This window comes from Solea solea, chromosome 5, assembly GCF_958295425.1.
Source record: "Solea solea chromosome 5, fSolSol10.1, whole genome shotgun sequence".
Taxonomy (NCBI): Eukaryota; Metazoa; Chordata; class Actinopteri; order Pleuronectiformes; family Soleidae; genus Solea; species Solea solea.
In genome coordinates, this window is record NC_081138.1 from 20,403,566 (window position 1) to 20,691,923 (window position 288,358).

General features: G+C 41.1%; 12 protein-coding genes and 2 long non-coding RNA genes across 21 annotated transcripts in view; 9 read left to right on the forward strand and 5 right to left on the reverse strand.

The window, feature by feature from the left end:
• LOC131459134 (collagen and calcium-binding EGF domain-containing protein 1-like) overlaps positions 1-13,293 on the forward strand; it is a 41,822-nt gene extending 28,529 nt beyond the window's left edge. Inside the window, exons 4-12 of the mRNA XM_058628593.1 lie at positions 7,213-7,265; positions 9,049-9,183; positions 10,078-10,215; positions 10,334-10,467; positions 10,741-10,855; positions 11,084-11,214; positions 11,544-11,579; positions 12,088-12,123; positions 12,477-13,293. Coding sequence (XP_058484576.1) covers positions 7,213-7,265; positions 9,049-9,183; positions 10,078-10,215; positions 10,334-10,467; positions 10,741-10,855; positions 11,084-11,214; positions 11,544-11,579; positions 12,088-12,123; positions 12,477-12,665 — 967 coding nt within the window. The 3' untranslated portion in view covers positions 12,666-13,293. The remainder of the gene's footprint in view (positions 1-7,212; positions 7,266-9,048; positions 9,184-10,077; positions 10,216-10,333; positions 10,468-10,740; positions 10,856-11,083; positions 11,215-11,543; positions 11,580-12,087; positions 12,124-12,476) is intronic.
• A 26,055-nt stretch (positions 13,294-39,348) lies between these two features.
• LOC131459989 (cytochrome P450 1A1) lies at positions 39,349-42,782 on the forward strand. Its single transcript, XM_058630201.1, has 7 exons — positions 39,349-39,476; positions 39,900-40,774; positions 40,891-41,017; positions 41,114-41,203; positions 41,331-41,454; positions 41,554-41,640; positions 41,801-42,782. Exons 2-7 carry the CDS (start codon positions 39,935-39,937, stop codon positions 42,096-42,098), a joined length of 1,566 nt encoding a protein of 521 aa, XP_058486184.1. The 5' UTR covers positions 39,349-39,476; positions 39,900-39,934; the 3' UTR covers positions 42,099-42,782.
• A 2,368-nt stretch (positions 42,783-45,150) lies between these two features.
• Positions 45,151-105,854, forward strand: LOC131459918 (tyrosine-protein kinase CSK). Of its 2 annotated transcripts, none has more exons than XM_058630076.1 (13): positions 45,151-45,297; positions 90,791-90,874; positions 93,673-93,786; positions 94,391-94,503; positions 97,564-97,783; positions 100,716-100,809; positions 101,362-101,427; positions 101,562-101,661; positions 101,812-101,902; positions 102,166-102,239; positions 102,740-102,935; positions 103,931-104,017; positions 104,398-105,854. In XM_058630076.1, the coding sequence occupies exons 2-13, from the start codon at positions 90,860-90,862 to the stop codon at positions 104,578-104,580; spliced, it is 1,353 nt and encodes a 450-aa protein (XP_058486059.1). In that variant the 5' UTR covers positions 45,151-45,297; positions 90,791-90,859; the 3' UTR covers positions 104,581-105,854. The 2 variants fall into 2 exon arrangements, with proteins under 2 accessions (XP_058486059.1, XP_058486058.1); XM_058630075.1 differs by lacking the exon at positions 45,151-45,297 and adding an exon at positions 67,016-67,231.
• Positions 105,855-122,312: 16,458 nt separating this feature from the next.
• On the forward strand, positions 122,313-127,257 carry cplx3b (complexin 3b). Its single transcript, XM_058629425.1, has 3 exons — positions 122,313-122,894; positions 125,257-125,344; positions 126,333-127,257. Exons 1-3 carry the CDS (start codon positions 122,737-122,739, stop codon positions 126,555-126,557), a joined length of 471 nt encoding a protein of 156 aa, XP_058485408.1. The 5' UTR covers positions 122,313-122,736; the 3' UTR covers positions 126,558-127,257.
• A 4,574-nt stretch (positions 127,258-131,831) lies between these two features.
• Positions 131,832-134,280, forward strand: si:ch1073-459b3.2 (growth arrest-specific protein 1). The gene has a single exon (XM_058630245.1). It carries the CDS (start codon positions 132,422-132,424, stop codon positions 133,169-133,171), a length of 750 nt encoding a protein of 249 aa, XP_058486228.1. The 5' UTR covers positions 131,832-132,421; the 3' UTR covers positions 133,172-134,280.
• A 4,874-nt stretch (positions 134,281-139,154) lies between these two features.
• On the reverse strand, positions 139,155-154,468 carry ulk3 (unc-51 like kinase 3). Of its 5 annotated transcripts, none has more exons than XM_058628781.1 (18): positions 154,384-154,468; positions 153,994-154,143; positions 153,100-153,245; positions 152,594-152,734; positions 152,266-152,386; positions 151,747-151,842; positions 151,386-151,529; positions 150,865-150,947; positions 149,525-149,680; positions 149,280-149,385; positions 149,106-149,146; positions 148,818-148,920; positions 147,953-148,017; positions 147,362-147,440; positions 145,578-145,618; positions 142,624-142,671; positions 142,022-142,085; positions 139,155-140,653 (listed from the first exon to the last, which is right to left on the reverse strand). In XM_058628781.1, the coding sequence occupies exons 3-18, from the start codon at positions 153,202-153,204 to the stop codon at positions 140,637-140,639; spliced, it is 1,410 nt and encodes a 469-aa protein (XP_058484764.1). In that variant the 5' UTR covers positions 153,205-153,245; positions 153,994-154,143; positions 154,384-154,468; the 3' UTR covers positions 139,155-140,636. The 5 variants fall into 5 exon arrangements, 3 of the variants coding, with proteins under 3 accessions (XP_058484764.1, XP_058484766.1, XP_058484767.1); XM_058628783.1 differs by lacking the exon at positions 154,384-154,468 and adding an exon at positions 154,252-154,315; XR_009240225.1 differs by lacking the exon at positions 139,155-140,653 and having other exon boundaries at positions 142,040-142,085; positions 147,362-147,436.
• tars3 (threonyl-tRNA synthetase 3) lies at positions 154,412-165,524 on the forward strand. Its single transcript, XM_058628775.1, has 19 exons — positions 154,412-154,804; positions 156,032-156,118; positions 156,410-156,597; positions 156,846-156,969; positions 157,372-157,496; positions 158,145-158,262; positions 158,457-158,521; positions 158,674-158,752; positions 158,839-158,985; positions 160,075-160,173; positions 161,456-161,622; positions 161,744-161,906; positions 162,048-162,185; positions 162,403-162,480; positions 162,574-162,674; positions 163,691-163,795; positions 163,968-164,040; positions 164,170-164,284; positions 165,163-165,524. The coding sequence occupies exons 1-19, from the start codon at positions 154,436-154,438 to the stop codon at positions 165,309-165,311; spliced, it is 2,490 nt and encodes an 829-aa protein (XP_058484758.1). The 5' UTR covers positions 154,412-154,435; the 3' UTR covers positions 165,312-165,524.
• Positions 165,525-166,812: 1,288 nt separating this feature from the next.
• On the forward strand, positions 166,813-171,694 carry tm2d3 (TM2 domain containing 3). Its single transcript, XM_058628785.1, has 6 exons — positions 166,813-166,964; positions 167,835-167,936; positions 168,702-168,862; positions 169,498-169,672; positions 170,133-170,208; positions 170,313-171,694. Exons 1-6 carry the CDS (start codon positions 166,859-166,861, stop codon positions 170,476-170,478), a joined length of 786 nt encoding a protein of 261 aa, XP_058484768.1. The 5' UTR covers positions 166,813-166,858; the 3' UTR covers positions 170,479-171,694.
• Positions 171,695-175,068: 3,374 nt separating this feature from the next.
• larp6a (La ribonucleoprotein 6, translational regulator a) lies at positions 175,069-180,156 on the reverse strand. The gene is made up of 3 exons (XM_058628779.1): positions 179,336-180,156; positions 177,337-177,535; positions 175,069-176,986 (listed from the first exon to the last, which is right to left on the reverse strand). Exons 1-3 carry the CDS (start codon positions 180,130-180,132, stop codon positions 175,889-175,891), a joined length of 2,094 nt encoding a protein of 697 aa, XP_058484762.1. The 5' UTR covers positions 180,133-180,156; the 3' UTR covers positions 175,069-175,888.
• LOC131459232 (leucine-rich repeat-containing protein 49) lies at positions 179,808-217,790 on the forward strand. Of its 2 annotated transcripts, XM_058628777.1 has the most exons (19): positions 179,808-179,891; positions 184,520-184,616; positions 187,127-187,192; positions 187,506-187,575; positions 187,933-188,145; positions 188,296-188,395; positions 188,736-188,939; positions 190,257-190,323; positions 193,019-193,162; positions 198,135-198,196; positions 199,892-200,039; positions 202,610-202,693; positions 203,555-203,739; positions 204,639-204,734; positions 210,169-210,403; positions 211,824-212,009; positions 212,386-212,495; positions 214,699-214,852; positions 217,059-217,790. In XM_058628777.1, exons 4-19 carry the CDS (start codon positions 187,557-187,559, stop codon positions 217,272-217,274), a joined length of 2,223 nt encoding a protein of 740 aa, XP_058484760.1. In that variant the 5' UTR covers positions 179,808-179,891; positions 184,520-184,616; positions 187,127-187,192; positions 187,506-187,556; the 3' UTR covers positions 217,275-217,790. The 2 variants fall into 2 exon arrangements, with proteins under 2 accessions (XP_058484760.1, XP_058484759.1); XM_058628776.1 differs by lacking the exons at positions 179,808-179,891; positions 184,520-184,616 and adding an exon at positions 186,443-186,741.
• A 1,506-nt stretch (positions 217,791-219,296) lies between these two features.
• LOC131459230 (thrombospondin type-1 domain-containing protein 4-like) lies at positions 219,297-270,832 on the forward strand. The gene is made up of 18 exons (XM_058628774.1): positions 219,297-219,567; positions 219,990-220,175; positions 220,291-220,360; positions 221,943-222,262; positions 223,202-223,640; positions 224,129-224,231; positions 226,523-226,659; positions 262,127-262,331; positions 263,587-263,762; positions 263,957-264,053; positions 264,436-264,627; positions 264,758-264,887; positions 266,003-266,207; positions 266,301-266,474; positions 267,575-267,748; positions 267,863-268,042; positions 268,663-268,807; positions 269,137-270,832. The coding sequence occupies exons 2-18, from the start codon at positions 220,147-220,149 to the stop codon at positions 269,277-269,279; spliced, it is 2,919 nt and encodes a 972-aa protein (XP_058484757.1). The 5' UTR covers positions 219,297-219,567; positions 219,990-220,146; the 3' UTR covers positions 269,280-270,832.
• Positions 270,833-270,905: 73 nt separating this feature from the next.
• LOC131459238 (uncharacterized) lies at positions 270,906-279,028 on the reverse strand. 2 transcript variants are annotated; one of them, XR_009240228.1, is made up of 8 exons: positions 278,676-279,028; positions 277,054-277,101; positions 276,443-276,487; positions 273,306-273,434; positions 272,939-273,077; positions 272,200-272,366; positions 271,782-271,845; positions 270,906-271,584 (listed from the first exon to the last, which is right to left on the reverse strand). It is a non-coding gene; the product is annotated as an uncharacterized LOC131459238 (long non-coding RNA). The 2 variants fall into 2 exon arrangements; XR_009240227.1 differs by having other exon boundaries at positions 271,782-272,366.
• Positions 279,029-279,893: 865 nt separating this feature from the next.
• On the reverse strand, positions 279,894-281,477 carry LOC131459240 (uncharacterized). The gene is made up of 3 exons (XR_009240229.1): positions 281,202-281,477; positions 280,278-280,460; positions 279,894-280,144 (listed from the first exon to the last, which is right to left on the reverse strand). It is a non-coding gene; the product is annotated as an uncharacterized LOC131459240 (long non-coding RNA).
• Positions 281,478-281,787: 310 nt separating this feature from the next.
• Positions 281,788-288,358, reverse strand: part of pepd (peptidase D) — an 11,700-nt gene continuing 5,129 nt past the window's right edge. Inside the window, exons 5-15 of the mRNA XM_058628780.1 lie at positions 287,919-287,966; positions 287,569-287,630; positions 286,810-286,854; positions 286,282-286,357; positions 286,100-286,146; positions 285,757-285,825; positions 285,181-285,258; positions 284,721-284,869; positions 283,922-284,106; positions 282,900-283,091; positions 281,788-282,737 (exon numbers count right to left, since the gene is read on the reverse strand). Coding sequence (XP_058484763.1) covers positions 282,594-282,737; positions 282,900-283,091; positions 283,922-284,106; positions 284,721-284,869; positions 285,181-285,258; positions 285,757-285,825; positions 286,100-286,146; positions 286,282-286,357; positions 286,810-286,854; positions 287,569-287,630; positions 287,919-287,966 — 1,095 coding nt within the window. The 3' untranslated portion in view covers positions 281,788-282,593. The remainder of the gene's footprint in view (positions 282,738-282,899; positions 283,092-283,921; positions 284,107-284,720; positions 284,870-285,180; positions 285,259-285,756; positions 285,826-286,099; positions 286,147-286,281; positions 286,358-286,809; positions 286,855-287,568; positions 287,631-287,918; positions 287,967-288,358) is intronic.

Below are 288,358 nucleotides of genomic sequence, written 5' to 3' on the forward strand. Positions count from 1 at the left end.
GTCAGGATGTTTAACAACAGCTAAGAAGAAGCCGTGGCATCACATGTTTGGTTACCGCCGTAAACATGTTGCTATACATGTAACTGGAGACCAGCGAAGCCGTCCTGGTCTAAGTGGGTTTGGTTTTTTTCAACACAGTAGTTATATATGTTTAATGGCTGTATCATAAAATGTCCCAGTGATCCTTGAGCTAGTGATTTAAAGTTTGGATGTTAGGCATCAGGATGGGAGAATAGTTCCAGAAATGATGGAAGGATGAAATGAGGAGGGCAAGGTGAGGCCTAGCATGGAGGAGGAGGAGGAGGAGGGGGAGGAGGAGGAGTGGAGGTCAGCGCACATTTGGTGGAAGTGGTTGAGACCTCATGTGCTCTTTGTCAAAGCTTTCTCTGTTAGGCTCGCGCTCTGATGTTTCCCCCGAGGCTTAGGTCCTGGAAGTGGACAAGCAAATAAACAGAGAGGAGGTGCTCACACCTTTACATATGTATACTCACACAAGTTAAAGTGAACACTCACACAATTACCTAAAAGTGTTTAACATGCAGCTGTGCAGCAACAGCTTTAACTTTTAATGGGGAAGTTGGTGTACTTGGTCATTTTAAGTGGATTTTCTTAAACATAAATGTTTAAATTGTGGACATTTAGGATATTTATAACGTTAGAACTTGTTGCTTGTCAAGCAAATAAGTAAAAGGCACATTTTTAGTTTCTGCCAATGTCTATGTGCTTTCACTGGAGCACCAAAGACACACACAAATGTTTTGACCATGGCAAAGCTCCCAAAAAAGTGTTGTACCACAGAATCCCACTAATGTGCTTCACTACAATCTATCGTCACATAGTCATAGACGACACGAGCGGCCAGAGTTTTGAACTTCTTTCGTCCGTGAGCTTTGAAATAAATTACAGCTCAGTTGATGGCTACAACATGCTGTAATTATAACACGTATGAGCCACATCAGTAAGAAGCATCCATCAAAATGACAACATGTTAACACACACACACACGGTCTATCTCCTGTCCTGGTGTGTCAGTGGGCCGTTGACCTCCTCTGGGCTTCACTTCCTGTGTTCCTCCCCACCAGAGCCCCAAGAGGGAGAACACTCTAATATGACAACAGCCTTCATGCCTGACCGTCCTCCTCTTCCTCCTGTCAGTGTCCTCCCTCATTTCTTACTTGTGGCATTTCCTCCCCCTCTTCATCAACGTCATCCCGCATTGCTGTGAGTTAAAAGTGAAAAACGAGCTGGGATGTGTTTAAAAAGTTATAACGAGGGAGCAAAACTACTGATGTTTCATATTGTAAGAGGAAAAAACACATGTGCGTTAGAGGGATTTTCTAGCATCGTTATGATGGATTTTCCTTGTCGTTGCAACCTACTGTATTCCTGCTTGCAAATGTACAAATACATCTCTGTAACACTGGATGTGAAACAGTACAGAACCCCCCCTTAAAGTACATAATCTTCACAAAGGTAAGGTGATCCAGGCCCATGCCTGCCTCTGGACCCTGTCTTGGTGTTTCCTCCAGTGCCTCTGTGCTGATTTTGGCAGCAGCTGCTGCGGCAGACTGAGGTTGTATATGACAGTCTGGTTAAAGCGCTCACTGAGCACGTATGGCTGCCGGGTCAGCCTCCAACCAGACAAGTGACTGGTGGTAGAATGTTGGTGCAGCAGTGGAATGGGGTCCTAGACAGATTTGTCAAGTCAATATCCGGATCCTCTGAGGGAGACTCATGTTTTATTTTGCTTATTTTTTTCCCCCCAAATCAAAAATCACCCTAATTTAGCTGAGTACATATTTTCATCATGTCAGCAGTGATGGACATTTCATTTTGCTGTTAGGGGTTTAACAAAGTCCTCGGTGGGATCTGACCGGGGGCCTCGTCGGAGCTGTGCAACGTCCAAGTCATTTGCACCTCTTTAATTGCAGTCCAGTAGCTGTCAGGACCAGCAGTCAGCAGTTGCAAAAATGATATCCGCACGGACAGTGTGCGTTTGCAAATGCCAAGCGAGGCTGCCAACTCCTGTCCAAACCTTCTGCTGTCGGCGTGTTTTCATAATGCAGAGCGAATCAGCTGTGAAATGTACAAATTACTACATATATAAATAATACGGTGGGCTTCCAAAATGAGAAAAGGCAATAGAGTGCCTTTAGTAAGCTGAGCCATAAACCTGCGTTCAATGCAGAATAGAAACTTTCAACACTATAAGAACATATAGATATCATGTATAATGTCTACCATTCACTAAATGGTAGATATATTAAGTGTATTTTAATACAGAGAAGACTAGGAATCTGCAAATCTACAGCCCATTAGGCTAAAACTTGTAGATTAGTCGTGACTGCTAACATTTGCTAAATGTAAAATTTGAAATCAGAACCAAAATAATGATCAAAATAATTACCCATCTGTGCGTTGCATTGAAGGTGACTTTTCAGTCCTGAAACAACAACATAAGCTTTTAAACATATTGAATCAACATCTGAAGTCTAGTCCACTTCAGTCCAGTGGTGTAAACCAAACGTGGCTGTTAAAGGCCTCAAGGATTCCTGGCCTCGGCAAACCTTAAGAGGACAGAAAAGTATTTGTCTGCATAAAAATAAAGATGGACAGAGTTTCATGGATGGGGGGGGGGGGGGGGAGGAGAGGGGGCAACACTGAGGCCAACGGCACATCAGCGTGAGGGGAAGAGAGACGCACAGAAATTAGCGAGCCAGCAGAGTGCACAGTGAAACGAGACACCGGTACAGCGGCGTGAATGTGAACGGACATGTTTCAAATCATAGGCTCGGTGCAATGCAAGTAAAATGCACAGAGGGCACAAGAAAACGAAAAGAGGAGGAGAGGGAGCGCACAAACATCATGGATCGCTCTCACTCATAAACCCAGACTAACATTAAAAGTCTGTACCCAATTACTGGATAGTATCCCGGCCCTCACACATGCTTAATGTACACATGTACTCAAACACATGTACTCTGCATGAACACAAACACAGACAGACAGTTTGGATTTTAGAACACGGATCCAGTTTTTAATGTTCCAGGGAGGTGGAAATGTTGGCGTATCAATAAAAGGAAAACGTTAATAGATACAATGGAGACGTCTTCTTATTCAGCTTTTAAAGGATAACGTTTAGTCATCGTCTGGTTTGACAAATGAAGCCCAGGATACGGTAACTCAACTGGACGCAAAAAGAACTCTGCTGAAATGGAAAACTATGCAAAAATTAGCAGTAAACATATTCCCAAGGAGTTAATGGTCTCAATTGTTAGTTTCAGGTCAATCTCCCAATTTTTGTTTAACATTTAACAGGTTTAACAGGTGGAAACATGCATTAATAAGCACAGAAACCAAGCAACACAAACACACAACTGAATGCCTGACCCTAATCTTTAATCTTAAAACCACTATTTTAACCCTAAAAAGCTCTTAGAATTTGTCCGCCTCACAAGGAATGTCCTCAAAAAATTATTTTGAAATAAAATGTGTCCTCATAGTCTAGTACCGACATGTACACACACACACACACACACACATAGGTTTGCACAGCTCTTCCTCTTGAGACACTGCACTGACCTCCAGCCTAAACAAAGCCCTAACCCTAATCTTAACATAACCAGTTAATGTCTAACCCTAATCTTAATCTAACCACAATTCAAATTAGCTCAGAAATGAGATTCTGCCTCATTCAGGACCAGGTTTTGGTCTCCATGAGGACTACTGGTCCTGACAAGGTCAGTGTTTATGCCAGAGAAGGTTCCTAAAAGGTAACAAATACAAGTTCACACTCACACACTCGCACACTGCTCATTGTAGCCATCAAGTGTAATCCTCGGTGTTTTTGTGTCACGTTGACCGTCGAGCATGTTGCCTATCTGACGAACATTTTTTCTCATCCCAAAACGTAAACTCCCTTCACCCTCGCTGCTGCTGCTGCTGCTGCTGCTGCTGCTGCTGCTGCTGCTGCTGCTGCTGCTGCTGCTGCTGCTGCTGCTGCTGCTCATCGTAGCTCAATCAACATCTGGACTTTAGTGAAATATCTCAATAGGACGCACTGCCATGAAATCCTCTTCTCACGAATCCTCAGGAGAATTGACTTCCTATCGTATGATAATTGTTTTTTAAAGGGAGTTAAATTGCGATAAGTGTTAATCGCTGTTGTGATAGCTGGTCGCTCATGAAAGTGGGGGGTAAAAGACATGAAAGTTCTCTTCCTGGAAAGCGTTTGTCACATGTTGTCTGCTGGACAACATGTGACGAGTTCCCTCACCTCCGCACACCAATTACCGCATCACGCGCACTTACCGCAGGTCAGAGCGACTGTTCGCCACGCTGACATAAGAGAGGTGTGAGTAAGGGGGTTTTACGAGGTGGCTCAACTCTGAGAGGCTGCTCTGGTGAAGCAGAATGGCAACTTTGCTCTGTTAAAGATACAGTAGGTACAATTCTGCAGTTGGTGAAGTTGCATGTTGCGTTCCTCACCTGTGTTGAAGCCTGTAGTTAAACGCCATTGTGAGATATTGTAAAAACATGTTGGTTCTTAGTATAAACAGAAGGCTCATTATGGGGTAGTGAAAAACAGCAATTCATACGATCAGATCAGGTCATTGTACACTCACAAAATATTGAGGTAGAATCATTTTGCCATCAATTTTTGCTGAATCAAAAATGATTTCAACTAAATTTCACACACTGGACCTTTAAATCAGCAGCACTATGCAGATTAGACTGGAGGTTGTAATTACACACATTTCAGACTATATCTCTGTATCTTATTCTCAGAATCCCATAGTGGGAAAAAAGTTAGTTAGTAATCAATGACTGAAAATGAAGATTTTAGTTATGAACCTAACAACCTAACTTTACTGACACTACACCTGAATTCCACACGATCCCCTTTCTTTGAAATACTAAATTCCTCACTTGCACTGCAAATCCACAGCTGCAATAAATTTAAATGGCTACCATGAAATAAAGTTTGTCCTTTTAAAATACTTAAGCCTGCTAAAGTGGAGTGAAATATTATATTATATTATAAAAAAAAGTTAGTTTAGTCAATGACGAATGGTGAAGATTTGAATTAGAAAGCAAAAAGGTTTGTCTTTACCTGACACTCACTGAAACTGCACCCACGTTTGAATATTTTAAAATATTTAATCAAACTTAAGTGTAGTGAGATATTATATTAAGTTATATTGTAATCAAACGCCTGACCGGCGTTGTTACTGTTGTTAATATCAATAGACTACAATATGTTTGACTTTAAATGTTGATGAAAGGAAACTGTGGCATAATGAATGGTGCTGTGGCTGAATGGACCACATGTCCCTGTGTAACTGATATAGTGTTTTCCACAGTGTCAACACAGACCAGGATCTGGATTTAGACCAAACTGAACAGTAACATAAAGAGGATTTATACCAGTTATTACTATTATATATTAAAGGCGACATAGAATGCTTGTATCACACATATATGTTAGTTATGGAGGTCTACTTACATATATTAACTTGTTTTCATGATTAAAAACCTCCTAATCGCTGCAAACGAGCCGATCAAAATATCTCCTCGCTGACGCTCTCGTCAGCCGCGCTGTTTCAGACCAAACAGTTGCTGTGATTGGCCAGCCAACGAGAGCTTTCCTACTGTCCTGTGATTGGCCAGGTACCTGGAAGTGACGTAATAGATAGGCCAGCTCTCAGATACACAGCTCCCCCTCTGGCACGGTTGATGCTCTGCATCTCAGCAGCTACAACGAGACTAGTTCTTCTTCTTCTTCTGCGGTTGAATGTACGCAACCGGATGTGCCCGGACTAGTGCCCGCACCGGGAGGCGCTACGGTGGTGAGGATTTCTGATGACGACATCAAATTAAGGAAGTGTCGATCCGCTTCGCAGAGCCCAGGAAAACAATACAACACTATTTTCTCAGCAGTGGCTGAACTGTTTGTTCTGAAACTTTAGGGTTTCATAAACGAGGTAATGACGCAGATACACACACAAACGCAGCGTTAATTGGAGCTTCCGGTCTATGTCACCTTCAATAAAAAAAAGAACTAAACTATCTTACAAAGGTTTTGCCTTTGTTGTTGTTGTTGTTTTAAATCCTGAATCTGTTGCAGCATCAGCACTAAAATCTGATCATTTTCTTCATTGGACTCTTATCTACATCCACAGATCATTTCATCAGCATCTTGTTGCCTTGAGGGTATATCATGAATGAGCCGGCACGTCAAGTGACCTCATAAGGACGGTTTCTATTCCGTGTGTGATATTTGTTGCGCTGCTCCAGTTTAGTTTCCCCCTCTTGTTTTTCCATCTGTAATGTCTGTAACATGTGGCGGATTGTTGTGGGATGTCTGCATGAGCGTCTTTGCCAAACACCATAAATCAATTTGTGGGGAGGAATTGTTGCCCGGATTTCATTGCACAACAGTGTAGTTGAACGAGTCTCACATCCACCACCATCAAAGTGTTACATCACACACATCAGACCCCATAAATGCAATTCAAATGGGAGTCGAAGTCGTCAGCATTGATTGTTTGTTTATTCGTTCAACAGGGAAATACAGTGTCTAAGTTGCAATTTCTGTATACAGTACATTTATTTATTTATGTATTTATTTTAATGTTGAGTTTCAGAGAAAGTGTGTACCTTTTTTTACAGTAATGGTTCACGCCACAGTATAATTACTGTATTACTACTATATTGTGAAGTTCCAGAGCATCTGCACTCGCCCCGGTTCTGTGTGCCCTTCAAAGTCTCACTTGTCACGGAGAGTTGTGAAGCTCGGCTGCATTTGTTCCCCATGTTGTGTGCAGATTGGTGCAGGGTGGTCTCCTTTATCCAGGTGCTTAGCGGTTACATCATCTTTCCAACTAGTGTAGTCACGCTTTGGCAGTTTCTATTGTACGGTGTGTTTGATGTTGAGCTTTTAGTTTGAACCAGGTGTTTAAACGAAACATGATTTAAGTGTCTAATTTGCGAGCATTAAGCCGCGTCACCTGGGAAAGACCAACTGTTAAATGTCCTGCAGCTTCATATTTTCTCAATGATTAAAAGCGTGCTATGAAACTGTTGGTTAAATGTGCATATTATTTACCCAAAATGTCCAATTATTTCTGGAATGATGTGAAGCTGAGTGGTTGTCGGTGCTTATCTGGAAATAGTGCAAGCATGTGATCGCTCGCTCTCTCTCTTTTTCAGGAGAAAATGCTGTGAGGGGTTCCGGTTTGTGATGGGCCAGTGTATTCCTGAAAGTAGGTAAACCATACACACTGTCCTTTTTAAGCCTCGTGAAGTCATGAACTTCACACACTCCTAATCTGATAATGGTTACATGGGACATGATGTAACGTGATCTTTGTAAACACAGTCTTCCAAAGTTGTTCTGATAATGCTGTGATTGACCTTTTGTCCGTTTAGAGTAATTGGTCATTTGGAGTTCCAGGAAATGATTCACTGACAAACTGTGATTATGGCAGAGACAGCTGCTGTTTTAATCACCCACTTAAATAATCTTACTGGGATTACTCATCATGGTGACAGACTATTGTAACCCAGTTCATATTATTTATTGACTTGAATGTTTGAATTGTTAAACTAGACTTTTACAAGAGATATGATTGATAAATTAGTCTCAGGTAACACTTTACAGCACTGTAATAATGATGTTAATTGATCGAGAGAGTTTTTTTTAATGATAATAACGTCTTGTTTTTAATATAGTTTCCACTAGATTATTTTCATAATCGATTTATCTGTCGAGTATTTTCTCGATTAATTGGGTAAAATATTGATCAGTGTTTGTCAAACCTGGAAATGATGATGTCATGTTTTGTCCACAAACGAAAATGATTCAGTTTTAATGATTTCTTTGTTATACGAAGCAAAGAAACAAGAAAATATTCACATTTAAGAAGCTAAAACTATCATAAAACTTGTTTTAATAATGGAAAAAAACAGTTCAGATTCAGTTAGTAATCGAATAATAATTGATGATTGAAGTATTTGTATTTGTATTTGTTTGTTTGTCTAGTTTCCACCTCGGTAATTATAATGGTAATAAAAAAAATGATATCACATGTTATTTCCAATGTTATATCTAGGTGACAGCTTGGTAATGAGATTTATTACAGGCAACAGGAATCAGTGTCGTGCCTTCAAAATGAACAATCACCAGAATATAAACTTGAAAAAAGTACCCTCACTTATGTCCCAGACACATTTTCCCTTCATATTACACAGCTATGACTTTAAATCTTAAGTTAAAAGCTGGGAGAGAACCAAAGAAATCTCCTGTAACTCCGTCTCTGGGAATGATTGAATGCCTTGAAACAGTAACACCGATTACCACTGACCACAAGAGGTCACTGTTCTCAAACAGAGGTGGGTTTAGAAAAAGAGTCAGCTGATGCATCCGTGCCTGACACTTGGCATACCATAGTTGACAGGACTTAATTGCACAGATGATTTTAATATATTTGTCTTGATATTGATCAGGATTGCCTCCTTTGCTCTTTAATGCAACACCTTTACCTTTAATGCAACACGCTATTACGTGAACACAGAGCATATGAATGGCCTGGGTTCATGTGGCCTCACAGCACATAACCAAGTCTAATGTTTCTGTTTTGTTTTTGTTTTTCCAAGATATTTTCAGGGGGCTTTTTTCAAGTCTAATGCATTTTAATGCAAGATCATTATGTTAAAGTGTCCAATTTGTGAGTAATAAATATATATAAATCCAGGCTATTGATTAGACATTCACCACCAGGGTGAATGAGTGCAGACACAGTTTTCTGTGCTTTCATGATCGGATGTTTTCCTCAACAATGGCTCTTTTCAAATCCACGGCATTGTGACACTGACCCGAGCACATGGATCGTTAAGCTGTGCTTTTTTTTCTTCCCCCGACATGTCAAAGAGACAAAAGTGGTCAGTTCCCAGTTGGGGATGCAGAAGCAGGTGGTTCTGAAGAGCAGTTTAGGTAACTTCCACTCGCTCAGTCCACACACTGTCTGCTTTCTCTTCCCTCTTCAGGTGTAGACGTGTGCGCTGCGTCACCGTGTGAGCAGCAGTGCACCGATAACTTCGGGAGAGTCGTCTGCACGTGTTACCCCGGTTACCGCTTTGACAGAGAAAGACACCGCAGCCACAAATCTCCTTACTGTCTAGGTTAGTGCTCCACCCGCCCTGTAATTCTTATGACTGTTATTCAATCAAATCATTGTCTTTTAGTATTTATCTATAGATAGATAGATAGATAGATAGATAGATTTGAAAAACACAAGAATACGTCCATCACTGTCCTGGATTAAACTGCTGTTCTTCTTTCTGATATTTATTTAAAATGTGTATTTTGGATATTCTTTTAAACTAATTTATGTTTTTACTCTGCTCTTATTCATCTATTCCGTAATTTAACCCACAAACACACACACTGGCACACTTGCATTCTTACATGATATCCCCCGTGTCTCTCTGAAAAGGACGTCTTTATTTCATTTAGGGAGTAAGTGATCTCTTGCTTTGAATGTTGTTATTGGCGCTGTTTTAAACTGAATCTTATCTGGACATTTGAAAACCTGTATTTCTAAGAAGAGTTCATTTGTGTGGTCTCTATATCCTGCGTTATTTATTAATCTGATAAATAACCCAACAATCAACAGCAAAATTAATAAATAAATTGCATTTTATTATTGTTAAAAGGTTTTAATCCAGGCAGTTTGAGCAGAGGAAAATTAGACTGACATTTTACAGTGTTTGATTATTAGATTATTATGAAGTGTGTGATCTGAAAATGATGACTTGTTTGGCTTTTCTATCACTGTAAAAAAAACAAAGGTTTATGCCACCTATTCATTTAGTAGATTTATTACAAAATCTGCTCCATTAATATAGATGATGATACTTTTATGTCGGCCTGTTAGTGCAGTTATACTAATGAAAATAAAAGATTATTTCATTCAATAATAGCAAGGCATTAATGCCAACGCATCTTGCTCACTTTCTTTTCATCATTCACGTTGTAGTCCGTCAGATTTTGATTTCCCTCGTGTTCTCACGCAGACATCGATGAGTGTGCGCTGTCGGGCAGCAGTGACTGCGATCACGAGTGTGTGAACACAGTGGGGAGCTTCCTGTGTCGCTGTCGCAGCGGCTACGTGCTCGCACCAGACCAACGCTCCTGCATCCCCGTACACAACTGTAAGTTCATCTCTTGTGTCTCTTTAAATTGTAATTCATGATGACACAATCGGAGCGTTGTCAGTAATAGGAGTAATATGAGAAGTATGTAAAAAGTGTTCATGTTTTTGCTCTGCAGTGAGTTCCTCTGGAAAGTCCGACACCTCGATGAGCGCCGGCACTTGCTCGTTCACCTGTCAAGATTTTATGAACATGAAAAACAGTTTGCTGCAGCTCAAGCTGAGGCTGGGAAACACACAGTCGCCAAACCAGGTAACGCAAATGATCGATCGGCGATTGCTGAGGGGAAACTCTTAGTTAATGGCTTACTGGTTGTATAATAAGGCCATGCAGAATAAGGCATTAATACGCACTTAATAATGACAAATTAAACTAAATTGCATGCTAATAAGCAACTAATTAATGGTGAATATGTGTTCCCGAATCTAAAGTGTTACCAAATATTCATTTAGAGTGTGCCGCGTAGTGCGACGAGTTGATGACACTAGATTTCTCTTCCACTTAATCTTATTGTTGTGTTTGTAGGTACCTGGTCTGGCTAACAGCAGTGACAAACCATCCCTGGGGAGGACAGGAAAAAGTCCCGATAGCCCTTGTCTTCCTGGTTTGCCGGGCCCTTCAGGAGCTCCTGGGGTCCCTGGTAATGTTAAAATAAAATGTTACACACAATATGTGTTTATATTTATATGTAGAAATGTATTTAAAGAAGATTGCATTAAAATTAAAGTGAAAGCAGACGTTTGGCTATTTTTAAAAACTGAAAACTTCTGAAGATCTTGGCCGACACTTTTCTCTGCTTTTTATTATTATATTGTCGTTTTTAGTGTGTGCTTTTTTTTTTTTATTATTATTGCTTTCTTCACACCAGGACACCCAGGGCAACCTGGAAAGAAAGGAGACCCAGGAGAGAGAGGTCTGTCTGGTCCACGGGGAGACATGGGACCCATGGGTCCAGAACCTGACATGAAGCATATCAAAAGAGGCCGCAGGGGGCCAGTGGTAAGACCAAAAAAACCTACAGTACCCATCACAATTTTGCCATCATAGTGTTTTCATACTCCAGGATTACGTATGATAGTTGAAATCTATCCTAAACACCTGGTGGTCACATCTTCAGTCCTGCAGCGAATCAGAATATAACATTTGACCATGAAAGAGTGAAGGAATTCATCAGCAAACCAGGTCAAATTCATAGATTATAAAAATGTATCATCATTAAAGGTTGTATACCAATATCTTGTGTGAATTCATCCCATGTCAACCTTCGCTGTCATCAGTCATCAGAGCTTTCAGAATGTCAGATAACTTTGTTGTATTTACACATACAGGGACCACCTGGAGCAGCAGGAAGAGATGGAATAAAGGTTATTATGATATATTTTTATTTGATGGATTAATGAATGATTTACATGTACACTACGTGTGTTTGTGTGAAGCTGCACTGTTGCCATCTAGTGTCTGCACTGCATTATCGGCAGTAAACGTCTCATTTCGCTGTAATTGGATTGTGAGTGTATATACACCCAAAGATTGTATTATTTTGTAATAACATAAACACTGTTGGTTTGGTTTCGTCCAACTCATTTTAAATCCATTTAAAAGTTGTTTAGCAACATTTTCTTTTTCCCTTTTGGCTTCAATTTGGCTGCTATTTTTGGGTGCTATACATGAACATAGTAAAAGTATTTGTGCACATGCATATACATGTATGCATATGTGTGATTATTTTTATATGTATCGCTTTATGTATGTATTTTTGTTGGGTAGCATATTTTGAGGGATAGTATAGGACACGCATGTACAGTGTAAAACACTTCTGTCTGTTAAAAGTCAAGTCTTAGTTTATGAATTTGTGCTGTTTTTCATCTGCAGGGTGACAGAGGAACTCCAGGTCCCAGAGGACCACCTGTAAGTTTATGATATTATTATTGTATATGTTAAATCATAGCAATTGCCCTGCTTAAAAAATGCATTTATCGACATCTAGAATATACATTGTTACAATAACGACATGTTTCTTTATATTCAATTGTTCTGTTGATTTGTTTGGATCAAAACTCTTCCATTATGCATCTGTTCAGCTCTTATTTTGAGTTGAACTTAAGTAAATTAAGATCATCAGCTTCACAATCACCCTATATTAGAAGAGCCAGTGCATAAAATGCAATATATACAGTATATACTGTAAAACAGTTTTTGTGATTATCAAAACCTAAACATGCAGAAGCATCCTAATCGATTCTGTGTCCATGTGTTTGCAGGGACCTCCCGGCTCCTTTGACTTCCTCCTTCTAATGATGGCCGACATCCGCAATGACATCATTGAGCTGCAGGAGAAGGTGTTTGGGGAGCGGCGGGGTATCTCTCTGGACAGTCCGCCTCAGTCCAGCGGGGAAGTGGATTTTGTGGAGTGGGGCTCTGGCCAAGGCGATGTAATGACCAATACCTGACCTCTGACCTCCCGTTCCAGTGACAGACACTGACATACAGCCAAACAGTCCCTGAACTTGACTCTTTTCTTTAGAGTGCCATCATGTAAATAATCCTTCGAAAAACCAGAGCTGGGATGAACTGGACAAGTAGCCTCATTTTAGACTGTGCCAAACTGCTGAGCACTGTCTCGCTACCATTGATATGCTGTGGTGTGAGGGAGGGACGTGCGTGCAGGACACAGAGTGAGAAAGACACAGTGTGAGCCTTCATGTCTGAGCCTCTGAGCTCAACCACTTCAAACGATGGACTTTATCGTCTACATCTCTTCCTGGTCCTAAATCTGTTCATGGAAGCTCTGCAGTCGCTGACAGTTTGCCTGCGGGGCATCGGCATGAAAACCCAGGACCTGCACTGTGAGCCTCCCGTGCACCTGACTGCCATATCCAACCTTCAAGTCTGAGCTTCTTTCTTTTTTTACCTTGGGACTTAAACATAAACATAGTCACCTCATTCAAGAGTACAGGAAATCCCAGTGTTGCACTGTTGGACTAAAACAGTAATGGCTGATGCTGGTGCTGTTCAAAACTGTCCCATTAAACAACACTAATTCACGTATAATGAAACAGTACGTGCAGCAAAATGTTTGTACGAAAAGAAAATCACCTTTATCACCCAAACATACATTCAGGCAATTTAATGGTAGATGTATTCATGATTATAGAGATAGAGCAACAGGAACTATATCAGGAAAACTCTATATTATCCACTCTTGGTCTGAAACGAACGTGAAGAAGAAAGGCAGCTCGACACCACACAACAAACATACATTACATATATAAAGATTGTCTTTTTCTTTTACTGTGAAGGAGCTGCAAAGAAGGGTTAACCTATACAATAAAGGTTTTTCTACATATTGACTTCAAACAATGCTTGTAATTTGTTTAATGTGACGGCAAATAACCGATACCGATGTGACAAAGATAAGAGCATCAAAATGGATTTATGCATTTAGCATTAACCACCAAACCCTCTATAAAACGAGTGATTACTTTTGCAAACGTTAAACGAGCTGCGGACATGTAATGTGGCCATTAATCAGGATGAGCAGCATGTCATTTGTTTCACATTCCCGTTGCAGGCACCGACGATTCCTCAGAGTAAATGAACTGTGGCGTGAAGGGATGATCACTGGCGTTGCTTTATTAAGTTGGTCGCGGCTCTTGTTATGTCTTGATGAAGGGAGCTTTAAAGTTGGCTGCAAAAGTGAGAGATGACGCCCGAGTCAATCCGTCTCACGAGCAGGACACCGATCCGAACGGGGCTGGATATCCAAGCTGAGTGCAGTAAGCCAGTAAGTTGTTAAAGTGCCATTGAGCAGGGCTTTTCATTTCCAACCATGTTACTCAGTGCCACCAGCAGAGGGAACTAAGTTACTGACAATCCCCCTTTAACATTTCATCTGCTTGAACGCTGGCATGTTCAAGTGACCGACACCTTTTGAGTTATCACTGCACATGCTGTACAATTGCTCCCCATTAATTATCCCTAAACTATTAATAGTTACAAACATGTGACCTACGGAGCATATGTTAATCATTCTAGCATTTCTGTACAAGTCATACCCCTCCTTCCCTCTACTCTAGAATCCTCTGCACTGACTGTGGCACTGAAGCGTGTTTGAGTGTCATTATGGTTACGGGTCAGAGGTCAGAGGTAAAATGCCTAGGTATAAACAGCTGGAGGGATAATTATAGACTGCCGGCTTTCTGAAGGGGGCCTGTCTGGGCTTGTACCCACCACTGAGGAGAGGGTGTTCGGAAAAGAAAAAAAACACAAACCTCTTTATTTTTGATCTGCTGTGTTTGACTTCGCTCTCTTTTTGGTGGCTTTGATTCTTTGATCCTCAGCAACAGATCTTGGTAAATCTTTGTGTGTATACGTGACAGGCGTCTCACCTAACCGCTCCACCCACTGTCGTGCGGTCACTGTGCACAGTGCAGCCGTTGCCCGGGCAACCACAATCAGGAAAAACAACATGAAACAATTTAAGAACCATGTCAGTGAGAGAAAGACAAGAGAGTGAGAGAGATTATCTCCGTTTCCTTCACCGCTTGTCATGCGACTGGCGAGGCTGTCCTCTCGGGGCTGTAGGGGGCGGCAGAGAGGAGGTCAGCGGCGAGGAAAAAAGGGTCTTCTGGGTATGCATTTCACATGTTGTGAGCTCCAAGTACGACCTGGTGACTTTACACTCCGCATTGTTTCTAGTGTCCCACCATTTTTTGACTGGTCCTTCTCATTGGTCATTTGATGGGACTTTCAGTACCTGTACACAATGCCATCTTCTTGATCACGGCCCTCCCTCCGTCTTACTCCCAGCCAGACGGTGTCCGATCCTGTCCTGCCATCATTAGTGCCTCTGTGTCTCTCTGACCAGCCTTTTCCAGCCCTGTGATTTCGCGACATCAGCCACTTGTGCTGGTGGCACGTCCTGCAGCAGGGCTTTGTCTTTGCATGATGGTTCTTCAGTGGGCTTCTCCTTCTGCCACTCAGTGTGCAGTCTCACGTCGTTGGACATGGGGTCAAGCCCTTAGTGTATTTGTCTTGACCTCTATCTCCTCCACTGGCCAAGTCATCATCCCGGCAGGATAATGACAGCTGATTCACGGGTATATGCTCGGCAGTTTGGATGCCTGACTCTGTTGATGGATAACTATTTTTTTGGCATCTTCAAATGAAAACAAATATACAACGATAAAATTTGCCCACATATTTCCTCCTATGAATGGAATTTCCGTACTGGCAGAGTCTGGCCAACCCATAAAAACACCTCAATGCACGACACAGCTGTCACTTCACACGGCAGTCAACAGTCTGGGTCCTCAGTGTGTGTGTGTGTGTGTACTTGTATCTGTTAGCTCTGCATGTGCTTTTTTGAAGTGCATCAGTTTTTTAAGTAATGTAATGTAGTTGTTGTTCTTCTGTTTTTTTGTTTCTTTGCCTCCATGCAGTATAAAATCAAAAAATAATAATAATACTACTACAATTTTCAGTTTTGAGCCCACAGACACCAGAAAATGTCCAGAAAAACCCGGGCTCACCGTGCTTTGCAACACACTTATGCTCTAGGAATCATTCATACATTATATTTTGGGATTGCTGACCATTGGTGTGAAGGTGAGAGTGAATGCTCCCTGTCATGGACCTGGTGACCTGTCCAGGTTTTACCCTGCCTTTAGCCCTATGTGTCATGTGGAAGATAAACAGTAGACAATGAATAAATGAATTTCCACAGGCAAGCACTGATCAGTCGATAACTGCTATAGTGGAAATATCTGGTTGTACCTTTTACCAGCCCTCCATGTGTTTGGGTGGTGGGAAGGAAGAGGAGCATCCAGGAAACAAATAAAAAAAGACCAGGAGGACAGGACGCGCTGGACTCGCCTGAGTAACATATTGTGTAACAATAGAGAATTCTGCCTCAGAAAAGTTAAAGGGAATGAGGTTTATGTTGTCAATAACTGGGCAACGTACCATTTTTGTGTCCAGAGTAGTTCCTGTTTTGTCACCGTCATTAAGAAGAGGCAGAAGTGAGATACACATGTTGTTTTCCTCACAGCTGATGTCGTGTTGTGTCTTACTAATCAGCCCTGCGTTAAAAACACACCAAGACAATGTTTTTCCTCCACAATTGTTGACCCAGGACAACACAGTTTATTTGTGAATCACTTTTTCAACCAGGAAAAGAACAACGAGCAACTCACTGGTAACAAGTCTCAATTTGAGGAGTCAAAAGCCACATGTGCAGGCGACTGGGATATTTGAGGTTTGACAGAAACCTCACCATACAGTATAAGCTTCCAGATTGAATGTGTCAGCAAAAGAGAGAGCCAGATTCCTGGCTCAGCAGAGGAGTGACTGCACCCCTGAAGAGATAACTTGGTGTCAGTAACCATTGCAGGTGTAAGGTAAATCACAGGTGTATGCAGCTGCGTGCAAAAGGAAGGAACACACACACACACACACACAAGCACGCATGTAAACATGTCTTACTGTCTAACTTATAGCCACACACACACACACATAGACACACGATCTCTTGCACGAAACACAGACATGCCACAGAACACCTGACAGGTGCAGGCGTGGTCTGCTGCGAGACACGCAACCTTGACACGCTAACTCATTCTTAAATCTGAGTTTCATGCCTGAGGCGGAGAGCTGAGAAACCCCGTTTACTCTCTGAAGCCTGTGCCTCTTCCAGTCCTTGTCTCTGGTCACACCCTCTTCCGATTGTAAGTTAACTTCTGTCACTCTCCTCATAATGGAACTGCTAAGAGTCCTGAGAATTGAAGCTCGTCTGATGAGTAATGGACTCATTAAATCTGCCTCCCTCTGAGGCACAAATGCAAGCTCAGTGACACCCAGTGCACAAAGACACACAGAAGAGTCTCGCGTAAACGTGGTTATGCCTGCGACACCACAGGCTTGCCACGATTTTTCACACCGTTTGAAAAGCTGCATTTATTTACTATGTGACGAACACACATGACTTTCTTGATTCTCCACTTAGAGCCTCCTGGCAGATTTAGGCTGGATGCAATATCATGTCTATCAATACTTCACATCAAAGAGTTGCCAAACGCTTTTACTTTGCTTCACAGGAAAGTTGCACTTGATTGGCATCGTTATGCCAGAATAGGAAAGAAAAATCTGAAAGGGCGGATTAATGGCAACACGCTGTGTAAACTCCCCTGGCCTGAGGCAGTCGGTCTTAATAGACCTCAGCTTCCTCTGTCATTTACAAGCTGTTTGCATGCATGTAGCCGAGCCAAGAGTGTGAAAAACCGGATGAGCAAGTCCACAGGTCTCATGTCTATTAGGGAGAATGAACCAGAGCCTTCCCTCTGGTTGCAGGGCTGCCTTGCGTGAGGACAACAGCTTCATCATTTCAGGCCCATCAACCTCTTGACCTGGCCCTGTGGCAGCGGCATTTTTACAACTCGCTTTTTACTTCTTTTTTTTTAAATGCTTCGAGGCACACAAAATTCATATTGACGCAGGCTCACCATTATAAACTCCATTAACTGTCTGTTTTTGTAGCATTTTACCAGAATGAACAGACGCACCTTTGCACATGACAAGACTGCAGCAAAGTCGGTCAGTGTAGCCGCTGCCTCGACGTGGTGGGAAGTGCACACTTATGTAACAGAGCGCTGTGTATTGACGTTTCTGCAAAAAAGCTTTTATATATGAAAAATATAAGAACACGCTTAAGAAAGCTCCTGTGATATGGATTGGTCACAAAAATATGCCATTTTCTGACATAAGATAATGTGTAATGCATTGGATTCCAATCGGACTTGGACAATAGCAGGCAATCTTTACTTTTAACAACATTTCAATTTCATTTAAACATATAAATGATCGGGCCACACGGTGGTGTAGTGGTTAGCACTCTCGCCTTGCAGCGAGAAGACCCGGGTTCGATCCCCGGTTGGAACAAGGGCCTTTCTGCATGGAGTTTGCATGTTCTCCCCGTGTGTGCGTGGGTTCTCTCCGGGTTCTCCGGCTTCCTCCCACAGTCCAAAAACATGCAGTGTGGGGATAGGTAAATTGGACACTCTAAATTGACCATAGGAGTGAGTGTGAGAGTGAATGGTTGTTTGTCTCTATCTGTGTGTGGCCCTGCGATGGACTGGCGAACTGTCCAGGGTGTACCCCGCCTATCGCCCGATGCAGCTGAGATTGGCACAGCACCCCCCGCGACCCTCTGGTGGAGGATAAAGCGGTAGATGATGACTGACTGACTGACATATAAATGATCTGAAGTGGCATGGAAAAAAATGAATGGAATGGAACGGAATGGAGTTGGGAAAAACCCAGCCAAAGGTTGTAAATGTATGTTTGTGTATGGTGTTGATTTAGCAGCGGACCACTTGTACAGAGAGACTGTAACATAACACACTCATTTCTCCATCTGTATGTTGAAAAAAAAAAAAAAACTAAAACAAAAAAAAAAACTACCTTTTATTCTATTTCACAATGTCAGCTGTGTTTTGAGCTCATCATATACGGTGATTCATGTCTGGATATTGGCTTTGTTCTCACAACAGCCACTCTTTCTCCAATCAGTTATTTCCCTCTCAGCAACATAATAGAAGCATTTTACACACTGGCTGAAAATCACGACATTGCTTTGATTATGTGTGTTCCTACAGTCTTCACATTCTTCAAAACAAATGCAAGTTGTAACATCTTCTGTCAACAGTATTTGGCTTTGCAACCGCAGTTAATCTTGTGTGTGTGTGCGTGCGCGCGTCCCAGTGACTTGGTGTGTGTGAAAATGAGGGCTTGTCGATCATGCTGGGCCAAACCACAGCTGTATAAATGTGATGGTATGCTGACGAATCACTAAATCAATTGATCGCACTCGTGGACAAAGAAAGTCTCTGGAGCATTCAGCACTCAGTACAAATCAGCCTGATTGTCAAAACTACACACACACACCCAGCGGTCCTGCTGACACACATAATATGCACACACCGCAGTATCCCTCACTGTTGTTTTTGGCCCGAGCAGGCTGGGGTTTCTGGCATGATAATAGTATTTACAATCATGAAATTTCCAAGTAGCTTTAAAAAAGAGAAAGAAAGGAGAAAAAAAAAAAAAACAGGCTGATAAATTAATTTGAACCTGGCAAGTAAAGTGCAGACACCAGTTGTATTACGAAATGACTCCCACTATAACAAAGGTCTTGCTCAGGCAGCAGTACGTCTGGCACCGGCTGGAGAGAAGCACAGAGACAGGAGGCTGGTGCCCTTTTTTAATACGGTAATTTATCCTGCAGCAGGCATTCACACAACTGCTGGACCTGACTCCAAGAGCTTGTGTTCATTCTGTCATCGTCTCCTTTATTCATTGTAATTTACACCTTCCTCCTAAATACTACTGAACTACTGGTTTGTGGTGGTTTGAGTTGCTGCGTCTTTTACCTTCCAGGCAGTGTTGTTTTTGAGAACCGACGTGCAGAGACTTGACATCTGTTTTAATGCCCATACTGCTTTAGGGAAATGATCTTGTTAATTTTTTTAACTAATACAATAACTAAAACTGAAGTTAAAAAAAAAGAAAAGAAAATATGTGGTATAATTACCAAAGTGGGATCAGCAGGTCAAATGAAGGGGAACAATAATAAAAAAAAAAACACCTCCAATTTATTCTGAATAAATAAATAATTATGTTACATCAACAAATGTAGACGTTACAATATGATACTACATGTCATTTATCCAAAGCGACTTACAATAAGTGCAATTCAACACGAGCTAGAATTAAGTAAGCCAAACTATAAAGTGCTATAGTAAAAGCCTTTTATTGCTGTTTTTACCTGAAATGTGGTGTAGTGACACTGTTGGAAACAGCTTTGGTGAAGGTGTGTGCTCCCTCAGTGCTTTTATCTAGTTCCCAGTCCATGATACAGTAGTCTGTGTTGACTGAAGAACCAGAGTGACCAGCTCCTGTGGGCACGAGTTCACAAAATGTGGTCCAGCTGTGATTGACAGACATACATCATACATTTGTTTATTATCTAGGCTGAAAATAAGGTTTGACAGACAGTTAAACACATCTTGATTTATAGTGCATCTTCAGTGTTTCCTCTTGTCTCTTTGATGCGTTCCGTCCTCGGGGCACAGTGACTTTCTCTTTGGCAGTTTGTGTAATGAAATGTGCGACTTAACAAATAGGATCAAATCAAGGGAAGTCAAAGCTGCTGATGTTAATGGTTTTGCCACAGCAACACAAAAGAGTGTCCTTTTCAAAGGTAAACCACACACATGCCACTTCGGGGGAAAGGGAGAGCAGGGCTGTCACATATTCATCATGTCAAATATTACGTGACACGTCCTTCCTTCAAGGACACAGAGGTGATGACATACTCTTACACCAGGTCACGCTATGTTGATCACTATAGTTGTCTGTGATGCCTCTACCACGGCTTCCCTTGGTAGAGCCAACAAGCTGTTGCTCATGTTCTCATCTATGATAAAGAACCTGAAATACTTACCGCACGCCACTGTTCAGAATTTGTTCAGTAAGACCCGTTTAGTTTGCTTGAATCCTCCATGAGAACAACATATCATCAGTGCTCTATTTTTTCTGCTGGAGTTCAAAGTGGATCTTAGGCTAGATCTGCTGGACCACTCACAATGACTTGGAGGGATGAGCTTCTAGGCTGTATAATACTGAAGTTGAATGGGGTTTTTTGAGGTTAAATTTTGAACTTTCCCTCTAAATTATAGGGATATCTGTATTTCGGGTGAAGTGACAGGCCTATCAGGGAGTGAGAGAGTGAGAGAGAGTGAGAGCAGGTCTTTTCTATCAATGTTCTATCAACAACAGTGCAGTGCTTGTTGGGTCATGATCATTTGTTAATAAAAACAAGACTATATAATTAAGCCTGGCTCTGCTGGCAGTGGTGGTTTTGTTTGTACCTCACAGAGATGAGGACACAACATGACGGCAGAAGGTTACATTCGTCCTTCCACTTACATTTCTGCATACATTTCACTGTATATGCACTTGCTATAGTTGCTCATGATTATACTGGAGAAAGTTTTTTGGAGGGAAGCAACCAACGATTGATTCCTTGTGCATAAAATTAGGCAAAATCTGATTATTTTGAGCTTTGACATAAGCAATAGGCACTAGTCTCCAGTGAGGAATGGGCAGGGATTGGACATGACATTGTACATGTCATGTAAACCTAATTGGCTGTGACTGCTGGTATATATATTTCTTTTAATTGTAAAATTCAACTTTTATCTTCTGCGTTGCTTTGTTTTGAGTGCCCTCATTCTACCGAGTCTTTTGTAGCATCACAGGACTTTGAAAATGATGAAGTAAAAGTTATTTGAAACAAGAACATAAACAAAACCGAGGGTGTTTTCTCATTTCGTTAGTATCGGGAACAACGGGTACAGTATGGACACACCAAAAGGGGCCGACCAGTTTAAATGTTGTTGTACTGTCATACACATACAGTACATATTTGCGACGAAGCAGAACAGTGGCCTTGGACTAACAAAGATGAGGAGAAAAATAAGAGTGTGCAACTCCAGCGGCCTGAGGGAGACCGAAGCTTTATGAAGGCAAAATTCAAACAATGTTTAGAAACGGACACGCTCATTCATCCATTGCTTAGCATCTGCATGATGGGAGATGATTAACTCTCAGACTGGACCAATCAGAACACAGCTTGACAGCACTGTCTGATACTCCCACACAGAGGCGACACTGGGACGACCATGTCCACACAGGGCATCATAACGCAGTTAAATATAAAGTAGTTCATCCACCACACAGGTTGGAAAACACAGAGATTATTATTTTTATCTATATGATGAATAGCCTTTTTTGTATATGTTGCCAGCTTCATTTTAACTCATGGCACCACATATTTCAGTCTGGTGCGGGACGCAGTAATGTATACTGGGGTTGGAATATGTACATTTGTGTACGTGTTTACATTCTTGGCAGAAAGTTGATTATGCGAGGGATGTGTGTGTGTGTGTGTGTGTGTGTGATAGTCATTTATAATTTTGGGTTGCATCCCTCACATCGTCACGCATATTAACGACGGAAAAACAATTACTTTAATAGACGTTGCCAAACACTTCCTGTCGTGGTTTGTGAGCTGTGAGACGCGGGCCTCAGTTCATTTTTAAGCCACAAACAAATTTCATTTCATTTACACATTTGTATCCCCACCCCCCACCTGAGAGAGTCACACCAAGTCACACTTGACATGTTCGATCAAGTGTGTTACAGTTTTTGTTTTTTAGTGCAGCGCGAGATCTGGGTTCAGTCCTGTCTGCAGCGCCTCCAGCTCTGTTGAGCACAACTGGTGATTTTTTATGGCTGGCAAGCCCGTAAGAGTCTGCGTGTTTGTGTTGCCACTGTCACCTGTGAAGCAAACACGCCGAGCAATTGCCAGGTGAATACACATTGATAAAAATCAAGGAAGATAATGGCTATCACTGTATATGCTGTTGTGCAATCGACTGCCGTAGAGGCTTTCGAGGGGGAAATCAAGGCGTAGATAAGCTCTCCTCTCTGAGACCTTAGAGCTGTAGTTTGTTTGTTTGTCTGTCATAAAATCACATGAATCGCTGGCCACTTACTCCACCAGGATCACCAGTTTCAATTCACTTTGTTCTTCACTAATGTTACACCTTCAGGGCAATATTTGTTTCCTATTTCCTCTGAAATGCTCTGCCATTCTCTCTTCTTCAACTGTCCGTAAATTCTCCATTGTTTCCTGAAACATTGTCGTGTTGCCAGTCTTTATTGACTTTTGGTAATCTGGGAAATTTGGAGGAAAAGTGGACATTTATCCATATATCTGACACCAATCCCCAAGAGGACCGTACACATTGTCACCATATGAATGCAGACACAGAACTCCACTCCATGCTCTCATTGTTACTTTAACAAGAAAACCAGTCGAACTCAGTTGCCCTTGAGTGGTTGACATAATAAAGGCGGTAAACAGCTCCCATGCTTTTACTGGCAGCGTGCTCCTCTGCTCTGCACCTGCCAAAAAAAACAGCTTGTGCACAGTATGTAAGATCTTGAATGACAGACTGAGAGAACTCTTTGTCAAGCTTGCTGCTGTCATTCACAAAAAGCTTTTTCATTCATCTGTGCATGGGAGTGTCTCCAAGATTGTTTACATGCTCACCGTGGAACCTGGAAAACCAAAATTACAAGCGGATCTTTCTTTTCCTCGTTTAATAATAACTGTCTTCTGGAACAATACTTGTGCCGAGGTGACATATCACATGGTGTATGTGTGTGTGTGTGTGTGGGGGGGGGGGTTTACAGGTCTGTGGATGGGCACGTGTTTGCACAGGTTGTTTTGTATTTTTTGCATGCCACCAGTTAGTCTCCATGTGAAATATTATGTATCTAACAGGGAGAAAGAAAACACATTATCTCCCTAATATGAAAGTACTATTTGCAAGTGTGGAACATTCACTCGCAAGTCTTCATATGGGTGACAGAGGGCAAAAATGTCATACCTGCACATTGACTCATTTTCCTTTGTGCATATACAAGAAACTTAAGGCGTATGCTTAGCAATAACCTAGTTAGTGTCACACCCTTGCTTTTACATCTTTTCTCTGACTTTACTGCCCTCGTCGTACATTCCACGTCGAGTTAAACGCAGCTGTTTGGTTCTTTCTCTGTGTTGGCCCTGCGACCTTTCGCCCTGAGTCAGCTGGGATTGGCTCCAGTGACCCGCGACCCTCATGTGGAGGATAAACCCATAGACGACGGGTGGATGTGCTGTTGTAGGAATTTGGTATTGCAATCGCAATGTATTCTGCCCCAGATTTTAGAGATTAAGCAGCCTCACTATTGATCAGTGTGTTTATCACGCGTTCTTTTGTCCTCCACTGGTTCACCACAGGGCTTTGTCATCTCAGCTTTATATTTATTTAATATACTCATGAGTGCCAAAGCCTCTTTGAGCCACTGTATGATCAAATTTGCCGATGACAGGATTCCGATGAACGTGGACCTTTGGTAGCTGAAGTCATGCAACTTAAATATTAATGTGGTTAAGACAAAGGACGTGTATCTATAAATGTGTCTGTCTGTTAATCACATATCTGTCAGTTTGGGTGACAGGCTTCAAACTTGGCAGGTGACTTACTAAGTTTTTTCGTTGAATCCTTCCTCACCTTCTGTTTTACCTGCTTTGATGGATCACTAATGTGTGTGGGAAACTTTCGGGGACCACGTCGAATGGCATCCCCTTCCTCCTGAACAGGACTGGGTGCCTGCAGAAAGGGAATTTGATCCGATCCAAGTCCCGCTCTCTTCTTTGAGTCCATGTTGTTACAAACTTATTTGTCCCGGCCTCCATTGCTCTGTTGAACAATACATTTGTGACTGTGATTTTCCGACTGCCGTTGTATAACAAATTGCCCCTCGACGATAATAAAGATAACTTTGTACTTTGAACTATTTCTAGTAACTCCACAAAGACATCGAGGGCAGCTTTGAATATCTCCATGCTATTAGTACTGCTACTGTAATGTTCTTTAATATATAATAAAGATAGAAACTTATAAAGGGATAATGCCACTTTTTTCCTAGCTTCTAGAAACACAGATGATATGTATGTATGTATGTATATATGTATATATATATATATATATATATATATATATATATATACAGTATATATATGACAAAAAATCAGCACAAAGAAAAAACGAAAATAAAACTAACTAACAAACTACAGTCTTTTCTAGTATGGAGAAATTAGATTCAGCGAAGTATAATTTATCATTATTCGTTATTCGTTTCATTTTCTTTACGCACTCTGGTGTATTTGTGATTTTCCTCCAAGTACCACCAGAGGAAGCTCACGTACCACAGGCGGTACACGTACCACAGTTTGGAAACCACAGGTCTAACAAATGTGAATTTTGCATTCAGGAGCTTGCGCCCAAGCAGAAAATCCAGCCTTGACTTCACACCAATATTAACATATTATATTAACCTTACTTCTCCCACTCGCCATAGCAACTGTATCCACCGTCTCTGCTGATGTCAACACTGGATCAGCGGCTCACTTCACAACAGAAGCTCCAGTGTTTATTTATCGCATTAAACACACAGCAGCAGACGATAAAAGCCTCCTTATCAATTAAATGCTTAGTGTCGTAAAGAAAGCACTGACTGATTAAAGTGACAGTCTACAAATGGTCTTTGGACAAACATGCAGCGCAGTGCTATAGCACCCACAGCACAAGTACTACATGTTCAGGTTGAGATGACATACTGCAGCACTTAGAGGAAGCGAGAGCGCTAACAGCGGTATTCAGGACGATCTGGAAGTATCACTGAGCACAGAACATAGACATCAAAGACATTGCGTCCGACAGAAGAACGCTAAAGTACATTCACCCGAGGCCAGGCAGGAACATTTTTTTTTTGTAACCGCTACAATTATGATTGCTCATAAATTACATTTGGAAGCTGAGAACTGGCTTTAGATCAAATCACAATAATTTCTCACTTGACAGGCAGAGTAATGGGCTGTTGGCAGATCTATTTGTAACCTCATTTGATGTGGCACTGGAGGGCAGGTTGTGTGAACTCTGCATCCCTTCACCACACATAAAATCAAATTAGCAACCTTTGTTGAGTGGTGGTCGTCTCTGCCTTCATCTAGACTGGGATCATTCATTGAAATGATCAGATGGGATTTCCACGTCACTCTTTCCACGGCTTTTATGGAGAACCTGTGTGTGGGTACAGACGCGTGCAGTGAAGAGCTTTGTGCCTCGGAAGGGTTGTTTTTTGGGTTGTGAGGTTTATGAGATGCTCACTTCCCACCTTCCCACAGATGGGTGGATGAGAAACAGAGCTGCCCTGCAGAGATCAAAATTTATTTAAGCCAGGTTACACCCATTGGCAACAAACCTCTCCTCTCTGTCATTCTCACACACAGTCAGGACTACCGTGTCGGTTCTTCCACACGTACCAACTACAGTCAATGTGCACATACCAACAATCCTTGCGACACACCGTGTGTATGCCAGGTGTGGCATGTCCTTTTTTTAAAAAAAAAAACACGTTTCCTATTTTTCTAGTAATGAAAAATGCTTGGATTTGGTCAAACATTCAAACACAGTGTTTGACCAGCACCTGCCAGTCTGCTGTGGGGACATGCCACACTTCTGCCACATTGTGTTTGTTCATGTAAAATCGCCAATAGCCACATGTAGTCCACACATACGTGAGGCTAAATTCTCAACCAGAGGTGTAAGAAGCGACACATCTGCAGACACCACGTGTCCAAAGATCTTTTGTGTTTATGGCGAGGGAGAGATACCCACAAGATGCCTGCAAGACTCCTCCCACACTCGGAGACCACACGTGCGGCCTTTTATCCAGGTGCCTTTTGTGCCGTTCACTGTGCCTCGCTCAGACCGAAGACTAAATCCATTGAGAAGTTTTATTTAAGGATTTAAGGTTTAAGGTTTGAAAAGGAAGGACAGAAGTAGCAGGTAGCCACTAGGGGGCGACTGCAGTGGTCGAAAAAGAACTGTTTGAATGGAAGTCTATGAGGAAAAAGGGCTTATACTTCTCAATTCATTTATAACACCTGGTAACATTTCTTGTGATGAGTTAAGGGCCTCATTCACAAGTGTTAGGTATTCTTCTTCAATACTACTACTCCTAGTCCTAATACTACTACTACTACTACTCCTACTCCTAAAACTACTACTACTACTACTACCAATAATAATAATAATAATAATGAGAAGAAGAAAAAGACAAATTTGTGGGCCACACGTTGGAGTATTGATTAGCACGCTTGTCTTTACAGCAAGAAGACCCTGGTTCGCTACCAGGTCTGCATGGAGTTTGCATGTTTTCCTCGTGTGTGCATGGGTTTTCTCTGGGGTTCGCCGGCTTCCTCCCATAGTCCAAAAACATGCAATATGGAGATTAGGCAAATTGCACCTTCATGTGGAGGATAAAGCTGTAGAAGACGGATGGATAATAATTTGTATATCACTTTCAATGACTGATAAACAAAAAACAAACACAACAGAGATCTTACATCAAAAACAATACAGTTCCACGGGGAGGGGGCAGCTATATGATGCCATTTTTGATGTTGTACCAGTCTCATCAAAAAGTAAATGACATGTCTCAAATGCTCAAACTCGCGTTCTCATGTTCAGTTAAACTAAAAGGCACAAACATTATTGGGATAAGACATGGTCATATGACACCTGTGCTTCACCTGGCTGTTTTTATGAGGTTTAATGAAAACCTTTGACAATCATTGCAAATCATTGCAATTAGAAGATGTGCTTGAGACCACACAGTTAGTTAGTAATTGTGATCGGCCCGGTGGGAACATCATTTAGGGCATTCAAGTAATAAAAACAAACAGTGCCACGCCAAAGTACTTAGTACTCACAGGAGCGAAGGTAATACTGTTAGTTTAAGTTACTGATGTTTTTGACCTGGCATCACCCCCTGGTTTTACACAGATAAATACCTCATGGGATTACGTTGCAGTTATTTTGCAGTTACTGATTGTCGAGCTAATGCTCGTCATCGCACCAGTGCCCAATGTTTTTGTTGAGACAGAGAGAAAAAAAGACACGGTTTAAAAATGCCAGAATTATTCTCCAACATTCCTGATTTGTGATCGGCATCTTTAATCTCCTGCAGCATAAGGACCTGCAAGTTAACAAGCTACTGGATTACTGCCTTCACTTATCACACAGGCCGGCACAGCACACAGCGGCCAGCAGTGTTAACTTACTTCACCACTTTTTTATGAGCTTAAGCCTGGATTGCATTATATGTACATGCTTATATAAGTGGATTACACATATAGGCGTGTCGCTGAACTGCTCACCTTTCCTAGATAACAATAAGCTACACACACGCAAACATCCACACGCACACACACACACGCACACACACGTACCCTTGCAAACATGCATAAACAAATAGCTATATTTATCAGCCCTTATGTTCTTCCACTTGTGCGGCACAAAAGAGAATGTCGAGACAAAGAGGCTCACAGTCGCTACGGTCTCAAATCTATTCCCAAACTGGGCCAGTGTCAGAATAATTCATGACGCTGTCCAGTGGCTAAGTCGGCATTATCAAGCATGGTGTCATCGTCCTGCCTCTGTTCTCCCACTGCGTGTAATGAATTGAGTGAGTCTGAGCCCTGGCATGCACAAATGATTAACTGGGTGCAAAGACGACTGATTAAGGAGATAAAGCTTGGCACACAATAGCCTCAGTGCTCCACTTGCACCTGCATGACGAGAGCTTCCACACGCAGTGCCGGGGAATTATTTGTGTCTCGCAATCTTTCTTTTAGATTCTTTCATCCTCTACCTAAGTTTCTACCCCAGATTTCCACCGTGTTTTATTATTTAAAGCCGCGGCTCGTGCTTCTCAATATAATCAACCTTTTGTCAAGTTAGTTCACGGCTCCTCTGCGTTGCAGAGTTCTGTTTTCCTGTCTGTGGCGACACAAAATGATGCTTCTCACCTCACGAGTGATGGAGGAAACGCGGCAGCATAAAATGAGACGGCAGGACACTTTGGGTTTAAGAGTCCTCCCATTTATCCTGTGAAACTCCTGAACAACCAAGGTTTTTGAGCAGCAGAATTTACTTTTGAAACTTTTCCAATGCTCTTTTTTAATGTTTATACTCGCTTCACTAACACAATGTCCGTCTTGGCATAAAACATGACTTGACTAAGTCAAACATATAACAATCAGGTCAGCATATACACTACAGGGACAAAAGTATCTGGCCACACCTGTTAAGAACTGAATTCAGGTGTTTCTACCAGGCTCTGGGCTCGGCCTCTTATCTCCAATGACAGGCAAACTTAACGCTTCAGCATACCAAGACATTTTGGACAATGCTATGCGTCCAACTTTGAGGAAGGCCATTTTCTATTCCAACATGATTGTGCCCCAAAAACCACCACACCGAAGTATTTACTCCTGGTAGAAAAGGTTGTTTCAGGAACAGAGAGAGACAGAGTGACTGTAATACAGTTGGTTTAAGTTACTGATGTTTTTGACCTGGCATCACCCGTGTTTTTACATGGATAAATACCACATGGGATTACATTGCAGTTACTGATTGTCGAGCTAATGCTCATTGTTCCACCGGTGCCCAATGTTTTTGTTGAGACACGGTTTCAAAATGCCAGAATTATTCTTTGACATTCCTGATTTGTGATCACCATCTTTAATCTCCTGCAGCATGAGGACCTGCAAGTTAACAAGCGACTGGATGGCTGCCTTTACTCGAGCACCTTTGGGATGAACCGGAACAGATTGTGAGCCACAAATTCCCCAAATTACTGTTTTTGTATTTGTGTCATTACAGTCCCTGTTGGTGTAATGGTCAGGCGTCCAAATACTTTTGTCCATATAGTGTAGATTTGTGCAAATAACTAAGGTGCATGTTGGTTTAGGTACTGTATGTGTCTTTGCCTTTATCCTCCAGGGTCAGTCCAGTCCAGTCCAACGCAGGACAAACGTATAGAGACAAACAACCTCAACCTCTGCATGCAAGGAAATCGTAGAACCCTGAGAAAACGCACGCACACAAGCCGGCAACCTTCACCGCGTGGCCCACATAAGTAGTAATGTCAGTAAACTTGACTCACACTACACAACACAAGAGCAAACCTTGCCAAGGTGCAGAGAGCAAATTGCAGCCAAGTATGAATAATGAACAGTGTGTCACACATTTTTGGTAATTGCGAGGCTTGGGATGTATGGTGCTCACTGAGGTCGGTTAAAGAGGAATCCATTACCACATTTTATCAGTGGGTCTATGAACATCTGGTAATAATCAATGACCTTCACATGGGCTTCACTCATCTCCTGAAAAAGCTGCAGCGATTCCACACCACCTCTTTTTAAGGGAAATATTGCTCTTTCCCTGTTGCATGGCTATACAGAAGCCAAAGCAAATTTATGTGCAAGTCTGACTACATTCGGACTATTGAATTACATGTAAACACATTTGTCCGACTGAAACTGTACTTGAACTGTACTATCGAATTTCGCAGAGTCTGACGAACACACCCAGAAAATGCAACTGGGAGTTGATTTACTATTAAAAATAGAAGAAGCGAGGACACAGAGGAAGACGAAGACAACAGAAACAAAAACATGGTTTTTTTTTGGACTGACAAGCAGACTGAATTTATGCTCTGTCCACTTAAAGAATTGCTTGATATGCTAAACAAAGTTAGGTCCCCACTACAGTAGTAATACCTGGAAAACACACACACACACACAGACAAATCCATATCATGGCTTTTTAATCTCTTTCTCTTCAGAGTTCAGGGGTCAAACAGGGGGCAGAGTTATTCATTCTCGAGGTAGCAGACTGCTTAAAGCTGTCATGTGATGAGTATTATTGCGTCCACTGGCCCGACTACTACAGGACTCTTGACCATTCCTCCTGACCTCTTTCTGACCACACATACTCAGGCACTACAACAAAAATATGCTGTGCCTGAGCAACATTTCTGTTTTTCTCCCCGGTAACAGGGGTGCCAGATTTTTACTATAAGAATACCGTAGTGCTTAAAAACTGTAAGATAACAGTTTGACTTTTGTACGTGCTACAAATACAGTCTATGTAATAATTAAATATCTGCAGCAGCAGGGGGATTAAAAAATAAATAAATGTAAAAAACGAAGTAAAAATCAAATATAATATATAGTTTACCTCTAAATAACAGTTATGTAACATTCCTTTAAAGAACATTAGTCCCAAAAGCAATGATACAATACTGAAAATGTATATTAAAATGTAATCTTCTTTTTTCTGTATTAAGGAAATTACTGACATTTAACAAAAAAATATTAAATATAAAATAGAATTCCTAATGTTGAGCTTAAGTAAAAGGCTTTACCGTGCTATTTTTATTCTCTAATATCATGCATTACAAATGTACATGAAGTGTATATCAGCTAACCTTCTTACGCAGTAATGTGGGAAACGCGTCCAGTTCATAAAGCAGCCTATATATGCTTAGTTGTTCTAAAAGTGAATCACACACTTTTTTTTTTCATTTCTCTTTTTTTTTTTCTTTACAAAACTTAGCGTGCATGTCTAAAAAACGGCCGCTGATTGTTTTGATAGAAAAGGGTGCCCGATACCTCCCTCTGCTCTGTCTGTACACAACCTCCCGACCCTTGGCTCTGTCCGAGCAAACACAGTCTGCACGCAATGCACAATGATTAACCCACAGATCGTCTATGGAGGGAGGAATCACTCCTGCGGCAAAAAGTGGACCCACATACTCCGGCACAACCGGCACACTGCTGCTGCTGCTGCTGCTGCATCCAATCTTTCTTTCTTTCTTTCGTTCTGTCTTTCTTCCTTTCTTTCAATTATATTGACCAAATTATGACCATTCTTTTTTTTATCTTTTTCCTCTTCCTCAATTGGCTTTAGAATTGAAATTTCAAAATTATTGTAATACATTGTATTCATTCTTTTAAAATGTGGACATTGTTTTCATGGAAAATGCAGATGCCTGCCGGTACTATCCTTATGAATACAATTAGGGCCACATAGTTGGTGTAGTGGTTTGCAGTGGAACGATGGCCTTTCTGCATGGAGTTTGTATGTTTGTTCTCCCCGTGTTCTCCAGCTTCCTCCCACAGTCCAAAAACATGCAATATGGGGATTAGGTCAATTGGACAGTCTAAATTGACCGTAGGTGTGACAGTGAATGGTTGTTTGTCTCTATGTGGCCCTGTGATGGACTTGCGAACTGTCCAGCTGAGATTGGCACATCCTGTGGAGGATACAGTGGTAGAAAATGGATGTATGAATGCAATTACTTTGACCCATTCCTTATAGTTCTACAAAAAAAAACAACGATTCAGAGTGAGACCTCTCTGCTGTAGTCACCCTCTGTGGATTAACCCATATGATAGGCTCGTTGATGGCCCGTTGGTCTGCATTGCAATGAGGGTTGTAGTGGGGGCAATGTGTGTGTGTGGCATGCATGTGTGTGTGTGTGTGTTTTGGGGGGTGGTGGAGGGTTCCTTTGTGTCATGCATGACTTGTTTAGCGTGCCAGGCTTATCCATATCTTATTTCCCAATAGGAAGAGAGGATCATATACCAGCACTAACTCGTAAAAACTGTACTCCTATAGCACCTGAATAGGACACGAGGTAATGTGTATACATCCATAAACAGATGCAATCACCATGGCTCTGAAAAAAATATCTGTAAAAATAGAACTAAACCACAGATTCTGGAGATGTTCATAATAGTAAAGCATTATAGGGATGAGCACGTTGATAACTCGTACAATGTTACAGGGAAGCGTGCTATCTGGTCATAGTCACTGGATTGGATATTGGACAGATAAAAATTAAAAAAAAACTGATACAATTCAAATAGCATACATGTTGCATGCTTATCTTTGCACAGACTGAAAAGAATGTATATAGAAATCAGCAAATGCATTTTAGCTGAGTCACGTTATGCTGCAGACAATATGGGGAACAATATTAGTGGCACTGTTGGAGAACTATGTCTGAAATAACTCAACACAGCTTCATAGTTCAGGACCAGGATACTCTATTTATATATACATATATACATACATATATATATATGTATATATACAGTATATTATTGCTAATATACTGATAGTACATTAGCAGTATGTGTTGTTGTGTATTTGATACTTTGGGACATTTTCTGGCATAAACATTGACCTTGTCATGACCAGTAATCCTCAAAACCTGGTCCTAATGAGGCAACACCTGATGCAATGATCAAGTATATTATATTAAGTAAAATGTGAATTGCTGTTTAAGATGTGAATTGCTGGTTACGGTAAGATATTTGACATTTTACTTTTTTTTTTAAATGAACGAATGAAGTCAAAGCAGTGTCTTGAAAACAGCTGCAAACGTGCGCGCGAGCGCCGTGCCATTAAGAAAAATGATTTAACATTTGAACCGCAGCAGCGCGGTGTCGTCACTTGATTGATGTTCTTTCTCCGTGTTAAGCTGAAAATGAGTCAAATATTCACACACGCACAGCGTGCGGGTCATGCCTCGGCGCAGACACGCATCCTAAGGGCTTCCCCTTTATGACCTCGCCCTCCTTGGCCCGGACTATTTACGCGCAGTTATGACACCTTCGTGCTGCGCCAGAGAGGGTGAGGTGACAGAAAGATGGATGACCGAGATATTTCTGCACGCAACTATTGTTATTGCCGCGGAGAGCAAATACTGGGCTTGCATAAGGACACACAGAGAGGGAGAGAGGGAGAGGGCTGTAGGGAGGGAGGGGGGAACCATTAGCTCACTTACTAATCTGGTATTCACGCCTGGTCAGGAAAGGAAGGTGATCCAACATCCCCCCCCCACCCCCCCATCCACTCACCCATACACTCAGTCACTCACTCACTCACTCACACACGCAGTCTTTCTCTCATGCAAGCACACACACACACACACACACACACACCATTCCTTCTCAGTCGTGTGTGGTAGGTTCATGGTTGCGTGTGAAAGTCATATCAGCAGCTGATTTTGAGTCTTACGTGGTGACCCATCCTGACCCTGTTATCTCCTGATAGCTATTGTTGTGACCTATGACCTATGGTGTCTTCTGCATCAGTGCAATTATATCTGCAGTATCTGTTTGACCAGAGTTGGAAAGTAATGCATTACATGTACTCACTGTACTGTAATTGAGGTGTTTTTTTTTGTAAAAAAGTAAAATTTGTAATTTTACTTTTACTTAAATATGTTTTTTTTGGAAGTACTGTGTTTTGCCATGTTTTAAATCACATCCGTTACTGTGTAAAAAAAATAAAAATAAGAACTCCATGTACCTAAACTTTGGCAGTGAATGATGACAGGCGAATTGGCACTAATTAAGGTTCCTGAGTGAGTGAGAAAGTGTGAAAGTTTATGACCTTTGACATCATGTGTTTACATGTTTTTTTTAAAAACATTTGTGTTCCCTTGTCCCTTTTTGCACGAAAAAAGTAACTAAGTAACTTCTACTCCCAGTACATTTTTAGACCAGTGCTTTTACTTGTTTTAGTGGCACTTTTACAGTACTCTTTCCACCTCTGCTGTTGACCACAGTCTTATGTTATGAGATCTATTAAAAAGGAAAAAAAATAAACACTCAAAAAAAAATATTTACTAAAAACACAGACATAAAATAAATAGATTTCTGTAACACCTTACAGTACAATATGGATATCAGTATGGGGCAGGAGCTCATGTGAAATTGGACATTATTCAATGAAAACAAAAAAAAATAATGTTGCAATGGCAGATTGCACAGCAATCAAGAAGTTTCTACAAAATACTCATTTAAATTTGTTTTTCCATGGGCCACACAAAATGAGATGACAGAAAAGAGTAAAACTGTTGTTCAAAAGTTGCCCTTACCTGGTCAGAGGGCAAAAGGGCAGGCGCTTCAGCACCACCTGGGGTCTGTCTGTGCACATGCATGTGTGCAGAACATAATGAAGGTAATGAAGGAATATCAAACTTGAGTGACAAACATTTTCATGTGAGTCAGTAATGCGCACCTGTCAGATCAGCCGGAGATGCGTTACTTCCTTCATTTCCTTCCTCACTTGCAGTTTTTAATTACTTTTAATTAGTAACCACCGTAGTTACTGATAAAACCCTTCAGTTAAACGTGTAATTTGCAAAACACATCTAGAGGACAGCTTAAACGCAAATGCATTGTAACATGTATCTACATACTGTAGTATGTGTCCATAAAGTACTTTTACCTCAACAAAACTGAAGTAAACTATGTGGTTCTGAGATTTTGACAAATGACTTACTGTATATTGAATATTTCTTCCCAACATTAGTCCAGTCACATGTTTTATGACTAGAAAATGTGGTCAACACTGTAGCTTTAGTAGTGTATATCATCAAAATAACAACGACATTACAGGTTTGATAATATACCACCTAAGGAAACAGGGGTCTTGCATCTTTTGAATGTCTGACACAGTCGTGTCCATCTTGCTGTAGCTTCATATCAATATTTATAAATGTGTATTATATACACAGGCAACATTCACGTGAGGTGTCGTGGCCTGTGGTTCGAAAGTAATCCCGTCGAGATTGGGCACACATAATTTACTAATGCATTACAATTAATGCATTAGTGGATTTTCATAACCTGCCACGTAAGCAGGTTATGTTTTGGCCATTCGTCCGTCTGATTGTCAGCAGAAAGAAGATATTGGTGTTGACGCGGATATGGATCGCACAAGGGAGACAGGTGATGAAGAGCGACAGAGAAAAGAGGCCAGGCTAGGGGGCCAGGAGGCACAATTACAGGTAACTATCACTGAAGTGGTAGAGATGTTTGGTTAAAGTGGAAGTAACATGATATCAGTGGAGAAATGTCTGCTTCTATTTCCTTGGTACATTTTCAAAAAGGATGGATGTTTATTTATAAGTAGACACATCTTTATCTATTTTACTGTTGATTTTCTCCTGTCAGAAACAAGTGCAACATGTGTATTGATGCCGATTTGTTAAGTGACACAACACAACAAAAGCATCTTTTTTTTGGTTAATGCTTTTTGGACATGTGGTGTTTTTTTTGTTTGTTTTTTTTTAATCACAAGTGTCTTTGATCATAAACAACCTGCATTCACTCTTCAGCCCAAACCAAACTATGACGACCACCTCAAAGAAAAAAAGGAGGTGGAGAAAAAAAGGGCCTTGGACAGCACCGGTATGCAAACAGAGATATTCACACTCTGAAAGCAGAGGTACACACCTGCTCTGAAGATGTGTGCGTGACAGCCTCTGCGTGAGTAGAAACTAACAACCCTCACAGTCATTACACCTGCTTTTATGTCCAAGAATTTTTTAAGAGCTATACGTTTGGCTCTGGGCAAAGCATTTTTTTCCCTGCTTTTTTTTTTTTTTTTTACCACAGTCCCAGTTCTGTGAAATGGACAGGAGCAAAAGCCAACAGCAATCACCTGCAAGCCAGTGTCCAACTCGACCTCTGCTCTGTACACTAAGCCACCTGTGGCAAGCTCTTTAACTGTTTGAAGAGGTTTGCAGTGACCTCATCAATCCTTTCTCCCCATAAAACTCCCCTCAGGACAAACAAAACAATAATCACTATCACTTCAGTGTTTTGTATTCCATTCTTTGACCTGCTTGGTGTCTGCAAACAGACTCTGGCCGAGCCTGTAGCTGATGAAAGATGAGGTGCGGTGACATTCACTGTTGCTCTATCTCAAGCTGTGAATGTGGCTCACCTGTAGTGATCTGACACACACACACACACACACGTACACACACTCCTGCAGCCTGAGCGCTCACTGAGAATGCAGCCTGCTCTCACCTCAGGCACAAGATCACAGTCATGTTCATCTTTTCTCAAGTTCTGTTTCATACAGTCTGTCTGTCTCTCTCTCTCTCTCTCTCACACACACACACACACACACACAACCCCAAAACACATGATGGATGGATGAGCACTGAATGGAGGAGCAGTTGAGCATTTCAGGTGTTAATTTCATGTTTATACAGTTAGTGTTAGTGTACTTACTTGACAACAAGACATGGAAGTTGTCTGAAGACACTTGAATCTATAACTCCATCATGCTTTTTTTTACTTGTATGCATGCACTTTAAATACTTTACAACTTTATACACATGTTGATGTAGTTTATTACTGTCCTGAAGACCATCTGCATTTAATATGATGAAAATAAAATGTGCTGAACGACTCTCTCCAACAGACTCCACTGCGTATAGGAGCGGAGGTGACCATTCACCTCGCTTTATAAGTTCCAGTTTTGTAACTTGTTTTGTCGTTTGTTGGGTTCTCGCCTGTGGGTCCGGCCCCACCGTGTTGCATGACTGCAAAGAATGAAGCCTGAGTGGCAGATTGCATGACTCTAAAGCCCCAAGATCCTCGCGTTTACAGAGGCTATCGCGCGTAAATACTGTATGTGCACCTTCGTGCCCAAGCAGTGTGTGTGCGTGGGGGGGGGGAGTGAGTGAGTGGGTGGGGTGGAGTGGAGTGGGGGCACTCTCGCGTCCTGCGCTCTTTGTTCTGCAAGTTTAAGACCCTTGTGTCTTTTCCAGAGGCTGCTGCCTTCGCGTGACTTGGCCAAGCAGATTTAGGATTGTCCAGAAGACCGAGACCCTCCCCTCTGGACGGCAGCTCCGCTTCTCACGCAACCTGCTGCCCCAGAGGCGCAGCGCCGAGGCGCACGGCGAGAGTCCCCGGGGAGTCAACACGCAGTCCGGGAGGATCAGCACGACACAAAGCAGAGAGGATTATGCAGAATAAACCAAAACTTTTACCTGCCGGACTGAATCTTTTTTATTGTGAAACTTATTGTGACTCATTGTGACTCAAAAGTTATGCCTATTTCATTTTACAAACGCAAAGACGTTTTTAAGGTTTAATAATATTAATAGTGACCAATGATGTGATAAAAGTGGCAGCCTATACATAGCATTTTTCATTTTGTACCTCTACAAAATCCCCTCTAACTTGCTTTTGTTATTTAAAGTTTAAATAAAAAAAAGCAAACATGGATACACACCGCGCTGTGGAGAACACAATATATGTATTGACAATAAATCAGATTATTCTTCATTAGAGGGTTCATTACCTTCAACTTTAGGCTGCTGTATTCGGGTTTATTCATAATGCCAGGAGTAGATATCAGAATATTTTTGTTCTTGGGTTAAAAATAGCCCTCGTTTTTTTAATGACATTCAAAGTTTTGTCAGTTATGTGTTTATTTCATTTGGATATTTCAATATGTAGAGTATACACAGAACATAAAGCACCACATTCAAGAACATAATGAAATAAATGTCTACTAAACCAAAAAACTGTGCATCTGTTTTAAAGTCGCACATGTTTCACATAATGAAGTGAAAATTTACTCCAAATTTAAAGTTGACTAAATACTCAGAAAAATGTTCTAAAGAAATGGATTATTGACCCAATCATATGAACCCCCACCGTCCCAGCCCCCCCCCCCCCTCCCCCCCTCCAGCATCCTCCTCACTGCGCTCTCACGCAACTGGTCAATCTTTAACTCCAGTGGAGGACTAACTAACAGGTACAAGCACGCAATGGCATTTTACTGTTTTATCAGGACTTAAACCTGTCTGGGTGGTTGCTGCATGTGCTGCATGTGGCGGATGTGACAAACTTGCTATTTTCACATGATTGACGAAAGACACAAGAGCCATGGCAACATTGACACAAGCGCGGATGATGTGCTGCGCTTCTCCAATTAGATATTTAATTATCTCTCTCCTGCTGCACGCCATTCTCTTCCACATGTCCCCTGTCATTTTCAAAAGTGAGTGAGCGAGTGAGTGGAGCAACAGCCAAGGCTACTATTTTATGAATGGAAGTGTGAATGTGTGTGGTTTCGTGATGACGTCCAACGACACACTTCTATCATTATCACCCATTTCTATTTTAAAGTACATTATCATGTCATCAAAGGAATCTAACCTGATCAGCAGCAATTCTTTGACTTGACAAGAGAGAGAAAAAAAATCCCCTCTTGCGTTTTTATTCTCTGCATGGGAAAGTTATTTGTAACTCATACGATTCTCATAGCCAAGGTGTGATGATTGATTGATTGGTTGGTTGATGGAGAGTTGGATGAAAAAGCTCATTCAGGAAAACATTATTCCAGGTCAAACTTTCCAGATTTGATCCAGGCAGACGCACTTAGTGCAGTGCATCAGTGCATGCGCAAAGTCTGTAAAGCATCCTGCAGAACATGTCGTCACACATCTGAATGTAATGTTTTATATTGGCTGGAGTTATTCACATTATTCCAACATGAAACATGAGGCTGTCAGGTCCTCAAACTGTGTGACTATGAAATGTAGTTTTGAGCTGTTGTAAATATCAAATATGCGCGCGCGCACACACACACACACACACACATCCCTGCACTAAACTTCATTCATGACAAAGACGGGGAGGGAGAGAGAGAGAAAGAGAAAGGGGGAGAGGTTACGTCGTGCGCACAGCAGCCAATGAAGTTGCGGAGCGCTCTATAAAGTCAGAGCCCATTCTCTGTTTTAGGAACATTAAGTGAGTAAACTCGAACACTAATTCTCCTGAACTATTCATACTATTTTTGGAGGCACTCGAAGGATCATCGTGCCATCGCTCTTCTTTGACCGCGTCACTCAAGGTAAGTTTAATATGCACATAATATGCCTGAGTCAGAGTCAAAAGCAGGGGGAAAGTGCTGAGTGCAGAATATTTTTTTGCAAGAGTGACGTGTATAATAAGTCTGAGTTTGGTGTTTGCACTTAACTTTCAATATGCACATTGTTTTTAATGGTTGTCTTCTGTTCATTGAAGTTTAGTTTTGTTGTTGTAGATGGTGGTTGTGAACCTTGCACAGCTCCCCTCTCTGCATAGACCACCTCATTATAAAAGTGTTGCATGAAAGCATTTATATAGATTCAGGTGAACAACAAGCAAGTACTTTGTGACAGTTTTGAAGTCTGGCTACTTGTTAATATTATGCTGCAAGTAGTCAACATGTTGCTCAACACCTCTTCTCCTCCCTGCCTTCACTGCACTAATGCCCCACCTATTTAATTTCCAGATTGTGTTGAAGCCAGAAAAAAAGGAGACGTCATTATGGCACTAATGATACTGCCATTCATTGGATCAGTGTCGGTATATGAGAGTCTGGTGGCTGTCACAACGATGTGTCTGATGTATCTGCTTCTCAAGTTTTTCAACAATGATATTCCTGAAGGGCTTCGTCGGCTGCCAGGACCAAAGCCCCTGCCCATTATTGGGAATGTGCTGGAGGTGGGCAGCAGACCTTACCTGAGTCTCACTGAAATGGGCAAGCGCTACGGCCACGTTTTCCAAATCCAGATTGGCATGCGTCCTGTGGTTGTGCTGAGTGGCAGTGAAACTGTTCGACAGGCTCTCATCAAGCAGGGGGACGATTTTTCGGGCAGGCCTGACCTGTACAGCTTTCGCTTCATCAGCAATGGTAAGAGTCTGGCCTTCAGCACAGACCAGGCCGGTGTCTGGCGTGCCCGCAGAAAGCTGGCCTACAGTGCCCTCCGCTCCTTTGCCACCCTGGAGGGCACGACACCACAATACTCCTGCGTTCTAGAGGAACACGTGTGCAAAGAAGGAGAGTATCTGATCAATGAGCTCAACACTGTCATGAAGGCTGAGGGATCCTTCGACCCATTCCGCTATATAGTTGTCTCTGTAGCTAATGTGATCTGTGGAATGTGCTTTGGCCGACGCTACGGCCACAACGATCAGGAGCTGGTCAGCTTGGTGAACCTCAGCGATGAGTTCGGTCAAGTGGTGGGCAGCGGTAACCCTGCTGACTTCATCCCCATTCTTCAGTTCCTTCCCAGCGCATCAATGAAGAAGTTTGTGAGAATCAATGACCACTTCATTGAGTTTGTGCAAAAGCTTGTCAGCGAGCACTACGTCACCTTTAACAAGGTATGCCACACATTCGAGGCATCATATCTACTCCATTCTTGTTGAGTTGCGTGGATTCCCTTTTCCATCACTGTCTTGTCAAGCTAAATTATGATTGTCCAAACGTCTCTCTGCAGGACAACATCCGTGACATCACCGACTCCCTCATTGATCATTGTGAGGACAGGAAGCTGGATGAGAACTCTAACATCCAGATGTCAGATGAGAAGATTGTAGGAATTGTCAACGACCTGTTTGGAGCTGGTAGGTCCACATCATTCTAGATCATTCATTGATCTGATCATCAGCGACCTCAGGACAACACAGGAGTCCTAACAGAGATTATGTTTCTCTATCTAGGTTTTGATACCATCTCCACAGCCTTGTCATGGTCAGTGATGTACTTAGTGGCCTACCCAGAGATACAGGAGAGGCTTTATCAAGAAATACGTAAGTACAGACCCTTCCTTGGATTTTCATTCTCCTGCTGAATCGAGGGTTAAAAAATAATTACAAGATTAACTACAGCCCTCCTCTTCACCATGAACTAATATATAATGGTCTTATTATTTTTCAGAGGACAACGTGGGTCCGGATCGCTGTCCTCTTCTCTCTGATAAACCCAAGTTAGTTTTCCTGGAGGCCTTCATCCTGGAGTTGTTTCGCCACTCTTCCTTCCTGCCCTTCACAATCCCACACTGGTGAGGTTCATCTCTTTAAGATGACCGAGAGTAGCACAGGTACACGGTTAACACACAACTACAGACACTCTAACACTTTATCTGCCTCTTCTTTTTCAGCACCACAAAAGACACATCTCTGAATGGTTACTTCATTCCCAAAGACACGTGTGTCTTCATCAATCAGTGGCAGATCAACCATGATCCGTAAGTTAAAAAACCTTGATGAAACGTTGTGATCAAGTGTGACGTTTACTTCACATTCACGCTCCTCAAAATGCAACAATCAGAGACAGTTCTGCTGAAGCAGATGCAGGTTACATGCCACTAATGAATCAAATTTGTCTTCCTTCACTGCTCTTTTCAGCGAGCTGTGGAAGGATCCATCTGTGTTCATCCCAGAACGCTTCCTGAGCGCTGATGGCACCGAGCTCAACAAGCTGGAAGGAGAGAAGGTCATGGTTTTTGGCATGGGAAAGCGGCGCTGCATTGGAGAGGTCATTGCACGAAATGAAGTCTTCCTCTTCTTGGCAATTATTATCCAGAAGCTGCACTTCCACACAATTCCAGGAGAGGAGCTGGACCTGACGCCTGAATATGGACTGACAATGAAGCACAAACGTTGTCATCTGAAGGCTTCAATGCGACAGAGGGGTGAACTGTAAGGGTTGCAGACAGAGCTCATGGCATTGAGGCAAATGAGTGAAATGTGCATATTACTGAATGTCAGAGATTACTAGATTCATGTGAATGTATCTCTGTCATGTCTTTGGCTCTCTAAGAGAAACTGCTTCACATGGCAGGGGCCTCTCAGTGAAATGTAAGGAAAGATTTGGTTCCTCTGTTTTGGTGTCCGGCAACTAACACTGTTGCCACTCAGAAGTTGTGAAATCTCACAGAAACTGAATTGCCTTGTTCAACTTTGGGACAAACGGTATGTTTTTCTGGATAGACGTAGTCATTTTGACCATTGTGACCTTTATTGTGACACAGTACACATATTACTTTATGATATCATTTGTACCTTTAAGCTAATACTTTGTATTCCATCATAATGTCAAAGAAAGACACTGAAGATATGTTTGTATCCCAAAATGTGATCGTGTGTGTGTATCAAGTTAGGAATTGTATATATTTGAGGTAAAAGTGTTTCTTTTTTTTTTGTGCATCTGTGAGATTTATCAGGACACCAAAATATTTCCAGTGATTTTGGAATACATTAGTAAGCTATAGAGTTTTTATATTCCTATTTTTTATAATGTATCAATTAATGTATATCATGTGAAGTCATATGACTGGAGCAGCCTTTAATCAGCCACACCAATAAAGGAAAACAAATGATTTAATGATCATGTTGTTTGAATTATTGACTGCATTTGAAGGAAAACACTGACAGTGATAATCTGTTTCAATGAGGTGACTGAAATGACTTCAATTTAAATGGTTGAGAACTGACTTGAACTTCAGAAGGGGGAATCACAACAAAGCCACGTGGGAGAGGAAAGGGGAAATGACGTCACAAGTCAACCCGGAAGACGGCACAAACAGCAGTTGGAGCGGTGAGCTTTCTTTAACTCGCGACAAGATGAAGGTAGTATATCAAACGATTATCGCCCGAATAAACCCAGGCTGTGTGGTCGAGATTAACAGATAATCCCTAAAGGGAAGGCGCTAAAACAGGTGTTCTGACAAATCATGATACCCATCGATATGTGCTACTCAGCGGTTCTGCGCATGCTCTCACAGCGCCCATGCAGTGAGCAGTGGTGTCACTCAAAGTCAATCTGTCGTGTATAAAGTACCTTAAAGGGATACTTGAGTAAAAGTACAAGTATCTTACCAGAAAATTACTTTGGAAGAAGTTGCAGTCACTTTTTATAATATTACTTGAGTAAAAGTCTTAAAGTATATAAGGAGTAAGGATTGAGCCATGGTAGCTCAGTGGTAGGGCAAGTGGAAGGTTGTCAGTTTAATTCCTGGCCCTGCTTGAAAATATATGTCCTTGAGCAAAACAATTAACCCCATGTTGAAGCGCCTAAGCAACTCATAAAGACGAGAAATACGCTATAGAAATACAGACCAACTCTTCTTCTTCTTCTGATTTTATTTGGTAGAAAAGAGTAACAAAGATAGTTAGAGGAAATGTAAAAATAAAAGTTGCTAGAAATATAAATAACAAAGTAAAGTACATATACGTGAATTTTGTACTGAAGTATAGTAACGAAGTATTTGTACTTACATTACAATACTGATTGTTCTATCAAGGTAGCTACCCCTGAAATTAATTTTTATTCAGGTTATTGTTATAGTAGAGTATCAAAACATGCTCCCCATATTCTTACAGTGCCCTTGCAGTCAGTAGTGGTGACACACAAAGTGAATTTGTAGTGGAATTTGATATGGTGTGCTCCACCTGAAATGTTTACATAAAATAATCATCAATCAAAAACATGCTCCACCTTATTCTTACACTAATTTATCTCCGTCTGTAATCCAAAACACACTGGTTGTATATATATTCTCATAGGGATGTCACATTATGTTTCCACTAACCTCGCACATCATAAATCATCTTTCAACGGCATGTATATGAAAGTGGCCAAACCATAACGACAGTAATTATCCTTGTTGAATTTTAACCTTATTTGTGACCACATATCTCATTCTGTAAAGAGACGGTGTTGATTAAGTAAATCAAATAAAGAGTAAATTACGAAATGTATCACAAAGTCATATTTATCTGTAAAATGATAATATATTTAGCTTAGTGGCAACAGTAAACCGGTAATGTCACTGTTAAAGGAGAGGACAACAATAGTACAGAGATCCTCCTCTTGCACAACACATTTACCACGTCTGAACGTCTGTCTGTCCCACTGTTGAACATACATCTGTCCAACGGTTCACTTTAAAACGTGCAAACTTTAAACTTGCCATCTAATACGTCTGTGTTTGTCTTTTTTTTCTTTTTAAATCTCCCTGTGCAATATTTAAAACCCACTTGTAGTTAAAATGTGACACTGCTTCCGCCCGTCTCCACAAAAGTAAATAAATAAATAAACAAATAACTTTGCGCGTCTCCGTGACATACGGTGGAAAGTTGCATCTGGTTGTGCGTTTACAAACGTCATAGTTTTTTTTTTTTTGCACACGACACAGTCCTTTCTGCTCCTCTATTTATGTCTAGTGAAAACATAAACAGGTGTTGCTTTTTGTTGCGTATTTATTTGTTCAGATCAGACTCTTGATGTAGATTTGAATCTGTAACTATTTTAATCTGCACTGTTCTCGCATCACACGCCTTCACTCATTGTGGAAGTATGCACTGTGACTACATCTGTACTGTAATTCACCCTCAAACTTGAAGCTTTAATGTTATCCCAGACTGTTTAGTGTTTGTTTGTTTTGTGATTGTGGATGTCTGGGGAAAGTTTGCTTCTTACTATCCGTGTCTGTTCCAGAATAATCATTCATTTACTTACACATCAATGAGTCTTTGTTAGACATAGTCATTTCCAGTGGGTATGAAACTTGAAAATGCTGAGCCTTGTTGTTGTACTTTCACATGCCAGCTGGAAAGCTGATCTCATTGTAGATGTAAAGGAGGCATTTTGGAAGAATTAACCATTCCATTCCATTTGTATGATGCCATAAATGCAGCACAGTAAGGCCAGCAATTTGTTTGTCTTCTAGTGCCATGGATGTCAAAGAGCTGACGATATCCAGAACACAGTTAACAAGATGTTCTGGCCAGGAAGCTGTGAAAGAGCCCCGTCTCTCTTTGCCGGACACCATGGCCACAATAACAGAACCACGCATCCTCCTTGTAACAGCAGGACACTTTCCAACATTGCCAACAGAGAGGTAGGTAGGCAGATAGTTATATGGAGAGTGAAGGCAACAGGAATACTAGGGGCTGGGAGTGTAATTCCAACAGATTCCACGAACAACATCTGAGATCTCCAGAAGAGCACAGTCTTAGGATCATTAAGATTCTGTGCAGAACCCTCATGCTCCCAGGCCCTGAGCTTGGAGGAGACACAAGACCTCCCAAGTTTTCTACACACACACACACACGCATATACTATATGTATATTTATATATATATGTTAGGGCTGCTTGATTATGGAAAAAATAATAATCAGAATTATTTGGGTCAAAATTCAAATCACGTTTATTTCAAACGATTACTCATTGACTCATTGCATGTTTAAACATGACATTTTAAATGAATTTACCTTAAAATAACTATAAATGATTCTATATGATTCTTCTACTGAATGAATGCTTGTGTTCTATTTTTGCCGGATGACAAACGGGGAAAGTCTGGCGCTCTTACAACATTAAAGGGTCATTTTCAGAATAAAAGCCCCCATTTTGTAATGATATTTCTGTTTCGATTGTTCTGTTTTTGTTATCGCTCTGGGCCATAATCAAAACTGAAATAGTACATATGTCAGTCTTGACTGAACAGTTTTGGTAAACACAACGCTGTAACTTTAAGTAAACCTGTGTTGTACTATGAGTTATTTTTACTAATAGATTTACAAAATTAAGTTTTGTACTGATTTCCAAGACCTTTACACTCTGTGATGTAAGTGCTAACAAGGCAATCAGAGATGGCAGCCTCTGTCGGCCTATGTGTAATGTTAGGGCGTCTGAGAAGGTTGCGTGTTCAAATCCACGTCAGGTCAAAATTCTAAAAAAGTTATTCTAAATTCTACGAAGTCTCTGTTGCTCATATTCCAAGCAAGTGCAGACAGAGCCACCAAAAACAATACTTCACTCCCACTTGTGGGGTGAAGTAATCAGGCTAGAACTCAACACAGCATGATTGAGATGAGACTTGAAAATGTTCCAAGAAATGTTTACCCAGCCTGACGTCACTATTTCGCAAACATGGAAAGTCCAGTCATTTTGAGGGGGATGCTTGTTCAGTCATTGTGACCCTGCATTTCCTAGTTGTCATATCACATCATTATCTTGGGAGTGATGTACTACGTGACAGGAATTGACCACAACACCAGCCATACAGTACTCCTCTGTTGAGGAACATGAAATAGATATTGTTCAGTCACTTAAGGAAATGTGACACAGCAGTGTCACATGTTAACAAACTCTATTTTAATCCCAGAGCATTGTCAAATGTGTGACACGACAAAGCTGACTAATAATAGAGTTGCAAAGTCACCCATCCCCTTTTCCCATGGTGTTATCGGAATGTGTGATGTTTTACAGCCTAAAGTAATATCAAGTTCAATTGTTCACAGCATTGCATATGAGCCAAATAACAAAACGCCACAGCCACTTAAGTTGTTTCAGGCACTAATATTTTTACCTCCACCAAGCATCGATAGCGTTGCCTTTATTGATCTAGTGGTCACTTCAGTTTGTTCTTGTGCTGCTATGATGAGTGTCTCTGTGACCAGCCTTCAAGCCAAATTTATGAGTGTATGAGCCTGCTGTCTGAGATATTCACTCAGAATATCCGTATTTGTTTTATAGTAATTATAATTAGGGATGGGAATCGGTATCAAAATCACTGGATTGGATATCGGACAGATAAAAATGTAAAATCCGATATAATCCACAAGATCGTATATGTACAGTATATGACTAAAAATGTATGTCGTGTTCATGTTTAGGCTGTTTATTTCTTCTTTTTGGGAGAACAATATTTGTTACACAGTTGGAGAATGATGTCTTTGAAATGACACATGGCACAAATGTGTTGTTAACAGCTTCATAGTTCATTAATAGTCTAAAATGGTTACTTGAGTTTGTAATATATTAGTATCGGACACATAAAAGTGGTATAATCTCATCCCTAATAATAATGATGATCATGATCTATAAAAAAAAATCTAGTATTTTGCAAATCTCAGACTGTTTTGCTTAACTCAAAAAAATTGCGTTTTAATTTAAAAGGTAAATATCAGTGTGGACATTTGCGAGGTAATTGCTACAGTTCTTTTTACTGCTTGCTAGTCCTCTCATACAGACTGCCATTGTTAAAATGTTTTCTTTCTGTTTCCTCTGCTGGCTGCAGTGTGGCTGCTCTCCCAGCTCTTTCACTCTCTGCATATTGATTTGGACGTTGTCTCTTGGTGGTTGAAAAGGTTTGTCGCGTTGCCGTCCAACATGCGAACCTTGTCAGTGCAAACTTTGCCAATAACTGTTGTTTGTGCCTAGTCGTTTGGGGAAAAGCCAAACCAGCTCCATATAACGAAGATGGGGTTCTTTTTAGGGACCAACTTTAATTTTTTTGAGCCATGGGAATGAGAAATCCGCAGCACTGACCATAGTTCCCAATGATTGATGGATGGCTGTTTCTAAAGGGCGGGCATGAAGGGGACTAGCAAATAGTGGGACTAGGCTGAGGTAAAAAAGAAGTTTGATTCTTCTGTGCAAGAACATGGAACACCAATGGACAGAATGTGCCCTGTTGATCTCGCTGCCACATTCTAATATCGTCATATCGCCCATCCCAAAGGGTAACAATTGTTCCTCTTTTTTTGAGATTGTGTTAGTTATCTGTCACTTGACTTTGTCACTGAAACATACTTATTTCAAAATGAATATTATGTGTTTGTATCATGAGCGTGATATTTTGTTTCCCTGCATCTGAACTGAACCTTCAAAACCTTCAATTTCATTGTAGTTTCACTGTAGAATAGCAGTCATTTTAGAGTCACTTCAGGCATCTTATTTTTGACTTAACTTGACTAAAAATGGAGTTTATTGATAGTATATTAACACTTTACTGTACAGCACGTCATCAATGTGGTAATAGCATAGTAATAATTCAGTAATAGGAAGTAATAGTGTAATAACCTGTTATTTCTGTAGTAACCACAAAGCAATAACTTAGTAATGACAATGGAAAATGTATGTGGAACAGAAGAGCGAATACATTATACAACTTTATACAAATATAAATTTTGATTCACAAACATTATTGCTGGAAGCTATAACACTAATCGTAGCCTATGATAATTCTCATTCCTAATTACCACCCTATTACCATTGTAATTATCAAGCTGGAAATTGCATTAGAAATAAGGTGGTTATGCCACAATATTAAAAAAAAAAAACTATTACCGCACATTTACCATGTGGTTATTGCACTGTAATGTAACGTGTTACCAATATTACATTGATCAAAATATACTGTCACATGTCCCAGTAGTGATGAGCTGTGGAATCCATACTGTCGAGATAACTACTGAAAGAGCACGTTAGCGCTCTCCTGTCGCCTGTAGCCGTAAAGATGTGAATGTTACTCAACCTTCCTGATTAGATAAGGGTTAAAAACAGCATTTCCTCTCATCAGCAGTCAGTCAGCAGGAAGTCTGCTTGGACAGCTCTGTGGCCTCTGCAGGAATCAGTTAAAGCCAGTTCACTTTCACACTGAGATCCCTAAACAATGGAGAAGTCAGAGGCCACTAGAATTAGCTACTGCACACTGTATAATAGTCTTCAGCCTGGTTGTAAAAAAGACCTGTGTGCCTCTGTGCCTTTTTCCTGTGCGTGAAAGTTGAAATTTGCACAAAAGGAAGCCAGTTTTCTCTATTCCTTTTCCAAGATAGAAGTATAAGAGTCTGCATTTTTTTTTCATTGTCACAGACTTGGAGCTCATTCACAGTCTGTGTCCCTACTTCCTTTGTCACCAGTAGCTATTAATAAGTATGCACTGAAGACCAAACACCATCTTGCTATGGTTACCCCCAAAGATTCCCATAGCGTGCTAAAGGCTTGTACCAAAGTTCCTCTTTACAATATGTGTGTGACTAAGATCAATAAACATTCCCCCTCCCCGCCGTGATTGCTCCTAAAGCGAACGTCGTTACACAAAGCCTGGCTTTCGTGCCTTGGTGCCCTCCTGTCCCCCCCCCCTCTCTCTCTCTCTCTCCCTCTCTCTCCTGCTCTGCACAGGAAACCCTCCCCCCCCCCACTCCCACTCCCACCCCCGACAGGAAGCTATGTTGTCCCAGCGTGCTCGGAAGGCCAAAGCGATATCAATTGTGGAAGTTATGTTTACCTTTCGCGTTTTTATTTTAATCTCCAGCTCACAGGCTGGTGGCCTGGGAGCGAATGCCCAAATTGCACGGGGCCAAAGTGATGAGTGGCTTGGGCAGGGCTGGCTCGTTCACACGCAATGCCATGCTCCCAAGAAGTCCCCCTGGCCACAGTGAGGGGAAAGCAGGGTGGCCTGTTGCTTATACAAGATTGTGGATTCCAGAAATGGTTTCTGAATATCTCCACTGATCTTTCTGGGAGAGTAGAATAAGAAGTAAGAAAAGGACAGCTATTGTAAGTGATGTCGAGGTCTGCGCGAGCAGATTTCATTAAAAGGGAATTTGGGAATAGGAGCTCCAGACTTTGATGAGAGCCTTTCCCATAACCAGCATCATTCCTCTCTATATAGAGTGAAATTATGTACAGCTTAGTGCTTTCTACATCGACCTCTGTCTTTAGAAATTATTAATTCTTAATACAGTCACTTAGCTCTTTACTGACAACACCCATACACCTGCTTTTTCTTTCAATGATCAAATAAGAGAATGTGAAAAGCAAACACTGGTGGAGAGGTCACATCTGCGAAGGTTCATCCAGGGTATAGTCATCTTTAGTAGTCAGCTGTAGTGATGTCACCCACAAGAGTCTGAACTCCCGATTTGAAGGCTTGAGATTGGCAATTTGGCTCGTGCCATGTTGAGGTTTTTGCAACTGAATATCCACTGACGTCACCTGCAACCGGGCACCGAATGGACAATACCAGCTGTCAATCACACTGGTTTCCACTCACATGTGCCATGTTTTATCGTCAATGTTCCTCTAAAGGGGAATATCATTTACAAAGTTGGCATCATGTGTTATTGAAGAAGCTCCAAAACTAGTGATTGATGACCATGAACTCCCCAGGAAAATGTGAACTGACTTTGTAAAAGAAGTGAGTGGTCGGCTCATTCTTTTTTCAATAGACTTCAAACCAGTGATGTCACCCCCTGGTGGCTATTGACTATATTCTTACGACTTTGGGCTTGTATTTCTGTCAAATCACTTACAGATATTGGTCGTCACAGTTTTTGGGCTTGTTGCTAAAGTGTAGTTGTTCCCAGCTCCATGAGTTGTCAAGCAGATAGTTTGTGTTACTTATTTGTTATTTAAACAGGATAGTTTGTCCACTTGCTGGATCCGTCCACAATCCCGTTCCCTCCACCTCTCCCTTTACCCATACACACAGGTGACAGCAGAGTTTTTCCTTCCCGCACCCTGCTTTTCAGAGGTAGAGTAGTTTTTTTTCTGGCTGGAACTAAAAAAAAAAGGAAGATGACCACTTAAAAAACAATAATACATTTGTGGATTCACAATATTTATGTGTGTGTGCAAAGTTTATGTATCAGAGGTTTCCAGTTTCCACAACTGTCTAAGACTGATTAGCAATTGTTCATATCATCTGTTTTATAATGTTAAATAAATTAATGGTTAAGAGCTGGTTTAAGTCCCTCTTGTGGTCATTGTTCTGAAGTTTCTTTGAGAGGGAGAGAAAAGTTGCTTGTTCTGGGCTTTGTTTTCATTGGCCCAGTTGCTTGTTTCTCTCGCGAGATCTGGCAACACTGAACGTCAGTGGGTCTTTCCAGTCACCAGATGTGAATCTAGTAGAACATCTGTGTGGTAGAACAGGAGATCAGAGACAAAGCTGCAGAAATTATGTGATGCAGTCACAGAAACTCAAAGTCTCCAATGTCGTCACAGTGTGAAGGTGCAGGGGCAGTTTTACCACTCCCTTTAATTCCAGTCTGAAGCAGAGCTGGTCAATTTGGCTACTGAAATATTCTACTGAAGTAAAAGTACCACTATTTTGATAAACATTTTAAGTAAAATGTCTAAAATGTACTGAAGTTAAAGTAAAAAAAGTAGCTTGTTTAAAATGTCCAATTTCACATGCGCTCCTGCCCTATACACAGTACTTGTATAGGATACTTTCTATATTGTACTGTTCTCTAAGGTGTTAAGGTGTCTGTTTATTTTATGTATTTTTTTCAGTACATTTTTTTTTCTGGGTGTTTATTCTTTTTTCCCCTTTTAAAAAGATCTCCTGAAATATGCCACTATTTTGATCACATTTTACTGAAAGTACTGGTCTAAACATGTACTTGGAGTAAAAGTTCCTTGGTTACTTTTTTAACAAGGTTGGGGTCTCTTTCTTGTGTCGTGCAAAAAGTACAACGGGACACAAATCTCACATGAATTGTTTTTTAATTAAAGGCAGAGCGTTACAAATGAAAGTGCTGACAAAATAAAATATGTAATGGGTCATAGGTCGCAAATGCTTCAACTTTCTCACTCACTCAGGGACCTTAATTAATGCCAATTCACCTGTCCTCATCATTCATTCACCTGTCCTCATCATTCACTGCCAAAGTTTATGGTGCGTGAATCTTTTTTTTTTTTTTTTTTTATTTAAATTCAGGCCAACATTTTTTTAATCGGATATGATTAAACCATTCAGAGTTACAAAATTACACAAAAACCTGTATATATACATATGTGTGTGTGTGTGTGTGTATATATATGTGTATATATACTGTATATGTATATATACACATATATATACTTATATACACATATATAAACTATATATATATATATATATACTTATATATGTGTATATAAGTAAGAAAGTTATATTGCAGTGCTCAAGTCCTCAGTATCCCTTCTGTGTGTTGTCATTTGTGTGTTTGTGTAAACTAATCTCAGTCAAGTTCAGACTGTCTGTTTTCATTAGACTGTTTGACTTGGAGCTCTGCCCAGTTCATTCACATCTTTTAATTACGGCGCAGCTTCTTTCTTATTTTGTGAATAAAGACACGGGTGGCTTGTGGTAATGAGTATGCTATCGTGCTAATCTACCCGGGTTGCTGCCGATTGGTCGTCCCTACAATTTTACAATGGCTGTATCATTGTCACACTAATAATTATTTAATTAGTAGAGATTAGGCCTTAGAGCATGTGTCTGTAATGGAGGGAAATTAGGCATATTTAATTTGAATATTTTTGTCATCGCGGGGGTGTAACACGTCGACACACCAGCTCGGGAATTCGGAAAGGGGAAAAAAGTCACTTCTTCTGTCTTTGAGCGGTGGTTTTTAAGGCTGTATTGTGATATTGAGGTGTAAGCCTCACAGTTACTAATAGCTGGCTAGTGGTTTTTGTACCAGTGCCAGTGCACTATGACTGAGCTTCCCACTGTTTTGCGTGAGAGTCCAAAGCACCTTAGCTGTCACTATGACAGTAGCGTGCGACTGTGCCTCTCTGTCTCTTGGTTAGCGTGAGAGCTCAGGATGATTGGGGTTGAAGGCCAGGTTTTTCCGGTTTTTCTTTCTTTTTTTTTTGTTCATGGTTCATTTTATTTTTTGTTTGTGTCTACATGTATGTAAACTTTATTGAGTGCTACTCAGTTGGCCTTTGTATGTTAAGTGTGTCAGCTGTGTTTTGTTCTCAGCGGGACATAGTAAGTCACTGTGAGAGGGCTGGTCAGAGTTACATAACATGAAAGAAGCCACAGGCATCAGGTTGGAATTTGAAACTGTGGCGTGCAAGGTGTTTTTTTGTTTTTTTTCTGTATGAATGACACAATTTATGACTTGATGATGTTTAGTATGACAGCTCCTCACTCCTTTCAGCGGTGATCTGGATGTGAGAAGAGCTGAGAGATTCAAGGATATCTGGGTAATATATTCTCCTTTGGTTTGAGGACTTGGGAGAGCCACTGCTACCTTGACCGTGATTCTCATTCTTTGTTATTAATTAAATTTGGGCTGATATTACATTTGCAACTGCGTATTATATAACAGTGATTCACCAGAAACCACTCCTTGTACATTAGGCGTCAGTTTTTCCTCACAAAAACGTCAGGTTTGTGATCGAATAAGCAGTAGACAGACTTCAGTGTAGTTGAAAGTACATTTTAGTAGTACATTAGTAGTGTGTGTACTTATATTTGTAGTAGTCCTCATGGAGACCAGAACCTGTCCATAATGCAGAGCCTCATTCCTGAGAAACTGGTGAAGTTTAAGGCTAAGATTTGAATCGTGGTTAGGTTGAGATTATGGTTAGAAATTAATTGGTTATGCTTAAGATCAAGGATCTTTTTAGGTAGCTGTGCGAACCTGTGTATGTGTGTTTTATTATATCACCCTTAATTTTTTTACATTAATAAACCCTTACATCTAAGTACAGCTACATTATAGCACATTTAACTAAAGCAGTATTATAAATAAAGTGTTTCTTTAGTGAATTATTGCATACATTTATTATTTTCAAGGAGATAATATGCTGTATTTTCTTCAGTTTTTTTAATTGAATCTTTTATTCAGCGGGAAATCCTGAAAAGTGTCTCTTAGAGCTTAGAGCCAAAAGGCAAACATACTGTTAATTTGTGTCCTTCATTACTTATCATAATTAGCAAATTAATAATTGTTGGGTTAATAAGGGTCTTGAAAGAGGCACACAATGCTTTCTAATATGCAAAATTGGTATCTATGGAAACAGATATGAAAGAAAAAAACTTGCGCATGGAAATGCTGACCATACATACCAATTAAGATTCACTTCATCATTAACATTCAAACATTCAGCAGTGATTTTCGGGAGACATAAGTATCACATAAGCACCTTTATGATGAAATGTTTGAATATGCACATTTTAGGTGGACCGTGATTAATCAAGGGGACATGGATCCTGTATGTATATAACAGAACTATAGCCCAAGGTGTTTCAGAGAATTACGTGGCCTTTAAAATTGTTACTGTATAATCATTTTTATTTATAGATAAACTCAAATGACCTGAGGGCCATTGAGTGTCTAGTTTGGTCAGTAGCGGGCTAGTCAATTGAAAAAAAATCCTGCTTTTTGAGAAAAATAACAATATTCATGATGACACTTCACATAGTTTCAAAATAAAAGTGTTTGTTTTGATATGCAATGATAAAAAGTTTATAATATAAACATGTTTATGAGGCCAAATGAATATCTTAATAAAAGAAACGTGCAAAAATAACTCATTATAACGTGATATTATAAGTGACATGTGGCCTGCGGGCCGTAAATTTGAGTCCTCTGCTTTACATCTGAAAAATCTCAATCTCAAGTCATTAGTGAAATTAAATAAAAATTAGTTGCATGTGCTCGAAAAAAGAATAGCCCTCACTATGGTATAAGCGCATATAAAAAGCAAAACAGTCAAGCAAAGAGGTAGTAAAGCAGGGCGTTCACTAAATAGAAGGTCAGCGGTTTGATCCCTGGCTGCTCCAGTTCACTTGCCTAAGTGTCCCTGGGCATGATACAGAACCACTAATTGCCCCCGGCATCTGTGCCAACTATGAGTCCAGTGTTTGCTTTGGATGGAACGTTTATTTTCCACAGTGTCTCAACTTTGGCCAGGTGCCTTCTCTTTATCTACAACACTGTTACAGTTCTTGCCAAAAGTTGAGGTGGTTTTGGACTTGATTCTGAGGCAAAGGCTGTTACAGTAGCACTCTGAGTAATGAGCTGCACAGTGTCTAGGGGTGGTTATTGAATTAAAGAGTTTCATATGGTATCAGTATCGATATCTGGAGCTCAGTACCACTTTCTGAATGTCACTATTTCCATTACCAGTGTAATAAATCATTTGTCGCAAGCACATATAGATCTTGGTCTAAGAGCATGCTGTGCATGCCTAGTGGTTCACTGACACTGATGGGATCAATTCCATAGGTAGCAACATTTTATGTCAAATGACAACACATCTGCTGTATAAGGTGATACAGAGGAAGTTCCCGGCCCTAGCAGTGTCTCTGACGAATGACCACATAAGACAAACAACACACAGGGCACAGACTATGGCCACAGACATGCCCCTCTAGTTGTGACCACAGACCGGTGAGGTTGGTGCAGACTGCCTGGCAGTATAAATGTCCGGTTTAAATTGTGGTCTGTACCGTACTGACAGTGACGACTTTTGAACACCCCACTCCCCGCTGCCATAGGCCCACATAGATAATGAGCCCAATGCTATGCTCACACTTCACCCCACTGTAGGAGTGTTGCATAACCGGTTAAATACAGAAGCAAGATAAGCAAATGGCACACCAGCTGTGGCCATTGAGTCCAAGGTGTGAGAGAAACAACTCTTTTATCAGTTAATTCCATGGGGCCGGAGCAGTAAGAATACAGAGGATGGGGTAAAGGTGTCTACAGTAGGTGATAGGCAGCTTGTAGTACTATTAGTGTTTCTAGGATTTACGTCACAGATTTTCTTGTGTTGACACAGTGTAGCTTGGTAGGGGCAGCCGTCTACCAATCAGCAGACAGCAGCCTCCTCTAACCATGCAGTGCAAGCAGATCTGCTTCCCAGGACTGTCATCATAATCCCCATCCTCTGCACTCTGTAATTAGCGTGCCGCTGCACAGCCTTACATAAACATCACCTCAGAAGCAGGAACAAACCACAGTGCTCTTGACCTGAAATCTTTGCCAGTAAACAGATAAATCAGCAATACCAGAATAGAGAAGTGCCTGGCTGTTTGTTAAGGTTGCCATAATGTTTTGGTACAGGGGGTTTGACAGGCCTGTTTCTATAGAACATTGTTTATTGTAAAGGTTGCAGTCTGTGTTAGTTTAGTTCTGCCATTGTCTCGCTTTCCCCCACTGTGATTGATTCCAGCTGCGCAGCAAAACCTCTTCAGTGCTAACAAGCTGAACCGCAACACAAATCACAACTAAGTTGTGTTAGCTGATTTCCCAAATGTTGGGAACCTATGTGTGTGTGATGTGATCTTTGCTTGAACCTGCACATTGTCAGTCAAGGTCAGTAAATGGGGGGGGGTTAGGGACAAGGGGACCACAGCACTTGTGAGGATGTACAGTTTTAGATTCAAGCTGCATTTTTGCCATTTTGATCCTCAGACTTTCAAATATCCTGTCAATGCAAATACATTTGACCTAATAGAAGCCTCACTCACTGCTGGGGCTGGGTTTAAAACCTTTTCTGATTTCTATCGATCTTCGTTTGAAAGAGCCAGTATAGTGATTCATACAATCCTTGTAACATATGCCATTTCCTGTATCCTCTATGTAAGACGGTGTTATATCCTTGCTTGACCACCCATCTGTTGCTTTAAAGCATATGTGTGTGTGGGTTCTCTCGGCTACTCTGGCCACCTCCCGCAGTCCAGAAACATGCAAATTGTTCATTAGGTTAATTGGCCACTCTAAATTGACCATAGGTGTGAATGTAATAGTGAATGGTTGTTTGTCTCTATATGCTTGCCCTGTGATCCAGAGTATACTGCCTTTCCCCCAAAGTCAGCTGGAATTGGCTCCTGGACCCCTGAGATGCTAATGTGAAGCCTAAATGGGTAATATTAAATAAAAAAGTGCATTTATGTCACTACTTTGGGGTCAATTTTTAATGTAAGATTCAGCATTTTTAATGATGAACCACCACATTTTGTACAATTTGCACCATTGATTATGTGAAATGTCTTTCATCATAACCAATGAAATAACCTAAACTCGAATAGAAGCTGAAGTATCCATAAATGAATCGATATTGAATCAGATTGAATCAGTCCCACTGAGGTAATCTGTAGCGATCCTCAGCCATAGTATTTCCTGCCAACAAAAACAAATCCCATGCTTTTGATCACGTTTTTCGTCCTGTATGTCCAGTATTTCACTCATATTTTCTGCCCATTTGTGGTCAGTCTGATGAAAGTCTGACATGTAGTAATCGCATGTATGGATTGCAGAAAAGGATTTTTGGCAACATCAGTCTAGGCGTTAGCTTAGCAAAGATGTAGATTATGTGTATGATTTAGCTTCCTATCACACGATTCTTTAAGATTCATGTCATCACGTTTTTGGTACCTTTATGATGGAATGTCTGAATATGCATACACACATGCACATTTTCAGGTGGATCGTGATGAATCGAAAAGGGGCATTTAAACTGAGAAAATGTTATATTTAAACTGAGAAAATTTTTATATTAAAACTGAGAAATACTCAGAATGCCTGAATACAAAGTGTGAAGTAATGTTAAAGGGTGTGTTTGATCAGTGGTGTGTGCAAAACCCAGTGCCGAAAGCCACAACAATGTGTTGCTGGCATCACTAGACTATTACCACCTCTGGTATCTGACATGTTACCGCATTTAGTACCTTTTCTGTGCTCTAGTGAACCAGTGTTCTTCCTTTGGTGCAGTGCAGAGGAATGGAAGTGCCTCATCTCACTCTCTCTATTCTGGCATATTAGTCACACATGGCCCACATCCAGCCAGCGTGTATTGCTTTCAGTCCTGTTGGTTTCCTTGTCATGCTTGAAGGATTGCTTCCAGCTCAGTTTATTTTAGTGCTGCTGCATACTCGCAGCTACCCCGGCTTAAGTTAGTTGACTCTTGAGTTTTGTTTTCACACCACATCCAGAGTGGGTGTGTGTGCGTGCGCGTTTAAATCATTGCATGTGTGTGTAAGTGTCAGGGAGGAGGACATAATGTGCATGCATGCCTGCGTGCGTGCGTGCAGAGAGGAAAACAGTTAGCGTTGGTTGCAGCAACTTCAGCAGAAGACTTATTAAGAAGTGCACCTGGTGGGATGGTTGAAAAGCAATTAGCGCATAGTCGTGCGACTCCTACTTCCTCTGAGCTCGGCACTCAAGGCAGCAGTTTGCATGACAGGGGACAGTTAACTTTGATGTGCTTATCGCTCACGTGAGGATTGGCATGTTCCAGATTTCTATTGCCCACTAAAACATGTACGCTGCCTTTGTGTGTTGTCAATAAAAGAATAGTGGGAGGGGCACGGAGCTAACCTAAAGATAAGCCAGAATTTCAGTCAGGCACGACATAAGTCTCTGTGTTTTCATGTAATTATCTTGTGCCTGGTTGTTGTTAATGTGATCTTGGAGGAGTTGTGTGCTCGCTGTGCTTGTGTATGTTAATAAGTGTTTGTCACTATGAATTTGTGCACGCCACCAAGTTGTCAGCTACCGGATCAGAGATCTGTAGGAGGCCATTACGGACTTAACTACCTCTCAGCAGCAGCTTTATTAATCAAAGAGATCCTGAGCCACGCAGTACCCCGAGCTTGACTTTCATTACCTTTCTAATGTGCCACAGGCAATAGACAGCCAGAGATTAGCACAAGCTCTTTAAGGGTTTCCACACACTTCAGTTTGTACAGTGATAGAAGGCTGAACCCCAGTTATGTAACACTGTGATTCTAGAAGTACACAAAAAGGAATAGTTCTGACAGCACACGGTAATACACATCACATGAAAATTAAAGTAACTCCACATCACATGACTCATCAAAACAAACAAACAATGCATTTTTCTTAAAATAAAGAGGACCACAAGAGATGAGGTGACATTAGATGTTGGTATTGAGTTTAATTAATGGTCCAGTCTTTAGGTTTCCCTGAGCAAGGCACACAACCGCCCCCCCCCCCCCACATGTGTTTCAGGGAACTACGGTGGCCTTCACATACCAGAAAGAATGATGTTCTTCTTTGTTTGCGAAGTAAGCCTTTCACTTCAAAACCTCAAAGGCACACTCGGGTTGCTGTAGAAACATGGTGGTGCTAGATGGTGGTCCCCTGAAAGCAAGTGGTTTAAATAAAGTACATATATATATATATATATATATATATATATATATATATATATATATATATATATTTATATATATATATATATATATATATATATTTATATATATATATATATACATATATAAGGCTTAATTTGTGCCAATAAACCATTGTAAATGTTACAGACCAATGTCCTATCAACATGTCGTCATGCATTGATATGTTTTCAGTTGTTTCTCCATTAAAGAGCAAAATAATGATTTGAAAAAGGTCATTCATTCCTATATACAGATTTATACATCACACTTAACTGTTCCTAAGCCATTTACCTAAAAAATGTTTTTAAGGTAAATGGTTTTCAGCTGCAGAGTCAACCGTCTGATTTCAGAAAAAGATTTGAAGCCGTTGTTTGTCCCACTCACCACCATGCCTCCCTCCCAGTCTCTCACCAAAGACGGTTGGGATACAGGTGCAGGTGTTCATATGTATATGATGTTTGTCCCCTCTTTTGTCACGCGAACCTGCTGTATGTTTTGACTGAGACGGCAGCCAATGTGGGGGGTCCACAACCAGTGCAGCCCTGTCCCACAGCCTGGGGGTGAGAGATTGGTCAGAAAGCATGTGATGGTGCGTGTGAACTCAGCCCCAGTGGGGAATGGGCGTCTCACTCGAGCTGCCTCGTGTTTGCAATGTTTTGTAAAGGCTGCCAATCTTCCTTTTGTTGCTGCAGACAGCAGTGACAAACACAGGGGGAAATAGAGAATCTTCCATGATGGGAACACAGGATCATAAGTAGGAGGAAGGGTTTTTCCCAGTGGAATGGGTTCCTCACATGAGGATCTGTGTTCCTTCCACAGAACCGACACCCCCTAAGAACCTGGCAGTGTGCTTATCAGTACCAGCATTCACCCTCATCTTAGGTTTCAGGGGTTTCACTGAGTGAGCTTTTGTTTTTGTAAGGTGCACAGGTGAAGATGAAATCCAAAGCATCCTAGTGCTTATGAAGATAAATGACCAATAAGGTATAATTTCCAAAAAAAAGCAGAACTAATAATTCATATTTGGAATGAATAAATTGACGCCCTTTATACTGAAATAAATGCAAATGAACCAGATTTTTTTAAATACTAAAAATACTTATATCTCATCTGAAATCGTTGGCATGATTTGTATGAACATAAATTGGTTCCGCAAACAAAAATAAACAACAAATAAGACAAATGTTATGTTTTTTCCATTGTGTGCATAATTAGTAAACCAGCGGTCTTATGGTTTTACGGTTAAACACAAGAGAGCATCATGGATGGTTTGAAACAGGTCACAAAGCATTCACTAAATATCAATTTAAACCCTGTTTCAACAGTTCATAATGTTATCAAGAAGTTTCACAGTCATAAAACTGCCTCCAGGGTGTGGAGCTAAAAAGGAACTCAGTGACTGTCTGCGAATGCTGGTGCACGCGATGGAAAAAATAAATAAAAAACACCTAAGATTTGCCTACGCTTCAGGCCGACCACACGCACCACGTGTAGTGGTTTCAACCTGTACTACATGCATATGCCACACACTGAGAGAAGTCGACTTATGAGATTTATGAAAAGGACTGTACCAATATGGCTTCCACTCTGTCATGAAATCAGTGATGTAATGCAGAACATTTGTGAACTACATTTGCCAACAAACAAGGCAAAGGTCAGTCGTCTGGTTTTGGCAAAGAGCTTGACATGACATTGAGAGCTGTGGAGGAATGTTAGTGACGGGGTTAATTGCTGATGATGAGAGTCTCTTAATGTGCCGTGTGTGTGTGTTTTTTTTTCCAATGATTGACACCTCATTTGGGCAAATATTCATTGGATAATGTTTTCTTAAACCACTTAACTACACGGCCATGACCCTGCTTATATGCTCTTCTCTCGCCAACAATTTGTGGGATTGCTGTAAACGTTGTTTTTCTTATTATTATTATTATTCCGTCATTGTCTGTCCGTGAACTAGTTCTCTACTTCAGCGTAGGAACGTCATTCAAACTTCAAAATGTTCAGCTCAGTTAAGACAGAATTGCTTGTATTTTTCAAATTTGAATATTTGATCATTTCCAAAATATTTTTGCACACTCCCCCCCCCCCCCGCCCCATTAAAACGAACCGAAAACTTTTCAGAAAACACACATTTTCTTCTTAAGTCTGTTCAGAATTTGCAACATTTCTCATTCAAATGAATTGAAACATACTTCAGACACTCATTTTCTGTCAATTACTGGTTCCACATACTTCAGTGTACAAACTTCAAAAGTTACAGTAGACATTGGTGGGTTTGTGTAGAAGTTGTGTAGAGACAACTTACTCTTGTCATACATGATTTTCTACCAGAACAAATGTATCTCTGACTCTCTGCGTGAGAGCAGAACCACCCAGCTTCTCCTTAAAGCACAATATAAACTGACCTCTCCCACTCTTGGGCAAAAACACATACGTCCCCAATTTTAAAACTGCCATTTCTTGTTCATTTTTGGCACAGTCTTCACAAAACCTACATCAGGGTCTTCAGGTCAAGCCTTGTGATGCTCACGGTGAAGACATTACAGCAATACAAGCTACAGTCTTCACTGTACGATGACTAGTTTGGAAGGCGTGTCTGCTCCAGGAGCAGTTAGACTGCACACAGGTAAACACACACACACATACAGTGGCCGAGAACATTCAGCTCATTTAGGAGATTATGGACGTTAGGGCCGCTCTTAAAGGGACACGGTGGAATACTCTGAATATGAGATGACATTATGTGCGGTGGTGCTGTATTTAGTCTCGTTCATACAATATTTAAAGGAATACTTAGTAGTTAGTAGTAGTTTCCCTTGAGTTGAGAAATATCTTCATTCTTTTCTTTGTTACATGCCCAGCTCAGGCAGAAGGCAGAAATCACACCACACTTTCTCTAGAAATTGCCTTCTCTAGTAAAATACTTATTATTCTTGCACATGTATAACCGTAATGCTACGTTTGCTGTATGTGTACTGAAATCATTTGTGTACACACAAATGTACACACAAACTCTCTGGCTCTACTTGAGGTTTCTTCCATTTTTCTCCTGTTAAAAGTTGTTTTTTAGGTGGTTATATATCTATACATGTAATGTACATGCCTGTCTGAGTACTAGTAGTCACAAGAGCAGGTCCATACATTTGTTTTCATGTGGTGTTGTTCCCGTTTCCATGGCGACATCATTTACGACCATGTTTCTACATGCATTTGGTGATGTAAACCTTGACCCCCCTCAGGGTATATTTCTCTTAGAAAAACACGACACACTCGCCAGCGGTCACACTGCAGGTCGAAAACATCCTAACAGACTGACGACTCCACTGTTTGGCATTGTTGTTCCTGCACCTTCATGGGCAATTAAGTCTTATTTTAAGATCAAAGAACTATGGTGAAGTGGCTCATATAACAAACAGGTTTCTTTTCTCAGATCCTTTTTTTTTTTTTTTTTTTTTTACCCACCGTGATACTTGTGAGTCTCAAGTTTACACTTGAATTACAGTGAGTTCAGATCGAGTTTAATTTTGCTTTGTAATACCAAGATCACACACACACACACACACACACACACCATAGTTACACTCTTTCACTGACAGTCAGGGAAAATCTACAGATACAGTCACTGATATTTGTATAAGACGGTGACTGTAGTTTATGAGCTCTAGCTAAGAAACCTCTCTATCAGAACAAAGAAACGTGTGGCAGGATGTAGTGTTGTTTTCTTTTTGTTCTCTACAGGTGTATTTTAAGTGTCAACAACAGACTTTGCAATCAGAGCAGGATCCCGGATAACAACCAGTTCAGTCTTTGAAATTGTATGTGTAATGGATATAGCAGGGTAACTTATGGCATTTTATTGTTCAAACAAGGAACTTTCTTTCAAGGAACTCTTCCCCCCATTTACTGTTTTTTTTGTTTATCTGGGGCCCGAAACAGGAAAAAACAATTAATTCATTGTTAGACATCACCAATATATTAAATAATGTGTCTCATGTAATTGATTTTTGTGAATCATAAATGTACTTGAGAGTTTTACACAATTTTAAGTTATTTATCTATTATGCTTTATGGTAACTATAATATAACCTGTGTTCAGGTGTGTGAGCTAGTTGTATATCTAACTAGTGTGATACCGATTGACAATACCCCGTTATATAAGCTATATAAGTGTCTATGTGTCTGTAGATATGTGTATTTGTTTAATCAAATATACAGTATATTAAATGGTTTTTAATCAACATTTTATTGTTGTTATTAATAACATTACTTGTACATTAAAAAATGTTCTCTCAAATGTCCCGGGATTCACCCCAAAAAACTCTCACTATCTTGGATGCAGTGACACACAGATGGAAAGAGCCAAGTGTGACTGAATACCTGTTTGAGAATGACCTCACTTTGTCCTGTTGGAACACAGACCAGCACAGAGAAATGTTGCCCTCTAGTGGAGTTACAGAATGTGTAGTTACATTTTTGTAGGATTGTAGGAGATTGTCTCTTAGTTGCAGCTTCAGTGTCACATTCACCTCTAAATGTGTCTTGGGTTTGTGTCTTCCTATTTTGTGTCTCAGAGATTCCTGGTAGCCCAGTTGATCTGCTCTGCTGGTATTGCTGAAGAGATGGAGATGTGATGTTTGTCCACTTTGTCTGACAACTGAAAAACATCAGTAACAGCTTTGAATGAGAGCTCTGCACATCAACACAATTTGATTGGTTTTCACCGGTACTTTGTGTTTTGATTGGCTGCTGCTTGGAAATCCTAACATTTTCCAACCTTGAGTAAATCATACTTACAAAGTAAGGAAGTGTTTCACTTGACACCTCCACTGCATATGTGTCAAGGTGCATACAGTACTCCTCTTTCCCAGAATTGATAGCTTGATGATTGACAGGCGCCTGATACACAGGCTAACCTGTTTGGAGGCACGGTTTTATCTGTGGACTGTCTGCAGGCAAAAAATTCAAGCACGACCAAACCTGCTACTTTTGTGGGAAAAAAATGGTTTCTGGATAGAGTTTTGATGAGAAATAAGCCATGCAGTTGTTGTTGTTGTTACTCCCTTTGTTTTGTTTGAAAAGCCAGTAGTTCAGAAAGTCTCTGATTTGCATGAAATAGCCTGGCTTTCAACATCATGCAAATGAGCAGCGGTCAACGCGCCATGTCTCGGAACGCACCGCCTCACTACCAGAATGCACTGTACGGCTGTTTACATAGACAATGAATAGGAAATCACTGGAGCGGTGAGCAAGTGCCTCAAATGCTCGGGGTTGTGCCATGTTGCGTGCGACCCTCGCTGTTTTTGAAAAGGGAAAGGTTTCCTGTTCTTTGGTGTATTTTGATAAGGCCTCTGACTGTGACTATGTGAACCTGTTCACAAAGCGCTGACCACTATGAGTCTGTCTGTGACCTTTGACCCTGTGACCAGTCGGCGCTGCAGAGACTCACTTCCTGTTTCCTCCTTTAGTTTGCCTGTGGAGTCTGGTCCTGACCCCATGAATGAAGCACAGCTCTGCATAAATCTGACAAACGTGCCACGTGCCACACACTGACTTCCACCATGTCCACTGATGTAATATTATACAGAATTTATAGCTGAGTTGTATGACGTATGAAAACTGAAATACTTTATATTTGCATTTGCATTGCATCTAATTGTTCTCATCTAGAACTGCAGATAACAATAAATATTCAGCACACAATCCAAAGACCAAAACAGGCCCATCATGGAGCAGGTAAGATTGTAGCTTGGTATGGGCAAGAAAAAGTCATTATTAAACATTTTGACTCATCATTTTCAGCCACATTCAGGGACATGACCTGTGCTTGTCAGCACTGTTTTTGTGAAAGCTCAGGAGAGGCACAATTTCAAGTTCATAAGAACAAATAGAACCACCTTATTTTTAGCAACTATACACTTTCTCCGTTTTGCAGGTAGGTAAACTATCTTCTAGAGCTGTTAATTCCTTGTCGTGAACTTCTTTTCCAACCTGCACTTTTAGTGCTAGTGTGATAAACATGAAACAAAAACACATCTTATAAGTTAAAAATGGCAGCTTTAAAAGGCTTTACATGATTCACACTTAGGTAACGTTTATGCACAGTAAATGATTTGATGTGCTTAATGTGCTAGAAAAATGAATAAATAAAATCTCTATATTTCATTGTGGCTGTATGTTGTATGATTTAAAAACACAACATGCAGGTTTGATTGTAGTATTTGGTTATTTTTTGTGTTTCTTTCTGACAAAACCCCCCTAATTTAAACATTAAGTGCAACAAACAAAATCTCTTGTAGCTTCTGACACAATGCAGTCACTGGAATGATAGTTCAGCGCTTCTTCTTCTTTGTATTCCAATAAGTCTTTTTATAAATCTATCAAAACTACAACTCTTGTACATTGTATTCACTGTATTCATTTAAAATACTGCATGATTTGCTGTTATTTAGTGAGATACAGAGTAATGGAGACAAAGTAATTGAGGGATAGTTATTCAATTGTTTGATGTATGTTTTTCATAGTGCTGTTATAGGAGCCTGGATATTATGCTTTGTACTGAGGTAAAAACTTGTATTAAAGTGTTTTCACACTGTACATTATTGGCTTTTTCACTGCGGACATTTTGATTTGTTGTATGAGGAAATCTTTTTATAATTTTTTTATGTTAAATCATCTGTGGAAAAGTAATATATTTTCAAGGTATTTGGTTGACTCTGATTACATTATGTAAATTGTAATCATATGAAATTGCAATATTTTGTCAACATCTGGAAAACAAACATTTACTCATTAGCTGCTGGCCGCTGCTTTCATACAGTGTGAGCATGATTAACTTTGACAGTTGGAGGCTACAGTGACATGATGCTTAGTAGTTGCCAGTTTAAATCCCTGCTCCAACAAGGGCCTTCCTGTGTGGAGTTTTTATTTTCTCAGTGTGTGTGAATTTCATTCAGGTACTTCAGGTTTCCTTCACAGGCCAAATACACACAGATTAGGTTTAAGTTAAGTGGAGACGCTAAACTAAAGGCCTCAAACTTGCGGCCTGCTGGCAAAATGTGCCCCCTCATCTAAGTTTGAGACTAAACTGACATATTAATGAATGTCACTGTATGTTGCCACTGTGATGAGGTGATGGAATGATGACCTGTCCATTATCTCCCCCCTCCCCCCCGCAACCAGAATAAATGGTAGAAGATGAATGAATGAAAATGACAATAGTACAAATTGATGATGATGATGGTGGTGGTGGTAAGGAGGATCTAATCAAATTCTGCTAAAAACCCTGTAAAGCTAATGTCACTCATGTCAGGGTACACTGTTACATTTATTTTGGAGTTTATGCATTCTGATCAGATTTAATGTTTTTCTGGAGTTAACAGCAAGATTCATTCTCTCTGGGTGCTTAAGCCTCTGTAATGCTACCTCCACACATTCAGAAGCATGGTATGTTTCACTCATTCTCTACATCAGCTGACATAGGGGAAAAAAACAGGGTATAGAGACGAGTAACCATCCACTCTCACATGCACACCGACGGTCAATTTAGAGTGTCCAGTTAACCTCTGCATGTTTTTGGACTGTGGGAGGAAACTGGATTTCCCAGAGAAAAATCAATGCACCTTTGTATCCTATACATGTATTATGAATAATATTATTTTGAATTATTATTTATTTTATTTTTTTAAACATTTGTTGTTGTTGAACGTGACAACAATGGTGTGTTGATGTGTGTGTGTTTGTGTGTTAACCTGTTACTGCTCCTGCAGTAACAAGTCTGACATCAGTTGACAGTCCCACCTGTTGGCCACACGGTCGCGCTCGCACACAGGTCCACTGCTCTGCTCCGCTCAGTTATTCTGCGCATGCGTGGTCTGCTGACAGAGCGGAGACCATTTCCTCCAGCAGCAGGCCTTTCCACACACACACACACACACACACACTGAGACGGAAACATACACACAAGCGTACACACATACGGAGTACGGACAGCCGTTAAAGCAAAGCCACGTTTGGGATTGTCTTATCTCCCCGCTGCAGGAGCTGGATGCCCCCGGACCGCAGCAGTCACCCTGATGGGCCTTCGCCGCTAGTTTTCACTCACATCTGGTTCGATTTCGGGTGAGTTCGCCTCAACGCAGCCGCTGTTTTGTCTTCGTTGTGTTGCCACTGCAAGGGTTTTTAGCATGTGAAGCTTCAGGATAGCAAACAGGGAGGAGGCTCCGTTTGTGTGCGAGCAAGCTGTTTACATGAACTCAACCATTGAAAGTGCAGTTTTAGAATGAACGCACTCTACCGCTCTCGCTCTCTGTCTCTCTCTCTTTAAATCTCCGTTCAAAGTCAACTGTTAAAATCTGTCCGAGAGCCTTAGCGATAGCTGCTAATTAATATACAGCGTACGGTCTGGATGTCCATTATCGGACAGCGTTTATATCAAGTCTCTGCATGTTTCTGTGAACACTAACTAGACAGTAAGCGACATTTGTGTGGATAGTTTACGTTTCAGTTTATACCATTATATTGCTGCTGCTGCTGCTCTGCACTAAACGTGCGAGTCACCCCCTCCTCCTCCTCCTTCTCCTCCTTCCTTCCTCTCCTGTGGTTCCATAGCCGGACACCTTGGTCGTGGCTGTCGTGGTCTTCTTGACCTCTCACTGTGACTCTGCTCTCTGTCTGACAGGGAGGTCCAGAGATGAAGCTGTTTGAAAGGTCATTGAAACAGGAAATCAGAATTCAGCATTGTGCCACATGCAGATGCGCGGTTTTGGATTGTAGTCAAATGTCGCGCAAACTGGGGCAGCCAGCATAGAAGACACATTGAAATAGTAATAAACAAGGGTCTGACAGAATTGTGCTCAGACTCTGGTCAAGCATTTTTCTATTTAGTTTTTAATTGTACTGAGAATGTTGGACAAAAGAATGGCCCTGTCCGATAATGGACCCAGGGTATTCAGACACCTCAGTGCTGCACTGGTAACACAGGACTGGAGCTCAGGTTCAGATCTTTGCCTTGAGGAAATAGTGATCAGTATCGTCCCACTGATATGGTTTTAATTTGTGTGTGTGTGCTATTACATTCTGTAGCGTTGATCTTCATTGTCCATGCGAATCCGTGTCACTTGTGTACAACTGTGCAAGAACAACAACAACAACCGTTGATGCTGCTGTTCATAACAATAGCAGCATGTAGGAACACTGTTGTGATCTGTTGACTATAATCTGTTTGTGTCACAGTGATTTTTTCCCCCTCCGACATTGTTCCAGGGGAAGGTCATAGGTCAGGTTAGCCTGACAGGGGTCGGGGGGGAAATCTAGTTGCGATAATCGTGATGTATTTTACCCAAGTATCATGATACAATTGATTTAAGACATAACAAAAAAAATATCATTTGTCCCAGCTCTATAAGTCACACAGTTCAGGAGCTGTGGCAGCACCATTGGATTGTCACAAACTGCATTTTTCAGGTTTACGAACATGGAATACATGAGTTTATCATGTGAATCGTGCTATTGTTAAATGTCGTTAGTGTGTGATGAACTGGACCGTCATTCAGCCTTTTATCTCGGCAGCTTTGTCCTTGTTTATTTTGTCCGTGTTTGAGGGTAAATGTTTGTCTGAAATGTTGACATGTACATACCTTTGCAAGCTGTGGCACGACTGACAAAGCCAAGTACCGTCTGTAGTGTATTGTTACCTGACTTAGCGATACAACCAATCACTTTCAGACTCAGTCCTGGAGGGGGGTTTTTTAAAGGGGGAAAAAATCTTATCTTATGTTAGTGTGTTATCTAGGTGACTGTGCTTGTTACCTGACGTGACTGATTACTACAGTCTGTCTGAGGCTGACCCAGTTGGAGTTTGTATTATAACTGCAATGAGGACATAAATTAATAAAAAAAAATCACCTGTCTTAAGTTTCATGTGCTAAGTGCATATGTAGCAAAATGGTTTTCCCATAGAGAAGTTTTGTTGCTAAGGCTAGAGTGGGCATCGTGGGGGTGTGAGGGGTTGTTATTCATTATCCCCCAGGAATCTGGTGTACCAGGATGTCTCAATGTCTTTAAAGTTTTTTTCGGGTCTGTGCTGAGACTGGATCACTTAATCTTCTTTTCCCATCATATCTATAAAACTGCATACAATATTTTATTTCGGCTCGCTTCTAAACACAGCATGACTCAGCCCCAGTGTGAGTAGTGAGACTGTACAGCTCTCCATCTGTGAAGTCGGTTCTATCCCTTGCTTATCTTGTGTTTGTCAATAGCTCTCTCCTCCCTAATGACTGACTGATGGTTGGATTGGAGTTGCCTAATCGAGGTGCTGCCTGACAAGGACTAGAGGTGACAGACATGTCCCGAGGCCCAGCTACAAGTCTGCTCTCTTTGTGGTGACGAGTTATGTCGAGGGTCAATCTGTCAATCCTTGAAGCTGCTAAGAGCTGAGCCACGTTACTGTCTTAAGCTAAGCTCTGAGCATGTCTTCTGTGCTCAGCTGGGAAGTAATGGTTCCTCTGTCTCTCCACGGACCATCTCATTGCACATTTGAAGCCGGTCCAAAAGCCCTGCTGACCTCAACACAATGCCTGCGTTCAGTTCATTTTTCCCCCTCCCCGCCTCTTTCCCCCAATGCCTTCTGTCTCTTTAATCAGCAAGTGCAATACGAGTGGGGAGCATTATCATTGCGACTTTGGCGTAGAGCTTAACTGTATACTGACACTCATGAGCAAGAGGGCACCACAGATGGTGCAAAACTCAATCTCCACAGAAGGCTGTAGCATTCTGCATAGATGTGTTAAACATTATTTACCTCGCGGCCATGGGCTGTTGGCTCCTCAGCAGCAGAAGATAGTGGAAAAACACACAATTGGTAGCAGTATTTATACCTAAATGTAATATATTTGTTATGTGCATGTTCTGAGTTGTGCATCCTTTTACCGTAGACGTTGCAAGGTGCAAAGCAAGCGGTGACATGGTCCACGTATTGAGGTGTAACGATGGGAAGTGCAACAGGCAGCAGATCTGCACTGCACCTGCACATCTTCCTTTTTTTTAACTAATGTGTAGAGACAGAATAGTTGCATCGCACAGGAGCAGTGCACACATTCGTTAGTGATGCACAACAGTTTGATTCTGTTTCGAGAAAGGATCAAAGCAGTCATTGTAGTTTGTATATCCCGGATGTGGTTATCTGTCTGGCTGATTCCAGTTTCAGATAAGCCTAGGCCTATACTCCTAATCAGATTATTGCTACTAATTATTTATTTACTGAGTGGTTTTGTATATAATGTCAGAAACGAAACATTTCCTGTCGCTTTAGTCACTTTATAACGTAATTTGTTCAACTGCGGGTCTTAAAACTAAAACATTTTTTAGTTTTTGTAGGACAAATGCAGGTTTTAATTTAGGTTCCACTAGGACTAGCACTAGGTTGTGCTATTGTTTGAGTGTGAGGGTGGGTCACACAAAATACTTGACATTTTAACCTGTAGAAGCCTTTTTTTTTCCTGAAAAACTTTTGTTTGTTTTTAAACGTCATACGTGTTTCCTGTATTTTCTGGACGTGTTCTAATGAGGTGATTGAGAGATAATGATACTGTATGCATCGTAAGACTTTAGTGCGGTACTGGATTATCATAAAATCAGCAAATATTCACAGCTAGGGAACTGGAATCAGTCAAATTTTAGTGAGAGTGGAGTAAGAGTGACCATGACAGAATGACCTGGTCTGAAATTTGACTGTGAATTTAGCCACCTGACCATACAATAAGACAGGACTGGAGCTCAGATGTAGCCGTTTGACTTGAGGAAATACTAATCAGTATTTTTTCACTGATTTATTTTAATACTATTCTACATACATACATTCTTTACTTTTGATCTTGGTGCACGCAGTGTTTTATTGTTTAATATGTTTTATGTAACCATTTTCATAGTGTGATGAGTTGACCTGGTATGTTGCCTTGCCAATTACAATTTAGATTAATTTACTTGGCAGATGTTACGACCTACTTTCCCCCCCTTGCTTCACTTACAGCACCACAATGAGACATAAATCCAATACATTTGACACTTTTACCAAGTGTCACTCATTTATCTTCTTTTCTGTATGGCACCCGCTGAGCTGTGGTTGAGGCAATCCCCTCCTACCCTCCCTCCTAGTGATCATTCTTCTCAGTAGAATAGTGGCATTGTGGTTGCCATCTTGAGTGCAAACGCACCGAGGCCTCTCCATCTGGTCAGAGACTGGCAGCTCCTTGGAGGCATGGCGGCTTCCATCGCCATGCCTGCAGGCGAACGGCACAATGTGGGCAATGAGCGGCACCCTAGGCCTGTGACACATGCCTGGACTTGCACTACACCCTCAACAATGTCCAAAACTTCCCCTCTTTGGGGTATCTTTTTGTCTTTAAAATTCCTTGTGAGGCATAATGTGTTTTACATTTTATAGATACATTTGATTGAAGAGCTTACTGTGTCAGATGATGGCCAGGCATTGGGCAACCCCCACAAGTTTGTGTTACCTGCAGCTCAAATATTGTATTAACCACACAGAGATTTTCTACCCAAGGCAATAATTTAGAAATGACACAATGAGGAATTCCTCAGGCCCAAGACATAAATCAACCAGAATTGGCAAGTCACCAGCTTTGGCTTATGGGTCTCTGCTTGTCCTTCATCAACCACTGAGCCTCTATGCCCAGAGCTCCCCACTGTGCAAACCAGCACCATGATTCTAATTTGAATGACATCAGTCTGCGTTTTAAGGGCTGTGCTAGCGCTGACTCAAAATAGTGACTACAAGAAAAATGTCCAGTTTAGCGAAACAGTTGAGAGTTTTTTTGGGGTGGATCCTGTGGTTCAGAAGCATCTGTCTCACTGCTGGTGTGATAATGGTTTTGAAACCAGCAGCCACCCCCTGTGTAAATGCACACACTATGGTCAAATGCATTACATATCCACTTAAGAATGCCTGTGTGTGTCCCACCTCACAAAATAAGATATTTTTACTGTCATGTATTGTTTTGTTGCACAGTCAAGGAAAAGCATTGTTACTAGAAGTGACAGGACAATGATGGAGTGTTGCACATTAGCTGCAGTATGATATTCTAGTGACTGCGTGCTCCAGCCACAGGGTATTTAAATCCCACACTCTGGTCCTTCGATTGTGGGCTTTGATCAGTTGTGCCGTCGTAAACATAAAATTAATTATACCTTTCACATATCCAGCTGATTTTGACTGGATGAGCCGTTTGTCTCAAATGTGTCTCGGTGGGGAAAAAAAAAAAAAAGCTCAGACATTTCCACTCTTTACATGAACGTGGTTATTTGCCACTCTGATGATTTATTGTGGAGAAAATGTTTAACGAGGATGAATCAGTCACAGTGATCTGCTGAGGTTGGATAGCATTTACTCCTTCACTGCGACAGTCTTAACAGAAGCTGCAGTCATTTTTTTATGTTTGAACGAGTAGGGGAACATAGCTAATTGCGATTTTTGTCTGACGGATAATTTGCGATTGTGATTTGATTTGTGATATTTAATGTAATTTAATTTAAATACGACTTAATTTGTCACTAGGAGGCAATTAGGTCTTCATAAAAACATTTATCATAGAAGTACATTTATGGAAAACATTTAAGAACAATACCAAGTAAACGTACTGTTCTCAGTTGACCCACAAGCCTTACAGAGATTCACACTGTCATAATGAAAATGTGTTCATCATGAATGGCAAACTCTTGACAATGTCCGGACCCAACATTATCTGGTGTTCATAACTGAAAGTGACTGAAATGTCACAGAGTATTGTTCAGTGGACATTTTCATCACACATCATTTATAGTCGGGGTTTCTCCTGCGAAGCCCCACTGTCCGATCATCTCTGTCCTGGTTCACTGAAGTCCACTGATGATATTTTTATTCCCATTTATAGACGGAGAGAAAACTCACCTTCCCCATTATTTTTCTCCTAAAAGGAATCCAGCCTAAACCGCAGATGATGGTGATGATGATGACGAATTATTTTGCTTCCGCTTGTATCTGCCATTCAGTGGAAAATCCAGTAAAGTAATGAATAATTGAGTCATCGGATTGACTTCAAAGATACAGTGCAACAAATGGGTCTCCTTTAATGATGTCACAGCGTGTTGAAAAGCAAAGTGACTTCAATTATATCAACTTGAAGACAAGGTTGCCCTCATAAAAGAAATGTTTTATTTGACAATTTCTAATGTGTATAAATCAATTACTTTATGATGGTTTCGGTCAAGGTTGATCTCAATAAATCATTTTATTAAAAATGTAGTTGGCAGGTGTTAAAAGCCACACTGAATGTTTGAGACTCTTCAAAAGCTCTGAAAAGCTTTTCATAGGTTGTATGAGTGTTTGTAGTGATTAAAGTTATTGCAGTGTGAAGCAGTTTTATTCCATTCACATTTGACTTTGGCACACGGCGTCTCATTCTGTTCCCTGACCACACACACATGCACACACATGTTCAGTCACTCACACTCATTTAGATCCATATACAATTACTTGGCACTCGCTCTGTCACACACACACACACACGCTGATTTTCTGCTATTCCTGGTGATGTCCAAGGCATTTGGGTAGACCACATGTGGGGTCAGTGACTGAGGAATATACAGCCACGCCACCCGTCTCAAGTTTCAGCAAAACTCCGTCTTGAGTCTCCTGGGAATGCAGGAACGTACCAACCGTTTAGGGTATGAGGACCCCCTCGACTTATTTCACTGTTAACCTCATTGTGTCAAGTAAGGGGCAGTGTCCGTGTAAATGTTAGGTTGTAGATTAATCTCATGGCCGCTGCCAAACGAGTGTCTTCCATTCCGCTGAGTCCAGTAACCAGAAGACTGCGTATTGTTATTGGCAAAGGAGGCTTTCAATGTTGTCACGATGATGTTATTGTAGTAATAAAGCCCTATTCTTTATGGTTATGCCCTCACAGTCACGCCCCCCACCCCCCCCCCCCCCCCCCCACCACCATCAACACCACCATCAAAACACACCCACACTATGAGACGGCCGCAAAGCACATTATTCAGCTCAGGCAGTAGCCAAAAACTTAACTTGTATTGTAAGACGTTATAAAGACTTAAGTCATACTGAAGCTGTGTTTACTGGTACAACTTTTTATTGGAATGTAATAACAGGTGTGATTGAAGCAGTTTTTTTTGAGTAGTGTCGACCAGCCTGTTTTTTTAGGTGTCGCCACTTTATGGTGTCTCAAAGTTTTTGTTTGCGTGGCTTTCATCAGCATACTGTATCCCACCTACTGTATATGCATGTCTTGTGGAATGAAGCAAAGCATCCAAATGACGAGAAATATTGCCAAGCTCAAGAGGTCGAAGGACAAGTAATAATACAGCACAGGAATAATATGTTATTAATTATAGATGTTTACCGTCCAACAAAATATGACACATCCTCAGGTTACTGTTTTTGGCATTATGTCACTCTGTAAAGAAATGGTAAGTGACACGGTTGCTTATTGATGCACATTACGCTGGCCGAGCCAATATTAGAAATAGAATGTCTGAATTCAAAATCATACAGCTTATTCCCATTTGCAAATACTCATCTTGAAGGCCATATAGTGTACCCGTCCCTGTGCTGTGAGCTTGAACAGGGTTTTCACTGCACACAGTGTGTGTGTGTGTGTGTGTGTGTGTGTGTGTGTGTGTGTGTGTGTGTGTGTGTGTGTGTGTGTGTGTGTGTGTGTGTGTGTGTGTGTGTGTGTGTGTGTGTGTGTGTGTGTGTGTGTGTGTGTGTGTGTGTGTGTGTGTGTGTGTGTATGTGTGTGTGTGTGTAAGGCTTTTGTGAATTTACAGAAGAATTCCCTGAGCCCCGCTCTCCGCAGACGGGATTTGCAGTTGTCGTCTCCGCAAACATTCCCTCAGCATCAGTCATGATTCTCCTCTGTGATCTCGCGTGTGTGCCTCAGTGTCTTGAGTTTTTCATCACCTTATCATCCAACATCCTTAGGTGGAAATTAGCTCTGGCTGTGCCGTCTAAGTTTTCTGGCCGACACAGCACAGAGTCGTATTTGTCGACACTAGTCTACATTCATTTGTACATTGTATGCTTTTCACCCTATTTTCAGCTTGTGGGTAGGATGCATTGGCTTAAGTGTGCGTGCAAGCATTGTTTCCCACTTTGTTCAAGAGAGGTGCAGAGTGCAGAGCAAATTGTCCTCTGGCTGAGCTTCTCCTCGTAGCAGATGCAAAGCCAGTGACTCACAGTTGCCTGTGTCCACATAGCTGTGCTTGCATGTGAATGTAATAAGGGCTTATGGAGGCATTCATATACCCCATATCTAAGGCTGCATCCATACATAGACATTTTTAATATAATATATAAGCATCACATCTGTTTGTTTACCCTTTTCTTCCTTGCTACTCCGTGTAAAATGTAGACTTTTTGAAATCAATCTGGCTTTGTTTTAGTTTAAAAAGGTTTAGTCTGAATGGCAGAAGACCTTCAGACTGTTAGCCACAATCCTGATTGGTTCTTATTAGTCACATGTGTCAACAAAAATCCCTGTTGACACTTTCAGCTAAAGTTTCTCCTTATTGTCGGTCTCTTAAAACAAATCTGAGGATTTGAATATTCATTTTTAATATTCAGCTTAAACTGCATGAGCCTCCGACAGTTGCACATCCAGACCTACTCACAGGCAACCTTCAGTCAGTGAGTCATGCACATCGTGTAACATACTATCAGAGGCATGTCGGGCAGCTCTCCTTCTCTGCTAATTAGGCTCCATTTCTTAACTTAGTCTGTAAATTGAAACTAATGACCCAGTTACCATTGTCTCTAGGGCTGTGCTATTGTGTCAGAAACGGTAACAATTATTTATTAGTTTGCTGAACATTGAGTAGAGAGCTCTTTATCCTTCTGATCTCACTTTAACTAGATAAATCATATACTTCATATCACTGGATTCACATTCTCAGACACAGGCAGATGGATTTTAATGGTAGAATTCCTGTAATTTCTATGATTATCATCAAACTGAATGAAATGGTGCTATGGCGTGATAGTGGCATGAATGTATGACAGATGTTTTTTTTGGTGTCCTGATGCCCAACCCACTATTATGTAAAGCTGTAGTGTGTATCGTTTGAATATAAACAAATGTTTGTTACATTCAAACCATTGTCACATGGCTTCACACAATGCTGATTAGGCCTATGAGCTCCACACAACTCTCTTTGTGTTCCTCAAAATAGCGGTGTTTTGTTTGGTCAAGCGGTGATGCGTTTTACATTACTACTGATGGATGGGAACTGGAAGCAGAACAACTACAGTATGTTCGTAAAGTGAGATGAAATTGAAGATCCCTGGTTCTCTGAAACATAAGAATGGTGAAATAAATGAAAGTTGAAACAGAACTTGAGGTCAAGTCATCCCAGACCCTTCTTTTCAGAAAGCTCTACAGCAGGGGTGTCCAAGCTATGGCCCGTGGGCCAATCACGGCCCTCGATGAGATGTTGTACGGCCCACAGTTTCAGTTTTATAATGTATTATTTATGGCCAGGGACAGACTTGAACAAAAAAATCGCCCTTGGTCACGTGTCACCCCCATTTGCTCAGCTGGTAAGGAGTTGCGCTTTGAAACCAGACTCCCGCGTTTGAAACTCACCTGTGACAGACAGCTATTTGCACTCACCTTATATTATGTTATTTGACTCCAGATGTGGAAAGAAAGGCAATTTTTCTTTTCATTTTTCACTCCTGCGCGGCTTAGATTTGGTCACATTTCCATTTAAAAATGGTAATTGTGACAATGAAAACAACATTTTTTATAAAACAGTGCATGTGTACGTAAATGTTACTGTTAAAAAAAGGGAACCTAAACTGAACAATTTGAATAATTGCTTTCGAAATGTGAATCTGAAAAAACGAATTTGAAACTGAATGTGTTGCTTTTAGAATACATTTGTATTTCAGCTCCATAATTCACTCTTTCAGTTCAGTTTCACTTCTCTCAGTTCAAATAAAATGTGTGTGTTGTGTTGTGTGTAAGAGAGTGAGGGAGAGCGCAATGCAGGCACGGATATAAATGAATGGAACAATGTGTTTTGTTTTTAAATTATGTTGGGTGAGGGGGGGGAAGCAGAATCAATACAAGACGGTCAGTGTTGATTATGTGGCGGCCCACTACACATTGGTCAATTTATGAAAAACACTGAAGTGTATTATAAATTGTGCAGCTCTCCTAACATATCACCACAAACACATTTGTGCCCAGAAAAGGCCCAGAGTCATCCGTGTCTCATAACGTATCACCTACATGCATGAAACTTGCATGTATGCAACTGCTAATACTCCGAGTCAAAAGACATAAAACAGAGTTCTTTCCATCTACGCTCGATTTCGGTTTCTTCTTACCGTCAGGACCCGGATGTTTGGCACAAAAATTGGAATTTGACAAACTATATTTGAAGGGAAACTGAACTGGAGAGAATTAGGGAGCTGAATTTTTCAACTGAAAGAAATAGAGTTTCAAATGTATTGCAATACACTTTTACAAACTATTACATTCAGAACATTCAAATTCTAAAAGATAAAAATTGTTAAATTCAGGTGCAAATTGAGTGATTCACATTCAGAGATTGAGTTTCTACTGGCACAGAATTCTTCCCATACAGATCATCACCCTGTTCTTATACTTATACCATGAATCTCCATCTCCATGTATAAAATGCCCGTTTTCTTTTATTATCTCTTTGTGGAGACATACTTTGTCACTTCCTGAGTGTGACCTTGTACATGTGGATCATTTTACACAAGCTTGGCGTGTGTGTGTGTGTGTGTGTGTGTGTGTGCTGCTTGCAGCCCACAGTGGAGAGTGCCCCACACTGTGCACTAATGCAAGTCTGTGGTTGTGAATTTAATAATTCAGAGAGCTGGCATAGTTGGGTGGAGCCTCTATTATTCATGTTCAGCTTGGGAACCAACAGATGACTGCTGTTAATATTAAGGACCAGCAGATACAGGCCTCCACCAAGAAATCAGGCAGTGTTGAATACTTGTGTGTCTCTTCCAACTCTTTCTCTCTCTACTTATTATTTACTATACACTGTATATCTTGTATACCCTCTATGTCTCTGTCTCACCATGTCGACCTGTGTCTATTTCACCATCTCCTTTTTAAAATTATCTCCATGTGATGTTTAAAGTAGTGGGATCACTCTCACTATGTGAATGTTGTTTTGTGAAGGCCTTTTTTTCCCTTCTTGTTCTTCTTCTACTACTTTTTACTTCGCTGTGATTGTCCGTGAACAAGTTCCACATACTTCAAAACTTTCAGCTCAATTAGGAAAACATTCAGAATTATCAAAATATTAAACTTTTTTTCTCATTCAAATGAATTGAAGTACAATTCAGACATGCTAATTTTCTACTACTTCATGGTTCCACGTACTTCCACATAGAAAATTCATTCAAACTTTCACAGATTTTTCACAGTTTAAATGTTCAGCCTATTCCAGAATTTGGAAGTAGATAGAGGTTTTTCAAGTCTTTAAAAAAAATTCTGTTCAACTTGCACTCCAGTTCACAAATTTCACTCTCCATACATGATGTTCTACCAGTATGTAGACAAATACGTTTCATACAATGTGACTACCAATGCACAGTGACTTACTGAACTTGAACTGTGACTCTGAGTGAGAGCAGTATCATCCATCTTCTCCAACTGACCTCTCCTACTCGGGCGGCAAAAATGCAAAAGTCGAGCAGTTTTAGCATCTCTCAGCCATTTTTGATTCTATGTGATTCTCCACGAAATCTGTATCAGGGTATTTGGGCCAAGCCTTGTGACATTTCAGCAATACAAACTACGGTCTTTCAGCTGCAGCAATACCCCACCATAGAACCACACAGCTTATTCAGATCAGCAGATTAGACTGCACATAGGTAAACACACACACACACACAGTGACAGTGAATATTCAGCTAATTTAAGACATTAGTGCGTGTCATGTGTCCCCTTTTGACTCCCTCCATCTTCCCCCTCCTTCAGTTTGATTGTCTAACGGTGGCTGTAAGGCATTTATGTCGTTCACTTTCACCGCTATGTTTGACCTCACAGACGTCAGCCCACTGCTGGGCTCATTTTGCATTCAGACATTCAATTTGAAATTTGAATTCACCATTTTAGCCTCTCATTCATACCATTTCAATGCAGCATGCCAGATTGTCTTCAGTTTGGGCAGAAGACCGCAAACCCACTGCAGTTTCTTCTGACTGAGTTGAAATTCAATTGCTTTCTTGGAACAAGATGTTTCTTAGACCGAAAAAAAATGTTCTGTAACAGAGGAGATATTGAGCTGGGCCTGGAGTGTATCTGAAAGGCAATAACACATATTAGAGCAGCTGCATTCATATTACTTTATTTTACTTTAACTTGTTCTTAAAATATTTCGTCTGAATGAAAGTAGGTGGAAAACTCTAGGTCGAGCATAAAAAACCCGATTGGTGCACTGTATCTCATTTTCATTCAAAAGCATAGCTCTCATGGGTCTCGTCTTTTTGCTGCTAATAGATCTCAGATTGTTCTTCTATGGCAGTCAAAGTGATGCATGAATGTAAGAAACAAATCATATCTTTTAAGTTCTAATCCCCGCAGGAGAGTATAGCGAAGTTCCATTTTATTTGAAATCTTGAACACAGTAAATTTGCAGGTGAAGCTTGACTTAAAAAAAAAAATGAAATTACAAATCAAATTGCAATTTTCTGTCAGTAAAATCACAGTTAGATATTTTACCCACATTTTTTCACCCTAAGCTGCACCCACTGAATCTGCACAAGCCACACAGGATTACTCACTGTTCCATTAATCTCAAAAATCTCTATTTTAGGCAAAACATAGTATTTCAGTCTTTTCAAATTGGGATTTTGCCGTAATACTCTCCATCTCTGCCTCTTTTTTAGTCCACTGAGTCTGATTCTCTTTCCCCCTGAGTGTCAGTGCTGCCGCCACTGAATGCTTCTTTTATTAAAGAGATTTTGAGCTCCAGTCACCATTAATCCTTCTGCCATATTGCACCAGCACCCTGCTGTGGCTGCCGCTAATGAGATTCTTTGTGTCTCCATCCTTGTCCTTCACCTCCTTGTGTCCTCCTCCTCCTCAAGCCTGAAAGGAGGAGTTGTCATGTGTTGCCATCAGAGGAGAGGAGAGAAGGAGGAGAGGAGGAGGAGTAGGAGTGGCGGCCACAGCTTTTGCTTTTTCACCTCACCCGTTCTCATTCATGCATAATATGTCTGAAGCCAATTCAGCATGCATCAGGCTATGGTGGAAGAACTTATATGCACATGATTGAAAGTGACTCTAAGTAAGAGGGGGTTTTGTGTGCACCCCTGTGGTGTAGCGTGAAGCTAGTTACCAAGTCAGGCAGATGTCCTGTGAGACCAGCACAGCTCAAAACCCACATCCCCTCTGCTTCCTAACCTTCATAACACCTCTTTAAGAGCTTTTTTTTTTTTTTTTTTTTTTTTGTTACTTGGCTTCTGTCTCAACACAACATTTTTTTTACTTGGACCATAACGACCAAAATTGGTGAAAGAAAATGTCTTTCAATTCACATTTGATTAGTGAATACTCAGAGTTATTTAACCAAGATAAGCAGTAGGTGGTGCAAAATTTAAATTTAGATTTCCACTCAGGAGAAGGTAGACAAGGAGGCACAGCCTGATGACGTAAATGAGGAGCTCAAGTAGCTGTTGATTGGTGGTTGTGTTTTGTTGCTGCTTCCATCTGTAATAATATTTGGTTCTTGCACTAAGTCCATGTTGTGGTTTCCTCATCAGTCCACACATACCTCCTCTCATCCTCCTTAATTTACTTTTAATTTAGGTTTTTTTTCTTTTAATCAAAAATCAAAGATGCACATAAAAAGAAGCAGAGGGAAATCTGCCTACTCAGTTGCACATATTGTACCTTCATCAGCAGCAAGATTTCCTCTTCATCTCGCTTGTAATAGCTGAAGGGTAAATGATCCTTATCTGTATAAGTGCCCAAACACACATACACACCACAGCTCTTACTGTACCATGGAGCATTTTATTCTTTCTTAATGTCTTTGTAGAGCCTAGCATTCTGTCATGTTTCATGGCATGAGAGTGTAATTTTCTGATAACGTTAACCCAATGAGCTACTAAACCACTCAGTCCTACATATAAATAAACAGTTCATGAGATATGCTGTTAAGCTGTATTAATGTTGATAGAGGATTCAGCAATTTTGGAGCTTGACCCATTCTGGCGCTTTTCCATTTTACAGTTCTAGTACTACTCAGCTCTACTCGACTCTACTGGGTTTGGTATCAGGCACGTTGTTTTGTTTTCATTTACTTCATAGTGCCTTCTCTGTGTGACACAGTCACTGAACTGAAATACGGCTGAATGGGTTGTGATTGAGCTCCCGATCGGCGGCTTTCGGCAGTGCTGTCGCTAAATACACCAAACTCCTGTTAAATACTGAGATTTTAGAAATGTCATTGGTAAATGTTGACGCATGTTTCAGGATTTTTAAGTCTTTTTAGCTGATCTACAGTTCGGCATTATTTATTGTAACATATTTTAGTAGCACCAACATTGCAGAAAAATATGTAATTTCCATTATGGCCATTTCGGGTTGATACACTTATACTTGCATTGTTTCTTTAAATAGAAATGCATTGTGTGCAGTCCCATAGTTGTCACTCAAGATAAAGCAAATATAAAAGGGGAAATTGTGCAAGAAAAGTAGTATAAGCAGGGACACTATTTAATGCAGAGTCTCCATAATATATGCAGTGATGAAAATGACTGCAGCCTGCCTCCCTCGCATAGATATGGAGAGTATATAAATAGCCAGGGCTAGATGAGTGTGCACTGAAACTGGAACTGCAGCACACAGAGCTCAAACAATAAGCCTTCGCCACTACCCTTCCTCCCCCTGTTTTCTCCATTCCAGCAGCTCCCAGAGCTCGAGAGGTGGAGGCGGTTCTCTTCTCTCTCCCTCTTCCTTTCTTTTTTTTTTTCAACTTCCCGTCTCTTTGCTTTTGTAATCTGTCATCAGTGGCGAGCCCAAGTCTGTCACTTGTTACGTCATAGAGGATGTCTACCCACCCATCTGTCTGCCTGTGTGTCTCTCTCTGACTGTGGTGGAGAAGGTGTATCACGCAGCTCTATTTATCATTCACCTGGATAAAAATATATGCAATGACTGCATTATAAAATAATGGTTTTGTTTTTGTTTTTCTCTTGCTCTGATTAGGCATTCAATTTCTTCTCATCTTGAAACTGAGGGTTGTCATACGAAGGGTTGATGTTAATTTACACTTGTTTGTCAGTGTTCCTTCCTGGTCACTTGGAAGAATTGCCGACTTTATAAGAATTGACGTTAAGAAAAGTTGTTTTCTCTTCTTATTGTTTTTGTAAAAGCACCAAGACAATGACTTATTTAATTCAGTAAAGCCTTGTCAAGTCCCTTGGTTATAGAAACATACTTTTGAAGGTTGTCACTTCAAACCTGAGCTATGTGGCAAAGCTTTAAGGGGGGGGAGATTTCCCTCCTCCCTCAAAGATCAACATTGAGCAAGGCATTTAAATGTGTTTCCCCCTTTGTGCTGTGCTGGGCAGCAATTTAGAGTAATAAATGTTTAAAGGACGGTGACTAAAAACCTCAGCCCAGAAGAGTGCCTCCATCTGGCTTGCTGTTGTTGTTGTTGTTGTTGAAGTGAGTTTCAGCGGCACCACAGCTTTAGAAAAAAAAATAAGGTGAAGGTGGCTAGAGTTGTTAAATGTGACAGAGACTGTGGTTTACCCAGCCTTTACAGCTGTGGGTCTGCCTCTGCCATCTGTTTACTAACTTAACGCCATTATCATCTCCTTTATATATACCATGCTTTCGCAGATCTCTTCTGTTTTTGCTCTGCCATAGATTTCAGTGTTCCCTCCATGCTCCTGCTCCTACCAGATTACTTGAAGTACTTTATTTTCTTCCTCCAACTTCTCATCGTTATAATCCCAAGGATGGATTCATATGCAAAGTATCGAACCTCCAGTCTTTGATGTTTGGAAGGAACAGTTTGTATTGATATTACATCTGCTGGCTTTAATAGCACCACCACAGCATCTACTTAAGGATTGTTGTCAGCATTGATTTGGACTGTAACCCGAACCTTAGACTCCTCTTACCTGTAAAGCAGCAAAACTGCACCTGAAACATTTAATAACATATTAAAACTGCACTGATTCCTTTTAAGAATGACGATAAATTACATTAAATATATCTTTTCACGCTTACTGTAGTGAAAGGTGTATGTACTGTATTCTATAATTGTATATTTATATTCACTTACTTCCTTACACTTTTATTTTATTTTATTGCTTATCGTAATCCCGTTTTCTTGTTGTCAGTTTTCCACTTCTGATTCTTGCTGCTGTAACAAGTGAATTTCCCAGATGTGGGATCAATGAAGTCTAATTTAATCTAATTCTTAGATTTCCATCTTTTTCCCCCCTTCTGTGTGTAGTTTAGAAAACAGCATTGTGTATTCATTGTGCCTTCTCTGTTCTCTGCTCTGAACACCGTCGGGAGTCATGTGATCACTGGAGCATGTTGGCCCAGTAGCGGCTACCTGCTGTGGTAGGAGATGGTGCATCCAGATGAAAAGGACATGAGGACACCAGTGCATATTAAATGTCTGGGGATACTGAGTTGCCATCTTGGCTCTCTGACTTTGTATTGATTTAAGCTCACTTACTGGTCTTGTGTTGTGGTTGCTTGGAGGTGTGAACACCACAAAGGGTGTGCAGTGTCTTCTTGTGGCCGCTCTTCATTTTGTGCATTACAGTCTTTGCAGTGATGATAATACTCACTTCCTCACCGTAGGAATGATGTGTCCTGTATAAAGTGAGGCCTTCTGCTGCAGTAGCCCATCTGTTTGTTGTTATCTTTGTTATATCGAGTGCCTATTACCATACTTTTCCTCAGACCTCTGGTATCATCGAGGCATTTTTACCAAGAGAACTGCTGCTTACTCGATATTTTCTCTTTTTTGGAGCAGAACAACCATGCTACGTTCTAACTCCCTCTAATCGCCTTTCTTCCCCACGCTCAGTTTGAACAAACGTGCATGCGTAAATGCATAGAGTTACTGCTGTATGATTAGATGATTATGTATTTGCTTTAGTGTGTAGTTGAACCTAAAATTACAAAAGACAGTGTTCTTGTTCTTTTTGCAAAGCCCGTATTTCCATATTGTCTTATAGTCGGGTTGAATTAAGATTAGCTTTGTGTGAAGAAAATAGAGCTGAAACAATGACCCTATTAATCGATTACTAAATTAATCGTCAACTATTTTGATAATCGGTTGGAGTGTTTTTTCTTGATTAAAACAAGATTTCTGATTGTTTTAGCTTCTTAAATGTTAATATTTTCTAGTTTCTCTGCTCCAGATTACAAAGACATCATCAAAACAAGACATGTTATTATACAGGTTATTCGATTATGAAAAGTACCGTTAGTTGCAGCTCTACAAGACAATGTTGTCAACAATAGACAATTTCAAATTCATTAGGAAGGATTTTTGGCATCACTGATATAGTTAAACAATAATGCTGAGCGATAATGTCAATGAAGTGAGCAGAGAGACAGCATGACACTTCTGCTTCTCCAGTGAGCTCTGTTCAGCTCTGTACAGCCTTTGCTAATTCTGTGCCGTCAGCATAAGCTTTGACCAATCCCATGGCATTTCAGAGAGAACCACACCTTCTCGTCTCTCTTAATAGAATGATCCAGCATCAGCAACAACTGTCTACGCCACAAAGAAACCTAAAAAAGGAAAGAGTCTAATAGTGTTGGATAAAACAATTAGGCAGAGAGATTCAAAGATGGAGATATTGACTGTTTTTTTTAATATTTATTGTATTGTAATAAACTCAACAATCAGCTATTTTCTAACAGCTCTGCCCACTGCAGCTGTAAGTACATTTTCAATTATTGCCGGTATTTATGATGTATACGTTATACATTCTCAAGGCTGGTTCATCAAAAATAGAACCTGCAGCCTAAATATGTAACGGGCACTGAAAGGAGCCGGGGTCACTCATGGTTCACAGACCCAGTGGATACAAACTTACACACACAATTTGAATGGCAGAGGATGATTTCTGGCAGCTGCAACTGAGCTGGAATATTCCTCAGACGTATGCTGCCGAGATCAGAGAACAGGAATACAGAGAAAGGAGCAGCGGGGATTTTCGTCAGATTGAGTAACATACGAAATGGATCAGACGTGTTGTTTAGAATGAAGGATCAGAGGCACCTGATTAACGGTCGTCATCAATCATCGGTCTAACAAAGGTCCTGAATTGGCAGTTTTCTCCTCAATCGCACATGGTGGCTTTGATCGACAGACTGCACAAGCCCGGCGTGTTCTGTTACAAGCTTCACTCTTTGTTCTAACTGCGGCTCAGTTTCAGCCTTTCACTTAATGTCTGCAATTTGTGAAACTGTGACAGAAGTAGAGTGCAAACTCTGCAGAATGTCAAACATGAGGACAGACTAGAACACGTACAGCTTCACTTTATCAGTATTTGCATGAAAACTGCATGAAACGTGATATGGTCATCTGCTGTCACATGTGGGGCGGATGATTCTTTTGTTGACGGTTCCCGTGCTTTTCACTTCTCAGAACCTGCGAGTGTATTTCTTTTTTTCAATTGCATACCCTGTAGGTCACATTTCCACATTTTTCCCTTATGTGTTTGTGTTGTCAGCACATGCCACAATAAAAACGTTGTCCTGACTGCTAGTTGGATATCAATACAATGACATAAGATTAAAATCTGCATTCTTCGGGAATTGTGAATAGTGCTCTCTGAGCGACATACAAAACACTTGACTAACCAGCCTTGGAATTTGACGGGGACATTGATTGGGAATGTTGTAAACAAACAAACATCTGGGTTAGGTTGTCAGCGAAGAGTGAAGTCGTTCGACAGTGTGAGACAGAAGTAGCACTGGAATGTGTGTGCGTCCTTGGGCCAGCCTCAGACCAGAGACTTTGTTTTTTAACAACCTTTGTGAAAGTAGTTTATAAAAGTGACAACAGCAGTCTCGGCTAAACTCTTTAAGCTTTTATTTATGCATGGAATGGTGCTGGCAGAGCAACAACTAGTGAAAACATTCTCTCAGTGGTGTCCAGTACAAACAGCACGGTGATTCTGTCAAACTGTCAGACTTGGATAAGAGTATAAACTCAGTTAAAATCTGCTACTAAAGCTGAATTTGAGAACATGAAAAGGGGAGGCTTAACTCCACATCATGTGAAATGTTTTTGAGACTGCAACTGACATTGTACTAACATTATAATGAATTAGGCAATGTGTTTCTCTCTCTGTGGTCGTTGTCTGATCAGTCTCTTGTACAAATAAGTCTCTTATCCAGCATCATAGCTGCTATAGAGTGATATTCTAGTGCCCTCATGTATCAATTTGTCTGTTTTATTTTATCCTAACTTATTGTGTGTTTGATTCATCTTCCTATTTGTTATGTAAGGCGCTTACAAATGAAATGTTTTTTTTATTATTATTATGCATGATATTTGACCTTTTGCCGATCTATCATTTAGTCTTCTCTGTAGTAAAATTAACATCTTATTTTTCATACTCATGTCGTAGCAGATGTATATATAAATTTACTTCATTGAGCAAAATAAATGAAAACAAATAGTTGTAGAGGGAGCCAGTATTGAAGTCAAGGAGGTAGCAGCCTAATTAGCCTACTGTTTAGTCATTAGTCATAATGGCAGATCATGGTGTGTTTGCCCATATCTGATACTACACTTAAACCCAATATATGCCAATACTGATAGTGTGCCAATTATATTGAGCATCCCTGCTACTGCAGTAACATTTTTCAAAATTTATAGAATATCAAGAATCTGTCTCGGGTTAATGGCAGCATGGGGGAATTTTAATAGATATACACAACCACCATAGGCGTGGGTGATGGCACGCTCTGCACCAGTAACAGATTGTGCAATGCTGTCATTACCAGTGTTGCATTCTGATTGTACAGTCGCACACAAAAACATCAGATATGATATACATGACTGAGTGATACATACCCAAAACCTCCCCTGCATTTTTTGGTAGAAAAACGTTGGAAATTATTGTTAGAAGAAGAACGTAGGACACAAACAGTGCAATTTTACTGTGATCTGGCATAGCAAAAGAAAGGCAGTGCTGCACTGTGGGATGTGCAACATCAAAGACAGCTGTTGTGTTGCCATGATGCCGTCACCAGCGGCTGCTGTCATTCAGATAGAAACGTGACTTTCACTTGTGTATGGCGTGTCTCGTATCTCGTCACTTTGACGTGTGCCCTTACGAAGAGACATGAAGATGACAAGAGGACTTTGAGAACTTTGACCTGTGATAATGAAGTTGGTTGGTTTGAAAACTCGAGGGCTGCATTTTAGTCTGGTCTGTCGTAAACAACACACTATACCTTTTTGAAAACAATAATGCAGCTGCCAACATTCACTTCCTGATTGATTCCCACCAACAAAAAGCTCTATTAACGCTTACTAACCATAACCCAGATTTCAGTTTCACCTCGTTCTCCCCCTTTAGTTTTACTTTATGCAACTAATAAATCTTGGCTTCTGATAAGCCTTGAAACTGACTGACTGTCATTTTACATCTTTGGATGGGTAATTCCAGCAGCACACCCAAATGTTTACAGCCTTTTTATGTTTTTGACATGGTACCATTGTCAGCCTGAACACAGAGATTAATCAGCATAATAATAATGTGGCAGTATATTAATATACACTGCATTCATTGCAGTGTGGGTGTCCGTGACGTGCCAAAGTGTACACGCTAATTGCTCCACAGTCTGGTACAAAAAGCTGAATTGAAGAATAACTCGCCTTAAATAAGTAAGGGTTTTTTGTTTTTGTTTTTTTTTAAAGAAGAATCTTTAACCAAAGTTTGAATGATACACAATTTGTTCAAATGAATTTCCAAAGTGCCTAAAAGGTGACAGTCCTCCTTCCGAGTACCACTTAACTAACTTAAGGAGAGTGATATGAGCGGTGTGATGCTGAGGCTCTTTAAATTGGCAGGCATTCGTCAGCACTGGTGAGCAAGAGTAGCTCTAACTCATCTCCCGTCTTATGTTCATTCAGTTTCTGTGCTTTGTTTATCATGTCGGCTCTGTTTTAGACTTATAGGGTGTCAAAGGAAACAAAAAAAAAAAGTGGGTGCCCTCCATGTGCACCACAGCAGCCTGGCCTCAGATATATTTGGCTCTGTCAGTTTACATACAGATCTGCAATGGTCTGCAATTATGGTGTTTTCTGTTTGAACGCAGGATATGGCAGTGCAGCGAAGCTTGGCTATAGATGCTCTCTGAGAGAATGCCAGCCCCAGTAGCCAGGCCCTCTGAAAGAGATGCAGCATTTTCATGGAGCTAAAATTACACAGTGCACAAAGTTACTTTGAGAGTGCTGGTGGGAAACAATTGGCTTTCTTTTGCTCACTGCACAAAATGGCCAGCTACTTTCCATTACAAAGGCTGAATCCCAGTAAGAGCTATGGACTCTTATTAATAGATTTCACTATAGACATACAGGGGAAATCAAAGGGGAGGTTAAAAAAAGGTTTGGATAATTGAGTGATCAATTATTCTCAGGTTGTGTTTATGGATTTATTTTGACCTGACCTCCATTAAGTATGGCTGGAGTTCACCTAAAGGGAGCCAGTGACTAGACAGAGTTCCTACGCTCACACTGGACTCTCAACTACAGCCCCTCCCATCCTCATACGACACACTGGAAAATATGCGTCAGCTACTTCCTCCTTCTTATTCACCTTCCTGCCCATTTCAGCTTCCTGTTCTTTGAGCTGGTCAGAAGTGAGAAGTTTTTTTTTTATGGATACTGCTGCAGGATTCCTTTCTCCTAAGTCTACAGTCTCCAAGACCCAAAGTCCCACCTTGAACAAGCAGTTGGTGACCGTAACAAAGAAAAACACCATTTTGTTTGTGTGCATAACCATGCATAACATAACCATGCATAATAAAATGACTAATAAAGATCGATTTTTTTCTGGCATGATGAGAATATTTGGCAATCTATGTTGGCACATTTATCAGTATGTGGTGGCACTGCGACTACCTTGAGTATTTGAAGTATGATGAAGGACTTGTCTTGTAGTATTTAATAGTTACAGTATTTACATGTTTAGTGTATTATCTCATAGAAGCAGCTATAAAAAAGTCATTGCAAATCATTATATATAGCAACATTTTCATACAACCTACTGAACATCCCTCCTCTGTGGCTTGCTCAGTGGTTTATCCCCCTTTTTTCCCTGTACTAGGGTTTTTGTGGGGGGTTTCCTTACCTTATATGAGGGTCTAAGGATAAAGGGTGTCATCTGCTGTACAGACTGTAAAGCCCTTCGAGGCAAACTGTGTTTGTGATGTTGTGCTATATAAATAAAATAGACTTGACCTGACTAATGGCTCACCACACAGTGCCTGAAAGAAAAGAAAATAATTGCAGTCAGTCATTTTTCATGATTTAAGGTAGACATTCGCACAGCCAACTATAGGTGTATTGGAAAATACTACATTCTCAATCCTATTCTAGCTCTTAAGCAATCGAACAAAAGGCCTTTTGAAGAGAGATGTGTAAAAAGCCTTACACATTTTTAAACTCCGGCTACACAACAACACAATAGATCATAGTAACACACCCTCTATGGCACGCACCAACACCCTGTACATCCACAGACTTTCACCCACACATAACACCCAAACCGCACATGGAAAGTGAAACCCATATGTACACTCTCTCATCTCAGTGTCTCCATGTCCTCGCTCCCTCTTCTGTTTCTTACTCTCTCCCTCTGTCGCCTTGTCACTGGATCAAGGTCACTTTTTCAAGACTAGTTATTGGCTGCAGAAGCAAGTGGCCCAACAGACTTGGCTTACAACAGAGAGGTGTCTTCTGCTCATTTACAGTGACAGAATACCAGACATTCGCCTCTGTGAAACGTCAGCAGGTCACCTTATTTTTAGTAGCACCTTGTTTTGTTTTTCTAGGGGGAAATTTCGAACCAGGAGGATTATATGTGCAGTTCCGACATCCGTTAAATGTATTTGAACTACTGACCAAGGACAGTGAGTCTATTGTATTAGATCCAGATTCAGAAAAAATCTGATATAGTCAAACATTCTCTCACTTTAAAGCACACAATTCTACAAGTTTTTATACCAGTTAAAACACCCACACACATATCAAATGTAGATGTAGCATGTAGAGGTTCCATAATACTGTAAGGTGATTTTAAAAGGTCGTTCATGTGGGAGGAGAGATTTGGTTTTTCAGTTGTGCGTTGCTGTGACCGGTTTTCTGAGAATATATACTCAGATTTGTTAACACAACACTGTGGACACAAGGACTGCTACATTCACATTCTCATTACATTCTGTAATAAGAGATAAAAGATAATATTACAGAACATTTACTTGAATTCAATTTATGAGAATCTGGGGATATATATATATATATATATATATATATATATATATATATATATATATATATATATATATATATATACCTAATACCTTTTCATTTCTTTTGCAGCTCTGATGTTACAAGCTGAACAGTGACCGCTGCCTGCCTGAGGACACCTGCTCCCTAATTCCCTTCACCATGTCTGGGATCCACGTAAGTGTGGCACAATTTTTTTTTTTTTTACTGCTCCTGTATACACACTTTCAGCTGTACATCGTACACAACCTGTAACTAATGTTCAGCTGGAGCAAGGAAGTTATACAGTTACAAGAATGTCATCACAGTGATGGTTTTAAGAAAAAAGCATCTATACACGCTTCTTACAGAATTAACTTAACCCTTTCAGCTTGGTTGATTCTTTTGTTCTGGTACTCATTTGCCATGCAAAACGTCATTGGTCCATTAGCCTTCATTGTATCCGTTAAATGTAAGTTGTTGTAATATTAGTGCATATTTATTGTCAAACTACAATAATTATACATGTATTAGTTGCTTGGGTTGTCTCTTATTTTGTAAACTGGACAAATCCTGGACATCACTATTTTCGTGGACCAGCCCTTTTTGTTTAATAAGAGAAAACTCTTGATAAAACAGAACCAGCAAAAAGTTCCACACTCTTTGCTGAACTGCTAACCTGCTCATCGTCATTGCTTCTTTTGTTTTTGTCCACTTTCTGATTTCAAACTTAAGAAAACATCTTCAGCGCTCAATCATTGCTTTGTTATTTTTAAACTTTTTAATAGATACTCCACCCATTTAAGTCACTTTCACAGCTGCTGTTCAATAAAAACATCAAAACTGTAAAGCCATGCCAAATATCTAATGAAGGAAAGTTTACTCGGAAAAATGTAAGACTTAATGAAGTGGAACGCCCTCATTTTAAATGGATAACTGCTTGCAAAGCAATTGACCACATTTAAAAATGACATTGTAAGTGGCTTTTGAATGATAATGCTGTATTTCCATTAAAATAAAAAATTGCTTTTTAATCCATCATAATGTAAACGTGACCTGTTTTGATCTATCCACACAACATTGTATTGGTTCCTGTGAGACACACACACACACACACACACACACACACACACACACACTCACACAGCGAAAAGGCAAAGTGCTGAAATCCTTCCCTCTCTGCAGCTTTGTGTCGTTAATGCACATAACTGAGTGTGAACACAGCCGTCTGTTTTGGATGTTTCCCACTTCCTGGTTGTCTGTGATTTAACTAATGCCTTAGAGTGGGATTACGTTCTCTCCCACTCCCTCTGCCTTCATGCGTCTATCAGCCCTGATGGTTTCCAACATTGCACAACAATCAGTTGATGATAAAAAGGAAAGAAAAGAAAAACGTCTCTAGTTAAGGCGAGTGTTTTGAATCGGCTGCAGTTTAATAGATGTTGTATCAAATAGAGTGAGAGAATGTGTTTTTTTTTTGTTTTTTTTTACCTGAGTCTATAGGTTGTGATGTTTTCATCATGTTTTTGTCGTCAGTAAATCTAAGCTTTAAAATGGCTAAAATGTCATACTCGGTAACCAAATCTAAAAGCAGTGCCGTGCAGTGTCTCTCCTAAGTTAAAGAGCAGGTTTCTGTCCGGGTGTCGCACAGCCATGGGCCCTCTTGACCTAGAGTATTTTGAGGAGCAGCATTGTGTGACCTGTTGGTGGTGTTACCAACTCGCAAACCAAAGTTCAAAAGCTAATGGCAGCTGCTTTGCTTCCATCACCAGACCACCCAACATATATTATTTATACATTATGTTATATTTGGGACCTTTGCATTTCCACCCTTGGTTCTGTTCATATTAAACATATTATACGGACCTCCTCGCGTAATCTTCTTCAGGGTCTCTTTTGACCAAAACAAGAGCACACCACTAAATGGACAGGAACGTTTTGTGCTACAGGGAATATACTGTATATGCACATTTGGCGAGAAAGAGCTACATGCACTTAAAATGCAAAATGAACTGGGCCATGGTGTAAATGGTCGTATACTGTAGATAACTTAAAAAAAAAGGTGTCTATGTTTTACATTAGTACGAGATCTTTTAAAACCTCTGTAAACCTCTGGAGCTGTAAAGGCTTTGCTTCTAAGTGACGTGATTTTCTTTGCTTCATGTGACCACAAGTGGAAAGTAATAACAACGGAGCCGCAAGGTTTCTCTGTACGTAATCTCAGACTTTAGCAGTGGTCCAAAATCATTACGCAGAACTGACTGAGACTGTATCGGACACATTCAGCTGAAGTGAGTGTTGTCATGAATAAAGCCACTTTATGCTTGTGTCAGGGCATGTTTCAGTGACACGCCTGAGCTGGTCTCACAACGTCATCCTCACTGCACACCATTTACATGTAGCTGTCACTTTTACTGTATTCACAGTCATGACAAACAAAGTGCAACTGTGTAGAGTTTCAAGAGCACCAGTGGGGATTTTCCCAGTTAGGCAAATTTCTGATGCAGTCACTGTTTTTAATGTATTTGGTTAATGTGTGGCAGTAAACAGACACACACTTCTTTAAATGATCCTCTGGCTGATAAGATCCATGTTCAGGTCAGTTTGGGACATTTCCCATCCACATCCAAACCACTGAGAATAATAAACCATACTACTGTATTATCTTAATCTTAATTTCACACAATTTACATTTATGAGAATATAAAGTTGTTGTTTTTCTCTAAAATCTTTTATCTTGTGAAAATGTTGTACAGAATGCATAGATATATGTATTTAGACCATTGTTTTGTATTTAAACATGTTTTAGAAGAGTCAAAATGGGGAATACAATCTAATATCTTTTAATTGTTTCCATATCCAACATCAGTGCTGCTTGTGCTACCTCTAATCTAGACTGTTGGGTGCTGTAACTGTTGCTTTTCTAGCTTTTCTTGCTCAGCCATGTTGCATCGCTGTGATTAATTGTTGGGTCTTCTCTGTTCTGTGTGATATAGACACCGTGGTCGACTGGCACAGAGTGTGTAGCAAAATACAACTTCCAGACTGCCAACGAACAGGACCTGCCCTTCTGTAAAGGAGATCTCCTGACCATCATTGGAGTCACCAGGGTAAGGAAGCCCGTGGTGGAGGGCACAGTTGGAAATATAACAAACAAGAGCTCCAAACTGCTGAAGTTTTAATACAGTTTTATATGCTACTGGTCATTTACCCAATAGCAAACTTCTGTGCAGTAGAGATGCAAAGTTCACGGTAAAATACCGCATCTGACAGGTTTTTAATGTGTAATCTATTCTAGGTTACAAGCTAAATATGCAGCAAATTCAGGTGAACATGGGTTTGTTTTGGCTTTTGTATTTGAACTTTTCAAGGCAGTGAGGCATTAGCAGCAGCTCAAAGTAGAAGTGGGGCCCTAACAGACGATTCAAATCCAACCCCCTAAGGTGGAGTGCTTGGCATCCTGCTGCTAACAATCAACGGTGACCATGGTACCAAACTAACAAGAGCTACGTGATGAACAGCTCTGGAGCGCACATTATACGGCAGTCATCAGTGTTTGCAACAGCGTATTGCCACAAGTATCTGACTGAACTGGTTGTTTTGCAGTTTTCATTGTATACTGATGGGCAGGCATTGTTCTCACCTTTCAATAATAAGGGATTTATGTAGAGATGACGGTGCTAAGTGTTATGGTTGTGTCTTTGACTCTTGCAGGATCCCAACTGGTACAGAGCGAGAAGCGCAGTGGGCAGAGAGGGCACTATCCCAGCTAACTATGTCCAGAAAAGGGAAGGAGTCAAGTCTGGAGGGAAACTTAGTCTTATGCCGTAAGTACAAGAGGAATCACAGGAGACACTCGGACACTGTGTGTCTTTCATTGTCATTGTGTTTATACATAGGATGATAAATAATTCTGGCCATGTGAACATTCTATATACTACACTATAAGGCCTTGGCCACACAGGATGTGCTTGCGCGGCACATCTGTGTAACCAAACATCTTCATTTTCATCAAGGCACACGTACTATCAGAGTATGTGACATTAAAACTAATATCTACAGATATGTTTATGTGGCTGTGCTTGTAAACAAGCACCATTCACATCTGCTCCCCGCAGCAAGAGGAAACACGGTGTTGATTCCAAAAGTCGGACAAAGCATCAGAAGAGGGGGAATTCCATCTCTTTGGTCTTTTGGGTCTTTTTTTTTTTTATTTTACTGTGCCTCGTCTTGATGGTGTGTGGCTGCCAGAGGCTAGGGCCAGCTGTGCGCTACATTTGAATCAGGCTTTTTGAAACTGCTTCTGTTTCAAAAGGAGGAAATTGTAATGAGAGGCTAATATGCAAATGAAAGGAGACAGGAAAGCTGAGAGCGTGCTGGCGGCTCCTGTGTTTAAACTTTACAGATTAGTAGAAAGTTTTCAACGACAGGAAATATGGAGTAAGAAGAGCTTCAGTAGTTAGTTGTCCACATCTGGACTTGGTTGAGTTGCCTGCAGCTAAAAACTGAATATGACTTTGACCTGGATGAATGAGAGCCTTCACAGACTGTAAGAAGACGATGGTTACAGTTCTACAGAAAGATGATATGCTTCAACTATTATTAGATGAACGGCGTGGAGTTTTACTGTTTTTCCTGCTAATGATTGATAGTATTGGGTAATGCATAAATGATCTGCTTGACCTTTTTATCTAACGGTATATGACATCTTCTGAATGGTTATCTGGCTTCACTGAGGAATTCTGCGCTCCTCAAATGCAGTTTGCTCGTTGCTCGTATCAACAGTCACAAGTGCATCAGTCTTTTCAATATCGTCTATGTAGCTCAATGTCGTCGGTGTTGTGACACGACATCGACAACAGGAAACATGTGGACACGATTGACCCTCTTTAGAATTCGAATGAGTAATTTTTTGCACACATAGCAATTAGCGATAGTGAATTTGACCTCTGCATTTAACCCATCCTTATTACGCACCAGTAGTGAACACAGGCTTCGTAGACTTGTTTGTGCCACGCTGAAAATACCATGGACAGGACAAACGCAACAACACAAATCAACTGCTGTAAAGCATGTTGCATGTTGAGCTTGTGTTTTTCCAACCTCTAACTTTGAGATTGAATGACTGTATTGTCAAGTATTTCTTAAAAATGTAAAAATACAGAAGAAATCACACTCTAAATCTCTGGAGGCATCAGGTATAAGCCAGAGGGTTGTGTAGCTTTTTTAAATAAATGATTCACAGATGTCTCAGAAAAGACCTCTCCCTCTCTTCTGGGTCACATAAGGGTCTCCTGTCCTCATGCTCACTCTGACTGTCTGATAGTTGGGGTGCCTGATAAAAACCTCACCTTCCTCATTGCCAGCAGCCGGCTCTCTCTGCTGCCCCCATGTGGCTGCCATCTCCACCAGATCATAGCACCAAGCCTGCTGCCCTACCTCCTCTGTCGCTGTCGTCTTCACCGAGTCGTTTACTGCATTTTTGACCATTTTCAGCGTGATGTAATTAATGAAACCTTTAAGTTGATTTCTATGGACTGAACAACCAGTGTGTCCACCGAGGGGAATATGTATCCACGCTTGGCGCCTGCTCCCAGATTAGTGGGAGTTAAGGAGCTGCTGTCCATCGCAGAAGCTGCCTGCACTGATCTAATCAACTCAATCCATATTAAGCTGCTCCGCCACAAGGGCCTCGCTGTCTGCGGAGGCCGAGCACCGTGAGGAGGGGGAGGAGTCGTCGGGAGAGGACACCGCGACGGAGGCTGCCACAGACAAAAATGAGCTAAATCAATTATAGCTGTTGATTGCCACCCATGCACCGGCCAAGATGGATAGAGAGACCCTGTGGGCTGCTGCACAGTTCTGTGGCTGAGGTTGTTAAGATGGAGTGTTAAAGCTTGGGGTCACTGGTAAACTCTCAAACACCTCGAACCTTTTTTAGACTACAAGAAACAATAATGTGGCATTTATGAAAACACTTGATACATGCGTCTCCCACAATACACTGAAGAGATCTGTGTGCACCATGGAATTGTAGATGGTGCTATAATCGGTCCATTAGTATATGGATAGGGCCATATGGTGAGTGTGAGGCAGGAAGCAAGAGCTTTATTTGTTCTCTGTTGAATTCAGCGGATCTCTTTTTTTTCTTTTTTTTTCCCCAAATGTTTTAAATAGTGAACTCATCTATTGGTTGGACCCCAGTCAGTAGGTGTCTTTGTCCCACCGGCACCACCTTGTTTGAGCAGGTTTTGCATTTTCCTGTTATTGCTGTGGCTATGTGTCAGTTTCCGACTCTGCCCACAGGCTTCTTGTGTGTGTGTGTATGGTGTTTCCTGTTGTTTGGGTTCAGGTACTCGCTCAGTGACTCCTCCAAGGGGACTGGAAGTGCTGCTGCTGCTGCTGCTCCACTGTTGAAGCAGCACATGTACTTTGGATAAGGAGAAATCTGTGCGATCTGCTATAACTTTGAACTGTAGGATTTTCTTAAGCACCGACATGCAGGAAATTAGGTTTTCAGTATTCTTCAACTACAAAAAGTGCCATATGTGGCCATGCATGTCTTTTTAGGCACTCCTGTACTATTACAACTTGAACCCGTCTGTCTGTCTGTCTAAGAAAGCCACTTAAAACAATATATCAAATCTGGTAAAGTGTCCATATAAGTCAGGTAGGATAACCACATCTCCAGTAAGGTATTATAATAATTTGAGGAAATGGATTTATTTTCAAGTGGACTGCAACTGTTCATCTCGACAAACAAAAATGAGGAGGTTGTGGTCAGGCTTCCATGTCATTGCTATGCACTTTGTGCCAATGCATAAAAAAATCTTTCAAATCTCTTCACCAGTTTTCTCTCTGTCCTTGTGTCCCTTCCATCTCCGTAGCTGGTTCCATGGGAAGATAACTCGAGAGCAGGCCGAGCGGCTCCTCTATCCTCCGGAGACGGGCTTGTATTTGGTGAGGGAGAGCACCAACTACCCCGGCGACTACACCTTGTGCGTGAGCTGCGACGGTAAGGTGGAGCACTACCGGATCATCTACCACAATGGCAAGCTGACCATCGACGAGGAGGAGTACTTTGAGAACCTCATGCAGCTGGTGGAGGTGAGGGACAGTTGAGCTCCTGTGTTTATATCTTTACAATATACTACTGTAATGACTTTGGCTTTCAATGAGGCTGCCCGAACAGATAAATGCTGTGATTTCTAGTGCCAGTTAATCACCATGTTCAGCTGAAGCACAGAGAGAAGCTGTAAAAAAAATGGTTGAAATCGGTTAGCTGAAGCAACCTCTCCTAAAACAAACAACAACAACAAACAATATAGGGCTTAAATCATCAGAAAAGCAACTGACAACTACTCCTTCGTTTTACTCGTGAAGTACCAGATGATCCCCCTGGTGCAGCTTCTCAAATGTTAAGGTTTTTTTTTTCCGTTTTTATAGTAAACTGAATATTTATGTGACTGTTGAGGTTCTAAAGTATTTTTTACTGGTCTTATATTTTGTTGAATAAACTGTAAACGTAAAAAAAGTAATCCGTGAATTCATTACTAATTCATTACTAATAAAATCAGGTACAGCTGTAAAAAGGCTGTGTTGACGTTTCTCTAGAGCAAAAATGTGCAGTTTTCAATGCCATTCTCATCGAGTTTGTTTATTGTGTCCATTTATATATCCAACCCCTTTATAAGCTTAACAGACTTTTTTTTATATCCAATGTTGTTGCTAATTGTCCTTGTTTTTCCATTAACTTCAATGTTACAGTTATTGTGTATTATTTCAGCTCTTTAATATTTACAAATGCTTGAGTAGTCACTGTCATTGTATTGAGGCATATTTGTGCTGCATCATCCAGTGTCCCAAAAAAAAAAAAGTTTTCAACAACCTCTCTGATCCTCTCCCGCTCCCTGCTTGTTATCTGTAAGCTTCACACAGTGAGGAGAGGGGAAGACAGGAGACAAGATAGCAGAGGGAAGGAGAGAGATGGGGTGGTGTTTTGGGGGTTTGGAGGGGAGGTTGTCGTCTCAAATAGAGCGAGGAGCTGGATTGGCAGCTATCACCCTTTTAACTGGACCTCCTCTCTGTGCCTTGTTGGGAGATGGAAGTGGACGGCAGGAATGTGCCAACTGGCACTGAGTCCATCCCCATCCCTGGTGCATTCTTATCTTCAGCCACCCACAATCTCTCTCTCTCTCTCTCTCTCTCCTTCTTTCTCTCTCGCTCTCTCTCTCTCTCTCTCTCTCTCTCATAGGCATGGGTCTGCCTCCACTTCCTTTCTCCACCTCCCACCATTCTCCTCCTTCTCTCTTTGTCTTCCTTCATGGATACCTGACATGTTGTGTTCATTTGTCCTCTTTCTATGCTTCTCTCTCTCTCTCTCTCTCAATCTCTCCTCCTCTCCTCTGCATTCCCCCGTGTCCCCCCGCTCTCTCTCTCTCTCTCTCTATAATGGTCTATGAGAAGATTCCTCACATTCTTGTGTTTTTTCCTGCTTGCTCACTGTTCTTGCTCCTGCAGCAGCCGACTTCATATAGACACACACACACACACACACGCATGCACACACAGCACGACACGCACTGTGCATGAATATACAGTATAGTAATGTGTATTAATATATGCGGACAGACTCGGGCTTACTTCCTCTACATGACATGTGTGCAGTGAAGGGAAACAAAGATGGCTCCATGTGGCATTTACGAATAATGATGTAATGTTTTCAGCTGTGATACTTAGAGATTCTACCTTCCTGTTAATTATACCAGGAATATATAGATTCATCCAACATCATTGTCTAATATAATGCCATAAAAGATAGGACATATCCAATATATGGTGTACTACAAAAACAATGCAGGTGTAGTAATAACGTATGTATAGAGCTACATCACTGAAGCATGCTTCAAAAACAGTGTATTTGTTATTTTACAAACGGTGTGTTGCTTCATTTATCATCGTCTGTGCTGAATTATATAAAAGGAGCTGACCTTTCCTGCACCATGCTGCCCCCTGGTGGTTGTAATAGTAACTTACAGTCAGTGTTGCAGTTGTACAGCACTGAGGTGTCCTGTGTGAAACTACTGTCCAAAACACACATTTGATTTCACTTGTTTTTGAGTTTCTTTCAAAATTAAAAGCACTTATTTCCTATTTTGTATTAAAAAAAAAACACCAGAATGATCATGTACCATATTATTGTTGATGATTAATCTGCGTTTATAGTGCTGAGAAGATATTGATTAGGATTTGTTTGGAATCATGGGTGAGGAGTGGTATAAACTGACCTCTCCCACACCCACACACTCTCTCTCTGCTGCTGGTTCCCACAGTGGGTTTAAACCTCCCAGCAGGGGAAATTACTCCAGAGGTTTTGTTCTTTAAGTCAAGGATGAAATGAATACTGTCCATCTGTCCGATCTCGTATGTGTGTGAACGTGTCACTACAGATTTTTGGTTTGCACTGCTATGTATTTCAGTGACTGTTCAAGGTCGGTTTCACCGTATGATCAGTGTTCACAGACTGAATACAGGGCCTCAGTAAGTCCTTAGCATTTAGTTTGTCTGTCTACAGGAACATGTTTTCTTTATTTAAAATGAAAAATATACCCGTTTGGTTTTCAGTAGCGGACAGTGAAACAGTCTTACTCCTCCTCCTGCTTAATCCAGCTTTACAATGGAAATGAAGTAGGATTCTCTTGTTGCCAAACCTGTCGTGCTTTATCTCTTTGATGGAAGAAAACACGACATATTAAATAGAGGGACCCCCCTCTCATCATCATCAGCTTCCTTTTATCCCCACCCTGGTGTTTTGTCTGTTGTCAGCTGCTGGAAACATAAGCCATGGTTTTGTTTATACATCAAAAAGCTTGTGCGCAGACTCTCCAATCACAATTCATTAGGATTAGAAGCCGGTAGAGTGAAAGTAGAATTTAGGTTTATAATTTCAGGGATTCATTTGTGAAACTTACATTTACTGACTGTCCTCTTGTCTGCAGTGAAATGTCTTCATTGACTCTTGTCTCCCGTTTGTCTGCAGCATTACACCAAAGACCCCGACGGCCTTTGCACCAGGCTGATCAAACCCAAACTGATGGAGGGAACAGTGGCAGCGCAGGATGAGTTCTCCAGGAGTAAGAGCACACTGAGATTATTACACTGCTCTACAGGGAGACTGGCACTGAGACACACACACACACGCACAGGGGACATTTTTGTGTTTCTGCTGACCTCAAAGACATGAAAAGGATTATAGAAGTGTATACAAACACAGAGAACAGATTGTATACCGCATCACCCAACGACGCTCTATCATCATTTTCCGTCCTAATCGCATAAATGAGCGGCGGGTAACTAATCTTTCTTTTTCTGGGGACACCTGCTGGGCTTCACCAGCTCAAGGTCAAACAAAGTCCTCCACTACGCCCATCGTCATTCTCCCTAATGAGTCATCCGTCGCCGTCATTTAAATTCAGCTCCAACTTAAAGAAAGCTGCCATCAGCGTGAAACTCACTCACTGCTAAATGTTTGAATACATTAGATGCCTTTTTAAATATTCCTGGTGCTATGTCGGTTACTTTTGCCTCCTTATATACATGCTATTCCCTATAATTGGTACTAAAGTATGTTAAGAATTATGGAGCAACAGTCAACCACACTAATTATCTCTGCTCTCTCTTGGCAGGCGGCTGGGCCTTGAACAGAAAGGAGCTGAAATTGATCCAGACCATTGGCAAAGGGGAGTTTGGAGGTGAGGAATTCAGTTTTCATTGATCAACAATATCATTTGATTTCACACATCAGAGACATAATAACCTCCACCGAGACCAAGGCTGTATATGGAATGCTGCACTGAAACTTGACCCCGGGCTGTGTCCTGTGCAGATGTGATGGTTGGAGACTACAGAGGGACCAAGGTGGCAGTCAAGTGCATCAAAAACGATGCCACTGCGCAGGCTTTCATCGCCGAGGCCTCCGTCATGACGTAAGATCCAGCTCTGTCTCTGTCCTTCACGCTAATTTCAAAGTACATGTGTGTGCGTGTGTAACGCCACCGTGTTTAGCATCAGCTTTCTTAATGACATCTTGTATGTTAACCCTTTATTTCCCCAACGCTGTCTCTGTGTGCATGCAGGCAACTGAGGCACAACAACCTGGTGCAGTTGTTAGGGGTCATTGTTGAGGAGAGAGGCAGTCTCTACATCGTCACAGAGTACATGGCCAAGGTCAGTCACTGTTTTCTCGCGAGCCATGTTTAGTTTCATTTGTTTTGTAGTTAAAAATGTTGAATTTAAATGACAAAACCACACTATTCTACATGTACTAGATCGATTTAATTAGTAATGTATGTCCTTTGTTGTCTGTGTTGTGCTGGGTATTACTCTGCAGCTCTTTGGTCCAAGAAAAATGTCCCCAGTTGGTACAATAAAGTCTATTTGATGAACTTATTGAAAGATCGATTGCATCGATGTTTTGATCTGTGTCACAGGGCAGCCTAGTGGACTACCTGCGCTCTCGAGGACGGACCGTGCTCGGCGGAGACTGTTTACTCAAGTTCTCCCTGTGAGTTCCCTGTATCTCTGTTCAAACATAGTACAAGAACCAGATGTTTGATCAGCACAGCTCTGGGTCTGCAGCGAAACGGCTGCTCTTTAGCTGAAGGCGTTCTTAATGAATTTCTACACTGGAAACATAAAAGAACCATTTATTTACACAAGTAACCACCGTGGAGCGTGTTTGCCTCAATAAATAGCTGCTTTATCTGCAAGTCAAGTGCCTGAGAGTGTTTAACAGTTATGTAGCCCATGATGTAACCCTGCGTAAGTTGAAATGAGTGCAGCTATTTCTGTGCAGGCAGAAATTCATGCATTCACTGGGAAGAATGTATTACTAATTTCCACTATGATCCTCATAAGCCCAGATATGATTGATAGATTGTAACTGGATAAAGATAAAACAAGTATTAAGTTTTTTTCAAAGTTTGAGCCAGTTTACCCTTGGGCAGACTCTGACAGTCCAGGTTTCTCAGTCTTTCTGTCCTCACTCGTCGTTTCTGCCGGCAGTGACGTGTGTGAAGCCATGGAGTACCTGGAGGCCAACAACTTTGTCCACAGAGACCTGGCGGCTCGAAACGTGCTGGTGTCCGACGACAACATCGCCAAAGTCAGCGACTTCGGCCTCACCAAGGAGGCTTCCTCCATACAGGACACTGCCAAGCTGCCCGTCAAGTGGACCTCACCGGAAGCATTAAGAGAGAAGGTGAGTTAATGGGCTTTAGTGTTTTTCCCTTTTCTTGTCTTTACTTACCTTAAAAAAGTTTTTTTTTTACTACTTGTTTTTAGATTAATGTCATTAAATATGATCATTTATGTTAAATCACCCCCCAAAATTCTATGATGTAAGACAAAAGCTGAGTTTGATGACGTAAATCAGCAGTGTTGATACTTTTTGGTCATATTTATATTGACAGAAATAAATGTAGGAGTAATGTGCCACATGCCTTTAGATTAATTTATGGCAATAAATCGATGTTCTATCTACATCGTGACATGAGACAAGATATCGTCGTATCGTGATATCGTGTCTGTGAGGACTTTTCCTGGTTGTAAAAGCTGTTGCATTGATCAAATTTATTATACTGAATACATTTGTGAAATACCCTATTATAAATGAAATAGTATATCGCTTCAAAAATACATAATATTAACCAACTTCTATTTAAAAGGTCACAATGTCAGTAACGCTTTCTTTCATTTTAAGCCTAATTATGTTGCGGCAAAATTTGACCATAGTAATAGGCATTTTCATTGTTTCCAACACACGTGAATATCCTTCATTTCACATTAAAAAGCCAAAGAAACAAACCAGGTTATATATGTATGTAGCCTAAAAGTATAAATATAAGATGTAGGAGCCAGTGTGCTGATCATTGCTCATTAATGTATCATATAAATTGAATCTTGAACTCTTATAAATAACAGATGATTTTATTTTTTGACTGTTCCTAAGAGGAAATTTCTTCAGCACGTAAAATCTTGGCAAATGAAAGCAGCTCTATCAAATCTCCCAAACTTGGCAGCATGTTCAAGAGGAACTGATTTTTGTCACCTGAACTCGTGAATTAGTCTCGTGAAACGGACTAAAAGTGTCCTAGTTTTAATGGGCAGAGGAAGCACAGTGAAGCCAGCTGCTCTCTCGACACCTGCTGATCAGTGTGTGAATTCTGAAATGTCTCCTTTTATTTTGTCCAACAGCGGTTTTCCACCAAGTCGGACGTCTGGAGTTACGGGATCCTACTTTGGGAAATCTACTCCTTTGGGCGCGTGCCTTACCCTAGAATTGTGAGTACCTTTTACAACCAGGTCTCTGTGGATCCCTGAGGTTGGAGATGTACCAGCAGATGGCAGACTTTATTGCTGGGACCATTTTTTATTTATTTTTTGTATTCACTTTTGCACAAGATGAATGAATTGAAGTGTTGTACGTCAGAGTTGACTTCAATATAATTAGATCCGTGGCCTTTTAAATACGGGAGAACATGAATTATGGAATTATTTCTACATGCTTCACCACTCCTTACATTTCCATTAACCTGAGTTGTGAATAATAACCTTTTAACTGAAAGAGATGTCGTGTGCGCTCGAGTCAGTCGGATGCATCAGCGTGAAACGTTCACACAGAGAAACCGTTGTGTGAATTCTGCTCTGTTTGTGTGTCTCAGCCGCTGAAAGAGGTCGTGCCTCGGGTAGAGAAGGGCTACAAGATGGACGCCCCAGACGGCTGCCCGCCCGTGGTGTACGACCTGATGAAGCAGTGCTGGACCCTGGACGCCGTGGTGCGGCCCTCCTTCCGCATGCTGAGGGAGAAGCTGCAGCATATCAGAGCCAAGGAGCTGTACCTGTGAAGAGGAGGCGTGGGAAGGGAGCAGGGGGGGCATAGGAGGAGAGGAGGGTCGGGCCAGATGCAGCCGAACACAGCTGTAAAGAAGGAGGAGGAGGAGGAGAAGAGGGACCATGGCACCTTCCTCCTGCCTGCCAAGCCTGTTGAGCTGTGGGACAGCCATGCTGTGCTCCCCTTCCCCAACTACAGATGTCCACTAGCCTTGTCTGCTTCCTTACAAGGACGGTTTTCCTGTTTGTGTTGTATAGCTTTTGCCAGACAGTTTCCTCTTCTCTTGATGGGCCACTGATCTTCCTTCCCTCTATTCCTTCTGCTGCTCTCTCTCATTCGCACACACACACACACTCTCTCTGTCTCTTCTTCTCTTGGTCCAAGTTTCTCTTCTTCCTCTACCTGAAAGATTCTTTCTTATGTTTTCCTTCCCTCCTCCTCCTCCACCCCCTCCTCCTCCTCTCCTGAACATGGCATTAACTGGAGGGGAGGCTGGCCTTTTCCTCCATGTTCGTCAGGTGCTCTTTCTTCTTCCCCCTCACACCTCCTTCATTCCTAGTTTTCTGTGTCACCGCGTGACCGTGCATGTGTTTCAGCCCAACTCTGTCATTCCATCCCTCGTTTCATCTCTCCCTTCCCTCGGCGTGGTGTCAGGTGTGGGGCCTTCGCTCTGTGCCAAAGTGCCTCCAGTCTACAGACCTCCAGACGTCCCTTCAGCACTTCTTTCAATCGGACTGTTGTGGTTTGCTTTTTAATTCCTTTTTTTAAGAACATCTTTTTTTAATGCTTTCTTTTTTTGTGGGGAGGTTATCAAATAATTTTTAGTACCGTCTCCCCTACCTCCGACATGTCCCCATCAGACTGTTTGTATTTTCTTTTTCCAAATGTCCCCCAAAAAAAGAGAGAGAGGGACCAGGAAGAGAGAGAGCATCGTGTTTGTTCTCCAACCAAGACGGCCCCGAGGAGCAGTGGACGGGGAGGGGAAGGCAGTTCACAAACATGGTCGATTCATCATATGTGGGCTTGTTTTTTTTATATCGAAATATATTTAAAGGATTAACAACAAAAAAAAAGAACCAGGAAAAAACTGACTGCGGCAGAGACAAAGAAAGTGGACTCTCAGGAGCCAGGAGTCTCCTGGTGACAGGACTGTTCAGTGTCTCTGTGAATGCTGGGGTCAGGGTGGTGCATGCTGTGTGTGAGAGGCCTTGGGTTCAACTGTCAGTGCTTTCAATGTTAATTGTTTTATTATGCTATCATGATTATGAATAAATCATTCCATCTGAACGGTGTGGTGTGTGCATGCGGGTGCACCTGAATGCACTCGTTACGGTTTCAATTCAACATGATATATTCCCTGGTACTTGAGTATTGCAAAGTAGAAGTGTCTATTTATAATTAGATATTAAATGAAAGGTGTTTTGTTGCCTTCGAACTGAGTTCTCAAATCCTTCCATGTTTTGCGAGGTAAATGTGCGTTCTGCAAAATACTTTTTATCAATTTGTCATTAAGGTTTGCTGATGTCCTTGTAATATGCATCTACTCTACACACACGCACACACATGCATACAAAATCTGAAAATAGTTATTTGATTTAGCTAATTAACACCCCATCAGCATCCTGTGACGAGAATCACAAGACAAACGGTGATCCGATGCTTCTAACAGGTGTGTCCTGTGTCTGTCTCGCAGCCTGATCTCCTCTCGGAGACTATAAATAATCCTGCTGTGATCATCTTCCCAGAGCAGAGGTGCCATGAACAGATGGCGGAGTGTCAGCGGAGCCTTGTAGGTGTGAAGTGCTGACGCTGGTCTGTCATTCCGGGAAGTTTGGAGCAGGGTTTTTTTTGTGCCATCTTGGTTCTTTTTCCCCACGACTTGCCCTTTAGTGCAGCGACTCACATACAGACAGGGATAACTCTTTAACTCATTCGACTCGCATCCTTTTGACTTCCACCAAACCTGTGTCCTCTCTCTGTCCTCCGCCTCTGCCTCTGCAGCAGACAGTTGTTTGGGGCATCATTTCATGAGGTTCTCCATGAATTGTAATGGCAGTGACGGAGTAGCAATGGGCTCGGTTGCATAATCGAGGCAGTTTGTGCTCATGGCTAAGACTGCGCTGCTGTCAGGACCTATCACGCTATCTCCGGTTTGCCATCCCGCTAAGGCTGCACGAGACCAGCCTGATGCAGAACCCCCACCCCTCCTCTCTCATACACACATACACACACTCTGTGTATGTGTGTGTCTTTGGCTCACTGGCAAAAAGGACAGCTCATTTAGTGTTGGTGGGAAGAGACAATGATGTCAATGCTCAGTCTGAGTTCAAGATATCAAACATTTTGGACATAGTCTAGTCACAAAGCAGGGGTCAAAGGTGAACACGTCAGTTTCTTGTTGGTTTGTACTTGCTGACCACGTGATTGTCTTCCCGCCTCCACATCCTCATTATATTCCTTTCTCTCATTGTTACAGCGCAGTAGGTCACTGGATTTTTGTGAAATTCAATCGACGTCTACCACTTTATCCTCCACATGAGGGTCGCGGAGGCTGCTGGCACCAATCTCGAAAGGCAGAGTAAACCCTGGACAAGTCGTCAGTCCGTCGACGTATAAAGACAAGCAATCATTCACTCACAGGTCCATGTGAGCAATTTAGAGTGTTCAATTAACCTCTGCATGTTTTTTTTTGGGACAGGTTTTGGTCGGAAACCAGAAGAGAACCCACGCACACAAGAGGAGAACATGCAAACATGTTCACACAGAAAGGCCCAGACCGGGACACGAACCAGCAACCGATTGCTGTGAGGCAACAGTGAGAGCCACGTACTCCACTGTGCGGCTCCTTTTTGGTGAAAAATAAGTGGGAGACGTTTGAGAACATAACGATGGAGGCTCATGCGGCGACAGAAGTCAGTTAAGGCACTCGGCTCGCTCTTCTGTTCACACTCAAGTAATCCTGACAACCGTACAGCTCAACAGTCTTAGCAGACACGTGGAGGATTGACGTGTTAATCGGCTTTTGATGAGTTATGGATCAATTTGACAGCAACTAATTAGCCCCTGAGGTTTTTTTAGTTTTCAATGTTTTTATTTTTTTGCCCTGGCTTCAGGTGCTGTTGCTGGGTAACATTGATGGCCCGTCAGGATCGGGGTCTTTTTGTTCAAGGATCACAGCTTTTTTGCAGCTGCACTCTGCTTTAAGCACCTCAGCACATAATAAGTGAAGTCATTGTATTGTTGAGGGATGCTGTGGTTTTCCTCGTCGGTCCACACAAACCTCCTCCAGCCAGTATTTTCTGCCAGTGCAGTGACATGCGGAGGCTGGTGTGATTTATTTATTTTTTTTTTTTTTCATGTGATTTCTAAATGTGCGGCCTGCTGAATCTGTTTCCATGACACTTAATCCCGTTTACCTTTTACGGATACACCCACCCAACTGCCCACCCCCCGTGTTTCCATTCAGGTTTTCCCTATGCTTCAAGACTGAAAATGTGCACTAACACAGGCCGATGGAAAGCCACCAAGTAAGGCAGCAGACTGCGGCGGGGAAACTCTTGACACCCCTGAATTACTGACACACAAAGAGGTTTGTTTGTACAGCCCCGGCTCTGTCGCTGACTGAGTGTGGGTGTTCTCCATTTTCAGCCCATTTACAGAGACGGGAAGCAGACGTGGTGCGAACATGAGATGAAGGAAAACAGTGTTGACATTATGAGGCCAGCATGTGGACGCGCAGCCATGTCCGGCCTGCACGTCGCCAGTGACGGACGCGTCACGTGGGTGCCTCACACGCCCGCTCCTTGGTAAACGCGCCACTCGACACTCGTCCCTAGGCAGCCTACATATATGCTGTTTCCTCTTGCAATTAGCTTCTATTTAGGGGAATAATCAACCTAGCCTCTCCACAGGATAACATCCCTCTTAGCCTGCCAGACTTCAGAGCCATTCTTTTTTTGTCCTTGTGTTCAGACCCTTGTAGTCAAGTGGTCTTGGTGAATCACCCCCCCATTGACCACTTGTAGCATATGGACTGTGTTTCATCGCCATGCTCCATTTACTCTGATGACAGCAGCAACTGTACCGACATATGGAAGTCCTGTGTTGTTCTTTCACTTTCTCTTATTAAAGGAATACTTCACTGATTTACATTCAGCTTTGTATCACTAGAATAGGGTAGTATTTTTGAAAAATTGTGCTTCCCAACCTCAGTTTCCCCTGAGTTGACAAAAATCTTCATTCTTTTATTTCTTTGTTACGTGCTCACCAGTGACACTTGGTCCTGTTAGCGTAACTGTTAGCAAAGATGGCGGACACTGTTTACATTCTGGGAAGTGCAGTTTCAAGGCTCGGACCAAGTGTCACTGGTGAGCACGCAACAAAAAAAAGAAAGAATGAAAAACAGTAAACAGTAAACAGTGTCCGCCATCTTTGCTAACAGTTACGCTAACAGGACCAAGTGTCACTGGTGAGCACGCAACAAAAAAAAAAGAAAGAATGAAAAACAGTAAACAGTGTCCGCCCTTCTTTGCTAACAGTTACGCTAACAGGACCAAGTGTCACTGGTGGGCACGCAACAAAAAAAAGAAAGAATGAAAAACAGTAAACAGTAAACAGTGTCCGCCATCTTTGCTAACAGTTACGCTAACAGGACCAAGTGTCACTGGTGGGCACGCAACAAAAAAAAAAGAAAGAATGAAGCTATTTCTCGACTCAGGGGAAACTGAGGTTGGGAAGCACAACCTTTCAAAAATACTACCCCTATTCTAGTGATACAAAGCTCGGTGAAGTATTCCTTTAAACATTAAGTGCTGCAATGAAACTGTGCATGACTCAGACGCACCAGTGTGTTTTTGTATATGTCAGACTGCAGTGGAGGAGCGGGCTTGAAGACGGTCGCAGCACGACCTCTGACATCACAAAGCATCGTCAGGATATCAGTTCCAGGTCGGTATTGCGTGCGCTCACCAGCCATTTTATGACGTACGTAAACACATGGTCAGGGAGTTTAAACTGAGCAGCAGAAAGGGCAAGAAGGGTATTTTTGTTGGTGCCACATTTGGCTGATCTGAGAAGTTCAGAACATACGTTTTAAACTAAAAGGCTGACAATCCAAAATAATCACGTTTTAACCAAGATATACGTTAGAACCAAGCAGATAAGCTACAAAAACAGGAGACCACACACCAGTTACTTTATTAGGTGTGTATGAGTGTACATGTACATAAAAACACTAACTCTTACACCTCTATTTGAACAGTATATCATTTTTAGAATTGGATTGTTTGAGGGGTTGAGTCTGGTTGTTGAGAACCGCTGCTGTCCACAGCTCAGGTTGTGGGTCACTCAGTGGTTTCGGGAGCTGCAGACAGATACAGTAGCACACCGGCTGTGTCCAGAAAACGAAGGAAGCCTGCAGATGGAGGATAACAACGAGCACAACAAAGGTGAGCCTTTGTCCGCCGAGCTGCACATAAACAGGCTGACGTAACACCAGCTTGTTTGTCTTCTGAACACCGTCTTTAAATAACCCAAAAGTTGCCCGGCGGCGTTGGCTGACATGTTCACTTGACTTTGTGAAATATCAAGGTTCCCCGAGTTGCACAGAACATGTTTTCTGCGCCGCTTGTCAGCATGAATTTGCATTTCGCTCTTGATATTTCACCTCCCCCCCCCCCACCTCCTGCTTTGGGCTCCATCCTGCTGGGGGGGAGGGGGGGGGGGGGGGGGCTGTGCCAACATACATTCCAATAAGGAGATAGTGAAGGCCCCTGCGGCCCCTGGGAGCCACCGTTATGATACCACTGCCTTACTTGTCCTAACGTTCCTGCTTACATTATCCTCTTCACTGTGTGGGAAAACGCAGACAGTGGCAAAAAAACAAGGGAGACAAACGTAGAATAATGTACATTTTACAGCATAACTTTATATTATCAACAAAATGCAATATTTTCATCAGGTAGGTGTTGCTAAAAACGGCAAATCCACTAAGAATGATCTCTCAGCTGTGACAAAAACATGCATATTTGGGGGATTAGGCAGAATTGGACACTCTAAATTGACCATAGCAGCTAAAGGTCCACACCTTTGGGTGGGGGGGTATAGTTACCAAATTTTGGGTGTTTGTCAAAGACTCACTCAAAGAATCTTCTCTGCTGACAGCTGACACATGATGTGTGGTTTGATGAATCCGTCATTGTATGAGTAACAATGACAGTCGAGACACTGAAGACTTGTCATAAGTGCTGTCATTTAGCGGTAGGAGTGATGCGTGAGTGGATGGCGTCTTTCAATGCCGAAACTTTACACTTCAACCTCAACACTGATTGAGAGCCTGATCAGGACACGCTGGACCGTCGAGAAAACTGTGCTTTACATGTCGGTTTCTCAGCATTTCCATGTCAAAGTGGGTATTGAGAAGAAGAATTTCCTGTTCCTGAACTGAAGCGGTGAACAAAAGTGAATGTTGTGCCCCAGCTTTGTTTCAGACACTCAGTCGGTGTCCGCTGAGGACAGACTCTAAACCGTTGACACGTGAGGAAATGCAGCCTACCATGAGTAATGTTGAGGTTCATGAAATGCCTTGGAGACTCCGTGTCACAATGGTGCTACGTTACTGTATATTATGTAACATTGCAAATAGATTTTCTTCTTTTTTTTTGTTCCTTTTCTTATCTAAAGAGAAATAAAAGAAATCTGTCCCCCTGATTGATTTCTCTTTGTCTTACAGGAAACAGAGCTGTGCAAACCCAATCTGCCCACCCTGTGCACTCATGATGGAGGTGGATGTGAGAGTTGCACTCACGAGCCTCACACTTAGGGCGGAGAGAGGACCAAGCCTGAGCTCCGTCTGTGTGATCCAGGCGCTCACAGGAACACACACAGCCAGACGTGAGTGTGTGTGCTTCAGCAGCTGCAGCAGCTCCACGACTCAGACCACCTAAATAAAAAAAAGGGGCAGGAGTGACTGCACAAAAAGAGAGAACATTATAGCGGCTATAAAAGCAGGACAAACATCTCCAAATGACTCGGTGCGTGCTCCTGTGTTTCCTGCTCTGTGTGTGAGTGATGTAACAGCCCCTTTACCGTGGGCAGGAATGACCCCGGGCTGCTCCGAGCACACTCACATTAATTAAGTTGATGCATTGTGGCAACTTGCATGTGAACAGACATGTATAATCACATAGCCACAGCAGAGCAGGCTGTACGACAGACACACACACACACACATTCACTGGGAGTGTTAAAACAGAGCAGCCTGTTTGTCGAGGAACAATGTCCTGCTCTCCTCTCGTGTTGTAGTACACTCGACTCGCTGCTCGACCCCGTTCACTGTGTCCTGTCGTGCTCTCGGCGTAGTGAAGCGCCGCGTCGAAAACTGCTCGTGAGGCTGATGTTTCGCACGTCTCTGCTGCGTTATCAGAGGATGGAGAACTGTGATAATGTGATTAAAAGCAGCTTTTTTTTTTAAAATGAGAGGGTGTTTTGTGTGGTAAATGTTGCATAATGACATGGTTGTCTTTGTTAGTTTGAGAAATATAATGATGTATTCCTATTATCAACTGCAGATTTGATTATCTTCTATTAACAGCATGACATTTGGAATACAGCCAGTGAATGTGAAGAGTATAAAAGGGATAATACGGTGTGCTTGTATCAGATATTGTCACGATCAGTGCTGACTTCACCAAACATGCTGCTGCGCGTGTGTCCCTCCTGCTGTGGACCTAAGTCGGACTCTTGTGCTCTCTGGACACATCGTTGCCAGCAGGGACAGAAGGTAAAATAGATTTTTACCACTTAACAAAAGGCCCTTTAAATCTACACCTTCTTTAGTCTACAATATCTTAAGAATGTGTCACTTTCATCTCTTCACCATGAGACAACCTTTTCCAACCTCAAGATTGGAAGATGCTCGCGCATCCATAGAGAAAATCTGCATATTTATTTTTTTTGCTCTGCTGCTGTATTTAAGATGCTCCCTCAGTCAGGTCTGGTAGTGTTGCTTGACAGTTTTCAGGTGAAGGACACGGCAAACAAATCATGTTGTGCTATTTCTGTTACACACGCTGCACTGCAGCTTTCGCTCTCCGACTGTAGTCGAGCGTCCTCTCGGCTCCGCTGTGTTTTACAGAGCTGTTTAAAAACTGTGATAAGTTCAGACTTTCTCCCGTGGAGCATCAGATGTGTGTCTTTGTGTGACGTCGTGATTGGTTTCTGCTCCCGCTGAGCTCGCCTGAGAGTCTGTGTGTCCACTGATGTGCATTCATGTGGGAATTCAGTGAAATCTCTGTTCATAGAGTCTCCATGTCATAGTTTGACATCACTGCTGCCACGACGACGACATTTTGGTTTACGTGAGTCAAGAGTTCATTCCTGCTAGTAATCACATTACTGAGCCATTTATTATTATTATTGTTATTAATAGTAGTAGTAGTAGTATTGGTTGGCTGAGACGATGAAGGATTAAATCTACACCACATTGAGACTGAGGTGACTCACTTGCCTGCCTGTGCTTTTCTCTGGTGCTTGTATTAGCCGTGTGTTTAAGTGTTCCAACACTCCGCTGAGACTCGGCTTTAAGGGCTCGACTCCTGCCTCGGTCCAAGGTGGATTACTCATCAGTCCCACTCTCGCAGACGTGGGCAGCAGCGGCGTCGTCGTGGATGCATGACTCACACGCCTCTAATGAACGATCATCTTCACTGGCTGCGAGAGATTAAAACAAACATTGTGGCCAAGGTGAAAACTTATGTCTGGGACTCACAAAAGATGATGCATTTAGTCAGTAATGGTCTCAATCCTGGTACGTAGTGAACTTCTAGTCTGGTCAGGAGGGGGCGGGTCAAGTGAAAAATGCGGTTTAGTGATTAGAAATTAAAATGATATCTTGATAATCCATCATGGTGTTGCAATTACAAATATTCCGGATGACAACGCACACCATTTCAAAGTAAAAGTGTTTTACTGAATGAATCTGTAAATAACATTTAACAGAATAAAAACATTAGAACATTAAATCAAAATATACATGTGGACAATTGGAATTAAAACACTATGTTGAATTTAATGATTTCAAAATAAGTGTAGGGCTGCAGGACATCGACTGGCGTGCTGCATGTGGCCCCTGGGCCGCGAGATGAGACCCCTGATGCAGAATATACAGTCCTAATCCAATAACAGATCCTAATCCTCTGTACATTTGACAGATAATAAAGTAAAAAGGTACTTAAAGAGATTTTCAAGGAGTTAAACGTTGATTTCCATGTTTAAATTAGCCGAGACCTGAAAGATCATGAATTAATTCATGTTTTACCACTTTATTCTCCACATGAGGATCAGGCCAGGTCATGAACCCAGGTCTTTTTGTGTTAAGGCAAATTATGAAGCATATTTGAATTCAGTTTTCTTCTGAAATAGAAGAGTCACTTGTATTTGAGAAGAATTCCCTTTAAACACATCACGTTGTCCTCGGTGTCCCAGGATGTTTGCCATGAAGGTAAAAGCTTTACTTCCCCGACAACAGCTGATGTCACATTGCATCAGTACATTAATCACCTATTTATTGGGGTGAGCATGTTGCAGATTATAGTCAAACTGTTTTGACAGAACAGTTTGTATCGTAAAAAGAAAAGAACAGAGGGAGGTGGGTCAGCTGGATACACCTCAAGAACGGTGAGAAAAAGACGCGTTCAAGAGACGCCGTGGAAGTGCTAATGTTAGTCACGAGAAAACACAATGAACATGATAAAAAAAAATAGGATTTGGTTGTTAGTTTGTCTGTTTGTGTGATTTTTAGCATCATTACTGAATCATTCTTCTTAGTGGGAAGGTTCCTTGTAGTGTTTAAAAATGTGATTTCTCATTTCCAGGTCCAGTGAGCTGTAACTCGTGTGCCGGCGTGTCCTCTTTTTTGATATTGTCATGTATAAAATAGTTCAGTTTTACCCACAATGCACCAAACAGCCACAACATTAAAAGCAGAATTAGGAGACACACACGCTCACAAGCTAAATATCTGCTAAATAACGGACCGTGATGGACACCTTTCCGCTGCATCAGTATGCAGCCGCCTGTGTCACGAGGGAAACGGGGCCATCTCCTGCGCGTGGCCCACGACCCTGCAGCGACGCTAATGTCGTTGGGCAGCTTGTCACATAAATCCCAGATCCTGTCCGGCCTCTGCAAGTTTGATGACTCCACCGCTCGGCCCTGACTTCTCCAGACGTCAACGGCCTACTTTACCTTCACCTTCGGCCCTAATGCGTGCAGCGGTGACGCTCTGATTGAGCCGGAGTTAATTGAATTTGGTGAACAAAGGTCTGAGAGTATAGGGGAAGGAGAGCTGCTCCAGCAGGGGGTGAAGATGATGAATTTGCCTTTGGGGGCGAGGCCTTGATTCAGTAGAGCATATGAGCAGTTATCAGTGGATTTTGTCAGCGTTGGCCTTATGTTGTCGCGGTTGGGAAGGGTAGAGGGCATTTGAGGTTGGATAGAGACATTTAGCAACTGCGCCTTATGTAACCGCTGCTTGTGCTGCACGGGGTCAGTGGCTGTGGAGAAACCTGGCTCAAAGGTCAGAGGGTCAGTGTCGATTACCACAGAAACACAGTGTTTTCAGACACGTGAGGTCTGCTCTATTATGCTCTGTAGCTTGTGATGTGTTTGAAGAAAAAAGACTTTGTGGAGCAGCTGATAGATTCGTCTGCGTCCGTCATCTGTTGTTTATCTAAACCGTCGTGCCAGAACCGGAGCAGAGGAGAGAGGAAGTGACAGGATGAGGACTTTTAGCTCCACCTCCACCCACCGCACATGCACACACGTACACACACACACACACACACACACACACGGACACACACTGACTCATACTCCTCACATGCAGCCTGTTTACAGATATGAGTCTAAGGATAACAGGGATTCAGAGGCAGTGATGTGTGAGGGGCTGAGATCAGATGAGGTCATCAGCAGCGGTGAGCTGAGAGGTGCAGCAACAGAGCGGGAATTGGGTATTTCAGTGTCTGCTCACAGAAGATTTATCATGTAACAAAAGCAAGGAAAGAGCGTTTTTTTTGTTTTTTTTTAATCAAAAGCAGGAATCATCTGGAGATGAGCCGGGGATAATCCCTTTCTGTTCACCGTGAACATGCTTTTAATTGAAAGAATGTAAAAATGTTAAGAACATAATGGTGTTAAATCATAATTTTACAGGCTGCTGTTAACACACAGCGTCATTTGCATGAATGGAACCAACAAATTTTGAACGACTATTTATAGCTCACAAGTGCACATAAGAGAGCACTGACGCAGATCTGGTTCTGTCTGTGTGTGTGTGTGTGTGTGTGTGTGTGTGTGAGAACACACGCGCGTCAGCACATGCAGGACTCATCCACCCCCGTCCCGATGTGTCCCGACTCCACAAGGCCTCATGTTTGCTGCAGTTCAGCTGTTCTCAGATTAGTCGTATCCACTGGGACGACTGTAAACATCAGTGCTCACAGGCCTGCAGTGATTGGACAGACAGACAGACAGACAGACAGACAGACAGAGAGGCTGCACGCAAATGCAAAACAAACATACACACGGGGTCAGTGGAGATGCTGTGGCCATGTGTGGCAGACAGCGACGCTGTAGGCGGGAGGCACATCCTCGGTCGTAATGATTTAAAAACAAATCCAGAGGCAGGCGCGCTCTCTTTTCTGGCCTCTTTTCTCCCTTTGAATCCCGCCGTTCGCCCGGTTCGGGGGAGCAGGCCGAGGCAAACAAGGGTCAGAGTGCAGGTCACACTGTGGGAGTTGCTTTCTTCTGCTGTAAACACACCGAGACGTTGTTTATTTAAATGTGAGAGTCCAGCAGAGCTCTGCTGTGACTCACCCTTCTACTAACCACAGCGCGTGTGTGTGTGTCTTTAGTAGGCTGTGTGGACCAATTGTCAAGCAAACCTATCCTTGTGAGGACATTTTGGGCTGGTCCACACAACTTTTACAGGCTTTTTGAGGGTTAAGACCTGGTTTTAGGGTAAGGGTTAGGTTTAGTTGTGTTGAGTAAGGGGCTATGGAATGAATGATGTCATTATGAGTGTCTACACAAAGAATACCTGTGAAGACCTGTGTGTGTTCTTGTATGGGTGAGGTCAAAAACATGTATGAACCATAGGGAGTGAGGACATTTTGGCTGGTCCTCGCATTCTGTCACCTCTTGAAAATGGCTTTTTGAAGGTGTTAAGACACCAAGTTGGGGTTAGGCATTTAGTTAAGATGGTTAAGGTTAGGGTAAGGGGCTACGGAATGTATTATGTCTATGTGTGTCCTCACTGTTGTTGATGATGTGTGTGTGTGCGTGTGTGTGCGTGCTATAGCAGCAGATGAAAACATGAGCATCCTCTAAACACTGACGTTCCTCATCATATCGGCTGTAGCTATAGTTGCCAGAAGATGTTTGTGAGACTTGTGTGCATCTGTGACTATTTCCGTGTTTGTGTGTGTGTGTGTGTGTGTGTATGTGTGTGAACATCAGAAGAGACAGAAATGAAGCTGCAACTCTGTAATACACAGGAAACAGATGGAGTGTGCAGCTCCAGGCAGACCTCGCAGTCACAACAAGATGGCATGAAATGTGAGGTATGCCGTGTTAACCATTTAATGAGTTTTAATGAGAGTTGCACAGACTGCACAGTATAGATTTATTAAATAACAAAGAAAAATGGTCATATATATATATACGCACCCTTTAAGCGCCCGTTAATCCCTTTAAGCTTATCATGATATATTATTGAAGGAATTAAGAAACTGAGGATCCTGCTTTTAAAACCTCTAAATACATAATCATGGGGTTATTCAGTATATTGTCAGGCTACAAATGGTGACAAAAAACAATTTGTTGTTTAAATGGCTCTGGGAATTAAAAAACCTTCATCATTCTCTCTCTCACCCTTCGCTGCCCTCTCCCCTGCCCTCCCCTCCCCTCCCCTGACCTTCACCTCATCTCCAACACTCCCAGCAGCCATTTTTCCTCTCTCCTCCCAGTCCCTTTTTTTTATTTTGTCCCAGTCATCTATATCCCACCCTCCTCTCCTCCGTTCACTGCCAATTGTTTGCATCTATTCATGAAAGAGAAATTTTCCGGTTTTCTCATCCCATTTAAGCTCAACCAGCACTAAGCCATTGTGCTCTGATGTTCCTCTCAGGCAAGAGGTCTAAATCAGGCAGGGAAGATGGAGGGAGGGAGGGAGGGAGGATGGTAGGGATTTGAAGGATGGAGGGGAGGGGAGAGTGGAGGCTGTGGCAGGGTGGAAGCAAGGAAGGAAGGGGTAGAAGAGGAAAAGGCAGGGTAAAACAAACATTAGCGAGTCAAAGATAGAGGAAGAAGCAAAATACTACTTTATAGGAAGTGGCAGGTGGTTGTGATGTCACCCATGTGAGCTCCCAGTTTACCCACTAAAATGCTCCAAATTTCAAGTTTTTCGAATATTCAAGTTTAGAGATGAATCTCGTCATTTATTTCTTCATGCTTGGCCCTGATACTCACTGGATATTTTCTCCTTTTCAGAACTTTCTCTGTAAACCCTTGACGTGGTTTTGCATGAAAATCCCAGTGGATCAGCAGTTTCTGAGATAATCAAACCAGTGGCTCATCTTGCCCTTTATCTGCATGACTGTACGTGTGATTGACTTCATAAATATTTGCCTTAACAAGCAGTTAAAAATGTCTCTCATTAAAAGGCTGAACGTGTATATTAGGGTTGCTGAAATAAAGCATTTATGGCAGATTTAGGGAACATCCGGCCTCCAGGCGGCAAACGTGAGTCATGAGACAATTCATGAACGCAGACTAACACAAGACAGGTGTTGGCTGTTACTGCGTTGAAACTATTAGAGTTAATAGACTCGTATAGTTTATTATGGAAAGATGATTATTCCGTAACATGTGCGCTTTCTGTGGCTGTGCAGAGGGAACACACTGAGCGCGGTCAGTTCACTTCATACACCCCATTTATTCCAGGGATGATTTGTCTTCCCTCTTCCAGAACCAGACTGATTTGGCTGCGATCTTGGAGACAAACTGGGCCGTTTCTGCCAAACATTTCGGTTTCATCTTTCTCACTCTTGAGCTGCACATTTTTCACATGTGAATTCTGTCGCCGACCGTATCTCCACAGCTTCCCCCCCCCACACTGTCAACCATGCTAAATGTGTAATCGGAGTCCAAGTCCGTGTCCCTGTTTTCATCGCTACTTCCAGTAAATTGATTTTTTATTCTGAGCCGAAAGATTAATTCCGAGGACGCGGCCACTCTGTGAAACTGTACACGTTACACATAAATAATTCCATAAATACTTCTCCTGAAATAAGATGCTATTTTGTTCTGGATTCAAAATACATCTTCAGGTCAAACCTTGTGTGCAGAGCCGTTGCAACGGCCCGAACGGACAGACAAGTGTTACGGTGGGAGCCCCCAGAGAACCTAGAAACAGCTCTGCCTATGTGGTTGAGATTGATTCACATCCACAAACCCAAACGCATCATTTTAGGTCTTTATTAACCACATATTAACCCACTGTGATTGATGATAGGACGCAATTTACACTCTTGTCAGTTTCCCACAGGCACAGCTTGACAATCTGTTAGAAATAAGAAAAAACAAAACTCTCACACATCAGACTAATGATGGAGCAGAAAAGAAGGGGGGGCGGGGATCTGATTGTTTTCAGTATTCATTTTTAGTAAGGAAAATCTGGGCTCTTGGAAAGGTCATTCTCTACATAACATTTAAAAGACAGGCGATGAAATATGTATAATGTGTACGAATGAAAAACATTGAGTTGTGGCTTCCTTCTGAGACTGGGTTCCAGTGGAGAGAGAGAAGAGGATCCTGTGATCTTCTGTTCTGATACGAAAACCTTGTTTACGTTTTGTGTACATCTCCCTGTAACCATGGTCCCTTTCAAGAGCCTGTGTCCTGGCATCCAAGTCGTATACGTCTGCTGCTATAAAGCTTGCTGGCTCACAGTATTCTGCTAAGAAGCCTCTCGGTAATGATGATTCCTTTCCATGCCAGACCTTTGAGAATATCTTTGTAGCTCATTCCCAGTCTAAACTGAAATTCAGTCAAACTATTTTTGTCCATCACTGCCGCTTTGTTCACTCTATGGGAGCTGACTTCAGCACGGCACACAACTCAGTCAAAAGACACTCAAATGTGTCCACAAATTGTCCATGTCCTGTCTAAGGGTTCTCCCCCCCCTCCCCTGTACCATGGACATAATATTCAGGTCATGTGGAGTTGGTTGATGTTAGCTGTGTGGACACTTCCCGTTCTGGCGCACAGCATAGTTTAACACCTCCCGGACACCCTGCAGGGCATCAAACCGCCTCTGCTGCTGTGAGACTCTTGCCAGCATATGGTGCCGTTCTGCCGTGACCCCACCTGGTGGAAATATCGGCGATATCTCTGATCAGCCTCACATGTGTCAGCTTCACTTCGGCTAAAATGTCAAAAGTCAGCGACTTCACTGGGCAGTTGTCACGAAGGGAAGGAAACTTGGACTGTGATGCAGCGGAGAAGTGCTTCTGTACTTCTGTCCGCATGTAATCACATCTCTGAGGACAGACACTTCTCAAGTGACCCACAACAGTTTTTAATCCAATCAGGAGCCAGAACAAAGCAAGGAGGTGGACATGAGGTGAGGATGCTTGTCAATGAAAACATGACACCCATATTCAGGAATGCTAACGGCAACAAAGGGCGAAAGGTTAACCAGAAGATGACATTGCTTACAGCAGCTTTAAGCACTTCTTTTGTCCCATGTGGCAGATACTCATCAACTCCTCTAGTCTCATATTATCTATTTATCTATTTTACAAAGATAAATCCTGTCTCTTTCAATACGAAGAAAAGGTATATCTTTAACTCTCATCCTTTCTCCATGTTTCCTCTCACTGATAGACAGTACTCCGATTCCTTAAGTGTAAAGACACTCGAGTGGTGAATCGTGTCCACATCACCACCTCATTTTCAACAGTTCTTCTCATGTTAAGTTATTAAAAACTCATCATTTGTGTGTGTGACACGTGTGCACCATCTTGGTCTGAAACCTCCTGTTGTGCGCCCCCTGTAGTCAGGTCTCTGTGATGACTCATTAAAAAGCGAGTGAGACCTAAACTGGGAAATAATCTCGTGGGTGTGAAAATCAAAACAAAGGGATAGAAACTGATGTTAAAGTTAATTCTGCCTCGTTAGTCAATTTCCGAGAGGTTACAGCTCTGATTTCATTCACTGTGAATAAGAGGGCACTTACTCAGGGGGTACAGACTAACATGGCCTCACTATGAGTCTACGACAACAAGAAGAAGAAGACACAGACGCGCTCTGTGTCTGTGCTGATCCACAGGGACTGGAGAAAGTAGGCCAGGCGCGGTGTCAGACTGCTGCGAAGATCAGGACGCTGAAATTGTTGTTGACTTGTGATCAAAGTTCTTTTTCACACTTTAGATGTCAAGAATCTGACGGAGAGAGATTTAAAACACACACACACACACACACACACATTGGTCATATTTTGAGTAGAGAGGCTTTTCAGCTGAACGCTGCCTCACAACATGACACCGTGTGTCACAGAAACACCTTATAAACAGCCTAACAAGCATATAAGGACCTGAAATCACACACACACACACACACACACCTCACTCACATGAGTGACTGTGGGGATAATATGCCGAGTTATTTTTACTCTCAGAATAATCAGAAACTTGAAAAATGCTGCCAGTGTTTGGTGTCATTATGCAGCTTTTCTTTATTCGTCGTAAACAGAAACAACGTAAGGTTATTTGTACCATGTGTCCTTGATCGGATAATCTAGGCAATACTATCAGACCTGACTGTGGCAGTGTTTGGAGGCGAGTAGCATTTAACCACTTGGGTTTTTGTAGCAGTAGAATTCTGTTTGTTTGTCTGGCTTTAGTAGCACAATATTGATGCTGCCGCTTCTGGCTTAAGAGAGCCAGATGGAGCTGAAGTGTAAAGTGTCGTTCACATGCACATTTGTCCTCTCTTTTTTTATCCTCCACACCCATCAATCAGCAAAACTAGGGTGAGGGAAAAGCAGAGCTGGTGATACACTTGTCTTTTTTTATTATTATTATGTTGTTTCCACTTAGTTTAATTTATTAATTCAATCACAGGGGCTGCAGCAACTTCATCTCAGCAGCTCACAGGTTTTGGTTGCTTAGGAACAATGGATGTGCCAAAAAAAACCAACACCTTGTACATTGTGCACTGAATTGTTGTAAATTATCAAGATGGAGGGGGAAAAAACAGGCAAACATATGAAAAATCCATATCAGTCGACCTTTACTCCAGCAGCATGTTAAGGTGTAAGGGGCATTTACAAGGGCACTGGATGTGAACGGATGTCAAACGTGTCTCCATCATTTCACACTAGTATCTTGGAGCTGAGACAATCTCTTGTGGAGAAGAAGACTCATAATTTCTAAGCGATTAGACCAGTAAATGTTCTCACGCCCCACTGAATTGACAGCCATTTGACTAATTTGCAATTAGGAAGCTCTTTAAGTGTTGACACACGACTATTAGGCTCCCAGTGCGCACAGAAATAACCCACAGAGGCACCAAAACAGCCAGCGGACACCGAGCCTCGTCACGTGTTGTGTGTCCCCGCGGAGTCCTGTCTGTCTGTCTGTCTGTCTCCATCGCGAGGTATATAATCACACGGTGAATCACGGGATCTCGTGTATGTGTATAGCCCGGTCCGACGGTGCTTCGTGGGATTGGGTGGGGGGAGAGCACAGTGTCTGTGGACGCAGTCTCAGGATTGGTAGAGTTCACCGCCAAACTTGTTGACTCATAACTGAGCAGCGCGTCTCCATCCATCCATCCATCCGTCCTCCACCACGGCGCTGCGCTGTCCACGGTCAGTGGTGCTGAAACTCCCGCCTCCCAGACCACTCCCGCTGGAACCATCGCATCTCCATTCGGTTTCCTCGCTCCCACCGAGCTTCTCAAAGTTGCCTGCGCTCGTGCGACACTCCCCCGCCCCCGAAGTATCGCTTTACGCGTCTTCGTCCGCCGTCGCCGCTCGCATCCAAGAGCGCGCACCAAGACTTTCAACTTAACTCCGTTCACAGAGAGGAGTCTCCGAGGCGCAGCCATGGCTTTCATGGTGAAACACGTGGTGGGAGGACAGCTGAAGAACCTGACCGGCGGACTGACGGAGGAGAAACCCGAGGCGGAGAAGTCAGACGCCGCCGCGAAGGGAATGACTCAAGAGGAATTTGAACAATATCAGCAACAGTTAGAGGAGGAAAAGTAAGGAACGTGGCTGAGGCTTGTGATTGTGAAGTTGTGTTTCAGTGTGTGTGTGTGTGTGTGTGTGTGTGTGTGTGTGAAAACTGTGGAAGTGTGGCACATTTAGACTGCGTGCGTGCGTGTATGTGTGTGCTTTCGTGTGTAAATAGCTGAGCGCTCCCAGTGCGCCGCGCACTTTTTACGCATTCATGCTCGCATTAACACGAGCGCTCCGCACGCAGCTGCTCCTCTCGCCCAGGGAGCTCTCACTCTCTGAGCAAATAGAGCAATTTATATTTTTTTTAAAAAGAGTCGTTTTTATGCCGGAATACCTGGAGTCAGTCTTCCACATAGTGATGTGTGCAAGGATTCGTGCGACCAAAAACGTGCCCATACTGTGCGTAAGGGGAAAGAATGAATGAATCTGTGGCAAAGATATTTGGACACAGTCTGAGGGGAAAATAGCCAATAATGTACTAATATTAATTCATATTGGGTGAATTTAAGGCAAATTTCACATTATAACATTGTGGCACAAGAGGTGGATGAAACCAGATACATCTCTCTACTCATCTATATATATATATATATATATATATATATATATATATCATCTGTTATTCAACTGTCTTTTCTCGTGTGTCTGTCACATAAAACCTGAAATATCTAGATGTTCTTGTTTGGATATGTATCTCCTGGCTCTGTTGAAAGACAATCTGAGAACAACAACAAGGTCATTTGGCCAACAGTTCACCCAGCAGACAATGACTCACTATTGATTAGTGTGATGCCTCCCTTAAAGCAGGAGCCCACATCCCATATTAGACCTTCACTGTTCACTTTTTTCTGCTTTTCTTTTTTTTTCACACAGACTTTAGGGATTATAGAGTGTGTCTCATGGTGGCATGTGCAGATATTTTAAGGAGTGGGAAGTGAAGTCCCATAACTCTGGCAGTATTAACACGAAGATCAGCCCACTGAGCTCCACAGGAGGCCTGTGGTGAGATGCTTGACGCTCTGCTGTCGCGGCGTGACCTTCAGTGGAAGTGAGTTATTTGTCAGAGGAGCTGAACACGAGCATAGATCACGGCGAAGCCCCCATACGGCTCAGATTAGAGCAGAATACGGTTGTAGGAGGGGTGAAGAGGGCATGTCACATTTTTATCACCCTCAGCACTTCATGAGCAACAGTGACAACCCCTGGTCATCTGACGCCCTTGAGAGAGGAGCACTCTGCTCATTGGCTAAAAAAAGATAATGTGATATAAGATGTCCAGCCCACTTATGCTACGGGGGATGAGATTATCTTTGTTTAGTTCTGTTCATTTTCATCAGCCGAACATACATTTTTAAGCCCGTTCAGTGTGTTTCAACATTTTCAGAACACGTATTCCACAGTGTGTCTGAAAATGATATTTAACATTTGTTCATATCTTTGTTTTCTGTGGATACATGGTGGCCATTTTTTTATCTTTTGTACATTATTTGTGTTCTAATCTATGAAAGCTGTCATTTTCAGTATCTTTAGTCTCAAGTGTTTGGCCCGTTGGCTACACTGACTTGTCCCGACACGCTGGGCACAACCTTTAGATTATGCTGCTGGTTTTCGACGCTCTGCGGTGGAAAACATCACTGTGTAATAAAAAAAAAAACATGCTCTTCTGTCAGTGTAATCACACTGTGTGTGTGTGTGTGTGTGTGGCCTCGGGGCCCAATGCAGTCTGTTAAGTTCAGCATTGAGTCATCATGTCGTTGACTCACAATCTTATGGATGCATTTGAGCAAATTTAGCATATAAATTTATGAGGGACAACTATAAAAACTATAAATCGAGCACTGCCAGCAGCCAAATCTCTGCCCTCTGCTGGAGGCATCACATCACTGTAGATACAGTTAGAAGGGACAACACTCAAAAATAAATATATTCAGGGTTTCCAAGCTGAGAAGATGAATATTAACTTTGAAGAGTCTGCAGTTAGTTTGTCACCTCTGTCAACCCAGCGCTCCTCTGAGGGATTTCAAACCTTTTGGGATGTGGACTACCACAGTGCTGCATCTGGGGCTCCTTGAGCATCTCATTCTGCCCTCTGTCCAATGACATCGTCGCTGCTGCTGCTGCTGCTGCTGCTCCACCTACTGCCAGTTCGACCCCCCGTACTTGGAGGAGAACACATGGTGACACTCGGTCTCAAGGCCTCCAGGGCTCTTAATCCTGTAAGAGCCTTATGCTCTCAAAGCAGTGATGCAAATGCACACACGACTCTGAGGGAAAACTGATTTTCATCATGCTCAGAGTTGGCAGTGTTACCGCAGGTGGAATATACTGTAGGTGAAAGATCGTGCACTTGGGCTGATATTATTGTTGGTTTTTTTTCTCTTGCAGACAAGAACGAGAAGCAAATTTTGCCCAGAAGAAAGCTGAGAGAGCAACAGTGAGAACTCACTTCCGGGAAAAGTACAGATTACCAAAGGTAAAGAACTCAGAAATGTAGAAAGAGACCAAGTGCTGCCACCATGACACTCTATCCCACAATGCTATTTGTTCATGACATCATAATGAAACTTAACTCAAGTGCACAAACTCTGTGTGGCAAACATAACTTGTGCAACATTATCAATATTTACCCCTCTTAAACATCATATTTATCACATTTTAACTAGCTTAACCTGTCTCTTTAGACCAGGGGTGTCAAACTGGCAGTGCGGGGGCCACATTTGGCCCTCCAATTGATTACATGCGGCCCGCCCACCACTGTGTTGAGGCACATCTGCCACTGAGGTGATGGAATATAGACAGAATATAAGACTATATGTATTTTCTAGAAATATTATTATTATTATTATTATTATTACAGTAATAAGACATTTGGTTGTAATCATTGCTTAATTAAATGTATTACACTCAACATTAAATTACATATATTTAAGCTGTTTTAATTACAGTTTAATTTAGTTTTTCATTTCATTTTTGTGCATCATAAATGTGCTTTTATTGTGAAGTATACATCATTTTATAACAAAACAAGCACTTTTACTTTGCAATTCTGTCTAATATTATAGTGAATATTATATATTTCCCACCCACTACTAAATAGTTGTTATTTTCCACTTTTTTTCTCTGGACCGGCCCCCTCTTGACCAGACTAGATGCTCATTGGCCCCCAGGTCATTTGAGTTTGACACCCCTGCTTTAGACATCCCTCACTGTTGCTCTTTTTTGAATGTGTGTCCTGCTGGTCTGACATCACACTGAATATCTCCGTAGGCGACACAGCTACAGTTTAACCCCACAGGCCCCACAACTCATAAAGGTGCACTGTTCCAAACTTCACTGTGGCTAACTGGCCTGCACTGTACCACCTGGATTTAAACCATTTTAACACTGTCCTTCTTTCTATCTGGCCTGTTGGCCGTGTCACTGCATGTATACACATTGTCCACTTGTGTGTCCGTCTTCAGAACGAGCTGGATGAGACCCAGATCCAGCAGGCAGGCGACGACGTCGAGCTGCCCACAGAGCTGGCCAAGATGATCGCTGAAGACAACCAGGAGGAGGCACACAAGCAGTCGGTGCTGGGACAGCTGTCCAACATCCAGAACGTGGACATCGACCAGCTGAAGGACAAAGCCCAGGCCACGCTGGAAGACCTGAAGAAGCAGACGGAAAACTGCAGTCTCATGTAACCTCTCAGTCCCAGACGATTTGAGTTTTACTTTGTGCAAGTATGTTTTTCAGAGGCAGAGCTGCTCCGGAGTCAGAAATAGTCTTGTTGCTTCAATGGGATGTCAATTGGCAGAGCCACATAATCACACGTGTCCTATTTGTGCAAAGATGGACACACTCCCTGTGGACAAGTAAAGACTGACATTACAAAATCTGGGACTAATACTAATAAAAGAAAGGAGATCTTAACCATAGAGTATTTTATCGTGTAATCTGGGAGACTGTGCTTGTGTGGCTCCTCACCTTGACTCAAAATGAGATTATTTCTGCATCCAGAACAACTCCTCTTCTGAATATCAAAACGTTGTCCAGTGTTTGAAATTGTTGTCCGAGCCTCACGTGACCAGTGATAACACAGTACTGTCCTGCAGCAGAGGTCTCAGGCAGCTTATTTCACTGATGCATTGAGGGCACGTCACTGAAATCAGTTGCCTGGCTGGAGTTAAAAAAGCTATGGCTCACAATCAGGACGTTATGTTGGATGTAGGAACCTGGTGAGTAAATGTACACTATAAATAAACTGGGCAATACGTATTCCGAGCAACACATGAGGCTAATGTTTGGATGCAAGTAGTTTACTAACTTAAGACGAAGGCATTAATCTTAGCTATAATCTTTTACCAAACGTATCCTGTCATTATCCTGGCGTTCCTCGTCCCCCCCCCCCCCCCCCCCCCCCCCCGTTCTTCAGTGTGCCTCGGACGTCCGTACAAGGTTGTCGTCTTTATAGCTTCACGGTGTGTGTGCTACTCTGTACAATAACAAGCCTTCTTGTTTGCTCCTCTGGGATATAACCGTTTTTTTGTTTGTTTTTTTCTTAAACTGACAGAGGCAACAAACAACAACTTGTAGACAAGTATGTTTGATGTCTTACGGTTTTGCTGCATTTTACAAGCTGTGAGTAAATACAGTTAAAAAATAACCTGAAATTGAAACCCAGTGTCAGCTACACCAGAAGGAAAAATCTGTTCAATAACAATAAGAGAAATAGATGCTGCGCGGACGAGACAGGTGTAAATGCTTTGGAGGTCCTGTGCCAAAGGAAATGGCATAGATTATGTCAAACTGTGTAAGTGAAGGGTGTGTGTGTGTGTGTGTGTCTATAAATCCACAGACATTTATGTTGTGTAAGATGTAAATGTATCTCCTGTTCCCCTGGTGTGTCAAGAGCAGGTCATCCCCCTCATGATGTCATCAAAACAGTGTTGTTGTGTCCTTTGACCCCTCTATCCTCCATCCTCCATCCTCCATCTCCCTGACCCCGGTCCCTGCGTCTCCGTCGTGCAGTTTTGTGCTGGTGGGTTTCCGTGTTTGTTTAGATGATGTGATTGTGTCATGTGTTGTCTTTGCAACAAACAAACAAAAAAAAAGGGGTGCAGTTGACTGAGAGGGCTGCTTGCAGTCACTGTGGGCCTTTTATTGCCATCTTTCTCCTGCCGCTTCCTCGCCGAATAATAAAAGGCTCGGGGCGACTGACGCTGGTAGAAATCGTAGATGTCGTGTTGCGTTCACGTGCATTTGTGTTGGATTTTTTACGTGACAGTGGTGTGGAGGGTGACGTCAGCTTTTATCCCGTGTCTGTCCCCATTTTGACAGTAATTATTCACAAATGTAATTGTTATTTTTTAAATCCGTTTTGCCTTGTTTTCTCTAGACCTGGTGGTAATTTCCTTACTGTCGGTGCCACTCTGCTGCTGAATGAACATGTTGGTATTTTCATTACAGTGGTTGTTGTTGTCGTGTGATAGATGAACCGTTTATTCATCATAATATTAAAAAAAAAACAGAAAAAAAATGAAGCAGAGGGAAAAGTTGCAATAAGTTTTTTTTTAACAAACTCATCTGAACTCATTTTTGATGATGACGTCAATATTAATGGGTGGAGCAGAAGCCATAAAATGATGATTTGTGTGTTTACTATATATATATATATATATATATATATATACTAGAGTGAACTAGTCATTAAAGAACTCTAATAACAACATAACGTACGATAGTAATGTACAAATGTAATGTTGTGCAGCCGTCTAGTGCAATTTTCTGCCATGACACGCAGTTCCTTCTCGTTCTTTGTGTCACAATATCTCTGTGTTAACTGCAATAAACTGATTTTTATGATAATGTACCTTATTCTCCCTGCCTCAGACTGTACTTGGTCATTTATCAGTATTCTTTAATCTGCAGCCTCTTGAACACTAGATGGAGACAAAACACACTCAGGACTGGGACGACAGAATAATCTCAGAGGGAAGCAGAGGACACAGAGGCTGACTGATAATGATTGGCAGCTCAGACACTGGATACTGGCTCATGTCAGTATTTATCAATACTCGACGTGCAGCATAGGATTTTTCACACGAGGTAAAAACTATTTATTATTCTGGGTGAACTGTGTAAACACAATAGGTCCATAGACTTGAATGTAATAACACGGTAATACTATGTGTTTTTTATTTTAACAAAGGCCTATACACAGCAAAGAACACAGCAGTATAAGCTCCAGCTCACATTTTTATTTATTCATGTTAATTAATAGTTATTTTTACCTGTACTTGCCAAATAAGGCACTCTACTCAACTTCTTTGTTATACTGTTCCTGTTGTCTTTGAAAAAAATAGGGAAACAGCCCTTTGTTTTTAAAGGTCCATCCAATTTTAATCATCTACCTTCACATATCTGATCAATAATAATAATATTTCCACATATTAAAGAATGTCTCTCTATACATATCCACTATGACATCACTCAATATTGATAATGTGTCCAATATAACTAATTACATACTATTATTGTTATGAATGTACAATATTTTTGGGTGTTTGTTTTTATAATGGTTATATTTGTTTTGTGCGATGTGTTGTGTTACTTTAAAAGTCCAGTTTGTGACATTTGGGAGGGTCTGTTGGCATAAACTGAACATATCAGCCATAAGTCGGTTTGTTAAGGTGTGGAGTTGCTTCAAAATAAAGATGAGTTTGTTTCCATAGAGTTTTTAATAAGTGCTTTAGGAAGGAGCCTTGCTTTACTGAGGCCTCCGTGTTTCTACAGCAGCCAGCGTTTCATTGCATTTCCTTTTGGCATGTGAAGGTCTCTGTGTTTCCCTGACACGCTTTGCAATAGCGATTGTTGCACTCTACAGTCTCCCCATTAGATTTCACTCATTCTTACACTAAACCAGTGGTTCTCAAACTCTTCATACCAAGAACCACCTGGGAAAATATTGAGCTCTCGAGGTAACACCATTATCGCCAACGTTGAAATACAGAGGTCGAACAAAGTCACCTCAGGACGTTTCACAGGAGGCAGACTTATTCCCAGTAAGATGTTTTTCTCTCTCATCATCCTCCTCTTCCTCACATACACCTCACACACTGGTATCGTGAAATTAGATTAAGATGCAGCGAGAGATACAGCGATTATTATTATTATTATTATTCTGTTATTCGTTTCATTTTCTACGCACTCCGATCACATACCCTGGTGTAAACAGTAGAATAGTTTTCCACTACACAGTTCCAGCATGGCTCACCTGGGCTCGGCACGGCACGGCACGGCACGGCACGGCTCGGCTCGATTCTACACGGTTTGGTGCGGTTTTCCATCACTATAGCGCCTCCTCAACGTAGCACGGCTGCATGACACTGCCATGACTTTGTTTTATAGGCGACACACACAAACTAGTGACTTGTAGACCAGTTGTTTTTGGTGTAACGGTATCATTAGACTCGGAGCACGGACTTGGTCACTGATCTGAAATACGGTGGAAGGGGTCGTGATGCGGCTTTCAGCAGTGCCCTCGCTAAAACGCTAATGTTGGAGATTAACGCAAATCTTCAGGATTTTTTAAGTCTTTTTAACTGATCTACAGTTCGGCATTGTTCGGTCTGATTCCTGCGTCCGACGTCGCGCTCATGACTCTTCCAGTGACGACACTCTGACCAATCAGTGGACGTCACACATAGTATTGGCTCAGCTCACCTGGAACCTCACCAGAGCAGGTACTAGAAAAAGTACCAGGTACTAGAAAAAGTATCAGGTACTAGAAAAAGTACCAGGTACTATCGCTAATAGAAACGCAAAAAAAAAAAAACCCTGCCAAGTCAAGCCGTGAGTTGAAAAGCATCATATTGTGTTCCACTGGTGGTTGTAATGTACCACACATTGAGAACCATGGCACAAGACCTTTAAAATTGTATTACCCCATTGATATGAGATGGTACAAATCAACGGTAAGAAATCAACAACACAATCCACAGTGTCCATTTCAGAGCACATGTCTTACATATTGTAGTCTTGATTTTTATGCTGGACACACATATATATACATATAAATATATATATAAATATATATATATATATATATATATACATCCGGCTTTGTGGTGTAAAACTGGCACAATCTGTAGGCGCTGGGGAACTTTGGAAGCAGAAAAAAAATCAAGTTAGTTACCATTTCAATGGCAAGGAAGCCTGAGCTTTTGGTAGTTTTCAAGTGTGGTGTGAAAGGGCATAGCTGTAAAATATATTGATGCTGAAACCCCTTTCCATTCATAGGCTGCAGTGCGTGAACAATCTTCAGCCTGGTGAGAGACACTGGGCCGCTGCATGGACAATCTGACACAATTGGGGTGAAACGGGCCAGAAAATACCATTCTCTCCTTTTCTCCTCTGCCAGTGGCAGCTTGAGATAGTGCAGACACACACACACACACACACACACAGAGAGAGAGAGAGAGTGACAATTAGCGAGGACCTTTCAGAGAAAAACCCTCAGCGATGGGGCGGTTGTCATAGAGGTTTCCCCCCGCGCTCACTTTATGGCTAAAAAGAAACAGATTTGTTTTTGCGCGCCTGAAAATTGGAGCAGTGAAGTTGCAGATGTGAGCTTCTTGCTGAGGAATGCGTTTTGCAAGCCCCCCCCTCCCCTCCGCTCCTTCCCCTCCTTCCTCTCCTCTCCTCTCCACCACCTCCCCCCTCTTTTCACTTGTGTTTTGGGGACCACACAGAGTCCGGGTGTCGTGCACGGAAAATTATAAACATTTTCCTGCGGCCCATCTAAATCAAAATGTGTCCCATTTACTGTGTGTGTGTGTGTGTGTGTGTGTGTGTGTGGAGGGAGGGTGGGGGGGGGGGAGCAGCAGCCGCTGGGTCCCACGACTGACTCTTCAATGACGACCAATCGGTGGCCAGGATTGTAAATGAGGGAAGAGAGGGGGGAAGGAAACGTTTTCTTTCTTTTTTTCGGACAGAGGGAGGGGTGTTGTGGGGAAATGCTCGGCGAACCGTGAAGGATAACAGCGAGAAGGGGGACAAAGACGCACGTAGCGGGACTAAATGCGCGACTGAGGGAAACAAGAGAAAAACAGTGAGGAGGAAAAACGCGTCGGAACGCGGGGATGGATGTTGAGCGTGGAAGAGCCGAAGAGCTGGGAAGAAGAGTCCACACTAACAATGGCAAAGAAGAGGAGTTCAAGTCTACACAGTGAGTTGTGTCGCGGTGTCCTCCTCGCTCCTCCTGTGCGCGCCGGTGCCATGGAGCAGAATCAGGCTACGGTTCGCAGGAAGACCAGCCACTTTTAAACGGACTGTTGCTGCGCTGTTTTCTTGCCTTTGCAGCCACGCGTGGTGATTTCCCTGAGTCAGGAGGACGCAAACTCAGCCCCACTTGTGCGAGTTCGTGGGTTGTTTTGAGAGTACTGTTCCTCTCGTGCGGTGACTTATGTGAACTCCACGGCGCGTGAGATCGGGTGCGTGAATTGTCCTCATCCCCAATGTGGTGGCGGAGAAAGTGCACGTCGCCGAACTACAACTCCATCCAAGCATGAGATGTTGGTGCAGCGCCCTGGCGCTTCTCCCGTGGGTGCTGGTGGCCATAGACGCCCAGCTCATCTGCTGGCAGGCGCTCCTGCGCTGCCACGACGAGCCCGAGTGTGATCTCGCGTACAGTCAGTACTTGGCGGCTTGCGAGGGCAACATCCGAGGAACCCGGAGGCAGTGTCCGAGCCACTGCATCAACGCACTCATCAGACTCAACCACACGCGCAGCGGGCCGGAACTGGAGACCTGCGACTGCGCCCAGGACCTGGAGTGCCTCGGCGCCAAGCGATCCATAGAGCCGTGTCTCCCACGCAGATACCCGAGTGACGCCGGCGGCATAGGCTGCATGGAGGCCCGGCAGCGGTGCGAGGAGGACAGCAGCTGCCACACCTCCCTCACCGCCTACTTGTCATACTGCGGGCAGCTGTTCAACGGCAGAAAGTGCTCCTCCAGGTGTAAAGCCACCATCCAGCAGATGCTCTACATCCCCAATGGCGTGCTGCTCAACCGCTGTGTCTGCGACGGGGTCGAGAGGCCTTTCTGTGAAGTGGTCAAGGAGAACATGAGCAAACTCTGCTCCATAGGAGACCACAATGTTATTTCAGACCAGCCCGACGTGGACGACATGTACGAGGATGAGGATTATGACACTAAGAGCGACCGAGAGGAGGCACAGTCAGACCATTCCTCTGCGCAGAGAACATCCAGCTGGATCGCTCTCCTGCTTCTTCCTCTGGCACGGATTATTTACTGATGAGACGATGGTGATGGGTCCTTGAAACACTTGTGTACTCCTGGATTGCTTTGAAGGATTGAGTGTTAAACAGACCTAGAGGTTGAGCCCAGATCTCCTGGATAAGGAGAGTTTCACCCACAGGGCTGCATGCATGGACACAGAGAGCACAGTATAGTGTTGTGTGTGTAGGCAGTGAAAACTCTTATAATGGAAATGTGTCTTATAATGGAAATGTCCTTGAACCCAAGTGGCAAAAAAAAAGCGCCCATTGTCAAAAACAAAAGTAAATACTTGTAGGTGATAATGAGAGGAAATGAACCAAACCCACACTGTTGCTGTTTTGTTGTGCCTTTAAATAGCTCTGGTTTGTTTGGTTTGCTTTCAATGACACTTGGAGTGTGGCCTTATTAAGACCTTAGACAAACATTGGACCCTTTACAGTCTCTGTTTGCTCTGCTCTCATTTCAGGGGCCACCTCATTGTTGCAGCTAAGCACACTTCAAATATTTGGGGGAAATACTGAGAGAGGACAGGCAATGGTGTGGGATCAAGTTCTTAAATGAACTTAAAGCGGCGGCTGGCTGTGTAGCACTCCGTGTCTGGGTTCCTCCCCTGTTTGAGATAGTTTTATTGAACTTTTCCTGAGACCTCCCCCGTATCTCTATTCTGTCTACTGCCTGCCCGCCACCCACCCACCCCCCCTTTCATGCCTTTAAAGATCACCATCTTTACTGCTCCTCTAACAACACTGAAGCGACAACAGAGGGGAAACCTCGGCTGTTACTGTCACTGCTGCTGCTGCTGCTGCTGCTGTGAACAGGTCAACACATCACACCTGAAGTTTGTTCACACGTGACGTCGTCTAACCAGGTCCTTACCTCGTCCTTACTGCACGATAATCAGTGAGTGTCGCAGTTTCACATCAACAGCAGTGAGAGAGAGTTCAAAGAGCTTAAAGGCCGGTGAACTCAAGAACAAGTTTCGGAGAATACACGTCTTTATCCACATGGGAACGGCAGCTAATGGCCAAGAGGAAAGGAATTGGGCTTGTAACAAGAGGGTCGCTGGTTCAAATCTGGCGTCCGGTCAAGGAATGGGGTGCCCCTGACGCAACTTTGTGTGTCATTCTCTTCTTGTTTTTGGTATATGTCTACGGCAGTGTTAGAGCGCCACATACAGCCATGGCATATATACTACAGCATTCAGAGTTGTTTTTTTGGGGGGGGTGAGACTTTGTGTGTATGAAGACACGTCTTCATGTCACTGAAAACCTTTTTAAGAACCAAAAAGAAGAGGATCGTTTAAGGCAAGGGTGTCAAACTCATTTTAGTTCCCAGTATTATGCCTAAGTTTACCATTTACACACAGTGGATCTACAAAGGCACACGACATTTAGCCATGTATCTGAAACTGAAAAATATAGTATTTCATATTATGATTAGGGCCGGATTGGGACATCTGGTGGGCTGGTTCTGGGCCATGTGCCGTATTTTGACACCCCTGATTTGAGGAAAGTTCTGTGTGTGTGTGAGAAAGGCCTAAGAAGGATGCAGTGAAAACCAGGTGTGGAAGCCAGTGTATGGAGCTGAGCTCTGTTTACATGCAGTCAGTGTCACTAAGTGCTTTTAAAAAACAAGTTGCACTAATACAGATGAAGGTGCAGGATAAATGAAATGTGATTTAGCTGAAGACTTTTATTGTGTGATATTTTGTTTTCTTTTATTTGTCAAAAACATTAACGTGAGGAAATGCTCACTACAGTGAACAGGTTTCATGTTATCTGTGTAAAAGGTCCACGACAGTAGTCCAGGGATTCAAACCAGCAGCTTTTCACTCTCCTGTCTTCTTCACTTATTACGTTAAACTGTTTCACAAAAAAGGGAACGTCAACAAAACAAAACTACCCAATTGAAATGTTGTCAGAATGAATATTCTTGTTTTAGAATGAAGTCTTGAACACGTGATGATAAATCTTAAATTATGAAGCCAGAATATGAAGAATGTGTACATATTTTTCAAGTTGTATGTAGCAAAATAAAACGATAAACACAAAAAGGAATGAAACATAGCTCAGATTTCATGATACATGATTCACAGTAGCTTTTCAGGGTTTTTTTTGTTGCAATAACCATCTCAGAGCAGTGCCTTTCATGTGTGAGGGTGAGTTTTATAATAAAATAATGTTTATTAAGTTGTGAAAATGTTTGTGACACCAGCACAGAGACACCATGACAGTAATAAATGTGATTTATTCAACAATTTTTGTTTCGAGTATGGTTGTGGCCCCTTTGCACAAATAAAGTTAGGTTTTCTTTATTTCCTGGCTTTCTGACAGGCAGTGATATAGTCACTGGGGATGTTAATCTACTAATATAGTAGATTAAGTTGATAGAACTGAACCCTGATGAGGATTTTAGGGCGCGAGTAGAAAGTTAGATGTGGAAACTGAGCCGGTATCAGACGTACTGGTGTGAACAGTGGACTCAAATTGGTATTCACAAACTCTGTATGCACAACTGTAAAAGAGATGCACACCTGTTCTGTTGTAGCTCGAGTTTTTAATAACTTTTGGAGAACTATGACCTGGATGATTGAGAACCTGCAGAGTGGACCCCAAAAATACTAGCTGTGCTTTAGGGCAAAAAACACAATTCTGAGAACAGGTGGCAACTTGTGCACCACGTCTGATTTTTCATCGAATACCAGGACGCTTCAAGCACGACCAACAATCCACTTTTTTTTAAATCATTAAATCAAAACAAAGAGGCCTACAGGCACAGAAAGACTTTAGTTACAGTTTCTTTGGTTCTGGCTGAATTAACCACTGCCATACACCTTAAAACCTCTCCAACCTGCCCCCCCCCCTCCCTCTCTCCATCCCTCCCTCTCCACCAGCTCCTCATTCAGATTCTGGGAGCAAAATCAAAACAAGCCTGAGCAGAGCAGCCTCGGGGAGTTGAGTGTGTGGAGGGAACAGGGGGGGATACAGAGGCAGCACTGTGCTGCAGCCCATTTTCTAAATTATCTTTATTCAACATTTCTCTAAAACAACTCCCTCCAAACCCCCCTCTCTATCTTCTCCTCTCCAAAGTGGGAGTGACCCGAGGATTTAGGAGACTCTTGTCTCTCATAGGTACAATGTTCCATTCATGAGAGCCATCGAGCCACGGTAAATGGCTGACCCGCTCTCTGGTTTCAGGGCAGGGGTTGCTGGAGTCGAGGGCACACAGCTCCCTCAGGTCTGGAGCACAGAGACCCCCTTTATGGGGGGGGGGGGGTGCTTATGCCAATTTGACTGGATCCCTGTCGCATTGACAGCATCAACACAGAGAGAGAGAGAGCCTGGAGGTGGGGAGGCTCAAAGTGTTGTTGGATGTGCAGCAAAATGGAGGCTGATTAAATCCACAATGCTGTAGGTTGTGGTTTGAAGGAGGAGGGTTAACTTTTCCATCTCTGAATCTCCCCCTGCCTGTGTTGCATTACTGTAATGATATTCAGTGCACTCTTGGGTTTGCAATAAAAACTGGCACCGCTCCCAGAATCGAGCAAACAAAACAGGCATAAGGGTCAAAATCACTATCCAAGGTTTTCCTGGCAGCAACATGCCCAACACCATGGGTATGTTAACCAATTAGAGCTCCCTCGACATCGCAGCCGCAAACAAAGCACCCACTGGTTCTCCATCCTGTTGTTCCAGGACTCGAGGCCACGTTGTTCTCTGTGCTAACCTGAAGTCTGGGAGCGATTAACAACCTGGCAACCCAGGTGATTGTCATTAGCCAGATAGAAGGGCAGAAAACAAACATTATTGGTAAGATTAAAAACATCGCTTCACTGCCTTTTTCTTGGGAATCGGTTATTTTAAAGTGTCTTTCATAGTCACAAATACTCTTCCACAGACAAGTGAGGGACTTACAGGAAAGAGATAAGAAAGGCAGAAGTATATCTTTGGTGTTAATGAACGTCAAAGTCCAGTTCTCACAAGTGCCATAAAGTTTCATTTCGAGCCACTTTGGTGCAGCATGTCATATCAAAATTGTAACACAGGCTTTGTGACAAATTTATAGTCTCCAAGCCCATAATTCTGATGACATCATCACGGTTATTTTCTCAGACTCAAACCAAGCACCCCCCTCAGTGCCACAGAAGAACCCCACAGCTGAACACAGACTGTTCCGAGTGCACGTTCAAGAACAACATGTGACATTCTGCGATGAAAGCAGATGTTTGATGACTTTTATGTCTTTAACTCGCTTCAGTTCCAGCATCACTCTGTAACTTGGTTGGTTCTGATTCCAACAGTTTTGAATCACTGAATATATCATGAACTCCTCCCAGTGTGACTTCTACCACTAACAGACACTTAGGTTCTTAGAGGTTCAGCTGCAGAGTGGGGATTACAGAAACGTCATTCTCCCCAGTAAAAGTCATTGACTCATCACAATGTCTTTAGTAACATGACTGAGGTTTTCATGTACAAGCACTTTGAATATTTAAAAGACTATCAAGAAGCACACAGAGTATAGCAGTACTGGTTAATAAATTCATAAAAAAATAATGAATAAGCAATCAGCCAAAAAAGTGCAACTCACTGTAAAAAATTAACGCTTTAACACCGAGCATGTTTTGACATGACATTATGCATAATTACAACATTTTGTATTAAAACATTCCAACTGTTTCTGAAAGCTGAGAAGTTGCATAGCCAACATGTGGTTATTACTGTCATTTCACTCTCGCTGTTGCAGGAAGCCGGCGAATCAATGTCTTTGTCACCAGAGAGGAGCGAGTTAGAAAAACGGCTGTATGCAGTTTCCATTATTTGGCCTTTTTTTGGACATTGAGACTAGTGGCCCTTTTCCACAATGGTCCCGGCACAGCACGGTTTAGGTTGGCTTTACACTACAAAAAAAGTACCTACTCAACATGGGTGGAGTCACCACTGCACGGCTGCATGAAACTGCGGTGACTGTTTTACACGCGACACACAAACGAGTGACTCATGACTTAAAGCAGTTGTTTTCAGTGTAACTGAATCATTAGAATCAGTTCATTGAAAGTGTTTGTTCAGCACTTTCTCCATGACCCGAGCACAGACTGAAATACAGCGGCAGTGTTTGTGATGCAGCTCGCTGGTCGTGATCAGCAGTGCTGTCCCCTAAATACACCAGACTCTTCTGTTAAATGTTGAGGTTTTAGACATTTCTCTGTGAATTGTTGGAGATTAATCCACAGTTTTAGGATTGTTGAGTAGTTTTAACTGATCTACGGTTCGGCACTATTCAGCTTGACTCTTGTGGGATGTCTCTTCCTGTGACGGCACTCTGACCAATCAGTGACCGGCAGGCTGGCGACGTTAGGCATAGCAACTACCCCAGAGCAGGTACTAAAAAAGGTACCTGGTACCAGGTACTATGCTAGTGGAAACGCAACTTAACTGTGCCGAGTAAGTATGTTTTCCACTCAAATTTCCAAATTTGGTATTCATGTACAACTGCATTGTTTTTTCTTCATTTTAAATTGTTAATACACCATTTTAACATGAATAAATTGTAAATAACTGCCAGATATTGAAAGTTATTCTGGAAAAAAAGAATGGGAAAAAGCACTTTTTCTGGCCCTTTCATGGTTAAAAAAAAGAAAAAAAGATATATAGATGCTCATTTTGGGGCTTACGTGTTAATTGGTTAAGAAAAACAAAGATAATATTGTTTTTCTGGGTTTTGTAGAATTCTTCTTTTGCATTTCATGTACTTTTTGAGATTTTTCAAATTAAGGTTCCATAGTTTTCCAAGCGTCCAAACAAATCATATAATTATAAAATGTCCTTACTTTCCCCCTGGCTGCTTTCCTCTCTCCTCCCCTGGTGGAGCAGAGCCAGCTGTTTCTGCAGAGTAGCCTTCCAGATGATGACGCCGGCGAGGGAAGAGCAGCGCTTCTCCCACGACAGCACACTAATCTTTCCATAGGTTCACAGACACACGCTGTTGACAAACTACAAGAGGTTTCAGGCACTTTTATTTTTTATTTTCCACAGTGTTTCTCAATTAATAAATACCTTATTTATTATTATAAAATCACAGCTGTATAAACATTCAAATAAAAAAAATAAAATAATACAGCAGTGTGGAAACCTTGGCCAGGCAAATGACAGTATTTATATTTTTTCCCCTCATTTGACTTCACTTATATTCTACAGTCGCTTTGAAAGTAATATTCACAGAGTAAAGCTCTCCTGTGCAGGTAAAGAAACGTATAGACTGGTCCATGAAGACCTACAACAGCGCGTGATATTAAGTCTGCTACAACTGTTTAAAAAGTTTGTGACCGTTTCACGGAGGCCCAGCTACACATTTTTCCTTGAGTGCCACAGCACACTGTAAGCCTCAAATCCCCGTCCGTTGCCAAACCTAAGAAAATGCAAGACTAGTGTAAATAAGGCAGAGGCCGCACCTCTCCAGTTTTCCCCTCATCGTGGTGGAGAGGGCTCCATCAGTGGAGAGGGCATGGTGAGCCTGTGGTTGACCCACAGTAAAGGCAGTGGGGAAGAGGATGGTGGTGGGAGGGGGTAGGGGGGGGAGAGGGAGTATGTGCAAGTTTGGCAGGACCTCAATATAAAGTACTTAAGACTTCAGTTAAAACTGTTGTGATACTTCACGTCACAGCTGACGTTTTACTGTATTTGACTGAATGTTTTGGTTTTTTTTTTCATTCTTCTTGCACACACTGCTAACACTTCCCACTGCCCCATAACGACACAGCACTGTCTCAGTCTAACTACTTTACCATGACAGTGTGGTATTGTCATACAAGCGCTCCAACATTTACATATCAATGGTGTGGATTTGAGGCTACGCAGTTGCACCGACGCAGTGTAAAGTGCGGGGGAACTTTCACATTCACCAGTGTGCGGACCCAGAATTCAACAGCTATTTTACCAGCCAAACTTTGTTTTTTTTTTAACTTCTAAACACAAAAAAGTTTTCACCAAACAAATCATCCAGTAGAAATACTGGTGACACTTGACATGAGAGTGCAGCATGGTAATAATTTGTAACACGGAGGTGATATTATGGCAAATACGATCTTATTTCTAATTAAAATCCCAGCTTGTTTATAACAAAGGTGTGGTAATAGGTTTATAATATTACAATAAATGTTATTATTTTCAAAGTAATATCCAGCCAATATCTTCACATGAACCTGTTTGGCGTTCAAAATTGATAATTGCCATATTATAAAGTTGAAATTCATCCTCACACACATTTACTGGTATTGCTATTACCATAATATTACATCTGTATACATTAATACCATAAAATGACCATATTGTACTGTAAGGTCTTATTGAAACACTCAGCCAGACAGACTGAGAGGATTAAATATAATTTGGGTGTGATGCAGGTTGGGTTGGCCCTGGTCGGTTGACCACTGGCTGCCTGATCCTCCGGTTCCCTGTTGGTTGTCGTGGTCAACGTCACAGTTACTGCAAACAGCAGGCTGAGGACACACAACAGTAGAGTGACGTGCGTTAGGTTTCAAGTAGCAAGTAGTACAACTGTGTTCGTTCAAGACATCGGTGTTCGTTATTAGCTGTGAGCGAACATCGTATACCATCCTATTTAAAATCTCATCTCAAAACAGCGGTTGAAACTGACATATTCACTCCGATCATTACCCATCTGGTAACATAAATCACTCTTTATACTTGTTTCATAGACACAGTATAGTATATTATATTGTTTTATAGCTGTAGTTGATTGCATATTATATCTTGTTGTTTATCACCTTTGGTGTTTTGAAAGGAGTGAATAAACACATTTTATTATTATTTATTGTGAATAATACAATGCTGTATATGGCAGGATAAAAGAATACCCATAATCCGAACCCACATAAACCGATCAGAGAAGTGAGAATGCACATCCAACAAATGTCATCAAGCTTTGTGTTATGTTCCGTGTAAGCATCGCACCACAGAAATACCACTGCAGAGACTCGGGGAGGGTTTTCTGGGACATGTTAAGTGGACTTGGACACGTGAAATGTAAACATGTGAATATTACGGTGTCGCGTTCACAGCAGAACCTTGCTACCCGTATTGGTGTGGTCCAAGTTCACCAGACAGACAGACATGGGTGTTGCTGTGACCCTTTCCAGTCTCGCTGCTGTTGGGTCGGTGCCAGCTCACAGTGCTGACTCTGCCATGGTTTTATTAAAATAACACCAGCAGCAGAGTAAGAACCCACGTTCTTGGTGAAACTTGAGCAGCCTCTAGAATCACTGGTGCCCTTCCCCCAGCCCCACTTTTCACATTTCCCCAGGAATTTCTTGCTAAGGACAGGATATTGTCTCGGCTTTAGGTATCCCAAGCCGAGACCCAGAAAATACTGGCAAAAAATGGTTATGTACATAAAGGCTATAGCTGGGGAAATTCAAGTATATTAGAATGGAAATGACATGAATAATAACATATTGTTTTTAATATAGTGTAGTAGTTTGTTTATAGTCTAAGAACAAAGACATTCAAGTAAGTGTAAGTAATGTGGATACTATGTAATACTAAGGAATCAAGTGTATGTGTGTGCTGTTTGGGTGTTGGGTCACTTTCTGCTTGCACCAGGTCTCACTTTCACTGGGTTTAACAAGAGGGCAGAGGACAGAGCTGCGAGGGGCAAAAGTTCCAGCCAGTCCTGCAGGGAGGACGGCATGGAATGAAAGAGAATGGCTCATATTTTATTTGTGGAAAAAAATGTTCGCTGAAGTGACATCTCATTACACCGAGAAGAAGACCATTCCTCACTAGCCACACCAGATCTCTACAGAGATACAGTATAATATGTCTGCACACACACAGAGGGAACTCACAGCTTCTGACGGAGTCTGCAAGAGGCTCTCGATCCAGGGACACGTCTCGCTGAGTCTCCTGCATCTGAAGAATAAACACATGCAAATAATCACCTACAACTAACAAGCAGACAATAACAGATACAAGGACAAGATGGTTTTACAATCCTGTACATCTAATATTTCTCTCTCTCTCTCTCTCTCTCTCTCTAGGGGTCGCCACAGCAGATCACCTGCTTTTTCAGGCGTCCACATTTGGATGCCCTTCCCTGATGCAACCCTTCCCATTTATCTGGTTTAGGACCAGCACTATGAGTAACAGTGGGATCACTTTGGCTGAGTGTCCACTTAATCAATGGAGAGCAACGAGCATTGACACCTTATTTAGAGATACCACAGCCCTTGACCGGTCAGGATTTGAATCAACAACCCTCTGGTCATAAGCTAAGTTCCCTTTCTACACTATCAATAACATGTTTTTTATTTGGTTTGGATTTGTAGCACACAAAGATGAGCACGGTTTTGATAATAGTCTCGTTTTCAACAATATGTTCTGTGTTTTTAGATTTCTTCATGCAGTCCGAAGATGCACGTCTACAATTCTGGACAGGGACATTTCTTACCTTGATGTCCTTTTTGAGGTATTCGGCTCTGGTCATGAGGCTTTTAATCTGGTGAGACAGAAAAGAAAAACACATTTATTTCCACTTTTTACATTTTATTGCAAATGTTTGCGCAGGCTGTTCTTGCCTCCTTTGATTTATATCAATGTTTTGTGTTTTTTTTTTAATCTCTCTGGGTTGGAAGTGTTGGCTGACTGGTCTAACTGTCCAACTCTTTCCAGGAATATCTTAACTTCTGGATTTACTGCCACGACACTGTGCGCAGACATTTGAAAGTACTTGACAATGAATCCTGTCTGTCATCATTGGTGCCTCTAAAGCCGAATAGCAATTAACTGACTTGTTCTTTTTATTCTAAGCTTACAGTGGTTTTCATGCTGCAGAATGGATTTGTGACCAGTCAGATGCTTCTTGAAGGCATGGTCTACAGTTTTGGCCAAAAGAGTCACAACCAAATACTGAAGGAAGTCAAATGAAAAGCGTCAAAAAATACACATCTTGAATTAATACTTGAAGTATTTACAGCTTTTGCACATTACCATTTGTGTACATTATGTTATGTTAATAAGCTTCATTCCCTCTGGTGTAGACGATGATTCTTTCCATATCTCTCCCCCTTTTTAAAATAGTTTAAACCACCAGATGTATGTTCTGAGCTGCGCTTGTTTACTGGAGCGGGAGGCGTAATAACTTAAAGATGTGTGTAGACATAAACTCCGTGTCCAAATCAGATTAAAGTGATCTGCTCCGCTGATCTGATTCCTTTTTTTTTTTTTTTTTTTTTCTTCCATATGGTACAAATGTGCAAGTAGTAAGCGCTGTCATCATCTGCTGGAGGCTGCTCTTTACTTTAATCAGTGCTCTGGTGATGATGAAAGTTCTTGGCTGAACTTCATACCTAGTTGTATCACCACAATGTCACAGGGTGAGGCGAGTGCCCTCGGGCTTCACTGCAGCTACCTCTGAGGTTATAATGACTGGAGACCTTAACTGATGGCTTCCATGATGTCCCTTTAAAACACCAATCTTCTGCGGTAAATAATCAGTCCGGCCACAGATTTTTTAGTATCCAGCCCTGACTGTAAACTTATGTAGCCACAGCACTTTAATCATAATTCCTTTAATCACCACCTACAGTAAATGTGGAAGAAATCTACAGGGGTGAGCAAAGGACAAACTAACTGCGCAACATAGTACATCGGGCGACCATTCAACAGTTCGGCGTTCTCAGACTTTTATACTTCACTGTACAGCTACCGAAACACAGGACAACAGGACCTCATGTATGTTCAACTATAATGGCACTACATTAACCACAGGCTGGTTAGATCAAAGCTGTGGCCCACACATGGCAAGCCAGGATACTGAATTACAGCTTTGAAAGACTAAAGTGAGCTCTACAGTAGATGTGAACGCACATGGAGACCAGTCATGTGCGGCATGTGTTGGCTCTTTTGGGTTCTCACATACACACATGCTTTCCATCTAATCCCCCGCCCCCGTCTCCTTAATGCTGTGTTAGATTATTACAGCCGCATCTGAATTTACTTAAGACGAGCAACCATAAAACTTCAAATAGGGAGGTCTATGAGGCCCACTCGAGCCTCCGTGCCCCTTGTGGGGTTTGTTGGTAAAATAATGTTGTCTGTTCGAGACTTAGTTGCAAGCTAAACAATGCACAAACACTGACAGCAGCCATACACATGTGTTTTACATGAGTCGGCCAAAAATGTTGGTAGTAGGATTACGTCAACGCTAGAGTTCATAATATCAACGCTAATATTTACAATATCAGTGCTAATAGTCCTTATTTCTGAAACATGCAGGAAGCAAATTTACTGGACCATATGTTTGTGTTGGCACCCAGGAAAGTTATTATTGGAAAAACAAAACAGGCGGTTAAAGGAATTACTATGCTGTTGAATATTAAAACTGATTATTCATTCATTTTAACATACTATATATACACTATATTATGCTGTGTATCAGCATAAACTTAACAAAGAAGGTTCTCAATCAGCACAAAGACTGTGCTTAGTCTCCAGTAATTAATTAATGGGAGTTTAAAACCGTAATGATCGATTTGCAATAACAACCTTTTATCCCATCGCATGCAGTGCAGTATAATCATTAGATACACAACCTGACATTTAGTCCTTATTTACACATTCAGCAGTTGTGGAGAAACATTAGTAAGTCCAACTCTTCCTGTCTTTTTAGTTATTGTTTCCACAACCTCCCAAGAGAAAATAAGTGTCTCCGTAGAAGCTAAAAGCTCCATAACATTAATGACTTAGATCAGTGTTTTATGAGATTTTAGATGAGAAACCTACGTTTAAAACAGGACAAACCATGAGAAGAGCAAATATGTATGACATTATTCTTTTAACTGACATTTCTGTTATATTACTGTGAATGGGTACACTTCAAAGAGATGCATGTTTGAAAGAAATGATTAAAAACTTAATTTTACACATGCGTTACTTGATAAATCTTAAGTAGGAGGCTGGGTGAAGACATTAGCAATTTTATCTGGTGACCTAAAAAAATCTCCCATGAACCAATGTGTGGGTCCTGACCCAGTTTCTGGGGGGGAAAAAAAAAATCTAAATACTTTGTAAACGTTCATGCAGCTGAAGGGACCAAGACTTGGGTTATATTCCTCCACTACACGCATGTAACTCTATCCACACGGTCATGTATCCTACAATTACGAAGAGGACAATGATGGATGTGTACGAAGCAGTACTATAGATGACAAATAGTGTTATTTGGCTGCTACCACAAAGAACAAGCGCATACGACCAAAAGAAGGAGCTTCATTGGTCATGTGATGGAGCAACTAGTGTGTTCTGAGACCTAGATAATCAGCTGAGGGCTCATTGGCGGGTAAAAAAGAACAAGGTCTTCCATACCATGAGCACTCAACCAGAAGCCATTCCCGGCTCACTCACCTCACTGTGGAGCAGCTCTCTCCTGCGGCCCTGGGGCTCAGCTGCCTCACCAAGAAACAGAAGAAAAAAACATTAGACATTAATAATGAGGAGATGAAGGCAGGACAGAATCAGTTCACTACCTAATCACCTTGTTTGTTCAAGAAGGGGTCAACTACTACCTGATTGGATTTTTCTAGCAAAAAGACTGGGAGCTTAAGGGTGAAAATGATTCTAAAGTAGGGCAAAGTTTTCACAGTCGGTTCTCCTGGAGGGGAGAGTGACAGAGGGGTAGAGGAGAGGCGAGCAGGAGAAGGGGATTCTGTTGGCAAAGGCATGTTGGAAAGCTGCACAACAAAAGAGCTCCTCGCCAAACAAAGAACCAATGTTTTCTTCCCACAATCCTCCTGGTGGTTCTCTGATGTGCTGTTTAAGCGCCGCTGGTTGAGATGGCATGAGATTATATTACATCACAGATTACTGAGCCACGGAGAAGAACACGTACATTATCTTAAACAATTTTGGGGGGCTACACTCGCACATAGTAAGCACACACAGATATGTACCCAGATATAATCCTGATTATGTCAGTCCATCCCAAAATACAAATTCTGGGTACCACTGAGATTCTGTATTATTCCCTCTGTAACTTGCCAAACCTCTCAGTGCAGCAAATGGATTCATATTCTACCTATGACCAGTATAAGTACAGCAGTCTATGTATTTACTGCTACAAACCTCCATAAACTTGTTTTTTTTACATTTAACAAAGATAAATAAAAATTATAAAGAACAAATATACTGAGCACCTGTCATTTTTTGTTGTGATAACAACATTCTGGCATTAAATAACACTGAAATAGTATCATAGTAGAGTACCAGCACTAAGTGGGTGAAATTTGGCGGGAACTGGCCTGAGCTGAATGATTCAAGCTCTCATCCATTAGTAAGATAATAGTTTTATTTGTTTCCAGTGTGCAATAACACAAAGAAATGAAGTGTGCTGCCTGAATAGGAAGCAGATGGCAGGACTTGCATACCACACACAGGGCGCTGGCACCAGCTCTCATTCCGGCTCAAAGCCACATGTGGATCACTCTATCCCACCTCTTCCATTAAGCCGATCTTCCAGATGAGCTCATGAGCCAGAGCTAATGAACGCCAGGCCACAGAGTCACTGGAGTCTCTTCTGTAGTTTCCCTGTGTGTTTGTCTGCCTTATTAAGTAAGTGTCCCTGACTCTCTCCAAGCTGCTTCACCTTACTTGCTCTGTCAGTTTGTCTTTCACCCACTTAAATTACTTTCACCAGGTTATTTTCCTTCTCTCCGAGACAGAGTCTTTTTATATGCATCTCTATAAATGTCTCTCTGTCTGGTTCAACGTCTGTCTGTTTTCCTCTTTCTGTCTCCACTTAAGTTTCTCTCTTGTCTATCCAAGTCATTTTGTCTCTCCTTTCCAGCCTTTTAGGTCAGCATAATTTTATTTGTGCCGCCATTTCTTAACCCTCGCTGTACCCTAAGCTCTATAAGAATGTCTAACCTCGTCTGCTTATTGTGTCAACTCTGCATCTCTTCCTAACCCTCTCCAACTCCATCTTATTCAGGTTCCTCTTTCAGTTTTCCTTAATCACCAATGTGCACAGGTAGGATGCAACTACATTATGGTTTCAATTTCTTGCTCAAATACTACTGAGGGGTTCTTGACATTAAGCACTTAAATCTTGGTAAAAATGATAAAGACCAACAGCAGAAAAGGACAGAATCATTTCATGAAGCTGTTGTGTATTGAAAGGAGAGTTTATCTACCTGCTAGCACCAAGAGTAGTTCCCCTAAACACTGCTGGTACATGTCCAAGGTCTCATGCTCATCCGCTCCACCCTCTTCCTATCAGAGAATAACAATTAGTCAACAGAATGCTTTGAAAGCTGCAGTGAATAACTTTTTTTGTGGTTGTTGTCATTATTCTGTCTGGTTTTTGCAAATTAATTGTATGCTGCATCTTTTATCTGAAATCAGGTTCTGTCAAGAAGCTTTTATTTTTTGAGCAGTGAATTCACTTCTAAACCTTTTCATGGCTGATTTGTGTTTTCAGTCAGACAGTTGTTTATTTTTAAAAGTACCACACTGGAGTTTAACAAATGAGACCTCAGAGATTCCTGCTGAGCCATTATAGTACTTAAATAATTCAACAAACTCAGTGCGGATACTGCCGGCGAGTTACCACTGCAAAAATGTTATTATTAATACTGTTTCACTCCTCAACAGTCTGTAATTAGTCACAGAAATAACACACCATGAGTTGTGTATGATTCAACCATTTCTCTTAAAAGATGTGGTTTGGAAGGCAGTGAGTGAAAGAGGGAAAGAGTTATCATCGTGCACGGATCCCTTATAACCTTAGAAATGGCAGTAGAGGCCATCTCCAAAGCAGCCAGCAGTCGTGGTTGGTCTCGAGACATTTCTGAAACAATAGAAAAACAGAAAAAAGTCCTCATGTGTTTGACTTTATATCATGTCTATTGTAGTATCTGAAGACTCCAGTATTGTGGACTTAAGACGCATTGATTCTTAAAGATTTACCAACATTTATTTTAGAGGAACAGGGTAATTAGGCACAAGTGTGCTTGAGAAAATCTTAAAATCCCCAAGAGAGGAAAAGGCAGCCAGTCTGCAGCTGACACTGTTCTCTGTAGCAGGAGAATAAAAAAATGACTTATTTTTACATGAGTCATTTGTGGATTCGACATTTTTGCTTTCTTTAGTGGTGAACAACCACTTAAAGGGGCTTTGCAGCATTATAACACCATACTTTTTAAAAGCTTTGTGCTTTCATTCATTGTCTAGCACTTTATACTCCAGATGAGGGTCATGGAGCTGCTGGAGCCAATCCCAGCTGACACAGGGAGAAAGGCACGGTGCCCCCTGGACAGGTTGCCAGCCCATCGCAGGGCCAACACAGAGACGAACAACCATTCACTCTCACATTCACACATATGGTCAATTTAGAGTGTCCACTTAACTTCTGCATGTTTTTAGACTGTGGGAGGAAAACGGAGTACCCAGAGAGAACATGCAATATCCCTGGGCGACAGTGCTAGCCACTACTCCGCCATGTGAGTTTATTTTACTTTATTTGATTTTTTTGATCACCTCATTTCATCTGATGAAAACCTAGATTTAATTTGTGACGTTGATGCCTGAATGTTGTGGCTCTGCCTCTGCACTGAGCTGTGTGTGTGTGTGTGTGTGTGTGCGTGTTACCTCTTAGGACATCCCTGGAGGTTCTGGCCTCCTCAAAGCTCAGTCTGTTGTCTGAGGCCACCAGGGCTTTCAGCTCCTCGGCTCTGGACACATACTGCCTGACCTGCGGAAAGTCCTCTTACATTGACTTAATCACATCAACCACGCCATATGCTCTCCATCTACACCATATGGTATTCATAGAGGAGATTTAATTCCAAGTGAAAGCAACTGGAGCGTTAAAAAACAACAACAACTGAAAACAGAAAGTAATCCAAATGTGAATGGAGGGACTGTTTTCAGGCGTACCTTCTTCCTGATGGCATCTTTACGTTGTCGATCTACCTCGTCTGGAGAAGACAGAGAGGAAAGGTGTTTAATTTAGTGAATTTACTTTGCAAGTTTATTATGGTTAAAAAAAAAGCAGTACATTGTTGAATCCTTCCTCTATAAACAGGATATGAGAGTGGCTGTTGCTCTTACAGTGAATAGCGGGGACAAAGTGCTCTAGGGCAGCACAGTACATAGAGAGAGCAGCAGGCCTCTCCCCCTCCTGGTCCTTCTGCACAGCCTGCGTGACCAGCTCTTTCTGAAAGAGAAAAGAGGAACTGGCATCACTGAATACACACAATTCATATATGCATTCAGAGTCATGTGGAGGCACATCGGATACGTATGAACCCAAACCACATGCCAGCACATACTCCTCGTTCTTCGTATTCTCTTACCGCTTTCACAAGGCTCTCTGCACTTGGCATGTGCTCTAAATCCACAAAAGGGTGGGTGAAGAATTCTGCAAAGGTGATCCGGACATCTGGATTTCTCTCCAGCAGGCGCAGCAGAAGGTCCCTGCAGTCCTTGGATACCCTGGCCCCAGGAGGGAGCTCATGCACAAAACACAACCTTATTTAGTTACACTCAATCCACAAGGCAGTCCAAAGGAAAAGGACAGCACTTTTGTTTTTTGCCGGAGACCTTCTAGTCTCACATCACTGGCTTCTGTCAAAAGATGACCTTAAACCCCTCTGTGTGAATCCCTGGGTAATGGACCATATGCTAATGCAATCCAAAGTCTGAGCCTAATGCTTAGCACAAGAACTCAAGTGTTTTGCAAACCCTTTGTCATCAAGAGCACAGTTATCGGTTTTATTGTGGTGAACCAACTGTGGTTTGCATATGTAGCAAGCAAATCTGAAAACAGCAACAACTTTTAATTACCAGTGTGCAGTTAAACTAAGCATTAACATTCCTAATATCAAGAGTTAAGACATACCAAACATTGTCATTCCAACAGAGATTGTTACATAACAAACTTAGTAATTGAAGTTGTATTTGTATTTATTTGTAGATTAAATTTTGGCATTTTGTGTTTCACAAAAAATTGAATGTATTTTAGAGTGTCACAAATATCTGTTCTACACCTGTGTTTGCAAATATACTAAGACATTTTTATTTGTATTCAGAAATGGTCTTTGATATGATGGATAAGCATGGATACGGTACAAGAAAGGAGCATGAAGCCAAGTGTCTCCAATGCCACCGCTTCTTAAGTGAAAGGCAAGTATAGTGTGAAAGCATGACATCTAGTGGTTTTACAGTGAAAACAAATAGTCTGAGGAAATGTTTTGATTATATTTTTGGATGGCTATGCCTATGTAAACTAAACACAATTTTTTTAAAGATGTATAAAAATGCATTTATGTTATACATGGGGCAACAATTCACTGTTTTACTGTTTTTATGCATACATTTAGATGTATATTGAGTTCAAGTGAGCGGATAATGGCGAACTCAAAGAGGGACCATATCGATGTATGACTTGTAAAATCATGAAACACATTAGTTGGAGTTGCATCATCATGTCTATTTATTTTCCCAGTATCATATAAACAGTTATGGTCTTTAGGATGTTTAAACTACTGCTAGTCATATTTGTCATTTGCCACATTTCCATCCAAAATCATATATTTTAGGCCATAGCATATTCCATGACTTCTCTAGATTTTTTTTTTTTTTATAATTTTCTTTAAGCAGCACTTCATCACAGGAAGAATCTTTTAAAACTTACCTCAATAGGTTGGTTACTCCGAATCTTCTCCTCCAATTCAGTGTAAGACTTTGATGCGAATGGCGCTCGCCCAAAAAGAGCCTCTACATTCAAATAAAAACAAGTCGATAGATAGGCAGTAATCACAATGTTTTTATGATTAAAATGTGTGTGCTATTCATAGAAAGTGTTGAATATAGGATAAGCATGATTTACATTATTCTCTTTACAAAGAGATCTGGCATTGGCGACGACTGCATTTACACTGTTATGTTTTCTTTTAATCAAACAAGTTTAGTTTCTACATAGATGTCTACTAACAAGGAGTTTTCTTTACTGTAGTGGGCTGTATGATTTAATTGCATGCAGTGAGCTCTGCAATACAAATTAACTGATTAGTCTTTTATTGTTGAAAGGCTTTGACATATATCCTACTGTGTAACACAAGGACAAAACAACTACAACAAGAAAGCAAAAACTGTCATTTGCAACGCTCTTCTTGTGTACTTGCTAAGGGTATTAACTGCATCGATGAAACTCACCATAGAAAATAACTCCAACTGACCAGAGATCCACCCTGGAGTCATACTGACGTCGACACACCATCTCAGGAGCCATGTAAAGAGGAGAACCTCTCAGTGCACTCTGCTCATCCCATGGTGACATGTACTGAGCAAAACCAAAATCTGAGATTATAAACAACATGTTTACTGTGAGTGGTCCCAGGGAATACAACTCCTCTAACACTCCTGTAAAGCTCAACATTTACATATGTTATGTTTACAATGCAATGTACACAAATGTAGTTTATACAACAAAAAAAAAATTATCTTGCTGTAAATATAACAACACAAATAGCATGACAGTGATTTAATGTCTCTGGTTTCGGGCACATGAGATCACCTGCTAGTTTGAGAGCAGAGCCACTGAGAAGAATATTCTGAGGTTTCAAGTCCAGGTGTGAGATGTTTCGTTCATGGAGAAACTGGAGGGCACAGGCTGTTTACACAGATATAATCAGAGTAATAGCATTACTAAACTCTATCTGCACCAGATAACTCTTATAACTTTCCTGTGCAAATACAGTATCACATGTGACAAATTATAAAAAGTCATCATCATATCTTGTGTGTGCATTAACCCTGACAATTTTCAAACACAGATTTCTAAGTTGAATTAAAGTTTTCCAAATAATTCACATGTGAGAACAGCCAAATATGTTTTATAATACGGTAAACACAGAAGAAAAGTATGCAATACAAACAGTTTTAATGTAAGTTGTAGCATAGCCAGTTAACTCCATGCTTACACAGAGATTTCTTTTAAAAAAAGAATTGGACACAAGTTCTAAACTACACTTTCTTAACATTTGAAAATGTAATGTGAACATTTTTTTTGCAAACAGGTCTGGAGATTTCTCACCTATCTGTTGCAGAAAGCGCCGAGCCACACTTTCAGATAAAATCCTGCGACTGCGGATGAATCTGGAGAGATCGCCACCCGAGCACCACTCCAAAATCAGATATATGTTCTCAGCATCCCACTATTGAAAGAGATGTCCATTTATGTAAGTAATCTAACAGTACCTCAGCTTGTTTTGGTTTTCGCTGTCGAGGCCATGAATGAATCAAGATTTACAGCTTGTCTATTGCTAACCCGTCAGATGTTTTAAACTGACAAAGCTATTCCTATGCTCATATTATTTCATTAGTTAGAAGAAAAAAAAATCTAAGAGTGTCAATGAACTCACCTGAAAATCTTTGAGTTGAACTATATGAGGATGATGCACGGTCTTGAGGATTTCAATCTCAGTGAGTAAGTTTTCAGTAGAAGTCTTGTTTAGAGTCTTCTTCTCAACCACCTTCACTGCCACCACCTCTCGACTGTCCCCCTGCAGTAGCACCGTCAGAAACTCTAGACAACTTTCAACTTTCACATTTATCCACAAAACTAAATTGGGCTTAACATAGTGCCTGCAAGTGGTAATGGCAGCAGAGCAGAGACAGTGTGGACTATTATAGCTTCAAGGATTGTAGAGAGCAGATTTACTAATATATATACAGTACACTGAAATACCATCGGTGAGGTTAATGCCAAATCGTTGACAATAAACTATTAATAATTAACACAGTTAATATGACACTGGTTAAGAACAAGAAACCTCACTGCTGTGCACTGAAAACAAACCTTAAACATAATACATGAATGATTCTGAGTTTGCTGTATGTGGTGTATCCCAAGACTCTACACACTTACCTTTCTGTAGGCTTTATAGACTGTCGCATAAGAACCACTGCCGAGCCGCTCTGTGAGGATGAAGTCTGCCAGTTTTGGGGGAGCATAGCTTGAGGCTGAGGCCATGGTGACAACAGCAACATCAAATTTCCCAAGAAGATATGGTGCTGCAAAGATCAAATTGCTTTAGATAGCACATGCATGGACTGATCTGAACTGAACTCCAAACGCTCCAGATTTTGCTGTCTTTCTTGTTGATGTTGTTTGTATTTGTAATTTATGACTCGTTTTCATGTACAGCCAAAGATAAAGTGCCACATTGTGAACCTCGAACCTTGAACCCTTGAAGGTTTGAACGTGGTGACGTTAGTATTACCGTTGTCTTAATAACAGGGTTACATTTTAAAGACAAAGTCTGTATCAATTAATTTCAGGGGTGTACTTATCATTATCGTAGGGAAGCACTTTTTAAAAGCAAAACACACACACTAAGCCAGGTTTCCATGCCTTATAACAGCAACGTTGACATGTACATTATCTATAATACAGAGTTTAATGTGCAGCCTCTAAAAGAGAAAGTGAATTGGCCCTCACTGTGACTGATTTGTTTATAAAGTTGAATTCATCATTTCGTTGTTTACTATCACTTGGTGTATCCCGAATACAGGTTAACAATAGTCTTTTTAAGGGTATAAAACCTTACAGTAACGTGTATTTTTGTTAGTAATCGGTTTGTGAGCTGTAACTAGCTTTACGTCTAGCTAGCTACTAACATGTATGTGTGTATGGGGGCTGTTAGCTAAAATGTATGCGCCTCATGCAGCGTCACTGGTCAAGTGTGTGTTACTGTTAGTCATAAACAAACGAAACCTGTGTAGACATACGTGTCTGCTACGGTATTACGAAGCCACTTACCTGCAGGCTGACAAGTCCACAACACATGGATGAGGATCGACTGTTTACACGGACTCAGGCCGGGCTGAGGGGCGGGGTCATAGGCGGGACTATCAGTCACGCTGTCGTCAGGAAAACACGTTACTGCCTCCAAGCGTCACCACGAGGTTACTGCAAAGTATAGGATACATTTTTATTACACCCCTGATAAATATTATAAACAAATCAATAAATAAACATTTTTGAGTCAACATTCCCAACAATTTAAATCTCTATTACGTCTCTCTGTCTTGTGTGTCTGTCAGCCTGATGTCATGGCAACCGTTAGTGTCGCTTTTATGTTAGCTGAGCCAATAGAGAGGCTACGCAAGGCATTTAAATTCTAGGCTTTTATTTTCAGCACACCCTCACCGGAAGTAAGCCGTCGACGTCTGTGTGTGACCCCCCTCTCATTCACTTAAAGATGGCCGAGTGCCTGGCAGCACGCTTGACCGCCCAGGAGGAGCAGATCCGGCTTCTCACCGGGGAAATCTGCGCTCTCCGGGAAGGATTGAGCCGAGGTCTGGTCGCTGTCGGTGATGCAGCGGCCTCCCCGGTGCTGGAGAGCCTACGGGCCGAGAACGAGAAGCTCAGGTACCGGCTGCTGCACCTCCGCCGCGGTCTGCAGGCGGAGCTGGAGCTGGAGGAGGCGAAGGGAATGAGGCAACAAGGAGCCAAGTGTGTCAAAGCTCCACAGAAAACAACAACAACAACAACCACCACCAACAGCAGCAGCAAAAACTGCAACAGCAAAGAGAAGCAGACAAACAAGCGGCCTGACAGTAACGATAAGGTAGAGAAAAGCATGGAGCTGAGCGTGTTACCCACTTTAATATTAACAGCGCCGCCATTGTGAGTAGCGGGCCTGAAATGACAAACTATACCACCACATTTCCAGAAATAGCTGCCACGCATGACCAGTAAGTCCAGTAGAATCTCATGTGTGAGGTTTTGGAAAGTGGTTATAAGTGGTTATATTTAAGTGTAGGACTCTGAGGTTTTGAGGCTTTATAAACTACATAAGACAATTTGGTTAGTGGGTTTACTGCTGAAGTCAATCTGGCATTCTGCATTGCATCGGTAATGAATGACATTTTTCAATTGAATGTTGAGAAAGAAGCTGAAGATTGGTGTAAAAGGAGGGATTGAACATGGGTTAAGTGTCAAGGACACATAGACGAGCAGAGGGAGGAATTGAAACCCACAACCCTCCAGTTTTTTAATGTTTACTTCTAAAACAAGTATATTTTATGTCAGAAAATAGTTTTTGATACTTAAGTACACTAAATGTCACATACTTTAAGACTTTTACTTAAGTGGAAATATTATAAGCAATATTATAAACATGACTTCAACTAATAACAAAGTCATTTTCTGGTAAGATACCTTTATACAGGACACCTAATAAAAAATAAAGAGTGACACAGTGTGCTCTTCTGCTGTAGCCCATCTGATTCAAGGATAAAAGAGTTGCTCATTCAGAGATGGTCTTCTGCATACCTTGGTTGTAACAAGTGCTTCGATGCTTTGATTCAAATCAGTGTCATAGGTTACCCTGACTTTTATATCTTCTTAAACCAGTCTTTTCATTCTCCTCTGACATTCATTATGAACAGGGTATGTTCTCCTATTGAAGTGCTGCTCACTAGATATTCTCCTATTGTGTGCCATCCTCTCTAAAACCAGCACAAACAGGTGGTTGTGCGTGAAAATCCCAGGAAATCAATAATCAGACAAACCCGTCTGGCACAAACAAACATGTGCCAGAACCTTGTTCTGTTGTTTGGTTTGAACATCAGTAGGTCACCATGACCATGTCTACATGCTGACATGTACTGAGATGCTGCCATGTGACTGGCTGATTAGATATTTATGTAAGCAGTTGAAAATGTGCACCTTTTATAAAGTAGTAGATAACTGTAGCTGTCTCAACGTGCGTGTGTGTGTACTGACCACGTTCACTGTTTCACTACGTTCGGGCTCATAACGGGTCTCATTAAAGTCTCCTGTTTGTTCACAGGCTGCAGCTCCAGAACTCAAATCGGGTGAGAAGAACAAGGAGAAGAAGAAGCAGGATAAGGCTCAAGGAAACTCTGGGGTGAAAGAGGTGATTTTTACCTTTTTTTTTTCCTCTCTCTTTTCTTTTTTTTTAAGTTAACTGAAGTTGCTCTCATTCAGCCATGACACTAACAGTGAGAAATGTTGTCTCATTTCACTTCTTCACATGAATTATTCTGTTGCATTCACTGCCTTTCAGAATTATTGACTTGAGTTTAAAGCTGCAGTGGGCTGGATCGCTGTAAAAAAAATTGTTTTATATTATCTGCATGTTATCAGTAGGAGGTGCAGAAGGGTTGTTTTATCCTTTTTTTTGTCATTTCTTTTTCCCCCACTGTAGCTGAAACCTTGGCCTACATACATATCAGATCGCCTCAGCCTCTACGAGGAGCTGAAGAGGGAGAATGATGCCCTCCTGGCGAAGAAAGCTACAAACGGCAAGCCCATCACTGTGGAGCTGCCAGACGGAAGAAAGGTGGCTGGCAAGGCTTGGGTCACCACACCATACCAATGTGCTTGTGATATCAGGTCGGTTGAACCTTTGGCTACGAACTTCACCACAGTATTTCACAAAGTCTGTTCACCCTGCAATTATATTATCATCTAATGGTGACTAATCTGATCAATATAATGAATACTTTTCAGTATGTTTTCCAGACGTGGCCTCCCCTGTTTTTGTGTGGTTTCCAGTCTTCTTTTTAATTGTAGGGATATAAAATCAATGTGTTACAATTGGACACACATACTGAGACAACCATGTTGCGCTCGTCTTTTAGCCAGGGCCTGGCTGACAATGCTGTGATATCTCGGGTGAATGGTGAGCTCTGGGACCTGGACAGACCTCTCGAACAGGACTGCTCTCTTGAGATCTTGCGCTTTGACAATGAGGATGCTCAGGCTGTGAGTATAAAGAACATGTTTAATTCATTCTTTGCTATTAGTAGAATGCAGATAGTGAATTGAAGCTTCTTCCCACCCAGAGATGTAAAACAAAGTGATAAAAGTTATACATTTAATCATTTCTTTTTTTTACAGTTTTTATTCTTGCCACACTTTTGTATTTATTATAGTATTGGTCCAGTGGTCCTGTTATATATTTTTTGTATCATTATATGTTGGAACACTTTTTACTTGGTTTTATAATGTTTTCATTTCAGGTATTATTATGTTATATCTGCTGTGTGTAAGCTGTTCGTCAATGGATGCCACCGTCTTAAAACTGAAAAATAAATGTACCTATGGGCATAAATAGAGTGACTTGTGACTTGCTTGGTTTAATTTTACGTTTTTCATGTGTCCTAGGTTTATTGGCACTCCAGCGCTCACATCCTGGGGGAGGCAATGGAGCGTTTCTTTGGAGGTTGTTTATGTTATGGACCGCCTATAGAGAATGGCTTCTACTATGACATGTTTCTCGATGGAGAAAAGTGAGCAAGTTTTCACTGTCGGTGTCTTTACTGTTCTCGTTGGATTTTCTTTTATATGTGGGAATCACGATACGATCCGCGGTACCAATGATTACAATTATTAATTAACGATTGTGTGAAAATCAATGTATTGCAAGACAATCATATAGTGATACGTCATGATGTCTGTCTAACTGAAGAAAACTAAACTGTGAAAAATCAAAAGTGCAGGATTTCTCTATTTATTCCCAACATGGAGAACAAAGTGTATAAAGTCTATGGATTGAACGTGGATGGGTCATCTTTTAACGTAGTTTTCGCCGCCATTATCCCGCTGTAAACTGCCTCTTCTTCAGCCAGGTAACCAGATAACTGCCCAAGTTTGACATCAAGTAGTGATGCCCAGCGAAACTGGTTTAATTTGTTAATTAAAATATTGATATTTGCCCCGGTGAATCGATTATCATAATCCACTACAATATATCGCCAAATACATATTTTGTATTCTACTCTTAATGATGTATTTCCGTGTTTTTATGTTGTAGCTTTGTTGAGCACAACATAACATGATTCTGTAATGACATAGACATCATGCTACTTGTCTTGAGTGGTTTTTGAGAGACTTGAGTGGTGTTAATAAGTGTTAATAACACATTTGCTGTTTTTCAGAGGGGTGTCCAGCACCGAGTTCGGGGACCTGGAGACTTTGTGTAAGACTGTGATGAAGGAAAAACAGCCCTTTGAGAGGCTAGAGATCAGCAAGGAGACTCTTCTGAGAATGTTTAAGGTGAGAAAGGGAGCTGTTGGTGTATATCAGTGGTCCATTTATGAAAATCAATGAACTGACAAGTGTATGTATAAAATGACTTGGTCCCATTACCTCTCCTGAAATCTTTTAATCAAGACAAACAGTATTGTGTGTGTGCTTGTTGAATATTCCCTCTGCCCAGAATTACCTCTAACTTCCTTGATATCTTTCAGTACAACAAATTCAAGTGCCGCATTCTGAACGAGAAAGTCACCACCCCCACTACTACAGTCTACAGGTTAGTTTGTCAGATGTTGTTTTTTATTATTATTATTATTTTCCTATATATATATATATATATATATATACATATATACATATATACATATACATATACATGCATGCATGTTGTAAATATTCACCGCTGTGTATCATAATATTCCTGGTTAGATGTGGGCCCTTGATTGACCTGTGCAGAGGTCCCCACGTCAGACATACAGGCAAGATCAAGGCCATGAGGATCTATAAGGTACGTTCAAGTTATAATACTAATTTATTCATACCGTGTATTTCTGGAAAAGTAAAGACGTGCCAACTTTCTACCTCTGTCGTTAGAACTCGTCCACCTACTGGGAGGGTCGCTCCGACATGGAAACACTACAGAGGATCTATGGGATTTCTTTCCCGGACTCAAAGATGCTGAAGGAGTGGGAACATTTTCAGGAGGAGGCCAAGAATCGAGACCATCGCAAGATTGGCAAAGTGAGTCTGATACGTCTCATTTTTGCAGGCGTCTTTCCTCATGAGAGTCTTAAGTTTGTGGTTTTAAATACATGTGGGGATATAATTCATCTGGATGAAAGCCATGTTGTCATGCTGTAAATCATCTGGTGCTGCTTTTTGCCAGCTGAGGGCGCTATGTGTCCGTGTATTCACACTTGGCTGTGAGTCATCTGAGAGCCCCAGCTGGTTCCACAGCATGGACGATGCGGACAGCAGCACCTCAGTCAGCACTGATTATAACATGGCTCCATATTAAATGCAAGAGTCAAGTTATAGCTGTAGAGGCCAAGTAAGAGGAAATGTAACAATGTTTCGTCAGCTTATCACAATAATTGAGGCTCAAATAATCCTGGTTGAGGTATAAATGAGTCAGACTTTTAAACCCTGTCCCTCTAAAGTAGAATTATCCTGGTTCTCCACTGATCCTCCTTCAAAGCTCTTTTTGATCATTTACAGTTATCTATATCATGTAAAACTGAAAAGTGGATGCCGCATCATTTATCCAAGCCGAGTAAGCAATAATATGGATGGATAATAGGTACTGAAATATTGTGAAAATACTTAAAATATTATATAGTAATATTATCATTTGGTTGCTATTAATTAATGCGATGCACATGTTTTGGTCCACGTTGTATCTCTGTGTCGGTCCACGCTAATTTTCTTTGTTATGGATTGATGTTAATGAAGTCTCTCGACTCGTCTCTCATTAGCTCTGAGAGGGCTCCATGACACGGATTAATTCAGTTTTCAAATGCGCCCGACAAAACATTTGTCATTATAATATTTAATCATTTGGGCTTTTGCTTTGATTTAGGTGGTGATGATTTGGGTTTATGTAGATGTAGACTAGACAACTTGTAAATGATTATATCGCGTTATCTTTTTTTGAAGGGAATAGTGAATAACACACGCACACTTCAGTGGTCAGACACAGACAGATGGACTGTTATGTGATGATTAGATAACCCCCCTGCTGTGCCTGGACATGTTTCCCCTCTGCTTCTACCTGCACAGAGAGAAAAGGGGTGTGAATTCATTGAATTGTCTTCTCTGTCTGCCTCACAGGATCAGGAGCTGTTCTTCTTCCATGACCTCAGCCCAGGCAGTTGCTTCTTCTTGCCACGAGGAGCCTATATTTACAACACCCTCGCTGAATTCATCAGGGTAGGCATATGACCAAATGCAAATCAGAGCCTACATTATTAACAGTAAAGGTGTTCTGTGCATTCTGTAAACATCATTTTGTAGAGGTTCGAAGATTTGGTTTAAGCTTCAGATGTACTTTTATTGCACCTCCCACATGGAAAATGGGAATAAGAATACATTAAAACCAGAATGTTGGATAAATAAGATGAGAAATGGAATTTAAACACTATGTATAACATGATATTAAACAAAAAAGTGTTAGGGTACAACATGCCTTATCACATCAAAGCCCTCTCTTCTTCCTACAGTTTTGCTGTAACTAAGAGGTGTTGGGGTTTTTTTTAATTCACATTTTCATTTGTCCATAATAGAGATCCAAGAACATGCAATCACAAAGGAGCTACAAGTGGAACACTGACCTTCACAGTTTAGTTAAATTCTGCCTGACTGCCATATGTATGGCCTGAGCTATCCATTGAGCTTTTTCCTGTCAGTACAGTGATTGACATAATAACCATTATAAAGACATTTTTGAGCTTAATTGTGAAGCTTTTTCCAGATTGTGCCTCTAATTAGATGGTTAGCAACTCAGACCTGTTCAAGGAAGTAAAGTCAAGTGTTGACTGTCTCCCCAGGATGATAGTTCCAAAGTGTATTGGATTTGAGGTGCAAATTCAGTACATCACATCATTACATGTGACTATGTAGGTGAGAGAGAAACTCATTCATGATCAGATCACAATCTCGAGCAGTGTAGAGTATGGCTCTGTGATGTATTTGCATCGAACATTTGACATCTTGAAGACGTTCACAGCTCAACTTCAACACACCAGACAAAGCCAAGAAAACTAGTGCACAGATATGGTGCAAGATAATTATCACGTCCCTTCAGTTCCTGTGTTAAAAGAGAAAAAAAAAAAAGACCTGCATGCTGTGCACTTCCTTCAACGTTGCATGACTGAAACATTGAACAGTGGGGAACGTGCTGTGTAATGTGCTCTCATTTATAATTTTTGTGTAATGACAACAATACAATGGCAGTTATTGGAAGTAAGCACATTGCGTTCAGGGATCGTATCTCCACTTTTTTGTCTTCTGTTAATCCATTTTTCAGTCCCTTACTGCTTCATATTCACAGTTAATTGCCTCACAGCTCAACAGGACCTTAAATATTTAGCTTGCAGACATCAAATGGACAAAGCTGGTTCTTTGTTCCTTTTTTTTTTGTTGCAGTTTCTCCTGGTTTTGTGTCGGAAGTCGTGAATGTGCTCAGTTCAGAGCAATTTTACTGTTTTTCTAGGGCGAGTACTGGAGAAGAGGCTTTCAGGAAGTAGCATCCCCCAACATCTACAACAGTAAACTGTGGGAGACTTCTGGTCATTGGCAACATTACAGCGAGAACATTTTCTCCTTCCCCGTGGAAGACGACGTCTTTGCTCTCAAGCCAATGAACTGTCCTGGGCACTGGTAAATTAAAATAAAGGCAGAGACGTTTCCTGGCGTTTCCTCAAATTCTGTCCATTTCATAGTATATGCAATATTTGATGAATGTCTTATTTATCTGAATTCCTTCTCTGTGTCCTTTTAGCCTGATGTTCAGCCACAGGCCTCGCTCGTGGAGGGAGCTGCCTCTGAGGCTCGCAGATTTTGGGGTCCTCCACAGAAACGAGCTGTCGGGAACTCTGACTGGGCTGACCAGAGTCAGGCGCTTCCAGCAGGACGATGCTCACATTTTCTGCACGATGGACCAGGTGATCACGTCAGGGTTTTTAACATTATTATGGAACAATAAAAGATAATTCTTTTTCTTTTCTTTTTTTCCACAATTTTAAGGTATTTAAACGCATGAAAACCTAAATTCTTTCTTCCTTTAACCTTTTAATTTGCCACAGATCGAGTCAGAGATGAAGGGCTGTTTGGACTTCCTCCGCTGTGTTTACGACGTGTTTGGCTTCTCCTTCCAGCTTCACCTTTCCACACGTCCAGAAAAGTATCTGGGTGATATTTCTGTCTGGAACCAGGCTGAGAAGGTAGGTGAAGGTGGTGGTGTTGTTGTTTTTGTTAATCATTCATCAGACTTTCTCTAAAGTATGAAAGGATAAATTCTGGATGAGTCACTTTCTTGAATCCCTCTAGGTCATATGTTGTCAAGAGAATTTTGTCCAGTTGCTAAGGGCTCACAGTAATAAATGTTGAAAACGTGTACAAGGCAGAGGATCTTGACCTGTTATTTATCATGTTGGACAGCAACTGGAAAACAGCCTGAATGAGTTTGGGGAGCCGTGGAAATTAAACCCTGGAGACGGTGCTTTTTATGGCCCCAAGGTTAGAAGATTTCTGATATTTTTGGACGAATGCACAGTAAATGTGATTTCCTGAGGCTTAGAAATGGCTGTAATTCTTTCTGTTCCGTTGCAGATTGACATTAAGATCAAAGATGCAATTGGACGTTACCACCAGTGTGCAACCATTCAACTTGACTTCCAGCTGCCTATCCGCTTCAACCTGACCTTCGTGGGGTGAGTCACCTAATTAAAACTTCAGCACATTGCTGAGTCAGTGTGTTTGTATACTGCAAATGTATTTGTTAGTCCTTTGCACTGGTGGCACCAGAGCTTGACGAGCTAAGGTGCTGCAACAATGTATTGTATCACTGTGACTGGCGTTGCGTTGTCTACTACTGTTCTCTACAACAACTCAACAGATTTATTCTTTTAACTGAATATTTGCTCTGTGCAATTACCTGTGTGCGGTCTAATCTGCCGATCTGAATCAGCCGTGTGGCACTTGACCGCCACTGATGCACCTTCCAAACCACCCATTGTAAAGAGATGTTTGTAGTTTGTTTTGCTGAAATGTCTTCACCATGAGTGTCAAGGCTTTTTAAATTTTAAAATTGGGGACGCTCTACGGAGAAACTCAGAGATTCACAGTTCAAATTCTGTAAGTCACTGTGCTTTGGTTGTCACATGGTATGATACTAGACAAATCTGTCTACGTACTGGTTGAAAATCATGCATAGAGACATAAATTTGTGACCTAGAGAGCAAGTAGCTCTCCACTCTAGCATGTGATGTCATCCACTTTAGAACTGAACCTTCCATGCAATACACACCAATTCCAATAAACTTCTGGAATAGACTGAAAATGCATGAATTTTAACTGTGCCTGTGACAAATATGTGAATGTGATGAAAGAGCTGAATTGAGGGATGAAATTCCCTCCTTTTGTGAACACTTAAGTTTGAATGAAGCTTTTACATTTGAGTATGTGGAACCATTAAGTAGTATAAAAGCAGTCTGTTCAGAGTGTGTTCCAATTCATTTGAATAAGAAGTTTCTATGTTGAAGTATGTGGAACTAGTTAATGGATACCTCCCATCTGTCCATCAGAAATATGACAATTTGCTGTCCGGTTCTTGTGGTCAAAGAGTTTGGAGAAACCCCTGATTTAGAAAAGAAAACTGTACAGTATTCTGGTAAAAAATTTATTTCACAACAATTCTTAATGTGCTCTCTGATGCCATGTCTTACAGGAAGGATGGGGATGACCGAGTGCGACCAGTCATCATCCATCGTGCCATCTTGGGCTCAGTGGAGAGGATGATTGCCATTCTAACGGAGAACTACGCAGGGAAATGGTGAGGCTGTTTTCTGTTTTCATACTCAATCATCTGGTCGCTTAGGTGAAAAAGGTGTTGACGGTGGCCAGCCTTTTTGATCCATCTGAAACACTCAGTAAAGCTGCTTATTTTTTAATATATAACCAGGCATAATGATTATTTAATTCTCGCCCATCTGTCCCTCCACTAGGCCTCTATGGCTGTCTCCACGTCAGGTGATGTTGGTGCCTGTCAACCCATCCTGTGAGGATTACGCCAAGAGTGTATGTCTTCATCTTCTATGTGTTTCATTTAGTTGTGATTGTATAATTAAAGCAGTACATTATCTGCAATGTTTTGAGCTGTATAATTACGAGAGGGTTGCACTAATGACTTCAATTTCTGTGTGTCAGGTATGTAAGCAGTTTACAGAAGCTGGTTTCATGGCAGATGCTGACCTGGATTCTAGCTGTCTTCTGAACAAGAAAATCCGAAATGCACAGTTGGCCCAATATAACTTCATTCTTGGTGAGGAAGTGTACTATCCTATGTATGCATTGATTGGACATACAGTAGGTCGGAGAGCATTTTCACCACCCTCTTTACTGCTCCAGGTTTCCCTGCAATCACTTTTAATGTTTATTTCAAGTTGTCAGGTTGTCAGACATCGGATAAACCGTATACTACAGTACATGTAATTGTAGTGGCTATAAATATAAAGGAACATAATATACAAACCCCCTAAATTTTGGGAAACAATTATCAGTGAAGTTCACTGTGCTTTAAAGACTATCCTGTCGTTTTTGTCTAGATATTATGTATCGTCACTGATGCCATGTGTTTTCTGGGTTTTTACTGTGGTGTGAAACATGGATAACACATTACCAAGTCCCTTTTTACATTATGTTTGCTGCATTATTTTTTCCCTTATTTTCCTCCCACATTTCCTGGTACTCTGCACTGTCAGCAAAAACATATCAAAGAGATAAAAAAGACACCAACATGCATAAAGTTTTTAAAGTTTAATTTTATTAATCCCCTTAGGGAAAGTATTCCTCTGCATTTTGACCCATCCTAGAATTAGGAGCAGTGGGCTGCCACACTGAGTAGCGCCCAGGGAGCATTGGGAGTTGGGTACCTTGCTCCCTTTCCACTTGGCCACGGGCTGCCCTTTCACCATAGGAACCAATGGTGAAAGCCTGGCCCAGACCTTTTTAATTGTAAGGTTCTTGGTAAATCACACTATTAAATATCCTTGGTCAATCATAATAAATGTAATATAAAGCAAATGAACTTCCAGGATCACATCCACAGTTGCATAGAGCAGGAGATGTGTTAGGCTAACTGTGTTTGTGTGGTGAGACTTGGCCCATGTCAAGCTGTTATGTCTTCTTGTGTCTTGGCAGTGGTCGGAGAGAAGGAGAAGATGACTAACAATGTCAACGTTCGCACGAGGGACAACAAGGTCCATGGTGAATTGTCGGTGGCTGAGGTGTTGGCTCGCCTGACCCTGCTCAAAGAGTCCCGCTGTCGAAGCGCAGAGGAGGAGTTTTAATAAATATAAACACTAGATCTCACTCTGTGAACAGCTACGTAGGCAGTAAAGAGAGGCAATGTGGTACTAATGAAGTTGGTCCTGAGAAAGTGTGGTACAGAAGGTTATGAAGGTGATCCTGAGAATGCGTGTGGTACACAATGTTATGTGAACATGGCCATGATCATAGGTCTGTCTCAATTGGGAAGCATAGAAATAAAAGATTTTCTGAAAGTGGGTGTTCATTCTTCAAGTTTAACGTGTGTGTGTGTGTGTGTGTGTGTCAGAGCAGCAGGGACATTGTGTGGAGACATGCAGCCTTTCAGGAGATTGTACTGAATCCCTCATGAGTTCACTCCAAAGTAGTGAGACTAGTGTCAGTGAGCTGGATATAAATAGAGCAGCAATGGAAATTCGACATTCAACAATGATTGTCTACCTATTGAGCACTACAGGGCCTCAATATCAGGCAATTAAATGAACTTGATACGGTATTAGGCAGTGAAATTTAAATCTGATGGTTCCTGTTTCTACAGGAGTGTGTATCTGACTATTTCTTTTCAGCCATTTCTGTAACATCTAATACCACTTTGAATAGTTTCCAAGATACATAAGCTGCTGTGTTTCATAAATGACCATTTATGTGATTCAGTTGTTTTAAAATAATTGTATTCAAGTTATTTAAAACATACACATAAATTATAGGTAATAGTATTCAAGTTATTTAAAACGTACACATAAATTACAGGTAAAATACTTTTTTTTTTTTTAAATCCTGCACATTTACTTTGTATCCTGCAACCTATAATATGGGTCTAGACCCAGTCTCTGGTAATTACTGCTGTAGTGTAAGTTTCCACATCAAGTTCCTAAACTCACAAACTTCATATTAAATGTGACATTTGTGGCCCAAAATGAGAAGAAATAAAACTAATAAAAATTGATTAAAACAAGCTTGGCTGACACCCCATCAAGTAATTGCTTAAACATATTAAAAGTATTTTTTATGACTTGAACATGTGTATAAATTGAACAACAGGGGCAACAACAGCAAAAATAAAATCAACAAAAAGAAAGAAGGAACACAAATAGTGCTTGGGGCTCCAACTATAACTTAATATTAACCAAGTGTATTGGAGCACATAGCCTTATTAGAGCATATAGTCAATGTTTTAGTTGCTTTTTTGTTGTTGCAGAGGGTTAATTAAGTTTTAAAATGCAGCCCCTCATGAAAGCACAACCATAAAGTTGGCTAGAAATATAGGTGACAGAGAATTTACTCTTTGTCACCTACATTGCTATTGTTCTTATTATTTAATAGTCAAATAATACATCCCTTAAACACGACACAAAATTAAGCACACCTTTCCAAAGAGTGTTTTCACAGGTCTTGTATATATGTAAGACTGCTTGACTCAGACCTACGTGAGTGTATGACAGGCTGAGCATTACCAAGCACATTTCTTGGTTATTTATGTCAGATAAACAGTAGATAAGATAAATGTTGTGTATTGGTTTTTTTTCCCCTACGTAGCCTGAACGCAGCATCTGGCTGCTCTCGGGCAACAATGGCCACAGTCTGTCAAGTATGGAGACCAGACCGAGGACGGTGCTCCAAAACCTACGGAATTATCACGCTGTTGTTTATGGACCTGCTATTGCCGTGCGTCAACGGTAAGTTTACGGTGACGGTGGTATATTTACGCCCAGTGACATCGTAGTGAGGCCAATATTGCCGTTGTTGTACCACAACGTTAGCCTCCTGAGTTAGCATAAACTGGTTAGCCAGCGAGCTAACGCTAGCTACAGCAACTGCTTATTTCTAAATTGCGATAAAAATGGTGGGATGCATAGTGTGTGTTGACAACTGGTTGTCAAACAGCATAATTTCGGTTAAGTGCCCTTTACAGTATGTACAGGCTAACTAGTCATTCAATATTTTGGAGGTAATCTTAGAAAACTAGCATAGCTATTTACACATTTGAATTGGTCAGCTATAAAATGATGTGGCTGTGGTGTTCTAAAGATGCTCAGACGGTATAAAGGGACCCCAGAAGTGATAAGAAAATATCTCCCACACCATTTCAACACCACACTTTATGCCAAATTCTGACCTTACCTTCCAAATGAAGAGACTTGTCAGACCAGGCAAGGTTTTCTCAGTCTTCATTTGTCTTCATTTGGTCAGCCCTGTGCGATTTGGAAGTTGCAGTCGTTTCCCTGAACATTCCATGTTCAAAGTCACCTAAAGGACCTTTTATCCCGAATGTAACGCAATTTGATAAAAGGACAATAAAAATAATGATACAATTACGTGGAATGTCGGTAAACTGAACTGAAGCAGGTGGAACTTCTTAGACAGTGGGTGTCTCAAATTCAGTAAAAGTGACTGGTCTTTGTAGAGCTCTGACAGGTCAGTCAGTGTTGTGCGTGTTATTTTACGGCACAGTCTTTTGTGACCCATACCAACAAACAAAAGAAAAAGAGTGAGCTGACTCAGAAGACTCAGATATTTTTTGATTCATTCCACTTGTTTCTTGTCAGGGTACATGAGCTCTCCTCATGTTGACCAGGATCCTCCTTACACCAGAGATGCCCAGCATGGACCTGTCATCACCAGCCCAGTGGTCCCTGCTGCATCCTCAGGTGAACACACAAATCTTTCATCAACATTACTGTGGTTAAACCGTATTTAATTGTCTGTACTTGAACTCTGACCCCACCAGTTTTTGCTGTCTTTCCTTTTACAAAGTTGTTGTTAATAGTTGTTGGACATTTTTTTGATTGGTTTACTTGGAATAAAACATACAGGAGTATGACTCCTGCAGCAATGTAAATAAACAGACAGATGTTCAAAATCTTATCTTAATCATCTTAAGCTTGACTTTAAAAAGATGGGTCACAAATGGAATTGCAATATATGTCAGAAAAACTGCAATTACATATTTTACCCAAACTGTTCAGCTCTAAACCTGATCTATGATTACTCAGTCATTACATCATTATTACACATTAATGTATTACATGAGTGCTCAGTAGTCATCACTGCATTTTTATGCCCGTGCTTGAAAGTTGTAACTACTTTTCTCATGGGTCTGACCAAACCTTGAATTTGACGTTATTTTTCATACATGTATACTGATGTAACGTGTGAAGTTCTCAAAATGACCTTTTTATAGTTTCTCCTACTCTAAATGTCCTCAAGACCACATTTCACATCAATAACTCACAAACAATGAAAACAGTACCAAACAATTTATCGAGAAAATAATCAACAGGGTAATCGATTATGAAAATAATCGGTAGTTATAGCTCTAAAAATTATCTTATGTAAAGCTTTGTATTATTGCAGTTGATTATTTTAACAAGAAATCAGAAAGTTCCCATAACTTTTTGATTGGTGTTTTGCAGTGTCTCCTGCGGATGACGAGAACTTCACTTTCAAGTGTCCAAGTGGGGGTCCGTGCAGTCGCCTGCCTGCTGATTGCATTGAGTGCAATTACCATTATAACTGCATCTATGGAAAATCAGCTTCCTTTACTTGTAGACCCAAAAAAGGTGTTCACTGCATAGTAAGTAGCACTTGACTTTTTGATCATGCTGCTGTTTTGAATCAAAGGAAATGTCGCACATAAGAATATATCTAATCTTTAAAAATGGGCTTTGTTTGAATGTTTCTTGATTTAAATTGATAGTTGTGTGATTTTTGAGGTTTTATGAGGTACTTACACTGTCTCACATGGTTGGGTTGGACATACAATACTTGCCTAATCAAATCTATATCAGCTTAACTGAATGCGACCTTTAGAACATTTTCACTTTATCTTGTCCTCAGACAGCCTTTTCTGACAGGAAAGTGAAGTTTGTCAGAGTTGGAAAACCACTCACTCTCCTACAACTGAGTCCACAGGAGATTTGAACTTGCATGACACAGGCTTTGCTGGTCTCTAGTCTCAGCCGTGCTTTAGCTGAGCTGGCATCCGCCTGACCCATGGCTGTTTCCCAGTACAGGGAGTCTTGCAGAGCAGTTGGCTATGTGGAAAACACTGAACACAGAACCCAACTTTAAAAATGTCTGACCTAACCCTAAATCCCTAAGGGAATTTGTAATCTGTGGTGATAGACAAAGTGATTGTGCAGAAGTTATCTTAATTTTGGGAATTGCTTTATATTGATTACCTGGTGGTCTTACTTACTATACTTACAGGGAGAGTCAGGACAACAGCAAACCAACTTTTCTCTGTCCATCACCTGTCACTTCTGCTGGCAGCTTGATCCGTCTCAGTATCGCTGTTCAAACTCCACCAACTGTATGACGGTGTCCTGCCCACGCAAGCGCTACAACGCCACCTGTGACGTGTTGGATCACGTGCACTGTTTAGGTATGATGAAAATCTGCTGTGACACCTGCTAGAATGAATTGCTCCAATTGAATTGCTTTTTGTCTTACATATTACAACTTCACTCACACCTTTTAATTATTAATGAATGAATTAATTAATTACTTGATTAATTGATAGATTTTTATAAAGTTAGCACACACAAGAACAGAAATTAAAAAAATTTCTTCTCAGACATCAGGGTATCAAAAGATATATATTAATACAGGAACATAAAAATAACAATAAATGAATGTGCAAAAGAAAATAAAAATGACAAATTAAAAGGATAGAATAAAAAAAGTACACACAAATGCAGAAGGTAGATACATAATACTTCAGAGTGTGAGGTTGTGTTTTTTTTCTTTCTGAAATGATTCTGTTTTGCTCATTGCTTTTGGCAAATGTCACAGACATCGACAATGTCTCATTATGGCCACTAAAGGTCTTCTTCTCTCTGTAGGTAAAAGACATTTTCTGAAACGTTTATTTTGTAATTGGACTGGAGGATATAAATGGTCAACAGCATTAGCGCTCAGGTAAAACCACCGCCTTTAGAAAAGAGATAATAGTGATGTTCTAAAAAAAATAAAATTGCAGTTCTGACTCTATTGTAATAATTTCTTCTCTCATCTTCCTGTAGCATCACACTTGGTGGTTTTGGGGCAGATCGGTTTTATCTGGGCCAGTGGAGAGAGGGTCTGGGCAAACTGTTCAGCTTTGGGGGCCTGGGCATTTGGACTTTGATTGATGTTCTTCTGATTGGGGTTGGTTACGTGGGACCTGCTGACGGTTCTCTCTACATCTGAATCAGAGCTCCAGAGATGTGATGGGATGGTTTGTGCTTGCTTCCACTTTACTCTCGAACAATGGAGATCTGAGATGCTGTGTTCCGAGCACGTTTGCCTGCCTGAGCTCGCTGTGCAACACATTCTCATCCCATCTGCTAACAGGCAGGAAGTGTTTTCCTCATCACATCAACGATGACTCTACCCACACAACCATCAGATCAATCCCAATCATTCTGCGTCAGTCTCCTGGTGAGATTCTGCAGATGGACCTGTACGGAGGGAGGAGGATAGGGAGCCACTGATTATGTTTCTCTGGTTGATTTGACATAACTGTTGGTTTGGCTCGTTCGTGCTGGTATAGGTTTTGTTTCCTACGGAGCCCTGCTTTCATAGACATCCCGTAGCCTCGGTTGCTCCTCCCTCTTTATAAGGTAAAAGCATCATGGTAATCATGGCATGGTAATCATGGCTACTGAGCTTTTTATGGTTGACACCAGACAAAATACATGCTGAAGGTTAATATATGAATATGCAGGAGAGGACATTATCACGGTGTAATATTTATGAGTGAGAAGAGTTGTATGATTTTGATGGTTATTTTGTATGTAGAATGTTGATCCCACACTGTGCCAGCAGTGTAGGCCACAGATGTATGAGTGATCCCCCCCCCCCCCTTCCCCCAAGGGCCAAGATAAGACAGTACCAGACCTGCTGTAACATGTTGCCTGATATTTGGGAAACACACAGATAACTATCTCAAACTGCATTTATTTTGTTGTTGTTTTCATACAGTATTTTCTTCTAAGCTCATGAGCACTCAAAAAACACAATTCCCAGTGTGTACTAACACTGTAAGATCTATTCAATTCGACCTCACCTCATGTTTGTTTAGTGTATTCAGGTTATTTTAATTTGTTGGAAATCTATAAATTGCAAGTTATGTGACAACATTTGTTTAGAGTATGTATATTTTTTTTTTTATCAGTTGTCCTGGCACAGGTTGTCCCTACGTCAGTGAGAACCAGTGGTAAATGTAAAAAGTTGGTATGTGACAGAAATGTAATGGTGGCATCACTGTACAGGTGATTAACCTGGTCAGATTTTTACAGTTGGACCAATGATATTTGAAGGCATACAAATGAGTGAGCAAGCTGTGAAAGCTGATTCCTTAGTTCCAACAGCCTGAACAAAAAATGTCAAATAAATGTGTTGGTCAGCATGATCTCAGTGTGAACCAGAGTACTGCTGCTGTGTTTCAACATGTTTCTCCCTACAGTCTTTGATAGGAATCTGATATTAACTGAGGTCATTTTCACAGATGTCTCTGCTTTTTCTAGCAATAAACACACTTGAATCCCCTGGCACCCTCAGGCATGTGGCAGCAGTAGAAGGTCTGGAAGGTAAAGGTAGAGGCTGAAGAACACTACCATCATAAATTACTGTTGGTGCCTTCGAGCAAGGCATCAAACAGAAGACAGCAGTTAAACATAGGTATTAGTCATACAGTTAACAGTCATTACACTAAATACCCAGTTTTTATAATAATATTTCTGCTCATGTTGCATAACGAGAGGGTAAAAAAAATCCCTGGGAGGGGAAAAAAAACAACATGTTTCTTTCTAGTAAGGTCTGAGATTTTGTGTCGACGTTTCCAATAGACTGTTTTCCTGTTGCTGATGTAAATTTGCTCCGCCCTAATTCCAGTTCCTCAAATTTGACACCAGTCAGTGCAGCTCCCTCCCGTAGACTGATGCAAGTGTTGGTCATTCAGTGAGGGTACACACGAGAGAGAGGACTTGAAACACACTACATCTACAGGGAGACGTACAATACTGTGCAAGTCTTAGGCCACCATTAGATTTGTTTTTATCAATGATCATACGGTATAATTATTTCTCATTCACTTTATTGGAACACATCCAGAAAACACAGTTAATGCAAATCAGGGGAATAAACAGCTTCTACAGGTTAAACTGTCAAAAGTATTTAGTGTGACCTACCCTTGCACATCTACTATAGCATGACTCGGGCTCTCTTAAACCTGGAGTGGAACTCTAATTTATGTTATTGGTAAAAACCTGTATGATTATTTCATGTCAAAAGACTCCATGTTTATTCAAGACATTCTTGAGCATTACATACACACGTTGTATGAGTTAAACTCAAATAAACTAAGAGTTTGTTTATATATAAGATCCAACTCTCGGTCACATTCCAACCCAAATGTCAATGATCATAGATTAGAAAGATCAAAGCTGGTGGTGCCGTGAGACTGGTGCGCACAGTACTGTAAGTGTTTCTTTTTTTTTCTTTCATTTGAATTTAGGTCCGAGTGCACAACGTACAAATGACCCTATTGAAACTAAAAGTTTCTGGCTTTGTAATCCTCTATCAGCAACATGGCTCCCTTTGTCTGGTGATGTCATGTGCAGGCATGAGTAGATTTATTTACATTGTGGTCTTGCTGCTCACATTAGAATCCGGGCTGCACGCCATTGATTTGAGTCACATGGAATGCGTGTGTTTATGTGCTGGACATATTTTACAATTAACCTGCTTGAGGCAAATTATTAAATCTTTTATGGCAAATAGAGTTACTATGGGTGAAATATAGAACACAACGATGATTCTAACTTATAAAAGGACTGTGTTGCTGTAGTTTACAGTTTCCTACAGTTTCTGTAGTTACTCTACAGTTTGCCACAGTACATCTATGCATAAGCAGCCTTTGTTGTCTATTACCAACCGCAATATGGGTTTTAAGTGTCTTGCCCAGGGACACATCAGCATGAAGACTGGTGGAGCTGGGAATCGAATCCCTGGCCTTTCATTTTTGGATGATTATCCACTAAACCACAACCACCACAAAACTTCTGCAATACTGAGCGCAGAATACACAAACTTATCACTCTTTTTGCTGTACTTTTTTGTTTGTAAAGGATGAAGAGAGAAACTGTAAAGTTGAGAGTCCTTGAAAGCCGTTTCTAAATAAAAACTAATTGTATGACTACTAATCATTATAATTAGGCAAATGACTGCCCTAAAAGCTCTCTCTATTCATGTATCATTGGATACTGCCAAATTACAAATAATGACCTGGGTGTTATTTGATAAGGCTATTACCTCTGAAATATTCCCGGTTGCTGTGACTAATGGTAATTACATAGAATTTCACTTGATGAGAATAATAGTTTAATTTTGTCTTTAATTATCCCAGTCATGTACCCTGTTGGCAAGTGAGAAAAATATTGTCCGTCAAGCACACACCGTATTATGAAGTCCTGGTTTTAAATTGCTTGTCGCACAAAGGAGGAGAACAAAAGTTTATTCACTCCTCTCTTACGCAATCCCACTTAGTCCCATCGCCGCTCTGAATTTTACAGCATCTGTTCTGACCTCTCTCCATGTAACCGTGCCTCACAGCTTGTGCCCTCCCATTGTGTTCCCTCCTACAGTGGAAAGCGTTTCGAACAAAAAAAGTGGAGAAACAGAAGACTGACTGCCACCACATAAATTCAGAAGTCCCTCAAGTGTAAGCATTCAACTCCTTTCTCTCCGATTTTGACAGTCGCTAAAGGGGAGTACTTGACAGCACCTGAGAACATGGCAGTATTTACAGTGTGTATGAAAAGTGTTCACCACCCTCAGTGTTTTCCTTCTTAGTGACACAGAATCACAGTATGTGGTTTCAACACCAGCTACAAGAGGACCGTGTAATTACCAAGTGAAACAGAGCTCTACAATATAATCTAAATCAGTATCAAACAAAAATAACATTGAGTGTTCAGTCCATCTGCTATTGCGCACACATCTTGATTAGCCTAATGCTATGATTACTTGAGGGCTCAGCTGTGGATAAAGGAGGATTGAAGCAGGGTTTTACTGCCGACAGTCATTTTAATGTCGTATGTTCCAAAGGAATGGACAATTCCAGTCGATTGTGCAACACACAGCTTCTGAATATTTACCAATCTGTGAAAGAGACACTGAAGACTGTCCTAAAAAAGTTAAAGTCTGTAAAAGAGGAACAGCCACAAAAGAGGCTGATGGACAACAAGGAAGCCACATGGTTGTAGCACTGCGGTGGGCACACCATGTGCCAGTGCTGAAACTAATACAATCTTTTGTCAATCCCATTAATGTGAAGCAAAATATAGATCAATCTTATTGGAAAACCTGCTGCAGTCTGCAGGAAAACTGCATGTCAGAGCCCACCCATGAAAGTGCCACTTTGTCACAGTCTCTGTGCAGCATAATAACAGGAGTTCACCGGCACACACCTGAGAGACTTATTTAAAAACAGATTCTCAGCTATAAAAGGTGAAAAGATTCTATTCTGGATTCTTTCTGTTGGGTTGAAAAACTGCCTTCACTCATGTCAGTTTTTCCCCATATAGTAATTTAAAATACCTCATAATCCACCGACTCTTATCTCTCAATCTGTGCAATCCATTTCAGAACTCAATGTGCTTTCTAAGTCTGAAGTCACTTGACAAGGCAACACTATCACACATAATGCTGCTTACATACGGGAATTAAAAGGGATGGATCAGAGTTCCTTAGACCATCTCCACAATGAGCCACAAACAAAAACACAACATAAGCCAATTGCAATTTTAGTGATTTATTTGTACAATAGGAATGTGCACTGTACAAATATCCCAGCTCAGACATAAAGGCAAGAACATGAGAGCATCTATTCTGCCTGACCTGAACATCCCTTAAACCTCATTGTGAGCTTAGACTGACAGAAACAAATATGCACAGGGAAAAATAAGAATACAAATAAAAAGGCTAAAAAAATAAATAAATAAAGGAGCTGCCTGCCCAACAAAATAACATTTCCAAGGCTGGAAGAGACCATTTACAACCAAGTGCCAAAGCGTACTGAAAATATGTAAATAAAAAAAATAAAAAAAGGCTAAATAAAAACTGAAACTAACGAAATACCATAGCCCGGTTTAACTGTTCCACCTTAACTGGGATGGAGCAGTTATGGTCTCAGTTTAAAGAGCATGTAAAAATGGAACTCACAGTAGACAAATACAGAAAAGGCATATGGTGATATCTCTATCCAATCCATGCGCCTCGGTCACTTACACCACATACACATGAATACATTATCTACAGACAAGCTTTTACACATGACACACTTAAAATAAAAAATAACACGACAAAAACATCCTTCCGACCCACCCCATGTAGTTTAGTCAAGTTCAGACAGTAATGGAGCACGGTTCATGTAAAGTTCTCTCTCAGAGCAATATCAATTTACATTCACTCAAATTTCCCTTCGTAAATTGCCAATGTTGCCATGGTAACTCAAAATTTTTTTGTATAAACGTGTAACAAAAGTGATGCACTCAACAAAAGTATATCTACACAGACTCAAAATGTGGGTGGGGGAATGCAAAAGGACACCCCACTATCAAGTCTGAGTAGCTGCAGTCTTTCCCCTCTCACCAACAGAGACACAGTGAAAGCCACGGGTTCCGTCAGGACCCCGGGGCAGCCTCATAACGCCTGGTGGCAGGCCGTCAGCATTCTGGATCTTTCTGCCCAGCATCGGGCTGCCGACCGGACTGCTCTCCTGAGACGCCACCTGCTTGCGCCGCTGCACCCATGGGCTCCCTGAAGGGGTGAGGCTACTGTCTGAGGAGTAGTCTGCCCAGCGACGCCCAGGCTCAGGGCTCAGTCTCCCCTCACTGACCAAGGGAGACTTATGGGAATGAGGGGATTTGCGCTGAGGACAGGGGCTGCCGCGGGGGCTCGACCACGGACTGTTGCGCGGGGACATACCAGGACTGAGGTGATTGTTCTGGAAGCCGACGCCAGCCGTGGTGGGGCTGAGCTTGTTGCAGGACTGGGACTTTCTGGCCAGCCTCGGGGATGTGGGGGTGCTCTCAGTCTCTGAAGAGCTGCAGGCAGAGTCGTCCCCGTGGTACTGAAGCTCTCGTATTCTGCTGTTGAGCGAGCGACTCTTGCGCATCCCTCCCTCCTCGCGTGGTCGCTCTTTGGGCACCTTCTTCTTGGGCGGCTTGGTGCCAATAAGGACCACTTTCAACCCTCGCAAACTGGCCCCACATTCGTCGCTGCCCACAGCTTCATTGGCTTTAACAGCAGCCTCCACCTCCTCGAACTCCACAATGGCACATTCCTCGGTGCCAAGCTGAGAGTAACGACCACTCAGCCTCTTCAGGTCGGCCGGCAGGTCCTTCCCGGGCTTCAGGACTCTGACGGAGGCAATGGTACCGTATGTTCCAAAAGCTTTTAGCAACAGCTTCATCAGCTGCTCCTGCTGAGTTGCTCTTTCCTCACTCTCTCCATTATCGTTGGTGAGAGCAGCCAGCTCTGGCCACCTCTGCAAATCACTCAGCAGCAGCATGCGACTAGGCAACGACTCGCTGGCAAAGACCGGTACTGCAGATTTCCGCCTCACCTTGCGCCCTTCATCGTTCAGCTCGAGGCTCTTGGAGCGTCTCAGAGCATAAGCGGTCGTTCTCCAGTCACGGGTCAAGTGTTTCACCTGCAACGAATACATTTAAATATACATTTAAATGAAGGCTTCACTCAAATCGCAGTGTTAACAGCAGTTGCTCATAGAATATTCCAGTTTACATTGTACTAAGTATTGACCTCATTTAGATTAAGGCATTCGTAAAATGCTGTTCAGTGTCTCATTCAGGCTTTTGTCTTGATCTGGTTTAAAGCAGAATAATCCTGTCCATGCAAACATAGGCTATGTTCAGATAACCAGGCTGAAGTGACTCATATCCTGTTTTCGGTCGCCTGAACATGGCCACAATCCCTCTTCAGAGGCTTCATATGCATCATTAAGCTGTATTAAGACATGGAAATCTAATTTCTCACTGTTACCTTTTTGAACGAGGTGAGCAACTTGACGCTAACAAACCCGAGTTTGTTACGCCGGACGTGTTTGAGCAGGAAGGCATCGTGCTCCAGGTTCTCATCAGATAGGTAGTACTCGATCTGAGCGACCAGCTTCTGGATGAGCTCTGGGTCTGGAGGCTGCCAGCTCTCCTCCTCCAGCTCGCCTCCACTGGTCCCTGCCCCGCTGTGTGTGGGAAGACAGCATACATCATGGTCAGACTCGTGTCTACTGCCTCATTGAAGCAGCAGCAGAATGCTTCATATCCTAAAAACTGCCAAAATTACAACCGTTACACATTTCCCTCGCATTACTACAATAAGCCGGTTTTGTCAGAAGCTGCACACTTATCCTGTCAACCCTCATGCAACACAAGTGAAAAGTAAACGGACTTGTTTGCTTCCCTCCCTTTTGATTTTCCCGACGGCAGTTTGACAAGCTGCGTCTCCAGCAGCGTCACCATGCCTCAGTGCCATACCCTCGACCCACAGTGTCCCAAACCCTGAAACTCCCCAAGACCTCGCCATCTGAAGGGTGCACAGTCACAGCCTCCACCTCCCACACAGAATATGGTGGATCATCATATCAACCTCTCACCATCGCACTCAAACTGGGACCATGCAACTGCAGGCTTTTAGGTAACAGTTTGGTGTCGATCAGAAACGGTGCAGTCGGGTAGGCCCTGCAGATTAGAGTGAGGGGTCTGAATGCAATTTTGTGAATGACTCATCACTTCCTCCAGCCTCCTCCCTCACACACACACACCCTCAGTCAACAGCTTTCCAGCGAGCGGACTGCACAGCTGGCACGAGCCCCCAGCTTCCCGAGACTTGGGATAAAGACAACCAGAAGCATTGATGCACACACGCACACACACGAGAAAATGTAAACATGCGAGTTCAAGACTGATTAAGTTCACTTTGAGCACGTCTTGCTCGGGAGGAATCTTGCAGGAACGTAAGGTGCAATCCCTCATGTACCGACACCAGAAAAACTGCATTTTAAAAAATACAAAGCATCCCAGAAAAAAAATTCACACGTGTAACATAGGCTCTCTATAAGGAGAGAAGCATGAAGGTGTGACCTACAAAGCAAACAAATGCTTGGTATGGAGGGTGTGATTTCTTTTCCCCTTTGGCCTCTCTACCACTGACTCACTCTTTGTGCACATAGTACAAGTCGGGAACTTGTAGGCCATGGGATAAAAATAGCAGGCCATGACGTAGGTGAATCAGATTAAAAGGGAAGGTGCCATCGTTTATCTCCGTCTCAGGTGTCTGGATTTACAGCCCTGATGCTGCTGATGCTGCTGTTGCTGCGGCTGCTGCTGCTGCCTGCAGGAGATTACACACCTCCCTGCTCACTGTCCCAACCAAGTGATAATTATGTCCCCCAAAAGATTGACTATGCCATGTGTATGTACACTCCCAGCTGTGGCTATCTGTCCTGCATGCACATTGCGATGACGATGATCACACCGTCTTTTGTCATCACTGTGACTACACCTGTCTGGGGTGTATTTGTACAGTGTCTGTGTAAACAACTGGCATTGGACTGTACACACGCTCATCATCGTGTGCCGCCAGGCCACCAACTGAAGTTATGATGGTGTCAAAATCCAGCACACTCACAGGAAGTGTTTCAAGTAGTATTGGCATGTAATTTATAGTCTGGAGGCTTTGTGAGGAAATGAAAGAAAAGGGGTTTCCGGAGTAATTCAATCATGCCTACTGCCTTATTTTGCCTTGTGTATGTGCATTCATTCAGCAGCATTTTCAACTGACAAAACGGAAATGATAAGTTATTTATTTAAAGATTTTTTAACAACTAAATCTGAAAATGATTTAAGTACAATTCATTCATTTATCCAAGGAAAAGACTTTTGTTTACCCACAATTCGTATGAACTGATTTAAATTCATTGTTTACTCACACTGTTCAGGCAAAAATATTGACAGATAACTTGTAAGAAACAAGTTATTCCAACCTTGATTTGTCATATCTTCCGATTTCGTCCTCGCTGCAGCTGCCTCCGAGGAAGTCGATGAAGCTAGACGACACTTCCTCGGGTTCTTCGTCCTCCGCGGCTTGAATGGCCACTGTTATCGTCACCGTCCCCAGCTCCTGCGTGTGCTGATCCACGGTGATTACCTCATCCATGCCCAGCTGCTCCGCTGACTCATCCGAGGCGCACGCCGCTGGGTTCGGACTGGGGATGCCCACAGACCCACTCATGGTCTTCGGATAAGTCAAGGTGCTTCCACCCGCTGCCCTCTCTTCCTCGGGTCTATCAGCAGCAGCAGCAGCAGCAGCGCCTCCCTGAAAGCCTTTAATATCGCTCGCCTCGAAGGCGCAGGCGGGATACGGGGTGCGTAAAGCCGCTCGACACTGCTTGGGGCACCAGCGATGGCGAACGAGGACCCAGGGGGCTCCGAGGACACGCTCCACGGCTCGCCAGAGACCCCCGATCCAGATCCGACCCGGTGCAGGGCCCTGAGGAACAGCGGGGCTTGTAGCAGCCGGCAAGACGCAGCCTGGAGCTGGTGAGACCGACGGGTTGGTGCCTCCTTGTACTTCCTCCACTGCTGCTGCTGCTACTGCTGCTACTTCCTCATATGTAAGAGGCTTTCTGCTTTTGAAACGAGCTCTGGGATTGGGCCGCGGCCGCAGCAGCAGCGTGTCTTCGCACTCATTCCCAACCCACAAGCAAAAGCTGACACAAAGCCGAGAGGGGGGCAGGAGGAAGGAGAGGCAGCGCATGAAGGCGTTCACTAAGGCGTACATGGTTCTGTTGTCTTTTTTTTTCTCTCTCTCTCTCTCGCGCTCTCTCTCTCTGTCACACGCGCACGCACGCGTACAGGGTGTTGTCTTTATTGTAGAAGGACACGAGTGACCCGTTTACATGTGTCTAAGTAGAGAAGCACAGTCACGTGTTCTTGTCTAATTGGGAAATTGCCGTGCCAAGGGCGTTGCCGCTAATTGGATAATTGGCTCAGCTCCTGGTTGTAGACAGGAGCGGAAGTGGTGCACGCGAGTAAAGGAAGGAAACAAGGAGACGTATCAATTGGCAGTGAATGTAATGGAGGGAAGTTTGTGTAATATGGTGGATTTTGATGTGAGAATCAAACTATTTTGATATATTTTACCTGGAAATTCTTTTTTTGGGATCACAGTCAGGCCACATGGCACCACAGTGGCGAGCACTGTTGCCTCACAGCAGGAAGGTCTGGTTTCGCAATGCCGTCCAACTGGCAGCCTTACTGTGTTGGGTTTGCATGTTCTCCAGGTTCTCCGGTTTCCTCCCACTGTCCAAAAACATGCAGTTTAATTGGACACCCTAGAGTGCCCACCATAGGTGTGAATGTGAATGTGAATTGTGTGTGTGTGTATATATATATATATATATATATATATATATATATATATATATATGTATATGTGTGTGTGTGTGTATATATATATGTGTATGTGTATATATGTATGTATGTATGTATGTATATATATATTTATATATTATATATATATACACACATATATACTTGGCAAAGAAAATGGAAGAAGGCAGTGATATTACAAATTCCATATGGCATAAAAACACCAAGAACAAACACAAAGAAAACATTTATTTACTATTTTTGTAAGCTGAAGCCTTGTGGTCCATTTTTGAACCACTGCTCTACATAAATGTTCATAACATGCCAAAAACACAACTGTGTTGACATTATTTTTTTTTTCTCCTTTTGGCTTCAAAATAAGCCCCAAAATATTTACTTAAAAAAATATACTAAAAAATAAAAATTGAGATATTGGGGTAAGGAGCTCGTTTCCAGAATCCCTGATTTCCCTGAAGGCGATTGGTTGCACAAGAGCACAGGTGTTCATGAACTTGTAGCTCAAGTCCAGAGCATTTCTGTGGCTTTTTGTTGGCCTTTCTCCAAATAACCTTGCAATCACCCACACCGGTGTTGTTGGTCGCTGCCAGCCCTACATGAAATATCTTTAATCCACCCCACTGGAAAGCCAGGCTCACAGCTGGTGGGCAGTCTGACTCATTCTCCTCACCACATGCTGGTTTGTGTACAATGCAACATGGGGGCTTGTGGTGGGGAGAGATGGAAGAGATTTGTAAGAAATATTCTGGGGGTATTTCGGGACTTTTTCTCTCTGCATATGTAACCAACACTGTAGGGATCGCTACCAGTGTTTCTGGTGTAAATGCAATTCAGTGACGCCTCATGCTTTATTTGTACCTTCTTTAATTACCCTGACCACCATTTCCATAACGGTCTGAAACAACAAAAATTTGTTTGACAGATGGCCTCCATCAGTCCTTTTTCGTTTGATTTCTCTCCTCTCTGGCACAGTCTTGTATACGAGATGAGCCTCATGAAAACAGATTGTGTCACATGATTGTTTTATTTGGAACTGGATCAAGTTGAACTGGGGAACATATAAAAGTCCATGTAAACTCTGCTTGGAAACGTTTCCTGGGGATTTTCTGCTAATTTGAACCATATCACAGTTTGATCAATTACCATTTTCCTTCACCTGCTTGTTTCAGCACCATCAGTCATTTGAATGGTCTCATTTAAGGAGTATTTCAACATTGTTTTTTCCTCCTAAGATGAAGAAACACTCCAGTCTGCTTGGACTGCAGACCTGGCCTTTATATTTTATATTACATTGAAACATGACATTCACTTAATTTTACACAAGACTGAGTTGACTCTGACCAGGAGGAAGTCTGGCAGTCTTCCTTCTTCGCATGTGTGGTGCAGCAGTCGATGTTTATCAACTCTTATTTGCAGAGGAATAAAAGTCACATTGAATTAAAATATACAAATGGAAGCATGCAAGTTCTACAGTTTATGTACCAATAGAATAGAATAGAATAGAATAGAATTTAAATAGGGATGTGCTGTACATAGAGTTTATAGCTATTGCTAGTTTGCAATTTTACATGAGCAGTGTACATAATCAAACATGTCAGAACTGCATTGTAAAATTTCATAACACACAATAACAATAAAATACAATAAAACTTGCTAAAACTACACTTGATAGTACACTAAAGCGCAACTTACAAGTCAAACAAATCTAATACACCCAAAATAATTAATGGGAAGAGCTCTGTTTTTCTTTTAGCAAGCGCTTTGACAAGTTTGACTTTGTTGTAAACAGTTTTATATCTGATATTAATTTGATTTTGGTAGGCAATGTCTTCCTTAATGGAGAATGTGGATTGTCCAAATGTAGTCTTAAAATACGGTATTTTACAGTTACAATTCACCTCACGCTTGGTTACTCTGGTGCTATCATGTTTTTCGGATGGAATTGGAAAGAGGCTCTGCGGCGAGACTGCGTCAACATTTTGAGAATGAGTTTGAATCATGCTATGTTGATCTCTTGATATGGAGACTCATGTACTTATAAGTGTTTTCCAGACACTGAGATAGTGTGTTTAAACCGCTGTGTTGCTGTCTGACTCAAAGCCTCGCTTCGCCTCAGTGCAAAAGATAGTCATCATAGTAATACAGACACCGCTCAGCACAGCCAGTGAGCTCGGTTGAACGAACGGCACATCCAGCTCTTTGACGTCAAGAGCTCCTTTTGTTAAAACCTGCCGAACCACTCGCATAGACGAAGTAGTTGTCGTCTAATAATAAGTACAATGGTTGCAGCCTGGGAGGAGGCCCTATGGTGTGAAATCTTTTGAAATCATAAAGGTTAAATTTGTTGTTGAAGTATGTTAACAAATAACTTCCCCATTATTTGCATGCCCAGTCGGTGCACAGGTCACAGTGTAGCTGCTGCCAACAAATGAACACTGATGCACTTTCCCTGTCTGACTCTCTACTTGTATCTGAGTGTATGATTGGCTGCAGGTGTGCATGGTTGATTTTATGACGTGTGTGAGTTTTTAAATGGCTCGTGGGAGCCAATTTGTCCTGGAAAAAAGTCCCAGCCCGATTCTTTCAGCTACAGTTAGGTCAATTCAATTCCATTTTATTTATATAGCCCAACATCTCAAACACAATTTGCCACAAAGGCTTTTCAGTACAGTGACACTCCGTCCTTAGACAAAAAAAAAGGATATCCTAACAGAAGTTAATAGACAACAGGCAGATGGTAACAATAACCGTAACATCAACAGGTATTTATATAAATATCAATATTAGTATTAATGAAGATGTATGAACACAGGGCTGTGGGTGGTTAACCGTTACAGGTCCGTCCTAGGGAAATGGAGAACAATGATGCAGGTTTGGCCAGGTTTTGGTCACATGTGCTGCCAAATCCAATAGAATTTAGAAGATTGCAGAGTATTAAGTAATTATAATAGTTGGAGGCGTCTGAACCTGTATATGGCCTCCTTTCTGCCTGATGACCTGAGAGAGAAGGCGAGAGAGAGAGACCTAGAGACCCAGCTAGGAAACAAGGCACAGACAGCAGGGGTTAGAGAAAGCAGTCACCAGATATATTCACAGGTAGTTTACGGTCGGCTACTAGTTAGCAATAGGCCTGCAACTAATGATTATTTTCACAATTGATTAACCTGTGATTATTTTCTCAATTTGTTGGTCTGTAAAATATCATAAAATGCTGTAAATGTTGATCAGTGTTTACCAAACACCTGGACATGATGATGTTCTTGAATGTCCCACAAACCAAAACGTTATTCAGTTTTAATGATTTTAATGATTTTTGTTACATGGAGCAGAAAATCAAGACAATATTCAGGTTTAAGAAGCTGCAAGTTCAGAAGGCTTGTTTTAAGTTAAGTTAAGTTTAAGTTTGTTAAGACTGACTCTTTTTTTTTTAAATATTGCAAAGGTGAAAAAATGCGATCTTGGTTTCCTTGATGTGCTGATTGAAAAACAGATCAGGATCAAATCAAAGGTGGACTCTCCTTGAACCGTCTAATTGTTTTTAATAGACCTTTAGTTTGAGGCTGTCGCGTACAGGACGTCAGGAAGATTGCTCCGTTGCATGCCTTGATCGTAGTCTCATTCACATTGCACCCGCTGCACTCTGTTCTTGTTCACACACACTTGTTATCACTTCCTAGCGCTCAATTCATGGGGTGTCAGTGCTTCAATCAACTGTTCGTCAGCCAGTAACCACTGCAATGCACCTGCCTTTTAAAACATGCTGTCTCTTTCTGCCTTAGATCTCTGGCTCTGGAGTCATGTGACCCCTCCACCTTCCGGTCATCACCCAGTGTCTCATCTGACCCATCGTTCTTCATTCTTCAACAACCTCATCAGGTTAACAACCACCGTCATGACAAGTGTCTGGACTTTTTAGGGGGGGGTTTTTAGGCTTTCAACAAATTATTCAGTCCAATTAGCCCATTATGTTGTTCAGTTTGAAATGACCCACTTGTCTCTCCTGATTGCAATGGTGTTATTATGGTTTATTGGGAGTTTGGAAGCAGGAGACTTTTCTTTCTTTAAAGTTCCGCTCAGGTTTTCCCTTAGTGGTGATCATAACTACCAGAATTATTCACTTTTTGTTTGTCATCAGTCCATCACAGGGCCACATAGAGACAAACAACCATTCACTCTCACTATATTTATTACTTAATTACTTAAAGAATAAATGGCACTGATCCCATTTCCACTCCTGCATGTATCTATGGCTCCTATGGGTGTATCTCTACACTGTAAGCCGGTAAATGCCATGTACAGCAAACATATATTTACAATAATGACTTAACAAAACAAAAATTTTTTTTTGTTTTCCGTACGGGTGAAAATACCACAGGCTGAAAAAATGAAGAAAACACACAGACTTGAGCACATAAAGATAAAACAAATGAGGAATAATTCTGTTTCCTTTAGGACGCCCCTGAGGCGAGCTACGTCATCTATAGATCAGAACGGAGCTGGCATTTACATTGTACTTTTTGATATGTGGCCTGTCACACAGAACTGTTGCAGATTACCTCCCATTAAACATGTCAGCCTGGTGCTGCATGAATAGGCTGTGACAGGCAATGTGTGGGATGTCCCTTTGATGAATCTGGACTTGTTTTCTCCGAGAAACTGCTTATTACCGCCGGAGTAAGAAAAAAGAGGCTGAAAATATGCTTCCCAATCTATTTCATCGTATTCGGTGTTCTGTCAGTGTTGCTGACTGATGTTAAATGTCACATGAATTAAAGTGTACTATAATTACAAAGGTCTAAACCTTTGGACGAAGACTATGTCCAAAATGGTCCCATAACAACAAGCTTATCATGACTAACAGCAGATCTAATTAAAATGCAATTAGAAGCTCAGTCAGAGTTTATTTTGTGGAGAATAATGACAGAGGGCTGAATCAGGACAAAACTAAAGTCCTCATTGAAAAGTCTCATTGACACACCCTCCTAAACCAGAGCTTTGATGACAGTAATGCGGTGAACCTGTGCCGTGTCCCTTAATGATGATGAGAAAGCTCTGTTGTCAGTCTTGTGGTGGTCATTATCATAGCAATCTCTTTCCTCATTGTCACAACAGTTTAACCTGGAATACACAACGGGAGGAGAGAACAATGTTTGAAAGAGGGGGAAAGAACAAGCAATTACTTGGTGTTTGAAAAGGGTTTGTCTCAATCATGCTGTCTGATTTAAAAAGACAGACAATTAAACTGAAGATGAAAAGATGAAAAGTTCACAGACATGGTCGGCTCATGTCACACATTTGAGTGCACTATTAAAGCCTACTGTTAGACTTCATAAAGTCCATTATAGCAAATGGAGGTCCATGACTCACTTGGGGGGGGGGGGGGTCATGAACCTCCTTGTCCATAACAAGAAAGCTTTGAAGTGTAAAAAATAATGAACTATTTTTTTTTCTAATATAATTAATAATTTATTTGTCATTCAAAAAAAGGAAAGTCACATAGACAATGTAAACATGCACTAAAATAATGTAGGACAGGCTTCAATATCAGGTAATAATAATAATAATCATCATCATCATAATTAGTGATGATTGTTTACGTGGCCCACAGGAATGAGCCAAACGGAAATCAAATTAAGAATTTCAAGCGCTCGTTTCGCCACGGAGTACTTTTGGTGACACCGGGAAGTCAGTGGTACCTAGCAACGCGAGCGTTACCACGGCAACAGTGCTCGTCTGGTAGCAGGAAGTTTGTAAATGTTTTGGATATAATAACCTGAAGTAAAGTTTAGCGTCGTTTGGAGAAACAAAGCCTAAACAACATAAGAGCATTAACACGCGAACAACTTTGTGTGGATGAATTTCGAACCGGCCCTGAAATACTCTTCCTCGTTAGTTCCGCTGGGAACTTTCCACACACATTAGCGAAATGGAACCGCAGCGGAGTGTGGACAAAATGATGAACTCCGGTGTCAGTGGAAAATGGACGCGTCTCTCCCCCATGGTAAATATCATGTCTTTAGATTTGTACTGGGGTATAGAGCTGGGGGAAGTAATGCAGGTTTTTGCATTACTGTGGTGATGTGGTCAGGTGTGGGCGTGTCATTGAAAACTTTGGTTCATTCGAGCTGCACAACACGACGTGGTGAAGAAATTGTATTAAGATTATTTTTTTAGATATTAAAACTAATTCATGATTGTATGACACAGTAATGAATTCTTTACGTTTTTTGAGTCTGTCAACAAAAAAAAAACCATGACGTGCACGTTTATATTGTATTTAGTTTTGGATATTGCAATTGGTAGTACTGTGATTTCAATTTTATTTTTGTTTCTGTGTGTCTCATTTAAAGCAAAACAAATGATCTGTCGGTAAAACATTTGTGCAGGTGAACAGCTGCAAGTTGCACCTTACAGCTGTCAAACCACCAGCCCTGGAGAGAGAGCACAATCTGGTGAGTCATAACAGAGCAGAGCACACTGATGACAAAGACCATTTGGTTAAGGAGTGAATGGTTGTTTGTCTCTATGTGGCCCTATGATGTATATGTACTTGCAACCTGTCCAGGGTGTACGCTATGTCAGCTGGGATTTGCACCAACGGCCCTCATGTGGAGGATAAAGTGGTAGAAGATAGATAGATGAAGTAATTAATGTGTGAACTGGACTGGGAAGAAGAAAATATATGCCCTTGAAAGGTGGATTGTGGAAACACCACTCATCAGCTACTCCATCACCACACTGTTAATCATTTTTAACTTTTTACAGCTTGACTCTCAAGATTCTGCAAAGGAGACAAATGTGAATTCCATCCAAACAATGACTCTTTTTGACCCAGGTAAGGTTAACCCCGTCCATCTATTCACGATTAGATAACACTGTTACGACATAACAGACATTACAGTTTCCTGTGTTGTGTTCAGGGCCCCGTTTGTCTGTCTGTGAGCAGAATCAATGAAAAAGTAAAGGGACAGTAAAAGATAAGATAAAGGCTTCAGGGGATGTAGGTCATGACACAAGAAAGAAATGATTTGATTTTGGTTGTGATGCAGAATAGCAAACAAAACACATGTTAACCAGGCGAGATAGTGGAGTGTATTGACAGTGTAGGGAACTGAGCAGCCTTGGCAGAGGTTTGTGTTCTCTGAGTGCTTTCTCCAGTTCTCACTCTATTTTTCTTTTTTTGTCTCTGTAGGAAACATGTTGCGTGGTTTCAGCCAGAGAAGATCTTTGCCATCGTTTTCTGTTCACACTACACAAACTGTATACAGTCATGTACCTCATGCGAGTGGCGCTCAGAGTGGATTCGCAGCAGTTTCACATGCAGGACAAGAAGCGAGTGAAAAATCTCACCACCGTGCTCAGACCGCTTTCTGCCGTCACATATTAAACCGTTCCAAGCCAGCAGGTAACAAATATAACACAAGCAAATATAGTAGAGAGTGGGATTTAGTATTGATTTTCAGATATAAATACTTTGTACCCGTCTCATATAGTGCAAGGATTGTTATTTAATACAATTGGGTTCTGTGAATGTTGTCTGTAATGTCTGTGTCAGGTGCTGCTGGAGGATATTACAACAGTGCTGCTGATGTTCCCTTCACTCAGTTGCCTTGTGACAGTTTTGCGTCCAGTTTTCAAAGAATTGACTTGGACAGGTGCCTCTATCTTAATTATTTTCATTTTTTTTTCTATTGGTCATTGCTATAAAGTGCATACAAGTGTTTTAGAAACTCGGCCCAGCTGTAGTCATTATTTACACAGAGACTGAAAACCAGACAGTGTTTAGAAACCACACAATTAAACGGTAAACTGGCAGATTCTTCAGAATGCCACCAGGGAGCAGCAAAGTCTCATTGAATACCCACCCACGTGTCAGAAATAACAAATAAACACAACACGAGTACCACACGTCAATACACGACATGCAGCCAGAGGGTGAAATACATTTACAGTCATCTCTGTTCAGCCTATAATGTACTTTGTGTCCTCTTATAGACACCGTCTGAAGGAATGCCCCCAGCTGGGCAATGTGGACAAACTGCAGCTTCTCAACCTGCAGCACAATCTAATCACAAGAATCCAACATGTGTCACAACTGCAACAGCTCATCTTCCTCAACTTGTACGACAATCACATCTCTGAAATGACCGGCATCGAAGCGCTGAGCTCTCTGAAGATCCTAATGCTCGGGAAGAACAGGTCAGGGGTCATCACAGGGGGTCACATACACACGAACATGTCAGAGTGGTCTGAAATGCTTCAGAATGTATTTACTGAGCAGTTTTGTTAGTGGCAAGAAAATGGGATGAGATACCCTATCTTTATTGTTCTTTAGTCCACTGTAAAGGAGAGCTGAGGTTTAGGGAGGGAAAACACAATCTAAGGGGAAATTGAATTGTTCAAACCGCCCCCAGTAAGAGCAACTGATGTGGAACAAATGATATTATACAGTAAATCATTTTAACTTGCTCTTTAAAAACTTTCTTTTTGTCTCTCTTTTCTTTTCTTTTGTTGTTTTGAACGTCTTTGTGATGCTTTGATTTGATTTAGTTTCAAAAGAAAGACAGAAAGAAGTGGTGTAGGAGGACCACAGAAGATCCTTTTTCAATGCTACTCCCTTCTCTGTCGAACATATTAGTATTTTGTTTATTTAAAGGAATGTTGCTGTTGTTATTTCGCTGCTTAAATACAGTATTTTATTGTCCTTTAAATCAATGGACCACAACTAAACTGCAGTTTAACATAACATGTGGCATCAGCTACATCATAGTGTAACGGTGCATGTAGGTTATTTTAATATATCCTACACAAACTCAACTATCTGCTGTTGCATAACGAGCCTCAGAGATGATCGTTGTTCAGCAAATAGGAAAATTGTTACTTTCAATTGACTTTGAAAATGTAGAAAGGAAGCAAATGTATCTTATATTTAATCATTAAATGCCTATTCTTCTTCTGTAAAACATCTTCTTCATATTCCATTGGCATTTTTAAGAGACCACAGAGCTGTAACGTGATCTAAATCCATGCGTACAGCCCTGAACAATAAGTCACTCTACACTGTTTCCAGTTTCCTCTGGGAATGTATCCTTTTGACACCCCACCCCTCACCTGCCAGGTGGCTTCACCCGCTACAGACTTTGTCTTTTAGCTTCTCCCTTTAGAGGTCCCCACAGTGGATCCTCTGCCTCCGTCTTGCCTTAACCCTTGTGTCCTCTTCTGTTACACCAACCGTCCTCATCTCCTCCTTCACAACATCCATGAACCTCTTTTCTCTGTGATCTTCCTCTTTTCCTCCTGCCCGGTAGCTCCGTTAATTTAATGTCGAAGACAGTTTTGTAAATTTTGTGTAAAAAGTGTAAAATAAATGCAGTTTTTTGAAATTATTGCAAGTGACAAGTAACAGTCGAAAAATCTGAAATTTTGTCAACACAAAATGTGTGACAAATAACATTTTATGTACATTTTGTAGAATATTTTTCCACTTTATGACACATCTCCTTATATACTTCTCAGAATCCAGAAGATATGCAGCCTGGGAGGCCTGTCTAAACTGAATATCCTGGATTTGCACGACAATCAGGTACTGCTCCTTAACCACACTCCCACCTACACCGTGTGTGTGTGTGTGTGTGTTTAGTCAGCCATTCTGTAAGTAGAGTTCATGGCATTCAGCTGTGAAGTGGGTTGTCTCTTCCACCTCCTCTGGTAAGTAGTGGTTTGCGATGTAAGATGCAGTCCTGCTGCATTCAAGAGTCACACAGAGACTTGACAGCGGCAATTTACGTAGCCTACACTTTATCTTTAGTTCACTGAGACATATATGGAGGTTGTCTCGAGACAGTCATGAGATCCAAACTAGTCTAGTTGTTATTGTCAAATAATAATTTAAACTTGTGTTATTGTAGATTGCACTACTGGGATAAATTAGGTAACTGTGTTCTTTTTGATGTGTTATGCTGATGGGTATTTTTGACTTTTCTGTGACTTCTGATCTTCAGCATCTGATTTAGTTCACAGCACTGTTAGGGGGAAAAAAATGACTGCAAACCACCAGGAGCCACAATCCTTTTGTCTACTCCCACATCCATTTTCTCAGAGACCCCACTATAATTTATCCAACAGCCTCCAATCTGCAGTCTTTTGTGAGAGTTATAATGATCTTTTGAGTGTTGTGGTGTTTTTTTTTTTTTGATGGTGATTCACTGTCAAGGTAATTTAAAGAGGCTCCCGGTTGTGGTGCTGTTAAATTATACCGTGTGATATGGTCGGTTGTTTTTGTTCGTTTGTCCATAAGTGACAGAAACATTTATGTGTGTGAACGATCAACAGCCACATCTTCTATAAAAATTCAAACTTCTTACCCACAAAAGGATAAGATTCATCTGCATTGCTGCAGACGGCATTATATTAGGCTATAGTAGCTGTTCATAAAATGTCGCCAAATTAAAATTTACAGCACTGGCAGCGGGTTGGAGCTGCTGCAGATTAAACTGTTCTGCAATTAGTATGAGATTTAATATTTTATTTGGGGCTGTTTGCTCAGCCTCCGCAGCAGAGCCTTGCTCACTGGGCGTTTAAATAAGGCAGCACTGACGTTAGATGAGGATTTTTGCAGATCATGGAAAAGAACACTAAACTTTGGTCAGTTTAGTGTTCTGCCTCCCCCCCCTCCAGAGATCTACTGCAGAAATCTCTCCCTCTCTAATGTTGACTGCTTTTTAACACGAGTAATATGTTATTTTTTTTCCCTGAGAGAGGACAAATTGTTGCCCCAGGCTCTGTCCATCGGCTTTGCCTCCTTCTTATTAAATGTCTGATAATGTGAAAATGAAGTGGCTGATTTTAGGGTTAAGTTTTGCTTCTGGCCTTCTGTTGGCAGGTGCTCACTGAAGTGCAGATGATAAAGCTATTGTTCTGTTTTTTTTTTTTTATTGCACTTAAGTAAGAGTTCAGTCACCTTTTATTCAGTGTTCACTAAACTCACCAGAGACCTGACCACACAAGTGTAATGTGAAAAGCTTCACAGTGATATAACAAAATGACGAGGTGAGCGCATTCAGTGATGGAAAATAATGGGGAATGATTTAAAATAACGTTGAAGTCATGGTTATGACTGATCTGCCCACTCGGGTCGTAGTTGAGTCTCTATCGGCCTCTGCAGCAGCTGCTCGTTCTCCTGTTCTTTTGTGCTTTCCCCACAGGTAGTACATCACTGTCATCCTTTCATTCTCCAATACTCCCATCTTTCATGACTATTTTTCCCCCCACAATCTGGACACATCACTCATTCATTCCTGGTGTCGGTGTTTGATTTCCACATTGCAAAGTCTATTGTAAAGGAGATATTCCCTTTGGGACTGAGCATCCAGCTCACACTCAGAAAGTCATTTCTAAATGTACTGTTTTACAAAGATCATTAGAAACCCTCTGATAAATCCTTACCTTTCATTATTTTAAGTTATATTATATTAAAATGAGATCGTACCACTGTCCTACAGTACTGGACTTCATCATACATAAGACAAGATCCCAAATCTACCTCAGCTTTTGTAGAGATCTGTGTGTTGTGTTTACAGTACATTTGATACACTGACACCTGCAATGTGAAGGTTAGGTATGCAGAAGTCTGTGCCTTATTTGTGTGTTCTACTCATCTTGGGCTCTTGCAGCTCTTTTTCGATCCACAGGCTGTTCTAACATGCATGTAATCTTCTGTATCTCTTCCTTTTGAAATGCTATGCTGTCACGGTTGTGTATCCATTGAACGTGTTCTCTCGCTCCTGTGATACCGCAGCGCGATTACTGTCAAGCTGTTGAATGTAGGAAGATGACGATGAAGATTTGTTTTATTGTTGTCTGTGGATGGATGCATGGGATCAAACCAGCAATAAATGTCATGCAACATACAACTCACAAATTTAGTAGAGCTAGAGACACTCTGGCTTTATGAGCTATGTATAGCATCTGTCTTAGTTAACGATGACAAATCAGATCAAACAATGTGGAAGAAACCACTTGTTTTAACGATATTCGAAGTCAAACAGGAGTTAGGGTTTTAAGTAACTCAGCATTAGTCTTATTAGTTAATATGCACATAGTCTTGTGCATTGCAAAGAATCCTGCTTTTTTTTCTTACATTGACCCCCGTGTAGGCTGAGAAATTCTACATAGATTTAATCATGTAATGTTCAGCTGGTCACTTTTTACATTTACTGTATGTAGAATGTGAATATCCAGACCGTTGTCTGGAGTGACCGGTCGTTGTTTTCGCACAGATCTGCAGGATGGAAAACGTGTCTCACCTGAGCGAGCTGCGAGTGTTGAACCTGGCAGGAAACAGCATCTCCAGAGTGGAAAATCTACAAAGCCTGGACTGTTTGACTGATCTCAACCTGAGGCACAACTGCGTCTCCTACGTGGTGAGTGGCTTCCTTTCCCAATTACCGCTGACAGATTCGAGCATTTCCTTCACTTCCCGTTTAGTTTACTACACAGTCATACAATAGAAAATGGCAACTGTTCAGTACACAATCTTAACTGTTTCACACGTATTTTCAGGACACAGTATGACTTGTTTGTTTTGGGGGGGGGGCTGCTGTCACAGATCTCACTAGTGTTTTTTTGAACAAGTTTTATGTGATGAAGTGCATTAGGGCAGCCGTACTGTGTATGACATGCATACACATGCATCAGTTTTGTAATAGTTTATATCTGTTCTCAGATTATATGCATAAACTATAAATGGAAGTAGCCTTGAGATTTGACTGGAGCCAAGACGTTCACAGACAACGCCCGCTGTCAGTCACACTGTTGTCCACTCGTGTCCCATGCTTTAACTTGAATTGCCCTCTAAATGGCAACATCATTTACAAAGTTGACATCATGTCCTGTTGAAGACATGGAACTAGTGATTGAGACCATTAACTCCTCAGGAGAATGTTTACTGATGTCATAGAGAAAGTGGAATGTACATTTGAACGGAGTTCTTTTTGTAACCAACTGCTACTTCCATCCTAATTCCTGGTCTTCACTTTTTATATATATATATATATATATATATATATATATATATATATATATATGTGTACAGTCTGTATGACTGTAACTGCTATACAGCCGACCAGGTGCTCGCCTCAGGTGTGTGTGATATCTCCCGTGTCTCTGAAGTTCCTACAAATGGCAGTGATAGGTTTCGTGTTTTGCATTTGATGAACAAAATAAACTCAGTCATTGCGCTCGCTCCCTGACAACTATTTGTTAGAAAGAAAACGTTCCTCGCAGGATGAAGGTGCTGGTAGCGTTCTCCATCTCTCATCTTTATGTCATTCCTTTGGACCAGATTACTGTTTCCTCTGTTATGGAATCACATTTAACAGTTTTCACTGTCACAAAATAACAAACACAGAGATGCCATCAATAGCACCTTTGTTAGGAAGTCTGCGGCGCATCTGCATGCGTCTCTTTGACGTTACCTAGGGAGACGTAGCTCATTATCCACAACCTCCCGCCGACTTTGTGGCGCTGATAAAGAGAAACGGGATATTTTAAACACCAAAATTCACTCCATTGGTTTCTATAGTTTTAATCTGATAAACAGAACAGTGCATGCCAGAACTGGCCCCTTCATCTGTATGCAAATCCCCTAAGCTCTTTTCTGCTTTTTGGAGTAGAAAAGACAAACTGAGTCCAACACTGTGTTGTATGAAACCTCTTCCCATCACTCATCCTGTCCGTTGCCTCCAAGTTCTGATCAAGAACTACTTCCAGTCCTAATTATCGGATGTAATGTTTTATGTGATACATGGGCAAAAAAAAAAAAAAAATATTCTACCCCTCAGCAGATTCACTCTCTGTTATTTGTTAAAGCATAAAGTAAATAACCATGCTCCAAGTGTCCACCCTTTTCCCTTTAATTAAAGGGAAGGTAGTCACTAAATACTTGCATGTTTGCATGTACTTCAAATGGTGCAATCCACTGTATATAATCATATCTCCATTGCATTTTCATAACAATTAGGTTTACTATAGCTGACAACACAGTAATGTTTCCCACTTTTAAACATTTGCTGTTTACACTTGCTCTTTTGGGTGGGTCCTCACTTGAAAGAAATCCTGTGGCAAGTGCTAAGTGATGCGTTTTACATTTTTGGCAGCAGAAGCAGTAATTTATAAATATGAGAAGAGATAAAACAGATTCTTAATTCTGTGTCTCTGTGTGTGTGTGTGTGTGTGTGTGTGTGTGTGTGTGTGTGTGAGTACATGTCTGTAGTAGCTTTTGAGGACAAATGTTGTTTCAAACCTTCAAATCTTTGAGAGGACATTTTACTTGACCTTCACATCTTTAAAGAGCTTTTTGAGGGTTAGTTGTGATGGTCTGGGTAAGGGTGTCATACAAGAAAATGTGTGTGTGTGTGTGTGTGTGTGTTTATGTCTTATGCTGTTACAATTTGTGTGCGCGAAGATCGTTGCAGATAAACAAAGTTCTCTTTGAAAATAATCAATTTCAAAGATGTGTGTCACTATGCATTAACAGTGAAAGAAAGTCTGGTCTAGAAAACATTAAAGTAATATCAAATAAAATAAAAATAGCCTTGGACTTCAGAGGGTTAATGACAGAGAACATGAAAAAGTCGCTTTGGATAAAAGCCTCTGCTAAATGACATGTAATGTAATGTAAAAAGAAAAAACACTCAATCTTCAATGACTGAAGACGCAGTCTGTTTCATGTATATGGCTTAGTGAGGCTGACGAGCTCAAATCTCAAATCTCAAATCTCAGCTATTCAAAGAACAGCCATGAAAGCATCAACCTACAATTACTGAAAAATCCCTCAGCCCCCACAGTGTACCCGTGTGTTTATTTGAGCTGCTCCCGTGTGCCCTTTTGTTGTGTGTGTTGTTGCATGCAAAGGAGACAACGGCGATGACAGGTAGTCCTGTTTCTGTGGAGTAATGCCTCAGCGAGAGCTCACTATAAGTGTGAAAAACAAAGACACGCAAGCTGTCAGTGAGATGAGGGGGGAGGGGGGGGCGGAGTCAAAGAGGTGAAGGCTCGGGCACACAGACACATAAAAACATCCCTGCAGGCGAACAGGCGCGTGCGCGTTTGCGCGCACACATGCAGCATCCGAGCTGTCTGACATCAGAGTCTGTCTGCTGATTGGTTCTGATCAATCAGGTTTTTTTTTTGTTTTTTTTTTAAAGGACACCACATTGGTTGATGATTGTTATGGAGCACATCAGCTCATTGATGACATCATTCTGTCTGGGACAGCTTCTATATTTAGTCACAGGCAGCGTGTAGAGGCTGCTCTTTCACCAGCATCCACACAGAAACTGCCGGAGACAGAAGCTGTGGTGAAGGGACTGACCCTTCTCCATTCTCCATCAGCCAGCTGTGGATGGCATGACTTGCAGTTTTTTGTTTTTTTTAAAGATATATCACAGCCCTGTATTGCTTTTTATATACTGCATCTGTCTGTGTCAACATAATCAGTATAATGTTGGTAGTATTACAGGTGTTAAGGATGAATGTCTTTGGTGGCCAGACGTGCTTATTTGGGTGTACTCTCTGTGTTAAAGTAAACATGTCAAATACCAGTCTTGTTAAAGACTTAAAACTAGATCACTGTAAAGTAACATTCAGTTAAATCCTTATTTACTTTTTAATTTAAGTACTGGATTTCTCACAAAAGACGTTGCCAATTTAAAAACGGAAAATGTCTTAAATGTCTCGTAATCAAAATCTCATGATTAGGTGATGAAAAAAATTTTTTTAGAAATCATTTATATTAAATAAACGATCAACCAGTCAATGTTTATTTATATAGCACTTTACAGCATCTGCAAGGCACTCAAAGTGCTACACATAAACTTACATCAACATCACTCAATAAATTACCAGGAATAAAAGACACAATGAACCAGTTTAGGAAAACCAATGAAATAAGAATAAATAAAATTAGAAAATGTACAAATAAGAACTTTTAAAAGCCATTTTCAATAAATATGTTTTGAGTTTACTTTTAAAACCCTTCAGCCAGTAGCCGTTGACCTGATGAGCATAAAACCCTGCCATTATCACGTGATTTCTTAAAATCTCTGCTAAATACAGTGGAGCAAAGCCATTAATGGCTTGAAAAGCAAAAAGTAAAACCTTAAAATCAATTCTAAAATGAACCGGCAGCCAATGGAGTTGATGTAAAACAGGGGTGACGTGTTCGTGCCTTGGGGTGTTTGTTAAAGTGTGAGCAGCTGCAGCTGGAGGCATGAAAGGGAAGACTGGCAAAGACCAACGTAAAGTGCGTTACAGTAGTCAGATTTCCAAATCTTTTTTTGTCTAAAAGGCAAAGCTGAAAAAAAGCTTGTTTTAACAACAGAGTCAATCTGTTTATCAAATTTAAGGCCGCTGTCAAAAAATCCCGCCCAGATTTTTTACAGCTGCTCTGAAACAAAAGCACAAATAACATTCAACATTGTAACAAGAGACATCCCCACAAACAGACAATTGCTCTCTTCTTCATTGTCATCATCGCTCCTGATGCCACATACTGCACTATAGTCTTCATGTTGGTTCCTAGGAAGAGAAAATAACATGACTGTCCTGCAGTGTAATTACATTTGTTCTTGCCTGAACACTAGGCTTGTATCTCATTTGAATGGATACTGGCAACAGCGCTGTGTTGAGGCTGTGAGGCGGTGGCTGCAATATGGGCGGACGTTGACGCAGCTCCCTCAGACTGCTGCTGGGCGTGTCCTCCTTTCTTCCATCATGTGCAACACTGGCCATTCACATAGACACACAGGCAGCACACACTTTGAAACATTTGTTATTATTATATGAAGTCATCAGGATTCAAAAATCCATGCATTTGCTCTTTGGCTTGCCAGCTGCTCAGCTGCTGCTGCTGCTGCTGCTGCACACTCCCCCCAGCACCTCACTGGATTCTGCATTGATTCCGATGCTGTGCCTGACAAAGAGCTAGCTAGCTGCTAGCTGCTCAGTATGTGTACGTCTGGATGTGTATGTGTTCAAGTGAGCATCTCGAGTCAGCCTCCTGCACCAGCAGATCTCTGCATTAGTGCACCACACAGTCTCCCTCCCTCCCCTTCCCTGTCTCTCTCTCTCTCTCTCTCTCGCACAAACTCTCTCCTGCCCCTCCTCTCTGTGTGCAGACAAGGGATGCTGTGTGTGTGTGTGTGTGTGCATGCGCAGGGTGGAAGGGGATGCTGTATGCTGGAGCTGAGAGCTGCAAGGTGACTGAGGAAATGGAGAAGGATCCAGAGCTCTGACGACAGTGACGATGCAGTGCCCTCTTCCCAACCACTTTCTCCTCTTCACATCCCTCCATTCTTTCCTCTTCCCACTTCCTCTTTCTCCTTCTCTTTCTAGACAGAGGTGGACCGCCTGCCGTGCTTGCAGCGCCTCTTTCTCAGCTGCAACAACATCACCAGGTAAGAGCTTGCAGCGCTTAACTCCATCCTGCCCGCAGTGCAGGGACAGAGATGGTGGCTGGTCACAGTACCACGTCCCCTCCCCTGGCCACCAAGCTGCAGACAGAACGCGCACAAACATGCAGGGCCACACACGGGGTTGCTGTAGTGGGCAGTTTCTGTAACCTAGGAGATGCAGACAACAGAGAGGAAGGCTGAGAGGAAGTGATTGACATATCGAGGAGGGAGTGGCCTCGGTATAGGCCTTGGTCTGTTTCTTAGCGCAAACATTCTCTCTCTTTTAGTCAGTTTTCCAAAAGCTGTAGTTATTCTCACAGTGTATGTCATAGAGTTGACTTGTCAATGCAGCATAGAATAGAACAGCTGCTTTTTTGCATGCTTGTGGGAGGGGCCTGTATGAAGGAAGGTCCAGGGTATGAACATGTTCATCATTAGCCTCCTTATTTACAGTGACTTTGTGCTGTGATAAATCCGTCCTGAGGATTTCATGACAGCCATATTGTTGCAGTGTCCGCATTGGACACATAAACACTGCATACAATAATCCAACTTTTTATTTTTTTTATATCTACTTAAAGTTAAAGTAATTTACGCTTTTGAGTGTAGTATCTTCTTAATGGCATGCTTAGTATAGAAAGCTGCTTGCATGCACCTATTTGAAACTGATCATTGCTGATCGAAGAACAGTTGTGCTCTGTTGCTAGGTGGATGGACAGCCAACACTCATTGACTTTGTGCAATCTGTGAGGGTAGAAGAGCATGTTAGAGGCAAAAATGATTATTTCATTCAACATAATGTTGTTTTTTTTGACTCAGATTATCTGACAGCGTCGCAGAACTGGAACGGTACGAACAGTGCAAGAATTGTAGGTACTATAGATAGAAGTGGGAAGTAACACAGGTTTCAACCACACCCCAATCACACACAAAAAACTAATTTATCCTTCTGACTTCCAGGCACTGGCGCATAGTGACTTTTCCATTGTGGGACTTAATAGTAAGGGGTGCATTTGTACCAACTTTTGAAAAAAATATGCAAAACATACAGGATGTGGTTCATCACAATTTGAATCTGTCAGTCTGAAAACCAGATGTCAGTGATCATAAGGGCTAATTCTTCTAAATTTGCCTTATTTGTGACATTCCCTGTCCAGTTATTATCTGCTAGAGCTTTAATAGTCTTTTCTGGTGGCTGTACTTGTTTTCACAGTTCATCAAAGGTTAATAACTGGCCCTCTTGTGCATCTAAAAAAAACCTCTGGCTAGAAACAGCCCCTGTGCAGTGGAGTGGGTTGATAAGTCGTTCCAAACAAATAATTAATCAAGGTTATTATCACAAATTAGCAATAAGAATATCGCCACTGGCTGACAAAGCATGACTGTGCATTTCCGAGCCTTCTTTTGCCAAAGGGTGATATCAACAGTAAAGCACATCTTTTTCTCCTGAGTAATGTCAGGCTGCCAGTGTGCTTTAAGAATTACTACTACTACTTGTTTTGGCTTTGCTCAGTTCTATCATTTATGAGCCTGGATTATTTGAGGATAAATGCAGGAAGCTGATTTGACTTGAACCAGTGGATGACTCAAGTTTTCCGTTTCTTATCTAGGTCATTGTGTCTGTGTATCACCGCAAAGCGTCTTCCTACTGCAACAAAGAAAACCTCTCACTCACATTGTTCTTTTCGCTGTCTCTAGTCTTGATCAGGTAGCCTGCCTTGGAGAGTCGCGCTCCCTTTCTGAGCTCACCCTGGATGGGAATCCCGTAGCCCTGGAGACATGGTACAAGCAGGCCGTCCTGCGCTGTGTGCTTCATCTGAGACAGCTGGACATGAAGCGCATCACAGTAAGACTGCACACATTAACTGTGTCTTTGTGTGTTCGTAAGAGGAAATTTTAATATACTATTTTAGCATGTTTATTTAAGTGCAAAATGTATGTAAGTTTGGTTGCTTTATGGAGGCAGTTATCTGGAGCCACCATGGATCTACACAGGGCAGACCAGCCAGAGCATGCGTTATTAAGTTCACGAGATCTCACCCCCTGTAGACCCTTGAATATTTACCATAACACCACTGGTACTCGTTTGACCTAGTTTCTCTCCACCACCCCTCCCCAGTCACACATAAACACACACATACAGAGTTTTTGTATACAGTACTTTGGTGAGTTATGTGTTGTTTATCTCTCTTTTACTGTATCCTTACTTGTCCTGACTGTATCCAGGTGCAGACACAGGCAAAATGGCATAGTGCCTGTTCACATATTCAGTCAGCATAATGGATTACCACGTTTGTGAGAGACTAAAATCATGACTGGGAAAGAGACACGATTGTGAATGTCCAGGTTTATTTTCCGCAGTTGAATACATGTCTGAAGCCTTTTATTTTGCAGGTTCTCTAGTGTTCAGGCACTCACTTTACTTGCGCTGTTGGCTTCTTTTGCCTCGCATGCTCAGTAGTGACATCAAATGTGGCACAGAGAGAGTTCAACGGAGCTGATGAGCATTGTGTGAAATCATATGACAATGGATGTAACAGACTGTCTATATTTAAAAGTTGCAAATTATAGATTAGATATAGATTCATGAGGAAATGACGCAGAAAGCAACGTTAAAATAGGTTTATCTTGCATTTCAGACAATGTATTTTTGCTTTTAAGTTAATTATACTGCTACGATGGGAGTCCATAATATGATATAACAGTTTTTTATCATGCTACACTGGCATTATTAAACTAAATAGTTCCAGAAATATTAATGGAAGCAAAGAATCAAAGGGAATTTTAAAACAGATCAGGATGTTTACTGGCAATTTATATTCATTCATTGATTTTCTACCATTCTATCCTCCACATGAGGGTTGCTGGTGGCTGGAGCCAATCCCAAGGTGGGGTATACCCATTCACTCTCATACTTACACCAACGGTCAATTTAGAGTGTTCAGTTAACTTAATCTGCATGTTTTTGGACTGTGGAGGGAAGCTGGAGAGAGAACCAATGTGCACACAGGGAGAACATGCAAACTCTTGGCTATTTTTTTCCCCTAAAGATGCAGTAATGTTCTCAGTCGTGTACGAGAGGCAAACATGCACGAGTGACGAAACGTGTGACTTTGACTAACTAAGCATTTACAACACAGGTAATGCATGTCCAACCTATCAAGCATACACATGAAGTCATTCTATTTATACACCGTGCCAACTGAGTGCTATAGTGAAGTATCGGCATGCTTTCAGTGGCTGTCAAGCAGGTAGGACCCAGGTCTGAGCTTGTACGTAATGGAATCTGAACGCACCACACACCTTGCCCTCAGCACATAATGCTGATATGGTCATAAAAAAAAGAATCATAACTCCAATTTCAACAGTTTTCATGTTTTTACTTGAATTTCAAGATTCAGTAAAGTTTTATGACCCAGTGGTTCATTAACCCCCCCAAGGGTTAGGGTTAGAAACTACTACTACGAAGCCTGAGAACATCACTGAATTCTTTCTAGAAAGTAAACTTTTGGGAGCTGCATATTTTTGATTTGAATACAGAAATGTAATTTCCAACTCTTCCAATTGTGTCATGATACTACTATGGGGGTAAACTTCACAGTAGGAAGTGGAGACCCCCCCCCCCCCCAACACTAGTCAGTAGTTGTAAGATCCGATTACGTGAGATAAGATCTATACCTTTGTGCTGGAAGATTACAGAGTATTTCTGAATGAAATTGAAAATAAACTTAGTTCTGCATATTAGGAGACATAGTGATACGGTTGCTTTGGGGTAAATAATTAAAGCTGTTCATATTTCTCTCTACTGTGATGATAGATTGTATGTGTATGTGTATGTGTAGGTGTTACTTAAAAAATAAGCAGATTAATTTAAACCAACATGCGTACAATAACACTAAACTGTCTCTTTTTATAAATAGTAAGCGTTAGAGCCATTACATTTTATGGACTATAATAAAAACACCAATATTCCCAATACATTTAAAAAAATCAAAAACAGTTGTTTGCAGGAAAAATAACTCTTTTATTTATGTATGAATATTACATTCACTAAAATAAATATGTCAAACATTATTCAACTAAAACATATAAATAGGTGACTGAAACCTGAACAGACAAATAGTTAATAAATGGTATTTACTTAATATTCAATACATGCACTCAGCTGGCACACTCATTGTGTTCCCTGAATTGCATTCTGGGGATTTTGGCTCTGCCCAACAGCTGGACTCGGTTGATCTGAGATTGAAAGTCAGAAAGATAATCCTGTGATACAGCGAGCTGGTGTGTGAGACTTTGTCCCAGCCTTCGCAGCGGTCCAATTGGGGTGTAGAGAACAGTCTCTTTGACTGTGTCTTTTGTGGTTCCCAGTCATGAATGGAGCGCCACTCTGATTGCACCGGCTATCTTTCTCAGGACGAGGATCGGCGCATGGCTGGTGTACAAGCTCGGAAAGAGGAGGAGAAGAAGAGGGAGAGTCACAAGCAGACCATTCATAAGGTACAACTCTTGATAAGATCCGATATGGGATCATTGTCTCTTTCTTTTTGGACAGTAATTCATCTCAATGGCCTCCGAAAGAAACATTTTTAAATCTGTATGTATATTTTTCTTCACCCTTTTCACTCTTTATGTGAATTGATGTCATTTTAGGTTGTTTTAACAGACCTGAAATACACATTTCAGATGCTGACATGAACTTAAAATGTTCTAAATGCATCCAACATTGCTAATGTGTACAGTGGTACAATGTCTGTAAATTGATCCCCTTAATCTATAATCTTAGTTATTTTTAACTTACTAAATATTGATGCGCTGCTCCCGTAGTGTCTGCACTGCAGTAGTGTCTTCTGCTAAGGGATGGTCTCTGCACATTGCACTGTTTCTCTGTAACTTAGTTCCCGCTAATCCTTGGTGTTGACACAAAATGTTATATGGAAAACTGCAGGCAGAGGTTCATGAGGGCAAAAGGATTCACGGAGAATTGGTACTGACTCACCCCTGCAACGGGGAGTGGTGCATTCCATACCCGAGGATTATGAAACAATTGAACGACAGCAGAGGAAGAGAAATCATCTGCCTTTTGAAAAGGCCGGGTTTAATCGTAAAAGCAACTTAAAGATTAAAATGCTGAGTTAGCACTGGCAAATACATTTAACCCCCACTAAAACACACCTGCTCAGTTAGGTGTGATATTGTGACCAAATCAAATGAGACAGTTTCCATTCCTTTAGCATACTGTGTCCTCTGTGTTCTGCTCAGGACTGTTGACACGTGAATCAATTTCACTCTGTGTGTGTGTGTGTGTGTGTGTGTGTGTGTGTGTGTGTGTGTGTGTGTGTGTCTGTTGTCCTCATCAAGGAGAAGCGGCGTCTGGCGATCCGTAATGCAGCACAGCAGTGGGAGGGCGTCAGGGCCTGCCTTGATCCACCACCACCACCACCAACAAATGATGCAAAAGAAGAAGTCAGTCCAGAGAACAGTCCTGGCCACAGCCCCGCCCAGACCAACGGTCTCACACAGGAGACTTCTCCGGACGAGCCCAGGTACAAAGCGCATTTGCAGAGAAATAAGTCACTAAAGTAACCGTCCTTGATCTAAAGGTGTCACTGGCTGGTGTGACACCAGAGTTGCACGTGTGAACTCATTTTCCTGGTCTTTTACATTTGTCGTTTGTGTGATATTGAGCTGCAAAAAAAGCCACTTTTTTCACTCAAAATGTTCTGGCAGAACTAGAATCGCTCTAGCGGCTGTCGTCATTCATAAAAGGATCCTGTTTGAACTGACAAATGGTATGGCTGTTTTGTTATAGTTTTGGGGGTGTTACAGAAAGTTGTTTTAGTCTGTGCACCCACCTGGGATGATGTCCAGTTTTTTTTTTTGCCAGTCTTCCAAATGCGAACCACCACCATGTGGCAGCAAAATGCCCCACGCAATTAGGAATCTCTGATCCCTTGAGATTTTTAAACTCCCCATGGTCGAGGTTTCTCATTTGGTTTTCACACGTACACCACACATTTCCATGACTCGATTTCTTCTGAGTTGATAATAATAGCTTACCCTGTGTGAATGCATGTGACTATCACCTGATTACTATTCCTGACCACACGCCTGCGTCAGCTGACCTTAGTTTCCCGTGTCATACAATCCCACCTGATTTATGGAGGTTCCGTTCTCACTTGCTGTGGAATAGTGAGTTTAAATATTTTATTACGGCACAAATCCGGGCTGACATTGCACGTCAGGCTACTGACCAGGGACAGGTGATATCTGACATGTCTGATATGAGAAGTGCTGAAAGACAGATAGAAACCACAATGAATGATGCCTTGGTCAGGGGGCACTGATTATTATTATTATGTACAATAGCAATGGGATTCTGATTCTGAAAATCGGTAGTTTGCTTTCTGTTTTTGTTTATTTTTCGTTTCTGTCGTTCTAACAGACGGGTGAGTCCAGGCTCAGGACCAGAGCGACCATCAGGAGGAACGGAGAGCAGACTCCGCCTCAACAGCCGTCCAAACAGTCCACGAGATCCCAAGTAAGACAGAAAGTTTGTGTGTGTCTGTGTGTATGCTTTTTTTTTGACAACCTTTTTCAGTAGAATGAAGTTTTGTTTGTTTGTTGTTGGAGATTGTTGCTGAGTTGTTCTGACTGCTCATCACCTATAATGCTAAAACATGCAGAAATGGACAGTGCTAGGATTCTGTCATCGACCCGGACTCTGACTGTTCTTAACAAACCATTGATTTCAGTTGAACTGTCTTCTGTAGTCTCTCCTTCATCTTGGCAAAAGTCTTGGCAAAAGTCATCCATATCTGGTCGTTCGATTAAGAGCTTCTCATTTTCACATGTGTAGAACAGAGGCCCACACTGACTGTTGCTATGTTTACCTAAGTGTTGTTGACTATTTTCATTCCATAAACAGCCCAGCTGCTGTGCTGACCTTTGGGGTGAGATGGGAAGTAAAAGAAATAAGTAAATAACAATAACAAATAATGAATTAATTATTGAAATAAATACATAACAATAAATTGTTTAAAAAGATTTTTTTTACTTAGTAAATGTTCTGTGTTCAGGTGGAAGCCATTAGACCATTAGTCAGCTGACTGAGTTTCTGTAGCGAGCGGATTCCTTTCTCACTCTTTTTCGTCTCGATTAATCAGTTTCTCTGACAGTTAACATTTTTTCAGACTTCATTCTTTCTGAGCTCGTCATCTGTGACAAGTGTAATTCTTGGCTGTTTGACAGATGTTCTGTGTCTCATTTATCTATAAATGCAAGGAACGCCTGTTTGCCCCCACCACCCGTCCGCGGTTTTCTTGACAGGCTCCAAGCGTTGAAACATTCAAATATTGATTGTGGGCTGCACTAGTTCATACATTCAAATGTTGGGAGACTCATTTTCACTTGTCCTGAACGTGTTACGCCACCTCTCAGACACTCGTGCTGGTTAAATTAAAATGCTTGCGTGCTGATTTGCTCACTCATTCACTCTAGGTGGACTTGAAGCATACATAAGTCAAGGCTAGGCATTCACAAAGCACCCATTCACGTCACTGTAAAGTACCGATGTAGTAATGGATGATTAAATCCATAAGACGGCCGTAATTCAAAATTTTTGTTCTTGGTGTTTTCATGCAGTTGGCAGCCCGTAACTGCATGAAAACACCAAGGACAAAAACAACAACAATTCTTGTGTTGTAATGAATGGATATGTAATTGTTCAGTAATGAAATAAATGACAACCTCCTGCTTAGGGTAGAAAAAATGTGTTTTTCATATTAGCGAGAGCAGTATCATGTTTCTTATTTTCTTGTCTTTCAGTGTTTTTAGTAGCTGCGTTACCACTTTCTTTTTATTTGTCAGTGAGCAGAGTGGCCTACACACTGTTTTAAGACCATACGTAGCAGCAGCAGCAGCAGCAGCTGGTGCATCAAACCCATGTTAAAATATTCTCAATATTCCCTTTATTTACCCTGCAAGTGTCGGGTCTTGGCCGTTCCTGAGCCCTTTGAAAATGCGGGGAAATCGGTGCAGCTGTCTGAAGTGATGTTGACATTGCTCTAAATCAACCATCTGTGCTGAGGATGCAAAGTGGGGGTTGTGTCAAGGAATATTATTTCACGTTGCAGAGCTGACAGGGACAGAACAGGTTGTGGTGGAAGAGGGAACATCAGTCTAGAACATCTGTCGCCCCCCCCCCCCCCCCCCCCCCTCTCCTTATTTCTACTTTCACAGTGGTAGATGGTTTGGTGACAAACGATCATGATCTCAAAGAGAAGTTTAACTCTACATTGATGAAGGTGATGCAATAGATTGTGTTGCTGACTACTACTTCTACTGTTGTAGATCAACATCTGCACTGCACCATTTTTATTTATTTTGTTGCTTTCCAAGTCAAATATGGAATGCTCACAGAGTAATATTTCATACACATCCCCCGTCACACAGTATTTAGGCAATTAGAGACATGTGTATTCTACCAGCCCTGTCTTTTAGGGGAATAAATTGTCGAGAGATGACAGATATTCTTTTTCAAAACCGCTGCAGGATTAAGTGAAAAGGCCCTAATTGAATTAGATTCTGACACCAAAAGGCCACAGCAGGATCCATGTAATTGTCTCTCTGCCCTGCCGTGTCCCTGTCTTCACCGGGTACATGTCTGAAGGCGATTCAAGGTCACGTGATTAAGGGGCAGCAATATGTGACACAGTGCAGAGTGTGTTGATGGCACACTTCCAGGTGAACAGGAGTCACTCCCGTTCTTCGTGTGACTTCTCTTTGTGTTACTCTCTATCTTCTCCACCGCTCCTCACACTTTCTAATTTACTGCCTTGGCAGTCCTTCACCTCGGAGGCATGACGTATGCTGACGCTTTAATTGCCGCTCGGTGTCTGGCAGGGGAGGACAGACCATGTTTTTGTCCATGTGTGCTTCAAAAAGGACTTAACGTTCTTAACTACCAGGTTTAGATTTAATACTTAAAGTATGACACTTTCTTAGGCAATGCTGTTTTCCATTTGACTGCACATTTAAAGGGGCTATATGTTAAATGAGTAGGAAGTTTTTTGTTCCCGAAACAAAAAAGGTGAGTATACATACATACAATTCCCTTTTTATAAACATAAAAACTTTTCAAATTTGACAAATTTTCACACGCAGCAACAGATGGAGATTGAAAATAAAAGTGTGTCTGCAGCAGCGGAGAATTATCACAAGATTAAAAAAAAAAAAAAAAAAAAGGATAAGCAACAAGATGGTAATAACAGCCTGTAAAAAACTTTATATCCTGTACATCAAATATTCACAGACAATGCCTTCTAATTACTCTCTGCTTTCAGCGTTTGTTTTTTTACAAATCCCCAACGCAGACATTTATTTTGCTTCTCTTGTTGAGATGTGTTTGAGATGGTTGGCAAGACCCCGACGGTACGGTAAAGTTTCCAACCCATTGCTGCAGCTTGCTTTGTTTGACTAACTCTTCTGGCAATCCAGGTTTTGAAGTGCTGCAGGCCAAGACACACACTCACAAAACAAAGTAAGAGGGTGCATAGGCTGGCTCTACCATTGTTATGTACCATTCATTTAATTCCATCTGCTGTAGTGACTGTAGCTGTTGACTGTGATATCCTTCAGTGCTTGTGTCAGTTTTAGATGGTGCAAGTGTGGCCCTGTAAATAACTGGACTAGTGTGTTATTCAAAGAGACCTGTGTACAGTTTTACAGACTCATTGTTCATCATAGTCTAATATTTACTTAAGGGATGTTTCATATTTCAGAGGTTCACCATAGGTTGATTTCTATTGATCCACGAGATCCCAGACAGTCTGCTGTGACCAGACGTTTACATTTGAATAAGAAAGGCTTTAATACATGGTGCATCATCTTAGGAAACATGTTAGGACAATACGTCTGGATATGATTATCATTGACTAAGTGTAACATTCTGTCAGTTGCCTGTTCATTTACAGAGATTCAGGCTATAATTCATGATAATTCTTGTTGTTGTGTCTACTGACAAGTGTAATTTGTGGCTTGGATTGTTGAGCTGTTGTTTCCCCGAAGGTTAGACACACGAGTGCAGAGAAGACACTGACTTTCACCTACTCCAGCTCTCGCATGCACACACATGCGCACACATGCGCACACATGCACACACATACACACACACAGGCCTGCACTTTCTTGTCGTCTCCTGTGGCTCCTGAAAAAGCCACTTGCCTTAAACACAAGAATGAATAACTTTATGTGACTGGAGGCGAGTTTGTCACCCACTGAGAATCTGAAGTTCATGACGGTCACTGGTGGAATATTGGATTCTGATTTCAGGTTAATCAAATATCAGTCATCTTTCATGTGTTTCATTTTTAAGACTGACACTTCCAAGTAGAGAAAGTTTGCTCTTTCGTTTTTTATTATACATCTACTGTTCCCTTATACTCATCTTTATTTTCTCAGTGTCTTCTCATCGTACCTACATGCAGGAATGTTTCTGTTGTGTAATCATTTGAGCTACAAAAATAATGACTGTGACCATGGTTAGTTAATTATGTTAGTGGAATTCCTGTGGCACATTCTTTACTCTTGTGCACCCGAGAATGAGTCTCACTGTTCCTGCAACAAAGGTGGCATTTTGAAAGAAGCACCGGTTACGTCACAGCTCTTTTTATCTAACAGTGAATACCAACTTCTCCCCTCAGACGGATTCAGAATCCACATATTTAAACACAATACACTGAAAAATTCATTATGCCACCAATCTATCCTGCTGCTGAACCAGAATCAGTGACCTGTTATATAACATCAAGCCTACAGACCATTATAATGCACGGTATGTCTGTCCTGACTGTTGTTTGTGTGTGTGTGTGTGTGTGTGTGTGTGTGTGTGTGTGTGTGTACTTTATGTCTAACCTGTTAAACTCTGTTTTGTGTTGGATTTTGTAACAGTGCGTCCTATGAACTGCAAACTGAATATGAGTGAAAAGTGATAATGATGTTGTATCGTGTCGTATGTACGGTGCATTCTGTGTATACTTGTTTTTCACTTTCTGACTCTGCCACTCTACACGTACTGGATAAAAGTTGCTCCCAACAAGAATCTTGGATTGGAGTTCTGCAATCAAAGGATTAGCCTTCTAATGACTGTGGCTCTCTGTTGCAGTGAGACTGCATGGGTGTGAATATAAATAGGGGTGATTAGTTGGTTGGCAGCCTGAACCCAAAGTGATCAGTGTCGAGAAGTGTGTTGTCAGTAGTCATCTGATGCGCTGCCATCCTGAAAAGTCTCCCAAGTGTCAGCAGACACAGTAGACTAAGTACAGGGGGCTTGACCGGGGAGATTATATCTCGTTGAGAATCGCCTTGTTTACCAACTCCTGCGCCTCGCTCAGCATGGAATGACACTTCCGTGCTGTTAAACAGCACAAATACTACAAAGACCACGGTAGTTATTTAGTTTTTTCTTTTCTCTTTTCTCTTTTCTTCTTGACGCCAGACAAATCTGACCAAAACACCTTTGGATCAAATATATTCTTTTTTAAACACCCCGTGACATGGCTCTGCGAGCACTAGCAGCTTCCACATCTTTATGTATGAAGATGATGACTCATCTTCTACTCAAGGGAGTACGGGCCGACGGTAGCTCAGTGGTAGAGGGAGTCATCTTTCAACTGGAAGGTTGTGGGTTTGATTACCAGCTCCGCTAGTCTACATGCTAGTATGTCCTTGGGCGAGACCCCCAAGTTGCTCCTGACGGCTGTGTCGGCAGCGTTGGAATGGGTATGAAAGATGTGTGGTAGAAAAATGCGCTACGTATGGATTCGCCATAGGAATGTGTGAGTGAATGGGTGAATGGCAAAACTGTGGTGTAAAGCAGCTTAGAGCGGTCATCAAGACACTGATTCCCATCCAATCAAGCGCTGTGCTGACCCAACCTGACATGCATCATAACTGTTTGTGTTTGTGTTTCCCAGGCTTGTGGACGCAGGGAGCAGCAGTGTTCAGAGCTTGTCCCTGTCTGACAGTCACCTGGCAGAGCTGGATGGAGACACGCTGCGTTTATTTGGACTCGGAGCCCTGGAGGCTCTGGAGAGAGGTTGGGGAGTTCAGACTGCAGGCGCTGTCACTGTCATAGCCTTCCGCTACATCAACTTTGACGCCATTGTACCGACACTGCCGCGAATAAGGGTCAAGTTCCCCAATCTATCGGTGAGGGCATTGTCCTGATGATGTTGACTCCACAAGAACAAAAGTGAATGAAAATGAATTTATTACACACGGACGATAATCATGTTCTGATCGAACCAAATACATTATTGAAGGTTTATAAGGTTTTTTTTGGCACTTGGACACAAGGGGGCGATATCTGTCTACGTCTGAACAGGGACTAGAAAAACCCCAGACACCCAGACATTGCTGGTGGTTGTGAGGCTGATGAAGGATGAAGGATCAGATGAGACTGTCAAGATATGGTGGTGATTGAAGGGGGTAGAGGGTGTGCATGACGGAAAAGTGAGAGAACTCAGGTCATGAACTGTTGATGACAGCATGACAGCGTGCATTCATGAGAGGAGATGATAATGTGAAAGAAAATTTGAGGGAAGCATCATGCGAAAGTGTCGTCTTCCCGACTAAAGCTTCAGCTACCTGGAGTGTTGGTGTGAAAAGGTGAAGGAAGGTGTCCTTCCGCTGCTTTTCAATCCAGAGGGGAATTATTTTTTAAAACAGCATTCAGTATAATATCAGTTAGATTGAGCCATGCTTAATGCGCTTTTTGCCACAGAGGCCTTTTACAGGGAAAGCTGAGATGATTGTATTTGGGCTGTTAAAAGTCAATTTTTCACCATCATTAACACCAAACTGCTACCTCATTACACAGAGAATAATGATGTTGGAGGCCGCACACTCATCCTGCCCTCTCACAGCAAAAATACTCAAATTATACCTTGATTTAATGACCCATTGTTTTTTTGTTTTTTTATTATTAAGCAATAGATTTTGTAGAACCAGAGCACCATATTAACTCAGCTGACATTATCCCCAAGCTAACCTAACATCATCTGACCTCAACAGACAATTAAAGGTAAACTTTGCGTGTTCAGGACAGACTTTAGGTTGTTACGTTTGTTTGTAAACACAATACACATTCTGATTGGTTAGATGGTCACCAGTTGCAAGTGAAACATGAAAAATTTGACGTTCAGAAATTCCGACGTTGATGTTAACATTATTTGGTGTGCATAGGGTCTTGGTTTAGAACCTCCTGCTCAAATGCAACAGTTTTGCAGAGTATAGATTACAAAATCTGATACTGTTCAGTATTTTATGAGCTTCTACCTCACTCCACAGGTGTCGTTGCTCCTGGGCATGACATGCCATTATGGAGGCAGATCTAATCAGGAAAGACGTATTTTTCTTGTTACTTCTGCAGAGGGGTAAAAAAAAGAAATTAGAGGCTGATGTGTTCAGTTTTGTACAGTAAACGTTTTACTGGTCAGGATGTATGTATGTATGTGTGTGAGGCAATTTAATAAATAATTCATCTCCCTTTTGTGTTATGAGAGAATAAATGTGTTGTATAAGGTGATTTTTTTATCCAAAGCAAATGACCGGTTACTTGTCTTTTCAGCACCTGATCTTCCTGGAAACCAACATCAGCCGGCTGCCGCAGCTGGCAGCTCTGGCACAGGTGAGGCGTGTGGATCAGCTGACTATTCACCCGGAGGGAAACCCGGTGGTCAGTCTGACTCTGTGGCGCTCCTTCGTCATCTACCGCCTCCATCACTTCAACCTGCAGAGGATTAATGGCCAGGAGGTGAGACCAGGTCATGCTTTACATGTCCTTTTTATATGACTTTTGTAAGAAACACCTTTTTTTTTTAACCAATAACAAATTTGACTCTTAATTATAATGTGTCAGTCTGACAGGAAAAAACACTTAACACTTAATAGCAATTGTGAGTTGTGTCTAAGAGTGCATGAATATAATATTGATCTACTGTGAAAAACGAATCGCCCTCTAATTAAACGTCTCATCTAATCAAAAAGTAAATTGTGTATTTAGTTTGGTTGTATTTTTTCAAGATGTCAAAGACTCTTCTAACTTTTAATAGCCTTAAATTAGGAACCCATGTTTTTGTTTACCCTGAAGGTAATTTTACCTACTCACTGATGTTCATGTGTCCAACCAGGTGACAATGAATGATGTGATCGCTGCCGAGCGCATGTTTGGAACACTGGGTCACATCGCAGCTACTGAAACTCCTCGCTGCCGACTCCTGCTGCTGCTGGAGGAGTCCAGGTGAGACACTGAAGCATAACCTTATAATTAATCAGCTGGTGTGTGTGTGCGCGCTGTGTCCTGAATAATGTGCATTTGCTTTAAATATGTCAAGAACGCAGGGATTCTTAAATCTGCATAGGTGTGAGCTGCAGCTTGCCTGTGTGTATATGCTACGGTGCATGCATGTGCATGCCTGTGCATAGTGTATTCGTTTGCATGTGTGTGTGTGTGTGTGTGTATATGCGAGATAGTGAGACGGAGCCTGGCATCAAGGAGCCAGGAGAACAGCACTATGTGTCTCAGGGTAAGGGTGGGTATTTGGCACTTCCTTCCAAACATTCCTCTCTCACCTCAGCCAAAAAGCTTTTGAGTTCTGTCACTGTCGGTCAATGAAAAACAAAAAAAAAACAAACCGCTGAGCTTGTCACGCACAAAAAACATTTGTCGGGCAAAGATGAAAAGGCAAAACTGTGATTTGACTTTTTTTTTCACCACTCCAGTTGAGGTTAAGTGAGCTGTATCAGGTGCAGGTCTCAAAATGTTTTTTTTACTTGTGACTGACATGATGACAATAATGTGCAGGTGTACGTGTGGATCTCAGTTGTGTGGGGGGAAAAAAAAGAGGAAGTGCATGAAATTTCGTGGAACATAAACAAAGTTGATCGAACATTGTCATCGCTTGCTGCTGAAAATCACTGCAGTCTCTGAGTCTAGAGATGAGATTTGTGATTTATGATTTTTCTGAAAGACAAAACGGGCTCATGGCTGCATCAAGATAAATGTCATTATTAGCGTTGGAATGTGCATGCAGACTGGTGACCCTGAAGGTCAGTTTATTTGTTACACTAGATCCTTTTTACATCTTGTTTCTTCAAACCTTCTTGCTGTGGACTATTTTATCTGTTCTGTGTTGTGTGTTTTATGGTCTCAGTTAATTTGCACACTTTCATTTCGCTGTATGGAAACGTCAGTGTGTAGTGGAACGCCCCAACAGTCCCAGGATTTGAGGATTTATTACCACTGATCCTGTCACTGTGAACTAACCCCTTTGTATGTTGCAGTGTATTAACAGTTCGCTTATGGAAATGTGGAAACTTTAGCCATTTGTTTTAGAAATTATTACATAATAATAATAATGATAAAAATAATGAATTTATATTTTTAGACATACATTTAGGCATGTACTGTATTTAATAGAATTGCTATTAAGTTTTTTTGTCTCAGGTTGATGTTGAACAGCTTCTGTTAAAAATACATATATATATATATATATATATATATATACTGTATATATTGTTTTAATTAACGCACACACACATTGCACAGCTATTCTGGCTTTCATTCATGCGGACAGCCCAACCAAAGCCTTGACCATACTTTACCATTAATAGTTAGTACCTATTAAATATTAATAGTTAAAACGGCTTGTGTTTATTGTGGGTTTTTTTTTCCACTTTTTTATGTCTTTTGATTTAATTTACTTGTCTAGTTCAGCTCTTTGGTTCACTGTTGGTTGTTTTAAAGTGCTTTACAAATCAAGTTGGATTGGATACCTTACCCGAACCTAACCAAGATTTCCAAGTTCCCTCTAATCTTGTCATAACCACATAAAGCCTAACCCTAACCTTAACCTAACCACAATACAGATCTTAAACAGTTACTAAGAAATGAAATTCTGCCTCATTAGGACCAGGTTTTGGTCTCTATAAAGGACTGCTGGTCCTGACAAGGTCAGTGTTAAGATGTAACAAATACAAGTACACACACACAGACTTATCCTATATGGAATGTTGTTTGCCTGCAGCCTCCTCAGCATCCTGGCAGTGGCCTGTGGAACATGTTGGTGCAATATTGTATCACAAAAGATTTCACACTGACAGATGTAGTTTACATCACTTAAGTCCTCTCCTGCGTTTCTAAGTGCACACATCCTGCTGCTGAGTGACAAGAATGCAATTAAAGTACTCGCATTGAAATGGATTCAAATTTAAAAAATGATTAATATTTTATTCATTCATGCAGTTTGGTCACTGTTGCCACATGAGTTTCGGTGTCCGTCAGAGAACACGGCAAACATAGTTTCATTGTGTTCAAGTGGAGAGTGTGGATTGACACAAGCGCACACCTTGATTATGTTGCTGTTACTCATTTTGCTGCCACTGTTTCTCCCCACCGTGTGTCTGTGACTCACTCTTGTGTCTGGCTGCTCTTCTTCTCGAAGGAAGCGTCAGTTGCAGTTCCTGTTGGAGGGGCGAGGCCGGCGGCCAGGACTGAGTCCGGAGGAGCTGCGTGACAATGGGAAGCTCCTGGGAGAAGGTCTGAGCAGAGCACTGTTCAACTACCCCAGCAGAGACTGCAGTGCAGAGAGTCCTGAGGTCAGTCGTCTTTTATCCACTGGCACTGCTGTTTTCACAACACCACAAGGGACCGTGGCAACACAACACAAGACTGTGCTATTCTTAGCAATACACCATAAAACTAAATAAAAGAATTAGCAACAGTTTTTAGAAAGCCCATGCAATAAAAGTGAGTTTTAAAAAGCGATACTGAGATTTCTGGGCTGAGGGCACCAAACAACAAAGGCCTGGTGCTGTCTAATAACAAGGCAGGTTTAGTAACCCTAACCCTTTAAAAACCAAGCAGTAAAATATTTTTAAAACTCATAGGTTAACCAGTGAGGGGAAGAAAGGATGTATCTAATGTGGTTCTTTCCTCATATGTATGTGAGAAGCCTGGCTGCACAAGCTTCAGTCTATGAATTCAGTTACGTCTGATGATTCCGTGACAAAATGTGTTGCAGTCATCAAGTCAGGATGAAATAAAAGCATGGATCGACCTTTTTGAAGATTTGCTGAGGATGTTGTTGGATGACAGACCAGAGGAAAGATTGTCAACTCAGCGAGCACTGGGGCCTAGGGAGTTATTACATCAATCTCTGTTTTGGAGTCATTCAGCTTCAGAAGAGATTCTGGACTCGGTCTTTAATATTTGGCAGTACATAACACACAAAACACCAGTGGTGCTTGGCTTTAACGTCACATATACTTGTGCTATCACCAGGTAAGACCTCTGTTTGCCTTAATGTAGTCATTCAATAATATGTTGGAAACTGTCCTTTGGAGCTTCTGCTTCATGTCAATGGGACTAAGTTGCATTGTGCAATCTCCTTTTCTTCCTCATCACAAATCCTCCACTGGATTCACATTTGGGGACTGGAGAGACTCACTGAAGTTCACTGCACTTGACTGAACTTACTGACACCAACATGAGACTAGTTACAGACAACTTTTGAGGTTGCGACATGGAGCATTATCATGCTTGACGTAGCCATTGGATGGGATGAACATGTTCCAGAACAATAGACCATCACTCTTGGACTCATGACACAAGACACGTTGGGTCCATGGATTCATGCTGCGGATGCCAACAATTCTGATGAAGCCATCTGCTGAAATCCAGACTCATCAGACCAGGCTACAGTGTGCCAGTTTTCAACTGTCCAGTTTTGTGGAGCTGTTCTTGGCTGACAGGAATGTGGTCTTCTGCTGCTGTAGACCATCTGCTGATGCTTTTCGGCTCAGCACAGTTGAAGATGGAGACTTAACTGGAGCCTTTATATCAGCTCTTTCCTTTGATCTTGCAAATCAACAAGGTTTTTTTCCATCTGCAAAACAGTGGAATGTTTTTTCATTCTTTGCACTATTCTGATTAGAAAGAGAGAGCTGCACGTGAATATTACACAGGTGTACATGTTTTTATTTGTAGTGTGCACTATAAATCTATGATTTCACTTTCAATACAACTTTACCTATTGAGCAAAGACATGTTACTGGCATCGTTTGTACCGATCAAAGACACAAAAACGACTTTGTTCTCTGTAAAAATGAAGTGACAGATTTCTCATCAAGCCAATGAGTTTACTGAAAACCAAGATTCCAATGCTGTCACTAGATGTTTGCTCACAAATGGAAACCAGACACTGAATATTTTCAGAAGATGCAGCTAATGCGTAACATGCAAGCCGCCACATAACAATCAGAGAGTGATTTCTGGGATCTTCTGAAACCACTGAGAAGAACTGATATTACCCACACTCCCCCTTACACTTAGTCCCAAGAGATTTAGTCAAGAGATTTGAACCTAAGTCAAGAGATTTAGTCAAATCTCTTGACTAACATCAAGAGATTTTGGGGTAATTGCCAACGTGGCATCTGAGAGTTTTAAATTTACTGAACAAAAAAAAAAAAAAAAAACCGTAGCATTTTTGCTACTCTGTAATTTTTTCAGATGGAAAGATATTAGCAGCCTTAATCACTAAAGTAGTCGCAGTTTTTCCAAACTCTGTACCAACTCCTCTCTGATGTACAAACGTTTGGAGGCTGTGTGTTTTCCAAGAGAGTTTTGTGCACATGTGCATAAATGACAAATGTAAAAAAGTTGATTTTTACCACATTTAATTCCCTGCGATGGCTACATTCAAAGTACATGTTTGAAGATATTTTAGAAGATAATTGTGTGTTTATTCTATGGATTTTCCTATCACTGCTCTAATCACAAGGGATTCTTTTCTTTTCCTCACAGGAAAACACCGTGGAGTCGTCAGAACGTGCCGCCATGGTGGAGCAGTTCCTCCAAGAGTTGGTTCAACGGGCATCAGACACAAATCTCAAGGGCGAGGCTCTTCACAAGCTCTGGCCCTCCATGTTTGCGGAGATGGTGAGAGACTGTGTGTTGGACATGAGGGATCGAGCAGCCTTTTGCCAAGCCAGCCTTGCAAAGTTCTCTGAGACCAAGTGATGAGGACCAAAACACGTGGACATTAGTTCTACCGAGGACCACTCACGCTCAGACTAACACGCCACCAATGTAACACGTCATCACTTAGTGACTTTATCGATTGTTAAAAATCTTCCATCTTTGGATGATAAGTGTTTTAAATGTGTCTAGAGAAGTTGTCCTGATTTGAATGTAGGTTTTCACTGAAAACACAGTCTGGTCTGTAACATACTTGAAAGTTAAAAAGGACTCACTGTGACTTGTGGTCCTTACAGAGCGTCGTCTGCACTTTAAAGTCTTTCTGAATGGCCCCTCTTCACCATCACCTTCATCAGCTGAAAATATGACTCGTGTCTCTTTTCTCGAGACGATAGAATTAATTTCTTTCTGTCTTAAATCTATTATCATGCATAGACCACTCACTTTCTCCTGCCTGATGTAAAAAAAAAAAGAAGAAGGGCACAAAGACAAGGACTTTCCTTTGTTTTCCACTGATTTTCTGTATTGTACTCAGAATTAAAAGATTCTGTAATAACACTAAGTGTGAAAGATACCTTTGTTCTTGTCTTTACACTTAGGTAAAATGATGTTCTTTTTTTAATGCTGTTAAGATGAAGGTTTGGGGATTGTGAGTGAGGAAAGGTCACCTAACATGCAGCTGGAGGGGGAAAGTGGCTCCTGTCTGACGTCAAAAGAAGGGTACAAACAAAGGACAAGGATTCCTCTTTCTTTACAGCTGATTGTATGTCATATAAGTGGAATTAAAAGATTCTGTAATAACTCAGATTATTTACAGGGTTTGTGTGACTGTTTTGTCTCTCCCTGGAAACCAGGCAACAAACCCGGGCCTCATATTCCTCCACATCTATAACATATTATATTCTTCATGCTCTGGTTCTTTTTTCAGGCGTTTTGAAGGACAGCATTATCACACTTCAGTGCCGCTGGTCTAACGTGAGGCTGAGGCGGTGTGTATGAAAGGTCCAGAACCTAATGAAGGATCCTCTGAGGGTTGTGAACTTGGACTGGAATGTCCCTGAAGGCTGGACCAGTTCTTAACCACCTGTTCCTGCTCCCTTCACTCAGACCAGGTCTTTGTTTAATCAGGCAGAACACAGCACTGATCTGGAGGAGTAACACACATGTGTACACACACACACACAGGGGCGGACAGGTGTTCTGTCCAATGTCATCCATTCCACTGGAGATCAACTCCTTGCTCAAGGGTACTTGATTAGTTGAAGGTCTAAATGATGGTCTGCTGTTGATTTTGCTTTGCTTTCTAACTTTGACAAGTAACTGAACGGTAAAAATGTTTGCCATGAAAAAGCTATAGCTAGTTTTGATTTAAAAAAAAAAACAACACATTGCTTTGTGTCGATCCATTTTGTTTGCACAGCCTGTTCAGCACTGTTCTCGATGCTGTGATTGTAGAAAAGGGATGAGTGAATTTACAGCACAATAGAGTTATTCTACTTATTCTGTCTCCTAAATAATGCAGGGAATAGAGTTCGCCTGGTTTCCAATTTGATGTTTACCTAACCTTAACCATAACCCGTTAAGGCTTAACCCTTACCTTAACCTAACCGCAGTTGACATCTTAATCCTGACCTTGACACGAGCCTCAGAAATTAGGGTCAGCCTCATGAGGACCAGGTTTTGGTCCCTATGAGGACTACTGCTCCTGACAAGGTCGGTGTTTGGAACAGAAACAAGTGTGTATGCACACACACACACTCACAGGTTTGTGCAGCTATTCTTTAGTAAACTGCATTGGATTCCATTCATTTAAACAGCCTCATGGAAGTGTTAATGCCTTACCCTTAATCTTAACCTAACCACAGTTCAAATCTTAGCCTTAAACTTAACCAATTCCTCAGAAATAAGGTGCTGCCTCATTTGGACCAAGTCTTGGTCTCCATGAGGACTACAGAAAAGGTGCCCAAGAGTACACACACACACACACACACACACACAGAGACACACGCACGTGCGCGCGCGGCAGGGGGCGCAGCAGAGGGAGGTTGTGCTGTGTCTTCGTGCGTCAAAGCAGATTCGCTGGAATCTCCGTGATGATCAGCCCCCGGACTCTCTCCTGCTCTTGGAGTTAAGTCTCAAACTCTGATCGCCGATCGGGATTTCCTGCCTCACATGGCTCAGCGGCGAGGTGTGTGGAGGGAAACCCTGCTACATTTCCACTCGGATTCCCCTTTGCACCATGTGGATACCTGGGCGTGGAAGTAGTGGATCTGCGTAGGACGCACGGGTCAGAAGGGACAGTGAGGCGGCGGCGGCGCACACTTTCACCAGGCAGGTACGTGTGCGTTTGGACTGTTATCGGTCGATGTCGTTGCTGAAATAAAAGCACGAAGTCAAGAAGTGTCACGCCACTAAAACAAGTTTACTGTGAGTGTTGTTTTCTCTCCTGGTTCGAGCGCTAGAAGGTCTGCAGCACTGTCTGCTTCAGTGACAGTCATTTTGACAAGATGCAAGACATGGTCTGGGGGTCAGGGGGTCAAAGCACTTTCCTCACTGGGTCTCAGACCTGCTGTTACAGGGGCAGACAGTCTTTCATCAGGGGGGTCTCATTAGGAGCCTGAGGTGAGGAGGTCAACTGACATGGTCAAGTGGGCAGAAGACAAACTGAGTCAGTGTGTGTGTGTGTGTGTGTGTGTGGAGAGAGTCTGTCAGTCTTAATCATGTAGGCACAAGTAATGTGATTTTTATTGTTGACAGAGAGACTCAACTGCTAAGCAGAGCCCACAGTGATCTGAAGACAGACATAGAGGTCGGAAACCGTGGCCACAAAAGGCAGCATTTGTGTCGGGACACTCAGGTTAATGTGAACCTATGTCTTTCCAGTCAAGTGTCCATCCTTAAGTCTCCAGGAGCCATGCACGGAGCCCGCGTCTGCGTTGTCAGGTAGCGCTGTGTGATTGGCTCATTCTCTGATGATACATACTGCACCATGTTTGTCCAAACACTGCACAGCAAAACAGAAACGCTGTTTTTAGTAAAACTTCTTATTTGCCCGCAGAGTTTGTGTGCTGCTGCTATTTCTCTGGTCAGACTCTCTGGACTGCCAACCCACAGCCGATCACAGGAAGGTGAGTAGAAGTTGTGTGGCACAAAAAGAGTGTTTAAACATGTGTGATCAGAATGTTTTTCATTTTCTTTTCCACTTTTCCACACATTATTTATTGCTGCTGCAAACCTTATCTGAAAATGGGCTCTGTCAAGCAAGTGTGTATTGTGTGTAGACACTGGCAGCGCAGAGGTGAGTCGGGTCGAGATGTGTTTATCACGTCAAACTGCTTATTTTTAGACAGTTATTTAATTTTTTTTGTGTTTCCAGTCATTCTCCAACCTGTCTCGCTTCACTAGTGCAATGTTACACCAACTTCTGGCATTAGAATAGAATAGAATAGAAATACTTTATTCATCCCCAAGGGGAAATTGTTTTAACATATTAGTATGAATATCACGTGACCCGGGTGCAAAGCTGTGACACTGCAATGACAGACAGTGAAATGTTCTGTTGAACTGACAGTGAGGGCTAATATCAGCAGACCCTCTCTTTTCCTCCGGAGCCACAGGAACAACACGGGTGCTCCGAGTGTACGGCACACACTGACAGATCAACTATCTGGTGTCGGTGGTTTGGTTTGAGTCAGCTCCGCGTGTCTCCATCGGGAATCCAGCTGTGTGACCTGTGGCTGACCCGAGACACGACAGTGGCGTTGAGTTTCAAAGGCTGCAGTGGGGCAGAGGAGGTGGAGGGAGGTCTGAAGTCCCTCGAATAGCTTCGCAGGCTGATTGACAGGGAAAGAGCTTCCTGCCAAGTCTCCCTACTGCTTCTGTATTCCCTTTCCATCTGCTAAAAGTCAAAGACAGCTGAACTTTTACTACGGCCATGTGTTTGCCCAGAGAGGTTTCTTTGAATGGAGACAAAGTGCTCCTTAAAGAGCAGGATTTCCACACAGCTCCATGGACAAAGCCGGCTTGGCACCGGACTCCTGTTGGCAGGTTCCTCAAACAGAGAGTGCAGTGATCACTGCTAATACATCCCTGACAGAGCTGCACAGAGGGATAGAGTCAACAGTTAAAATGCAGGTAGCCAATGGGGGATAGGACACTAATATCCAAATCAGGGCTCTATCGCCATGAACAGAGAGTCTTTTTCATGAACAGTGGTAGGAAGCAGAGGAGCATTATAGACATGTTAATCAGATGAGGTCACTGACTCGAGCTTCTACACAGGGCCAGTATCTTCTAGCAGATTCAGTTCTTCTCAATGGAAGCTTTTTCATCAATCCACGTCTTGTGGCGCAATCCTGTTTCTTTGCATGTGTGATTCTAACGTCAGCCTAATGCTGATGCTGATCTTTAGAAATCAGTGTAGCAGATGGACCGACACATGATGCTGATTTGCTTTGGCCAACAAAATATAGCCATTTAGCCAATAACAAACACTACACAAAATTGACTTAAAGTTTATGTAAGTTAGAAGCATTTACCAAGCACCCATGGTAAATTGCTGTGGGAATAATACACACCTCCTTGTATGGACATCCTGGTGGTGTGTGTTTATAGGTCGCCTATTCAGGCTTTAAAAAATGCGTTTTTCTCGTCTTCTTATGCGTCAAAGTTATGATTCATTTTATATCAGTTATTTTTGTCATCATACAGGTTCATCAGAGGCCAGAGCCCCAACAGGAGGTCAGAGCTGAGCATGGAGAAGTGCACGGCTCCTGGGGCACCTGGGGTTCATGGTCAATCTGCTCCCGCACCTGTGGAGGCGGCGTACAAGAGCAGAGCAGGCCATGTCTGCCTGTTTACTCTCCCTCCCAGTATCCCTCAAGAAGTCACGGAGGTCATCCCCAGCACCCGGGTCTTGTCATCTCAGCCATGAAGCCATCAGTGTCTCAGCACCACAACACGGGCAGACCTTCCAACAACAGCAGCCGTCGCAGCGAGCCGAGGAGAGAGCCGCGACCAGGAGGACGAAGGTATCACTCATGGCGAAGGGGGTTTTCGTTCAGTTACACTCACACTTTGCAAGGCTGACTACAGCCTTCTTATATTCCCACGATGATCTAACCATGGTGAAGAAAAAGAAGAGACCCGTGCCTGTGATGCCACTCTCATTCTCTTACTAGCAACTGAGAGCTTTATCAGAGCTATATCAAATATAAACTCATTTGTAACCAGAGAAAGCACTCAGGGAGAGCAAACCTCCACCAAGTCAGCTCCATTTCCTACGGAATCAATAGTTTACCCTCTCTTTCTTTCTGAAGTGTATCATCATTATACGCTTCCTCCGGAAACCAAAAACCATGACCTCCTCCGTGGAGATAATTATCATTACATGTCTCATTCTTTAACCTCAAAGCGACATTAAATAACACAAAAAAAATAAAGTAAAGTGTAAATGCTGAGAAAGAAGTCTATAATCATCAATTGTACTGTCACTATGCTAATTGAAGAATATTTAGTGTTTTCCAGTACTGCAGCACTCAGTGTCTGAATCTGCAAGTCCTTAACTCGCCTGTGCTGCATGCTGAGCAGTCTGATTTAAAAGTGACTCTTTGTCACTGTGGGCCGTCTCACTGCCCTTCAGTCTTTTATTGGGAGAGTCAAAGGCTCAGCTTGTGCTTTGCAACTTTCTGACCTTCCTCCTGTTGTGCTCGCCTTTAAACAAATAGCACTGACAGCTGAGTAACGGGGGTTGTTTGAGATTGAACCCAGGAGCCAAATAAAGACAAAAGCTCCCTGATTTCTGCTACCAGGGTCCCTGCGCTTCTCAAAAGTCTTAGTTTGGTTTTCTCAGGCAAAGAGGATGTTTAACTGAAATTTTTTTTTTTTTTTTGTTGTTGAAGTACGTAGGGACATGTGTTGATCTCGGTCGATCTGTGCTGTCACTGATTCTCCTCCTCTTCTGTCTTCAGGAGGTTCAGTCAAATCACCCCAGGGAGGTACGGCTACGGGAGAGCACCTTATGTTGCTCCGCTGCAGACGGACACAGGCCGACAGAGACAGAGACGCTCTGCTGCTGCTGCTGCTGCTGCTGTTGCTGCTGCTGCAAACCACCCCACTGCTAGAGGTCACGCTGGCCAGAGGTCAAACAACCTGGACCCCACAAACAACCTCCATCGCAACAGCATACCCTACATGCGTCCCAGGGCACAGCAATCCACAAATAACCAGGTCTGGGCCCCCCTCTACCAGCCTGGTTCAGCCAAGCAGACTGAGGAGCAGGAGCTGCACTCGGGCAGACAGACCTCTGGGTCCCAGCAGCAGCAGCAGCATCATCAGAGACCATATAACCCCTTACCTACTTCTTTCTGTACAGGCGAACATTCTCACTACAGCATCTGCAACAGTGACGTACGTAAGATTTTATTACTGTCATCAACGTCTTGGCCAGAGGTGCATTAATGAATTTAACGTGATCACAATCACATTCATCACTTAGACCAGAGCTTGCCAGACTGTTGGGGTCAGTTACACTGATAAAATTGACCTTAAAATACATAAAATGTGAATAATAAAGTAGGATTTCATATTTTATTGGACACATTTTAACATGGGGGGGCTGTCAATTTATAAATGCTTTTTCTTAATTGCAAAGTTCCTTTAAGTTCTTCATCATGTACGGGATGGAAGGGTGAGGTGAGGGATATTCAGCTGCAACTTTAACTTGACACACTGTACCTTGAATACATACCTCAGCAATAATGCAGATGTGAACATAGGATTCATAGAATCCATCTTGTGCATCAACACCTGCTTCTGTAGGACGTGCGATCAGCAGTCATGTGACTGTGTGAATCTGTGTGTGTGTGTGTGTGTGTGTGTGTGTGCTCCATCCTCAGGCCTGTCCTTCATCCAGCAGACACTTCAGGGCTGTTCAGTGCTTCTCTCACAATAACCGACCTTTCATGGGCAGAATGTACGAGTGGGAGCCTTTCAATGAGGGTAGGTTTATTTGTGTACTGTATATATCCATCTGTTCATGTTCTATACCGCTTTATTCTCCACACGAGGGTTGCGGGGGGGGCCAATCCCAACTGACATAGGGCAAAAGGGTCGCCTGTCCATCACAGGGCCACATAGAGACAAACAACCATTCACTCTCACACTCATGGTGTGTCCAATTTACCTAATCCCCAAATCTGCATGTTCGGGAGAACCCGGAGAAAACGTGTGGCCCTAATATATATATTTACAGCGACATTGAAACATAAAAATAAAGTCATGTAATAACATGGATAACAGTGTCGTATGACCATGCTCACAGTGACAATAGTAACATGTGCTTATTAGCAGGTAATATTTATCGTAGTTAAACATGAGAAATCTGATCATTTGCGCTAAACACAGTTTTTGTCTGACTAAGGAAAAGGAGCTAATGCAAGCTTTAAAATAAAAAGAAATGACAAGAAAAAAATCAAAAACGGTCAAAATACAGTTTGAAAACAGTACTTTTAAAGGGATAGTTCAGATTTTTCCACATTAAGTTGCATGACACAGACACCAGGAGTAGAGTGGATGTAACGTGGTTAAATCCTTCATCCGGTCCCGGAGCGGAGAAAAGTAGTTCCGGGAGAGAGCTGGGGTCACAGAACTAACGGGTTTTAAACCACAAGCATGCATGCATATGTTATGTTAACACGCTAGAACAATAAAACCGCTGTCAAGTCACAAGCCGCGCGGTTTTAGCTGTTTTAGAAAGAGAGAGAGAGTGAGGGAAATTAGCATCAAAATGCCACAAACGTGCGATTTTTGTGGCTGCAGCAACAAGAAAGCTCTGGCTTGTTGCTGTTGGTTTAAATATTTATACTAAGCTGAGTAAGATAAGACGCTCAGAATATGTGGTGCTCATTTCACTGATAATTATTATCTACCTAAAACAAACAAAAAAAGCAGTGCTGTGGCCAAACCTATGGTCCGAGATACTACATTACCCTATGAACATCGCCAGTAAAACGAAATAAAGGGTTCTGAGAATGAACTTACATAATACTTTGATGGCTTCACAGCCACGTATCTTGCATTCTACATTTGTGTGTAATTAAGTATCATAAATAAGCCAAAAAAGTACTGTACATAGTGTTACAGCTCAGGCTATTCTCAGCTCCCTGACATTGACATGAAAGATTTCAGGTGTGCTCTATTGTAACGGCCTGCGTTATGTCATCTGTCTGCGTCCTCACAGATAAATGTTTATTCATGCAAACTCTGATCTCGCTCACTCGACGTATCCCGGCAACCGGCAAAACACTTCCTGAAATGTCATTTCTCGGAGGAAAGTAATGGAAATAAAAGCCTCCAAATGAATATCCTGTCACACAGATGTGTGTTGTGAGCTCCTGTCTTTGCACTGCAGCACTGACTGACGGCTAACGCAGATGGAGAGATGAAATAAGCGCAGGTATCCTTTCGGATCATTTGACACCCCATCTTGAACAGTGTTTAAACGTGCTCTTGTGTGTCCCTCTAAGATATATCGAACTTTTCAGACTCACGGGCGGATCTAATTGATTAAGCACCTGAACAGAATGCAGAGAACGAGCAGGACTTCCACTGTGTTTGAAATCACGGAGCTGGTTTTAGTGTAATTTTAGTTTTTTTAAATAAATCTTACTGCTGATTTCATCCAACCTTTAAAGCTATGACAGTAATGAGATTATATTAAGGATTCCCTTAAACTTGTGGACCTTTAATCAGGTCAGATTAAATGTTAACTTTTTGGACTAAAATTGAGTTTGAATCAGACAGAATACAGCCTGAGGGTAACACTTAAGCAGACCTGCATACTAATTGCATTAGTACCTACCACAGTAATTTAATGTCACTGTATGATGTAACATTTAACCATTTAAAGGTGTGTGGTTCCACTGTGGTTTACAATTTAAAGGGCTGTTTCACACATTTTTTCCACTTGGTCAAATGAACAGTAAACTTAAAACAATTATGTTGAATTCACATTCTATTCAGGGTTAGATTAGATATTATTTATTTCATTTTTTCAGATCTTTTACTCATAAAACGTATATATATGTATACATATATATATATACACACACATATATATATATATATATATATATATATATATGAGAAGGTGCCCTACTGAGACGTGTGTATGAGAACGTTTCGACACTGAGATGATTCATCTTTGTCGTGCGTATGCAGTTGTGTTGTCCCTCCTTGTTTTCCCTCAGCATCAGTGACTACACTAAACCATCTCATGAATCTCCTTTCAGTTCCTGTGGATCAACACTGTGAACTCAACTGTCGGGCCATAGGGTTCAGGTTCTACGTGCGGCAGTCGGACAGAGTGATAGATGGGACGCCATGTGGACTGAATGATACCTCTTTGTGTGTGGCAGGAAAGTGTACGGTAGGACCCCCCTCTCTTTCTTTTTTTTATTCCCAAAACACACCAGGAAAGGGTTTTGTTGTCATGCTTCATATTTACACATCTAAGTCTTTTTTTTTTTTTAAATGTTGGCCTCACACCTTTTCGTGGAGGCTGTACAACTGTGTTCAGTCTGGAATTTGTAGTGATGGCTTTTAGCAGCAGAGGGCAGCACAGCACAAGGGTTAAGCTCTTCCTGTGTGATGTGGAGGACTGGAATGGAGTGAAGTGAAGTGAAGTGAAGGTCAGCAGCAAGCTATCGTTCTCCTCTTGGGCGGAAGCTGGAGATCTATTCTTTCAAACATGTTGTAGAGTGATGTCATTTTCCAGTTGATGATGCAGAACCTGCTGTAGTTGCCATGCGCTGTAATCCAGCGGCATTACCATTTAATCAAAAGAGAAAAGACTCTGATCTCTCTTTTTTTTCAACATTATTACTCTACACGTGGGTATAGTTTGATTAAAAATATAAACCATGGAAACTACAGACTGAGCAATTACACATAAAAGAAAAATGTTCCTGCATTAGACTTTGCTGGGGGCTTTTCAGGAAAGGGGATTTTTTTTTCTCCCTCATCTCTTTCCCGTCTGAGATTTTCTCAGCTGGTCTCGCCATTTGAACTGGAGATCACCCAACGTACAAGCCAAGAGATAATATAAAAACATCTGGATCATTTAATTAATATCAGAGCTGCTCTTGGCTTTGAAATGTAACACGGTGATGGAATTTGATGAGGTTCTGTGTTTGGTACCGGGCGCTCTGCCGTGGACACAACGGATACATACAATAACAATAATAAAGGAATATACATAATGCACACAGTAAGAGACGGCGTTGCCAGTTCACCGATAAAACAGAGAGCATGAGGGAGCGAGGCTGAGACTGTAGCGGGAGTTAGTAGCACAGCCATTCATCACTGCAGCAGCAGCAGCAGTGAGCAGGAGGGAACCATGGGAGGAAGGAAGAGTCAGCAGCAGCTGATCTGGTTCACTCTGCATGACCTAAAACTGGTTAGAATAAAAAATGGCTTAGAACAGTGTAATAATGGATCAGAGAAATAATTGCATAAACATTATATCCACATATATGTACACGACACAACACAAGTTTTGCTATTTAGCAAATGTTAGTACGTTAATGTTAGCATTGAACTCGAAGCACTGCTGATAAAATACAGTAGGAGTTGTAAAAAAAAAACATCCAATGACACCATCCTCTCTTATTCGCTATTACTAGTTAATCTGTGTGTCGTCTTTTGTTTTTGTTTCTGTTGTCCGTGTTTATCATTAATGTATGAAGACCACTCACTGCCGTTCCCTGCGTGTCCAGCAGTGAAGCCCACACTGTTTCCCAGCGTAATCAAACTTCTCATTTTGTTTTTGTTTTGTTGTGTTTGGCAGAACTCATGCATTTAACACTTAATAACCTCCTGGAGCCCAAACAACAGTGACAGCTGACAGTGAGACGGATGTTAAATATTTGACATGAACAGGTTTGATTTTATTTTACACCCACGTTGAGTGTCGTCACAATCAGACATGTTGTTGCATCATTTAGCTGTTAACTGACTGACGTAACAACCTTAAGGCTTCAGTTTTCAGAGCAGCAGCAGCAGCAGCAGCAGCAGCAGTTGAGATCCATGTGGAATAAGTGCCTGGTTTTGATGTGGTTCTGGTTTCTAGCTCTGTGCAGGAGCTAATTAGCTTCTGTGAAGCATAATCCACTCTGTGTGACACACTGCTTGATGGTGTCTGGTGCAGCAATGGCAGAAATATCTTGTTTTGAGAGGATTTCAGATCTGCTCTGTTTTAAATCCTGCAGCAGCTCACTAACTTGTGGTTTCTTTTACTTTTCTTTTAGTTCTGGCTTTAATATCATTTCCAATCTAGTTCCATTATCCAGGCCGAAGCAGTGAATAGATTTTTACACACTTAACCACCGTAGTGAAAGATGAAATGTAAACATTTAGACTGTTGCTGTTGTGTTCAAAGAGAATCAGAATTCTCAATTATTTTGTCATTTTAACCTTCCATAGAAACCAAACTTGAGGCCGTGTGGTTGCTGTGGTGACGCGTCTTCTGTTGATTGCATGATTATAGGAAACGTATCCGCTTGTGTGGTTCCTGATTCTGCTCCCTGACACCTTTAATGTGGTATGAATGACAACCTGTCCGTTTGACCTTTGGCCCCTGTGGTGCCTTTGCTGGCCTCCGTCTCATATTTCTGAATCTGATGCTGTGTCACCGTCAGATTGGTTTGTCAGAGTCAGAAACTCCCGACTATCAACTCTTACGACCAAAACTAACGAGACAGATCAAGGTGTTCAAAGGTTCATACCCTGTATTTCGCAGTGTTTTTCAAGCCAAGTTTTTAATTTTTAAAGCAATAAAATTAGGATTTTGACCTTCAAATAATGTCTCCAAGACGATTTTGATGGCACATCGACTTACAACAGCGTGAATGGCATCGCCGTCAAAGCTTGAGTGGGCCCACATCACCTGCATCGAGCAACAAAGTAACACAGGTAGAACTATTCATTGAGTGGATGTCATTGCAAAGGCAGCACAGAAACCAAAGAGCGTTAAAGAGAGTGATAGAATAAGAGCTTTAGATGAGTAAATATAAATAGTTTACCATCTACAGCAGCTTACTTAATTTCACGGGCCACAGACAGACAGCCCAATTTGATCTCAAGTGGGCCAGACCAGTAAAATAGCATACTAACCATAATAGAACAACAAGAACTCCGAATTTCTTCCCTTTCTTTTACATTTAATGAAGTATCTTTTAAAAACTTGACTAAAATATGCAATTTCAACAATGTTATGCCTAAGTTTACCATTTACACATCACATTGTGATTTGATTCTAATTCATCACAAATTCATGCTGTGGGCCGGATTGAACGCTGTGGTGGGCCGGTTCTGGTCCACGGGCCATACGTTTGACACCCTCGTTAGTGAAGTCATCTCTCCCAACATGACTACATCAAACAGCATTATGTGAATTTATACATTTCAAACAATGAGCAGTAGGTTCTAAACACAAACTACACAAACTTAAGCACTAGTGTTCTTTTGTCATTTTTTCTAATATCTTGAAAAAACAATACACTCTTATCACATTTGTATGAAATGCTATAACATATGCTGTTGTACCTCTGAAGACATGGTTGTTTTCCTGCTCCAGGGTTCATCAGCACGACTGGCCTGTCAACAAATGCACGTTGTGTATTTTACGACCAAATCCTACATTGTGTTACTTTAATGCTTTTCTTTTCTCTGTCCCCCCCCGGATTGTCGAGTGTAGGCCAAACCAAACAGTTACTCATTGTTACAGGCACTCAGCTTGCTTTATGTGTGCTGCTGGAGCTTTGCTCCCCTTCATGATTTGTCCCGTCTCAGGTGGCTCCATGGAGATACTTAAAAAGTGCTGAGTAGCACCGCGCTCCCGATGGAACGGCTCAGCAGGCAACGGTTGAAATGAAAATGTGCGTTGGTGTCTTAAATGACATACTTCATGTTTAACATGCACTTCCTCTTCACATGCATTCACTCTTTGAACAAATAGAGCCCGCGTGACACATTATCATATTAATATATGAACACATTATTGATCCCGGGTTGGAGAATGTTATCGGACGGTGGGAGGAAACCCAAGCACACGCGGGGAGAACATGCCACTACTCTAGCCACTACTCCGCCGTGTGTATACACATAGACGCTCTCTCTTAGCCAGGTCGGATATTATTGTTATCAGATGAATAATGCAGAATACAAACAATGTTACAATGCACGGTCCATGAAAACCAAACAGGCAGAATATTAACATCATCAACAACAACAACAAAAACAACCACAAGAAAATTCACTAAATGTCTCACAGCGCAGCTTTAAATTTAATGTGCAACGATAAACTGAAGTGAAATGTGGCTCAGGAGTAAATTAGTACTTGTATAACAGCTCTTATGTTGTATAAGAAGTGCATAAAATCCCTCTGATATTTTGTAAATATGATATTCTCCTGTGGCAAACAAGAACTCCACATGTTTAGCATGGATGTTGTTCTTTCTGCGTTAAAGAAAACACTACATCCTGTATCTTATATTCGTCGTTAAGCGGAAACACTGGAACATTTCTCAGGACTTGCACGCGCACACGAGCACTTGACAAATCCATCCCTGAGGGAACCGGGACTCCGTTGACTGTGGTCACTCATTTCAGACGAGCAGTGAAAGAAAGAAAGGTCCCTTTATGGTGGGAATTCCATTCAGCTGCCACTTCTCTCCTTTTATACCAAGGAAGTGCATTTGAGAAGGGTGTGTGTATTTCTAAAGGGCGATCACTGACCACACACTTCTCTGCTGGCGGTGGTGGGCCCAGCTGAGGGTAAAAAATTTGCCTGGACTTGTTAGTCCCCAGTACGTGGTTTGCACTTCTTCCGCATAGGTAGGAGACGGTGATGAAATAACAGGAAATTCTCTTTATATCTTTAGGATTTATGTGGATGACGAACTGGCCAAATTTTCTATTAGCCTGTAAAATGTTTACATTCACTTTCTGTTAGCATTAATGCCGACAGGCGGCGCGGCATTGACCGAACGGATTCCACGTTGTTGTCTCCTGATAATGATGACAGATAGAATGAGGTTGGGTCCCGGCCACAGTTGTCCGCTCAGTGCTGCTGTGTTTTCCCAGCATGCCGAGTGTGGCCCGGGCCCAGACTCATCAAACGGCTGCGGCCAAGGCCACTCCTCACTTCTTGTTTCTGACAGCTGCATCTGCTTCATGCATTACCTGCTGTAGTGGACAGGCAGAGCCGTAAAAAGGGGGATGAGTCCTCTGATATACAGCCTGGCTGGCACACACACACACTGGCCGGGAGAATTCGATCACATATCTGTCATGATGAGCTCCAGCTGTAGGCTCACAGCGTGTTCCACATCATTACCCACTGCACACTGGTATGGCTTCATGTCAGCAGAGCCCCTCTGCAGTAGCTGGACTTTATTGCATGTTTTGTCGAATAATAATACTGTCTTTATAATTAATGCTTGTATCGTGCAGGCCAGGTCATAGTGGTCTATGAGTCTCCTGTTGCTATAGTAATGGCAGCGTGGGTTGGTACTGTGGATTCTTTCATGAGGCGACGGAAGTTCAGTGGTGGATCGAAGGTTGTGGGTTTGATTCTGATATTTTACCGCTGGAAAGAGATGTTTTTGTTAACGCTGGGTCATCTATGTAGTAGAAATGTGAAATAATATTTTAAGTAAGTGCCTTCTTGGCCAAGAAAGGCAGAACATGTTTTTTTGGCTCGTGCAGATGAAGGTCAACAACACCCAGAATGCACTGCCCAGCAAGGCTACTCCTAATCCAAGCCATAGGGCACACCCCCTGCTTACAAAACCCTGAGGAATTAGTTGGCAAATACATTACACATTTATTTTATTCGTCTTAAACAAGGATACTTTGTTTTAGACCATAAAAAACACTCACTTGACCGAGTTGGTTGTTTTGCTCATGCATAGCACATTTTTAATTCGGACAATGTTTTTATTGTTTAACTGAGTGCATATTTATTTCTATTTCCTTTATTAGTTGTTTTTATTGCTTGTAAAGAACTTTGGGCAACTGGAGTTGTTTTGAAATGTTCCGTAGAAATAAACTGACTTCTGCTCGGTCTTCATGAACAGAAACAATGTAACAGCACTTGTATGCTGCGTCATTCATCTGCAGAGAAATACTATCACTTCACTTTCGGAAGCTTTTCGTTGGCACTTCTCTGTTTTCAGTCACACTCCAACCATCACTGTGCAGCCGTCTTCCTTTACTAGCACAACGTTGCGGTTAGCGCCGCCTGTCTGGACATAAAACAATTATCACTTCCTGTGTGCAGAGTGGGAATATCGCTGAGGGCTTCAAACCTCTATCCTGAGAAACATAGAGATACTTGTTGTTTGAATTTCAACGTTGGACGCTCCAGTTTTATAAGTTAAGTCTTAACAGGCGCAAAGAAAAAGTAAAGAAATACTTTGGTAGGTCCAAGACAGAACAACATGGGAGAGCTTAATTGGTTTAAGGGGTTTTAGTCAACCACTTAAGTCCCAACTGTGCACATGTGCATATTTAGGTATGCCTGAACAAATAAAAGCCCCAATATCGCTCAGTGAAATTCCATCATTGATGGTAAAGCTGGACTGGAGTGAATAAAACATATGGAAGAAGAAGAAAAAAAAACACTTTCCCGTGTGAAGGCCTTCAGTCTTCAGTCCAAAACTGATAGATCAAGACTTGATCAGAGTGCAGGTTTCACTTAGGTTTCACTAACCCTAGACCAGAGATATAGTTTCATCTAATTTCCCTCCACGGAGAGTCAAAGTTCAGGTTCAGCTGTAGAGCAGCAGCTCTGGAACCAGCCGTGATACAGTATCCACCTTAATGACACTTGTCAGGGCACTTCAATATGAGAATTGCAGTTGGAGGACATGCAAGACAAATGGGGGCTGAGAATTTAAGATGTTAAGGACATGACAGATTGATGTTTTTGTTTGGCTTATGCTTCCAGGATCTTGATGGGGCTTGTGTCCCCCTGACTGTTCCCCCCTGGCCCATCTCACCACTTACTGACTCTCTGGTGCGTTGATTCTTTTGCCAAAATAGCAACATTAATGGCCGTGGATTGTTTCGATTAGCCGTTCCTTGTACTATTTTACTTTTCAGGATTGGGTAAAAGTACATTTTATTGTAGAGTTATGTGCAGTGCAGTGATTCACTCAGCACACTTAGTTCACTGTAGTCACTGGCTAAAGTCCTGCTGCGCTGGTGGTCCTGTAGCCCTCATTTTAGAGGCACATGAGAGCATGCTACATGTGTGTGCGTTGTGATTTCTCAGAGACCGGATCAGGATCCACCGTTTTACGCAAGATTTATGTGTTCATGTTTGCTTACAATCAAATCAAACATGTATCTCTTTGGAAAATCTGGTTTACCTATCACAGGAATGGCCATAAAAACTGTGTTGAACTATGTGAGAAAAATCATTATTTATAGTGAAATGGGTTCATGGCTTGTCATTTCACAAAAGTAGGGTCCCCATATAATAATTTTGTGAAACACTGATATATGGTACAGTTTGATCATTAATTTAAGAGAGACCACCCCTACATAGCTCTGTGGAAAACCCTGCAGTCAGTTTCTGGGAGGCTTGAGCACTCACTCTGGGTTTGAGGATGAGACACTTGTTAATCCTCCACTCGTCTGCTTTGCTCTGCTGCAGCTCATAAAGTCTTTCTTCAGGAGACAGGGGAGTGTTTAACCTTGTAAGTGGGGGCCTCCGACAAGCCGCGAAAAGCCTCGCGTCTGCATGTCCCATTTGTCTCATTTGGTGGCTTCACTGTTCATATCCTGTGTTTTTATATGTGCCCCATGAATTCCCTCAAAGTAATGCATGTGTGTGTGTGTGTGTTGTGTCCTCAGTTCTGCCCTTTGTCACCCCTAATATATTTACTTGCTTGCAACAAAAATGTAAAAGGAGTATAAATTGGTGCAGCTTTTTTTTATACGACCACATTATGAGTAAAAGTCGAGCCCATGCTCGGCTCTGAGGTGAACTTCCATTTTCTGGTAATTTTCCCACAGCTCAGCACAACAACTGGGTCAGCACCTTCACATTTTGATGTCGGCAAAAAAAAAAAAAAAAAAAAAAAGGCTTAATCAGATCCATGCAGTTTTCCTTCTGGTCTTTATTCAAGAACTCACAAAAAAAAAATACCATCACTGGAGTCAAGAGCACAGTAGAATGTGGTCCACAGCAAACAGTACGATATGATGCACGATATGAGGGGGAATGGACATTTTTACATAATTATTCTCTTTCATTTGAATAACATCTGTGAGAAACAATTATGTTTTCTTCTGTCTGTAGAATATGATGGTGTACAGATCAGGACAATATTTAATCTAAAATGGTCATTTTTCATACATTTTTGGCAGGCACATTTTGAGTAAGTAAGTAAAAAAACAAGTCCATTGTGGAAGGATTTTTGGCATTTTGTTTTCTTATAGGTTGTGTGACAAGTTATCACAAACTGTTATCTGATTAATGTGATGTGATGGGTTTTTTTTGTGTGAAAATGGCAGATGATCAGTCCCCATATCCAGAGGTGGAAAGTAAATAATTACCTTTACTCGCATTACTGTAATTAAGTAGGTTTTTTGGTGTACTTTTTTAATTTTAATTTAAATTTTTTTTACTTTTAATTAAGTATGTTTTTTTGGAAGTACCGCACTTTGCTACATTTTCAATCACACCTGTTTTATTTTGTCAGCACTTTACTTTGTTAATTAAAAACCATTAATTTGAGCTTTGTGTCCCCTTGTCATTTTTGCGCGACACAAGAAAAAAGTAACTACAGTTAGTAACAAGCTACTTTTTTCCCTTTAACTTGAGCACATGCTTAGACCAATACTTTTACTTGTACTTAAAATTACGTACATTTTTTATCAAAAATAGTGGTACTTTTACATGAGTAGAATATTTCCGTACTCTTTCCACCTCAATGAAATATGATTTGTGTGGTTTTGTGTTGGGACTAAGCAGATGATTGACAAATGGATATGTGTTTGATCAGGTGGGCTGATGATCGTGACAGCTGATGCATAGTGTGCGAGGTGGCTGAGTCCACATACAGCAGTTTTGAGTGCAGCGAGTTGCCCGGTCAGTGTTCGGCCAGCGGGACAGATTTACGAGGGCGTATACTACACAGATATGAGGTTGTATTTTTAGCGCTCACTGGTCACACAGGTCTTTACTCGGACAGACGGCTGTTGACGGTGACTGGCTGCTGTCTGGGGGCCTCATCGGTTTCCCCTGGAATGTCAGAGATCTGGAGCCCTCGATGTGTGGTCACCGCTCTCTGCTGGGTGCCAGGAATTTATGGTTGTGTGTGAATAAGATAAGTCATTTAGGTTTGAGCGTGTGTCTGTCTTGTAGCTGTAAGAAGAAGAATATCTGTACAGTAAATGTATATACATATATATGTATACAGTATTTGTGTGGGTGTGTGCATACACACAGATCTTTTGCCACGAGTGTGTGCCAACAATAAAGAAAATCTGCCGGTTTAGGGTCTACCCATTGTAAATTGGATTCTTATCTGACGGCGTCTAACGACTTCACACTCAGAAAAGCATCCTGTAGGTGCAGGTCTGCTCTGTTTGCTCCGTGTCTTGTTGGTCAGTTGCAGTTTTGTGTTTCACAAAAGCCTCTTGTCGAGATCGAGTCTGTTGAGCAGCTAATGGGGCTTGGAGTCTTTACAGGCCACAGTCTGTGTCTGCTGTCAACCCCGACTGAATGAAAAGAATGAAGTTTTTATTGTTCATTGTTCTTGTATTTTTTTTATTTTTATTTTTTTTAGGACAAAACCATATTGTAATGCTTAAGACAATTATATGCTTTGGAGTAATGTCTGCTTTATGTTACAATTTAGTCAAGTCCAGACATTTCCAATGAAACTACAGATGTATTCCCCAGTTCACATTAACCTGCTTTTCCTCTTTAACCTCTGACGTGACGTTGTTCTGTGAATCGTAATAGTACAAGTCAAGCGAGATTTGAAGGGACATGCTACCATACAGATTGATTTTATTGTACAACAATATGCAAACCTCTGTGAACAAGTGGTTGATTTAAGATATTCATGGAAAGGTACTTGCTAAATATATTTAAAGTGATACCACTGGGGCTTTAGTTTAATGAAATATAAATTATTTACTGCAGGTTGATCTTACCATCCAGATGTGTATCCCTGAAATATCAAGGCTTGTTCTTGTTCATAACCAACGCGTAATCAGACCAGAGCAAGCAGACACAAGCTTGTGTGTTTGTTCCTCACATCCACAGTACACAGCTGCATTAATGGAGGCCACAGTGTTGATCCAGGCAGGGATGGGAAACTAATCACTGACCTCAGCTGCTTTAGAGTCTGGTTGAAATAAAACATCTGTGTGATACCTGTGCAGTTGTTTCAGGATGGCATCTGGAAGGAGACCTCATGTGTATAATAACTATTTTATATCTGCTTCTGCAGAAGCAAATAGAAGCAGCAGCCAGCCTCAGCCACACCCTGCCCCTCCCCATCCAAATCCCTTCCCGGCCTGCTTTATCTATCAACTCTTCTCCCTCCACTCCTGCCGTCTTCAGTCAAATACATTGCTTGAAGGGAGCAATCATAGGACATACTGTGCATACCTGGCTGAGCTGACTAATATATTTCCCAGATACTTGAAAATCATGTGCTCTCTCTTCCTACTTTCTCAGCTTTTCCTGATCAGGTTAACAGATCCCACTATTTGGAGGATGAAGATGATGTTGGAATTGAGATTTGCCAAGATGTGATGTGAAAAAGTACATCTACATCCTTTCTTTCTCAAGTGGACAGTGGAGTGTTTCCCAGTGAGGCCACACCTGCTATAATGTTTGCAGTTATAATTCTGCTCATTAGTTGACATTGGATTTAAATGTCAAACAATCACAAGAAAGACTGGAAATGAGACTTTTAAAGATGTGGTTAAGATGTGGTCTTGTGTCTGTCAGACAGAGCCCACCTGACGTATATGGGTTGGAGACAGAAGGAATCAGGCGCCTGGAACCAAGGTTGCTTCAGGGCTGACCTACTTGTCGAGAGAAAAAAAGACTGGCGGAAGACTGCAGAGTCAGTTTGGCCTTGCCCAACCTCTGGGCACTATGCCTTCATAGTGAGATGTGTTCAGATCAGAGGCAGATCAGGCGAGCCGGAGAAAGAATATCTGCAGGTTCATCGACACATGTGCTGCTGAAAAGTGCATTTATCCTCCTACACATGTTTACTGTATATGAGGCTTTATGTCATTGTTCCAGCGTAAGCTGAGGTCGTTGCAGGTGCGGAGATATTTGTCTCTCTCTCTCACTGCTCTGCAGAATGTTGCAGAATATTGGAAACGGTGGCAGGTCGACTGTACCTCCATAATCCATATCATGACTGTTGATTTTCCTATAAACCAGTGTTTAAAACATTGCAGGTTTCCCTTGGTCTTGGGATGGTGTCATCCAAAATGTGACAAAAACTCATACTTTAGTATGTCTTCCAAAATGTGACAAAATAGTCACATGTTAGTATGTCTTCCAAAATGGGTCAAAAAACTCATAGTATAGTATGTCGTCCAAAATGGGTCAAAAAACTCATAGTATAGTATGTCGTCCAAAATCACCCAAAAATGTCATAGTATAGTATGTCGTCGAAAATGAGTCAAAAAAGTCATAGTATAGTATGTCGTCCAAAATCTGTCAAAAATGTCATAGTATAGTATGTCGTCCAAAATCAGTCAAAAAAGTCATAGTATAGTATGTCGTCCAAAATGGGTCAAAAAAGTCATAGTATAGTATGTCGTCCAAAATCTGTCAAAAATGTCATAGTATAGTATGTCGTCCAAAATGGGTCAAAAAAGTCTTAGTATAGTATGTCGTCCAAAATGGGTCAAAAAAGTCATAGTATAGTATGTCGTCCAAAATCGGTCAAAAAAGTCATAGTATAGTATGTCGTCCAAAATCACCCAAAAATGTCATAGTATAGAATGATGTCCAAAATCTGTCAAAAAAGTCATAGTATAGTATGTCGTCCAAAATGAGTCAAAAAAGTCATAGGTTAGTATGTCGTCCAAAATTGTTCAAAAAAGTCATAGTATAGTTTGTCGTCCAAAATCAGTCAAAAAAGTCATAGTATAGTATGTCTTCCAAAATCAGTCAAAAAAGTCATAGTATAGTATGTCGTCCAAAATCTGTCAAAAATGTCATAGTATAGTATGTCGTCCAAAATCAGTCAAAAAGGTCATAGTATAGTATGTCGTCGAAAATCGGTCAAAAAAGTCATAGTATAGTATGTCGTCCAAAATCACCCAAAAATGTCATAGTATAGTATGTCGTTCAAAATGGGTCAAAAAAGTCATAGTATAGTATGTCGTCCAAAATGGTTCAAAAAGGTCATAGTATAGTATGTCGTCCAAAATCGGTCAAAAAAGTCATAGTATAGTATGTCGTCCAAAATGCGTCAAAAAAGTCATAGTATAGTATGTCGTCCAAAATCTGTCAAAAATGTCATAGTATAGTATGTCGTCCAAAATCAGTCAAAAATGTCATAGTATAGTATGTCGTCCAAAATGGGACAAAAAAGTCATAGTATAGTATGTCGTCCAAAATGGGTCAAAAAAGTCATAGTATAGTATGTCGTCCAAAATCGCTCAAAAAAGTCATAGTATAGTATGTCGTCCAAAATCACCCAAAAATGTCATAGTATAGTATGTCGTCCAAAATGGGTCAAAAAAGTCATAGTATAGTATGTCGTCCAAAATGGTTCAAAAAGGTCATAGTATAGTATGTCGTCCAAAATCGGTCAAAAAAGTCAAAGTATAAGTATGTCGTCCAAAATGGTTCAAAAATGTCATAGTATAGTATGTCGTCCAAAATGGGTCAAAAAAGTCATAGTATAGTATGTCGTCCAAAATGGTTCAAAAATGTCATAGTATAGTATGTCGTCCAAAATCTGTCAAAAATGTCATAGTATAGTATGTCGTCCAAAATCAGTCAAAAATGTCATAGTATAGTATGTCGTCCAAAATGGGTCAAAAAAGTCATAGTATAGTATGTCGTCCAAAATGGGTCAAAAAAGTCATAGTATAGTATGTCGTCCAAAATCGGTCAAAAAAGTCATAGTATAGTATGTCGTCCAAAATCACCCAAAAATGTCATAGTATAGTATGTCGTCCAAAATGGGTCAAAAAAGTCATAGTATAGTATGTCGTCCAAAATGGTTCAAAAAGGTCATAGTATAGTATGTCGTCCAAAATCGGTCAAAAAAGTCAAAGTATAAGTATGTCGTCCAAAATGGTTCAAAAATGTCATAGTATAGTATGTCGTCCAAAATGGGTCAAAAAAGTCATAGTATAGTATGTCGTCCAAAATGGTTCAAAAATGTCATAGTATAGTATGTCGTCCAAAATCTGTCAAAAATGTCATAGTATAGTATGTCGTCCAAAATCAGTCAAAAATGTCATAGTATAGTATGTCGTCCAAAATGGGTCAAAAAAGTCATAGTATAGTATGTCGTCCAAAATGGTTCAAAAATGTCATAGTATAGTATGTCGTCCAAAATCTGTCAAAAATGTCATAGTATAGTATGTCGTCCAAAATCAGTCAAAAATGTCATAGTATAGTATGTCGTCCAAAATGGGTCAAAAAAGTCATAGTATAGTATGTCGTCCAAAATCTGTCAAAAATGTCATAGTATAGTATGTCGTCCAAAATCAGTCAAAAAAGTCATAGTATAGTATGTCTTCCAAAATCAGTCAAAAAAGTCATAGTATAGTATGTCGTCCAAAATCTGTCAAAAATGTCATAGTATAGTATGTCGTCCAAAATAGGTCAAAAAAGTCATAGTATATTATGTCGTCCAAAATCACCCAAAAATGTCATAGTATAGTATGTCGTCCAAAATGAGTCAAAAAGGTCATAGTATAGTATGTCATCCAAAATGGGGCAAAAAGGTCATAGTATAGTATGTCGTCCAAAATCGGTCAAAAATGTCATAGTATAGTATGTCGTCCAAAATGGGTCAAAAAAGTCATAGTATAGTATGTCGTCCAAAATGGGTCAAAAAAGTCATAGTATAGTATATCTTCCAAAATGAGTCAAAAAGGTCATAGTATAGTATGTCGTCCAAAATCGGTCAAAAAAGTCATAGTATAGTATGTCGTCCAAAATCGGTCAAAAAAGTCATAGTATAGTATGTCGTCCAAAATCACCCAAAAAAGTCATAGTATAGTATGTCGTCCAAAATGGTTCAAAAAGGTCATAGTATAGTATGTCGTCCAAAATCGGTCAAAAAAGTCATAGTATAGTATGTCGTCCAAAATGGTTCAAAAATGTCATAGTATAGTATGTCGTCCAAAATGGTTCAAAAAGGTCATAGTATAGTATGTCGTCCAAAATGGTTCAAAATTGTCATAGTATAGTATGTCGTCCAAAATGGGTCAAAAAAGTCATAGTATAGTATGTCGTCCAAAATCTGTCAAAAATGTCATAGTATAGTATGTCGTCCAAAATCAGTCAAAAATGTCATAGTATAGTATGTCGTCCAAAATGGGTCAAAAAAGTCATAGTATAGTATGTCGTCCAAAATGGTTCAAAAAGGTCATAGTATAGTATGTCGTCCAAAATCGGTCAAAAAAGTCAAAGTATAAGTATGTCGTCCAAAATGGTTCAAAAATGTCATAGTATAGTATGTCGTCCAAAATGGGTCAAAAAAGTCATAGTATAGTATGTCGTCCAAAATGGTTCAAAAATGTCATAGTATAGTATGTCGTCCAAAATCTGTCAAAAATGTCATAGTATAGTATGTCGTCCAAAATCAGTCAAAAATGTCATAGTATAGTATGTCGTCCAAAATGGGTCAAAAAAGTCATAGTATAGTATGTCGTCCAAAATGGGTCAAAAAAGTCATAGTATAGTATGTCGTCCAAAATCGGTCAAAAAAGTCATAGTATAGTATGTCGTCCAAAATCACCCAAAAATGTCATAGTATAGTATGTCGTCCAAAATGGGTCAAAAAAGTCATAGTATAGTATGTCGTCCAAAATGGTTCAAAAAGGTCATAGTATAGTATGTCGTCCAAAATCGGTCAAAAAAGTCAAAGTATAAGTATGTCGTCCAAAATGGTTCAAAAATGTCATAGTATAGTATGTCGTCCAAAATGGGTCAAAAAAGTCATAGTATAGTATGTCGTCCAAAATGGTTCAAAAATGTCATAGTATAGTATGTCGTCCAAAATCTGTCAAAAATGTCATAGTATAGTATGTCGTCCAAAATCAGTCAAAAATGTCATAGTATAGTATGTCGTCCAAAATGGGTCAAAAAAGTCATAGTATAGTATGTCGTCCAAAATGGTTCAAAAATGTCATAGTATAGTATGTCGTCCAAAATCTGTCAAAAATGTCATAGTATAGTATGTCGTCCAAAATCAGTCAAAAATGTCATAGTATAGTATGTCGTCCAAAATGGGTCAAAAAAGTCATAGTATAGTATGTCGTCCAAAATCTGTCAAAAATGTCATAGTATAGTATGTCGTCCAAAATCAGTCAAAAAAGTCATAGTATAGTATGTCTTCCAAAATCAGTCAAAAAAGTCATAGTATAGTATGTCGTCCAAAATCTGTCAAAAATGTCATAGTATAGTATGTCGTCCAAAATAGGTCAAAAAAGTCATAGTATATTATGTCGTCCAAAATCACCCAAAAATGTCATAGTATAGTATGTCGTCCAAAATGAGTCAAAAAGGTCATAGTATAGTATGTCATCCAAAATGGGGCAAAAAGGTCATAGTATAGTATGTCGTCCAAAATCGGTCAAAAATGTCATAGTATAGTATGTCGTCCAAAATGGGTCAAAAAAGTCATAGTATAGTATGTCGTCCAAAATGGGTCAAAAAAGTCATAGTATAGTATATCTTCCAAAATGAGTCAAAAAGGTCATAGTATAGTATGTCGTCCAAAATCGGTCAAAAAAGTCATAGTATAGTATGTCGTCCAAAATCGGTCAAAAAAGTCATAGTATAGTATGTCGTCCAAAATCACCCAAAAAAGTCATAGTATAGTATGTCGTCCAAAATGGTTCAAAAAGGTCATAGTATAGTATGTCGTCCAAAATCGGTCAAAAAAGTCATAGTATAGTATGTCGTCCAAAATGGTTCAAAAATGTCATAGTATAGTATGTCGTCCAAAATGGTTCAAAAAGGTCATAGTATAGTATGTCGTCCAAAATGGTTCAAAATTGTCATAGTATAGTATGTCGTCCAAAATGGGTCAAAAAAGTCATAGTATAGTATGTCGTCCAAAATCTGTCAAAAATGTCATAGTATAGTATGTCGTCCAAAATCAGTCAAAAATGTCATAGTATAGTATGTCGTCCAAAATGGGTCAAAAAAGTCATAGTATAGTATGTCGTCCAAAATGGTTCAAAAATGTCATAGTATAGTATGTCGTCCAAAATGGGTCAAAAAAGTCATAGTATAGTATGTCGTCCAAAATCTGTCAAAAATGTCATAGTATAGTATGTCGTCCAAAATCAGTCAAAAATGTCATAGTATAGTATGTCGTCCAAAATGGGTCAAAAAAGTCATAGTATAGTATGTCGTCCAAAATCTGTCAAAAATGTCATAGTATAGTATGTCGTCCAAAATCAGTCAAAAAAGTCATAGTATAGTATGTCTTCCAAAATCAGTCAAAAAAGTCATAGTATAGTATGTCGTCCAAAATCTGTCAAAAATGTCATAGTATAGTATGTCGTCCAAAATCGGTCAAAAAAGTCATAGTATAGTATGTCGTCCAAAATCACCCAAAAATGTCATAGTATAGTATGTCGTCCAAAATGGGTCAAAAAAGTCATAGTATAGTATGTCGTCCAAAATGGTTCAAAAAGGTCATAGTATAGTATGTCGTCCAAAATGGTTCAAAAATGTCATAGTATAGTATGTCGTCCAAAATGGGTCAAAAAAGTCATAGTATAGTATGTCGTCCAAAATCTGTCAAAAATGTCATTGTATAGTATGTCGTCCAAAATCAGTCAAAAAAGTCATAGTATAGTATGTCGTCCAAAATCGGTCAAAAATGTCATAGTATAGTATGTCGTCGAAAATGAGTCAAAAAAGTCATAGTATAGTATGTCGTCCAAAATAAGTCAAAAAGGTCATAGTATAGTATGTCGTCCAAAATCGGTCAAAAAAGTCATAGTATAGTATGTCGTCCAAAATCACCCAAAAAAGTCATAGTATAGTATGTCGTCCAAAATCGGTCAAAAAAGTCATAGTATAGTATGTCGTCCAAAATGGTTCAAAAATGTCATAGTATAGTATGTCGTCCAAAATGGGTCAAAAAAGTCATAGTATAGTATGTCGTCCAAAATGGTTCAAAAATGTCATAGTATAGTATGTCGTCCAAAATGGGTCAAAAAAGTCATAGTATAGTATGTCGTCCAAAATCTGTCAAAAATGTCATAGTATAGTATGTCGTCCAAAATCAGTCAAAAAAGTCATAGTATAGTATGTCTTCCAAAATCAGTCAAAAAAGTCATAGTATAGTATGTCGTCCAAAATCTGTCAAAAATGTCATAGTATAGTATGTCGTCCAAATGGGTCAAAAAAGTCATAGTATAGTATGTCGTCCAAAATGGTTCAAAAAGGTCATAGTATAGTATGTCGTCCAAAATGGTTCAAAAATGTCATAGTATAGTATGTCGTCCAAAATGGGTCAAAAAAGTCATAGTATAGTATGTCGTCCAAAATCTGTCAAAAATGTCATTGTATAGTATGTCGTCCAAAATCAGTCAAAAAAGTCATAGTATAGTATGTCGTCCAAAATCGGTCAAAAATGTCATAGTATAGTATGTCGTCGAAAATGAGTCAAAAAAGTCATAGTATAGTATGTCGTCCAAAATAAGTCAAAAAGGTCATAGTATAGTATGTTGTCCAAAATGGGTCAAAAAAGTCATAGTATAGTATGTCGTCCAAAATCTGTCAAAAATGTCATAGTATAGTATGTCTTCCAAAATCAGTCAAAAAAGTCATAGTATAGTATGTCGTCCAAAATCTGTCAAAAATGTCATAGTATAGTATGTCATCCAAAATGAGTCAAAAAGGTCATAGTATAGTATGTCGTCCAAAATGGGTCAAAAAAGTCATAGTATAGTATGTCGTCCAAAATGGTTCAAAAAGGTCATAGTATAGTATGTCGTCCAAAATCGGTCAAAAAAGTCAAAGTATAAGTATGTCGTCCAAAATGGTTCAAAAATGTCATAGTATAGTATGTCGTCCAAAATCGGTCAAAAAAGTCATAGTATAGTATGTCGTCCAAAATCACCCGAAAATGTCATAGTATAGTATGTCGTCCAAAATGGGTCAAAAAAGTCATAGTATAGTATGTCGTCCAAAATGGTTCAAAAAGGTCATAGTATAGTATGTCGTCCAAAATCGGTCAAAAAAGTCAAAGTATAAGTATGTCGTCCAAAATGGTTCAAAAATGTCATAGTATAGTATGTCGTCCAAAATGGTTCAAAAAGGTCATAGTATAGTATGTCGTCCAAAATCGGTCAAAAAAGTCAAAGTATAAGTATGTCGTCCAAAATGGTTCAAAAATGTCATAGTATAGTATGTCGTCCAAAATGGGTCAAAAAAGTCATAGTATAGTATGTCGTCCAAAATGGGTCAAAAAAGTCATAGTATAGTATGTCGTCCAAAATCTGTCAAAAATGTCATTGTATAGTATGTCGTCCAAAATCAGTCAAAAAAGTCATAGTATAGTATGTCGTCCAAAATCGGTCAAAAATGTCATAGTATAGTATGTCGTCGAAAATGAGTCAAAAAAGTCATAGTATAGTATGTCGTCCAAAATAAGTCAAAAAGGTCATAGTATAGTATGTTGTCCAAAATGGGTCAAAAAAGTCATAGTATAGTATGTCGTCCAAAATCTGTCAAAAATGTCATAGTATAGTATGTCGTCCAAAATCAGTCAAAAAAGTCATAGTATAGTATGTCTTCCAAAATCAGTCAAAAAAGTCATAGTATAGTATGTCGTCCAAAATAAGTCAAAAAGGTCATAGTATAGTATGTCGTCCAAAATCGGTCAAAAAAGTCATAGTATAGTATGTCGTCCAAAATCACCCAAAAAAGTCATAGTATAGTATGTCGTCCAAAATCGGTCAAAAAAGTCATAGTATAGTATGTCGTCCAAAATGGTTCAAAAATGTCATAGTATAGTATGTCGTCCAAAATGGGTCAAAAAAGTCATAGTATAGTATGTCGTCCAAAATGGTTCAAAAATGTCATAGTATAGTATGTCGTCCAAAATGGGTCAAAAAAGTCATAGTATAGTATGTCGTCCAAAATCTGTCAAAAATGTCATAGTATAGTATGTCGTCCAAAATCAGTCAAAAAAGTCATAGTATAGTATGTCTTCCAAAATCAGTCAAAAAAGTCATAGTATAGTATGTCGTCCAAAATCTGTCAAAAATGTCATAGTATAGTATGTCGTCCAAATGGGTCAAAAAAGTCATAGTATAGTATGTCGTCCAAAATGGTTCAAAAAGGTCATAGTATAGTATGTCGTCCAAAATGGTTCAAAAATGTCATAGTATAGTATGTCGTCCAAAATGGGTCAAAAAAGTCATAGTATAGTATGTCGTCCAAAATCTGTCAAAAATGTCATTGTATAGTATGTCGTCCAAAATCAGTCAAAAAAGTCATAGTATAGTATGTCGTCCAAAATCGGTCAAAAATGTCATAGTATAGTATGTCGTCGAAAATGAGTCAAAAAAGTCATAGTATAGTATGTCGTCCAAAATAAGTCAAAAAGGTCATAGTATAGTATGTTGTCCAAAATGGGTCAAAAAAGTCATAGTATAGTATGTCGTCCAAAATCTGTCAAAAATGTCATAGTATAGTATGTCTTCCAAAATCAGTCAAAAAAGTCATAGTATAGTATGTCGTCCAAAATCTGTCAAAAATGTCATAGTATAGTATGTCATCCAAAATGAGTCAAAAAGGTCATAGTATAGTATGTCGTCCAAAATGGGTCAAAAAAGTCATAGTATAGTATGTCGTCCAAAATGGTTCAAAAAGGTCATAGTATAGTATGTCGTCCAAAATCGGTCAAAAAAGTCAAAGTATAAGTATGTCGTCCAAAATGGTTCAAAAATGTCATAGTATAGTATGTCGTCCAAAATCGGTCAAAAAAGTCATAGTATAGTATGTCGTCCAAAATCACCCGAAAATGTCATAGTATAGTATGTCGTCCAAAATGGGTCAAAAAAGTCATAGTATAGTATGTCGTCCAAAATGGTTCAAAAAGGTCATAGTATAGTATGTCGTCCAAAATCGGTCAAAAAAGTCAAAGTATAAGTATGTCGTCCAAAATGGTTCAAAAATGTCATAGTATAGTATGTCGTCCAAAATGGTTCAAAAAGGTCATAGTATAGTATGTCGTCCAAAATCGGTCAAAAAAGTCAAAGTATAAGTATGTCGTCCAAAATGGTTCAAAAATGTCATAGTATAGTATGTCGTCCAAAATGGGTCAAAAAAGTCATAGTATAGTATGTCGTCCAAAATGGGTCAAAAAAGTCATAGTATAGTATGTCGTCCAAAATCTGTCAAAAATGTCATTGTATAGTATGTCGTCCAAAATCAGTCAAAAAAGTCATAGTATAGTATGTCGTCCAAAATCGGTCAAAAATGTCATAGTATAGTATGTCGTCGAAAATGAGTCAAAAAAGTCATAGTATAGTATGTCGTCCAAAATAAGTCAAAAAGGTCATAGTATAGTATGTTGTCCAAAATGGGTCAAAAAAGTCATAGTATAGTATGTCGTCCAAAATCTGTCAAAAATGTCATAGTATAGTATGTCGTCCAAAATCAGTCAAAAAAGTCATAGTATAGTATGTCTTCCAAAATCAGTCAAAAAAGTCATAGTATAGTATGTCGTCCAAAATGGGTCAAAAAACTCATAGTATAGTATGTCGTCCAAAATCACCCAAAAATGTCATAGTATAGTATGTCGTCGAAAATGAGTCAAAAAAGTCATAGTATAGTTTGTCGTCCAAAATCTGTCAAAAATGTCATAGTATAGTATGTCGTCCAAAATCAGTCAAAAAAGTCATAGTATAGTATGTCGACAAATGGGTCAAAAAAGTCATAGTATAGTATGTCGTCCAAAATCTGTCAAAAATGTCATAGTATAGTATGTCGTCCAAAATGGGTCAAAAAAGTCTTAGTATAGTATGTCGTCCAAAATGGGTCAAAAAAGTCATAGTATAGTATGTCGTCCAAAATCGGTCAAAAAAGTCATAGTATAGTATGTCGTCCAAAATCACCCAAAAATGTCATAGTATAGAATGATGTCCAAAATCTGTCAAAAAAGTCATAGTATATTATGTCGTCCCAAATGATTCAAAAAAGTCATAGGTTAGTATGTCGTCCAAAATTGTTCAAAAAAGTCATAGTATAGTTTGTCGTCCAAAATCAGTCAAAAAAGTCATAGTATAGTATGTCTTCCAAAATCAGTCAAAAAAGTCATAGTATAGTATGTCGTCCAAAATCTGTCAAAAATGTCATAGTATAGTATGTCCTCCAAAATCAGTCAAAAAGGTCATAGTATAGTATGTCGTCCAAAATCACCCAAAAATGTCATAGTATAGTATGTCGTTCAAAATGGGTCAAAAAAGTCATAGTATAGTATGTCGTCCAAAATGGTTCAAAAAGGTCATAGTATAGTATGTCGTCCAAAATCGGTCAAAAAAGTCATAGTATAGTATGTCGTCCAAAATCACCCAAAAATGTCATAGTATAGTATGTCGTTCAAAATGGGTCAAAAAAGTCATAGTATAGTATGTCGTCCAAAATGGTTCAAAAAGGTCATAGTATAGTATGTCGTCCAAAATCGGTCAAAAAAGTCATAGTATAGTATGTCGTCCAAAATGCGTCAAAAAAGTCATAGTATAGTATGTCGTCCAAAATCTGTCAAAAATGTCATAGTATAGTATGTCGTCCAAAATCAGTCAAAAATGTCATAGTATAGTATGTCGTCCAAAATGGGACAAAAAAGTCATAGTATAGTATGTCGTCCAAAATGGGTCAAAAAAGTCATAGTATAGTATGTCGTCCAAAATGGTTCAAAAAGGTCATAGTATAGTATGTCGTCCAAAATCGGTCAAAAAAGTCAAAGTATAAGTATGTCGTCCAAAATGGTTCAAAAATGTCATAGTATAGTATGTCGTCCAAAATGGGTCAAAAAAGTCATAGTATAGTATGTCGTCCAAAATGGTTCAAAAATGTCATAGTATAGTATGTCGTCCAAAATCTGTCAAAAATGTCATAGTATAGTATGTCGTCCAAAATCAGTCAAAAATGTCATAGTATAGTATGTCGTCCAAAATGGGTCAAAAAAGTCATAGTATAGTATGTCGTCCAAAATGGGTCAAAAAAGTCATAGTATAGTATGTCGTCCAAAATCGGTCAAAAAAGTCATAGTATAGTATGTCGTCCAAAATCACCCAAAAATGTCATAGTATAGTATGTCGTCCAAAATGGGTCAAAAAAGTCATAGTATAGTATGTCGTCCAAAATGGTTCAAAAAGGTCATAGTATAGTATGTCGTCCAAAATCGGTCAAAAAAGTCAAAGTATAAGTATGTCGTCCAAAATGGTTCAAAAATGTCATAGTATAGTATGTCGTCCAAAATGGGTCAAAAAAGTCATAGTATAGTATGTCGTCCAAAATGGTTCAAAAATGTCATAGTATAGTATGTCGTCCAAAATCTGTCAAAAATGTCATAGTATAGTATGTCGTCCAAAATCAGTCAAAAATGTCATAGTATAGTATGTCGTCCGAAATGGGTCAAAAAAGTCATAGTATAGTATGTCGTCCAAAATCTGTCAAAAATGTCATAGTATAGTATGTCGTCCAAAATCAGTCAAAAAAGTCATAGTATAGTATGTCTTCCAAAATCAGTCAAAAAAGTCATAGTATAGTATGTCGTCCAAAATCTGTCAAAAATGTCATAGTATAGTATGTCGTCCAAAATAGGTCAAAAAAGTCATAGTATATTATGTCGTCCAAAATCACCCAAAAATGTCATAGTATAGTATGTCGTCCAAAATGAGTCAAAAAGGTCATAGTATAGTATGTCATCCAAAATGGGGCAAAAAGGTCATAGTATAGTATGTCGTCCAAAATCGGTCAAAAATGTCATAGTATAGTATGTCGTCCAAAATGGGTCAAAAAAGTCATAGTATAGTATATCTTCCAAAATGAGTCAAAAAGGTCATAGTATAGTATGTCGTCCAAAATCGGTCAAAAAAGTCATAGTATAGTATGTCGTCCAAAATCGGTCAAAAAAGTCATAGTATAGTATGTCGTCCAAAATCACCCAAAAAAGTCATAGTATAGTATGTCGTCCAAAATGGTTCAAAAAGGTCATAGTATAGTATGTCGTCCAAAATCGGTCAAAAAAGTCATAGTATAGTATGTCGTCCAAAATCACCCAAAAAAGTCATAGTATAGTATGTCGTCCAAAATGGTTCAAAAAGGTCATAGTATAGTATGTCGTCCAAAATCGGTCAAAAATGTCATAGTATAGTATGTCGTCCAAAATGGGTCAAAAAAGTCATAGTATAGTATATCTTCCAAAATGAGTCAAAAAGGTCATAGTATAGTATGTCGTCCAAAATCGGTCAAAAAAGTCATAGTATAGTATGTCGTCCAAAATCGGTCAAAAAAGTCATAGTATAGTATGTCGTCCAAAATCACCCAAAAAAGTCATAGTATAGTATGTCGTCCAAAATGGTTCAAAAAGGTCATAGTATAGTATGTCGTCCAAAATCGGTCAAAAAAGTCATAGTATAGTATGTCGTCCAAAATGGTTCAAAAATGTCATAGTATAGTATGTCGTCCAAAATGGGTCAAAAAAGTCATAGTATAGTATGTCGTCCAAAATGGTTCAAAAATGTCATAGTATAGTATGTCGTCCAAAATGGGTCAAAAAAGTCATAGTATAGTATGTCGTCCAAAATCTGTCAAAAATGTCATAGTATAGTATGTCGTCCAAAATCAGTCAAAAATGTCATAGTATAGTATGTCGTCCAAAATGGGTCAAAAAAGTCATAGTATAGTATGTCGTCCAAAATGGTTCAAAAATGTCATAGTATAGTATGTCGTCCAAAATGGGTCAAAAAAGTCATAGTATAGTATGTCGTCCAAAATCTGTCAAAAATGTCATAGTATAGTATGTCGTCCAAAATCAGTCAAAAATGTCATAGTATAGTATGTCGTCCAAAATGGGTCAAAAAAGTCATAGTATAGTATGTCGTCCAAAATCTGTCAAAAATGTCATAGTATAGTATGTCGTCCAAAATCAGTCAAAAAAGTCATAGTATAGTATGTCTTCCAAAATCAGTCAAAAAAGTCATAGTATAGTATGTCGTCCAAAATCTGTCAAAAATGTCATAGTATAGTATGTCGTCCAAAATCGGTCAAAAAAGTCATAGTATAGTATGTCGTCCAAAATCACCCAAAAATGTCATAGTATAGTATGTCGTCCAAAATGGGTCAAAAAAGTCATAGTATAGTATGTCGTCCAAAATGGTTCAAAAAGGTCATAGTATAGTATGTCGTCCAAAATGGTTCAAAAATGTCATAGTATAGTATGTCGTCCAAAATGGGTCAAAAAAGTCATAGTATAGTATGTCGTCCAAAATCTGTCAAAAATGTCATTGTATAGTATGTCGTCCAAAATCAGTCAAAAAAGTCATAGTATAGTATGTCGTCCAAAATCGGTCAAAAATGTCATAGTATAGTATGTCGTCGAAAATGAGTCAAAAAAGTCATAGTATAGTATGTCGTCCAAAATAAGTCAAAAAGGTCATAGTATAGTATGTCGTCCAAAATCGGTCAAAAAAGTCATAGTATAGTATGTCGTCCAAAATCACCCAAAAAAGTCATAGTATAGTATGTCGTCCAAAATCGGTCAAAAAAGTCATAGTATAGTATGTCGTCCAAAATGGTTCAAAAATGTCATAGTATAGTATGTCGTCCAAAATGGGTCAAAAAAGTCATAGTATAGTATGTCGTCCAAAATGGTTCAAAAATGTCATAGTATAGTATGTCGTCCAAAATGGGTCAAAAAAGTCATAGTATAGTATGTCGTCCAAAATCTGTCAAAAATGTCATAGTATAGTATGTCGTCCAAAATCAGTCAAAAAAGTCATAGTATAGTATGTCTTCCAAAATCAGTCAAAAAAGTCATAGTATAGTATGTCGTCCAAAATCGGTCAAAAAAGTCATAGTATAGTATGTCGTCCAAAATCGGTCAAAAAAGTCATAGTATAGTATGTTGTCCAAAAAGTCACCAAAAGTTCATAGTTTAGTATGTCGTCTAAAATTTTATCAAAAAGTAATAGATTAGTATGTTGTCAAAAATTTAACAATAAAGTCATAGGTTAGTTTGTCGTCCAAAATATGACAAAAAAGTCATACTTCAGTATGTCGTCCAAAATGTGACCAAAAAAAGTCATAGGTTACTATGTTGCCCCAAAAAGTCACCAAAATTCATAGTTTAGTATGTCATCCAAAATTTGACAAAAAAAGTCATACTTTAGTATGTTGTCCAATAAGTCACCTAAATACATACTGTGCAGCAGCTTGTTGTGGTCCCTGTGTGTCTAAAACATTTTTGTTTCATATATTCCAGTACTCTGCCTTGGGAAGTCTGACTGTTCAGAACCACATTCAGCCACAATGTCCCTGATGTGTTTGCTCTGTCTGTTCAGTTTTACGAAGAAAGCAACTGTCACATATGAGGAAGAAGTGTTCAGCCTTCTCCTAGATTCACTGTGTTTTGGTGAATTATGCTATAAACAGTGGTGGAACAGTAAAAAAACCATATAATGAGTGGGGTCTTGTTGGCCGCAGCATTTGTGCTCTCAGCATTGCAACGTGGCTTGTAATTTAGTATTTGGGGGACTCAAAGTTGGCAAATGAATCTTATTGTCTTATTGAATTTTTGTCGCTGTAGCTCGGGAGTGAGCAAAAAAAAAGAAAATCATGCTGGATTTTTCCACTTCAGGATGTTTCATAAGACCTTGGAACAATGATTTGTATTGTTATGAGGTTTTAGTATTGGGACGCATGAAGGCAGTCGTTCTGTAATTCCAATTTGCTGGCATCCCTTGAAGATGGCATGCCCACCTGCCAATTATTTTCACACAGCTTAACCCTGGCGGTTTTGCTTACACATTCATTTCAGCCCTGCAGGAATTTCCTTCCTCCCTTCTTTTTCTGTCACATTGAAAATATTCACCAAAACTTCCTCCCTGACGTCCAATTTACTGTCAGCAGTGGCTGCTACACTCTCCTCTCTGCCTCCTCTCCCTCCCGTCTCTCTTTCCCTCTTATTCACTTTCTACCTCTCACTTCCCCCCCTTTAAAAAAGTTCCAGGTCCCCCCCCCATTCCTCGCCCAGCTGCACCTCCCCTAGCTCAGTTTACAAGGGGAGCTTGTAGAGATCTGCTGTGTAGTGAGAGGAGGTCTTTTTTGGCATTATCCAAGCTGCACAGGCGGGGAAGAGGCTGACGGGAGCAGCCACTGAAGTTGTGTGGAAGCCCGAGTGACTGCTTGAACATTTCTCTGGCCACATGAGAGAATGCTGTCAGGCCTGGCTCCTCTGCTGCTCCTCTGCCTCCACGTGCGTGTGCAGGGGAAGCCGCGGTCACAGGTAGGACCTGTTTCACCTGGAGGAACCTGGGAGAGAGAGGGGACCCTCATGGATGCAAACATTCTGCCTGTAAGAGATGCATTGCACAAAGTATTGCTCAGTGGGTTTTTTTTGTTTTGTGCCCCCTTTTTTGCAGGTTTGGGACGTAACGTTGTAACAAACATGCTTAGCTTGATTTAAGACATCAAAATCATTGGATATACATGCAAGTAGGCCTGGTTCTCATTTCTTACCAGTTGTTATGGCTTGTGAGGTTGTCACACCATGACTTGGACCTATGCTGCCATGAGATGGTGGTGGTCCATCTACTTGGTGGAATTATTTACAGTATGGCTGTTTTCACTGTGGCTCTGCTTGCTCGCTATGCTGTTTATTTTTCCACAGCACTTTCACAGGCTCCTTGTGGTATTGGATTTCCCTCCGAGTGGAAGACTCGGCGAGTCCACCCTGTCCTGGGACTATAAAGATGTACTTGGAACTCTATTAGGGATAGACTGCAAGCCTGAATTAGCCTGTCACTGCCTATGGCTCGGCTCACTTAGCTGAAGATCACCTGTTTGCAGATGATTAATGAGGCTGTTGTTGTGCGGTGACCAGGGTTGAAAATGCAAAGTTGTGAAGTGCCAAGATGTTGATGAGGATGTCTCTGCCAAAATGAATTGAAATGTGCGGATCTGTCAATGCTCAAAATGCGGGCTGAGCAAGTGTGTTTTGGATTTTGGATATTAACAAGCTTTCACTCCTTGCCCTTTCCATTTAGCCGTACACCTCTGTTTTGTTCGTTCACATGGTGTTTGTGGTTCTTGTTGACGTAGAAGGGTTGCCCCTCAGATGATGATTTGTCAGGGGTATAATTCAAATGGAGGGTCAGACGAAATGAATCCAGTGGAAACAAATGTTGGAAACTAATGGAACAGTCTTTCATGCATACCATACAGTAAAATGGTCTTTTTGTATTTCCAGGTGTTGGGCGATGTTTTCTGAAATGTCTCCACTTCACTGCAGACAAAAGCATAGTATTGCCTATGGTTCACGATAGCGATATAACAACAGATGGGGGGGGGGGACAATCTCTGGCAAAACCCCATTGCGTCTGTTTACCCGTTGACATATCATATTCTACAAGGGGAGTCCTATTTTGACTAGATTTGAACCTCTACTTCCCCTTGTAACTAAGGTACAAGGGTCATGGATGGAAAAATGCTGAACTTGGCAATGACAACTGCATCGCGCGTTGCACTGCTTCGCACCAGGTGTCTGAGAGCCTCATTATGTTTGGAGTCAGTTAGCCCCCAGAGAAACTCTTAAAAAACTTCAGTTTTAAAATTTCAAATTTGGGATCGGGAACGGTATATTGCTGATTTATGACCTCACAGTATTTAGTCAGGTTTTACAGCTGGCGACTCCGACACTCCAAACTGCAGTAATGCATCATTTGCTGTAGCGTATCTTAAAATTAAAAGTCTTCATGAAAAGTGCAGCTGTTCAAACAATCAGGAAAACAGTGCCTGTGATTTCCAGCACCCCAAACAGAACAGAGTTTTTAGACGTACATGGGTGTATCACTGCCAGAACCGTAGCTGTGTAGGCCCCACGATCTTGATCATCCATCACTTGCCTTAACTGCGGGAAACATTGAGATTCCTCCTTTTACCAGTCCATTATCTCTCAGTGTAAATCCCCAGCAGAGTCCTCACTGTCAGTCTGTCCAGATCAGAGCAGTGATGTCAGGTGAAACCCTATGCATTTTAATGGCTGGAGATTCATTGTGCTCAGTGCTATTTCTGAGCCGTTTACAAGCAGCACGGGAGTCTTTAATGAAGACGCTTGTGCCCCTTGCTCAGGGTTATGAGGGCAGTTTGTGGTTTGGATGAGGCCTCTCTTCTTTTTTCTTTTTTTTTTGTTACTGATGGGATCAAAGGTCTCACTGCCAACATCTGCCTAAATCACTTGTCTAGAAGTGCTTATGCTTGCAGTATCCTGTTGATGTGATAATGTGATTTCAATGCTACAGCAGATTTGGAGAAGTTAAAAAGGCACAGACCAGTACAGAATTCAGTTCTGTCCTCAACCCAGCTCTTTCTAGTTACAGTAAATAATCACAACTTGTCTGCATTCCCATTTGCTATTGACTTGAATAAATGCTATGTTGTGGAAAGCTGAGTGATTACGATCCTAAACACCAAAACTCGTGTTTCTATTTTGTGGCTACAAACCACAGTTATTCTTGTAGTTAGCGTTCCCATTATACCAGAGCCAGATGTGAAAACTGAGGGAAGGGAACCAATGGAATAAATCTGCAACGTTTGAGCTGTTGATGAAGTCACATCTTCCATTTTGTGAATATACTGTATAACCAGTGCAGATTCTGAGGTTAATTCCTCCTGTTTTTATCCGTTGAACACTGAATTCTGAGTTTTACAGAGTTTTATCTTACAGCCACAATGCCAAATCCAGTTTGTGATGCACAAACATATTCATTTACACTTTTTACTACAACAAAAAAGACCACTGAACACCACAAAAGGGTTTGAATAGAAGTAGCTCTCACACTAGATGATGATCCAAGCAAATCTACTTCTTCTTCATGTGCAGATCATGTGTGATCCACAGGTCTGCTGTCATGGTTCTCCATCGTTCCTGAGCTTGTGCTGCTCTGACACAGTCTTTGCATTTCAGTTTTGTCCAGGCTCGTTGTCAGTCCATGTTGATCTTCTCCCCCGTCCTCTTCTACCATTTATCCTTCCTTTCAGTAGCAATCGTTGTAGATCATCTCCTCCTACGATACCGTCAAAGTATACAACAGGCAGAGAGAAGAATTAAAATGAAATGAGTGATCAGTTGCCAATAACGTTAGTCTCATTGCATTGAGATACTCTATAGCTCATCCCTCTGTGCAGCAGAAACTGAAGATAAGCGTGGGTTGCATGCTCCTTCACAGAGTCTATGATAATAATAATAATTTCTGCCAAAATTGAAATCTGACCTAATTTTTAAAAGTTTACACAGAGAAGACAGTTAATCACCAGCTAACTCAGTCTGAGAGTGTCAGATGTGAGCTCACTGACCGTCGGAGTCAAAGAACTCTTACCTGTCCCATTTAATTTAGACCACTTAAAGATCCACACAGCATCCCAGCACGTGGGAAGCAGATAGTAGCCATCGCAGTCACAGTGTGGGAGACAGTCTGTGATCCTATTTCATCCAAATCTAAACACAATAATAATAATAAAAAAAATCATAATATCTTACTTGATTTTTGCTTTTATTCGTGTCATTTTTTGTCTATTGGATGTAGGTCAGGTCTTGGTAATGTCATTTGCAGACATAGCATCATGTCCTGTGGTCACTTCCACTATAAATTATATGTGTTTGGGATGATGCTGCCTCTGTATTCTCACCTGGAAGTCAAGTTAGCCGTATTGCTTTTCCAGATGAGCTGGTGTGTCACAGATGACCAAGTGATGATTATTTCCCTGGCCATTTGTCAAAGTACATCACCATTTTTTTTTTGACGTGCGAACGGCTGTGAACGTCCCCAAAGTGGTATGCATTTTTATAGGCGCACTGTAGATCCATAGTTTTCCCAGAGATTTCCTGTGAGGTGCGTTGCTTAAGTCCAGCTAACGTTGCCTGGCAGGAAACACACAGTTTGCTGATGTGAATGAGATAAAAACCCTTTGGTATTGTAATGGAACATGTTAATTTTTTACAGCAGTGTTACTGGTATGGTACATTTGAAGTTAATGAAAAAATGTTTTGAACGAGACAGCAGCCTGTGTCTCACAGTACTTTTTTTGTCTTACTGTTGGCAGGAAAGCTGAGCAGTAAACCACCAAGACTCAGGTTAGAAGGTTCTGGTGGGATCTGAGCCGTAGCCAGTGTGGATTCATGTGGATTTAGACTTTAGGGGGGTGGGGGTTGCGGAGCGCTGTCCAACCACCGCACCATCTCCAGACTAAGAAAACATCCTTTTATTCACAACCTCCTTATTTCATTGTATGTTTTTTTTTTATGGCATGGAGTCACGTTAGTTGTTCCAAGTAAGAACTGGGTCATTTTTAACTGAAACGGCAATAAAAAAAAGCTGCAGTGGGGAAATACCCAGGTGAAGCTTCAGTGCTTCACACTGTCTCCTCACATTTTGTTGATTTTAATGTCGTTAGTCTTGTGTTGGCCTTAGTGCAAAACAGAAGCTCCCCGACCTGCAATATTATGGGAACAGACATGGGAAAGAGGCAGCAGTCACATAAATGTCTCCATCAGCTTTACGACAGATTATTTACAATGTATTTGGGGGCGTTTAATCATTTTCAGAGCCAAAATAAAAAGGTCAAACTGGTCAGGTTGTTCTAAAAAAGGTTGATTGTTTAACTCTAAAAATAAATTAAACACACAGTATAATATTCAGCTGTAGAGGGGGAAGGTTGAAACAGAGATTCTGACGATCAGCCTTTTTTTCAGTTGTAGATTTTTGTGTCTCAGCACCAGAACGACACACCGACTATGGTACACATGTCAGACACACAAAGTTGTGTCTTCACTTTTCAAATTCTGTGTTACAGTTAGGAAAACAAGCCAGACATATATTTATAGGAATAAGAATTATGAATACTAAAAGTGTTGTCTTTGTCACAGGATACAGTGCGTCAAATTTCTTGCTCCATGTTAATATTTCATAACATAACTTGTGTTATAAAGCATCAAGTAACAGAGTCAATCTAAGGTCAAACACAAATGCGAGGTAAACCTTGTGCTCACCACATCTTAAATTTAATGTACCACAGTGGACGGGTTTAAAGCCCACATGTTACACCGACCACTGCTCTTAGCTTAAGCACGATATTATTACCTTTTTATTCATACATGCATTCCTAGCGTGGAGCCACTAACCAGACCTCCTACACGGATAAAAGCACTCATACTGCAAGGCAACGGTAACCGTATGCCAGAGCTGTCAGGGGTGAGATGAAGTGTCCGTGTAACTGTGTATCTTGACACTGTGCATGTTTACTGTTGGGGGATAATACAAATGACTTCTACTTGCCACTGTCCCTCCCACACTCTCTGATCCTAATGTTTATTTCAGAGAACAGACGCCGAGAGACGCGAGTGAAACAGTCAACTACTGTTACACTCCAACAGACGGATCAAGGGGCCTGTGAAAATCATTACTGAAACATCCAACAGTAAACAACAGTTTTAATGTGGATTCAGTGCGATAAACACTTTGACTGCATGCGTGAAGTCAATTTTTTCACTTTATTTTACCTGCCACTTCACTCGCCTTTAAAGCTGCACTAATTGATATTTTATCGAGTGTTTGTTGTTTGTTGATGAGCGCAGTGTGAATAATGAGCAGAGTCTGCAGAAGTCATTTGACTTTACATTATTCATGTTGCCTGAAACGAGACCGAAGTCTTTTATTGTCTACTTCCCAGATGTGTAACTAGGCAACTGTGTTAAAACATGCTGTGTGTATCGTTGCCCTTAACTGCTGCAATTTTCAAATCGCAATATTTGTTAAGTATAATTTTCGATAAGTCGTTGTCTACATCTTATTCTATAGACTGAGTAGAGCATCTCTGTTTCTCACAACTCTGCACAAACATCACACAGTAATCCTTTTAAATGGGGATGGGAATCGGTATCGGTCCGATACTGGTCAAAACCACTGGATCGGATATAAAAATGTAAATAAAGATCAGCAAAAGCTTTTTAGCTGAGTCATGTTTGGGCTGTTTATTTGTTACACAGTTGGAGAATTAAATCTTTGAAAGGACTCATCTTCATAGTTCATACGTGGTCTAAAATAACTGCATCGGACTAATATCGGTATCAAAATAATCGCAATTAGATATGTATTCAAAATCCTTCAGCCTGATTTCACACTGCTTTAAAATACATTTAATTCAAAATATATATTCCATACATGTTTCAAATCACTCACTAATGTTATCTTCTAATGTTATTTCTGAATTGCACACAAAAAGGGAAGTGGGGTTACGTGAAAGCCCCCTCCACTCTTTTTTTCAAGGTTCCCAGATTCACATGACCCAAAGCGTCAATAGTTTTTTAATTAACTTTTAAGAGCCGGCGATCGTTTTGCGTGAACATTTAACCCTACGTTTACAGTTCACTTTACGGTCACTGACCGTGATCGTAAGGCTCAGCTCCATGGGTCAACATTAGGTTTAGGGTCTAAGCCCTGAGTTTATTTTCAGTATTCAAACCATGAAGCAGCAAATGGGAGAAAAATGCTGCCATTATCCATCTTTAGGTCAGTGGGGAGGTTTATTTTGTGCTTCAGAAATAAAAAGACTTAAACTTACTTCTTAGAAAGTCCGTGTTGTGCCAAAAACTGTGTGTGGCTTCACTTTGTTATAAAAACAATGCAATATGGGTGAGTTTAACCCCGCTGCGTCAGGTAAAATACCATCAGGATTAACGTGACGTTGATGTTTTCAGTGAACACGAGTTTCTGTCCTGACATGTACCATGTAACCATTTCCACATGACGCTGGGTTTTAGCAACATTTTTAAAAATAATCCAGCAAAAAACAGCTCATTTTCCACCAACAGATGGTGCGCGCCACCCACAGAGAGAAGGCGACAAAAGCATTGTTGCGGTCTCAGAGTGGAGAAGCCAGAAGACCACAGTGAGATATCGGTTTCTGCTGAGGAGAGCCAGCGAGGCGCTCGCCAAAAGCGTGGTTTCGCTCACGTGTCCTGACACCAGTGACACCTCAGTTTGACAGGTTCAGGGTTAAGGTCACATTAGTCAGAAACAGCCTGCAGAGCAGACGCGACAATCTGGGGGAATTACTCAGGGCCAGATTACCACGTCGGTGTGTCGTGCTGCAAAACTGAAAAGTTTGTCCTGACAGTTCCGTGATGTTAATGCTGCAACTGTCCACATCACATCAAACTCTGTGATGATTCCTGCTCTGGAAGTGGAACATTTTATTTTCTACCAAATCAGAAAACCCTTCTTTTTTTTTTTTTTCATTCCACAGACAGATGATTTTAAACTTCTTATTCTTCTCATTTTTATTCCCCACTTCTACATTAGTATGTTTTAAATCCCCATCCACACATGCCTCGTCTAACCTCTCAGTGTCTGAGAGGAACTTTTTTTTTTCTCCCCCCTTTTCCCGGCAAATGCTGCAGAGATGCTGTCATTGTGTGTGTGTGTGTGTGTTTCCGTTTGAAGACGTTTACGGTGGGATATTGGAGATATTCATGTCACCAACAGCTTTCCTCAACTGCATTTTTATTTGTTTTCCATAGCGAATGTCTTGAAGCCAGTTAAAATTGCTCTCCGATGTGTTTTTATCATGTTTTATGCATTCTTTTATGGCAGGAAGTGCAGCATTTTGTGCTGCCTTCACTGATTCACTGATCTGTAAAGCGAGAGCATGAGACACAGCAGTGCTGCTCCGAATGTTATTGCGCCGTGTTTAGTGATTTTCATCCTGGCTTTATTCAGCCCCATGCTGTACCACGACATAATTCCACGTTGACCACAGAGGCATTTGGCAGTAGCGTTGGACTTCTTTTTTTTTTTTTTTTTATTCTAATCACCCACAGTTTGCTGTTCTTTTCCCTCATCACTTATTTCCTGTGTGGAAGGAGGCACTTCATGTTGTTTTTGGCCCAGACCAGAGTGATCTGCTACAGGAGAGAGCCAGACTCTCATCATCCCTCTTCAACTTTCTCTCCACCTTATATCTTATTGCGTTACCTCTCTTCACCTCCTTATCTTCTCTCTGCAGTCTTTATGTCTTTATGTCTTTCTCTGGCTGACTTACACCAGTGGAGATGACTTTGTAGACAGGTGCTGTAAATTTGTCCTAAAGTCTTAGCACCTCCACCACATGTGGAACTCTACAGCTACACGTTGGTCCGCCTTATATAAGTATTTGTTTTTCAATTAGCTTTGTAATGGTGCATGTAATACAGTAGCCCTGAGGGGAGGAAAAAAACACTTTTATATGTCAGCTGCAGTGAAGGCATGAGCTGAGAGTGATGTGAGCCAAGATTATCCTGAACAAAATAATTGCAATTTATAATATTATTGTGATAAAAGCTTTAAAATATATCATTTTACATTTTAAATTTTAAAAACAGATGAACTGATGTCGTTAACATTAGACAAACATAACTGACATTACAAAAAATGGTACAAAATGCTATAATGTAACAAAAATGTGTTGTTAAAATTACAAAAACATTACTAACTTTACATAAGGTGTTACAAAATTATATAATGTTACGAAAAGTGCGTTATTAACGTTACAAAAATGTCCAAGATTTTGAGATGTTACAAAAAAAAACTAGACTAGACACTAAACAAGAATCTTAAAGTTAAGATCATAATAAATCTTGAAGTCCTGAAATGATTGGAAAGATACCGCCTCCCCCTTTGTGAAACTTTAAAATAAATCACTAGGATTGCATGTTGGTTGACAGCATTTTGAAGTCAGTCACATAAAATATTACCAATTTTGCCTGATTCCCGATGATCGCAGTCCTGTAAAAGCACCACAATCAACTAAATGTGAGTGATTTCTATGGCCGTGCACAATAACATTGCATATTTTCCCCCCGTCCCTAATCATGGCATGTATTTGGAAGACAAGGTCGGCCGCTGTCCAATCACAGAGAGGCTCCATGTCATTATGTCTGTGACTCTTTGCCCAGCGTGATGCCTACTCTGCTGGTTTCCTTATTGATGGTTGTGATCTGTGTGGGACTGACTCCGGCTGGCACTTTGGCAGCCACAGCTCACTGTGTCTGAGTGTACGGTAGCCGCACCACCTGTTTGCACAGCGAGTCACTTTTACTGCCACTTTGAGTGAATTTATGGACGACTGATGTTAACTGTTCCAAATTTTTACTGTGCCCAGGTTTCTTGTAATCTATTACCACCAAGGTGACACTGAAAGCCAGGCGTCTACAGAGTTAGGAAGAAAAATGTAGTCAATAAAGTGTTTTTTTTTTTTTTTATTTGACTATCTGCACATGTTCAGTGACATATTTTATTAAAGTGTACGCTTCAGCTGTACTCATGACCTAACTAATCCTCATTTTTATCCTCTTGTTTCACAGAGTTTAGGCTGTGATGGTTACCTGGGATCAGAAAGGGTGATGGACATATGTGGAGTGTGTGGAGGGGACAACACAACCTGCCAGCTGGTCTCTGGACTCTTCCAACACAGTTTGTCTAAGATCGGCTATCACAAGATCGTGGAGATCCCTGAGGGGGCCACCAAGATCAACGTCACAGAGATGTTGAAGAGCCGGAACTACCTAGGTGCGTTAAAAAGACTTATCACAATAATATCACACAAGGGTTTCTCTACATTGAAACGTGAGATAAGGAGAACAGCGGTCCTCAATCTGCTGGTCAGGCTACTTTATGACATGTCAACAGTTTTCTTTTTGTGGTTCTTAATTTTCATAAATCCAACAAACTATTGTTCTCATATATACCTTTGTATACATATGTATATATATATATATATGTATGTATATATATATATATATAGAGTTTGCATGTTCTTTCTATGTGTGTGTGGGTTTTCTTCGTTTCCTCCCACAGTCCAAAAACATGCAGATTTGGGAATTATGATCTCTCCATGCAGTGTGCAGCCTGTGTTGTAAAAACACACTTCCCTGTTGTCTGGTGTCTTTACAGAGATGCCACAGTGGGACACGTGACGTTTGGTTGATTTCAGAAGTGACTGGAATGCCAATTCCAAATGACTGGAGTGTCAGATGTTGTTTAATGAGAATACGCGAACAGTCTTGTTTCCCCCTCGCTAGCCAATATGCATAAACCTGATTTCATTAGAGGATCCTGCTCCTCGAGCCTCCATCATCCTTTTTTTTTAATTAAGGTGAGGAATTTTACCGCCAATGATGAGCACTCGGAGGACAAGTTCATGGCCACGTAACATTTATCCTTCTGTAAGTAGAGTGAAAAAAAGAGAAAAAAATCATGCATAAAATAAGCATCGTAAACAAACGGGCTTATCATCTTAGACAATCTTCTTTAAAAAGAAAAAAGTAATTATAGGCTTTAAAAATGCAAACACGATGAGAGCAGAGAAGGATCTAACATGAGCAGCCTACTGTATCCCTCAATAGGCCTCTGTTCTACACTGTGCATTTGTAACTGTGCTTTTAGTTGTCCAAATAGTCTTTTACAAGCCTGTGTAATGTTACACCTCTAATGCCTTTCTAATGGCCTCTTGTCCTTAATCCATGAAATCAATGGAAAACATTTTGGAAGGTTCTGTTTCAGGATTTGCATGACCGACTCGCCAAGACAAACAGATTGTCACGTTCAGAAAAGAAAGTGCATGTGAGGGTGTTTATTCAGTTCCATGTAATTGCATTTTTTGGGTGGAGAATGTCCGTATGAGACCTTTCCTATAGTCCTCATTATGTCTACGGGGTTTTTATATTAAACAGTAATTATGTGGAAGGAGCTGTGGCAGTATTTTCCTTGTCATTTGAGATCTGTGTCGTCAGCGGTGATTGTGTGGTTGTTTCGTCTCGTCCAGCTCTCCGAAGCCGATCGGGGCGATCCATCATCAATGGAAACTGGGCTATTGACCGACCAGGGAAGTACGAAGGAGGGGGGACCATGTTCACCTACCGGCGTCCTAATGAAATCAGCAGCACAGCTGGGGAGTCCTTCCTCGCTGAAGGGCCCACCAATGAGATCTTGGATGTTTATGTGAGTATCAAGTCAGTTTTGACCTTAAGATTCTTTTGTAGTGAGTCTCTTACAGTTATTCTAAAAGATGTGTGGTTTTTTGCCAAGAAAAATGAGACTCTCTGAACAGATATTACATTTTGTGAGGGGAAATATTTGAAGGTCATGTGTGTTATTTTAGGATTGTTGACTGGGTCTCGTCTACTTTCCCTCAGATGATCTTCCAGCAGCCGAACCCTGGTGTTCATTACGAGTACATTCTCCCCTCTGAGAATGCAGTGGGGCCTCAGCAACCAAACCACAGAACAGAAGGTAAACGAGACTCACTTTTTTTTTTTTTTTACAAATCCTATGTTTACGGGATGGTAGAAGTTATAGTGTGTATTATCATAGCTTTTCCTGGGGGTTCAATACGTTTTATTGACAAAGAGATGAAAGAATCCTGAAATGAACAAAAAGGAACATTAGTTCCAGTCTCGGGCGTGATCTGAGAAGAGAAATGTAGACAAAGGTTTAATCAAACAGGAGCAAACAGGAGTTTTGGGTGACAAAGAGGAAAAAGGTTTAACGGAATTGAATTCATCTAAGTTAAATGTATATGTATTTCCTAGAATTATGCCGTTTATTTTAAGAATCAATTCATTGTTTTTTTTCTTTGGACGTCTGGAAACATTGATTCACTCCCCCATTTTAGGGAACACTGTGACAGAGCCAGGGTCACATGACCACCACAGCAACACTCACCAGGAAACCTTTGACACAGCAGGTGGAGAGAGGATTCCTCCTCCTCCTCCTCCTCTCCCCGACAACCAGGTGCCAACTCGTCAGAGGGACTACAACTGGAAACTGGCCGGTGTCACGGAGTGCAGCGCCTCCTGTGGTAAAGGTAGGAAAACACAGCTTGTGTTGCATGAACATTCAGAAATGCTAATAATGTGAATAAGAATTCACAAGTTTCGGAATATATGGAAGAATAAGCAGCTACATTTGTGAGCAGTACTTTTTGTCCCTTTTAGGATTCAGATACTCCGTCTTTCAGTGCGTCCACCGACTGAACCATGTCCAGGTGTCGGATGCTTTGTGCGACAGCAGCAGCAGGCCGTCTCCGCAGGAAGAGGCTTGCAACCTGCAGCCCTGTCCAGCATTGTGAGACACCCATCACATTTCTGACCACTGCTACACATACACAAATAATATACACATTATTGATCATGAGCCCTTGATAAATGTGAAATAAATTACACTAACTTAGCTTGAACATGCTTCATAATCCCTACATTTTTTAAATATAGGCTTAAAAGGCATTGTAATTGTACATGTGTTGCTTATTATCTTAAATGAACTATAAATGGGGTTTGTTTTGGTCAGGTCACCCTTGTAAGAGAGATTTCTATGGCAACCCTTAGAACGCAGAGCGTTTAAGTTGCTTTTTTTTTACTATGTTTAAAACGTATATACAGAGACTATAAGAATGTGCAATATAGAGTGTCTTTTATCCTTTTTTCAGCACAACCTATGGGCAATCTGATGGAAAACTTTTATTTTATTTTATTTTATTTTTTTAAATCGGAATTGAATTTGTGCAATTTGGAAATATGTCAAAGTTGGCTTGGCTCATTTTATGAACAAAAATAAAGGAAAAACGGTCTATTCTGTCATTTCTGCACAATTATCGCTACTCCTGTTTGTTTTTTAAATACACAATATCATCATTTTGACGCAATAACACATAATAACACAAAGCCTAAAGATGTGACCTATAAACAAACACCCCAGGATGTTCATATAAGGAGTTGTGTATTATTCCCATGGCAATTGTGCGGTGTGTGTTTATAGGTCACACATTCAGCCTTTAAAAATGCTTATTACATTTTTAAATGTTGTTGTGTCAAAGTTATGAATCCTTTTATACTTCCATTTTTAGTAGTGATATAAAGTAACACTAATTGATGATAAATGACCGCCTTTCTTTTCTTTTTGTTCATAAAATGATAAAAATGTATGTTTAAACATAGTAATGGAAGTGTTCTAAGTGTTAAGGGACTACCTTGTTAAATAAAGTTTAAAAAGCGTTAATTAAATTAATATCCAACCATCAGAACATTATATTTCTATGCTTAAATTATATACAGGTAATTTCACTACATTACTACTTTCAAAATGAGCCGGAGCACATCTCCAAATGCACAAAAGAACAACAAGACACACAAAGAAAATACATCTCACCCACCAGCAAACTCCTGTGATTTCCTCCTGAGCAGCTGGGACATTGGAGAGTGGTCAGAATGCAGCAAGACCTGTGGCCTGGGCATGCAACATCGACAGGTTCTGTGTCGCCAGGTGTACGCGAACCGTACCCTCAACGTCCACACGAGCCACTGCCGACACCTGGAGCAGCCAGAAACTGCCAGCACCTGCCAGCTGAAGATCTGCAGCGAGTGGCAGACCCGCACCGACTGGACTTCTGTGAGTAGCTACTGACAGTGAGCGGTGGTGACATCCTTCAGACTGGAGCGTCTTTTCTCGACAATATCAACCACGCGGCTTGTGTCTCTGCAGTGCTCTGTGCCGTGTGGGCTGGGTCAAAGGTCAAGGGAGGTACGCTGCGTCAGCAACGTGGGCGACTTTGTGCCAGATGAGGAATGCAACATGAATCTGCGGCCCGTCGATGTAGAGAACTGTGACATGGGAGCCTGCGCCAAGAGCTGGTTTTACACTGAATGGGGCAACACGGTAAGTGTGAAGTCAGTGGGAGACACAGCAATGTTCATTCATTACTGATAAGAGTGGTAGTTCTTATTGTATAGGTTTGTCTTCATGCGTCTAAAAAGACACTAAAATGATCTTTGATAAAGGCTCAAAGGTAGTTAAGCTTGGACAAGACTGTAATTCTCTGCCTAGATAATGATGACAAAAGACGCTCCTCTACTTTTGTCTGCACTCTTCTTTTGTGCGAGTGTTGCTTTCATCAAAAGACCCGTCAAGTACAATTAAACAGTACAATTAAACAGTACAATTAAAGTACGGTGCTGAGATTTGGGGTAACAACTACATTACCACACTTTGACAACTAACTATTCTTCAAAAACGATGATTATTAAGAATATCACTCATCTGGAACACCTGAAAATATACAGAAACTGATCCGCAGTCAAGATGGGGATCACAATTAAGGGAATAATCTTAACTTCAAAATGTTTAAAAGGAAATATAAAGTTTGAATTCTTAGGAAATATAGAAATGATGTGAATGTTTCATTCTCTGTATATAATATGTGACACATTGACTTACAAATACAGTAATTGAGGGGAAGCAGACTATTTCTGCTATGTAATAATGTATTGGAAATAAATAAGGGAGCTAAGAAGTCATACTTCTTCTCAGTCCTTTACTTGCCTACCACTTCTTTGTGGTGCTTCCTTTGTTGTGTTATACATTTGTGTTTGCATATTTAAAAAAAACAAAAACATTGTACTAATCTTCACTAACTAGATCAAAAGTAGAAATTAATACAAGCAACTTGTAGTATCAGAGCCTTAGTAAACACTCTAACACCCTTACTGTCAATATTAATAAGAATAATAAGAGCTGTGGAGCGAGAGAATAGTGCATTTTTAACAGGACTAAATACAGAAATGAAGTTACTGCAGGGTAAGGGGAGATAGCAGCACTAAACAGATGACAAGGAAACAAATGAACACATCTCATTGTCATGCAATGATAAAACCACTGAGCTACACAGCATCATTTTGGAAATGTGCCACTGAAACTGTTCTCTATTGTGGTGATGGCCGAACAATATGAAGCTGTACTTAACGCTGTTCACTCCACAGTGCTCTGCTGAATGTGGGATGGGTGTTCGGACGAGGGGAGTCCTCTGCCTGACCAACCACGTCGGCAGCCTTCCTCTGGAGGGTTGTGGCAACGAGCAGCCCCCAGATTCTCAGGTCTGCAACAACGGCCCCTGTGAGAATCGCATCGAGTGGTTCACTGGCCCCTGGAGCCAGGTATGAAAATGACAGGAAGTCACAGTGGACGTCGTCCAAACACGATTTGTCTCACCTCGGCTGCATTTAAATCGAATCCATGTGAGCTCTGTGTTGTTGTCGTCTGTGATGCAGTGCTCTGCAGAGTGTGGTGCAGGCAGCCAGCAGAGGTCAGTGGTGTGTCTGATGAGGTCAGATGAAGGGTTCGCCATCATGCCCCTGTATGAGTGCTCCTCCCTGGAGCGACCCCTCAGCCAGCAGAGCTGCAACCTGAAAGCCTGTGGAGCAAAGTGGTACCACACTGACTGGAGTGCTGTGAGTAAGACATGAAACCCTCTCACCCCCCTCATCATAATAACAAGTATGATCTTATTTATTTAGCACTAAAAAAAAAAAGCGAAACAGGAGACTCAAGGGCAAAATGGTATGAAATCAGAACACCAAATGTCATATTAAATAAAAACAATAGAACAATAAAAACAAAAATATATTACATGAGAGCAAGTATGAGCAAATGCAAAAATAAAGATTTAAAAAAAAAAGGAAAATAATAGAAATATTAAAAGACAAGATTATTAATTAATTAATAAAACAGCTAATCCTCAAACTTTGCTCAATTTGACCATAAAAGGACCATAAAGTTCCCTGTAACTAAGTGCTTTTGTCCATTTTTCCAGAATAATGTTGAGCGTCTGGCAGTTATTTACAATTTGTACCAAAGTGTTGTCAGCAATGCACTCGTGGTGTTAAAAGGTCAAAACGTCAAAAGGCATCACATAAAGTAATCTGGGGCTATGACAGAATTTTAAAGCAGCTGTCATTAGCCTTTGAATTCAACTGTTCTCGCACTCTGAGCCTGGAGCCTTGAGGTACAAGACATTTTAGTGTCAGCAGTGGACCACATTCACCAGACTCTCTGACTCCTCTTCTTCCAGTGTTCAAAAACATGTGAGGGAGGTTTCCGTGTGCGGGAGGTGCGCTGCCTGTCAGACGACATGCAGTCCAGCGAGGGCTGTGACGAGCTGCTGCGACCGGCAGAGAAGGAGGACTGCAACCCAGAGCCCTGTATACCCTACATAGGTCAGTGGAGGGTTATCTGGAGCTTTTATTTACCAAGATGAACGTTACTGTTATTATTGTTAAAGCTCCACTATGTAACATCTGTCGCCAAGACAAACAGACTTACCCCATGCCTCAGGTGAGAGCTTTTAATTTGGGTATCTCACAACCTCATAACCTCATTTTTGTTTCAGAAAACTGGGGTTAATTCCTTAACCTATAGTTCTCTTTCAACATTTGTGTCACCTAACTTATGTTTGAGAGAACCTGGGATAATTAATCCTTAATCAGGATTGAGTAAACATCATACCGTATTCACTACAAAGACTTTTTCTTTTCTTTTCTTTTAGATGACAACTGCAAGGACAAGTACTTCAACTGCAACGTGGTGGTCCAGGCTCGCCTCTGCGTGTACGATTACTACAAGATGACGTGCTGCGCTTCGTGCTCGCTAGAGGCCCACAAACAGTCAATGAATCGGGGCCGCAGTTAGCACTTTTTTTATTTTTTTACAAGTGTACCTCAGCGCCATGTCGGGCCAGACTTGGTACCTGCTGTAGAGGCACTCTGGTCCTGTGTCAGCCAGGGAAGTGGACTGGCTGGATATTGCCTAAAAAGGACATGTGTTTTGTTTGCCAAGGATGGAAACTAAAAGGAGCATTTCTGCCCGGCTCGGTTGGAGACAGCGATCGGAGGAAAGGCATATCTCAGAACAGTAAAGGACGGACACCCAGTAGGCAGCAGATAAAACGAGACCTGGTGAGGGTGGGAAAGAAACCTAGAAAAATGGATTTTTGGATTTTAATGGCCTCTTTTCAGAATTGTCTGTTGTTTCATGGGGAGCAGTTTGCAGCCAGCTTTACTGAAAAGGCTCTTGAAGTGGATTACCAATGAAGAGGAGAGCGTCTGTCAAAAGACGAACACGGACTACATGTCGCCTCTGAATGCGCTCTTTACAATTCTCCGCTTTATGACTCGACGTCATTTGAAAGTTGGTCCGGTCTCACCCGTTATCAACTCTTTAACGCCCACTTTGTTGACCAAAGATATGACACCTCCTACTGTGCCTCTAACCCTCCACGGTGCTGATGGTGTGTCCTTTACACGGAGACAAATAACAGACATTTGAATCCTTGTTTGCAGGTTGCTTAAGCAATCAGAGAGAGACCTCATGTGTATGCAGCCTTTGTAATATGTTTGTATATATGTATGTATGTAAGGCAAATTAAATGATAAAGGTCTTTAATAAGAGTTCTCAGTCATCTCAGCAATTGAAAAGAAAAAAGAACCCTCTTTATTTATTCGTGTGGCACCCTGCGGAGGACACTGTGGCCCCTTCTTGGTGGCAGGGATAAAAACCTTTGTTGCATTTCTCCACCAATCACAGCCTCTGAACAGAATGTAGGCATTCCACTGCCTGTGTGATCGTACAAGCAGATGGTCAGAAATCTCACAGAAGCAGCAGCAGTGAACACAAACCACATATATCCTTTGTTCTGTGGGATACGATCATTCCACCGTAAACCGTAATCCTAATATAGAATTATGCATTAAATACGATTAATATGTGTAAAGATAATACATCAGGGCAGTAGTTACTTCTGATGACCTGATGTAGTTGTAATATATATATATATATATACAGTGTATGTGAGATTGACATGATTAGTAAACCCTTGTGTCTAACAACTAAAAAAAAACTACGCACAGTACCTCTCACACGTCCGGCCTTTTGTTGTATTGAAGCTGTTTTAAGTTCCCTCCAAACTTTAATGACTTACCTCTGATCCATAAGTACTGTATACTGTATGTATCAATGTTCGAGCTCAGACTGACTCGGGCAAACATTTGAAGTCAGTCTCTGAGGGATGCTGTCATTCTCAATGTGCCATCATCACAGTGGTTCAGTATTCAACGCTTGACTGGAGTGAACGAAACACCCTGAAGCCTTTATTTTAAATTGTATGTTTTCCAGCGGTCGAATCTTGTGTTTTGTTCTGGAGATTTCACGATATAAATAAATTTACTAATTATTTGTACACGTTACAGCAGCATTGCATCGTGTTATTTTGAACAGATTCGGTTTGACATCACATTGGGTGACGACAAGACGATTTACAGGTCGCATTTGTAATAAGATGTAAAGAGAAAATGTGTTTTTTGTGGAAAAAGCTTCTGAAGGAACTATGTTTTTATTTGATTTCTGGTCAAACAGTAATCCCTTCATATAGCTCCATAGCAGTGTTGGACCAGATGCAGACAGAAATAAGATGTGAGACGTGAAGTGAGAGCCTACATGCAGAAGCAGGAATTGTTGCTTGATTAAATTACATTCAGAATCAAATTAATCAGCAACAATCAATTTAAATGACAGTAAATTATGCAAATAAAGTCAAACACTGACTAATTCACTCAAAGCGGGTTTCACAGAAGCTGCTGCTGATTTCTGTCCCTTGTGCGTGAAGAGAAAAACAAGTTAAATATCAACACTGTGCAACACAATATGATTATTTCTGTGCATGGATTTAATTTCACTTGAATCCAGAGGACTGTACAGCATTGTCCTAACCATGGAATTGTACTAATGGATGACGCTAATAGGAGCATAAGCAGAATGCCAGTGTTCGCAGCACTGCTGGTTTTAGGTTGGACAGAGCATCAATAATCTACAGGGAAGCAGACGGGGAGTAATTAGAGAACTGAGACCAACAATAGATCAGCAGAAAAAAACGTGTACCTGCTCGACTCAAAGGCTGCAGAATAAAGGTCACTGTGGTAACAAGACCTCTCTGGAATAGCTGGGGGAAAAAGAAAAAGAAACATAGTGTGGCTTTTTGGATCCACTGAGATGGACACGGGGAAGCAATACAACACTTTGAATATGAATGATTTAAACTTAAGAGAACAGTCTCAAAATAATGAACATAAGATTGGCTGCTCAACATAATTATTTGTGCATGGAAAAGTCAATCAGTGGCAGGAAAATTGCCCCTACCTCTTTTTTGCTCAAACAGTCCCTGAGGGAGGTTAAGTTCTTCACCAATGGGATGTCCCCATTCCTGCAAAAGCATTTTAACCAACTGAGCAAGATAAGATAGTTAATAGCATATTATCTGAGGCACACAAATTCATTTAGCATAATGTGAACTCCCACTGCAGATGCAACGTCTAATAGAATATGATGGATGTGATGACCTTTGTACAGGCCTCTTCAGCTTTATCATATCATCATGTGATGTGCCTGCCGGAGCATAGAGGTGCCGAGTTGTCATGTTCACCTGGGTGTCATGATCTCTTAACAGTTGAGACATATGGGCCATGGAGGACATTCTGAAAGGATTTCAACAGGCAGCTGGCCTCAGACACCTGAGGATTACTAATGGTTCCATGAATGAATTAAAGCATCCACTTACTGAATGTAATGCATGTTCCAGAATCCACTCTAGTCCTGCCTTCCTCAAAAGAGGATGTGTGTTTGTGAAACTGCCGAAATCACTGACTTTGGCACCATTTATTTGGCTTTCAGCTCTTTGCACTATGTCCACAGGGTGTCATCAATCAGCCAGTGTACATTATTTGTCTGAGAACACAGGGAGACAGAGGTTTGGTTGGCAGACTTGTCATGAAGCATTATCCACAGTGTAACATCATGCTTCATAATGTACGTCCTGTCTCACTGGCGAAACCAATTATTTTTAAGATGACGAACCTAAAAGTGACATTCATTAATTGTGATGTTTTAAGACGCGAGAATGACGTTGTGATTTCAGATTTAAAGCCAAACTGTGACATTTCAGTGACGATATTTTCAGAATTTCAGAGACTAGCAGAGTCGGGGATCAAACCCTAACCTTCCGTTCTGCTGTCCAACACTTAGAAGCTCCACTGGATATCCTGTGGGTCCAATATGTTTGTATGTAGCTATCAGACATACATGGCACCATGTGTTCTGACAAGATTTCACATTCCCATCACTCCTGCTTGCATCCCAAATCTGTTCCTGCAGCTTGCCCCCTCTCTGTTCCCCCCTCTCAATTCTGCACCAAATAATTGATGACACATCAATATTGGACAAACATGAGTGGGTTTTCTTCATTTTGTGTCTACCAGAGGATTGTGCTATGGGCAATCTTAAGAGTCCTCTCTTCTCACCTCAGGGTAGCCTCCAACATTGTGCATGTGATGCCCAGCAGGTGTCCCCAGTCCACGGGGCATGAAGACGTCGTCCACACTGCCATTCAGGATGTCAATCTTTACCAACTCCTCCAGGTCATGTCAGTCCACTTCCCACCTTCAAAACAGAACAAAACAGACTCTTTTTTTTATCCAAACTACAGGTTTTATAGCTTCTAAGACTCATGTATGTATGAGGGTTTGTAAGTGAACAAAAATGTCTGGAGAGTCACAAGAGATATTTTTTACTTCACTTTAAAAGGACTTTAAAGGACCAAGCTCTTCTCAGGCCATAGATATGAAACTGAATTGTTGTTTATTAATGTGTTGACAAAGAGATGATGACCTGGTTTGAGAGGACTTGAGGACAGCCTTGTAAATAGCCCTCTGGTCATGAGTGAACTGGCCGTCTTCTGGGAAGGAGCAGGTGATGTCTGATGTGTAGCGGTGGTACTCTCCACCCATGTGAAACAAACTGCAGGAGACAGCAATAAAAGGGATAAACAAATCGAATGGATTCCTTGGGGCTGTTTATGATGGAACAATTGGGTTGCCTTGTGAGAAAGTGGCGGCTGCAACCATTGATGGTGGAGCCAATAGTATAACATTTCCCCCATCGCTCCCTCTTTTCCATGACAAGCCATGATACACCTCTAAGAATGAATGCATTAAAATCATGACCCAAATGCTCCTGTGTGCTTCATACAGCCTGTTCTGGAAATGGAGCTCTGGCAGGACCTGGGCCTAATCTTGGTGACTCCCTGGTGTCTGGTGAGCGTGCTGACGTGATGAGGCCCAGCTTCCATTTTGCAGCAACCTTCTTCCAAATGTGAATAGAGAACTTAATCCTGGATTATTACAAAAAGTTCTGGTTAAGGGACATCAGGGACTAATCAACAGCAGCTGGGTCGCTTGGGTAAGGGAGTCTGATGCTGTGAGACCCGAAAAACACACACTGATGATACTTCCGAGCACATCCACACACTGAGACGCCCACAGTTCGGAATCTGCACCTTGTACACGGCATACACTCAAAGGTGTAAAAAACACACTGGACCAGGAGCTGCAGCTAATTGCTCTTTTCACTTCACACTTTCCTAAGATTTTATGGATATAAGTTTTTTTCTCCTAAAGTAGAAGAACTTGGTACCTCATCCGATCACACATCATCTACCTTAAAGGCATGCATACACGGGTCTATGATATCCCACAGCTCATTTCTCTCCTTCAGAGAACAGAAGTTACTGTTGTGACATCTTGTTTGATTTGGCACATGGAAAACTGACATAACAGCTCCCCCTGTAGGAGAACATGTAGAGTTATTATGTGAGATACAAGTCATAGCTGTAAGTGCCTATATCCAAAAAACTGCATTAAGGTCATCATTGATTGTCTTGTCATTAGGAGCCCCAGGATGGCCGTAGAAGATGACAGATGAATTATGGCCCCTGGTATGAGCATGTAATGACTTGATTAAAAAAATATACTCATTATGCAGAAGGAAACCATCTACACTAAAAAAATGGTAGCTGAATTGAATTTGACTTAAAGAACATTGCTACTAAAATATTTAAATGAAATAGGGTCTGTCAGGACATTCTTCTTCATTTTCAAGCTTTTAATTTGCACAGGACAATGTGTCCCATCCTTGATCACGTAATCCATATGAGCTGCTCATTAGACATGGCCTTTAATACGAAAGCGCAGAGAATAATGAGTAACATTTTAAAATGCTTCACCAATAGTGATGCTGCTTGCTGGCAGTCACACTACAGAGAGGAAAGTGATGTGCCGTTTTGGCAATTAAGACAATAACTCAGGAAAAAAAGGAGGTAAATAAATTAATAAAGTGTGGCGCTTCCCTCCTTTAGTGTAGCAGTAGTGCTGAAACAGACTGGACAACATTCAGAGAAAGGAAACATAATGCTTACAAAACGTCCATCCATTCATCCCATGCACAAAGTAAAATGCCCTCAGACATTTTCTGTGGCTTTCTGTTTTTACTGGACAGAGAAGGTGAAAACTGAAAAACTACTGAAATGGATGGCTTTGAGAACACATGGGTAAAACACCCTCTCACCACACACACACAGCCTAAAACAAAGCATTATCCCTGACCTTAAACATAACCACAATTTAAATCTTAGCCCCAATCTTAAACAGTTCCTCAGAAATTAGCTTCTGCCTCATTAGGACCACGTTTGGTCCCCATTAGAACTACTGGTTCTGACAAGGTCAGTGTTTATGCCAAAGAAGGTCCTAAAGAACTTGGCTGCTTGAGGTTTTAGTAAAGGATTAATGTTACAGTTTACAGCGTAGAGGTCAGAGGCCATCTCTGTTAACTTCTAGCATATAAACAGCTCATAGCCTTAGAGGATCCTGACATCTTTGATTCCTTTGTGCCCATTTTAACTCAATTTCAGGCTGTGGACCTCTCAGTGTTATTTATTGTCTGGAATTGTAGACAGATGTAGTAGCTTCACTGGAAATCCTGTTGGTGTAGCGCAAAACCTCTAGCTCCATCTCAGTCTTGATGAGACGGCTGCAGACAGACAGAAACAAGAACTCAGAATCCATACAACTCCATACATACAAAACTAGAAATGCAATGAGGGACGTTCGACCCCCTGCATTTCATTTTTTAAGTGAATAATTAGAGAATATTTGTTTTCTAACTGAAAAGTAAGCCATGTCATTTGTATATGTGCCTTCAATGAATTTCCAGAGCATTAGCATTAGGCCAACATTTTGATCCTCTCTGTGAATTTTCACATCAAACTGGTGAAGAGGCTTGGGAGTCCTGTTCATTTCTGAGGATAGGGATGTCTGCTGGGATGATGACAACGTTAGATGACCTCAAGAAGAAAATGTATGGATAATACAGACCAATTAAAACGGCCATTGTTATCACAGTAACAGTCAGATGTGCCTGTGGAAAATATACCGGTACCTCTCAGGTGTATGTCTTCAAATGTCTTTGAATATGTTTTTTAAAACAGTATTTGATTCAAACCAACATCATAATAAAACTGATGATGTATCTTTGATTTATTTGTTTACAAGCAACAGCTGGACTCACATTAAATACTCACACCGGGGAGACTAAATAAAAACACAATGCAGTGGTATCCAACAGCAACAATAATGAAAGTTATAAAAAAGAAACATTAAAAAGAGAAACAATGAGCTGTGGCGAGAAGAAGAAGGAGGGAAAAACAAGTCTTTCTCCCCAGGAGTTGTGCCTGAAAAGAGTCCCTCCTCGTTTGAGAAAATATCAATTCATCTAGAGGGTGCAAAGTCTAATGCCAAGGACAACAAGGCAAGCACGAAGTCCATTACAGCCTTGTAGCTTCTGACTCTCAGGGGAGGCAAAACAACATGACTGGGCCGATGTAATTGGAGTGGTTGTGTATTAACAATAGCTCACTCTGTCTGGAAAATGTAAACACTATCTGTATGCTGAGTTAAGTTTTAATCACTTACCATTCCAAAATGATTGGGTGGAAGACAGTGTTGTTTACTTGGAACCTGGTTGAAAAAACAAGAAATAGCAGCATTATAAGTTCCTGATGTAGACTTTTCAAAGTAGCTCCTTACAGAGTGTAATATATGCAGTTAAAAAATAAATAAACATGGGTTGGGTTGGTTTCATCTGCAACAATCAATATGCAAGAAAGTCTGTTGTATCCTTGTTTACAACAGACCCTAATTTCCCCACCTCACACTACCAAGAAAGTAAATTGACATTAAAGCAAATGATACCAAATAAACACACCGACTAATTCCTTCAAAGGAGGCTCCACGGCAGATTCTCCCACTATCTGTATTCTGTCCTCGCAGCAAGGAAAGAAAAACTTTGTAGAAAAAAATTCGTAACATCACCACCAATGGCATTCAAACGCAAACATTGTTCAGTTTACATTCGTAATTATCTATTTCATGATTTTACAGCTGATTGTAATAAGTGTATAAAATCCTCACACACCACATATGCTGATTTTCTCTTGCGTTATATATCTGCTATTTATATTCAGTAAATCTGTATATACACTGGCTATGATCAGATGAGAATGTGTATTATGTGTAATGCATACCAGTGTTAGGAGAACTGCTGGTGTCAGGTTGGACAGGACATCAGCAATCTGCAGGAGAGCGGGAAAGGAGCCGTTAGAAGTCCGAGACAACACAGTAGAGAAGCAGAATCAACAAGCATCCTCCTTCTAATCTCAGCCTACTTAATGAAGGTCACTCTGTCAGGTGTCATTGTGGCTGCATGGTCTGTCCGATAGTCAGTGGCATTAGCTTCCAACAATCCAAATGCCAGATTCCTGACTCTGTGTCCACTGTTACCACATCCTTACAAAAAATTGATTTTGCTCATTGTTCTTTTATTAATCAACTGTGATTCGATAGGTCATTGATCAGCCATAGCAATAAGTGCAAAATGCTGCAGTCAACGGTTTATAAAGTTAACTATAGACTATATGTTGAGCAAACAGCATCTGTGTGCAACTTCCAACAGAGATTTGTTTTCTTTTCATTTTTGTAGATCCATCTGTGTCCAAACTGAATCCTCCAGCAATTGCCTGACTTCATTTATACAACAGTACAAACATGTGCAGAGGCAGTACTGTATGATTTGTACACCACTTTACATCCTCTCAACCTGTGCCTAATTAGTCAATCTAACACCTTAGGCAGTCGGGGAGATGTAAGAACACTTCAAATCAGCAAGCTGAAAGCTGCTATATTGTGAGCTTAGTATCCCTTCATTCATTCATTTGAGATCCATTCTTTCACAGCAGTGAAACTGATTGCTTAACACCCCGAGAGTATAAAGCTGTTGATATAGCAGTTCCGCTTCAACCACTATATCCTCTTTAGAATCACAGGGGAAGTTGGAGCTGATCTCAGCTGACAAAGGGCAAGAGACAGGGTGAAATGAAGAATGGGATGTTAAAGTAAGAGAGTGGAGCTGCTCCTGGTCACGAACATAACACAACATTCTAAATAAAGGTCCCCACAGGTCTTTGCTTAAATGTGCTAACTGATGAAATCAGTATGATGGCCCATATTATGAACTGCCCCTACAACTTATTCATCCTCTTGTGCATTTCTATTTCAGTCCCTTTGAGTGTGTTTTGTTGGTTGGTATAAACGATGCAGCTCCACGAACTGGGCCAAAGTGTATCTGGTGCCACCTTACAGTATAACCTCTGCCAAGGAGGTTGTTTGAGGTGTCACTCGTCTGCCTTCCCGTTAGCAAAATGATTCAAAAACGACCAAAATGATGTCCATGAAATTGTATAGCGGGTGCCTGAAGGTTTAAATAAGAGAAGAATGTACAACGCCGGGTTGCAGGAAAGATGTCATTTTATAGCCGCGTGACTTTATCAAGGTTCAGTTACTGTACTGTAGGGGAAAACGGTCACACACAACACAGGCTTCAGAGACCAACACCAACAAAGACTTCCATCCCATGTGTATTGCATCTCATCAACAGCAGATCCTGTCAACAGACTCAAAACACACGACTAGTACAGAAGAGTTCAGTAAACAAGCTCAAGAATTGAATTATAGTTTCGTAATACACTTGCTGTAAATGGTGCACGGAAACACTTGCAAGTGGGTAGAGGAGGAGGTGGAAGTGCTGCAAGATCACCTAGGGTGATATGGGCATGGTTTTTGATAATTACTCGTTTTGATAGAAACTCACTCTCCCATCCGAGTGGCATAGCTTTCAGGCAGTTTGGGAACAAGAAGGATGGATTTCCCAGAGTCCACATCAATGGCTCCATAACAGTCAGGCTCCGTTACTCCAAAAGCCCAGTGGAAAAAAAGACTCCTACACAAGTGAAACAATCAGCGAGGATTTTAGTGAAGGAAACTAGAACAGTCAGCTAGAAAGGAAGCACAGTGTCAGCACATCCTGGTCACATTCTTATAAGAGAAAAAATAAGATGTCCCATTTTAGTTGTATTTATTGAAGTAAATATAAAAACATAACTCAATAACAACAACAACAAAGTTTTAATATATCCTTTGATTTATGTTCAAATCCATCTCAAGTCTGAAAAATAGTGAGATCATGAATACTACTGTTTTGTATTTTTTTTAGAGAGTCACCCTCAGTGTCTGACAAACATTAGCCAAGAAAAAGTTGATAAAACATTTGAAGAGTTGCGTAAAGGCCCACTGAAAGTGCTGCATATTCACTATTCACCACGCAGCATTGTGAGTTCAATAAATGAGCCAATAAATCAATGTGATAAAGTATGCAGTACGTATGCATTTTTCTCGAGTGTACATCTTATTCATCATTGTTTCCATTTTCCATCCATGCTGTCATTTATTCATTTTCTCCTGCTCTGTGGAATAAAGAGAAATTATTCTTTAAAAAAACAAACAAAAAAAAAACAGCTTACTGCCTAAATGTGTAGAAAGTATCAATAGCTGGTACCAGAGTGGACATTCTTAAAATATAAACAAATGTCTGTTACATTCAGACCATTTTCAAATGAGTTCACACAATGTTGGTTACGCCTGTTAGTTCCACATGACTCTCTCTGTGTATCTCAGTATAGTTGTGTTCTGTTTTGTGCATGAGTGTTTTTTTTGTTGACTAAGGTGGAAGCATAAAAGTTATGCTAGCAAAGCAAAAATGGCAGCAAACTTTGAGGAATTACACCCACTTATCTGAAACATGAGTGAATGGTTGGAATATAGGCCTATAGTTGTCCTTTTCAGAAAGCTCTGCAGGCTCACCGGAGGAGTGGGTAAAGTCTGATTGCACTGCCGCCTCCTTAGCTGAAAATGCCAAGAAGCACTCGCAAAGTTTCCTCTACTTCCTCACAGTCCTCCTGACTCGTGCAGACAGCCTGTCTCTCTCTGTTTCTCTGAGTAAGTGTGTGTGTGTCACAAAGCTGCACTTGGACAAAACGTGTCTTCCTCAACAGTCTGTGGTCAGTCACTGCAGAAGCTCAGTTTATCTGATTTTTTTGTTTTTGAGCTTAAGGTAACCATAGCTGCTGAGAAACTATCAGAAAAAAGGGATACAGTGTTTTTGATTCACACTGGGGTTTCAAATTGAATGCAGGGTTTAAGATACTGTACCTGGACAGGCTTGTCTTTCCAGATCAAGAGAGGAGATGAACCAGGACATGTGGAACATCAACACACAAATGGCTTGGGAGGAAGTGGGTTATGGATGAAAGAATGAATAAATAAATAATACATAATAATAAAAATATATATATATATTTATATATATATATTTTTTTATAATAATAAATAAAAGATCTAACTGAAGATAACCTACCTGCCTGAAAAAGGAGGTCTGTGTCTGTGCCTCTGCTTCTACTCCCCTCCCTGCAGCACCACTGCTGACTTTGGCTTTACTCCATCATTGGCTTTCAGCCCTTTGCACAGGCTTTGTCGGTTTTCAGAAAAAAAAAGGGCAGCAGACACCCTCAGGGTGTCATTACCGAGCAAGAAGACAGGCCTAAACAAAGGGAGATGGTATATTAAGTGACAGAGAGAAGGTAGAGACGATGGAGAAGAGCAGAAAGGACGGGTCGATGCTAGATAGTAGAGTGTGGGTACAAGTGCATTTCTCCTGCACGCTAGCTGTGTGTGCTTTTCTTTACATTCTGGGATGAATAGTGTTTGCAGGGGTAGCTGTGTGGACAAAGTATCAGTGAAGTATCTTTATAACAGAGTTCATTTTTCATGACAAAATAATCTCCATGAAATTTTATAGGGGGTCCCCAAAGGTTTAAATAAGAGAACAATGAGCAAAGCCTATAGGTAAAATGTAATTTTCCTGAGTCAAGTGCCATTAGTGCCAGAGTGAATATATAAAATAAATACCATATCACAGAGGGGTCCAGGGATCACAAAGTAAACATCACAAGTCAAATGTTTGGAACCAAAGGTTTAGCCACTATACTCTCATAATTGCACTCTTTGATTGAAGATATGATTGAACTGCAGGTATTATTACCACTTAAAAAAATGAAGTTCGGAAGCTGAACAGACAATGGTTTTACTACAGTCTTGGCAAAGCTGCAAAGTGACGCAGCGGTTCATTTGCCTGAAGCGAAGTGAAAAGTTAAAGTACAGCCAGCTAGAGCTAAAAATAATAATAATAATAATAATACTAATAATAATAATAATAATAATAATAAAAAAACAACAAATTTTTTCCAGTCAAAGCTGTCAGGAAAGAGAAGAGAGAACTCACTTTGGTGCAGCAGCCATGACGATAACCGAGGACATATTACTGTCACGTGACAGCGACGTTAAAGTTGAGTCTGACATAGTTGTCCTGCTTCGACCGTGAAGTTGTATTGAGCGTATATTTGTGAGAAGCCTTTCTTGCTCTGTTTTGTTCCCAACTTTGAGTTTCCTTTACAAAATCCTACAGCGAAAGCAAATACCGTTACACACGAATAACACAAGAAATAGTGGCCAGACTAGATGCTCAGTGGCCCCAAGGTCATTTGTGTTTGATAGCCCTGATCTTAACAATGCAATCCTACTGTGCAGCACTGAAAATACTGCTGGAATTTCTTCTCTAAATGTGACATAAGTGTGGTATTGGCACAGGAAAAAGCAGCAAGATGAGAACAAAACAGAACTGTTGTCATGGCAAAGACATCAATGTTTACTTGGAGGACGCTTGAACTTTGAATTGTGGGGTAGCATCTTTACATCTCTCAGTGTACAGCCTGCTGGAAATGATACAATCATTAGAAGAAATGAATAATTCTGCATAACATATAACATCATTCACACATAATGACTAAATAAAACTCATTCTCAAAACATTTGCAAATGACAATGTTTAATTCAACAGGATTTTTGTGTGAATCATAGAATTATTTAAAAAAAATGCGACAGATCTGCTTTGGCTCAAATCACATGCGAGTATCATCATCATCATCATCATCATCATCATCACCATCAGACATGAGACACCTCACCAAAGAGCAGCAATTCAAGCCAATGCAATACAGGTCAGTCTGAAAATCATCAATAATAAAGCATGGGCGGAAAAAGAAACGCTATAATGTGAAGTTAATGATGATGTAAAAAGTATCCTGATAGCAAATCACTTTAAGGCATAATTAAATCTCCTCTTCGACCATTAGTCAATTATAAAATATTTACAAATATACTGTATTAATGCTTGTGTTTTTTTCCCTTCATGATCATCTGTAAATGTTATTTTAAAAGGGCTATATCCAAATGTTTTGCTTTTGATTGTATTGTTTGCTATCGTCTTGTTTCAACCACTTCAACCGAGGTTAGCATGCTAACAAGGTCGCCCCAGCCTTTTTGATAGTGAGACTGTAAAACCACACATTTTGGGACATAATGGGCCAGGAACAACTGAAGAGCATATTTACTTAAGCACATCTCTGCAAAACCTCTTATACTTAAGGTCAAAGCTGTTATTACTTTTCATTTTGTTGATCATTTTTAGTCTCAAATTAAATACTTGAATATAACACCTTTAATAATCAAGATTGTGTGTCTGTTAAACAGGTGAGGATTGAGAATGATAACTTCAGTTTTAGAGAAGAATATCCTTTTTAAGTGCATTTATCAATGTACAGGTTAGAGAGATCTTTTAGACTTTCTCGTTGCTGACCATGGGGTAGAATGGTTTTGCAGAGTCGGCCATGAAGGCCTCTATCTCCTCCACGGTACGAGGGACACAGGTCAGCAGCTCTATGCCATTTGCCGTCACTGCTATGTCATCTTCAATGCGAACCTGCAGACAGTTGTGATTGTCGGTTAAACATGTAAGAAGCCGAGTCGATGTGTAAAGGGCAAACTTTATTAATTATTGATCAATGGGCTCAATTCGTCACTGAAAACTGGTCAAATCAATCCGCCGAACGTAAACAAATAAAAGTGGCAGTGGAAGACTCACCCCTCCAAAGCCGCGGAAGCGAGCCAGCACTTGGTTTGTAATGAAGCAGCTCTGGGTCGGTTCAGCCAAGGCCTGGTCCAGCAGGTGGTTGATGAAGTAAATACCCGGTTCAACGGTGAGGACCATCCTCTCCTGCACCAGGCGGCCCATCCGAAGACTCTTCAGTCCAGGCTCAAGGATGCGCTCCACCCCCTGAAGGCAGTGAAAATAATTATCTTTTTCTATCACACATCTGTCATATCCATTCACATGCTGCGGGCACAGTCATCAGGAGCAACTAGGGGTTACACATCTTGCCCAAGAACACATCAGTATGTAGACCAGCAGAGCTGGTGATCCAACCCCAATCCAGTGGGGGGAAGATGTAAACACTGCAGAATATCTGTAGGTCAGACACAGCTTCAGAAAACTTTGTTCATGCATCTCTCACCCTATAGGCTTTAAATTGTTTGATTCGAACTTTTCAAAGAAAGGAGGCAAATGCCTTTTCATCCTGTGATGAAAGGGGTTTATCTGTGGGCCTCACGGTTGGGGTAACAGGCAAAATGCTAGTGTAAGACGGTTATAACTAGAAGTAAATATCTATTCAGATACAGAATGTTCTCTGAATTCAGTGGATCCAAATATAAACATTTCAGGTGCCAGTATGTAAAGCGCAGGTGACAAAGTGCTCTTAAAGTACAGAGTGCTCTTGTTCTGGCTCACTAAGTTTGAATTACCCACAAACTTTCTGCCGTCAAACACTCAACAGCTCCACTGGGTGAACTCGTTTTATATATATAGCTGTCAAATGTGTATGACACCATGTGCTCAGAGAAGATTTGACCTTCACATCACTCTTGCCCTCATCCCATACTGCAGCTTGGCTTCCCTCTGTTGCTCTCCCACCTCTGCACCAAGGTCCTTTACATTATTGATGACACATCAATAATGAAGGAACAGGAGTGGGTTGTCTTCATTTTGTGTCCACTGGACGGTTGTGATGTGAGAAATAGTGAGAGTGAGTCCTCTGTAGCTCTCACCTCAGGATAGCCTCCAACATCGTGCACATCGATGCCCAGCAGGTGTCCCAGTCCATGGGGCATGAAGACGGAGCCCAGGTGAACCTTCATCATGTCGTCCACGCTGCCATTCAGGATACCAATCTTCACCAGCTCCTCCAGGTGAATGCGGTCAGCCAGACGGTGCATGTCAGTCCACTTCACACCTACAACACCAACAGATTTGTTACTGGAGAACAGAGAATCTCTTGCACCTAAACTTAAAGTATATATAGCGGCTTTGAGACATGTATTAAACTCAGAAGGAGTTCGGAGCCCTGCCTGGAGGGTTTGTAAGTATGAAAAAAAAAAAAGAGTCCAGAAAATAGCCTTTCGTCCACAGAATATCCTGCCAGCTTGTGAGTATAATCTTGTCAAAGTCTGTGTAATATCCTGTGAGAAAGAAGCAGGAGGATCTCCAGGGAATTCACAATGGGAACTTGGGCTATTGTGCTGCCTTCTACGTGCTCAAGCCAGGTTTCACCCTCTCACTCAGATCCTCGAGAGAATATCCTTTTGTGAACGCTCACCCAGACAATGTCCTTCGTGTTTGTCAAAACTAATGTTAACAACAAACCCCAGAGAACGATTGAACTCAAATCTCCAAACATTATCAGAAGTATGTTGATACTATGTTATGTTGATATTATAAGACCAAAAGATTCTCAAAGCATAGATATGTACATGAATAGTTTAGACACTAACATACTTCAAGGCTTGTATATGTCCTACTCAATTTTTTTTTATTAGATAATGAATGCGTTGACAAAAAGATGATCACCTGGTTTGATGGCAGCCATGACAGTTCGGGAGGACTTGAGGACAGCCTCATAGATGGCCTTCTGGTCAGGCGTGAACTTGCCATTGGCTGGGAAGGAGCAGGTGATGTCTGATGAGTAACAGTAGTACTCTCCACCCAGGTCAAACAAACTGGAGGAGACAAAATACCAGGCATTCATAAATCAGATACAACTCTGCTTCAATATTTGTTTGTAAAATAATCGCTTTGCCTTGTGGGAACGTGGAGGCTGCATCTACTGATGGTGGAGCATTTTTGAAATGTTTCAGGAGACAACAAGTGGGACTCTTTGCCACTCATTGCACTTTTTTTTTTTCCCTGACAGTACACAGAACACCTCTAGGACACTATCAAACTCAAGTGAGTTTCCACCCCCTAGTGGAGTTGATACAGCCTCTTCTGCAGAGGAAGCTCTCCAGGAAAAAGTAGAAGAACTACTCACCACATGTCTCCATCACTGATTGTCTTGTCATTGGGAGCTCCAGCATGACCATAGTGGAGGACAGATGAATTATGGCCCCTGGTTTGAACACACAATGACACTATTAAAAAAAAAATTCCAGTAATGTGAATTATAGAAAATTGCTACTAAAACATTTTGAATGAAATAGTGTAATTCAGGACATCACCAGCCTTCATTTTCAAGCATTTACTAGCACAACAAAATAGACTGCATCCTTGAGCACTAATCCCTATGAGCTGCTCATTAGACCTTTAATACAGAAGGCCAGAACATGATGAGCACCATTTCAGAATTCACTCAGTGATGCTGCTCTGCTGGCAAGCCACACTACAGAGAGGAAAGTGATGAGTCCTTTTGGTAAACAGGATTTGTTTTGGTCTGCCAAGCTGCGCACTGCGACTACTTAAGTGCCAAAAAAAAAGGCTTAAAAAGATGTGAAACAGCCGACTTATTTTGTCAAATAATTAAGACAGTAAAGTAACAACATAACTGAACCAAAAGAGGCATTAAATTAAATTAAATAAAATTAAATGAAATGAAATGAAAAATGCATACGTTCCACAGATACAGGTGTACGAAGTGTGGCGCATCCCTCCTTTAGTGTAGCAGTAGTGCTGAAACAGGCTGGAAAAAAAGTCAGAGAGAGGAAACATGACCAAAAACATTAGGTAGCAGAATCTACTCTATACTTTATAAACTTTCTCTGATATAAAAAGATATATAATGAATAGCGTAAAGCACCACTGACACACGACTTATCTAGGGCTGTGAGTTATGTGACAAAACAGCACACAACACCAGAGTTCTTGTTTATATGCTACTCATTTTGTTATCATAAAACTAAGTCACCACCAGGGTCTTGTGTGATACTGATCTATAAAAAAAATGTGCCACTTACCTCTCCATTTCATATTCTTTCTGCCCAGGTTTCACACGCTGCATGATCTACAATGAAAAGGTGTGGTGATATAGGGGTTACCAAATCTTTGCATGAGCTGCTCATGCATAGGATGCAGCTCATAATCCTCTAACGTTATGCAGCTCATAACCTTAGAGGATTTGAACAAATAAGAATCTCACCATTTTGTGGGCTTCACTGGAAATCCTGTTGGTGTAGCGCAGAACCTCCAGCTCCATATCAGTCTTGATGAGACGGCTGCAGACAGACAGAAACAAGAATTCAGATCTCATACAACTCTCAAATGTTTAACAGACTGTCCTCCACTGTCACTTGATACAATACCAGTCTGGGTTATGATCTGATGTTGGTAAATATTTATTGTAAGTCCTTAAAGGACAAAACCTTGTTAAGTGTGTTGGGTGAAGGCACAAAGGGAATCATGCCCTTCTCAGCAGGAGGTGCTCCCTTCTCATTTCAGGTAAATATCAATTCATCTGAAGGGTGCAAACTCTAATGCCAAGGAAAACAAGGCAAGCATAAAGGACATTACAGCTTCTGATTCTGAGAGGGAAAAAAACAAGTAATAGCTGAGATGCTTATTTTCCTGACTGGTCGGCTGTAATTCCAGAAGGTTGTGTAGTAACAGTAGTTCAATCTGCCTGGAAAGAGTCCTTACGTGTATGTTAAGTTCAGTTTGAATCACTTACCATTCCACAATGACTGGGTGTAAGCGAGTGTTGTTTACTTGGAACCTGAAAAAACAAGAAATAGCAGCATTATTATACATGTATGATGCAACTAATTCAAACGGTTAAACCTGTCCAACAGTTTGCTTGATAGGCTTCACACTTGGCAGGTGACTTACTGTGTGCACATGTGTGTGCAGTGCTGACGTGGATGAGAAATGTGAGAGATACTGGTAAAAAAATGTGACAGGTATATCGATAAACGAGCCACTTCTGCCTCGTCTCACACACACACTTGAATGTTTTTTGTTAAAATAACACTCATCAGTGTGTGCACATGTCGATCTTGACTTTGTCTGGATAACAAATGCAAACGAGAAGAAAAGATATGCTAAAAAGCAACACAAGAACAAAACATAAGACGAAGAATAAAAAAGGTAAACTGGGTTAACTTGTCCCCAGACTGATTCAGAGGGACAATCAGTAGACTTTATTTATTCTTTAAATATCACAAGTCCAATTTTTATTCTTGTGTATGTTAAAAAAAAAAGAAAAAGAAAAAAAGAACAAAGACTAGTGTGAAGGACAAATCAACATTACCATAAATTGACAATGAGCAAAAGCAAGATTCTGTGTTTAATTCATTTACAGACTTGGGTTTATCTGTAACAATCAGTATGCATGAAAGTCTGCTGTGTCCTTGGTTACAACAGACTCTCCCCCCTCGGCACCACCAGAAAGTAAATTGACTTTAAAGCAAATTATGCCAAATAAACATACCGGCTAATTCCTTCAAAGGAGGCTTCACGGCAGATACTCCCACTATCTGTATTCTGTCCTCGCTGCAAGGAAAGAAAAACATCACCACCAATTGCATTAAAATGTAGATGAAGGACATTATTTGGTATACATTCATCATGATCTATTCCATAATTTAACAGCTGAACAATGTGCACACTTTTTAAGTTGACTTTCATAATATTGAGTTTCATATTTCAAGAGCAGATGTTTATTTGGGATATGGTAAATTAAATATGTCTATAAAAATGTATCCAAAATTATGTATCTGACAGTTCAGTACATTTATATACCACTGGCTGTAATGAGCTCAGAGTGTGCGTGATGCATACCAGTGTTAGGAGCACTGCTGGTTTGAGGTTGGACAGGACATCAACAATCTGCAGGAGAGGAGGAAAGGGAGTGATTAGAAGGCCGAGACCCACAATAGAGCAACAGAATCAACAAACATCATCATCATGGACACACATGCTCTCTCTGGTAATCAGCAACAAAGTGAATGATAACCCTCCAGCGATATTGGCCACCAACAGCAATCATGTGAGTGTCCACAGACACTATTACTATTTAAACTGACATCCTGATACTTTGCAAGCAGAGTAGAAGTAAAATCTGGGAAAATCGCATCTTAATTTTGAACATTTGAAATGATTATACATTAGGATTACACTTACACACTTGTGTATGGTTAAAAACTAAGTTGCGATGTATCACTAATATAGTGATTTGTTGAGTCATTGATTAGCCATAACGTAATTTGTCTCCACAAACT

Coding starts and splice junctions, on each gene's coding strand:
- LOC131459989 (XM_058630201.1), top strand. CDS start 39,935: ATGGCACTAATGATACTGCCATTCATTGGATCAGTGTCGGTATATGAG. Junction 40,775..40,890: donor ACTACGTCACCTTTAACAAG/GTATGCCACACA, acceptor GTCTCTCTGCAG/GACAACATCCGTGACATCAC. Junction 41,455..41,553: donor CCCTTCACAATCCCACACTG/GTGAGGTTCATC, acceptor CTTCTTTTTCAG/CACCACAAAAGACACATCTC.
- LOC131459918 (XM_058630076.1), top strand. Junction 100,810..101,361: donor GCAGGATGAGTTCTCCAGGA/GTAAGAGCACAC, acceptor CTCTCTTGGCAG/GCGGCTGGGCCTTGAACAGA. Junction 104,018..104,397: donor GCGTGCCTTACCCTAGAATT/GTGAGTACCTTT, acceptor TGTGTGTCTCAG/CCGCTGAAAGAGGTCGTGCC.
- cplx3b (XM_058629425.1), top strand. CDS start 122,737: ATGGCTTTCATGGTGAAACACGTGGTGGGAGGACAGCTGAAGAACCTG. Junction 122,895..125,256: donor CAACAGTTAGAGGAGGAAAA/GTAAGGAACGTG, acceptor TTTCTCTTGCAG/ACAAGAACGAGAAGCAAATT. Junction 125,345..126,332: donor AAAAGTACAGATTACCAAAG/GTAAAGAACTCA, acceptor GTCCGTCTTCAG/AACGAGCTGGATGAGACCCA.
- si:ch1073-459b3.2 (XM_058630245.1), top strand. CDS start 132,422: ATGAGATGTTGGTGCAGCGCCCTGGCGCTTCTCCCGTGGGTGCTGGTG.
- ulk3 (XM_058628781.1), bottom strand. CDS start 153,204: ATGGCCTCAGCCTCAAGCTATGCTCCCCCAAAACTGGCAGACTTCATC. Junction 149,147..149,279: donor CTTTGTCCCCGCTATTCACT/GTAAGAGCAACA, acceptor TGTCTTCTCCAG/ACGAGGTAGATCGACAACGT. Junction 147,441..147,952: donor CCTCTACTGCCATTTCTAAG/GTTATAAGGGAT, acceptor ATTCTCTGATAG/GAAGAGGGTGGAGCGGATGA.
- tars3 (XM_058628775.1), top strand. CDS start 154,436: ATGGCCGAGTGCCTGGCAGCACGCTTGACCGCCCAGGAGGAGCAGATC. Junction 158,263..158,456: donor CTCTTCTGAGAATGTTTAAG/GTGAGAAAGGGA, acceptor GATATCTTTCAG/TACAACAAATTCAAGTGCCG. Junction 162,675..163,690: donor TTCAACCTGACCTTCGTGGG/GTGAGTCACCTA, acceptor CATGTCTTACAG/GAAGGATGGGGATGACCGAG.
- tm2d3 (XM_058628785.1), top strand. CDS start 166,859: ATGGCCACAGTCTGTCAAGTATGGAGACCAGACCGAGGACGGTGCTCC. Junction 168,863..169,497: donor AAAAAGGTGTTCACTGCATA/GTAAGTAGCACT, acceptor CTATACTTACAG/GGAGAGTCAGGACAACAGCA. Junction 170,209..170,312: donor TCAACAGCATTAGCGCTCAG/GTAAAACCACCG, acceptor ATCTTCCTGTAG/CATCACACTTGGTGGTTTTG.
- larp6a (XM_058628779.1), bottom strand. CDS start 180,132: ATGTACGCCTTAGTGAACGCCTTCATGCGCTGCCTCTCCTTCCTCCTG. Junction 177,536..179,335: donor GGAAGATATGACAAATCAAG/GTTGGAATAACT, acceptor TCCCACACACAG/CGGGGCAGGGACCAGTGGAG. Junction 176,987..177,336: donor TGCTCACCTCGTTCAAAAAG/GTAACAGTGAGA, acceptor TATTCGTTGCAG/GTGAAACACTTGACCCGTGA.
- LOC131459232 (XM_058628776.1), top strand. CDS start 186,667: ATGGAACCGCAGCGGAGTGTGGACAAAATGATGAACTCCGGTGTCAGT. Junction 210,404..211,823: donor TCAAGTTCCCCAATCTATCG/GTGAGGGCATTG, acceptor TTGTCTTTTCAG/CACCTGATCTTCCTGGAAAC. Junction 212,010..212,385: donor AGAGGATTAATGGCCAGGAG/GTGAGACCAGGT, acceptor GTGTCCAACCAG/GTGACAATGAATGATGTGAT.
- LOC131459230 (XM_058628774.1), top strand. CDS start 220,147: ATGCACGGAGCCCGCGTCTGCGTTGTCAG. Junction 262,332..263,586: donor GAAGAGCCGGAACTACCTAG/GTGCGTTAAAAA, acceptor CGTCTCGTCCAG/CTCTCCGAAGCCGATCGGGG. Junction 264,628..264,757: donor CAGCGCCTCCTGTGGTAAAG/GTAGGAAAACAC, acceptor TGTCCCTTTTAG/GATTCAGATACTCCGTCTTT.